Genomic DNA, 210,245 nt, shown 5'->3' on the forward strand with positions numbered 1-210,245 from the left:
ATTCGAATGTCACAATCACTGACCGACCATGACCGAGCGTTGCGTTTATTATATTACATTAACCATGAATTTGTTTGGCGTTTTGTAAGAAGTATGATGCCATCGAAAATCCTTCCCCCCAAGTGACATAGATGGTATGTCTGCAGACTTACATCGCAAGAAACTGGGTTTCGATACCCGTGGTGGGCAGAGCACAGCTAGCCCACTGTGTAGCTTTGTGTTTAATTATAAACAAACAAGCCACCAAAAAACGATCGCTTTTTTTTTGGAAAAGGTATATAATAGTCCTTTTAGACGTAAAATATTCCTACATTAAGATCACAAAGATGTGTTGGTTTACGGAACTTAGAAACAAAGGCTTTCTGATCAGTTTGGGGCTTGGAGCATTCAGAAAGAGCCCTGCAATAAGTCGTACTTCTGCCATGGTAAGCAAAGTTATAGTAGGTGACGATCCACGAACAAAAAGTGACTAGAACCGTTCACGTACTCCACGCAACAGAAAGCAGCTTAATTAAAAATGTTTTCCGTTCGGAAAAGAGACACAAGTTACGTGTACACATACAGCTTCCATGATATATCCATTCAAACGTCGCATACCTCAAGCAGCTTATGAATAAATGTAGTATTTGTGCTATTTCAGATGAAGACATACTAATCAAGTCGTATATGAATTTCTCTGCGATATGACTATTAAAACGGACGCTGAGAAACCGGTGTCCTCGAAAATTAGATGGCTAATGGAAAGCAATCAGGGATGATCGTCTACATTTGACATTATATTCTTATGACGGAGTCTTTTAAAATTGAAACTACGTTCGAGGGCTATTGCCAAGATGCTATTGCTTAGTAGGAATATTGCTACGAATATTCAAAGAAAAGAATTACTACCAACCAAACAAAGCATTCGAGTGTTGAATCCTATATAATTTCTTTTTTTTATGGTTAGTTTTTTGTATGTATTGAATATCTTAAGAACATCTGATGCTCAGAAAATAACAGGAACTTAACTGAAGTCGTATGCGTTTTTATTGTGTGTTTCTACCTCACTGAATATATACATTTGTGAATCATTTGGTCATAAACTTGAGAATGAAATCTCGATAGTATTTTACAATAAAAGTAAGCGCTAAGAAATCTGTCACTGAAAAACAAAGGTCGTATCACGGTTGATCTGCATAAAGATGAATACAATATTATTGTGTGACAGTTTACTGTAGCTAGAAAACAATGTGAAAAACTGCCTAAAAATTAAAATATCCATGGAAACAGAAACTTAAGTTTTAGCTGTCAGTGTTTTTTTGAACAAATGTTGATTGTAAAAACTTAAACTATGTTTCGTGCTTCAAAACCTTATTTAAACGCTATATATTCAGTATGCTTGTTAACAAAGATATTTGAGGGCGTTTTTCTCACTACATATATCGATTTTTTTGGTCTTTGTTTCGGATATTTGCGCAAATCTACGCAAAAGCTGTCTGTACGAACAGTCCCTATTTTTAAACTGATATACTATGTGAAAGGCAGTCAGTCAACAGCAACAAGACACGAATCCCGTAAACTTTGATTTACAGAACAAAACGCTAATTATTGGATCTCTCCTGACATCAGTACATATTAATTATTAATCTGACAATAAATGTCCCTCATGGGAAAACCAAACAAACAAAAATATTATATTGAAATTTTATACACTGTTCTCTGATATACACAGATATATCGTGAGTGAAATCTGTCAGAAGATTAATATTCTGATGTGACGTTCTTGTACTGTCAATAGGTGGCAGACAGTAAATATTAAGCCAGCTTTACTGTTTGGTTTAGTTTTCAATCTCGCGCAAAGCTGCTCGAAAGCTATCTGCACTAGCCGTCCCCAATTGAGCAGTGTAAGACTAAAGGGAAGGCAACTAGTCACCACCACTCACCGCCAATCCTTGGACTACTCTTTTACCAACGAATAGTGGGATTGACCCTCACATTATAATGCCCCCACGGATGAAAGGGCGAACACGTTTGGTGTGACGGAGATTCGAACCCACGACTCTCAGATTACGAATCGAATGCCTTAACCAGGTTAAAGCTGAGCCAGCTTTATTGTAATAAATACAATAAATCCAAATTCAATTACCAAGAACAATAAGACTGAGATAGGCTTCCAAAATTGATTGGTAAATATAAGTCGTGGAAAACAAACCTGACTGAATTATTTTATACTACTATTTGCAACGAGTTATTGACTATTTTAACCCTGAGTTATGTTATGTTATTTATTTATATGTATATATGATTCTTATCATTAAGTTATCAGTTTTAAACAGCGATGAGCTACACACATTAATATTAACGACAGTTTCTCTAATCGGCAATAAAAATGTTAGAAAAACGAACAATTAATCATATATAGAGGTATCTTAAATGACAGAAACAATATAACATCTTTCTTCAGATATTTAGTTCGGAAAAAGACGGTGTATGAGATGGAGGTTTGTTTTGTTTTAAACAATTAGATTTTGTCTCAGACTTCACATTCTAAGAGGTTTATTATAATTTCAATAACATCTATTTACAACTTGTTCAATACTTGTGTTAAACGTTCATCTACTGAATATTCTCCAACAATTTAGCGATTCGGAAGGAGATGTGAGGTTATGATACAGCAACTGCAATGCTCAGTTGATGCATACAGTCAGTTTTATAAAAGAAACGTCAATTTAGGCGTTGTTATCCGCCAGTAAAATGTATCTAAATAAGAAACAAAAGAAACACGATAATTTTTAACTTTATGAAATTTTTTTGATTGCTTTCAAGAAGCCTTTAGCAAGAAAACGTTTTGTTGTTTTTTAAGTACAAAGCTACGTAATATGTTATCTGTGTTCTTCCCATCATGGCTATTGTAATAATTTTTTTTTTAAAATATAAGCCTCCAGATCCCAGACCTATCCGGAAGAGGAGGGGAGAACAGCGAGAGGGGAAGTATGATCTCTTTCTGCTTCTGTATCTTATATTCAAATTTCAGGACACTAGTCAAACACGTGCATAAACAAACAAAATAAAACTACAAAACAGCGTGGAAGTAGTTCACTTGCAATATAAGAACCTCCCGTGTAGATCGCGCCAGGAGAATAAAATCACCTTTTCTTTTAGAGGTTAACTTGCTTGGTCTGTGAATCCAATGATTCACGGTTTATGACCCGTAAAACAAAAATATGTTTTCTTTTTTGTGGCTGCAGATTGCTATAATTTCAATGATCAAATCTCATTATTAGATCAGACAAGAGTAGCCCAAGAGTTGGTGGTGGGTGCTATTAAATAGCCTTATTACCTCTAGCAGCCTATAGATAAAAATTTAGAGGCTATTTGTGCCGACAACGTTTGTGAAAATTTTTAAATCAAATCGAGTTATTAACTATGGATGAACAATGTATCTTTACGCACATAATTCTCTTCTCACGGGCCCGGCACGACTCGTAATCTGACGGTCGAGGGTTCAAATCTAAGTAACATCAAATATGCTCGAAATTTCAACCATGGGGGCGTTATAATGTGACGCTCAATTCCACTATTCGTTGAGAAAAGAATAGCCAAAGAGTTGACGGTGAGTGGTAATGACTAGCTACCTTCCCTATAGTCTTACACTGCTAAATTAGGAACGGCTAGCGCAGATAGCCGTCGTGTAGTTCTGCGCGAAATTCAAAAACAAACGAACTCTTCTCACATGCACAAGAATACAAATGTCTTAAGTGTGACATGTCTAGAATAACATATCACTTTATCCAAGACCATAGCATAGTAATACACAAATCAGCAACCAAGATTCTATCTAAATACTTGTTTGTTTGTCGTTAAACATAGAACCTTACCATGAGCTCTCACAGGTAAGTGTAAAACCAGATCTTTAGAGGTTTGGTCTTCGCGTAGCTTTCTACGAAACTGCTAAACAAACAAATAAATAATAAAGATTCCATTAATTTTAGCGTCTGATAAACGTACATAATTACTGATCTTAATGTCACGTATTTTTAAAATTGAAGTAAGAAACTGAGGGAATGGAGAGGGGTTAAAAAGAAATTTTATTAAAGCCACATCGGGCTACCTGCTGTGCCCACCGAAGGGAATGGAACCCCTAGGTTTAGCGTTGTAAATCAGTAGACATACCGATGTACTAGTTCTCGAGTAGCTTTGCGCAAAATTCAAAACAAACAAACTTAACGAGGGTTCACGAGAAGCAAATTTATTCTGAGTTGATATAAGTGCGATTCACTTAAGTGGGAGCTAGCTAGCTTTTCACTTATCGCACGTGAGTTTTTCGCCGCTAAAGTAACATAATGTGTTCGTAAAATACTAACATTTGATATTAATCGCTGAAATTAAACAGTTTGTGATGTTAGAAATCTATAAACGTTTCTGGTCAAGTACATGTAGTTTCTCGATTAATAAGCGTCAATCACAATTATAGCTTCCGAAGTTTATAGTATATCAACTGTAGCAAACCAACAATATATATTGTCTTTTGGCACATTGTGCTGGTTAATTTTATAAGTTTCAGGGGCGAATGTCTACAAATTTCAGCTGACCCAACAATACTGGTGGTAACTAGTAATTACGTACACACATTGTACATTGTTGATTCTTACACTTGAGAATTTTCTACAACTTTAATGAATAGGCGAGAATTTCACAATACACATTTAACAGTGTAAGTTACATGTATTTCTAACTATATATTTTACTGAAAGAAACATCAATGCTAAAATAAATATACAATACTAAACCTATCACAATACATATTAGTAAGCTCATGAGAAACGCCTGAAGATGACTGCCTTAGTAAACATTTAGAACAGAGTGAAAGACAATTGGTTTATAGTAGTCTGATTAATGGGTGATACAACTGTAGTTCAGCACACTTATATTTGTTAGGCAAAAGTGGGAAAGATAGAACATTCGTAACCATAACCTGTACAAGTCCTGATAGGAATATTGTTAACATTGTATGGGCTAATATGCAGTATAAGAAAGGTCAACCAACAAACTAACAAGCTAGTTGAATTGTGGGAGTCTAATAAAGAAAATATCGAACAATATTCCATAATCACACATTGATATACCCATGGTAGCATACATACAACATGTACTTATCGTTTTAAAGAAAATACATGATACTAGTGCATTGTACAACTTATTCATCTGTATTTTGTAGTTTCTGTAATAAGGTATTCTGACAATGAATGCAGAGCATTTAGTTTCAGTTATTAATTGTTCGTGAATCATGTACAAGTATCACTTGGTATGTATCTATGTAATCATAGAGCAGTTGAAGTTTTCTATTGTACTCACTCTTAGGATCTATGAAAGAGCCAAAATTGCTGAGTCACACTATTAGGAAGTAATGCACAGTCATGGGGGAAAAAAAAAAAACATTTATTGATGAAAGGCAGAATAGGTTGGCATGGTTAGTTACACCAGCACGTTCTTAGGTTGATAAATGGACACTCATTGTGGCAAAAATGCGTGAGAAGAGAGGAGAAAAACGGGACCAAGTATATGAAAGGATAGCCACATCATTATAGAAATAAATAATACAATGAGATTGTTCAGGCAAAATCATCATTGATTCAATAGATCAACGAAGAGCAAATTCAAATGACAGAGAGAAACAGGTGTATTTACACCGATACAGCGAATAGACAAATGTGTGAAAATAAATATATAGGGTATACAGTCTCATTAATATGAAAGGAAATTGAACTACTTATGTAGATGGTCACTTTCCCTCCTTTCCTGACTATGACGTGAAAAACGTCCAAACTGTAAAATGAGTATAAGTGTTTTATTGAAACTAATCTCCTCTGTACTATAACATTATTTTGTGTTACTGGCGTCACACCAATTTTTGGGTTGCAACTATGATTTTGTAAATGAACACAATCTTGATAATATATGTAAATGATTCTTTCGAATTATAACGGCCCGACATGGCCAGTTGGTTATAGCACTCGACTTGTCATCTGAAGGTTGCGAGTTCGAATCCCCGTCACACCAAAACATGCTCGCCCTTTCAGCCGTGAGGGCGTTATAATGTGACGGTCAACACCACTATTCGTTGGTAAAAGAGTAGTTCAAGAGTTGGCGGTGGGTGGTAATAATTAACTGCCTTCTCTCTAATTTTACACTGCTAAATTATGGATGGTTAGCGCAGATACCCCTGGTGTAGCTTTACACGAAATTGAAAAACAAACACATGAAATTATAAAAAAATCTAAAAATATTAGTCTGTTGTATTAATTGAAAACTAGAATCAGTAAAGCATTAAGAAAACATAACTGTACGTGCATTATTGAAGTTTGAACGTCTAAAAACATCTAGGGCCTCTGCTGAAATTTTAATAAGTAATGCATACTAAAGTTGGCTAATTTTACTGGCATAATACCGATTTCTACGTAACGTTAACTGCGAAATTTAAACATCGAAATAAAACATTTAATACTAAAAAGGAATATGAAAATATATTTTAAAGGGCATTTTTATTTTTTTAGCAATAAATAATCTAATTTGTACTATCGTTTGAAAATTGTAATTTCAGCTATATTTTTCGGAAAAGTGGATCTTTTTTTTTCGAATTGCTTTTCTCTTTGTTTTCTTTTTATTTTGTTTTTTCCTTCTTTCATTCATGAATCAAATGTAAATAAATAACAATTATTTTACGATCGCGTTGTATTTTGGGGATGAATACCAATGTTGACCTACGAACAAGTGCAGAATTCATAATGAAACACATGCTTGGACTCTTATTTCAGCTGATTGACTTTCCTTCTTATTTTCTGTTTGATTTTTTTGCTTCGTTATCCATCAGATAACTCTTCGATGATGTTTCCTTTCTTTATCATCTCATTTTTTTTTTATAGAATATTGATAGAATGTTGTAGGATTTCAGATGACATAAAAATATCTCGAATTTAGTTCCGTTATGTCACGAGAGAATCAATGGAAGAACTCTTCGCCAATTTTTTTTTCCGGCGTAAATAGCCCAGTGAGAACACAGTGAGGTGTTCGATTCCCCTCTCAGAAGAGAGCCCGATGTGGCTTTGTTATAAGAAAAGCACACTCACACCAAAAGTGTTTTAACCAAAATCTCATAAAAGAAATGTTTTACTTCAAACGTTTGATTTTATGCAAAAAATTATTTTACTCCAAACGTTTTTATTTCACACAAGAAATATCTTGCTTCAAACCTTGATTTAACAAAAGAATTACCTTGCTTTTAACTTTGAGGGAAACAAAATTAGAGTTGAAAACAAATAACACAGGCCTGCGATGACTTTATTGTCTTGAAATGTTTACCTGTTCTATAGTAATTCCTGTACGTTGAATTCGAAAATGATATCTATTTTTCTTCATCACGTACAAATGTTTCTCAATATGTCATATGTACCTTTATATAAATAGACGGGCCTGGCATGGTCAAGCGCGTAAGGCGTGCCACTCGTAATCCGAGGGTCGCGGGTTCGTGCCCGCGTCGCGCCAAACATACTCGCTCTCCCAGCCGTGTGGGCGTTATAATGTTACGGTCAATCCCACTATTCGTTGGTAAAAGAGTAGCCCAAGTGTTGGCGGTGGGGGTGATGACTAGCTGCCTTCCCTCTAGTCTTACACTGCTAAATTAGGGACGACTAGCACAGATAGCCCTCGAGTAGCTTTGTGCGAAATTCCAAAAAACAAACAAAAACAAACAATATAAATAGATCATTTCATTTAAATCGCATAGCATCTTGTTATGCTTAAATGTTGACAAATACTGGCTACAGATTTCCCTAGACCAGTCACGACGTAAGAGTGTTATCGATCGTTCTATAAATCACGAAAGACACACCGTTAGTATATAAGCGGTTAACAGGCCTCATTATGTATCATTGCTGGATAGTATATGCTTGTGCGTGCACTTGAACAATATATTTTTCTTTTCAGTATTATTTCTTCGTCGCTATAGCAACAAAAAGCTGCGTGAATGAACATAATCTGTTTTATTTGTGGTAAATGATTTTCGGGGTTCATGTTATGAAATTGATTTTTGTAGGTTAACTGTAATAAGAAGAACTAATAAACTACAGCAGGTGTACAACACTTTTCATGAGAATATATAACTAAATTCATGAAAAGGCCAAACATGCTCGCCATTTCAGCTGTGGGGGCGTTATAATGTGACGGTCAATCCACTATTCGTTGGTAAAAGAGTAGTCCAAGAAACAGTTGTTTCCTCTACTCTTACACTGCTAAATTATGGATGGCTTGAAAAGGTCAGGTATTTACGAAAGCTAGTGTTAAAATTAGTATTTGAAATCATATTTGAACAGAGAATGTCTTGTGTGTCCTAAAAACACATAGTTTCATATATCTTTTTGTTATTAAATAAAACACGTAAAAAAAATTAACAACATTTCCATGAGGAGCCACTTTTAGTCCACTCCCTGTAGTTTTGAAACTAAAATATGTAGATTTCACAAACAAAATCGGTATGAATGAGGATGTATATATTCGTTTGATATCAATGTTCTTCCCTTTTCTTCAGTTCGTTTAAATTTTTGTTCGCTAAGATAAACGAAATAATAGTTTGATCTAAGTAAAAGTTTTTCTTCCCCATTTGTAAAAATTCCTTACGTGATAGAAAAAATAAATAATATTACCGAAATCTTCATAACTGAATAATAGAAAATCTGTCATCAAAATCAAAATAACTGTTATGAAGTTTAAATTCGCAGGCCTATGTAGGCTTAGCCAAAACAGTGTATTAAAAGAAATAGATCGGGAAACAAAGATTTATAAGCCCAAAGAAAAGTTTTATCAATTATGGAACAAATTATATGTTCCGATAGAACTTTGGTTTATCTTTTCCCGATATTATTACACTGTGTAACAAAATTTTTACTTTTTCTTGTTCCTGGGCAGAAAGTGTTATTTTCCAATTGCTTGTGCCTAAAGTAAATGAAAATATCTAATTTTCTCTTCAAACTTTGCTTTTGTGACCTGTGAAATGAAATTTTCAAATTTACCCATTTTTCAGAACGTTCCGGGTAGATTCAGTGCTGAACAGTTAATAAAGATTTTTGTCAAACTTATAAGAATTTTCAAGAACTTTCTAGAATGTTGTAGAACTTACGAGAATTTTTAAGAACTTTCAATAGTAATATATACACAGGGGCTCACCACTCACCACTTCATTTTAGTTCTAGCTGCCTAAGTGAACACATGGAGCTATCTGATTTTATCAGTGATGGCGTCAAGAAGCTACAAGCATTCTCCAAACGCATTCTGCAATGTATGTGGCCAATTTATCAAGAAAAGAGCGAAAAAGTACTCTGTAACAGCATCTGCTAAAATGTGTGAAGCCTGCAAGGTATATTTCGGCATGCCTTTCGTTGATCAAGACAAACCCTGGGCATCTCTTTTTACCTGCGAGTACTGCATAAAAACTCTAGAAGGTAAGACGAACAATTTTTGCTCTGCTGCTCCATAACGGGAATAAGTATCCGTCTCTTCCCCTGGCTCATTGAACAGTGTCAAGACCTTGCTAGAAGCCTTGAAGTATGATGCGTATGGCTGGGAGGTTATCGGAGACTTCAAAATTTTGGCATTCCTGACGGGTCTCCAAGGAGGCTTTACCAAGTTTCCCTGTTATCTTTGCATTTGTGATAGCAGGAACACCGAAAAGCACTACAACAGGAAGCACTGGCCACAACGGACCGAGTTCTCTGTAAGGAGGCACAATGACAAGTGTAAGCCACTAGTGGACCTCCAGAAGGTGTTGTTCCCACCACTGCACATAAAATTGGGTCTTATGAAACAATTTGTCACAGCTCTTGATAAGGAATCTGCAGCCTTCAAGTACCTTCGAGACTTCTTCCCTAAGTTGTCTGAGCTGGACAAAGCTGGTGTCTTCGTTGGACCACAAACAAAGAAGATCCTGGAGTGCATAAAATTCCCCAAGAAGCTCATTAGGGAGGAAAAAAGCTTGGAGCAACTTTGTCGCAGTGGTTCGGGCTTCTTGGACAATCACAAAGCCGAAAATTATGTGAAACTGGTTGAGGCAAAAAAACTACGGCAAAATGGACTGCAGGATGTCCCTAAAAGTCCATATCCTTGACGCTCATCTTAATATATTCAAGGAGAACGTGGGAACATACTCAGAGGAGCAAGGCCAGCGCTTCTACCAAGATATATTGGACTTTGATCGCCGCTAGCACGGAGCGTATAACGAAAACATGATGGGAGATTATATTTAGGGGCTGATACGTGAAAGTGATTCACATTACACTCGCAAATCTCGAGAAACTACTCACTTTTAAACATTTCTGTTTATTTTTGTATAACTTTAGTATAAATGCATGTAAATCTTGATTCATATGTTGTTTTATTCAGATCTTATGTAAATGAAAATGTGTAAATTTGCCCGTTTTTATATAGAAAATAGGTTAATTTCTTAATTTCATCATCCAGGTCGCAAAAGCAAATTTTGAAGGGAATAATGGTCATTTTTGTACTTTCACAACATAAGCAATTAAGAAATAACACATACTATCCAGGAACAAAATTTGTGTTACATAGTGTTATAAATGCAAGGTTTATATATATCGTTACAAAGACGCAAAAACACCGAGTTCACATGCTTAAAAGATAACACACCGTCATTATGAAATGTCACAAAATACCTTGGTACGAAACATTTCCAACATCAACTCAAAATTAAATAAAAAAATATTTAGAAACTGTAGAAATTATCAAAGCAAACGATATCACACTAAACCATGATAATGGCCATAGTAGCATCAGCCATATTTGGAAAAGGCTACTTACTCACCATTCATGCACTTTACTAGACTTGATCTCCACCGATATCCGGTCAACTGCTGACACCATTTCTGTTACATTGAATTTATCTTTGTAACAATATATAAACCATGTATTACTTAGTGCTGAATAAGATCGACCCATTTTTCTATGAAAACACGTAGCATGTTTCACCATCAACAAAACGTTTCCTTATGCTTATAGGTCGTTGTTTCTCTGCCTGTTTTTATATTAGCATAATGTTCTTCCTTACTCGAGTATATTAACAATTATGTTGAGTTTGAGCCTTTTTTAGTTTCTGTATTCATACTATCCTTCCTTAAAGCCTGAACAGAATCGCCTCTCAATGGAATAACATTCTGACCAGTTTGTTACATTTTGTGTTTCATTTATTCTTGTTTTTGTTTTTATTTCCATATCCATTTTAGCATTGTTGTGTTAATAGTACTGAATATACTTTCAGGTTGGTGTTTTTTTCTTATTGCCTTCGAAAATTTATAGGTCATTTCACAGCATTTGGAAATTCGAGATGAAGCAAACATACGATTAATTTATTTGATTTTACAGAGAAAGAGTAAAAAGCTATCTATAAGAATCTCAATTCTTACTCTACTTACGTTGATTATAACTTCTGTAAAACAATCTTTTCCGCTTTAAATACTAACACAAACTGAAGGATACTATTAATATTTCAAAAATAGATTTTTTAAAGAATCGGAAATATTCCGTTCAGTATTCAATAGAAAAGACAAGCACAATCCAACATGAAGTTATATAATTTATATAAACACAACAAGTATGTTTCATAAAAAATGCATATTTTCTCCTAGTTGGAGTCTTTATTAACCAATACACATTTCAGCATTCCAAACTGTATGATGTAACCGCTTACTGTATATTCCCATTTTCATCTTTGCCATAAGTTGTTCAGTATTAATACCAATTAGGCCATAAACATGTTCACAACAACGGAAAATTCCCTTAAGAAAGGAAGTTGCAGGAGGTTATCTGGTGGTTAGTCGTTAATTCATGGTTTGCAACTCGTAGTCACAATAACGTACTTTGTACGTTTAAGGTTGGGGTCGACTACACAAATTAACGATCAAATCCCAAAATTTGGTCATGCAAGAGTAGCCCAAAAGCTGGCGGTGGACGTTACTGGCTAGCTGTCTTCCTTCTAGTCCCTAAAATTAGAGATTTTAGCCCTCGTGTAGCCATCTGCATAGTTCTGAAATAAATAAATAATTATAAAATCAATGAATGGCTCTGTTCTTAAGGGAGTGGAAAACTAGTTTTTCTTGACATTAAAAAAAGACAGATAATCTTTTAAATTTATTAAAACCTCTAGATAAATAAGCCCCACAACAGATGGACGAACTAGTTTTAGCTAACAGCTAGATTCTCACACTTTTCTTGCAGTGCGTAATTGTTGTAACATCGTGACAGAAGGACCCCAGACTAAGTGTACCAATTGTCTGATAAAATGTCACCTTTCAACGTTAGTAATTCTTAAGATTTAGCTGACCAAGGCTTTCACCATTATTTATACGGATTGCTGATTGAAGTCTTGGATTGTAAGAGCGATAGCAGTTTTCGAACTTAAGCCGACAAGAAAGTTGATATATTGTTATAAAAAAAAGGCTATGGTTAAATGTAATTTATTCTTACAGCTTTTTATAGATAGAAACAAAGAAGTGTTTTTAATGTTTATTTTATTGAATGGAGTAAACAGACAATTTAGTATTCTCGTTGTTTATTATTATACAGTAAAATATTTTCTGATTTATGTTTTCAAGTTCTCGATTTTCGGAAACATTCAACCTCACATCAGAATTTTTTATTCAAAATATGTACAAAAATTTGTTTCGAATTTTGGGCAAAGTTACTCCAGCCCTAGCCCTTCTAAATTAGTTGCAATAAACTAAAAGGTAGGCAGCTAGTCAACACCATCCGCCGCCAACTCTTGAATATTTTTTTACCAACAAATAGCGAGACTGAACAGTGATATTATAACGTTCTCACTGCTGAAAGGATGAGACGGATTCGAACCCGCGACCAGGAAAGTAAGTTGTATCAGCCTGTACTAAAGTACTAGCAAAGGTAACTTGTAATAATGAACAGTGTGAGAGTTAAGAAAATTATTGAATAGTTTTTATATTACAGAATATAAAAATTCTAATCTGTTTCTTACACTGTGTGATTCATTTGATCTTGTTTTGTTTTTTAATTCCATATACGAGGGCTGTTCAAAAAATACGCGGACTGTTTGAATTGCGCGGCTCCAGTTGGTTCCAGGGTAATCCGCTTGGTGTCGCTAGGTTCGCACAGATCAGCTGATTACGACGCCATTTCCAGATTACAGATATTTTCATTTGTGTATTAGCTACGCGGTTTTAAGTGAAGTGCGATTTTTTCGTTTGGCAGATTTCAGAATGAATGACCTGAAGGAGCAACTACTTGCTGTGAAATTTTGTGTTAAACTTGGAAAATCTGCGACTGAAACTTTTGCTATGCTTAACACGGCTTACGGTGATGTTGCTATGAATCGTACGCCATGTTTCAAGTGGCATGAACGTTTTAAAAATGGTCGATATTCCATTGAAGATGATGAGCGTCCTGGACGTCCTTCCACGTCAACTGACGACCCACACGTCGGCAAAATCAACACCCTGGTGCGGGCAAATCGACGTCTGACTGTCAGGGAGCTTGCTGAAGAGTGTGGGATATCAGTTGGATCTTGTTACAAGATTTTGACCGAAAAATTGAAGATGCACCGCGTTGCTGCAAAATTTGTGCCTCAGAACTCGTGCGTTTTTGGCCAAACACTCGATCACTGTTCTTCCCCACCCCCTACTCACCTAACCTTGCTCCTTGCGATTTCTTCTTGTTCCCCAAACTCAAAAGACCCTTGAAAGGAAGAAGATTTGAGACGATTCCCGATATTAAGGCAAATGCGACGAAGGAGCTGTAGGACATAACAAAAGAAGCGTACCAGGACTGTTTCAACAAGTGGAAACACCGTTGGGATAAGTGTGTGCGTTGGGGAGGAGAGTACTTTGAAGGGGTCCCAGACCTGTAACTTCTAAATACAGTACATTTTGTTTTATGACGTCTGTCCGCGTACTTTTTGAACAGACGTCGTATATATATATATATATATATTAAGTTCGTTAGTTAGTTATCACCATTAGAGTTCATCAAGGAACATAGGGCCGCAATCGCTTGCGGATTTTTCAACAGGTATTTAAGTGAGTAGGTTGTTAGCCCACTGCACCGAGCCGTCCCTAATTTAGTAGTGTAAGACTAGAGGGAAGGCAGCTAGTCATTACCACCCACCGCCAACTCTTGGGCTACTCTTTTACCAACGAATAGTGGGATTGATCGTCACAAAATAACGCCCCCACGGCTGAAAGGGCGAGCATGTTTGGTGCGACGGGGATTCGAACCCACGACCCTCAAATTACGAGTCGAACACCTTAACCAACTTGGCCATATTATATTCAGAATCAAGAATTTATCATTGTCGTCGTTTTAACGCAAAGTTTTTGTTTGTTTGTTTTTGAATTTCGCGCAAAGCTACTCGAGGGCTATCTGCGCTAGCCGTTCCTAATTTAGCAGGGTAAGACTAGAGGGAAGGCAGCTAATCATCACCCCCACCGCCAACACTTGGGCTACTCTTTTACCAACGAATAGTGGGATTGACCGTAACATTATAACGCCCACACGGCTGGGAGAGCGAGCATGTTTGGCGCGACGCGGGCGCGAACTCGCAAACCCTCGGATTACGAGTCGCACGCCTTACGTGCTTGGCCATGCCAGGCCCATATATATTTTAAAATGTTGTGTAAATAGTATTAAAGTTAATTTAAGTTGTTGTTTTTGTTGTTTTCGTATTGCCTTCGAAAATTTATAGGGCAATTCGCAGCGTTTCGAGATTCGGGATGAACCGAACATACAATTAATTGAGCTTCACAACAACGAGATCTTTGCAGGTTGCGTATCTGATAAAACAACTACAGTAATGTACTGCGGCTTAAATGAACAAGAGAAGGCAGGATTTACAGTTAAATAAAAATAGATTTTCTACAATACGGCCCGGTAGGGTCGCGGGTTCGAATTCCCATCACACGAAACATGTTCACTCTTTCAGCAGTGGGGACGTTATAATGTGACGGTAAACACCACTATTCTTTGATAAATGAGTAGTGCAAGAGTTGGCGGCGAGTGTTGATGACTAGCTGCTTTCAGTCTAGTCTTACACTGCTAAGATAGCGTTGATAACCGTCGTGTAGCTTTGCGTGAAATTGAAAACAAGCAAATTCCACAGTACAAAATAAACAACAACTGAACTACAACAACAGCTGATCTTTCAGTGGAAATGACTACGGCAATGAATATTTAGAGATAAGTTGATTAATTCGAGTTAGAGAAAATTATAAAGTGAATAGTGTTTGAATTAAAGTAAATAAAATAAATAGTATATCATAAAACATGAAATAAAGTGAAATTAAACTAACGAAATGTTTACGTGTATAATCAGCACGTAACAAAAAATGTAGAAGTAAGGACGGGACACGTATAACAAGTCTTGGTTGTCTCAGTATCAGAAATATATTTCAAGGAAAATGCCGAAACAATCCGAATTCTCACTGCAACTGACCAATCACAAAATTAGATCACTAGTATCTTTTTCAATTTTTTCTGCAACTGATCAATCATAAAATTAGATCACTAGTATCTTTTTCAATTTTTTCTGCAACTGACCAATCACAAAATTAGATCACTAGTATCTTTTTCAATTTTTTCTGCAACTGATCAATCATAAAATTAGATCACTAGTATCTTTTTCAATTTTTTCTGCAACTGACCAATCACAAAATTAGATCACTAGTATCTTTTTCAATTTTTTCTGCAACTGATCAATCATAAAATTAGATCACTAGTATCTTTTTCAATTTTTTCTGCAACTAACCAATCACAAAATTAGATCACTAGTATCTTTTTCAATTTTTCTGCAACTGATCAATCATAAAATTAGATCACTAGTATCTTTTTCAATTTTTTCTGCAACTGACCAATCACAAAATTAGATCACTAGTATCTTTTTCAATTTTTTCTGCAACTGATCAATCATAAAATTAGATCACTAGTATCTTTTTCAATTTTTTCTGCAACTGATCAATTATAAAATTAGATCACTAGTATCTTTTTACAATTTTTTCTGCAACTGATCAATTATAAAATTAGATCACTAGTATCTTTTTACAATTTTTTCTGGAACTGATCAATTATAAAATTAAATGATAAATATATAAGGTTATTCCTGATCCACGTGTAAGTTGTAAGGAAGTGTGTTATATGCACAAAACTGTCTTACAGCAATGAATGTAACGTAGGAGAAGCTTCTTATGTGTCTCTTATCATGATTAAAGAAGTATGATTTACGACCGTTTCGTCACGATCAATATTACCTTGGAAGTTTTTACAGTACTTGAACAAGTGTTATCAGACATCACACAGGAGAGTTAAATACCCACCAAATTACAAGATCTTCTGCCTGATCCCAGAAAACTGGGTGTAAAGTGATGTGCAAAACACTAAAGCTATTTTAAAACAAAACTAAGCACTTCTTGATGACGAGAGACCCACTTGAAATAAAAATGTATTTAAGGTTGTTAACCTTAAGATGACCTAGAAAGATCGCAACATTCTTCTCTGCTTATCATTAAAAGTGTTAATATCCATACTACCCGTTTTGAGATACAAAATTGGGCAATGTAGGAATTGGCCTAAAGAAGTGGTCGAACCTTGAGTTGAAATTCATTGCACTTGAACAAGTGAGTGACACATGGTTTAAAACACTTTATGGACTGAAAAACTTACTTCCACCTTTAGAGCCAAATAAACACCTAATGTTACATTATTCAGGGTAAAGCCAATCCGAATGCAGTGTTTGAAAGGCCCTTTCGCAACATTCAGGTGACCATGCGTGTCAGTAAGACACTATGTTTCCAATAGAGCGAAGAACCAGGTATTTAAAGCTGGTTGTAGAACCCGTCAGTAGAGAATTTCACAGTTTTGACTACCACGGCCATAAGATTTTATACATGCGGATTCCAGATTATGATGTAATCTGAAAGATTTGGAGTAACTGTCTAAAGATGATGGTTGGTCTCAAAAATAGCATTCAGCGCCACTTTTTTATCATTTCTACTCTTCAGTTGTGCACAATAATGTTACCACGTCCGAAAACGGATGTTGGGAATATTAGAGGGCGTTACAAGAACTTACTGTAATTACTGTAACGAGAAAAACCAGTTCGAAAAAATTTAACCCCCCCATATTCCTGTTAATTTTGTGAAAGACAAAATATAGATAAGAAATTCTGTGTTTTTTATATACAACTCTGATGTCGAGCAGCAGAGGACAGATTAATAAAAAGTGTTAAAAGCAAAAAATCTGCAGTTAACTTCTTTTTAAAACGATTTATTTTCAAATATTTCTACAACTTCTGGTGTTTAAACAGCAACTTTTAAAAAATGGTTTGTTTCAATAACTGTTTGTACAATAGTTTGAAACTTGCAAACAACAGAATTAATGAAGTAGCATGAAAATCGCCTTTTAATCTAATGGATTGTCAGAGATATCTCTAAAACTTTTGAGGGCAATTATTTCGCAATAAGGGTTTCAGGGAAGCTTGTGTAGATTTTAATTGGCATGTTAAAAAAGCGCAACTAACGCATTCAGCAACGAAGTTAATAAAACTATTTTGTAAGATTTCCTGGCAGGTGTAAAATTACAACTATTTGTGACTAGAAAGGGTCTAAGATAATTGAATTTTGGTTGTATTACTGACAGGTGCAGTCTGAATGAATTTCCCAGTATAGTTTATGTATGTTGACTAAATATTTAAACCCTATTTATCATTTGAAGCTCTTAATTGTGATGATTTTATATTTTATTTCTCTTATTTAAAACTGAAATTAATGATATTCTGCGATCTAGCCAGATTACGATAACGATTCCGTATTTTATTGTGAATCAATTGTAACTTTTATTTAATAATTCTAGAAGGAATCGTGACCTCAACATTACCAACAAATTGAGGCTAAGATATTCTATATTGAGTTAAAAGCGCATAAATGACAAAAATTGATGACTCTGTCTTAGAGACGGGTAAGAACGGGGACCCGGCGTGGACAGGTGGGTTAAGGTGTTCGACTCGCAATCTTAGGGTCGCGGGTACGAATCCCCGTCGCAGCAAACATGCTCGCCCTTTCAGCCGTAGGGGCGTTATAATGTAACGGCCAACCATTCGTTGGTAAAGGAGTAGCCCCAGAGTTGGCGGTGAGTGGTGATTACTAGATACCTTCCCTCTAGTCTTACACTGCTAAATTAGGAACGGCTAGCGCAGATAGCCCTCGAGTAGTTTTGCGCGAAATTCCAAAACAAACAAACCGGTAAGAAGTATAAAAACTGATGGGAAATAATTATAATGGTTGTATAAACATCTCTAAAGGCTAGAACTTCGGCTGAGCAAAATTTGAGAAACAAATAGGGGGTGCGTATCTCATCGTAGAAGTCGCTATGATACGCATCTAGATACAGAAGTTTTATCAACAGGTTACAAAGTTTGACAGCATTGTATACATTTTATAATCTATATAACTAATATTGACTTATTTAAGTATTTCTTCCAGTTCTAAGGTTTAAATTAACTAAATGGCAACTGGCAAGAGAAATAAGATATTGAGAAACTTTATCTTGTTATATCTCATTTATCTTACTTTTCTACAGAAGTTTTTATTAATCCTTAGAAAAATACTTTATTAGAAATTCTGACTTTTTTGCTATACAGAACACTTATGACGTTTTACTAAAAGCTTATCAGATATGCTGAAGATACATAAATCTCCTCGTATAGGACGACGTATCGACATAATGCTTGTATCGCAGAAAGACTACCCACATCTTAGGAGAAAAAAACACTTATCTACTGAAAAAAATAATTGTTTGAAATTCAGTTGGTATAACGAAATGTTCGTCAAGTTTATTATTTGTATAGTTTAAGCAGCTAACAATAGGAAGAAGTAACTTTTACGGTTGATCTATTCTGGGAAGGATGCTGATGCAGTTGGTAAGGTTACAGTTGATTCGATATTTAACGGTTTTGACTCATCTATGGAGAACCTGTGAAGACGAAATAATTAAATCACCTTCAGGCTAGTGAGACAATTACGAAATAAAATATATGTTGAACTTAGGTTTCTGTAAATCAGTGTAAATACTTCGAATTTAAGCTAGTTGGTTACTCAGGTACAATATTTGTTGATACACTCGTCTCTAACGAAAAGTGTGCTTTAAGTACTCAGAACCATGATATATTACGGAACACAGAAGCTTCTATAGTTTTCGTTAAGCTAGGAACCGCACAAGCTATAATCAGACATTTTCAGTGTCAGGTGAAGGTGGAGGTTAGTATTATATTTCAAAAGTAACACTTGAAAATAAATCTAAATCTTTTATAGGATACGTAATTTATAAAAGGGAGTTTGGACTTTTTGACAGCGAAAAACGCGTTGAAATTTTAATCTGAATTATTAATTAGGGATAAATGTTATTTAATGAAAGTGGTCAGAAATCTCTGCTTTCATAAGTGATGGTGAAGGGGTGTCTATGAATGACTGGATAAGAATTTAATTACTTCTTACATTGCTGGTGGGTCGAACTAAATAGCAGGTTGTAGAAATAAAAAATATTACTGTAAAAACAGTTATAGGTTCATTAATACTTACAAAGGCTGTAACAGTATAATAAAAACACGTCGCTATAAGTCAGTTTTCAACAACAAAACAATTTATTCAACAAAACCAACATTGAGAAATAAATTCAACAGTTACCAAAACACAGTTAAAAAACGTGCCTAACCACGACTTGACACTAATGTTAATAAACAATATATCATAAACATTAATATCACCTCAAGTAAGCGAATCAAGAAAAAGAATGGGAAAACCTAATTAAAACTACGCAATACAACAAATACAGTATTTCACAATTACCTTTCAACATCAATAACAACATCAGGTGATAAACAACAATCATTCACTAACTGTCTAATGACTCTTGATGAAACTTATAGCAGAGTATTTATTGACTAGTAGGTCAAGAGAGTAGATCCTCACGTGATTATAAACTTACATCATATTCTGTTACGTTAATAATATCTGTACGTCACCGCTGGTGAAGTTAGTTTCATCGTACGTTCAAGTTTACTCAAAATATAAATTAATAGCTAAAAGGTGAGTTACCATCCTTATTGCAACTAAAAACTCATAGATAGATGGAAATAATAAATGACCAACAAACACAACCATAATATTAAAATCATTAGAATTTGCTATATCACAAGGTCACGAATTTTACTCAGTAAACTGTATCACTAAGATGATAGGTTTTCATGAAAGAAATTTATTAAGACGTTAAACTGGCATAGAAAGGCAGTGAGTGTTACTGGATGGTTGTAATAAAGAATGTTAACGCTCTCATAGAAGTCAAATAAGCTATTGAATAAAAAGTGCAAGGTGATAGTTTCATCTGAAGAAACATATAGCTTTACACATAGCCATAAAAGAACTATCTGCTTTAATTGTCCCTGATTTGCAACTGATAGACCAAAGCTATTCAACAGCTTCCACCGCCAACTGTTGGTCAACTATAATCATACACTGGAATTTGGTATTCCGCTAGTACAGCGGTAAGTCTACGGATTTCATTTCAATGTTAAACTGGGGCAACTCAGTGTGTTGTTGATTTAGTTTGGCAAATTGTGTTATCATTATATGGGATGAAGCGACAAATACAGTGCTTTATTTTGTTTATTGCAATGAACTTCAAGGTAGTTTAATATGATAACACGTAGTTTCGCATACCAAGCACACTAAAGTACACCAATAATAAACGTTGATCTAAGACCCAAACCCTAAACGAAAATTCAGTAAATGCTAAAATGATTAACCTAAACAAATGTATAAATTGGTTCAATGATGGTGGTGGATACTTCACTACATCAGACTAGAACGTTGTTTGGCTACAAAGAAACACAAACGTAGCTTGAATGGGAGAAACGTTCGATATCAGAGAGAGGGATGTAAATAGAGTTATAATAATAACTATACGATTCAATAAAATAATTGAAAAAATGCCTTAACAATTGTAAAGATTCGTAGGTTGATTATTTTGTATTAATGCTTAAGTTTAGACTTAACTTATAACTGCTATGTAGGCCGAACATAGTGACATGTTGTGATGTAAATTTTTCCAAATATAGTCTGTGTGACTAAACCAAAAGGTATTTTATCAGTCTACAATATGATACCAGTTAAATTATAATTAACTCAAGTGTCTTCTGTCTGACAACATTAATTATTCAGCACTTTATTTAATTACATTCAAAAATAACAATAATCACTTTTTGTTTTAGATATATCAGTAGGTATAATTTAAATCCAATTTCTGACTGTTTGGTGCAGTTAACCCTCGTGAAGCTAGCGCAAAAATCAAAACATACTAAATGAATCTGGCTGTTTGAAAATAATTATTAGTTTCAAATTGTAATCCTTTTCCAACAATAGAACGAAACCCTAATGCTATATCGTGATCAAATACAGTCATTTAACAAGTTACATTTAGATCACCAATATTTATGCATATAATATATAGAAATGATCTAGATATAGAACCACGTAGAACACGTTATTTTATTATTTTGTCATCAATAAAGTTATTAAGTACTTTTACAATCTGCTTATTTCATTACAAGTAGGATTCGAAATGTATTCATGTAAGGCTTCTTATCTCCAGAATTTCCATTGTATGTTACAAAATCTAATATGATAAGTTTTGTAGATTGAAAAAAAATATACTCAATTATTTTCTAATCACTACCTGACTGTTCATAAATGTTTGACAACCTGTGACACAGCACTATGCCTCCGGTCTTACAACGCTAAAAACCGAGGTTCCATACTCGTGGTTGGAAGTGGCTACGTAACCCATTGTGTAGCTTTGTGCTTAACTTCAAACAAACAGTCATACGTACTTTACGCGAAATCTAATAATGAGTCTTTAATATTTAACACTTTTAAAGTCGATATTGGTTTTTAAAGAGAAAGTTTATTTATTTAAAAAAATTATTTATTATTATACTTATGTCATTAATTTTCATGATCATAATTAATTTTAAATAGACTAAATGAAAACATAGTAATTACTACATCCGAATGAATAACGGTTTAAGACTGTATATATATATATATATAAATTAGCTAGTTTTATGTTAAATGTACAAATATTTCACTCTGTCTGTCTGCTTGATAAATATAAATTATTCATATTACTTGTTAGAAAACGCAGTATTTTTCTCCAATCCTGTAAAAAACTTGTAATTTTACTGTACTTAGTATAATGTGTTACAACTAACCAGCATAATTTAAATGATGCAAACCTTATAAAAATGTCTTGGGTTTATTCTTATAATGTCCGTCTATTTGTTGTTTTTTTAACTTTCGCGCGAAGCTACAAAAGGGATATCTGCGCTAGTCGTCCCTAATTTAGCAGTGAAAGACTAGAGGGACGGCAGCTAGTCATCATCACCTATCGCCAACTCTTGGAATACTCTTTTACAACGAATATTGGGATTGACCTTCAGTCATAATGCCCCCATTTTGGGCCTATGATCGTCTAAGCGAGAACACCAACCAATGACTTAATGAATTTAGTAAAATCACTTTCATGAGCTGTCACAGTTACACAAATGCACATTGCTGTTTTCAATCAAAGTATTTTTGCACCTAACGTCGAAAGGCCCGGTATGGCCAAGCGTGTTAAGGCGTGCGACTCGTCATCTGAGGGTCGCGGGTTCGCATCCCCATCGCGCCAAATATGCTCGCCCTTTCAGCCGTGGGGGCGTTATAATATGACGGTCAATCCAACTATTCGTTGGTAAAAGAGTAGCCCAAGTGTTGGCGGTGGGTGGTAATGACTAGCTGCCTTCCCTCTAGTCTTAACTGCTAAATTAGGGACAGCTAGCACAGATAGCCCTCGAGTAGCTTTGTGCGAAATTCAAGACAAACAAACAAAGCACCTAACTTCGAAAGTAGTTGCAGACACAAGTGTATGAACAGTTAAAAAAGGAAAACCACAGAAAAAGTAATTAATATAATCTTTAATTTTCCCATTGAAAAAATATGAATTAACGTAGAGATTCAACTTTATGATAAAACAACAAATTTTTACATAACACGCCTAAAATGAAAAATAACACGCAGAACCAATATCATACTTTTGTCAAAAGTCTTTGCGCAATCAACACATTTCGTACGAAACCTATTCGTTACTAATTATTGACAACTATCATGACTGAAAAGAAGATATGACGGAAATTACGTAGAATACATATATTATCAAGCGGTGAAAAATAAACTGGAAATACGTGGCACAAAAAGTGATAAAAGTAAGGACTTTAGCAACGATCTCAAAGAAAAAAGAAAAACTACCAAAAAATAGCACAAAGATTTGGCTTACTGGCAAACACTACACTGCGAGGGCTATTACAGATAAGCATGGGAAAAACTCCAAAGTATGAACGAAACCAAGAATTATCCCACAAAAAAAATCTGTAGGAAAAATAATAAATTCTTATAACATGACTAACTATTTTTTATCTGTATGAGCTCTTATTACAATAGCTCACTCCCCACAGACAGAGAAGTATGGAGCGTCATTGAACAACAGTTCTTATCACCGATCTGATTATTTATTCCATTGTAGTTTTATACGTTTACATTATTCCTTTTCTGACAACAGAAATTTATATGACAGGAAATTTGTTGATTGTTTCCACCTCACAAAAGGAAATGATTGCAATGACTTGTGAGAATTTATTACTTTTTCTTTCAAGTTGCATCAGAAACGAGAAATAACCAGATGATTATAAAATGACATCCTTACGTAAGCCTTCTCATTGCCATGTTGAGATGTGTTTTGACTAGAGTGATCATCTGCCTAATAATTCTCGACTGTAAACATTTTTGTAAAGATATGTGGATGTGTGGTCGAGAGTGCTTCGTAGTGTACTATAAATTACTGTATGGATTTTATAACACTGTTCAAAACATCCCGTCTTGATGCTCAAGATTTACAAAATGCACAGAATGGATTATGTGTGCTCTATCCACCACAGGTATCGAAACCTGGTTTCTAGCGCTGTAAGTCCGTAAATGTATCGCTGTGCCAGTGGGGGTGAAGCATACTTTTTCATAGCTTACAGACACGCCTCTACTATTTGCATTCTATCGGCACACAGTATATTATTTAGTTTTGTTTTTGTTTTTTTACATATTCTTCAGTATAAGACGTACGTAACCTTGTATACGTGTCAGCATGTTATGCTAATAGTTTAACATAGGACATAAGTTATTTATATATAGTTGGAGTTACAAATATATCTTAATTACAATTATACGATATTCTTTGGATTGTTCGTGGAGAGAACTGATCTAAATGTTATAAGGTGACCAATCCTCATATGAGATTATTGGGTTTATGGTTGAAATCATCGTCAGAAAACGAGGGTATCTATTGTTGATTCAATAAAATTTAATATTTATAGGTTTTAATTTTCTGATGCATTAGCTTGTAACACTCAGTACGTTTAGAGAGTTTTTCGTACTGGTTCGCCTTTATTTATATTTTTTTTTTTTTCAAATTAGTTTAGATATGGTCCAAAATAGTTCGACTTTATTTACGTATATGTTTGTTTTTTTTTTCAAATTAGTTTAGATATGGTCCAAAATAGTTAACTTGCTCTCTATTTGCACTCTAAAAATACCAAAATAAAACAACCTGGAAAACAATTCGAAAATTATGTGTTGCATAACTGAATGTTGTACTGAATTCACTGGACTTATAGAATATTGTTTCAAACGTCACATCTTGCAACATCTTTATTCCATTAACAAGATTACGAGTTGAGCGCCCTAACCACCTGACCATGCCGAGCTCTGTTGAACATGAGTTTCATTTACTCAACTGGGAAGAGCAATGGTGGAAAAATAATAATAGTTTAACAACTTATTCCACTTTTTGTGCAATTAGGTTTTAAACAACTTCTATTTTACCAAAGTAACTTTCTTAAAATATGTCTATACTCAATGAATAGTTTAGATAGCCCTTAATTTAATAAATGTGCTTGGCAATGTAATTTCTATTTTAATAAACTTGCACAAATGAGGATAAGGTCAATCTCAGGTTGCACTTCTTGACAAACATTTCTCGCTCTTTCCACTGTAGTGATTAGGACGCTTGACTCGCAATCTCAGGGTAATGGGTTCGAATCTCCATCACATCAAATATGCTCGCCTTTTCAGCAATAGGGGCATTATTATCTTAAGGCCAATCCCACTATTTGTTTTTAAAAGAGTAACCCAAGTGTTGGCGGTGGATGGTGATGACTAACTGCTTTTGCTCTAGTCTTCATGTCTCTGGTCTGCTTGTGATCTAAAATCATGTAGAATGGAGAGGTTTGCTTTGTTTTGAATTTCGGGCAAAGCTACACGGGGACTATTGTCGGCATAGTTACGGTGATGTCAGTTCTTCCAATCAAGTACATCAATGCATCACGATGCACATGGAGATAGTATCTGGAAACATCTAATCTGTTGTTTTGCGATACTTTATTATCCTGAAATCCTCGTTTATGTGGGCAAGGGGTTTACCAAGATACATGCCATGATTTATCGCAATGTATAAATATATATTTAATTACTGAGATCTCATTCATAACCACAGACTGCAATTTGCAGTTAAAGGGATGCGCTACATCAGAATAAAATGTGGTTTCGTAGCCCATTACTGTTAATGTTGTTTGTGTTCCTCCACATTGATAGAGAATACTGGAGTTCCTCTCTAACATTTTCGGCTTTACACCGTTTAACAATATTACTCTATGAATACTTACCTCTTGAATGAGATTTTATAAATCTCCGACAATAAGTTGAATGGTCGAAACTTCGCTGTGAGCTACATATATAGGCCCAAAACATACTACTGTAAAGACATGATTATTACATACATGGCGACAATACGTCACTGCATTAGTATAAAGAAATATTTCCCCTAAACCTAGGCCCAGCATGGGTAGGTGGTTAAGGTACTCGACTCGTAATATGATGGTTATGGGTTCGAATCTCCGTCGCACCAAACATGCTCGCCCTTTCAGCCGTGGGTGCGTTATAATGATACAGTCAATCCCATTATTCGTTGGTAAAAGAGTAGCCCAAGAGATGGCGGTGGGTGTTGATGACTAGATGCCTCCCCTCTAGTCTTACACTGCTAAATTAGGGACGGCTAACGCAGACAGCCCTCGAGTTGTTTTGCACGAAATTCAAAAAACAAACAAACAGGTCCATCAAAAACTGCGCAACTCAGAATACAGCCTTTAGGAATTAAATCATTAATATTCGAACTTAAGTCGTCTAATATATATTACCTATTCTTATTATTTACAGCACTCTGTCATGGACAATATCTTAACACTGACGAATGCCTAAAAATAAAGTTAGGCTGTAGGACTATTGAATTCACAAGTACACTACTAATGTAGGAGGCATAATAAATTCTAAGGTTAAACTAGGTGCACTGTGGGTATTATACAGTTGAATTACTAACAGGTAATAAGCACGTTAACAGTTTAACTAAGTTTAAAAACAAATACTGGTTGTTCAAATACATGAAATAGTAGCGTGTGTGATAGAGAAAAAATTAAATGTAAAAGAGTGTGAAATAATTAAACTATGTGTAAAAAAAGGATATTTGTATAGTTTCTGATGTAAAGAAAAACGGATATTTATTTAGAGAAGGGTTAGATTTAACAAGCAAGAGAGAAATATGGGTGAACTTAAAATGGAATTCTGTGGAAGGAGCTTGATATTTGCAGGAATGCATGGTTAAATTCATTTCCTGGTGTAGGAGATTTTGTGTGACAGAGAAATGAATGTATCAATTAATCTTAAGTAAATTGTGTTCCAAACGATTAAACTCGATATGAAATGATTAATAAAAGGGTGAGTGAATTTTAATCATAGAAGTTTGAGAGAGTTAGGTTAAAGAATCACGCGGAGAAGATACAATGATATGTGTTAAGCGAGCTGAGTTTAAAATTTCAAATTCAAATTGTGTACGAAGAAGATAAATGGATGGATTTCAAGTGAGAGATAAAATTATAACATAATTAAAAATAAGTTCATAGCAAACTAGAAAATTAAAATTTTCTGCTAAAAGTAATTTAATTTTATGCGATTAAAATCTTCGATTTAAAACAATTGCTTTAATTAATACTTCTCAACATTAAAAAAAGTAAAGTGCCGCATTTTTGACGGTGAAAGCGAACACCTTACTGCCTGTCTGAAAGAAAGTATCTCTTTAGCACAGTAAGTGGTAAGTATAGAGGCACAAGGAGCATTCGGTCAATCTTATATGCAAGAGTTTGTTGGTTACGTAGAGACATTTTACTAATAAAATAAACTTAAGTCTTCTATAAATTAATGAAACAAGGAGTAGGTATAATCGGCTTTACCAGTTAATACTGGTAGTTTTAGTCTCCAGTGCTTTGCTCTAACTACATGCTGCTGCAACTTTTATAGTTAGATGTCTTGTTTCAATATTAATTAGTAATCTGTTAAACTGAAGGCTGTGAAACAAACTGTGAACTTAAATGCAACAGTCTCATGTTTCAGTTCTTAAGACGTGGTATATTCAGTGTTTGGAAAACATTGACAGGATTAGTTACCTTATACACATTCCGATTGACTTACGTAAAAGCATATAAACAAATTTATCTAATTACAACATCAGAAAAAATAGATAGAAGATTTCGAAAATTACTGCGATATGGAGAGAAAGCGAAATAAAAATCCAGCGATTATATGAAGGAGAGAAGTTTGTACTCACTGTTGAACGTTTCCCCCCAGTAGCACAGCACTATGTTTGCGGACTTATAACACTTTAAACCGGGTTTCGATCCCGTGGGTGGTAAAGTACTGAGAGCTCTTTATGTAGTTTTTCGTTGCAGACAAACAAATAATAATATTGAATTTAAATGAATTACTAATAACACGTTCATAATGAAGCAAGAAAGAGAAACCCATTAATATAATTATTAGCTCCATTTTATCATCTTTGTTCATCTGAAAGTCGCCATGTTTCAAACATTTACGAAATTTAGAACGCACTATTATTTATTTTTGCCATTATTTGAAAAGTTGTTATCCATAAATGAAAGGAAGCTTTCGAGATCCTGCGATTTTAAACTGAGAACAATTTTTCGGTGTTGAAAGTTGAATTTGTGTCTATTTGTTCGTATTAAACACAAAGCTGAAGAAAGGGCTATCTGTGCTCTACCCACCAGGGGTGTCGAAACCCGGTTTCTATAGGTACAAGCCCACAAACATACCGTTGTGTCATTTAAATATTTCCACAATTAAACCAGTATACAGAGGATTGTTACATTTTATGTGAACTTTCTGTATATATTATCCCAGAAACACGTTGCTGTAGATGCGAACCCTAGCATCATGAATGATACACAGTTCACTAACTCCAGTTGGAAAACAAAATACAAAATACTGTTAAATTAAAATGATGGAACATTCTTTATCATGACTTAAGTACGCATCAAACCACAACTAGGATAAATAATAATAACTAATGACTTTTTGCTCTTGAATTTGTTGAATAACTGATAATACTCATTCACTCCGATTCTGATCTCATGAACCCCTCGATTAACCATTTATCCAGTTGAGAAGTACTGAACTTAACTAGAAACTCGACATTAGGATCACGAAAGAGAAACTTCTGACTCAAGACACTGATGAGTATCTCCTGCTACCTTTAATAATATAATAAGCAAACATTTGAGGCCGAAGAAATCTCAAGAGTTTCCAGGCATATACATCATGGCTGCTTTATGAGTGAGGTAAACGTGCAAACAAGAATCACGGAATCAGATCCCTTTGTAGCTTCGCAGGATTTTAATGTATTTGACGTGCTTAAACATGATCAAATCTGTTACGTTATAAAATACAATTATGGTGTCATATTAGAAAAAGATTATCATTTTCTGTCATAAGCACGTCTATCAGTTTAGGAAATAAATGTATGTATACTTGTTTTTGTTTAAGAATTTCTCGCAACACTACACGAGAGCTATCTGCGCTAGCCGTCCGTAATTTAGCAGTGTAAGACTAGAGGGAAGACAGCTAATCATCACGACCCACCGCTAACTCTTGGGCTACTCTTTTACCAACGAATAGTGGAATTGACCGTCAGATTATAATCCCTCGACCGCTGAAATGGCGAGCATGTTTGGTGTGACGGGGATTCGAGCTCGCGATACTAAGATTGCGAGTCGGTAGCCCTAATTACCTGTTCATGTCGGGACCGTATGTATATTAAAATAAAGTTATGTATATTACGTTGAAATAAAGTTACATATAATATGCTGAAATTAAGATATACACTGCATGGCCAATGTACGTGGACATCCAATCATCACACCCATATGTGCTTGTTGAACATCTTGTTCCAAAAAAACATGGGTACAAATATGGGATTGGTCACCCCTTTTCTGCTATAACAACCTCCACTCTTCTGGGAAGGCTTTTCACTAGATTTTGGAACATGGCTGCGGGGATTCGCTACTATTTAGTCACAAGAGCGTTAGTGAGGTCGGGCACTGATGTTGGACTAGAAGAACTGGCTCGCAGTCGGCGTTTCAATTAATCCCAAAGATGTTCGATGGGGTTGAGGTCAGGCCTCTGTGCAGGTCAGTTAAGTTCCTCCACACCAACCTCGGCAAACCATGTTTTTATGAACCTCGCTTTGTGCACGGGGAAATTGTCATGCTGAAACAAAAAAGGGTCTTCCTAAACTGTTGTCACAAAGTTGGAAGCACACAATTCTCTAGAAGTGCCAATTTATGCTGTAGCATTAAGATTTCCCTTCACTGGAGCTAATGAATCTGGTCCAAACCATGAAAAATATCCCCAGACCATTATTCCTCCTCCACAAAACTTTACAGCTGGCATTATGCAGGTAGCGTTCTCCCAGATTCGTCCGTCAGACTGTGAAGCGTGATTCAGCACTCCAGAAAACGCGTTTCCACTGCTCCAGAATCCAATGGCGGTGTGCTTTACACCACTCCAGCCGACGTTTGACATTGCACATGGTGATCTTAGGCTTGTGTGCAGCTGTTCGACCATGGAAACCCATTTTATAAAGCTTCCAACGAACAGTTCATGTGCTAACGTTGCTTCCAGAGGCAGCGTGGAACTCGGTAGTGCATGTTGCAACTGTGAAAAGACAATTTTTACGCGCTATATGCTTCAGCACTCGGCAGTCCCGTTCTGTGAACTTGTGTGACCTATCGCTTCGTGGCGGAGCTGCTGTTGCTCCCAGACGTTTCCACTTTACAATCACAATACTTACAGCTGACCGGGACATCTCTAGCATGACAGAAATTTGACGAACTGACTTGTTGGAAAGGTGGCATTATATGACAGTACCACGTTGAAAGTCACTGAGATCTTCAGTACAACCCATTCTAATGTTTGTCTGTGGAGATTTCATGGCTGTATGCTTGATTTTATGCACCTGTTAGCAATGGATGTGACTGAAATAGCCGAACCCACTAATTAGAAGGGGTGTCCACATACTATTGGTCATGTAGTGTATCTGTACTGTTATAAACTATATGTATAGGTTGACACCTTAAAAACACAATTATGTTTGTAATGTAAAAAATAAGTATTATTTTGTATCATAACTTCATAACAGTATAGACATATCTCTAAAGTTAGTGGAGAAAATCAAATGGTTCATATTAAAAATAATCATATCAATTAGATCACAAAATACAGCTGTACTTCTTTCGGGATAACAACGTTTGTTTTGAATTTGGTGCAAATATACACGACAGCTATACACGCTAGCCGTCCCTAATTTAGTAATGAAAGAACTGACGCTATTTTTTATTCCTTTATTAACAATACATCGAATGAAAACAAAACTGAAAATGATAACGGTTTAAGACTTGGTTAATCCAACTTGTAGTTAGACATTTCACTGTCATAGAGCCGACATTAATTAGTTGTGAGAATCACTAGGTACAAAAGTACCATTGTTACTGTTACCACTGGTTAGTAGTAGCCTCTAAATTCTACATGTTTAGTATCATTACACATAACATCAACTTTTTCTTGCAACACCTTCATACTCGGAAAATGTTGATTATATATATACACACACACATACATATAACTTAAGAAAAGTTCGATGAAGTCCCAGTTTTTGAAATGAAGAATTATAATTGAAAGTTATATTTTTAATATCGAAGAATATTTCTAGCTCACCTCAGGTTCTGTTGTCTCTACCCCTAAGTGAATCAGTGATAATTCTAGGAGCTAATAACTCTAAAATACCGAATTTGATCCCTTGTGATAGCTTTGTTTTGAAACAAACGAACAAAAGCAGTTTGTTTACTTCCGTTGATTATTCAGAAATAAAGTTACTGAAGAGGGTCACTAGTATACATGTGTGAGAGACATATTTAGTAATTTATTTTCAAAGTGAATAATTATTTTGAGTAAAATATTCTTGAAGTATATTATATATAAATTTGAAATTATTTGCGAATATTGACTCCATGGTCTAATCCATGCATTAATATTTCAAGACAATTACATTGAAAGTGGGTAATGTTAAGTGTAATTGCTACAAAATACATTACTTGATATGAGTTATGGATATTTTAAATATGAGTGTACAGTTTCTTACTCAAAAACAACATTGATCAGGAGGACAGAAGATAAACATTAAAATTGATAAAAAGCAAAAACAGATTTAAAAAATATGAAATAAATTACGTATTCAGTTTTTGTCATATACACATAAATAAACGTGCTTACATTTCATGTGATCCATCTTTACAATTTTTAAGGGACTGTCGATATATTTAACTTTTATTCGAAGCTAGTATAAAACAGCCTTATATTACTGTAAGATATGTTTTTTTTTTATTTAGATCAAAAGCCAAGGGCATGCGAAATATGTTCTTTATTGGTAATTGTGTAATTCCAAATATATAGCGAACATAAAACTCCTTGGTCGTAACACATGGCATACAATTAATAAACTCAGTACATTAAACGAAATATGGATATACAAGAATTGATACTCATTGTTTGTAAACTGAGATAACATTGTGAGTTACTACTTTTATATCATTCTGAAATATGTTATTGTACGAGTTAAACATGACTTCTGCGTTTAACGTACAATGTGAAGAAATATTTAACGTAAGCTAATAGTAGTTTCACAAATTAACTACGTTGGCATTGCTTCATATCGTTGGTTTATATAGTGACATAAATTCTGTGAGATGTGTTGTAATGTAACTGACTCACAGTAATTTTCAGACTTAACGCCGTTTCCAAAATAACATTACACCAAACAGCTACATTGTTTAATCCATTATAATGAACAGACATAAAATATGTATAAATTAAAATAGCTTCCTAAACAAATCAGGTATATAGTCTGTATGAATATCTACCAGTATTTAATTGTACATGAATTAAACTTTTATTGATATTAGAGTCAAACATAATCAACGTGTCTTTTATAGCTGCTGCCAAGTCACAGGTTCTATAAAATAATAAACTGTAACTGTGAACGAACGTATAATGTACAAACGTGAGTGTTTGTATCGTAAAATTTGTTTGTGTTTTGATATGAACAAAATAAAGTGTATGAGCGTAAGCATTTATATTATACAAAATAATACTTCAAAATAATGACAATATATTGAATACATCTTAACATTGATATACTGAATACATCTTAATATTTATACACTGAATACATCTTAATATTTATATACTGAATATATCTTAACACTGATATACTGAATACATCTTAATATTGATATACTGAATACATCTTAATATTGATATACTGAATACATCTTAATATTTATACACTGAATACATCTTAATATTGATATACTGAATACATCTTAATATTGATATACTCAATACATCTTAATATTTATACACTGAATACATCTTAATATTGATATACTGAATATATTTTAACACTGATAGACTGGATGCATCTTAATATTGATAGACTAAATACATTTTAATGTTGATAGACTGAAATCGCCTTAACATTGATAGACTGAATACATGTTATAATTTTTCTTTTGACATCCTGTACCTTTAGTTTAAATGGCTCAGCCTAACTATCTAAAAGTTTAAACTTTCATATATAAATTAACCCGAAACCGTCCTAACAAACAAACAAAATATTAATTTTACTTATTCAAAAACTTTCTTGTTTGTTTGTTTTGGAATTTCGCACAAAGGTACTCGAGGGCTATCTGTGCTAGCCGTTCCTAATTTAGCAGTGTAAGACTAAATGGAAGGCAGCTAGTCATCACCACCCACCGCCAACTCTTGGGCTACTCTTTATCAACGAAAAGAGGGATTGACCGTAACATTATAACGCCCCCACGGCTGAACGGGCGAGCATGTTTGTCGCGATTCGGGCGCGAACCCGCGACCCTCAAATTACGAAGCGCACGCCTTAACGCGCTAGGCCATGCCAGGCCTCCAAAAACTTTCTCACTGATAAATAATGAAATCTTAACTTATGCTCTATAAATATTCTGTAATGAATCGAAATACAATAGTAATTTTGCATGTTCAATTTGCATATTATCTAAAATGATAAAATATCCTATCTCTGTGTGTGGGTGACTGCCATAGCTCCAAATCAAAGAACTTAAAGACCTGAAACTTCTAACACATACTAAGTGGCTTCTGACATTGTGCACTTGGGTATGTCTTTTAGGTCAAATATCTGCCCTCTAGCCCTTAATCTTTATAATTCTACTTCCTGAAGGCCTATAGAAAAGTTTTTTTTTTTTTTTCACTTACTAAATAAACAATACGTGGAGGTTTTCTACCAAATACTGTTTCTCAACACTAACATAGAAAGAAAAATACAAATCTGAGAAATGAACAAAAGTTAAATCGACTTAAGTTTAGGAAACGACAAAAAACAACAGGAAGAGAAAATACAAATCTAAGAATATTGAAAAATTCGAAAAATAGAAATAATTCAAATAAAAGCACAAGAAGAAACAAACTAAATAAAAGACTTATGGATTTAAAAAATAGTTAAACTAAATTACGTTAGGAAGTTGACAACAAATTAATCAATTAAAGAATTAGCGCTTTAAGGTAGCTATGGAAGTAATTAATCTAATGAAAACACTTTACTTGTACATTTAAACCTTTGTAAATCGTGAGGAGGCCTTAGAATCCCGCAGCAAAGCGTAAGTATTTTTTGCTAGTTACTGAATAAATGGATATTGAAGTGAAATCATAAAGAGGATAATCGGTCATAAAGATAATATGGATCAGTCATTGTGCGATAAACTATAAGAAATAATATATGTCCGTTTTCTTGTGTGTTTTTTTCATAGTATTTTTCAACTAAAAATTATTAGCTATGGGTTATCACCCACCTTTATATCGTTTAATTTATGGTTTTCTTCTAGAACTTAGTTGTTGTTCTTATTTATGTAAATTTTATTCTTGTATTTGTCTTTCTCTTGCTTTTTTATCACTTTTTATTTAATTTTTTTTCATTACTATTATATTTTAGTTTCTGTGTTTAACATGTATGTATTTCTTTACTTATAATTTTTTGTCCCGGGTTAAGTACCAAGAATTATTCACAGATGAATCGATGTTATGGAGACTCTTCATTGATGACATCTTTTAAATTTCGGTAGGAAGCAAAGATTCATTATTGTCCTTTTATAGACATGTTAACACCTTCCACAGTTCTATTGTATAGACTCTACATTACTCCACTACCCGAATAAATTTTATAGATGTAAGAATAACATTAAAACGTACTGATTTGTGCCAAAAAATAACGGATAAACTATAATACTTACATAATCCAAGGTGTCATTCTCCATATGCTAAATGAAATATCACATTCAAATAATCACTTAGCTTAAAGAAGATATGCTCTTACAGTAAAGAATTGTGACTGCCACATTAATTCTTTGAAACAGACTATGGCTAAAAGAGATTAAAAACAAAATGTAATCATCGAACAACTTGCTTACAATACAGAACTTGCATCTGTCTTAAATCAGTTACCTAAAATAAACCCTTCTCGTGTTCCACTGGTTTATCATCTATCACCGGAAATTTAAAAAAAATCTACCCCGGTTACTAAAACACATTTTTATATCTTTCAATTTAATTCGACTAAAATTCACTTTCATAGAAATTCTTTTTGTTTCTTTCAGAAAAAATATAACTTAGATTACCCTCAGATTACGAGTCGCAAAAAAACGTTATTTACCTAATTCAATGCTAAAAATGCAACTTACAATACGTAGGTTAAACTAAAACAGCCATATGGAAATGTTTTAGTAACCAGAAATAAAAAACAACAGGAAATTAAAGTAGCCAAGATAACACTGCCAGTCCAATTTTATTTTAATTTCATAATTAAACTTATTTTATATTAGTAATATTACTCACGGTTGGTTAACATTTCTTATAACTGTTATAACACTTGAGTCTTTATGCACTGTACACACATCTATGGCATACACTAAACCAAACACCAACATCTCTAGGTTATGATAGGTTGGTTTTCAAGGCCAACTCATTTTTCTTAGATATTTCAGCACATTCTTCAATCACAACCCTTTAATCTCCTGAAGAAGAATTGTGAACTATTGAAAAATGATTGAGTTTTGGGTCTCTTAAAAAAACAGTTTTTATATGCCTTATTATACTTTGATTGTTTAAGTATGTCTAGAATTATTTGCCTTGAATTAATTTTCCTGGATTTGTTATATACTTTTTAATACCTAGATTGTTGTTTATATATATATATTTCTATATCCAGAATTATTTGCTTAGGGTTAATCTTTCTTGTACTTTATTATATACATTTTAATACCTAGATTGTTGTTTATATATATATATTTCTATATCCAGAATTATTTGCTTAGGGTTAATCTTTTCTGTACTTTATTATATACATTTTAATCTTTGTATTTTATGTATTTTCCGTAATTCTTAGACATTTACTTTTCGAACAGCTTTTAATGCACACATGAACTAAATGACTATATCAGAGACCCTAGAGTTCAAGAATAACCAGCCTAAATGTTGAAATACTGACCAAAGAATATGGCAGGCCAGTTAGTAGTATCCATTGCTACAAATATTTTTTTAACGGAATAACAGGATTTACTATCACTCTTATAACGCACCTAAAGTTGAAAGTGTGAAACGTTTTTAGCAGCAAAGCAGCGCGAACTTTAGACCTAATTGTTCCAGGCACGTACCCTAACTAAACACTGGACCACCCCTGCCCTATTTTCTAGGGCATATTTATAAATGCACATTAAAAGATGTTTAAAAAATCGAATCATCGTTATCAATAACATGAATAAATGTTCTTGTAGTAATAAATTTATTACAGTGAAAAACGTGATTCTATTGTGCTTTAACAGTTGCTGAAATGTTTCGAGGTTTGTCAACTGACTTGTGTTCATAGCTAACACATATCTATTTATCAGTATTTTTTAAAAATAAGACAAATCAAATACTTAAAAACACTATTTGTGCCAGAAAGAAAAAATGTACATGTTTTACCAATGATACTGGCACCTTCCTGTAACTTCTTCACTGCTTAGTTAATCTTTTGTGTTATTTCTTTATTTTCCTTTTCCTACAGAGATTGTTAAGTATTCTAGTCTTCTTTCGTGGCTCTGAATTTAAAACTCACATACTTTATCTTTTTCAGAGGTATATTGTAAATGTTATGTGTTACTGTACATTTTATTTTGCCAGATTTGGGTTTTATTATATTATGTCATTTAGAAAAAGATAATGCTTGGGTCTTAATATGGAAGTTAAATTGTAAAAATGATCTCACAAAATCACGTCACCAGGGTAAATTGTGCTTATTGTTAATTTTATTGCATTAAATATTGAATTGTTCTATTTTCCCCTCCAAGGATTAGCCTGAGACTTGTGTGTGTTTGTTTGTTTTGAATTTTGCGCAAAGCTACACTAGAGCTACCTGTCCATAATTTAGCAATGAAAGACTAGAGGGAAGGCAACTAGTCATCACCACTCAGAGTCAACTCTTGGGCTAATCTTTTACCAGCGAATAGTGAGATTGACCGTCGCATTATAACGATCCTACGGCTAAAAGGGCGAGCATGTTTGGAGTAACGAGATTCGAATCCACGACCCTCAGGTTGCGAGTCGAGGATTCTAACCACCTGGCCATGCCGGGGTCTTGGTGTATGTGAATGGTTGGGATTTCCCCACAATAACAATGTAGAGAGCAGATCCAAGCTCTCTTCAACACTTATATTAACTATTTTCTTCAGGCGGCTTCGGATATTTTGGCTACAATTACCTTTTATCTTTAAAAAATTGATGATTCGCCAGAACAAATTGCAAATTCATGTGTTGAAACAGTAAAGCATTGCTGACTTCATAAAGAACTTTTTTTTCTTTCTTTGGAAGTTTTATAAAATGTAGTATTCTGATCTTCACTCTTCTGGCGTTCTATCTTCCCATGATTTGTATTTTATTGTTTTAATTAACATTATTTGGTAAATTTCACATTAACTTTGCTGTTATATTTAATTTTGAAGGAGCCAAATTGTCGCACATTGCAATATTCATGTTTCTGACAAGCAAGCTGTATGGATAACCTAACCTGCACGTGGATTTGCATTTGTTGCATATTATGTTCGTTAAGCCTTTAAGTACAGTTTTAACCATACTGAGGCGTTGCTAGATATTTTGGATGCCTCGTATAACTGTAATAATAAACATAAAATAGTAAAGTATAAGAAAACATGTTCAAGGTAAGGATGTTTATAGAATAACGACAGCTCTAGGAGGCACGTCGAGAAACTTGTTGTCATGTGATTAATTTATAGCTAGTTTATGAAGAACTGATGCTGTCAAGGATAACAGAAGAGTTATTTGAAACAGAGATTAGAGAAAGCCGTTGAAAAACATCCGTTATTTGTTTAGATCGGAACAAATAGACACTATCAAGGTTAAGAGGGGTTATTCAAGCTATAAATTGAAAATGAGAAACTGTCCGTTGTATGTTTAAGTTAAAGTGAATTGAAGCAAACTTGAACAGTAAAACCAAGATAAACCTTGGATAGCGGGACAACGTGACAGTGTGGGCTATGGTGGTTGATAAACCAATGTAACCCACGAGTTTTAAAGTTCACAAATTAGTATAAGCTATTATTGCTGAATTAGCTTACGAAATCATAAACAGGAAGTCAGCTAACACCATGGTACTATGAATAGGCTGATAATTTCGCATCTCAGCTAGTATAAAAAAGTCATAGAACAGGTGACAGAATGTTCAGAATGAAGCAAGCAATTTGACACGATCGAGATCATCGTTTAGAAAGCTCACACCTCAGAAGAAGAAGGGAGAAAAGTTAAGAAGGGGTGTGCGTGTTTTATTACAGCACAGCCACATCGGGCTATCTGCTGAAGCCACCGAAGGGAATCGAACCCCTGATTTTAGCGTTGTAAATCAATAGACTTACCGCTGTACCAGGGGGAAGCAATTAAGAAGGAATCGAGGAACAAGTGTAGAAAACCAGACCATTTCATGCCCAAGTTCTTTGTAAGTAATTTTAATGTCATTCTTTTTCATACATCAGTCATCGTGTTAATAGAGTTAATCTGATTCCCTATGCTAAACATGAATAAAGACACATATGTGTGTAAATATTAAGTGCTTGATGACTTAAATAAAATGTGTTATTGAAAGCACTAATCTCAAGTCTCGAGTCTCTTTGTTTTAACTGTAAAGCCTCCGGTTAGTACCTGTGTGTTCCATTCGCCCACTGCATCTTCACTTCAAATAAATATTTCATGTGACAGCAGGTGGTATTAGTTGAAACTCTAACGGCTAAGCCGAACAACCCACTCGGCCTGCCTGCAAGTCAGCCCACGACCATGTTATAACACAACATTAATAATTTCGTTTTTATTAATATGTTATACATCATGTTTATACACAACACCTTCATTAAGTTTATTTACTTCCTTCGTAAATAAATTATCAACCGAAAAACATTTAGAATTTTGTTTACGTTAAAGCGTCCGTTATACATAATATTTAAATATTTTGACAACTTTTGAAATGTCGACTTCTTCTGAACATCTTAATTATTATTAAGATGTTCCTAAAAACACCCGTTCTGAAGTTAATTATTTACAATTAACTTAAATATAAAGTTACTACTCTCCGTAGCACAACTGTCTGTAATTTACAATGCGGGAAATCAGTTTTCGATACCTATTGCGGGCAGGAAAAAGATAGCCCTTTGTGTAGCTTTGTACTTAACTTCAAACAAACATGATTTTATAACAAAGACAGGCGTTGTATTTGTTATTTTATAATGACTGACTTAGCTTCAAGTACTAATCACAAATAGCGTTCAAAGTGTTTTTAAACAATGGATCATAAAATCGTTATGGAAACTACTTTTCTTTCTTTTTTCCTTGAATATTTTAAGTTCTTAGTTTTCTAGCTGCTTTAGTGCAAACTGGTGTTTACTACTCATGCATTTTAGTGTTAGATAGTAACATATATACCTATCAAGAGATAGTAAAAATTCAAAAAAGCTATTTCAGGGATTGTTCTTTTTCCTTATCTTGTTACATAAGAAATTTATTCAAGACAAAATATAGTTAAACCCCAGGCAAGATACTGCTCATTCTAGTTATGAGGGTTTTTTAACTGTGACATAAAACGGAGCAGGAATTGTTTGTTATTAGAACACAAAACTAAATAAAGAACCATCTCTATTATGTGTACTGAAGGTATCAAAACCCGATTTTTGCGTCATAAGCCCTTTGAATTACTGCTGAGCCACCTATAGCGACGAAAGTAATCTAGAAAAAAATTTTGAAAAAATATTTCGACTCAGAAACAAGAAATATTATAGTTAGATTAAATTAGATATTCAGTTGAAAATATACTGACTCTAGTTGGGATTAATCACAAACAAGAGGGAATCCTCAACAGTTGCGTCTGTAATTAGATTTCAAACTGGTCAAGAGATGAAGCTACGAGTCAGAAGTTTGTACTTGAAAAAAACCTCAGAGCCATTCTATGAGCCACTATGCCGCGACTAAAAATACTAAAACAAAAGACGATATAAAAAAATTACATTTTAGTTTCTGGGACTTTATGAGATGTGATTAAAATCAGAAATAATGCAGCACGAAATTATAATATTATAAGCAGTGGTGTTTCAAAGACTCTGTCTAGTAAGCCTCTGAATTGTTGAATTAGTGAAAGATTTTGTTTGAAAGACGTTAAAATGCTATGGTTTAGGTATGTTCAATACTAAAAGTTACACCTTTCACACTAAATTCTATACATATATGCATATTTATAACACAAAGACACTTTGTTTTTCTTTACTGATTCTATTTCTGTTTATTGGAAAAATGGTCAATTTACTTTTACTTTTGAACCGGCATGTCCAGGTGGGTTAAGGCGTGCGACTCGTAATCTGAGGGTCGCGGGTTCGCATCCCCGTCGCACCAAATATGCTTGCCCTTTAAGCCGTGGGGGCGTTATAATGTGACAGTCAATACCACTATTCATTGGTTAAAGAGTAACACAAGAGTTGGTGGCGTGTACTGGTGACTAGCTGCCTTCCCTCTAGTCTTACACTGCTAAATTAGGGACGGCTAGCATAGATAGCCCTCGAGTAGCTTTGCGTGAAATTAAAAACAAACCAACTTTTACCTTCACACACAATCTTTTGATCTTTATGGAAAACAAATAACTTTTAAAAACACGTGAACTTTTGTATGATATTTAGTTATCTGTAAAGCTTAATTCGATAAACTACTAATTATGTAATCCAGAAAATTCAGCAAAACGAGAGAAGTATTCAGAAAAATGTCAAACTTTTTATTTATTTTTTATCATAATCTGTTTCTAGAATAGGATGTGGATAAGTAGAGTCTCGGAACAGTAAGTTTGAAACTCAAAGTTTCAAATGTTTCGTTATGATAAAGTTTTCTTGTATGAAAGATTTGAGTGTTTCAATAATTGAAGTTCGATAGTAACAGTTGAAAGGTTTAGCTGATTAATTAACGACGTTTTTCCTTTTATGTTGTTCGTGTTGCATTTTCATGTATTATTTTTCTGTTATATCTCTATTCATTTATTTACATATTTCATTAAAATGTCTTTTTCTAACTCATAAGCAAACTTGGCATGAAACTCGTAGGAAGACAAGACTGAAGCTCTCCCATATACATCTAATTGTTAGAAGATGAAGACTTTTACTGAAATCGATATTTTTAATCTTGTTGTTGACAGTTATGTAGGTATTATTTAAAACTTTTATACTGTGTGATTCTTTCTCGTCTTATAAGAGACTTATTACAAAATGCAGGTTGTTTTTTTTTCCCGAATGAACTTTGTGTTTCATATTCTCCATCTTATTTCAAACATTTACATTTTCATAATGACTCTCTCTAGTCTGTCATGTTTTTAATCACAAGTTTTCACACAACATTATTATTTTCACGTTAAGCTTCTATTATTTTTGATCCAATATCCGAGTAGAGATTTACGCTGAACATTTGTATTTTTCACTTTTCTTAGAGGTTTCTTTATGTTCCCCGGTGAGAAGACGGTAAATCTGGGGTATTACAACGCTAAAATCTATGGTGCGATTTATGCGGTGAACACAGCAGATAGCCTAACGTGGTTTTGCAATAAAAGAAACAAACTTTTATTTTCTTAAGAATTTTATTTCTTTCGTATACGTAATATTAATGTACTTAGTTAAATAATTAAGATTAACGTATTTACTTAAATAATGAAAATAATTTATGTTTATGTTTCATTCCGCTGTTTATTTCTTACATTGTTTTCTTTACTTTTCTTAAGTCTTCTGTTTTAATGTTTTATATTTAATCTTAAAATAAACTTATGCTTTTAAGAAGAATAAAGCATAGTCTAGAGGTTAGCTTCCCTAGACTATGAATCCAAAGATTCACGGTTCGCAACCTGTTGGCTTAAAAACTAGTTGAACACATTAGGGCGGCAGGTGTGTTATAAGAGTGACTGTCAAACGCCACTATTCGATCAGACAAAATAGTTACGAGTTAATAGAAGGTACAGCTGCCTTTTCTCTACTCTATCAGCTTAGACTTAAGAACACCTATGCGCAGGTAGCCTTCTGTGTAGTAGTTTTATGCGAAACTTCTGAAACAAACAAATGCGCTATTTCGCGTAATTAGTTTCTTCCTGTAAAAATACATTTGCATGTTAGAAACAAATAAACTGAACTAGAAAGTAAAGTAATAAGCATACTCATAGACTGTACTTTTAAGTACACTCTTGATTAATTTCTCCCCGATATTAGCATGCTTCGTGTACGAAGTATCTTTCATTTTTTCCATCGCTCGATAAATCAAATGGCTATTACATACAAACTGTAATATTACAAGAATTTAGACATATGTTTAGTGAGAAGTTAGTTAATTTATATGATCAACAAAAATTATTTTTATCCACATTTGTTTTAGCTTGTGACAGATTTTCTATTTGACATCTGCATTTTGAGTAAATAAATATTTTGATTTTCATCACCCTATGGTGAGATCACTTACTATACTGACTTCGGTATTTTCTTTTACTGACACGTAATCAAATATTTCGGAACTGCTTCAAAGGTAAAGGTATCAAATTATTGTATATCGATCTCTATGAATTAATATTTATATTCTGGAAGTTTTGTAGGTCAGTATGTCGGATATTGGTCAGTTTGACTTAACAGCTCATAACACTAAAAATAAGAGTTCGATACCTGCAGTGTGAATAGCACAGATAGCCCATTCTTTTGCTAAAAAGGAAATAAACAAAATCTGATATGTTAGTTTTTAGACATAAAGTAGTTCATTAAATCTAAATAGAAACGACTGCTATCAACATATAAATATTATCCCAAAGAATCAAGTAGTTAATAAAGCAACATGTCTTCCTTCAAATTTAGAAATAAGAAAATTCTTAAATTTCTCTCGACCATTTTAAAAAGTTAACCATCATTCGAGAGTATAATCCTTGAAGATAGATGCAAAGAAATTCATACATTCAAAGCCCTTCCTAACCTTATACAATTATCTGCAGTGAACGGTATGAATGTATGTATTTGTTCCATGAAAACCTGGAGATAAGTGTCAGAGAAAAATATAGCCACTTTTCTTACACTAGCTTAAAAATACAACTAGTAATATACAGGCATTTAACCTCATCATTCATCCCTCTACTGAAAAACTTTAGACAATTTGTTCACTATCCATGATCGTGTGAGCAATAAAATAACATGATTGTCAATATATATAGATAACTTGTAAAGTACGACACACATTTTGTAAATGCTTAAGACAACCGCAGACACTTCTGTGCCTATAGTATCGAAACATGCGATCAGTAAGAAAGGTTCTTGTTATCACTGGTTTAATTAATATGATGAAGCACCACTCCTGTCTTGAAAATTTGTATCTGTTGTATGAGGTATGCTGTTAACTAAGCTCTAACAGAAATCTGTTGCAATTTGTACGAAGTGTCATTTCAAACAATCAATCGACTCATGACCACTAGAAAGATGTGCTTTAATATTTAAATTAAATATTTAATATTTAAATTTTAAGTTAATATTCCCACTACTTGCCCCTAAAAATGTTATCTGGAAGATAAAACTGGAATTTGAGAGAGCCTTTATATAACTTTATTTCAAAAACTAGGCATGTATTTTATGTGCTTTATGGAAAGGGACATTATCCTGACGTAACAGAAAACAGACTTGCTTACCAAAAAAAATCTCCTTCATGCTCTTGAAATATATGCAATTAATAGCATATAATAACCAATAGCAGCTTCTAATATCCAGATACTTTAAAGATGTCTCGCCTTAAGTGCACAGAAGGCAGCCACATTGAAACATCTCTTCTTCACAACTGGCATAACACAATCGAATTCTACTTCTCTTGTAAGGTTACAGACCCATAATGGCTAACAATTACAAACTGGATGAAACTGTTTCCATTACCGTTCAAAAGTCGTGGACGGTTATCAGAGCTTTAGTACACCAAGCAAAAAAAAAAAATGTTGTGCTATTATATGTCATGGCTCTTTCATGGTATTGTCACTAATGGAGAACTCATTGAATAGACTTTGTAGTTGGTGTTTGTCCACGTATAGTAGTAGCGTTAGATGCAGTAAAGACATTTTGAACTTATTAAAAAGATTCACAACTCCTATAGAAACATATATCACATACAAAATCACATTCAGAAAACTTCTACGTTTCTAAATGTTTTACTATAAATTTCGTGTTATCGTTGAATAGTTTCATGCGCAGTCGACCGTGAGTGATCGAGTAAGGCTTCATTTCCCTCAACTTGCATTCTCTCCACTTTCAAACTTACGGTATTTCAGCATCTTGTACATACTTGAACAATATCAAGCCTTTCTGTCTCTTTATCTATACCTACTGAATATCTTTGAAGAATATACCATAAATGCCTATGTTACACGTTCAGGAATTTTGCTTATCGAGATTGGTATGCTGACAAAAAGATTTCCACCAGGGTTCATACCCTCTATAGACCATTTTGATCTATTTCAAATTATGTTCTTAAAAACCTCGTAAACGAAGTTTCTGGATAAACACTAATTCTGTACGAGTGAAATCATATAAAATATCCGCCTAGGTAATTCACAACTCCTCTAGTTTATGTGCACTTAAGTTAAAAGTAACAGTATTAATGTAAAATCAGCCATTTTACTTTTATTTAAATCTCTACAACCTAACGATCTCAGAATTGAATTTAAATCGGGGATGAGAAACAATTTTATACTATCTAACAAAAGATAAAATATCAGTGAACAATTTTAGTTAAATAACCAGTTTGGTGATATAAAAAAGGACCGAAGAAGTCCTTATTATATCTGTTCTGGAAAAATCTTACCGTCACTAAAATCAAATCATGGTAATTTTCTTTATATTGTAGAATAATACGTTTATCGTGTTTAAAATTATTGTATGAAACCAACACATTCGACCACTCTTTTATTTTCTGTAATCGCCCGCTTTCTCTCCCTCTGAAGATTTCATTTAATATGTAATCTCAACTTAACAACTATGATTTCAATGGATTTTTTTAAAATAATTTATCATCAGTTATTTGAAACTCTGTTATTGTGATTACCGTCAACATATTCAGAGAGTGGTAAAGAAACTTATAAGGAAGTTAAAATAAACAAACAATAAAATATGCTCTTAGAATAATCTGACTTGTAATCATACATAAAAGAACAAAAGTATCAAATGTGAAAACTCGTAATGTGCAACGCAATATCACCAATCTTTTATCATAAAACATGTATTAACAGCATAAAGAATTTAGCTTAAGAAACGAACTGAATTCCCACGATCGTCAACTTGCTTTACATCATTATAATTATCCCAGAACTATTTTAAAGAGAGAACTATCAGGATATGCAGTTAACTAATGCTTGGAAAGAACGAGTCTAAACGAGAACAGACTATGTACAGCTTTAATACCATTATCATAATGTTTGTGTTTCATGTTATGTTGTGTTTTTTGTTCACATTTTTCTCAGTTTCGTTATGTCCACCTCGATATTTAGACTATTATTTAAATGTACGTTTATCTTGATATTTTTTTTTTTCGGATATCTGCATAACTATAAGTCGGTCATAATTTACTCGGTAGTGTACCCACACTAGGAATTCACATTTTTCGGCCTGGCATGGCCAAACGGCTAAGACACTCGACTCGTAATCCGACGGTCCCAGGTTGTAATCCCCGTCACGCCAAACGTGCTCTCCCTTTAAGACGCGGGGGCGTTATAAAGTGACGTTCAATCCCACTATTCGTTGGTAAAAAAGTAGCTCAAAAGTTTAAGGTGAGTGGTGATGACTACCTGCCTTTTCTCGTCTTACGCTGATAAATTAGGGACGGCTAGCGCAATTAGCCCTAATGTAGCTTTGCGCAAAATTTAAAACAAACAATCATATTTTTTATTCGCAACCCGTTTCCGCAAGAATACGCTCCGCATTGTAGGGCATGAGTGGTATAAGAGTGACAAGCAAAACGTACTATTCAGATCAGACAGGAAAATCCACCAAAACGTTAGCGGTGGATGATGTTGACTAGTCAGTGGCATTCCCTCTCGTCTAATATTTCAAAATTACGAACAGCTATGAGTAAAAAATCCATGTAGAACTTTCCGCATACATTAAAACAAGACATCACGATAATTCTGTTACTAATCAAACTGTAGACTCGTTTTTATCCGTAAAAGGTGAAATTTTTCTTATGGTTTAATGAAAAACTATATTATATTAACTGCTTTCGTCACGTTGACTTAATAATTTCTAGTTTCTAATCGCGTATATATATATATACAATGCTAGCCAAAATCTTAAGGCCAATGAACATAAAGACAAAATACGTATTTTGCGTTGTTAGACTCAACTACTTATTTGAGTAGAACTTCGAAAGATAAAAATACGAAAAGGGAAAATAAAAATAAAAACTGTTTTAGCATTTAATAGGGAAAATGTGAACACTATGAAATTAGCCTAAATACTAGCTGGTAAGACCATACTGAGACAAAGCGTTAATCGGTACACACATAACGAAATTTGGTCATTTGTGTTCAAGCATCAGCGTTGTCAACATCTCCCACTGACATCTCCTGTGTTACATTGGGTGAAAACATAGCAAAGGCTAAAAAGTTGACAGAGTTTAAACGTGGTAGAATTGTCCAGCTGCAAAAGCAATGTCTCTCTCAACGTGCTGTCGCTGGTGAGATTTGGCGGAGTAAAACTGCTGTTGCAAATTCCTTAAAAGACCCTCAGGGATACGGAACGAGAATTTCAAGTGGTCGGCCCAAGAAAATGTCGCCGGCGTCGAGCAGGAGGATTCGACGGGTTGTCCGGCAAGACACCAACCGATCGTCGAACCAGATTAAAGCCCTTACGGACGCAGAATGCAGCTGAAAAACAATAAGACGGCATCTGCGAGAGAAAGGCTTTAAAAACCGTAAACGTCTTCAAAGGCCACGCCTCCTTCCACACAACGAAACAGCTCCGTTAAACTTTGCTGAAAAGCACCAAACATAAGACGTAGAAATGTGGACGAAGGTTTTGTTCTCTGATGAGAAAAAATTTAACCTGGATGGTCCAGATGGCTTCCAACGTTACTGGCACGATAAAGATATCCCATCGGAGACATTTTCTACACGACACAGTGGAGGAGGTTCCATCATGATCTGGGGTGCTTTCTCCTTCCATGGTACAATGGAGTTTCAGGTTATACAGGGGCGTTAAACAACAGCTGGCAACATTGGCATGTCGGAGAGAGCATCGTTATTGACTGAAGGCCCTCGCTCGTGTGGAAATTACTGGATCTTTCAGCAGGACAACGCTGCAATCCACAATGTCCACAGGACAAAGGACTTTTTCATGTCGAATAACATGATTCTTTTTGACCATCCAGCGTGTTCGCTAGAACTGAACCCCACTGAAAATGTTTGGGGGCGGATGGCAAGGGAAGTCTTTAGAAATGGACGTGAATTCAAGCCAGCCTTATGCAAACGCTTGTATCGACCATGCCAAAGCGAATGTTTGAAGTTATTTGCAATGACAGCCGTGCAACTCACTACTGAGACCTCTTGTTGGTCATTTCCTACCCTGTTTAGGACTTCTTTTTGGTATGGTCTTAAACTTTTGACCAGTTAGTATTTAGGCTAATTTCATAGTGTTCACATATTATCTATTAAATGCTAAAAGATATTTTTAATTTTATTTTCCCTTTTCTTATTTTCATCTTTCGAAGCTCTACTAAAATAAGTGGTTGAGTCTAATAACGCAAAATGCATATTTTTTTTCTTTATGTTCATTGGCCGTGAGATTTTGGCCAGCATTGAATATGCAAGAAAATCTCAACCCTGGTATTAATTTTGTGTACTCAGTTAGGTTCGGAGATCAAACCTACAAGCTCATCTTGATAACTACATGTGAAATAAACCATTTCTGACATTTGCTAATAAGCAACTGAAATAAGTAATCTTTCAAAGTTTTTTCTAAGAAGCAATCGAAGTGTAGGTGGCCTTACAGGTTTTTAAATACGTTTCCGCTGTTAAAAAGTTTAAAATTTATTCGACTAAAAATAAAATCGGAAAATCGAGTTCTTTAAAGTCGTATAACTTTGTCATACTTTAATGTGATTTGATAAAATTTATACATTTCGATCATAAATCTTCTCTGTAAATCCCTTTCGTTCTGACGGACATATACAGTAATGCGATTTTCGACGGTCATTTGTAATTGTTTTGAAGGAATTTGTCTGCGATTTGTTCTGTTCTGGAAAATAAAGACCAATTTAGACTTGTAAACCTGAAAATGAAATAAACACCATGGCAGGCACTCTAACAGTTTAGATTTAATCGGTAATACATTCACACAGAGTATTTTAATGATTTAATGAGTCCAGCAGGAAATATATTAATTTCACAGTTAAAAAAACTAATTATCTCAACTCATGTACTGACGATTAGCTTATAAGCGCCAATTCATAAAATTTGTTTAAACAGGTGCACAAGCATTCAAACAGGATAATCTAAATCAACAGTTTTATGATAAACGTTTTGGTTTGTTGAATTTCGCGCAAAGCTACTCGAGGAATATCCGTGTTAGCCGTCACTAACTTAAAAGAAAAGAGTTAAGACAGTCAAAATCACACAACCCCCACCTCTTGAACTACTGTCTACCAGCAAGTAGCACCATTAAATGTTACATTATAACGCCCCCAGGACTGAAAGAGCGAGTCTTTTCGACAAGTGGTATCGATCACATGATCCGTAGATTACGAGTCTAGTGCCCTAGCCAATTGGCCAATAGAAAGTTTTAATTCAAGAAGCTACTTAAAAGTTCATGAAGAGGTGACAAAAACATGGTAAAATGGTTTGGTATCTTAGAGAAAAAAAAATATTTATGTGAGTCGGACACATAATATAAAGATGATTGGAATAATTTTGCAGCGAAAACTACATAATTCAGGGAACAACTTCTTACAAGTCAAGAATTTCTTAGTATCAAAGAGCACTGAATGGCACTATGCTCCCACCGTATTATTACAATATTTGTAACTGGGTGTAATACCTGATTTAAGGTTATAAGGATGAATAATATTTAGAATTAAAGTGTAATATCATTGTTATTTTTTCGTATCTTTCTAATTCATATTGTTGGGTTACTTCGTTCACGACCATTGGCAGATAATAAATGGGGTGTCAACTTGGGATGTTCTTGATTTAATTACTTAGGCTTTACCTTTTTGCTATTATCCTCAAGTTCTTCTCCACGTGTTTGCATTCTGTCTACTCACTTATGATTTGAAAATTAGTTGGATAAACGAGATATCCTCAACGATTTTCGTTGTCTTCCTGCGGTTATTTCCCTCCAGTTTTATGCCTTTTGCCCTTGTTCTGCGATATATGCCTTTTCGTTTTCTAATTTTGCGCAACGCTACACGTGAGTTATCTTCGCTAGCTGTCCGTAATTTAGCAGTGTATATAAGACTAAATGGAAGGCAGCTAGTCATCACTACCCACCGCCAACTCTTGGGCTACTCTTTTACCAACGAATAGTGGGATTGATCGTCACATTATAACGCCCACACGGTTAAAAGGGGCGAGCATGTTTGGTGTGACGGGAATTCGAATCCGCGACCCTCAAATTACGACTCGAGTGCCTCAACCGCTTGGCCATGTCGGGTTTTTGTTGGTTTCTTTTTGGCTTGCATAATTTGAATGCATTTATGATTGGTTATATGTATTTAAAATTTTAAAAGTTACCCTTTACGTAACCTGACTGAAACTATAGAAAGATGTTGTAAGAATTGAGACTCTTTTAAAATACCTAAACAAAAATTAGCTATCTTAACTTTTACCTGTACCAGATGTCTTAACCTTCACGTATAGTCTAAAAGTCACAAAGGTTATTGTCATATGCACAGTGGATTCTTTCCGCTTTTAATGTGTTAACGGTCCTGTTAACGGTCCTGTCAACGGTGGGTTCACGGACTTGCAGCACTGAAATATGGAGTTCGATTCCCAGGGATGTAATGAGCCCATATAGCCAATTTTGTAGCATTGCCATAGAAACATACAACGAATATATATATATGTACGTGAATGGGCCTTAAGTATTCGTAAAGTTCTGATACCAACAAGAAGCGCCGTATTATCGCCTGTTTCGTTTAATATTTTGCAGGTACAGTTGATGCTACCTCTAGATTGTTTCTAAGGTCATAAGTAAGCCCACTGACCAATGGAGTACGCTCCAGTCGACATCGATCGAGCTGTTGGTACCGAGTGCACAGTGAAATGACGGAACTCGTCACTTCAGCACAGCGATAGAAGATTGGTGTTAGCCAGGCTGTATGCGTTTAATGACTTAAAAGTGTGTCTGCCTTTTTTTGTTTGTTTGCACGCAGAAACTTTATTTTCAACTACTTTTTCATTCGTGTACAAAGACATTCTTTATACATCTGAGAGGAAAAAAACGATAGTATGTGATTACGGCATTGATTTGATATTAAATTACAAACTGATGTGCTATAATCCATGAAGTCTTGAAAGATTAAATTGAGATTATCATATGATAGAGATTTCCTAACTAAAGAACGTCTTCTGCGTGACTGAGACTTGACTTTTCAAACATCATACACTGACGAATGAACAAGAATATAAGTGTTTTCTGGGGGAACCATGAGCGTACAGAAATCTGCTTCAGCCGGGTTATCAGCAGCGATTTCTAACTGCGATGTTGTAAAACAAGGTTATCTTTTTGTTAAGAGACCCCCACGTAAAAGTTGGGACAAGTTCAAGGTAAGTGTAGGACATTTTGTGCCAAAATATTATAAATAAAGTCATAGCATCTCATCGTCACACAAAGTAGAAATGTTTGTAATGGCTTCACTTAAATAAACATTTCTCTCCAAGACTAATAACGATACAAAGCAGCTTCTGCGTTAATTCCTGATAGCAGTAATTAGTGTATTAGTAAATAGTACGATCCTCTTCTGAAAGTAATTTTAATTATCAGTCATTTTAAGGTCCACCTTTCAGAGAAGTTTTTGTCTTGTTTAACTTTGTCTTAGCGATAGATACAACACCTCAAAAGCTTTAGTTTTTCTTTAAATATTTCGTTTGCGAAGACTCTAATTCCTTGAAGAAAAGCAGTAACAACAACGAGCTTATAAAACTCCTGTAAAATGACTTATAAGTCAAGGTATTGATTCAATAGCAGAAGAAATACAGGTTACTACATATATTGTAGCGGAATGCATACTGTTTGTCAGCGCTATGAGAAAACTGTGTATTTTGTAAAATATTCAAAAGATGACATTTTGTATTACTTTACGATTACAGTTTTACAATAACACTCTTTACATTTCAGATAAAAACGTAGTTATCCGTTTGAACAGAAATTTACACTGAGTTGCAGAGGCCATACAAGATCATATTTTTGCCGTTTTAATTTCCAAATATTATTTAGCTACGATATCTAAAATGCATACCAATACACATTTTTACTAAGTTCAATTTCTTGAATTCTTTATTTAAACTTAGACCAGGAAAATAATTTCGCTCCTGCATTTTCGTGACTAAAGTTTTGTTTATATAATGAAAGAAACAAGTGTTTCACATTTTCCTAAAACGCAAGCAAAAACAGTAATTTAATAGATAAAATGTTTTGTTGTTGTCTGTCTGATTCGCCCACCAGTGGCTCAGCGGTATGTCTGTGGACTTACACGCTAAAATCCGACTTTCGATACCCGTGGTGGGCAGAGCACAGATAGCCCATTGTGTAGCTTTGTGCTTAATTCAAAACAATGACAACAACCTGTTTGATTGACTGATTTTATTTTCAAAATTTCTGAAACGCGAGGAGTAAAACATTCGTTTCCTTTTACAAGTTTTTATTTTTGTTTTATACAAGTATATTATATAACGGTTTGAGTGGATACCGTTAAATATTTTTAGCTCAACGAATAAAGAAAAAAGATGTCCCTACAAAAATTACTTAAATTTTTGGCCAAAGAAATAAATTAACTTCTACACCATTTCAGTTTTTTTTTGTTTCGTAGTTTGTTTGCTAGCTTAATGGAACAAAGAATTATCTTTGTCACATTGAGTTACATAAGATATTGATATAAAACATACACATCGGATTTAACAACCTATTTTACTGAATAATAAACAAGGTACAATTCAGTTAAATTGGAAGCTTATTGTCCAATACTTTTTAAGCTAAATTATATTATATACATTATTGTAGCTAAGTTCCTTTACTCGACGTAAACCCATAATTTACCTTTGATACTAACAACTTATTAAATCTGATGAGTTAAACACCTTGAAAAATCAAACGTATGTACTCAAAACTAGTTAATTTAACACCATTTCTGCGAGTCAATGAGACTCAAATTGGCTCAGCTACATAGGGATGTTACGGTTGTTGTTGTTTTTTCTGTATTTAAAGTGAAAAATCAAAATGTCGAGTTGTTGGCCTGTAAAAAACACACCTTGACCCCTTACTGACATAACAACTAATCGCTCAATAACGTTTGGTCACAAAGATGATGTCAGCCAAGCTGTGTTTCTTTAGCAAAACACAGTAGAAGTGTTCATGTTGAGACAGATAGCGCACTTAAGTAAACATAGTAGAAGTGTTCATGTTGAGACATAGTGCACTTAACTACATTCCGGTCTCCATTTCTATCAACAGATATTGCGAAAATTGCAAAGAAAATGGCCTTACAGAGCTGCGGAAACAAATCTTGCATTGCGTAACATATGTTTTGTGTGAAATAGGTGTTTGGGATTTATTCACTCACACATTGGAAACTTGTGAGAATTCGGCCACGCTGATTAGCAGTTTAGGTTCTATATAACACACAAAGTTGAAATCATCCTTCAGAATTAGTAAAAGAAAATGTATGTATTTTCTTATAGCAAAGGCAAATCGGGCTATCTGCTGCGCCCACCGAGAGAAATCGAACCCTTTATTTTAGCGTTGTAAGTCCGTAGACTTACCGCTGTGCTAGCGGGGAGGGCAGTAAAAGAGAAAGATAATGCTAGAAAGCTTTGTTTGCAAAAATCAACTACATGCGTTTTCCTGTTTCACAGACTGTATGGTAAATGAATAAAAAATAAGGATATTTTATCCAAACATCGCTGAAGAAATTAGAAGTACAATAAAACACATAAAACGGGTGTGTGTGTATATGTGTGTGTTTTCGTATAGCAAAGCCACATCAAGCTATCTGCTGAGCCCACCGAGGGAAATCGAACCCCTAATTTTAGGGGTATACATCCGTGGACTTACCGCTGTACTGGATTTACTAGAATTAGAAGTAGAGTAAAACACATAAAACGGATTTAACACAATTTAAAACTGATTTACTAGAATTAGAAGTACAATAAAACACACAAAACGGATTTAACCCAATTTAAAACTGATTTACTAGAATTAGAAATACAATAAAACACACAAAACGGATTCAACTCAATTTAAAACTGATTTACTAGAATTAGAAGTACAATAAAACACGCAAATCGAATCTAACCCAATTTAAAACTGATTTACTAGAATTAAAAGAACAATAAAAAATACAAAACGGATCTAACCAATTTAAAACTGATTTACTAGAATTAGAAATACAATAAAATACACAAAACGGATCAAACCCAATTTAAAACTGATTTACTAGAATTAGAAGTACAATGAAACACAGAAAACGGATCTAACACAATTTAAAACTGATTAATTAGAATTAGAAATACAATAAAACACACAAATCGGATCTAACCCAATTTAAAACTGATTTACTAGAATTAGAAGTACAATAAAACACACAACTCGGATCTAACACAACTTAAAACTGATTTACTAAAATTAGAAGTACAATAAAACACCCAAATCGAATCTAACCCAATTTAAAACTGATTTACTAAAATTAGAAGTACAATAAAACACACAAATCGGATCTGACTCAATTTAAAACTGATTTACTAGAATTAGAAGTACAATAAAACACACAAATCGGATCTAACACAACTTAAAACTGATTTACTAGAATTAGAAGTACAATGAAACTGATTTAATACAATTAGAAATACAATGAAACAGATTTAAAAGAATTAGGAGTACAACGAAACATACAAAACGGGTCTACACTACATTAAAACATATAATAGCTATCACTGAAGCTTTTCGTCAGTTTTCTTAGGCTGATCTGTTTGAATAATCGTTATGTAAAAATAACACTAGACTAGAAAACAGTATATATTGAGTTAATATACAGGGGTGACCAAATATTACTGTTTTTTGTATTTACGGAGTGGTTATTTGTGATCACTCCTGTATTGTTAATATAAAATTTATCTAAGATCAATGTCAATATATTTCTAACTTGCTTGAAAGTTCCATGCTGTTTAGACCTTTCTCTTTAGCTTTCTGGTCATAAGTTTTTTCTCCACTTCGCAAATATCTGTACTCAAATAAACTAAATGTTTACCAATGTTCTAAACTACACTTTCACTTCAGGGAAACGTTACCAACAGTTTTACTAAGTAGACAATAATGAAGCTATTTCACGTAGAAAACGAAACCAAGCCGAAATGTTGGATGAATGATCATTTTATTTACAGTTTGCGATTTTACATCGCTATTTATGGAGTTTCGTACTCCATTAGTTATCGCCTTCTTTCTTTGAATAGAAATGCCTTCAGAAACTGTTTAATAATATGCTTATTCGGTAGTGTGCATAGTCTTCGAGTCTCGTAAAAAATGTGCTCCGCACTTTGGAGCATTACGTACACTATATATAAGTAATTATAAAATCTTACTATTCGGCCAACCAAGAAAAACCTAGAAACTGGCGGTAGGTGATGTTGAATAGCTGCCTTCTATCTAGTTTTATCAGATCTAAATTAAAGACAGTTATTTGTGGATAGCTCTTTGTACAGTTTTGTCTGAAAATTCTGAAGAAACAATCTTTGAAATATGTTACATTTTCTCTCACATGATGTTAAGTGAGAAAAATATATTTATTTTGCAATAAGAAAGAAAGTACAAGGTGATTCGTAATACAATAATTGATTATATTTGTGATCTTTAGTTTTAGCATACCTTGTACGCCATATTGGTGAACTAAATGATGAATTCGGTGCTCCAAATCTACAATGTAATATAATACACTTGATTATATTGTCTTAATTAGTTTTTCATATCAAGTTGTAGAACATTTTTGCTCTAGTTTTGTATCAGAAAGGGTTGTTGATGTTGTTTTGAATTAAGCACAAAGCTACACAATGGGCTATCTGTGCTCTGCCCACCACGGGTATCGAAACCCGGATTTTAGCGTGCAAGTCCGCAGACATACCGCTGAGCCACTGGGGGGCTCAGAAAGGGAATGGAGTCAAATCGGATATTGATTATTAAAGAACTGGCACAATGTAACCTTTACGATAAACCGATTACATGTTCCGTCTTTGCCACGTAGTAATTCCAAAGATGGCAACCATCAGTACTTCACTACATGTGCACTGTACTGATCAAGTCCTCTTTACAAAATAATTAATGCTGAAAAACTACAGAAAACTTACATTATATTTATCTCGAAATCCAATAATTTCCCCAAACGGAGGATGAAGTACGTCTGTAGGGGCCATCTGTTTTAATCACTTGCACCACCGTACAACAATGTGTTTTCTGAATATAAGTTAGTTAATAGACGTTAAAATGATGCGTACAACAATGTGTTTTCTGAATATCAGTCAGTTAGTAGACGTTAAAATGGTGTGTACAACAATGTATTTTCTGAATATCAGTCAGTTAGTAAACGTTAAAATGATGTTACATAACGGACACTTAATTTGCAATTTGCAGTTCGTGACGTCAGTAAAACATACGCATGTCCTGAATAACGAGGATATTGTATGAGCGTATGAGCTTTAAAAGCAAGAAATAAAAATATTTATTTCTTTTAAGTTTTGTTTTATTTACCTTTTAAACAGAACACTTTCGCGGAAATACACCTAATATATATCAGCTCATACGATGATAGGTAAAAGCATTTACGTCATCATATTCCATTATAACAGATTGGACAGAATATCACTAAGAAACGAACCCCATATAGTCTTGTCAGCGTTCAAAACAATTTAACTATCGTCATTAAAGTGTCCGTAACTTTTAAATTCCTTTCATCGACAGAATCTCCATCTTTATCAAAAGCATCAATAATATGTTGCTCGTGTGGTGTTAAAAAATGTCCTGTCAGTGAGTACACATACGAGGTTTATATCAACCATGTATTATATAACCAACCGCATGATACTGGATTACAGGATATTTAATGGAAGATAGACTTGTTTGAATTTCTTCTATAGCAGACCTTTCTTATGAATGGAACCGAACAAGATGGAACCGGTAGTGTCTTCAAGGTGTTCCTGAGTTTACAACTTCCCTTCCTTGAGTGGATAAGTGTTATCGATTAAATCACGAACGCAGTCCTCGGGAAGTTTTGCATTGGGACGTGGAAAATCAGAGATACCAAAACAAATGTCTTCCTATCAGGGCTCTACATTAACGTGTTAAGCCATTAACCTAGTGGTGATAATAGGTACCTAGCTCGGAGATAGCCATATAGAAATGTTTTTCTAATAATACATAAAAAACACCTCACTTTTTCAATGCTTTTGAGTTACAGATATGCTTGTAAAACCACCAAAATAATCAAAAGTGACAAATTTTAAATAATTACCCAAGAATATTTAATCTTTTTATTTAATTGCTTGTAATTAAACACAAAGCAACGTAATAGATAATCTGTGCTCTGCCCATCACAGGTATCGAAACTCGATTTCTGGCGTTTTAATTCCGCAGACACAGCGCCATGCCACTGGGGATGGAAATATATTTAATAATCAATTAAAAGGTCAATATTATAATTACAGGTTGATTATAAAGTTTCGCTATTCAGCGCATCACATCTCACAAACGCGTAGGAAGATGAAATTGCCCAACGAATGACAAGCATTTCACTTGGGTACATAAGCCAAAGTTGTTACATGTTGCTACCAGGAACATCACTGTGGTTTCTATATCATAGTTATAAAGGGCACAAACTGATCTTCTCCCTAGTGGCACAGCCGTATGTCTGCAGGCTCATACCGCTACAAACCAGGTTTCGATACCCGTTGTGGGGAGAACACAGATAGTCCATTGTGTAACTTTGTGCTTGATTCCAACCAAGCAATCAATGGATCTTTTAGTGGCAGTGCATTTTCTTCGACCAACATTAAATTGAGAAATGTGCAGAGCAATGAACAAGTGAAATGCCATTACATTAAACGTTGAAAAGTCGAAACAGCTTCCGGGAAATACCATAGAATGCATAACACTCGCAGAGGGCCTGTAGGTGCGTGTGTTATTACCCAGTGTCTAGATTTGCCGGTTTCAGTTGTTTAAAAAGCTCTTTGGGCAACTTTCTGAATGTTTCCTTACAAGCTCAATTAGCACCGAAGTAAATAGGGATAACCAATTTGTTAACTTTTCTTGCAGTCCTTCGCAAGACCGGAAGAAGATGATCAATGGCATAATGAAGTCTGTTTCATCCATCATGAAATTTTCTACATGGGCAATACATTATGCTGTCAATTTATTTGTTTGTTTTAAATTCGCACAAAGCTACATGAGGGCTATCTGCGTTATTCGTCTCTACTTTTGCAGTGTAAGATCAGAGAGAATGCAGCTAGTCATCACCACCCACCGCCAACTCTTGGGCTACTCTTTTACCAACAAATAGTGGGATTGACAGTCACATTATAACGCCCCCACGGCTGAAAGGGCAAGCATGTTTGGTGTGGCAGGGATTTGAACCCGCGACCCTTAGATTACGAGTCGAGTACCTTAACCATGTTAAGACGATCTGCGCTAGTCGTCTCTAATTTAGCAGTATATGTAAGACTAGAGGAAAGGCAGATAGTCATCATCACCCACCGCCAACTCTTGGGCTACTCTTTTACTAACGAATAATGAAATTGACTGTCATATTATAGCATCACCACGACTGAAAGAGCGATCGTGTTTGGTGTGACGGGGATTCGAACCCGCGACCTTCAGATTACAAGTTGAATGCCCTAACCACCTGGCCACGCCAAGCCCTAGACAATCAAAAAATAATCCAATGCAACATTTCCTACTCACCTACAATGCTAAAATGGTGGTGTGGAGTGATTTCACAGTGAACTTTCTTATCATAAGGCACTTTCTTTACTTATTTCTTGAATTCTTCCCCAAACTGCTAGTAGTATCTAATTTCAAAATGATAATTAGAGAAAGGCAGCCAGGAAAACCACATACCGCCAACTCTTTGGCAAGTTTTTGCCAACAAATTATGGAATGACCATCACATTATAACTCCCCCATTGTTGAAAGGGCGGACATTTTCATCAACAAAATTCAGTCCTGTGAGTTGCACGTTTTGAGTCGAGTTGTTTTAACCACAATACCATGTCATGTCATACGATTTTGAAAAGAAAAACCATCATAACATGGACTAATCTGAGGATACAGGTTACACTTGTGTTAGACCACATCGGTATATGTGACTTTCTAAAAGTATAAGCACATACAATTGTATTATATGGTTAGAAGCTAAAAAAAAGGAACATTTCCTACACCCTTCCATGATGTGGTTTCACAGATGACTTTGTTACTTGACAGCACGTTTCTTAAAAAACCATCAGCACATGGATTACAAACCTTCACAGTCAATGCTGCAGTAAACCGTGCAATGATTGCAATCAATGTGATTCCCATGGTACAGCACCAAAATGTGACAGGCATTACAAATTTCATGCAGGATAGTTTCCCTCCGCATATTGGTAACGAGGTAAAACATGTTTTGAAGAAGCACTTTCAGGACAGAATCTTTTCATTTTATTCTCCATGTGAATGACAACTTCGTTTACTGGGCCTAACACCAGCAGATTTGTAATTGCGAAAAACCTGAAGTCAGGTGGGAATCCTCGCGCAGTTCCAAACCTTGAAGATGCAGAGCAGACGAGATACGCTATATTGCTGTAACATCCCTTTTACACGGTTATTGCAATGTACTCTGTACGTTAAAGGTGTACATTTTCACTATTTGCTATACTTGATCAGACTTAAGGTAATAATGGCGTTCCTTGTGACTAGAGGCAGCGCGAATGATAAAACTTGGGGAGGCTTATTCTCTCCAGATAAACCGTTCCTCATGAGGCATCATACTTAGAAGCTCAAAAATATTATACGGTTTTGTTTAGAGACAAAAAAAATCGAAAGAAGGTGAATTTGAATCAATAATAAGAGTTTATTCATTTAGGAGTGCAAAATAATTTTTCCTAATTGTGCAACACTCCTCTATCAACATGGCAAAATATCCTATCCAAACAAAATACCCACTCGATGCCTATGATATTCACCCTGTACTAACAATATTTAATCTGTTTAATAAGTTATCAAATATATTAACCATTGTTCAGCAATTAGTTAGAATACTTAAATTTTTATTACAAAAAGACTCTTTGGATTGGTACGATATGGCAATTGTAGAGTATTCGAAACAATAAACTTAACAATTGTACGGAAAGAAAATAAGTTTCTGAATGGTTTGAAGTAACATCCTCTTTTGTTTCAGTTACAAACAACTGAGTATGCTAAATTTGAATAATTAATATCGCCGTTTCACCGAGAAAGTGTAAGATGTGTGTACTTGTAGAAGACCACTTTTTCAAAATTCAAACACAAAAAAAGACAGAAACGTTCTTGTTTTAATTTTTTATCACTCCTAAATTTAATCTATGTGGTGAATGATGCTTGCTAGAAACATAGTAATATGGTGCCCCAGTATCGCTGTTTTGATTACACAAACCAGCACTGAATGTTTTGTTTAATTTAACGCAAAAGGAACGGTAGAGTTTTTCCAGAAATTTTTATATGATGTTATGTTTCAGACGCAAAACCTTGTTTCGTAAGAAATAAATCAATAGCTGATTTGGTGTTAGAAACTAGTCAAACTTACTCTGCCTATGGACTATTAGATAAATACTAAAGTAGAAAACCCCTATAAAAGTATACTCGTTAGATATCTTGAAAACCTGATTACATAAATTCCAAAAATTCAAGTAGCCTGAAAATATTGTCGTTATGAATAGAATAAGGTGTTCTGAAATAAGGTGTTGTGACTTCTGAAAGCCCGGTGAAGAGAATAATGTCAAAACTAACCTAGCAGTAATAAAAATTAATAGATTGCAAACAGATTGCGAGAAAGGAAATAATTGTAGGCTTCAGACAACAATATATTTAAGATTTTATCAACATTAAAAACTTGAATATTGTAAAACATGTGGTCACTTGAAGTTTACACTTCTTGACATCATCAACTTTACAAATTCATTGTTTGGAAGCTATTTCACCCAAAAATTAGCATCAATTGAGTACAACGTCTGAAGGTTAAGGGCTTAGTTTCGTCTATTGACAAGTTACATCCGCACAGGAGGAAATTTAACAATTTCCACTGTCTCACTACTAATTACATGAGGAGGAAAAACTTAACATTAGAGGTAGCAATTTCAATTATTTTTAATTGCTTCGGTCAAAACAAATGTAAATAAAACTTGCATTAAAAGAAAGTTTAAATTCAAAAACAAAACAAACAAATACTTGCCCTCTAGTTGCCAATTCACAGATAGCACTGCACAACAATTTTTTGAAAAGTTTTTGCTGATTGTGACAGGTACCTGGGGGGTATGCACAAATATAGTTTTGGTTTTCCTTCATCACATTGGAACTCTGAGAAATAGACAGTTAACTGTTTATCGGCAATAACGTATTTAAATGCGTTTATGCTTCTAATACGATATTAAGTTCAACATAATTAAAAGTGTTTTGCTCCTGATATTCGTTTGTATTCAATGTCCGGTGCATCATGTTGCAGTGTCCAACAGTAGTGGGCAAGCATTGACGGATTCCAGTTGCCCTGATATCGTTTTTCCATTGTACCAATGTCCTGGTGAAACTGAAGATTTCGATAAAACAGTACGTACGTGATGAGCAAATTTGGATGCGATTTTCGTGATCAGCAGCCAAAAATCTATAAGGAACACCCAACAATGTTCAAGAAGCAAAATCCTTGTTGTGCAGTGTAGCTCATTGTGTAGTGTTTTGCTTAATCATAAACAAACAAACAACTGATATGTGTATACGTAAATTTCGTCAATCTACAACATAAACAAAAAATATAAAAGTTAATAATTAACTTACAAATTAAGTAATTCGCATGAAATACACAAGGCGAAACCGCATCAAATGTTTCCTTTTTATTTTATTGAGAGCGTAAAAGAAAGCAGACTTTTTCTCGTCTTTTGTGTAGAAGATAAAAGTTCCATCACCTTTTTATATGATATTGTAATTATGCGATATACTTTCACGTTATCATTATAACATTAACGTCAATGTGCATTATATTCTAAAAGTAAAAAATAAGAATATTTTTATTTTTCCTATGTCGATCCACTTACCTTGTTATTAGTTTTGTTTTTCAAGGAAGAGCACAGATGTGTAAACGAAACTTGAGAACCAATACTTTGTTCACACATCAAGAATGTTTTGCAAATTCCTATTAATAGTTTTGATGAACGTTCATTTTATCCCAGTGTTTTAAGATGTTATTCAAAACAAAGTCAATCACGGTCAATCTTTGAAAATTTTTTTAAAAATAAACACGCAAAAATTTCACTTGTAAAAATGCTGCTACTAGGTTTACAGTTTTAGTGTGAACTTTAATGAGCGTTAGATTAAGCAAATTTTTTTTAAAACAAACTTCTTGAATAGTTGGCACTGTAACCAGTTTCAATACTTTAAGATGAGTATAATGGTGTTACTGTGTATTACGTTTTTGAGTGAAATTAAAAACGGGAGTATAATTTCCCATTGTCTTCGTTCTGTGTAAAGGCAACGTTCAGGAAACATTCTGATGTAAAAGATTATATTTTGTCAATATTTACGTTTATGCACGATCGATATTAGGTTAAGCCTAAACGAATACCCAGTATGGATTACAGTTGAATTAGGCAAGTAGTAATAGTGGTACAAATACAGTGAGTATTAGTTTTTTTTCATATTTTTAATTTTATTTACGATAAGTAGACTAACACTACGATATCGATGCATGCATATTAATATCTTTTTAACTTAAATTTAGCTGTTGGAGCAAATTTACATTTACTAAACGGGTTGAATCTGTGTTGAAACAATAGGATAAACTAATGTCATAATATTACACTTATAGTAAGTTTACAGTGTACTCTTGTTTACATCATTGTATACTTTTCTACATCATAACAACATTTACATGTTTAAGCCTTCGTAATTGAAATGATACATTTAACTTCATTTTTCTTTCTGGTTAACTTAAAGAGCATGTCAGCTGAATATTTTTGAGAAATATATTAGTATAGCATCCCTTAGATGTATTATTCAAAAATTATAAAAATAGTGTCGTTAGCTAGATTTTCAGTGTAATAAGATATTTGTTTGCTAGAGGGAGGTACTAACCATGATGATGTGATAAACGAGTTTCAACTAATATGTCCAAGAGATCAGAGTGGATTAATTGTAAACACGAATAGTTTGAAGTTAAGCACAAAGCTACACAATGGTTTATGTGTGCACTATGGGTATCAAAATCCGGTTTCTAGTGTTGTAAATCCGCAGACGTGCTGCTGTGCCACTGGGACGGGGAACAATATCGAATAATCAATGAAGTTAACGAGTTTTCAGAGAGTTTATGAATTAATTATAATAAAAGTTGTTTACAATTCAGTGTTATAAATGAGTTTTATCAGTGTACTCGGTTTCTTAACGACTAGAGAAGAACTTCTGTAAGTATATTTATTAATATTATGTATGTTAGGCGTGCTTATCATAAGTTTCCGAATTTCTGTTGAAACTTAGGCTTTCAACTAGTTTATTATTTCTTTCTTACCGCTTGTTCCAGGTTAGTTTCACCTGTGGTTATTGTTACTTGGACTAGATTTTGCATTAATTTTACCAGATAATTCAAAAGAATCATAATACGTTAACTGTAGTAAATAATGCAAATAAAATAGCATATACAGAATAGGTTAAGTTTACTTGTGTCGTGCATTGAATATCATGAATAGTGAAGGAAATGCTCTACCAATAGAATGGTAGGCTAAGAGTTAGTTCCGTTTTTGAATATCATGAATATTGAAGGAAATGCTCTACCAATAGAATGATAGGCTAAGAGTTAGTTCCGTTTTTGACTTTTCTAAACTTTAGACCTCTTAAAATTCTCATGATGATTTTCTAGGTGTGTTACGAACATGAGTGGCAGAAGAACACTTGTAAACCTTCTAGAAACATACATAATTTATAGTGTGAAAACATTAAGAAAACATGCACTTTTGTAAGCCTTGCTCTTGCATTGTTCGTAGATACAAAGGTTTTCATTTTGGAAACGAAATGAATTCTAATATAATTATTTGTCTAAACCTTGAGAAAATTTTACTATTATAAATCATCGATCTTAGTCTCTTTTTTAGCGAAATTCAACAAATATTTTAGCCAAGATTGTACGAAACTGATATGAAGTAATCAAAAGGGATACCCGCTATGATAAAGGATCTTGAAACTGAATACAAAATTAAAACAGCGATTTCGCCATCAAAGAGAATTAATTATTCCTAAAACGTTCGCATTTATTTTTTTTTACTGTTTCATGAAATATTGTTCAGATATACCTTATGGTAAGCCAAGCAAACTAAATCGATAGATAAAACAAATCTTAATTATAGCAAAGAACAAGACTTACACAACCACTATTTCTGTTTAGCATTTTTTATATCTTTATGCTGTAGATAAAAATTGTTATGAAATTATGTACAATTAAATAATAATCTTAAAGCTACTATATAAGTTTATCTTTTGGAAACTAAACATTTTCTCTGTCTTATCACTAGTACAACATACATTTGAACTTTAAATCGTTGTTTTAATCCAGCGATTGTTTTTTTTTTTTTTTTTTTTGTTGTTGTTGAATTTTACACAAAACCATAGAAGGGCTATTCGCGCTAGCCATTCCTAATTTAGAAGTGATAAAATAGAGGGAAGGCAACTAGTCACCACTGCCACATCGTGGGCTGCACTAATTAAATTGGGAAATTGCCTGTCACATTATAACACCCACAGGAATGAAAGAACTAGCATGTTCGGTGATGGGATTTGAGCCCAAGATTACAAATCGAGCTACTGAGCGCTTGCGTTTTAGCAATAAAAGGAAAATAGTTATAACGCTTATTAAAAGGTCCTCAAAAATAGTTGACAGATTTTTTTTTTTGAAACAGAGTATGGAAGACCACTTTTACTATGAATGTCTTGCCATAACGACTTTCATGTACACGTGATACAAAATTAAACATTATTTTTTCTTGCTTATTCAAATTTCTCTATATTTCAGATAGTTACGCCGATATGCATGCTTCTTAAAATAAGTTTTTACATCCAAATTTAACAACGGTTGTGGTTTGTTTTAACCAGGTTTGGAAATTTCCTCTTTTTCCTATAATTTTTGTAACACTGAGCATAATTTTCTCTATTCGCTATTTGTGTGTTTTGGTTGTTTTGCAACTGCACTGAATGGTGGAGTTGTGAAGTCATCAGAATCCACTTCAAAACAAATCATTATTCAAATGTTCAACATGTCAATTTCGCAAAAAAAATCAAATTAATTATTTTATTTATCATAATATAAGCTTACTATTATGACAAGCATTTTTTGTCATTTTATTCATTTTAACTTTTTGTAAGCTTATCACATAAAGGAGCTCAAATATGATAATTAAACAACACAGAAAATCTTCTCTAAAATTTGTAAACAAATAAGAATTGCCGGATAGCCATTACAAAAGTACTGCAATATCTTTGCATTAAACTACCGTGGATCTTCCTTTGTTAGCCGGCTTTATTACAGTGCCAGTTCTTTTGTTGTAAGTTTCCTAGAACTGTTAGCTCAAATGTGTTTTATTCGGTCATTCCATCCTACTCTAGTTTATTAGTTTTCTTTTAATACTTTTGAATGAAGAAGTTTAGTGCAGTAAGTTGACCAGGAGGTGGAGTTCAAGAATTAACATTAGGTTTAATTTTCGAGATAGGATCCGCTGTAAAAACAATGAAAATAGGTTCTGAATTTCAAAAGTGTATTCTTACTCTCAGCCTGCGGGAAAAAAAATAGATTCGGAAATAGTGGTGAAAATATCGTAATGATTGTAGACGAGAACAAACTTAAGACCGAACGCTCAGATGGACTTAGTCACGGATCATAGAGAATTAATTATAAATTCCGAATTTCAAGATGGTTGAGTTCTTGGTTGTACGTTTCATAGAAAATTAAACTGTCATTAGTGTTGTGTGTTCGTTTTGTTAGCTGCGTTTAAATAAGCGTTAGCTTCTTATTCTCTTGATATCTCTTGGCAGGGGCTAAATCAGAAGATGGCTGAGACGTGATAGAAATGTGAGACAATTTAGTGGAATATTCTCTGAATCCTCGCAATCACAGCTTAATCTCGAGCATGTTCAGCAGCAACATGTCACGAACTCTGGATCCCTCAGTTCAGCAGCCCCGTACATTTACCACTATGCCACGACCAGCCCTGTTTTCTTTTCTGCACGCTTACATTTCTGTTGCAATACACTGTATGATTAGTTTAGATATTTTCAGTATATAATATCTGTTGCAATACACTGTATGATTAGTTTAGATATTTTCAGTATATAATATCTGTTGCAATACACTGTATGATTAGTTTAGATATTTTCAGTATATAATATCTGTTGCAATACACTGTAATACACTGTATGATTAGTTTAGATATTTTCAGTATATAATATCTGTTGCAATACACTGTATGATTTGTTTAGATATTTTCAGTATATAATATCTGTTGCAATACACTGTATGATTAGTTTAGATATTTTCAGTATATAATACCTGTTGCAATACACTGTATGATTAGTTTAGATATTTTCAGTATATAATATCTGTTGCAATACACTGTATGATTAGTTTAGATATTTTCAGTATATAATATCTGTTGCATGTATTAGTTTAGATATTTTCAGTATATAATATCTGTTGCAATACACTGTATGATTAGTTTAGATATTTTCAGTATATAATATCTGTTGCAATACACTGTATGATTAGTTTAGATATTTTCAGTATATAATATCTGTTGCAATACACTGTATGATTAGTTTAGATATTTTCAGTATATAATATCTGTTGCAATACACTGTATGATTAGTTTAGATATTTTCAGTATATAATATCTGTTGCAATACACTGTATGATTTGTTTAGATATTTTCAGTATATAATATCTGTTGCAATACACTGTATGATTTGTTTAGATATTTTCAGTATATAATATCTGTTGCAATACACTGTATGATTAGTTTAGATATTTTCAGTATATAATATCTGTTGCAATACACTGTATGATTAGTTTAGATATTTTCAATATATAATATCTGTTGCAAACTAAATTTTATAGCAATGAGTTTCTTAATCATCTCTGAAAGATTTTTATGGGTTTTAAGTCCATTTTTGTTAGTTTCTGAACTTGTAACTAGCGTTATAGAAATAAGTATCGCGTTTTATATGTTATTAAAATTATTGGGGCGAAACAAGTAGGACCCTGCATGACCAGGTGGTTAGGGCAGTTCGTACGTATTATAATTTATCTCGGACGAGTCTCCGAATTGTTATGTTACGTACGTTACGAATTACGATCTCAATTACCAGGAAATTTTAATTTTAATTTAGAAATTACTTGAATGCTAATATGTGTCAAATTTATGATATTTGTCAACATGATTGATGCAAACAGTTTTTTTTTCTCAACACAAATGTACTTTAATACACAACAATACAACTTATAATAACGGTTATTACAAATAATGGTTTATATACAAAAATTTTATAACAATACTGAGTCTTTTATTTGGTCTGGAACTGAATATTTTATCGACGGTTCACAACGAACGAAAAATTGTATATTGCATTGATATTATTACACTTCGCTTATTCAATAGCCTCACGCCGTTTACAAGCTGATTTTTCTTTGACGAAGATATCCAATGTCCATGTATAAATGATAACGTCCAAAGTTAATTCACTTAAGTTAAGCAAAATGTATAAACGTTTCAGGTCAAATACCTGTAACTTTGTGATTAATAAGCGTTTATCTTAATTGTAGCTTCCGAAGTTTATAATGCACTAACTGTAGCAACCAAAAAACATTAAACGGTCTCCCTACGTATTGCGATGGCTACCTTGTCTACTCATCAGGCTAGATTCTTAAAACTTTCTCTGGCAGTAATACTGGCATTTACGTACATACGTTGTTGATTCTTACGTTTGAGAATCTTCTGCATATTTAGAGAACAGGCGTGACTTGCGCATTTAGCAATATAAGTTACATACACTTCTAAATATTCGTTAAACCGGAACAAATATATACATCAAAATAAATATATAACATTAAATCCGTTACACGCTCAATTCGCAATTTAAACTACCGAACATGCTTGCCCTTTCAGCCGTGAGAACGTTATAATGTTACGATCAATCCAACTCTTCGTTGGTAAAAGAATAGCCCTAGAGTTGGGTAGTCTTGCACTGCTAAATTAAGGACGGCTAACATAGATAACCTTCGTGTGGCTTTGCGCGAAATCCAAAAAACTAACTAACTAATTATGCCACCGCATTTATTATAAAATCGCATGCTACCTTTTGCACGTGCATGGTTATATATGTGTACTAATTACACATACATATTTGAAATGCTGCCTAGTAATATAGTTCACTAAAAACACCGTAATTTCAAGTATCAATTTCACAGCGATTTTACGAAAACAAAAAGCAAAGTGAGTCGCTAAATATAATTAATTTTAGATGATTAGAACCTTTAACTTAGTTTTGAATTTCCATCAAGTGTTATTTTTCTTCTTACAGAACCATTTAAATTCATACATTAAGTTCTATCTTAAACTAAATATTGGTTAATATATATGCATCAGTCTAGGTTACGACTTTGCTTTACGGCCATTATACATGCATTATTCTAGGTACCTCTGTACGGGCATTATTTCTAGGCGAGATTGATTTACGTTATAAATATAGAATGATATAAAACATCTCGGTGCCTGTTTCTGATATCTTCCAAAATAATGCACTCACTATCCTCTCGAGAATAACTACTTATAAAACAGATGTTCTTTTCTGTAAATGTAAACTTACCGAAAGGGGATTTTTTTTTAAAGATTTTGAGAAGGAGGGTCGGATTTCAAAGATATATATTTGTGCTGAAAAATTGTATGTTATTGTACATATGTATAAAAGTTATTCCAAAGTAATATCACGTATAATTAGACAGCATTAATTTGCAAGATAATGCTGCTATATTGTTGAATATCAAACTTGTTATACAGCTTATTTCTTTGTTATGTATATTTGTATAAATATCTGCTTTCTTCAATTATGGAGTCAGCATGTTTGTCAGTACAGAATTCAGCTAGGGTGGCCCCGTCACTAATTTCGTATCACTGATTACAGGTGCGTCCGTAGTAGTCAACTGTTATTTTCATATATGTATATTATCTAGTTAGTGATTAATTTTTTACCTTATGTTATTATTACAATATTTTCTTATTATGTAATTTTATTTCATATAAAGTCTGGAGGTAAATAACAGGGAACTGAGTTTTCACCCGGATAAAGTAGTGAAGAGAAAGGCTGCTCATATCTGCCCTACCCCGTCCGTATAACAACAGAGCAAACAAAGTAAATGAGTTTGACTATAGTATTTTCAAAATAACTTGAGGTGAATTATAATATTTATGAGAAATTGATATTCATAACTACAGTCGTTAAAATATAAGGCTATAAATGATTAAGGAAGTACTTCGTTTATTCTTAATTTAATATATTTTTAAGAGAATAAAATTAAATATTTTACTTTATAAAACTAGTGATTAGAGCACTCAGTTCGCAATATTTGAGTCGCGGTTTCGAATTCCAAACAGCAAATATCAACGCCCTTTCAATCGTGGAGGCGTGATAATGTGATAGTCAATCCCACTTTAGATGACAAAAGATAGATAAACGGCTCGTAATGAGTAGCGTTGACCGATTGACTTCTCTCTAGAATATCACTGAAAAATTAGGGGTGACTAGCGCAGATAGCCCTCGAATAGCTTTGCGCGAAATTCAAGACACAAACAAGTAAACGCAACAGAAATATAACTGCTGCATGGCATTCAGAAAATGTTGCACAACAAATGAATGTCATATAAAACCGTAATTATTTCAAGCAGTTGCACAACAAATGAATGTCATATAAAACCGTAATTATTTCAAGCAGTTGCACAACAAATGAATGTCATATATAAACCGTAATTATTTCAAGCAGTTGCACAACAAATGAATGTCATATAAAACCGTAATTATTTCAAGCAGTTGCACAACAAATGAATGTCATATAAAACCGTAATTATTTCAAGCAGTTGCACAACAAATGAATGTCATATATAAACCGTAATTATTTCAAGCAGTTGCACAACAAATGAATGTCATATAAAACCGTAATTATTTCAAGCAGTTGCACAACAAATGAATGTCATATAAAACCGTAATTATTTCAAGCATTTGCACAACAAATGAATGTCATATAAAACCGTAATTATTTCAAGCAGTTGCACAACAAATGAATGTCATATAAAACCGTAATTATTTCAAGCAGTTGCACAACAAATGAATGTCATATAAAACCGTAATTATTTCAAGCAGTTGCACAACAAATGAATGTCATATAAAACCGTAATTATTTCAAGCAGTTGCACAACAAATGAATGTCATATATAAACCGTAATTATTTCAAGCAGTTGCACAACAAATGAATGTCATATAAAACCGTAATTATTTCAAGCAGTTGCACAACAAATGAATGTCATATAAAACCGTAATTATTTCAAGCAGTTGCACAACAAATGAATGTCATATATAAACCGTAATTATTTCAAGCAGTTGCACAACAAATGAATGTCATATAAAACCGTAATTATTTCAAGCAGTTGCACAACAAATGAATGTCATATAAAACCGTAATTATTTCAAGCAGTTGCACAACAAATGAATGTCATATATAAACCGTAATTATTTCAAGCAGTTGCACAACAAATTAATGTCATATAAAACCGTAATTATTTCAAGCATAAACTTTGTTTTCTCAAGAGTAAGTATCGCTGAAAACCAGTTTCTTAATATTTTATAAAGCAAATGGAGAAGATACTCAATGTATTCAGCACCGGAAATAATACTTCATGGTTCAACGGAAACTATTTTCCCTTTACACAACATGACTTTCCACGATGCGAGTTTTTCACAGATAACTTCTCCCTTCTCCTGTGGCACAACGGTATGTCTGTGATCTTTTAACGCTAGAAACCGAGTTTTGATACCCGTAGTGGATATTGTTCAGAATTAAACACAAAACCACACAATGGGCTATCCGTGCTCTGCCCACCACGGCTATCGAAGCCCTGTTTATAGCAGTGTGAATCCGCAGACATAGAGCAAATAGCCCTTTTCGTAGATTTATGTTGAACTACAAATATAATAAGCACAGATAATTAAAACTCCTACGTTTAATCATTAATAGTTTACTTTAAAGGGAAGGATACATGTTTTTTAGAATACTGCTCGCTTCCCATTTTTAGGTTCTTCTAGCATTTTAGAAAACGTATAAATATAAAAAAGACAGCATTAGTCAAATCTAGTTCTGTAATAGAGTAGTATTATGTAACAAAGCACTGGTTTTCACCAAATGTCTCCAGTTAATGATTTTTATGGCAAAATATCTCTCGGGCCATTTCCAAACATCGTTTTCAAATATCCTGAAACTTCTCAAATACTTGGCTAGTATACTGTTTTTTATGTGTGCGTTTATTTATAGCAAAGCCACATCGGGCTATCTGCTGAGCCCACCGAGGGGAAACGAACCCCTGATTTTAGCGTTGTAACTGCTGTACTAGCGGGGGACTGTTTTTTGTTACAGATATTTTTGTTAATTTCCTTCGTGACGGGTACATAAACCGATTTTTTTATTTTCTCTTTTGTATACTGTTTGCTATCGGTGGGAAAATAAGGCTTATCTTAGATTGCATTGCTATTAACAGTTAGTCTAGTTCGTGGATTATTTGTTGTAATTAGGATGCTAATCTTCATTTATTCATTGCTTCCCACTGGTAGATAGACTTGACAAAAGATGTTAATAAATAACCCCGTTAGTTCCTGTGTTTATTTTTTAGATTTTCGTCAAATTTTTTTCAAGGACCATTGACAACCAATGGCTTATCTATCTCAACTTGAGGGTCTTCCTTACAAGTAGTTAGTACGAATTTCTTATATATTCTGTGCTATCAATAGCCACTTTATACTTTTGTAGTTATTCCAGCTTTGGCACAGCGCAGATAGCCTAGTTTTTGCTCTTAACTACAAACAAAATGTCCTACTAGATAGACCAGTTTTCTTCATTCTGAGTATCTTGCTAGTGTTAGTTACTATTGATAGCTAGAACAGATTTTATTGAGGTCTGTTCACTAGGTGCAATTTCCAGCTCTTAACTGGAGGCTTTTTTGTCACCAGAACCTATTTCGTTTAAAGTCTGTTTTCTGTGGTATGTGGAATAGTTTGATTTTTCATATTATGTTCCTTTTTTTTCTCTGACGATATATGATATACTGTACATCTGTTTTCGAGGTTATCAATTCAGTTACCTAATACCCAATATTGCTTGCAAGTAACGTTACACAATGTATCGACTTGTAATCTGAGGGTCGCGGGTTCGAAACCCCTTCACGTCAAACGTGATCAACCATTTAGCCGTGGGGGCGTTATAATGTGACGGTCAATCCCACAATTCGTTGGTAATGGCGGTAGGTGGTGATGTCTAGCTGCCTTCTCTCTAGTCTTACACTGCTAAATTAGGGACAGCTAGCGCAGATAGTCCTTGATTAGTTTTGCGCGAAATTCAAAAACTCAATGTATTTAATGTAATTATCGGACAAGAAACAACAGAATATATACGTAATACGGAATAAATATTATAAACTGTACAGTTTGACAGTGGATATGAGACTACTAATAATAAGTTAACCCAGTAAAAATATAAGTGCTAAGTGGCGAGTTGATATTTCTGTTAAATAAGTTTTAGTCCTTGGCTAGGGATAAAACAAGTCACGGAAAATTGATTAAATAGAGAAAAATAAAAAGTTTGACATTTGTTTTTCAGCATGACGTATATATATAGAGAATCCTTTAGCAGTAAGTGAAATTAAGTGACTGACAGAAATTTCTGTCAAGTATGAAATACGATACATACGGTGTAGAACAGGACTATGCTAGAGGCAGAGTTTACTTAGATTGAAAAGCAGAATTCATATAAAAGATTTAAAATGACTTAATTGCAAATTGTTTTAATTAAACTTAAGAGGCGAAAGAATTTCGAATTAGTTGATTCTGTAGAACATGGACTTCAGTTAAAATTGTTCCCTTAGGTCTAACTTGAATTGATAAAGTACCAGAAATTACCAATTAAATAAATAACAGAAGTTGTTTTTATTACAATCGTTACAATTGGAGGTTGTTGTTGTTTTTTAATTTCGCACAAAGCTACACGAAGGCTATTTACCTGTGGTAGCCGTTCCTATTTTAGGAGAGAAAGACTAGACTCTTGTCTTGGGCTACTCTTTTACCCACGAATAATAGGATTTAGCGTCACATTATAACACCACGCAGCTAAAAGGGCGAGCATGTTCATTGTAAGAGGGATTCGATCCCGCAGCCCTTTGATTGCGAGTCAAGCGCCCTAACCACCTTGCCATGCCGGGCCACAAATGGAATCATCGATCGGTGTTAGCATTTTAAATGTAATCGATATTAATGAGTGTTTCTTAAACGAAAAGGTCTCCCGTAAGATTAGCAGCAAGTTTACAAACGTGCAACGCTAAAGCACGAGATTTGATTCCCCGTAGTGAACAGACCGCAGTTAAACCCATTCTGTATAGCTCAGCAGTTAAAAAAAAAAAAAAATTAACCACCAGAATCTTAAGAATTCTTATGTTTAGGTATGAGTCGTAAGAATATAAAAGTTTATTCCGTCTTTCGTGAAGATGAGAAGAAATTGCTGAAGAGAGTGTGTGTGTGTTCCTTGTAGCAAAGCCACATTGGGCTATCTGCTGTGTCCACCGTGCTGAAGAGATCTGATCTCATAATAATCATGATATTGTACTGACTGTTGATGTTGAGATTCCTTACATATCAGGGCAATAAAAATGTTTATTACTTTATCTGTATATATAACTTTCTTGGTAGGGCTGTTGAAAATTAATGGAGTACACCTTTAGGAGTAGGAATTCTAGTGCAGTTGACTTGAATTCAAGGAACTTAAATTAGTGAGTTTATCTTCTCCCTCCATGAAGACTTTATGTAGATCATGAAGTGTCGTTTTCTTATTCAAAACGTTAAAAACCCACTCAGTATGATGCTGACTGTAAATCTTACTTTTGTTAGTACTGAGAGAGATGAAAGTTTAAAAAACATGTTATAAAGGAGGTCTTCAGTATGGGTGTTCGTGATATTAGTACATTTGAAATTATTTTAAAGGCTGAAAGTAATGTCAATAACTGAAGAGTCCGAACTTATGAAATTACATAATCTGTAGGTGGGTGGAGAGGATAGGTGAAAAATGATGCTTGGGAGGTTGTTACTGGTTGAATTAAACCAGCCAAAAATTATTCCTATAAGAATTCTGTATTTAACTAGTAAACAAATCCAAAGTGAATATACGTATATTCCATTAATCGTTAACGGTTAAACTTATTGTGGTTTGGTTTGTTTTGAATTTCGCGCAAAGCTACACGAGGAGTATCTGCGCTAGCGCTCCCTAATTTAGCAGTGTAAGACTAGAGAGAAATCAGCTAGCCAATACCATTCACTATCAATTTTTGGGCTACTATTTAACCAGCAAATAGTGGGATTGACTGTAACATTTTAACTCTCTCACGGCGGAAAGGGCGATCATGTTTGGCGCGACGGGGATGCGAACCCGCGACCCTCAGATTGCGAGTCAAGTGAGAGAGAAGAACAAAGAGTTTTATAAAAGAAAAGTAAGATTGTGAAAATAATTGTTATTAATTAATTAAAGATAAAACTGCGACATTATGGGAGCATAGAATATTAAATTTACGTTTATCGCTGACAAAACGAAAATGTTGGCTTTTGAATAATGCTCGTTGGGATCGTGTCATTTGATTGACTCCTGTTGAAAGTTCCACAAGAAAATCTGTTGTTAAGAATCAGTTGAAGGATGTTTTTAAATATTAGAAATTGATAAATAACAATTAACATGGTTTTCAAAACGGAATTTTTTCTGTCACTAATTTGCCTTAATTCTTTTGGAAATGCTATTCTATAGTAGAAGATCACCGGACGAGTGTCCTGAGTTTATAAAAAATACACAATTCCTGTCGTCTATGGGTAAACTATTATTCTTTGCGATGCCTCTCTAAAAATACCAAACATGTTGTTTACTCAAGAAAGTTGGAGATAGAGTGTTATTAATTTCCTGAAAGTTCTCTTGTTACGAGTTGTAGGAAAGGCTTTGATAAGGTGTCACACAGTTAGCTAATACTAGATTAAATACTTATGGCCATAAGTGAAGGAATAGAAACGTGGACAGGAAGGCTGATTCACTGATAATAAATGAGCAGTATTACACGAGAATTAACGAAGGTGATTAACAGTTATTCTCTGCTTTATATTAACATGTTTGTTATTCATTATTTATATAAATTAAATTGATAGTAATACAAGCTCTGATGAAACCATGGTTCTATGGAAAGCTAATACAGAAAAGTGTTGTTTTGGTTGAGAAGGTCTGGACAAGTTTAACTACTGGTCTAGTATGTTTTGATATATAAATTCATACACGTAGGAAACGGAATAAGTAACATCTTTAGAAAGGTTTTGGTTTTGTTTGGTTTATTTTAAATTTCACTCAAAACTACACGAGAATTATCTGCGCTGGCTGTCCCTAGTTTAGCAGCTATAGGTTTTTTTTGGTTTATTTTAATTTCGCGCAAAGCTACTCGAGGGCTATCTGCGCTAGCTGTCCCTAATTTAGCAATGTAAGACTAGAGGGAAGGCAGCTAGTCATCACCACCCACCGCCAACTCTTGGGCTACTCTTTTACCAACTAATAGTGGGATTGACCATCACATTATAACGCCCCCACGGCTGAAAGGGCGAGCATGAAAGGGCAATAGCAGCTATAGACTAGAGGGTCAACACCACTTACCGTCAACTCATGGTCGAGAGCTTTAATCACCAGACCTCCTTAGAAAGGAATTAGCTGTTCCGTGAGAAAAACGTGTGTACAGAAGAGTGATGAAATCTGAATATGGTTGTTAAGAAACTGGAAATATCTAGACTAAATTTGAGAATGTGGCGTTCGGATCTAATCCAGTATTACGCATGGCCAACAGAAGAGGGGAAACGCATGCTCCAAGCTTTTGGCCCAGTAGTGAATTACCCGTTTGAATGGGAAAAAGAAATGTGTTTTATCAAAGCAAATAAACTACCCCAAGTATCCCAGTAGTTGGTGTCCACCCCCGAGAAAACAACAACAAAAACTTATATTGTTATGCTGCCTGTGGTTAAAAATGAAAACAATACACGCATATCCATGCTATTTGTTACAAAGTTTTATTGTCGTGATTCACGGCATGCGCGCATTTTACTGACGTCACAACAGTACAAATGACAACTTTAAGCATCCCTTATGTGACGTCATTTTAGTATCTTTTGACTGACTGACAAACACCAGGTGCGAGTTGTTAAACAGGTGACCACATAACACGTTCCAAGACAGAATGGTTCTCTTCATAGAATGTTTGACATTCGAAATAGTTAATATGATGTGGTGAGTTTTGATAAACGAAATTTTAAACAGTATTTGCGTTTATGTTATTTTCAATATCGTAGTTTATCTAGTTTGATTTTAATTATGTATATGAAGTATAAATGAGAAAACTGTAGCTGCTTCATGTTAACGAAAAGACTAAAATGATATATGATTAAATAAGTTGTTTTCTGAGTTCATTTGCTTTGAATTTCGCACAAAACTACACGAGAGCTATCTGCGCTTGCCGTCTCTAATGTAGCAGTGTAAGACTAGAGGGAAGGCAACTAGTCATCACCACCTATCACCAACTCTTGGGCTACCCTTTTACCAAAGAATAATGGGATTGACCGTCACATTATAACGGCCCCACGGCTAAAAGGGCGATCATGTTTGGTATGACAGGGAATTCAAACCCGTGACTCAGATTACGAGTCGAGTGCTTTAACCACCTGGCCATGCTGGGCTCCGAGTTTGTTGTTAAACATAAAACTAACAACGGTTTTCTGCTTTTCCCCAGGTATAGCTATGATCATTTAGAAGTGAGGCTGAGCTACTGAGGGGTAGGTTCTATAGGTTATCGTGGAACTTCCAATGTTATTTAACATTCAAGTTTCTAGATAGATGGGAATACAAATAAGTATTACAATCGTTTACATGTATAAAATGGATGACATTTAATATAACGATTTCCTTCATCTATAATCAACAACGTCAGATTCAATAGTTGTTAATTTTGTGAAATAGATTGACTAAAATGTTTAAAAGATGCAGACTATAATTCATATGAGTTAGTTGTGTAAAATGAATGTTGACAGGAAGGTAAGTAAATATGTATGTGGGTTGTTTGAATTGATATGGTAAATAGAAGGTTGGGTAAATGTATGTACTTGAATGTTGTTGGGAGGATAAGTAAATATGTATGTGGGTTGTTTGAATTGATATGGTAAATAGAAGGTTGACTGCTGTTCGGAAGGTAAATGGTTGGGATATGTAAGTACTTGAATGTTGTTGGGAGGATAAGTAAATATGTATGTGGGTTGTTTGAATTCATATGGTAAATAGAAGGTTGACTGCTGTTCGGAAGGTAAATGGTTGGGATATGTAAGTACTTGAATGTTGTTGGGAGGATAAGTAAATATGTATGTGGGTTGTTTGAATTCATATGGATAATTTTAAGAAACGTTAAAGTTATCTAAGACAAAAAAAACGATATTCGTGGAATATGTATATTGCACTTGATACTGAGTCTAAAATTAAATTAAATATTCGTTTCATTATATTTTGCTTTAAAATTGATAATAATATAATTTACTTTCTAACCTGTGTTTCAGCTAATTGAAATTGAAAAATAAAAATTATATGTTTCTATTTGATTTTTACTTTATATTTTGAGTATTAATATGTTGGTAGCACAAACACTTTTGACAAAAGTATAATACTAGTTTCGAGTGTTATGTAAAAATTTGTTGTTTTATTATAAACGGCCCGGCATGGCCAGGTGGTGAAGACGCTCGACTCGTAATCTGCGGGTAACGGGTTCGAATCCCCCTCATACCATAATTGCTCGCCTTTTCAACTGTGAGGGCGTTATAACGTTAAAGTCATTCTCACTATTCGCTGATAAAAGAGTATCCCAAGAGTTTACGGTGGGTGGTGATGACTAACTGCCTTCCCTCTAGTCTTTCACCGCTTAATTAGGGACGACTAGCGCAGATATCCCTTTTGTAGCTTCGCGCGAAAGTTAAAAAAAACAACAAATAGATGGGCATTATAAGAATAAAAACCAAGACATTTTTATAAGGTTTGCGTCATTTAAATTATGCTGGTTAGTTGTAACACATTATACTAAGTACAGTAAAATTACAAGTTTTTAGAGGATTGAAGAAAAATACTGCGTTTTCTGACAAGTAATATGAATAATTTATATTTATCAAGCAGACAGACAGAGTGAAATATTTGTACATTTAACATAAAACTAGCTAATTTATATATATATATATATACAGACTTAAGCCGTTATTCATTCGGATGTAATAATTACTGTGTTTTCATTTAGCCTATTTAAAATTAATTATGATCATGAAAATTAATGACATAAGTATAATAATAAATAATTTTTTTAAATAAATAAACTTTCTCTTTAAAAACCAATATCGACTTTAAAAGTGTTAAATATTAAAGACTCATTATTAGATTTCGCGTAAAGTACGCATGACTGTTTGTTTTAAATTAAGCACAAAGCTACACAATGGGTTATGTAGGCACTTCCAACCACGAGTGTGGAACCTCGGTTTTTAGCGTTGTAAGACCGGAGGCATAGTGCTGTGTCACAGGTTGTCAAACATTTATGAACAGTCAGGTAGTGATTAAAAAATAATTGAGTGTATTTTTTTCAATCTATAAAACTTATCATATTAGATTTTGTAATATACAATGGAAATTAGAGATAAGAAGCCTTACATGAATACATTTCGAATCCTACTTGTAATGAAATAAGCAGATTGTAAAAGTACTTAATAACTTTATTGATGACAAAATAATAAAATAACGTGTTCTACGTGGTTCTATATCTAGATCATTTCTATATATTACATGTATAAATATTGGTGATCTAAATGTAACTTGTTAAATAACTGTATTTGATCACGATATAGCATTAGTGTTTCGTTCTATTGTTGGAAAAGGATTACAATTTGAAACTAATAATGATTTTCAAACAGCCAGATTCATTTAGTATGTTTTGATTTTTGCGTAAAGCTCTGCTAAAGATGAAAAAAATATGGTTTCTAAATGTTTTGCTACATGGTTTACACGGGGGTTGGCATTACATTGAAATGAATAATTTTTGTTTGTTCTTATGAAACGTTTATAAACAATGATGATGGTAACACCCTACTTATTACATTTATAATCTACAGTGGCCGTACCTAATTTAGCAGTGTAGGACTAGAGGAAAGGCAGCTAGTCATCATCATCCACCGCCAATTCTTGGGCTACTCTTTTACCAACGAATATTAGGATTGGCCGTCACATTATAATGCTCTTACACTTGAAAGGGCGAGCATGTTTGGAGTGACGGGGATTTGAACCCGCAACCCTCAGATTACGAGTCGAGCACCCTAACAACATGGCCATCCCGGTCCCGTAGCTCATGGTCCAGTGTTTCATCCTAGCAAGTTTGGTTGAGATTGGTCCAAATACCTCAGAATAAGTCGCGAACTAACAAACAATCTTTTTTAAAATTAGTTTTGATAAGACCTGAAATATAAGGGTATGTTGTTCTCGAGAGTAATATGTGTATTTATGAAATTTTATAAACTTTTATATACAGTGGTTTTAGATGAAGATATACATCTTGAGTTCTATAAAGAGAACCTATGAAATAAATAGTTTTAATCCTGTAATTACTTCCGCTACCGAAAAAGCATTGGAGATTATGTTATCACCCCTTTGTGAGTGTATGTGTTTGTCAGCAAGATTTGTGAAAAATGGCTAAATGGAGTTAGACAAAAGTTCGTATACATTTGGACTACAACCAAACTTAGAGGTTACTGGTTTTTGGAGGGTCTAAGGTCAAGGTTACAAAAAATCATTAAAAATCCTTATCTGTTACCATGGTGACCAATTTTTCACATTATATTTGTTCTGTAACTCAGTCACAAAAACTGAATATCAATTAAACTCGGTGAACATCCGTAGAATATTATTCCTCATTTTTCAGCTAAAATGGTCTGTATCCTTGATAACGGCGGACATACGGACACAGTTATGATGAACGCTGCGTGGCGGAGGCATGCCTTCTACTGAGTGCTTGCCATTTTAGTTATGCTTGGTGAATGTTGTACGTAAAAGATTGAAATAATTTACAGTAACAAAATTGTTTTGAATGTTGTTGCTTTAAATATACGTGTGTTATAACAAAAGCCAGTCAGATCTAAGTACTCTATATAGGATCGACATTTCCCAAGCCTGAACCTCCACTGACTGTTCATGGCCAGTAGAAGGGCTGTGTGACATCTCTATAAACCTAACAAAAAAACTGCAAGTTTAAAACATGCAATGGTTAGTGTAGGAAGATCGAACAGAACTTATGTTAGTTTAAGAAGTTAGTTTTAGTGTTTTTATTAAATCAACGTGTTAATAAATTGCATAAACAGTTTGTAATATAAGTCACCAAATTATTAACTTATAAGCCTGAACAAGATGCTGATTTAGAAAAGCCGCCCACCTGTCCTCCCACCCACCCACTTTTTATCACGTGTAGGTAAACATATTTTTCAAATTCAAGCATCAAGCCACCTTCCCATCAACCTATGATCCATATTACTTACATATTACCAGATTGTTTTGTGTACTTTTATATGCGTTCACGTGTTATTATTACGTCAAGTTCTTAAGTTTTTGCGAAAACGAAAACAAATTCTTTCAGTTTTGACTGCTTCTAAATCTCTAGTTAACGTCTTAAGATTTTTTATCTGATTAAAACACTCGATTTCCATTTTGAAAAACGTTGCACATAAGAAAGTTTAAACAACTTTGTTGTTAGTCTGGTGAAGTAGTAAATTAAACTAGTTTGACACTTGTGAAAAGTTTTCTAAAAGATGTCACTCAGCATAGATTAAATGGAACCACTTACGTCAACCGCAAGGTTTTTTTTATGTAAATAAAAATTAAGAGCACAAAATCTACTTCCTACGAAATAGGTCTACATCATCTAATTAGTTGTACACTGCCTTGCAAAATTATTCACCTCCATACCAAAAATGTAACATTTTAATGAAATGCAAGTAATGTAAAAATGTTTCAGTGAACTTGTTTTTATTCAAAACAGTAATAATCAAACTTAACGCTGTTATGTGTGAAGGAGATTGAATGTCAGTCAAACCCAAAAGAAATATATAAATTAAAATTTGCTGATTAGGTAATATTCAATCCACCAAGTAGTGACATGGTGGAAACACCTTTGGCAGTAATTACAACTGTGAACCTCTTTGGACAGGTTTCTAACAGTTTTGCACAATAAGGTGGTGTAATTTTTGCCCATTCTTCGTGGCAGAATCGCTCCAGTTCTGTCATGTTCGTTGAGGATCGTTGGTGTACTGCAATATTCAAGTTGTGACATAAATTTTCCATTCAATTCAAATCAGAACTCTGACTGAGCCATTTCAATACATTCACTTTCTTCTTTTGAAATCATTACAGTACGGTTTTGGCCTTGTGTTTAAGTCATTGTATTACTGAAATGTGAATTTTCGTTTTAGGTTCTTGCTTGACTCAAACAGTTCTTCCTCTAGGATTTACCTGTACTTTACATCATCTATCTTCCTCTCAATCTTAACAAGCTTCCCAGTCTCATTGACGAAGGGAGAGAAGTGCTAGATGAGTTTCTTCAGATCATCCTCATCAGATACTGCTCTGCTGTGACATTGGCTAAATATTGAAAAAAATGACATGATGTCATGGTCTGGAAATGCTACTTGTAGTCTTGTGACCACCTCTTCAACAAATGACTCAGCAGCTGATCTGTACTTTTCATGTTTATCAATAACTTTGATGTCATGGCCTCTGTAAGAATTGTAACTACTGGCATCAGGAGCTTGTGGGAGTTCCTTCAGTGCAGTCTGTGTGTAAGGACCAGGGATGTGTACCAGTGGCTGAATTAACAGAACTGACCCATCAATAATTGCTTTAGCTTGATCATAAGATAAATCAGCTCTCTGTAGAGATCTTGACAAAAGTCCAAGAATGCCAACAGCGTCAGCCAAAAAATGTGTCATCATGACAAAGCTGTAACATGACATTTCCTGGACTAGACCATGTAGTAAGGTTCAGCCTGGAGTACCACGTTTCATTGCTACGACCTGCAGGCAGCATATCACAGATGCAATACAGTTGACTAGTGCTTGGACGGAATCATTAAAAGAGAGACATCATGTGAAGAATACTTGCTTGATTTTGTTGCTTTTCTCTCCATCCAATGCTTTGCTTTCTTCCAGAACCCGACATAACTTAGGAGAATATTTCAGGCTTTTTGCAAACTGGTTCAAAACTGAAATGTACTTCACAAAATACGGCGCCTGGTTTGCTGCCTTTTCAGCTGCCAAACAATGACTTGTTATTATCCAGGGGTATTCCTCCTTAAATTTTGTAGCAACACCTGTTTTTATTTCCACTATGACATTTGCACCATCAGTTGCAAGTCCAACCAAGTCAACATCAAACAGTCTTCGATCTGCCAAGACTGAGCGCATTGTGTTGTAGATAGAAACAGCCCCAGTGTTGGTCAGCTCACGCACAGCAAGGAATCGACTTGTAACCCCACCTAATGATGAAAGATACCTGATATAAATTATCAGTATAGAGATGTTTCCTGCATCAGTTGCTTCATCTGTTTCAAGAGTAAAAAATGGGAAAGGCGATGCCCGAAAGTCTGCCTGCATTTCACCCTGAACTACATGATTTAGGGCACTGAACATATCGTCTAGAAACTGGTTGTGGGTGTATATGAAGCTCTCTGTTACACTTTGTGACTAAGTCTGTAGTTTCTTTAGAGAGTCACTCTCTGTTAAAAAATATATAAGAACTTGTGTTTTGAAATAAGACCACCAATTAAAGTAATAAACAAAGATATTTGAAAGAGTTGTCCAGTTACTTAATTTTTGACAGATATTTTCAAAATGTTTCACTCTTAGAAAATTGTCAAATTGCCTTTTGTTTTAAGAAAAAACTGTAGAAAACAGAAAGTATCTTATTAATACTAGAATAAAGAATATTCTTACATTGAATACTTGTAGTGAAAGGAGGGAATGAAACTTCACAGTTGAGATGGCTACCTTTGCTTGTACAAGTAATGTGGCCATCTGTGTCTGAATGCCACCTTTACACCCCACATACACATTCACAGCAGCAATTGACATGTCCTTCTTCAAAATGTGTGATGTTACTGCACTGCGATGATATTCGGACCGTGCATGCTTCACCAAGTCGTCTTTTTTAGGCTTAGTAGCAGTTTTCCCAGTGGTAGCATAAATATTTGTCTTCTTGTTGTCCCTGCATAATTTGCAATGAAATGTATTTTGTTGGGCAACATGTTTCAGCCAAGGAAACTGTGAAATCCAAGTTTCTTTAACAACTCTGTCAAAATCGCGGGTATATTTTTTCACACCGACAGTCTGATCACTGCTGCAAGCTTCAGTTTATTCAGAGCTGTCTTTTCTTTTGGAAGTGGATTTCCCAACATCAATTGATGTTGTTGCTTCAACCTTCTTTTGCAAAAACTTTATATATCTAACTGTTTAAATGTCTTTTTATCTGATCTAGGAGTTGTCATGATCTCAATTCAAACATATGTCAAACGAAACTTGGGATTTCCACTTTGATACAGACCATATGTTGGTTTGACGAAAGTCAGGTTTTCTCTGATTACTGTTTGTGTACCACGGGCAGAATCAAACATGTAGCATATGAAATGAAATTAAAAGAAAACATTAGCACAGATGAGTAATATTTTTTTTCTAATTTAATTTGTTAGTTGTCATATTCCTGAAATCATCAAAATACAATATAAAAAAAATATAGATTACAGTCAGTCGTAGTATTTAAAGACGTTTCTTGTTTCTTCAACTCGCTGGGGGGCGCCTCTAGTCATCATTAATGGCGTAGATGGCGATAAAAACCACGAAAGCTGTTAAGACCGAAACTTGAGCAGAATAAATAAATAAAAACCATCCAAGACCGAAAAATTATTATCTTTCGCCACTGTGGCGAAACCAACACTAAATTTTCTAGCCACAGGCTGTTTCTTTTCGCCAATGGAGATGTGGCTAATGGCTAACGGAAGCCTAGGTTACCCTTTACTGTCTGCAGATAGTTGTGGGAAGGTGGCTGCTCTCCCAAGTAAACAATTAATTGAAATAAAAATAAAAGAAAATAATAACAGTAATAAGGAAATAAGGTACTACAGTTTTGGAGTAAGTAAGATGAAAACTTACCTATTGATGTTAGCATTCCAGCCCCAGTTTGGTAAAAAGGCACTAATTGACAGCAGAGCAAACTTACTATACCAGCATGAAGCATCCCATCCAGCTTCTATATTTACATAAATGATGAACAAAGGTAAAATTAGTAGTAACTACACAGTAAATGTGTTTGTTCATCATGAATATGGCCCGGCATGGCCTAGCGCGTAAGGCGTGCGACTCGTAATCCGAGGGTCACGGGTTCGAGCCCGCGTCGCGCTAAACATGCTCGCCCTCGCAGCCGTGGGGGTGTATAATGTGATGGTCAATCCCACTATTCGTTGGTAAAGAGTAGCCCAACAGTTGGCGGTGGGTGGTGATGACTAGCTGCCTTCCCTCTAGTCTTACACTGCTAAATTAGGGACGGCTAGCACAGATAGCCCTCGAGTAGCTTTGTGCGAAATTTCCAAACAAACATCATGAATATTCTGCCTAAATTAACTGTAAAATAATTTATCTATTTTTGCAAATGAACGGGATATTTTCATTGTTTTTTTTAATCAGATGGAATTTGATTAAGATTTTTTTAAAACATTGACTATGTGGTTATGTTATATGATTGATTATATTACATATAATTTATATGTGTCAATATGATATAGAGCTTTGCCAATATATTCATACTACAACTAATAACATTAAATTTTGTTTTACTTAAAATGTTACTTTGTTCGCAAAGCTACTCGATGGTTATATGTTGGTCGACCATACTTTTGAAGTCATAAGACTAAAGGGAAGACAACTACATACTGCTAACTTTTAAGCTGCTCTTTACCAACGAAAAGTTGGATTGACTGTCACATTACAACGTCCCTACTCCAGCCTGAAATGGTGAGCATGTTAAGAAACAGGATTCGAATTCTCAACCCTCAGATTGCGAGGGTACTGCCTTAATCACCAGGCCAAGCCAGGCCTTAAACCATAACACCAAATAATAAATATCCACAAATATTTCGTCAATAATAGAATGAAGTAAACATTTTTATCTACAGGGAAGATAGAATAACGTATAATTTACATTCTTATAATTATTATAATATTTCATTTACACAAAATTTCACAAAATGACTTAAGTAAAATCAAATACATGCTAAATTTAAACTTAATTGAGTTCTTAACATTACTGTTGTTGATAATTTTTCCATAGAAAACTTTGTTTCATTTGTATATGTATTTTCTCCACTGAAAATATAGACAGCTATTAAAAAAATTTAATTTGTTCTCTTATTTGAATCTACCCAAATTCTTATCAATCTATAGTTCGTTAATCAGATTCTCAGACATTACTGAGGTTGGGATTACTTGGAAGAAAAATTGAACTATACCATTTGTTTTTTCAGCTCCTAAGTATTGGTCATTACTTGAGTGAGTTTCTTAGTTTAATTAAGCTGATGTGACGAAAAGCTATACTAGTTTACAAAGGTTTCAAACAAACCTTCGCTTTTTTAATGTGTCACTCAGCATTGGTTATACGTATCCAGTTACATCAACCAAACAATTTCGCATCTAAATGAATAGTAAATTCACAAATACAATTTCCTCCCTGTAGAGATTTTGTCTGTATCAACGAATTAATTTTCTATGCATATGAAGCTGTTTTTTTTATAAACTCTCGCTTTATTATTATTTCGACCAATAAAAGGTTAGTGTGTTGTTTCTTTCTAAAAATGCAAAAGATTAAAAATTCGATTTATGGTTAGTAAGGGGAAAATTTCGCTTCACTTCTTAATAATTGGGTTTTTAAGTATTTTTGTTTTGTATATATTAACTTATTTTAACCATTGAAAAAGTAGTCAGCCATGAAAGAGTATAATTTGATTTTTTATTTCGATCTTCCCGAGTTTTTCGTGCTCTATTACCAATCTGCGGTTCATTCATCATTTCAGCAGGCGCAGATAGCCTTGTGCGAAATTCAAAAACAAACATTTCAGCAGAATTTGCATGAGGTCAAAATTATTCGAGAAACATTGAACTAAAGGAATTGTCCTTCGATTCTTAAAAATTGGCAACTGCTCGAACAAGTTTCAAAACTTTAGTTATCAACACTTACAAAACTCGCTAATTATGTTACAACTAACTTGTTAAACACACCTGTGTGAGAAGTTTGTCGTTTTTTAGCTGCATTAGAGAATCAGTTAGCTTATTATCTATAATAGAACATATTATAAAATGTCTGATCGTAATGAGACTGAACTGAAGGCAATTCTAAAAACTACTTATAGGAGGTGAAATTCTTATTGATAGATATATATATACCATTAAGGAGAATACATGGTAAAGGCTGTTTGTTTGGAACTGAAAACTTGTTTTGTGTCTAGCATTCAAGTAAAAACGTCCTTAAAGCTACTTGCAGTAAAAATAAAGCCTTGTTTATTATACAACATTCGAGCTTAGACATTGTGAAGACTGCTTGTAATAGAAGTACAGACTTTTTTTATCATACACAACTCGAGTGAAGTCAGGGACATGGCTTCCTATACAGAAAACCTTAAACAATTGCATGTTGTTGTTGAAGTTAATCATTTATTTCGTCGCGAGAGTGTTTGTCTGTTCCATAAAAACCTGGGAGTGTGTCTGTGTGTTTCTTTTTACTTTTGTTAGCATTTAATTCTAAGGTTATTATCAATGTAATGTAACGGAACTAGTAGCTGATAATATAATTTTCTATAACACTACGAAATATATTTTATTTCACTCTAGCAGACGAATGTTGGGCGAACGTGAGGGAACTCTACGAATGCGCGCTACAAATTGTCTTTCAAATATTTATGAAGCTTATGCCTTTACATTCGCCAACATGGGGAATGATATAAAATTGTGGGGTGGAAGGGTCTCTTGGTAAATTCTACACGAGCCCTCCAATGACGTATCACATATTCTAAAATTTACCCCCCAAAAAACGTCACATCTGTACAATATTACAGAAATTTCAAACCACAATGAATGGTGTCGCATAAATCGTTTTGCGCGCTGAAACGTACTTGAAGACTGCTTGTTGCTGATGCATATAGAGAAGAAAATAAATCATTATGAAATACTGAAGTATTCAGGCTGAAGAAGATTCTGTGTTCCTAAACGTAAGAACTATCTGGAGTAAAATATTAAACATTATATTATTTACATATCTTGTGTTTATTGGATTTTAATGATCATGGTATATAGAATTTAGAACGAAGGGCAATAAAAATGTGTAAACCAGTTATAATAGGTAGTATATACATACATGATTGTCAAAAGCAGTCATAATAGGTAGTATATACATACATGATTGTCAAGAGCAGTCATAATAGGTAGTATATACATACATGATTGTCAAGAGCAGTCACAATAGGTAGTACATACATACATGATTGTCAAGAGAAACAATGCAGAAAAATAAATTATTTTCTTTCCTAAAAAATAATTATTAAGCTATTTTGTTTTATTTTTATGCTATAGCAGCTTGTTTAAATGTATACATCAATAATATAACTTGAAGTATTTTATCATCAAACATCTCAGCCCGGCATGGCCAGTTGGTTAGGGCGTTCGACTCGTAACCTGAGGGTCGCGGGTTAGAATCCCTGTCGCACAAAACATGCCCTTTCAGCTGTGAGGACGTTATAATGTGACGGTCAATCACACGGTTCTTTGGTAAAAGAGTAGTCCAAGAGTTGGCAGTGAGTGGTGATGACTAGCTCCCTTCTCTCTAGTCTTTCACTGCTAAACACGAGAGCTATCTGTGTAAAATTCAAAAACAAAGAAACATTTCAAAGTGAAAAAGAAAAAGCGTAATGCATTGTTTCCGTTCGATATACTGTAAACTGTCTGCGAAATTTTGAAGCAGATTTTGCAAAGAACTGATAGTCCTATGTTCTGGACGGGTACACGCCGTTAAGGTCTCTGTTACGCCCATAATTTGAGTTCAAAAGGCTGCTTGTATTGGAACAGAATATCTGTTTTGAGTGAAAACATTATAAAGAATATTTGTGATGAAATTAAAGGTATCCAAGTGAATACATGCAAATAACTTCTTTAAGTTGGACAATATATAAACAATCTTTATATATTGTCCCACTTAAAGAAGTCTTTTGCACATATAAAGATTGTTTATTACACAGTATTGAAGTGAAGACAATCTAAAGTCTGTTCGTAGTGGAAACTGTACATAAAACAAGCATTATCTTTGTATGTTTGTTTGTCTGCTGTGTCCAATGTGCAGGTCACACTTCACTCACGTAAAGATACGCAAAACGACAATTTTTCGTTAATATTCGCGTCTATTTGCTACCAAACAGGAACTTTTATTTTTAACATATACGTTACGCTGATTTAACATTATTGATAAATTTTGAATTGTGTGTTTATGTTGTTTTTTTATAGCAAAGCCATATTTGGATATCTCCTGTGTCGACCGAGGGGACTCGAACCCTTGATTTTAGCGTCATAAGTGCGGAGATTTATCGCTGTCCCAACAAGGGACGAAAGTTTGAATTGATAGTTAATTTAGAATATAGTATTATAGTATTATTTAGTTATGGATCATTAACTATACACCATATATTTAACCTCACACGTACAAAAGAAATTTATTCAGGATTAGAATGTCGTGTGTGAAAGAGCAAATATTAAGCCTAGTCTATAAAATAAAGATATGTCATCTGTCGTAAAATAATTACATAAAAAAGTAAGGCTTAAATCATAATACTTATTGTATACAATGCGTTTTGTTTTTTTAATTTCACACAAAGCTACGTGAGGGCTATCTGCGCTAGCTATCCTTAATTTAGCAGTGAGAGACTAGAAGGAAGGCAGCTACTTATCACCATCCTTCGCCAACTTTTGACTACTCTTTTATCGACGAAAAGCGGGATTGACCGTCATATCATAACGTTCCCATGGCTGAAAGGATGAGCATGTTTGATCAGACAGGGAATATAGAAAGAGTTTAAAGTCAAGTCAGTGTAACTGGTAGAACGTTTTCATGAAATAGAAGGTAAAGTTAACTTATGCCCTCTGTCATGAAAGAGAATACGTGAAAAGAATAAGGCTTAAATTACACTATGTAACAAAATGTTTACTATTTCTTATTCCTGGAAAGAAAGTGTTATCTCCCAATCGCTTATGCCTAAAGTAAATGGAAAAAGACCTGTTTTTCTCTTTAAACTTTGCTTTTGTGACCTGGGAGCGTATAACGAAAACATGATGGGAGACTATATTTGGGAGCTGATACATGAAAGTGATTTACGTTACAATTGCAAATCTCGAAAAACTATTCACTTCTAAACATTTTTCTATGACTACAGATAGTTATAGATTTATCTATAACTATAGATACATGTAAATCTTGATTCACGTAAAGATGCGCAAAACGACAATTTTTTATTGATATTCGCGTCTATTTGCTTCCAAACAGGAACTTTTATTGTTTTATTCAGACCTTGTGTAAATGAAAATGTGCAAATTTGCCCGTTTTTGCATAGAAAATAGGCTAATTTCTAATTTTCATTGTTCAGGTCACAAAAGCAAAGTTTAAAGGGAATAATAGCCATTTTCTGTACTTTAACAACATAAGCAATTAAGAAATAACACATACTATCCAGGAACAAAATTTATGTTACGTAGTGTTATAGTACTTATTGCATACAATGAAATTCACGCCTAGTCAGCGAATATATTTTATTGTACGTTTTTTTTTCCTCCGAGAGGTTCGATTCCTGAATGTGGAATTTTTTTCTTTTCATATATTATAAAGTACAATATTGCAATACCCCGTTCCACCAAATATGCTCGTCTTTTCAGCTGTGATGATGTTATAAAGTAAAGGTCAATCCCACTGTTCGTTGTCGGTGAGTGGTAATGACAAGTTGTCCTTCCTCTAGCTTTGCGCGAAATTCAAAACAAACAATATTGCATTTTGTTTGTAGTATATTCCATACATCAGTATCATAATGCTCATAAAAATATACTAAATTTACATTAAACCAAATTCCACATAATATAACATACATATTTACGTTTGATATTCATATGTGTATAAGGTAATTTATATATTCTCCATAAGGACTATTTATCCTTGCCAATGAAGAAAAAAAAAACATCATTCTTAAGGAACCCCTGATTTTAAAAACAGTTTCGTAGTTTATTTTAAAAGATCACACTTAAGGTTTTTTTTTCATAAATCACTAAAATATTTTTACTTCTTGAAGTACAGAATGGGGAGACGAAGAGTTTCTGAGTTGTTTTTTTTTCTCGAAAACATGAGCAACGTCGGCTAACGCTGATTAGTCATATAAAAAGACTTGCTTATTACACAGTATTCAAGTAAAGACATTCTAAGTCTGTTTGTAGTGGAACTATATATAAAACTTGTTTATTATACCGTATTGAACTGAGTACATTCTAACGTCTGTGTGTTTGGAAATTTAAGGCTTGTTTATCATATACCATTTTAGTATAATTTAATGCTTGTTTATTGTAGAATATTCAGATGGCATTCTGAAGTTTGTTTATCATAGGAGTGAAAGGGTGGTTTATTTCTCAAGTTAAAGTGGATATTGAATATATATGACTTCAATCTCCTACAGAATTTGTGAAGAAAGTGTAATTGAAAAGATTATTTTAATTTGGAAATAACATGTTTCAGCATTTTGTGACCTTTGCTTTACAAAAATTAATTAATTGTCTGTCCATTTATGTTTGCTCATTTTGTGCATAAAAATTATTCTAAATTGTGTTATTTCTCCGAAAGATAGGCGAAGGCCACCTGTTTCAATCACTCGCACCACCGTACAGTAGTGTGTTACCTGTCAGTAAGCATGAAAATGACATCACATAATGAACGCTTAACGTTGAAATTCGTATTGCCTTAATGTTAATAAAGTATGCGCATGTCATAAATCATGAGAAGAATTACGCACTCTGTAGGCTACAACACTATGAATTTCAAAAGCAAGAAATAGAAATATTTGTAACTATTAATTTTGGTTTTATTTGCTATTGAAACAGAACACTTTCGGGGACTTTTTTATTTTCCAAATGGGAAAATATTATTATTTAAAACGTTTAGTTAGCGTTATCGTTAGAAAAGTGAGATAATGTGTGTCATTCAAACGAAGAATTACAAAAGCAAACCTTAGTGACAAAAATTTAATTATTATTAAAACAAAATGTATACTCGGTCTTTTTTCACAATTCAGGTAGATGAGTGTGTGTGTGTTCTGTTGGCACGTATATGAGAAATAAATATAGCCTTTCCGTCATCTCGTGTACTGAATGATATTTGTAGTTTATTTTATAATTTAGTGTTTGTATAGCGATGATAGGATTTTAGAAAAACCTGTAGGACGGTTTCTAGGTTTAAAAACAAAACAATGAGTGTGTGTTTTCTTACAGCAAAGCACCATTGGGATATCTGCTGAGTTCACTCAGGGGAAAACAAAACAAAAAATAACATATATCCCTGAAGAGCTAATTAGAGTCTATATTTATCACTTATACGTACGTGAACGGCCCAATCAAGTGATTCAGTTCGAAATCGTTTTATTTATCGTCAGGTTTTTCAACTCTAAAGATTTAAATTTCCAGATATTTTGTTATTGGTGCACTAATGAACTTTCAAAAAACACTCCAAAAATATTAAGAAAGTGAAAAGGTCTTTAAACATGAACCTTCCACAAAAATGTGAAACTGGAGTTTTAATTTTCTAAGTCATTCACTTCTAGAATCTTAAAAATCCAGAAATAAACTTTAAAAACCTAAAGTAATATAACAAATTGTTAATAGATAGAATTGATATGAAAACTGGAAATTTCTCTATTAAAAGCGTGACGCTTCAAATGTACTGTTTTAATTCTAAAACACTTTACTTCGATAAAATTTATCATGGGTTTGAAAAAGCTGTTGACTCAGTCAATCAAAACATCAAAGTAAAGCTGCTCAGCGGTCAAAGATGTATCAGCTAATTACAAAGAATTATAACCAAATATTTCTCTTACAGAGCAATTCATTATATATTAAACCACGTAACAAAAAACAACAGGTGAGGTATTGGTTGTATGCTAACACAAAGCGATAAGAATTGCCACATTCAAAACACTAAAATTAACTTTAACTTTTGGTTCAAATTTATACCTTTACAATACACAGTTATCTTTGAAAAGGATTACAAGTAATATACAGATTAGCTCATTTCAGTTTATAACAAAATTATTTAATATTATTTACAATTATATTTGTCACTATTCTTAAACTAATTCTCGTTTAGAAACCGTTTTACTGTTGTATCAGGCTCTTATTAAAATCTCTCTGGCTAAAATTAGAAATATTTCAACTTCTTTATAAACATTTATTAGATAAATCAACATTTGAGAATATTTTACTTGGATCTCTTTTTTTATAACACGAGAAACAGTTACGCCAAAGTTAAAAAAAAAAAAAAGATGCAGTAACCGATAAGAGAGTGTCACGTGGCATCTTTTCTCAATTGTAAGAGAAAACCTCACGATAATAGTAAAAAAACAAAATATAAAACTTACTGATTGACATCAGAGACTTTCTTCAGTTTTCCTTAAGCTCTTTAATACCACTGTGTTTGTTTCTGCTGTATAAACGTCACCTCGACTGATAATATTTAGAGATTATTCTGTGCCTTTCTCACTTTAAGTTATGGCGTAAAATATCATCTACATATTGTAATTTCATAAATATGTTTATGTAACTGTACTACGGAAATTAAAGAAACTTAAACTGTTTTTCCGCCAACCAGTTCTTCTCCTTTCATTTCCAGCGTAAATTTAATGACCTTTTAAGCATTTTGGTGTCATAAGAACTAGCTCAATCAGAACAAGTTCTGCGCTTAAACTAAAAATCAACCTGGTCTTCGGTATAGTTAATTAAATCTAACTTCTTTACGTTTCTGCTTATGTGTGTGTGTGTGTGTATATATATATATATATTGTCTGTTGTATGTCCATGTACCTACTGCTCAGGGCGTGGATGACCAGAAATGCACCATTTAACCATTATGTTGAAATAGCAACAATATCCATAAGAGGGTAAGATGGTAGAAATCCTGATAAGTAATAAAATGGAATCAGATATGTGCGCGTCTCACACTTGGAATTGTCGGTGCACAAAAATATAGCTGATAAAAAGTCCAGTATATTAACTTGCTCTAATCCTGCCACACCGAATTTCAAATAGAGCAGCTGCTGAAGATTCCCTCTTATTATTGCATGCAATTTTATCCTGTATCGGATATGTCTAACTATAGTTTTATAGCGTGCATTATACTTCACTGAATAAAAATAATTCGAAAAGAATGTTCTAAATAAAATGGTTATGCAAATGTGTATAAATCTCATACAGATATATCCGAAACAGACGACATTATAGTATAAAAACTGGTTACCAATATTGATAAAACCTGAACAAGACAAGATTGAAATATGTTAAAATATGCATTTGTTTCCAACAAAAACACTATTTATGTCACTCACATAATCTTCATGTTCTGAAACCTTTCATATGAGTTTTGTGTGGCATTCTGCATAGAGAGGATTTTTGTTTAAATTGCCAAAGTTATAGCAGATGTATGGAGTTAATATTACCATTTAGATAGCATTATCGTTTCATAGGATTCTATTATTAGAGGCGGTTATTATGTTTCATATCAACTAAATCGTGAACGGAAAATATTAAAAATGATGATAAAAACACATATGGTTAGTGACTATATGGCTACAGTTAGGCGTGCTTCTCGTTTGATTGCGGCGTTTTAAAATTAGTGTTATTTTTTATTAAACACAAAGCTATTTGTGCTCTGCCCACCACTGGTATCGAAACCAGATTTCCAGCAGTATAAGTCGCAGACATGCCGCTGTGCCACTGGGAGGTCGTTTCAAAATTTTATTATGCATGTTTTTTCATGGACTTATAGAAAAAAGTAATTTGAAGCAGAAAAGGGAAATTATCTAATAACACAGTTCAAGGGCGGTAGCATTATAACCAATGGATTAATGTGATATTTTTTCAAAGTTAGAAAACAAATATAGATTATAATTATAATTACATATTGTAGCTTTTAAAATCACAATATATTTTGAAGGTTTAGAGCCATATTGCATTATTAATGAATATTTATATATTATTACCTGTTACAATCAGCAGTGTCTTTAGAAATTCTGTTAATTAACAGGTAATTTTACTTTCTCAAGAAAAACCGCAATGAAAAGAAGAAGAGATTAAAACTTGTAAAATCTAGGAATATGAATATACATCTTAGAAACAGTTTCAACACATGCGCACATTGAAATCCGTATGACATATGTGCATATCATAAAGGACCCGTCTTCGGTTAGATCCTAAGCATTTGTGAGCAAATTAGTTTTGTGTAGTTTCGAAAATGCCATTCACAAACATGTAGATCTAAATATTTTTACACCTTTCAGTTTTTGTATATTTCCTCAGTTTTATTTATCAATAAGACGTTCAACTGTGAAACAAAATCATTGTTTTGAGTGTCAGTCAAAATTTGTGAAAAAAACAGCAAACTTATAAGTGATTTATTTGCAACTAATCTAAATTCACTTCGCCATAAAGGTTCTACTAGTGTATATTGCTTGCAAAAGTAAATAGATCGGCTTATACAGAAAGGAAAAATATTTTGCCTGTCGTTTTGTCGTTTTTTGTTTTGTTTTTTTACTAAATCCAATAGCTAAAACACATTGTGAATTGTACATATAAGTCGAAACGTTTATGTAGTTGGTCATCAGTAAGTTTAGGACAGACCTGAAGATGACACATTCGGTGTTGAAACGTTTTAACTACGCATAAGATTACTAGATGATTTCTCTAAGTACATGGCAAGTCTCTAGCTTCGTATAGTAAACACTTGGAAGCTTATTTCACCAGTTGAGATTAGAAAGTGGCTCACGTTAACCTATTGAGCGAAAGGCTAGTAAATCAGAGCTTCTGCATCAGAAACTTGACATACGAAATAGTTTCTAGTGTGTGTCACGTTATCACCAGCAGTTCAGTTTCCCAGTGATTGAAAATTAAAATAGTAGGTAAAGAAGATTGTTGATATAATCTTCATGTGTGAGTAATTACACAGCTCTGTTCACAGTGTAATTACTCTTCCAATTTAGTCATCCGACTTCAAGTCATTTGAAAATATGTTACATTTCCTTCAGGTGATATAATTCTAGTGAGTCTTTTTGTAAAAAAATGCAGTTAAGAATGACTAATTTTAAAAACCCTGGAGAAACAGTACTTAAAAGTTTGAATCCAAATAGTGATAAATTAAGAATATTTTTATGATACACAAAATGAAAATGATTTTGTTTCTCTTTAGCACAAATTTACACTACAGGCTGAACTTTACTATGCCCATCGAGGGTATCAAAACGAAATGTTTAGTGTCATAAAACTTTAGGCTTACTGTTCAACCGCTAGGGACATAAAATAATATATTAAAGATACCCTCTGAAGAGAAACGTAGAAATGAATTTAAAGTGAGTTGTAATATTAGATTATTAGATCCAAATTGTAAAGGTATGCTAAAACAATATTATAAATAAAGAGAGTAGATTTTTAGAAATTAAAAAAATCGAAATATCTGATATCTTAATATTCTTAGTTTTATTAATTACGAGCCGAAAGATTCAAAATCGAACAATCATTCTGACCTCTGGCGGAAAAGGGACAAAACACACCGCAAACAATACTGTCGCTAACGGAAGTTACAAATCATTGCTGGTAATCTTGAGAGATGCGGCTGACAAGTTAAATACGAAAATGTGTACCGATAGTCACTGTCGATTAGATTACTTTGTCTTTCATAAGAACCGGCTCTTGGTAGACCATATTCATCTGGTACTACTCAAATTTAATACAAGTCTTCGATAAATACGAAAGAAGCAGTTTTCTCTAGTAGTACAGCTCTATTTGGGAGAGCTTAGAAATCAGTTTAAGATTCTATCTCTTACCCACGTATTCGCCAAACACGTTTGATTCTTGAATCAAATTCCTGATTTAGAAGAACACCTTTTCAGTCTTTAACATTTTGATTTCAATAATTTTGACACACTTAGCACTTGTTTTCAGATATACAGGAGCACGTTTCATTCCCACGGAAGGATATAAACTCCTTTATTACTCTATGCGTAATGATTTAAACTTACTATGAGAGACTGAAATAGTTGATTTACCATTAAATTAAGACCCTCTACTCCCCTGTTTGGGCCCGGCATGGCCAGGTGGTTAAGGCACACGTCTCGTAATTTCTAGGATCGCGGGTTCGAATGCACGTCCCACCAAATATGTTCACCCTTTCAGCCGTGGGGTGTTATAATGTAACGGTCAATCCCACTATTCGTTGGTAAAAGGTAGCCCAAGAGTTGGCGGTGGGTGGTGATAAATAGCTGTCTTCCCTCTAGTCTTACGCTGCTAAATTATGGACGGCTAGCGCAGATAGCCCTCGTGTAGCTTTGTGCGAAACTCCAAAACATACTCCTCTGTTTGACTACAGTTAAGTGGCGATTTTATGTATATATTAAAAAGTAACTTAGTTATGGAAAAATAATATGTTTCGATTTTAATAAGATTTTTTACGAACCACAGTAACAAAATAATTTCTTTAAAAGCCAATTAAGAAGTTTACCTTCAACAAAATATTTTTTCCTAAATATTTCGAAATCCAAAGTTAAAGGCTCGTTAGTCACCCTACTCTCGACCCCAAATGCTCTTCGACCTAGATGGAGTTGTTGAGAGCTGAAATTGCTCGAAATTTTTGTTAATAGTTGATTATGCTTAGTTATTTCAGTAAAGGTTTTATGTTTATATTTCGCACACCAAGATGTCAGAAGAATCTTACTGCTAATGTCAGCTTAAAATCTGAAAACTTCGAAAGCTGTGTTGGAAGTTAAAAGTATATAAAAGCGAACAAGTCATTTGTTAGAGCTTTAATCTAGATACATTGTAATCACCTTATATTAGTTCAGCTTTACACATATATGTTTATGTATAGTTAGCTAACTCTCCCCACAGTTTCATATTTACCAAGATGAAGTATGACAGACAGAATTAGAGTGGCTCTGGGGTGGGGAATGGCCTTTTCTATATAATGTAGCCCCCTATCATGGTGGGCTAAAATGCCCTAAAACTTTCTTTGTTTGTTTGATGTTAAGCACAAAACTAAAGAATGGACTATCTGTACTCTGTCCATGACAAATATCGAAAACCAGTTTCTGGCATTGTAAGTCCGCAAACATACCGCTGTGCCACTGCCTCCTCCCCCCAAATAACTCCCAAGTACGATAGAGGTTAAAAATAGGTTTTCATGTTCGTAAACCTAAATATAGCATCGAATTGTGGGTTCTTAGGCCCCTATGTGTGCTATTATTAGCTTTGCACTTATTTTAAAATAGTTATCCCCTGCCAGAGTTTTGGAGCTAGCATGGTCAAACGTATCATACAGACTCAGGATAAACAGAGGGAGTCATTGTCTGCACGGCGTAGTGGATCTGTTAAAAGAGTGTCAAAGGAGTTAAACTCGCTCATAATGTTAAATAGGCTTAAAGAGGGTCTAGGAATAGGTCTATAGACTTCATGAATACGAATCTGGTATCTAATTTTGTTTTCTTGATCCCTCGAGACCTCAGTGGCACCACATTTGAAACTCTGTTCATAACTCCCTCTCACAAGCTACGGGAACCAAACTTGACACACGTGCTCAAGTACCACAGACTGATGTCTTAGCAATGTTGTTGTTTTTCGGGTGCAGACTCTCTATCGTGTAGCTATAGAAAAAACTGAGGATAATAAAGGAGCTTGATCGGTGCATTAAGATTTATGGGAATAATTATGGGGTCTTTGAACCCCATATCAAAGAACGGTTATTTTACGATAGTGCAATAACTTATTAAAGGTGACCTTCTCAAACTACAGAATAATTAAAACTGGTAATGTTAAAATCTTAGAAATATCTTTCTTTACAAAACACGAAGTTGAACTATCCTGCTTTTTAAGTTTCGAAATAGGTGAACTCCAGAATATATTTTATCACTCACGTTTTGAGCAAGAATCCATTATCCTGCATTACAAATGTTTAAGGAAAGTATTTAAAACTTAAACATTAAATTATCCCTAGATAGAGTTATGATTACAAAATTCCATGAATGTATAAAAATTTTAAGCTATTACAATGAGAGCAGAACGATCCTAAAAATTAATTTTTTTTCGTTCATTTTTTCTCAACACGACGACAGCTTTTTTTTACATATTACTCGATCTCGTGTTCAGTATAAAAACTTTATCCTCTTTTGTGCTTTTAACCGTTAACTGTTTTTATTTTTAATAATTTTCATTATGTGATCAATTTTCACATATAACCTTTTGTGAAACGAACCTTTTTTCCAGCTCTATTCACTGTACAAAAACGTTTTAAAGTTTTTCAAACCTTAAGTTTTATCAATTTCAGTATTGTTTTTTAAACTTTTAAAATGCTTAACGAATCAGTGAGTCTTAGATTGGTATCTAGAAAAACTTTTCACTTTAATATTATGAAAACAAACACTTTATTCACAGTCAACTTCGTAGTGTCCTGAGTTTTTAAAAGATATATAAGTGAATGCAATGAAATATTATTTAGAAAAACATTGAAAATATATATACAGTATGTATTTGAAATCTTAGCATCACGCTTATAATCGATTCATATCTTTTAACTCTTGCATGGCCAGGTGGCTAGGGAGCTCTACTCGCAACCTGAGGGTAGTGAGTTCGAATTCTATCTTGCCAAACATGCTGGTCCTTTCAGTCGTAGAGGCGTTATAATTGACGGTCAATCCCATTACTCGTTGTTAAAAGAGTAGTCCAAGCGCTGGTGGTGGGTAATGATGACAAGTTGTTTTCTCCCTAGTCTTCGATTGCTAAATTAGGAATGGCTAGGGCAGGTGGCCTTGGTGTAGCTTTGCGCGAAATTCAAATCAAACTGATTTTTCATTTCGTGGTTTGGAATTCTAAAAAAAGTGTATAGATAGTTAAACGTTGATTTAAAGCCAAATATGTTACCTCAAACCTTAAATAAAATATGAATTTTCCTTTATTTCTATTTTACTTCTTTATGGATCGGAATTAATCATTGTCTCAGTAGAAAAGAATTTCCAGCACCTTATCTGACAATTCGGTTTACTTGCTTTCGTTAAGTGTGATGATTCTGGCTGTTGTATTCTTTAAGACACGGATATTTTCAAACTTTTTCTGATCGAAATTCCTTGAAGTTCACTTAAGTATGTTGTTTACTATTTATTTGTTTTTAATTTTAAATTCAAAGCCACCCAATGGCCTATCTGCACTCTAGCCACTATAGGTTATCGAGCCCCGAATTTTAGTATTGTAATTCCTAAATTTACCGCTAACCAACCATAGAACGCTGTTTAAAATTTTATTTTAGACGATAATTTAAGGCAAATACAAAATGTCCATGTTTCAAAGGTTAGGTGACATACATACGTGTTTTCTTCATTACAGTCCGAGCGTGGTCAGTGTGCTGGACTATGAATCTGTGGTTCGCTCCCAGTTACTGCCCAACTACAATCGTGCTTCTTACTTGGAGACTGGCTGCGTTATAAGAGTGGTTAAATCCCATTAACTGATTACATGAGACGGGTGTGTTGACTTCTCGCTAATATATGTCTTCAGAATTAGGACGGCTAGCTTCATGCGACATTCAACAGAAACACCTTTTTACTACTATCACCAAAACTATACATAGCTTTATGTTAACAAGCCTAGACGCAAGAATAGAGAAACACCTAAAATTGAAACTCGATCCTTGCAACTAAGTACCTTTAAGAAATGCATAACACTTATCTCCTCTGAATCTAACATCCTTGCGAAGACTAGATGACTGCTTCATAATTTGCAGAGAATATCTTAAACAGAGGGTTAATCGCATTTTATTTGTTTGTTTATTTTTTTAATATCGCACAAAGCTACTTGAGGGCTATCTGTGCTAGCAGTCCCTAATTTAGCAGTGTAAGACTAAAGGGGAGGCAGCTAGTCATCACCACCCACCGCCAACTCTTGGGCTATTCTTTTATCAACGAATAGTGGGATTGACCGTCACATTATAACGCCCCCACGGCTGAAAGGGCGAGCATGTTTGGCGCGAAGGGGATGCGAACCCGCGACCCTCAGATTACGAGTCGCACGCCTTAACACACTTGGCCATGCCGGGCCTAATCGCATTTTAGGTTAATAATTTGTATAGTTTCGTATGGATTCATATCCTACAATGATAAGAGCCTTCACGAAGAATTCTTGAGCATTCGTCACTACAATATTGTCACGTATAGACTTACTAGTAGAGAAATATAAAAGTCATGCCCCATAAAGCGAGGTTATTAAATTATTTGGAACTAAATGGTACAACGTCCAAAAATATTGTTAACAACAAGGATACCAAACTGCTAAAGCATTGCAATTCTAATCTTTAGAAATGATGGTGTAAAAATATATTTAATTAAATATATTCGTTACCAGTGACAGGTTGAATTTTAGTTTCGATATAAGTCGTTAACTTGCTCGTATAGGAAGTTAATATTAGTTTTAAAGAGAGCTTTAAAGTTAAAAATTCTCTTCTTAAGCGAAAAATTGGTATAGAAGAGAATTTGAAACAAGAGCAGATTCCAAACCAGTTCAGATCAAACCGGAAATGTGACGGCTGTGATTAGGAAAGAAAACCTACTTACAATACGTCATTATAGTGAAGCCGAGTACATAGCTAACAAAGTGACAAACCAGGATTTGAAGTTGGCGCAAGCTTACGAGTGAGTCAAAAGTTCCTGTCAGAATTCAAATGCAATCACAGTAGTATTATTCAAGTCAATATACTTGTCAAGTCCCCCTTGGGATTTTGTGCATTTGATCTGTTTAGATGTGGGCGTTAAAGCCAGCGTCTACACTTAGATTTACGGTGTAAATTATTGATCACGCCACGTTTCAAAGAATATTATAACAATTAAAATTATGTTATCAAGCAGCAATATGCAAGTTTGGTAACCATGTATTACGATGAGGGTGAATAGTTTTAAGAATAGTACTGGAACTGAAAAAAAAAAAAAGTTATTGTATATACAAGTATAAGGAAACCGTTTATCGCTAAATAGGAAAGTTATGTAAGGATGGCTACTGAACTTAGAAACCAAAGAAGATAATAAGAACATATGTGATCGGCTAATGATCATATAGCAGACGTGGTTGTCTCGACTTCAGATGGAGAATAAAATCCCCACATCATGAAGTCCCCACGGCTGAAAGAGCAAGCATGTTCGATAACGGGGATTCAAAGCTGCAATTGGCAGATTGCGAGTTGATTCTATCCTAACCACTAGGCCTCCTTAGGAACAAACCGTGTGTAGTATCCATCACTAAAGAATAAACAATGAAGGCATAGAGGTGTATTCTGTTATATAAACCGAGTAATTCTAGAAATAAATATTCACGTGGAAAGATTAAGACAGCGTTTTAAAGTTTTCTGTGTAAATATTTTCAGCTTTAGTTCTAATGCAAGCCGAGCAGGCTGACGATTTCATTGTATATCATTTCAGATTCTTATTAAGTCGTATATTACAGTAATGTGATAACTGAGTTTTACAGTTTCATGTATTTTCGTATAAGCTTAAAATGCTCATCGTTGCTGTTAGTATAGTTGAAAAAATTACACTACTTAGCAGATAACGTGCTTAAGGTGCCAACGAATCAAGTTAAAAGCTCTGATACTACGTTATTTTCCCCGAGTGCTTAAGTCATCCAACTGAATAATTTCACTTTTTTTTTATTCCTGTTGTTGGAATAGTTTTTCGAAGTAAGGTGTCAAATGCGCTGAAAGAATAAATATTTCCACGTTATATACTCTTCCGACATCAACACAGTGCTGATTGTGAAAGACATTTAGAAAATTACCGTTATGCACTGCTGTCTGATTACTCACCATTATCACTGTGACAAGAAAAGAGTTAACTTACAAATACAACAATTTAAAGTATAGTAAAGAATTATCGCACATTTTAATGCATTATTATAACAGTCGATATTAAATTTAAAACTCAAAATGTTCAGTTTCAAATGTTTACGTTAGGGCAAACTTCTTTTATATCAATTAAATACGTATTAAATCATCTCTTTCGCACACAGCTTAGCTTTTATACCTGTTTTCTCCTTTTTCTTCGACTTTTTTCCTTTACCATGGGTCGCTGTCCTTCGCATGTTTGCTTTCTTCCAATCATCTTTATTCATTGCCAAGTCTTCCTCATTTTTTTCTCGTTCGTGTTTTCTTTGATTCCATCCTTCCAACACCTAACTGGCCTTCTCTGTCTTCTCTTTCCGACAATTGACAGCAGCTCTAATGCTTTCTCTCCTTATTACTTGTTATTTACTTTAAGAGACTATACTACCTCCGCTTCGATTCTCTTGCCTTTTCTTGAATCCCTAACTCTGTAGCATATCATGTAATTCTTCTCCATATTTGTTTTGCAGGGTTTTTACGCTCGTGTTACAAGCCCTGATGGCAACCTTTAGTTTATATAACTGTGTTTCTATATTTTAAAAACATAGAATATTAATGGTTTCTTTTCATTTTCATATTTATTTATGATTGTTTAATTTCTGTCTTAACCTTTTGTTTTGATTTTCTCCTCCATTATTTTGTTTTTAAGCTTCGATTTACTACCCCTGGTGGGTCAGCGGTAAGATTATGGACATACAATTCTAAGATAAGAGAATCGATTCCCTGTGATGGACAGGTAGCCCATGCGTAACTGTTTACCAAAACAAAATGTTTTGTTTTACTTCCGATCTCATTTATTTGAAGTTTTTTCAAGAAGTCGCCTACTTTACCCTCGTCATTAAAGTAATATCTTTTTGTTTCACATTAATATAACTGGGGGGGTTTTGTTTTGTGTGTACGCACATTAACGTCCGGTACTAAGTAAATTTTATACTCTGTCTTTTTTATAATCCTGCATTATTTCGACTTGTAGCTTTTTTATGCATGTAGGTCTAATTAAATCTTCCAACAGCTTTATAGTCAGCCTTGGAAGCGTCCTAGTCCTTGGTAATATGGCGTAGCCCCGTACTAAAGGGGGAGAGATAAATCGCCACAGGAAGGTCGCTCAAAGTATGATGAGGGTCTGAGAGTAAATTTCTTTTAGTATCGTTGAACCCCAATCTAACATTGTATTTTGTTTGTGTTCATGTACCCTTAGTGTATTTTGTTTGTGTTCATGTACCCTTAGGATTATTGGAGTCCTACGTTAGAAACAGTTTTCGTACTCCGCTCATAAGTTAGTCAGAACAAATATTGACACACGTGTTGAGATACCACGAGCGTATTTCCTGAGGGCGTTTTGTCTTTTAAAGGAGAACGTACTAAAGACTCCCTCTTGAGGTAGCTATGGAAGTGATTGGAGATAACTGAGAATCTTGATCAGTGCATAAGGGCCTTTGTACACCAAAAATGAGCCTTCAAACCCCGCAGCGAGTATTTTATGTTATTTTAAATTTATATATCTGGAAATCTTATGCTTTTCCAACAGGTACATAACTAACAAGTAACTGGAAAATAAACCTAAACATTAAAAGTATTTAATTATAGTGTAGTTAAATATTGAAACGTTAATTATTCAACTTGTCGTCACACTGAAACATTTTTGAGGAATACATCATAAGGACATAATTTTAATATTACCACAGTGAATGTCCTTTCTGTCATGCCTGGTAAAAAAAAAAACATTCTATTATGTGTTTATCTTGATGTTTTAAGTGACCTAATTTTCAGGGAAGTACTAAGGGTACAGTATTAATTAGTACAATGCATTTGAAAATAATGGTGACACCGTTATACAAGTAATTACGCCACATTTTTAATAATAAAAATTGACAAACAACTACCAACCTCAGAACTGCATTATTTAATATATCATGAAACGTTTCGTTATTATTATTCCATTGTAACACGTTTCTTTTCTCGTGCTGAGATGTCTTTCTCGAACTTTCATTTAACTAGATAGAAAAACCTTACACGTGGCTCAAAAATCAATATTTTTCTCTGAACAATAAAGAACAATTTTTACTACTTCTTATTACAATAAACTTTTTTATTATTTTTCATTCGACTTGCGAAGCAGAAAAATGGATGATGCTAAGAAAAAAGGCTGATGTTTATGATTTAGAACATACATAGAACGCAAACTCAACATCTAGATATATTACCAAGAGCTGGTATTAGTGGCTGAAAACCATGCCATTATTTGTGCAATACGTTCAGCGTAAAGTATTATTGCCCCCAGCTCCGCTAGTACAGCGGTATGTCTCCGGATTTACAACGCTAAAATCAGCGGTTCGATTCCCCTCGGTGGGCTGAGCAGATAGCCCGCTGTCGCTTTGCTATAAGAAAAAAACACACACATTAAAGTATCATTATTATCGTAAATTTAAATACTCTACATAGGTTCCTCATATCTTTGATAAATGAAACGCTAGAAGGTCATTGTTAGCAGCATTTTATGTCAAAATATAAACAACTCGTAATTTCAGACTTAAGTTGTAAAATGCAAAAATATATTTTACGCAAATTTGTTTCGAAAAATGATTTGTGGAACGAAGATTTCCAAGGAAACTTCGATTTGTTTTTATTGTATCCCCATCTTCGAAATATGAAATATTCAACGTGTTCATAAACGACACGATGAAATTTGATGAACATTTCTCTCATAAACATATAATTTGATTCGAGATTTTCTTTTATTGTATATTTGTAAACGTCCTCGTGTATGGAACAATCTAAGATCATGGGCAAGTTATTTCGTATTATAAAAAAAATTACGAAGTGTCCTGATGTTGGCATTCTGTAAAGAGTAGTCTCGAAGTTGGCAGTGAGTGGTGATGACTAACTGCCTTCTCTCTAGTCTTACACTGCTAAATTAGGGACGGCTAGTGCAGATAGTCCTCGTGAAGCTTTGTGTGAAATTCAAAACAAAGTAAAGGACAAACTAAAGTTGACATTTTATTCTTGACAAGATCGCCTGGCTCACGGTCTAACTTACGTATGTTCATATAAAACGTATTACAATAAAACGCCTGCAAAACTTGGTCGGTAGGTGGAGAGAAATGTGACCGCTCTTTCTAAAGGACTTCTTGTTCGTTTTATGTTTTTAATTTCGTGCAAAGCTACACGAGGGCTATCTGAGCTAGCCGTCCCTAATTTAGCAGTGTAAGACTAAAGGGAAGGCAGCTAGTCATCACAACCCACTGCCAACTCTTGGGCTACTCTTTTACCAACGAATATTGGGATTGACCGTCACATTATCACGTCCTCACAACTGGAAAGGCAAGTCATGTTTGGTGTGACAGGGATTCGATCCCCCGTCCCTCATATTACGAGCCAAGCTCCGTAACCACTTGGCCATGCCGGGGCCTTTCTAAAGGAAAATAATCATAACTTGAGCTTGGTTAACAATGTAAAACCAAGAGGTACAACGTTTCGGAGAAGAAATTCTTTAACGTCATCCATATATGCACAGAAACCTGCACAGGAGAATGTTTTAGGACGTATATACCAGGTTAGGTTTACGAAAGAGAATTCTCTGAACCTCCCCCCACGCAAAATAAATTATGACAAGATATATGTAGGCGTACCTGTCACGGCCATTATCAAGTTAATTTTAAAAAACTACGCCTATAAGTCAACAACTAATTTTATGACAAAGGGGGGACTGAAACCACAGCTAACTTGGACCGCATACCAATCAAGTCCATCATTGCGTTTCCAGTGATACTCTGTGCCTGTATTCTGTCTAATTGAGAACTCAGCAATAATCACCCGAAGCATTAGATGGTATAAAGAAAACTGTGTCCACAAGGGCCATGGGGGAGGGGAACACTGACAAGGCTGTTCTACGAAAAGGACTGATCTCACAGTAAATCATAAGAGGCCATTTTAAGAAGCAGTGGAAAGAAAGGACATTCATTAATCTCTGTATGTTGAAAAAATCATCTTTTCCAATAGGGGTAAATAACCCTTCATTTTAAATCAGTTAGACTGACATTATAATGAGATAACAGCTTTGTAAAACTAGCATTAACGTAAACTGATTAGGGACAACGTGGCATTAGATAAGACCCAAAAGAAATAACCTACTTTGGAGTCTCACGGGTACTAAGGGAGCAGAAGTCATTCTAAGATTTTACTAAAGTAAAACAATGCACATCAGTATGAGCACATAGAATAAGTGCATAAGTCGAAAGGCTTAAAACGCTAAAAATCGGATTTCGGCATCCCCGATGGGTAGAGCACAGTTAACTTATTGAATAGCTTAGCGCTTAACCAGAAATAGATATTATTTTATATGAAACAGCCCTTTACAACTGAATGTAAATTACTAAATCCTTATCGTTGTAGAGCTATATTTTGAATAGTAATTACGATGAGAAACAATTAATATACAGAAGTAGATAAAGATATAACACAAATTGTAATATTAAACTTAAAAGGCCAAACACAAAATATCACGTTTTAGATAATCCGGACTTCGGCAATTCGACGTCTGTCTCAATGTTTTTTGTTTTTCTTTAAGATCTTGTCTTTCATGTCTTTTCTTATAGCAAAGCCACATCGGGCTATCTGCTGAACCTAGCGATGGGAATCGAAACCCTTATTTTAGCGTTGTAAATCCGGAGACATACCGCTGTACTAGCGGGGGGCATTAAGATCTCTTTACTCCATTTTACACCTAGAAACTGTGGGGGTTTTCTTTGTTTTTACAAAAGCAATGACACACAACTAGGATAGATAGTGTGTCGTCGAGATGCGTTAAAAGATTTCCGAAGTGATCAAACAGAATTTAATTATCTTCATTTGGACTTCAACACAAATCTCGGTGGAATAACATAGCTCAATGTGGCTTTGCTATAAGAAAACACACACCGATCTCAAGTGTATCTGTTAGGGTTGCTACGTGATTGTTTCCAGGAACACAAGCTGATACATATGAAACAAATATTATCTGATGTCAATACTCACTCTTTGGTGTGACTCGGAGGCTCCTGAGTAAGACTTACAGAAATAATCGACTCTGACTGCGGAGCACGGGTACTCGTAACTCTGTACTGCCTTATTTATTACAGTAACACTATAAAATAAATATTTGTTCTACAAATTAAACGAATAACATATAACTATGCACATACAACAGAGGACTTTATTCATATGTTTAATTTATAATACACTTCACTAACATACATAATTACACACAACATTCTGCCTAAAAACAATATTCACAACAATTTGGTTTCTTTTCAATTTTGCGCAAAGCTACACGTGAACTATATATGCTATCCGTTCCTAGCTAAGTAGTAATAGGATAGAGGGAACGCAATTAGATAACACTACCCACCGCCAACTCTTATAACCTTATAACGCCCCCACCGCTGAAAGGGCATATGAGGTTCACTGTGAATGAAATATTTGGCAAGGATTCAAACCAGCAATAATTAGGCTGGGAGTCGATTACTCTAACCATGCCACACTCACAATAAACACCATAATATATTTTATTAGACGTGCCTTAAAATAACCACTCGAAGTTTTCCATAGCATTGCTTGTTTTAAATAAACATATATGTATTAAATATACAACTAAATTAAAAATAACACAGTTGTGGTCTTCCTCTCAGATGTCTTTTGTTTATTTATTTTTATTCCACTCAATGGCACAGACGTTAACGTGCTAATATTAAGGGCGGTTACTGATCGCAATAGATCAACCAATGAAGTTTCGTTGTCTGAATATAGTTATCGTTATTAGCCAATCATACAAATCAAATCAAAACTGCTAAATAGCTTCTCCTCGTGACGCTGTTGTTAACAGGAGCTAATGTCGTTAGGTCATTTTTTGGTTAATCTGAAGAACCTTTAATTAATAATTATTTAACATGCGTGAGATGTGACGTGTCTACTTTCTGATAATACGATGCTAGTTGAACAGAAGAAATTAAATGTCCATCTGAAGACTGTGTTTTACTTTCGTATTATGTAAGCTGTATCTAAGGTTCTTGTGCCAGATAGACTCAAAGGCTTTCTTTACGTCTATCGATAGAGCGAGAGAAGCTTAGTTGTTATTAAATGCTTCATGAATGGATTCAGTTAATCTGGGTAGTTTACCTTTACAGGATGAGCTTTGGAGGTTTAGTATCAGATTGCTAAAAATATTCATGTCAAGGCCACATGGGGCTAGTTTCTCTATCCACCGATTTTAGTATTGCAAGTCCGTATACTTAGCGCTGTTCTACCAGAACAGTTAATAGCAATAGGTGGAACTGTAAGTGATGTTATGTGTTAACGATGAGAATATTCAGTATACTTACGTTCATATAAACCACCAGAAATATATGTCCATACTAACCGATACACCAGTTGTTAAGATGCGTATCCATGAAAATGTTTTTGTGTCCTCTGTATGAAATACTGCTTCTGTTTGAAGTCCAATTTTAGACACAATGTAGTGGTCTGTATTTATGTTTTTTGTTGTTAAGCACAAAGCGTTACAATGAACTATTTGAGTTTTTCCCACCAAGGTTATAGAATCCTAATGTTTAATGTGATAAGCCCTGAAATTTATCATTGAGCCACGTAGGGCTCTACATTCTCCTCTCGGTCCTCACTTACCTCAGTCAAGTTCACTCCTAAGGCTAAGAAAGTTATTCAACGAACAACACAACATTTTATTGTACTTAAACGAATTATAAATACTGTAATACATGTAAGAATCAAAACAATTTAGCGGGAACTATAGCACTATAGTCGATCTAAAACGATTGTACTTACGCTCTGAAACAGGTAAGCATACAACTGGTTACGAAAAACATTAGGCTAACGCTAAACCTATTATTACAAAACCTGCCAAATTTAAAGGGGTTATTAGTCTACCAATATAACATTTCTTCGTACTAAGACAGAAAAGAATTGAAACGATTGGTTGATGCGGAGTTACAATAACATCCTAAGATATCTTGTTATGTTTAAATCCTGTGATACAAGTTTGTACTCTTTGTGAAATACTTTCCTCAAAATACCACTGATAACAAGTTCAGTAATAGTACTGCATTATAAATATTATACCCTTATCTTCTTTTCACGAGTGAATCGTATACCGTTTGTTAATTATTTCGTGAAGACTCTGCTCCAACTTCACACAAGATATTTTATCACATTATTTGCTATAAATACAAAATATGACCCCGAAAATTAAGAATAACTCAATGAACTTCCGAATTAATTAAGTGATTTCATCAGTCAAAACCCTGTTTTTAGAATGTAACCAAGTTTTATACTCATTTCAATATATATTTTACATCTACAAATGCGTGTAAAAATACGACCAAATAGCTTGATATTGTGCTCATTTTTCGTTAAATGGCAACTCTGAACATGTAAGCGATGGAACTGCTTCCAAGTCAGAAAATTAATTTAATCCAGTTCTAACAACCCAAATTGATTTCACGTGCAAACAACTAAGCCATGTTGAGAAAATAAACTGTACTGTAAACACATAAAGACGTCATATAGAAAGTTGTCAAGTCTCAAGAACGTAGTGATAATTCTTTGAAACAGTACACACTTATAACTACGGCAGCGTAAAAACAGTAAAAAGACATTATAATATTCCAACTGAAATATTATTTTAAGTAATTTCCCTACAATATCTAATAAAACAGTAAACTACTGAAAATTAGTTCGTTTTAAAAATATATAATTAAGCTTAATGGCCTAACAGAATGAAAGTATAAAGATTTAAAGATAAAATTATAAATGTATCAATAAAAGTCATTTACCTCTAAATTTATAACAGAAAGTTCGATTGTTCAAAATTTAACAACGTTTGTAAGGATTGGTTATGAAAACATATTTTTAGAAAAGAAATTACTGTCATTTTCCTGCGGTATTAATTGTGAGGTTAACTCTCATAAAACCGTAAAAATTAAATATTTTCGGTTTACCCAGAGTACCTTAACAATAACATCGACAGAGGCTGTATGTTTATTGTTAAGCACAAAGCTGCGCGACTGGTGATGTTTCCAATGCCCACAACGTTATGATTTAGAATTTACAAATTATTAATTATAAGTCTTCAAAATGAGCCAGTAGGGTAGGACAAAACATAAGTGTACAAAATTCAGTATTAGTAGAGAACTAAAGTTACAGAACGTGTTTTAACTTGTATGATGTTGTTTAATATAATGTAATGGTATACCCAGGTATCTGAAATCTATATAAACACACTTCCAAAGTTAATAAAGCATAAATGCTCACATCATTAATGTTGATTTTACTTGCGTAACTCTTTTCAAATTATTTAAATACTGGTATAACTTGCCATCAGTAATTTCTTCATTTATATACGAAATAAACTGAATATGTGTCGCATATAAATTGGAAATGCATTTGTATTTATACCAGATGTTGGAAATTCTCCGTTATTATGTCATACTATTCACATGTTCTTATCTCTAACGTTTTAATGATGTTTATTACAAACAAAACCCGGCTTACAAATTACCGCACGCGGGTAAACACATTCTAATTATTTTAACTTTTTGATTTTCATTCAGAATTGATTTTTCCATGGTAGAGACCATCAGAGTCAATAGCAGATTGATGTTAGAATAACACTACGTAACATAAATTTTGTTCCTGGATAGTATGTGTTATTTTTTAATAGCTTATGTTGTAAAAGTACAGAAAATAGCCATTATTCCCTTCAAACTTTGCTTTTGTGACTTGGATAATGAAATTTAGAAATTAATCTATTTTCTATGTAAAAACGGGCAAATTTGCACATTTTCATTTACATAAGGTCTGAATAAAACAACATATGAATCAAGATTTACATGTATTTATACTAATGTTATACAAAATGTTTAGAAGTGAGTAGTTTTTCGAGATTTGCAAGTGTAATGTAAATCACTTTCACGTATCAGCCCCTAAATATAATCTCCCATCAGGTTTTCGTTATACGCTCCTTTGTAGCGGCGTTCAAAGTCCAGTATATCTTGATGGAAGCGCTGGCCTTGCTCCTCTGAGTATGTTCCCACGTTCTCCTTGAATTTATCAAGATGAGCGTCAAGGATATGGACTTTCAGGGACATCCTGCAGCCCATTTTGCCGTAGTTCTTCACCAGAGCCTCAACCAGTTTCACATAATTTTCGGCTTTGTGATTACCCAAGATGCACCGAACCACTGCGACAAAGCTGCCCCAAGCTTTTTTCCTTCCTACTAAGCTTCTTGGGGAATTCTGTGCACTCCAGGATCTTCTTTATTTGTGGTGCAACGAAGACACCAGCTTTGACATTTGCCTCAAACAGCTTAGGGAAGAAGTCTTGAAAGTACTTGAAGGCTGCAGACTCCTTATCAAGAGATGTGACAAATTGTTTCATAAGACCCAATTTTATGTGCAGTGGTGGGAACAACACCTTCTGGGGGTCCACTAGTGGCTCACACTTGATATTGTGCCTCCCCACAGAGAACTCGGTCCGTTGTGGCCAGTGCTTTCTGTTGTAGTGCGCTGCAGTGTCCCTACTGTCTCAAAGACAAAGATAACAGGGAAACTTGGTAAAACCTCCTTAGAGACCAATCAGGAATGCCACTATTTTGAAGTCTCCGATAACCTCCCAGCCATACTCATCATACTTCAAGGCTTTTAGCAAGGTCTTCACGCTGTTGTATTCCTTTTTGGGGTGCACCGAGCGAGCCAGGGGAAGAGACGGATACAGCTTTGTGGCTTCTACAACATTCGAGAAAATTCTTGTGAGCTCGAGAAAAATTCTCTATCAGCTACTCAGCACTGAATCTATCTGAAATGTTCTGAAAAATGAGTAAATTTGAACATTTTATTACCTAGGTAACAAAAGCAAATTTTGAAGAGAAAAACAGGTCTTCTCCATTTACTTTAGGCATAAGCAATTGGTAAATAACACTTTCTGCCCAGGAACAAGAAAAAGTAAATATTTTGCTACATAGTGTAATTCTTACTATTCACTGGGGACAGAATGCACGTGTTCGACAAGACCAGACAGGGTGCAATGAATACGTGGGAAGCTCGTTTGTGATGTCGGCTACAAAGAAGGAGAAGATATGTTAGGCATGTGCATCAGCAATGAATAATTGGTAATTAACACGATTTGGTAACTCAAGTAGTCAAAGGTATACTTAAAGAAGTGGTAATGTGAGATCACACACACACATATATACATATATATGCTTCTAATGTGTTTAGCACAGCACAATTGGGTGAAGGGGTGTAAAATAATTCCGAGTAAAACGATAGCTCTGCAGCACAAACTGGTAGTAGAAACAATCTTGCTGGAAATGTGAAAAAAGAAATACCTATATTCAAATGAAACACGTATTAAACGATGGAGCAATCATTCAGAACAGACCGCACAACTTTTGAAAAGGAAAGAACTAGTTGGATCATTGAAAACTGCAATGAGACTTCCTTCAAGAATGATGGATAACTGCGGCAGAGAAGGTGCGTAGAAGGACAATGTTTGGTATTTTAATAACGAAGAATGGTGCTGAAGAAATGTAGTACCAAAAGCAGTAAAATGGAAGAAATTAATATGGATCGCAACCATCAAAAATAGAAACGAGGATTATGCATGCGAAAAAGAAGGCAAAGAAGACGTCAATGCTAGAAAAGAGACATTGGATAAACTGTATGAGGACTTAGAGAATGATGTTATTACAGCTAGGAAAATAGTGTTTAAAATACCTTAAAGCAAAAATAATTTATAAATCACAAGTATGGAAAATTGCAAGTAACTGCAGAGGAAGTAAAGAAGAAATGAGCGGAATACTTCGATGCAATTCTTATTGCTGAACCAGAATTGTCAGTTGAGGAATTCAAGAGAACAATTGGTAAGATAACAGTGGGTAAGACAGCTAGACTAGTTGTGGTTACAACTAATATGGTAAATGCACGAGGGGAAGCAGGAGTCCACTGAATTACTACAATGATCAAAGCAACGTGGAATAAGACAATGATACCAGAGGCTTAGAAAGTTTCTATATTAATGTCCATTTTCAAAAAAAAGGACAAGTATAGGTAAGTCAAAACCCTTAGCATACTGTATGAAATTGATGGAGAGAATCACTGATGAAAGAATTGTGTGATCACAGCTAAGGAAATCTCCTGTGTTAAATTTGGTAAAAGCATGGCAAAGGCTAAAACATTGACAGAGTTTGAACGTGGCAGAATTATCGAGCTGCAAAAGCAAGGTCTCTCAAGGTGCTGTCGCTGGTGAGATTTGGCGTAGTAAAACTGCTGTTGCAACTTTCTTAAAAGACCCTGAGGTATACGGAACGAGAATTCCAAATGGTCGCCCAAACAATTTCGCCGGCGTTGAGCAGGAGGATTCGACGGGTTGTCCGACAAGACACTAGGCCCTTACAGACGCAGAATGCAGCTCAAGAACAATAAGACGGCATCGACGAGAGAAAGGCTTTAAAAACCATAAACGTCTTCAAAGGCCACACCTCCTTCCACACCACGAAACAGCTCGGTTAAAATTTGCTGAGAAGCACCAAACATGGGACGTAGAAAAGTGGACAAAGGTTTTGTTCTCTGATGAGAAAAAATTTAACCTGGATGATCTAGCTGGCTTCCAACGTTACTGGCACGATAAGTATATCCCACTGGAGACATTTTCTATACGACACAGTGGAGGAGGTTCCATCATAATCTGGGGTGCTTTCTCCTTCCATGGAACAATAGAGCTTCAGGGGCGTCAAACAGCAGTTGGCTATACTGGCATGTCGGAGAGAGCATCCTTATTGACTGAAGGCCCTCGCTTATGTGGAAATAACTGGATCTTTCAGCAGGACAACGATGCAATCCACAATGTCCGCATGACAAGGGACTTTTCATGCCGAATAACGGGATTCTTTTGGACCATTCAGCGTGTTTGTCCGAACCGAATCCCATTGAAAATGTTTGGGGTGGATGGTAAGGGAAATCTATAGAAATGGACGTCAATTCCAAACAGTGCATGATCTTCGTGAAGCCATCTTCACTACTTGGAATAACATTCCAGCCAGCTATCTGCAAACGCTTATATCGACCATGCCAAAGCGAATGTTTGAGGTTATTCGTAATGACGGCCGTGCAACTCACTACTGAGACCTCTTGTTGGGCATTTCCTACCCTGTTTAGGACTTCTTTTTAGTATGGTCTTAAACTGTGGACCAGCTAGTATGCAGGCTAATTTCACAGTGTTCACATTTTCCCTATTAAATGCTAAAAAAAGTTTTTTATTTTTATTTTCCCTTTTCTTATTTTCATCTTTCGAAGATCTACTCAAATAAGTGGTTGAGTCTAGCAACGCAAAATGCATATTTTTTCTTTATTATCAAATCTGTTTAACTGTCGTTGCTCTCTTGTATGTTACGAAATACATTGTCTGACATTACTGTCATAGTCATAAAGCCTGAGGAAAAAAGATATGATGAATTTATATTTTATGCTGTATGATTCGCAAGAGCTAACAGTTTTCAAAATATTAAGAAAGAATGTCACACAAGCTGCAAAGTATTCAAACTTCAAACTCAATCTCTTCAAAGAATGAAGTCCACATATCGATTTTACACAAGTATTTGACACAATATGTCACAAGAAGCACAGAGACATCATACAAATGACAGGCACTTAAAAATCACTGAACTGAATTTATTCAATATCCTGCAAATCAACCGTGGGTATCATGAAAACATTTTTGATGAATTATAAAATGATTATTTAATTGATCTATAAGTTGCTTTATTCTTTCAACTTCACCTTCCATTGACTTTTCAAGAAAAGGCTAAGGTGGTCGATCAACAGTGAGTTCTTATATCCTCATTCTAGTGGTATACACTCATTATACCGGCATACCCTTGTGTTGTTGTTGTAACTTCATTCTACTATTATTCCTTCGTGATGATGGTCTATCCTCTTGCAACTGACATACTTTAATGATGATGGTTTATCCTCTTCCTTATGATATAACCTTGTCATGATGGTGCATCTTCTTTCGGCTGGTATACCCTCATTCTGTTGGCGTAGCCTTGTTTGTATGATATTTTGCCATGAGTTGTTGCAAAGACATTTACAAGTCTAAGCTTGAAGACATGCATGCATCTGTTACAACTGTGGTTCACTCGTGTCCTCACAGCAACGAAAGTCGATTAAGATCTTGCTTATTTTCACAGTTTCCTAACAACAAAAGCATTCTGGATACCCGTGGTAAGCTCAACACAGATGTATTATCGGGTAGCTTTGTGCTTTAAAAAATAAAGGTTTCTTCTTATTGTATATTATATAATACTCTAAGTTTCATGTTTATCCAAAACCTAAAGTCCTGGTTATTACCTTGTGGTTAGGACATTTGGCTCGCGGGTTCGAATTCTCTTTACCGAATGTGCTCTGTTTTTCATCCGTGAGGATATTATAATTGTTACGATCAATCCCATTATTTTGGGTAAAAAAGAGTAGCCTAAAAATTGTCGATAGGTGGTGTTGACCAGCTACTTTCCCTCTAGTTTATCATTTTTAATTTAGAAACGGCTAACACAAATAGCCCTTGTTTGGCATTATGCAAAATTCAACAAAGAAAGAAAGTATTTGATCAACTAATGCCACGGAAAAAATAAGGATTTAATATTTAATAACTTGTTAAGTAAGTAAAAAAAAATCTTAACTGCTACAGGTACTGGTTGTACGTTTGGCCAGGTTCTTTATATTAGAAAAAGTCTGCTTACGGTAGCGAGATACGTTTCTACAAATTCAAAAATAATGGCACAGTTATGATGTTGACTTGGGCCTGGCATGGCCAAGCGCGTAAGGCGTGCGACTCGTAATCCGGGGTTCGCGCCCGTGTCGCGCCAAAATGCTCGCCCTCCCAGCCGTGGGGGCGTTATAATGTGACGGTCAATCCCACTATTCGTTGGTAAAAGAGTAGCCCAAGAGTTGGCGGTGAATGGTGATGACTAGCTGCCTTCCCTCTAGTCTTTCACTGCTAAATTATGGACGGCTCGGTGTAGTGGACTAACAACCTACTCACTTAAATACCTGTTGCAGAATCCGCAAGCGATTGCGGCCCTATGTTCCTTGATGGAATCTAATGGTGATAACTAACTACCTATGATGTTGACTTAAATAAAACCACAGTAAATAATATGGTTTGTAAAATATACTAAGAACGACTTTCCCACGTTTTTCAGCATCTGAGTAACATAACTGTTAGCCAAAAAAAAGATTCATGTTCTTGAATTTAATTACAGAAATCAGTAGTTTCAGGCAAATAGTTGTAGTGTGTTGCGTCAATGATTATAATCTCCTGCACTGATTTTCGGTTTTAGAAGTATCTTCTTCTTGATATTTTAAAGTATACGATTATATTAAATAAACAGAAACATAAAAATGTTTGTCATACTAGGCTAATTTAAATCGTAGTTTAGTATATAATATAAAGTACTTCATGAGTCAAGGTGTTAGTCTCGATTTTATTCATTTTTGTTTGTTTTTAAGCGCAAAACAAAACTACACAACTGTCTTCACTGTGTTCACCATGGGTATCGAACCTAGTCTTTAGCATTAGTCTTCAGACTTATTGATAAGAGGGAGAGCAAAAGATACACATTTGCACTCTACTCATAGGACTTTGAAATATTTCCTGCCTAAAATTATATTACGTGACATATTTACACTCTCGCTTAATGGAAACATATAATCACAGCTTTATTTGCTTTTAATTCATTATCAATCTACTAGACTGCAAGAAATTGTTTGAACCCTCTAATGCACATTGTAACGTACTTTTAACAAATCTATCTTTGTTGATTAATAGGGATACGAAGGCTTCAGCTCTTTAATTAAATATTTTACTTTCAAGTAACAGTTTAAATAAACCTTGGAATTTTTATCCGCACCACAGCGGCTCATAGAATGGCTCTGAGTTCTTTTTTGTTGTTGTTTTTTCAGGTACAAACTTTCAGTTTATAGCTCCGTCCTCTCTTAAGGTATTTGAGATCTAACTACAGTTTTGGACTCACGAGGTCAAACGCTTTTAATTGATGTATTTGATCGTGCCAGATATTCCATAGGTTAATTTATTTTAATACTGCCCGAGATAAGTTCAACTTGAGGATAGGCTGGTAGAGTTCGTGATAAGTGACAAAATCAAATCAGTTATCCACGTTTGATATTGCTGGTGCACAGGTATAAGTAATAAAAAGGGGAAAAAAGGTCTCATAGATTAATTTGCTCTAATTCTCACTAAAATAAGTTTAAGTAATGCAACTGTTGGCCCAGCATGGCCAAGTGATTGAGGCGCTCAAATCGTAATCTGAGGGTTGCGGTTCGAATCCCCGTCACACTAAACATGCTCGTCCTTTCAGCCGTGTGGATGTTATAATTTGACGGTCAAACCTACTATTCATTGGTAAAAAAGTTGTCCAAGAGTTAGCGGGGAGTAGTAATGACTAGCTGCCTTCCCTCTAGTCTTACACTGCTAAATTAAGGACGTGTATATTTGTGCAAAATTCAAAAACCGCAAGTGTTGAGGATTCGTCATTATTTTTCTTGGTTCTTCAATTGAATAATGTTAACTTTATGTAGCGTAACCATTTATAATTTACCAAAACATATTATTGTGAAATGTAAACTTATTTAAGTGAGAAGTTCAAAGAAAAGCATTTTTCTAGCGTAATTTTATGTGTTTAACAGAAGTTCATAACAACTTGTTGCTATTACACCTACAGACATACCAAACTGCTTTAGCGCCATACACATGTGTATATATATATCTATATGTTTGCGTAAACTATTTTTAAGTGTTATGTTTCCAACTTCTGAGTTATAAAACGTTTTACAAACCATTTCGTTCGGTTTCATCAGATTTATATATACACGTTAAATATCGTAAAATCAATAGACGTTTTACAAGTGTATTGGTTTCCATTCCACGACCACATTTCTCAAAGGGAACGATGCGACAAATTGACAACAGTGACGAATTAATTGATTTTGTCCATCAATGGTATTAGGTCAAAAACAAATAGATTTTTAGACAAAAGGAAAGTAATCCATATACGTTAAAAGGAAAACTCAAAATGAACAAGTTTTTAAAGTGAAATCCTCTTTCTTCTGTGCCCTATTCAATATTTTCTTAGTGATTTTGACATCCGCTTTTCATTGGTATATCCGTGTAGCGTCATCAAATATATTCGTAACCATAGTAGCCGCTTTTATTTTTGTCGTTTTCGTTAGTTCAGACTTCTTTGGTTACTAATTGTATCAAACTAGTGTTTTTGTTCCATTAACTAATATAGATAAAACGAATCAGTGTTAATGATTTTGCAAATCAATCCTTGGGCCATTTGCCAGACTTTCAAGCAAAGAGTAACACACACGCACGCACTCGCTGTGGGTTGGAGACTCAACATAATCTGTCTGTCTGTGTGTACTTTAATCAAGTCATGAACAAAGTCAACCACAAAGTTTACAGTGTAGCACAAAACGGTTATTTTGCGACAGTGCAATAACTTATTAAAGGTGACCTTCTCAAACTACAGAAAAAAACTGGTAATGTTAAAATCTTAGAAATATCTTTCTTTACAAAACACGAAGTTGAACTATCCTGCTTTTTAAGTTTCGAAATAGGTAAACTCCAGAATATATACTCTTCAAAAAAAGAAACGCAAAAAGGATATTTTATATGTAAGGGATATGTAATAACGTTACAAGCTCAGAGTATGTGATGTTACACGTGTTAAGGCACTGATTGTCAGACCAAAATGACAATAAAAGTTGTGCACTTTGAAAACGGAGGAAAACATCGGATTTTTCGCCAAAACGCGTGCGTGTCCAATAAATTTGTTTGAGAGATCTGCATGTTCTGCAAGTGCAACATGTGGAAAATCCCTATAAATGTGACGGGTTCTCGGTTTCCATAGCTCAGTGTTAAGCCACCGACACGCAATACAGTTACGCCAAGACTGACTGAAGCACAACGCAACAACGCCATTGGTCGCTTGGAAGTAGGCGAATCTCAATCAGATGTTGCCAGGACTGTGAATGTCCACCCAAGCACCATCACAAGGCTATGGAATCGTCACCAACAACATGGATCAACTCGTGACCGTCCACGATCTGGCAGACCTCGTGTGACCACGCCCGCACAATATCGCAACATTCGGTTACGTCACCTTCGGGATAGGACCACTACTGCGACGTCTACTGCCTCAACCATACCAGGGCTGCGTAGGATTTCTGATCAGACCGTACGCAACCGTCGATGAGATTCTTAGGCCCCATGTGCGATGGTAAACGTCAACGACGTTTTTCAACATGACAACGCCCGTCCTCACACAGCCCGACTCACCACTGTCTTCTTGAGACACGACAACATCAACGTTCTTTCCTGGCCCTCCAGATCACCAGAGTTAAACTCCATCGAACATCTTTGGGACGAGTTGGGCCTACGTCTGCGACGGCGACAACCTCAACCGCAGACTCTACCTCAGCTTGCAGCAGCTTTGCAGGCTGAATGGACATCCATTCCACAGGATGTGATTCGTCATCTAATCGCTTCCATGGGCAGTATATGCCAAGCAGTTATTGATGCTCGCGGGGGGCATACTCGTTATTGACGTTGAGTGACGTTAAACTTCACATAGTGAGCGTGGACTTAGCCTTTGCAGACTTTGGATGTTCAGCAGTGAATGTGGAAAGTTTCACGCATGTCATACAGAACTACCCGAAATAAACTTGTTAACAATTTGTCTCATATTTTGCCTTTTGCGTTTCTTTTTTTGAAGAGTATCTTTTATCACTCACGTTTTGTTCAAGAATCCATTATCCTGCATTACAAATGTTTAAGGAGAGTATTTAAAACTTAAACATTAAATTATCCCTAGATAGAGTTATGATTACAAAATTCCATGGATGTATAAAAATTTTAAGCTCTTACAATGAGAGCAGAACGATCCTAAAAATTAATTTTTTTCGTTCATTTTTTTATCAACACGACGACAGCTTTTTTTACACATTACTCGATCTCGTGTTCAGTATAAAAACTTTATCCTCTTTTGTGCTTTTAATCGTAAACTGTTTTTTTTAATAATTTTCGTTATGTGATCAATTTTCACATATAACCTTTCGTGAAACGAACTTTTTCCAGCTCTATTCACTGTACAAAAACGTTTTTAAAGTTTTTCAAACCTTAAGTTTTATCAATTTCAGTATTGTTTTTTAAACTATTAAAATGCTTAACGAATCAGTGAGTCTTCGATTAGTATCTAGAAAAACTTTTACTTTAATATTATGAAAACAAACACTTTATTCACAGTCAACTTCGTAGTTTCCTGAGTTTTTAAAAGATATACAAGTGAATGCAATGAAATATTATTTAAAAAAACATTGAAAATATATATACAGTATGTATTTGAAATCTTAGCATCACGCTTATAATCGATTAATATCTTTTTACTCTTGCATGGCCAGGTGGCTAGGGAACTCTACTCGCAACCTGAGGGTAGTGAGTTCGAATTCCCATCCTGCCAAACATGCTGGTCCTTTCAGTCGTAGAGGCGTTATAATTGACGGTCAATCCCATTACTCGTTGTTAAAAGAGTAGTCCAAGCGCTGGCGGTGGGTGATGATGACAAGTTGTTTTCTCCTTAGTCTTCGATTGCTAAATTAGGAATGGCTAGGGCAGATGGCCTTGGTGTAGCTTTGCGGGAATTTCAAATCAAACTGATCTTTCATTTCGTGGTTTGGAATTCTAAAAAAGTGTATAGATAGTTAAACGTTGATTTAAAACCAACTATGTTACCTCAAACCTTAAATAAAATATGAATTTTCCTTTATTTATATTTTACTTCATTACGGATCGGGATTAATTATTGTCTCAGCAGAAAATAATTTCCAGCACCTTATCTGACAATTCGGTTTACTTGTTTTCGTTAAGTGTGATGATTCTGGCCACTGTATTCTTTAAGACAGAGATATTTTCAAACTTTCCCTGATCGAAATTCCTTGAAATTCACCTAAGTTTGCTGTTTACTATTTACTTGTTTTTGGCTACTACAGGGTATCGAGCCCTGAATGTTAGTGTTGTAATTCCTAAAGTTACTGCTGACTAACCGTAGAACACACTGTTTAAAATCCGATTTCAGGCGATAATTTAGGGCAAATACCAAATGTCCATGTTTCAAAGGTTAAATGGTATATATACGTTTACTCTTCATTACGGTCCAAGCGTGGTTCAGTGCTTAGCATGCTGGACTTCGTGATTTACTATTGAAATACTGCGAGAGAAGGCAGCTTGTCATCACCATCCACCGCAAACTCATGGGTTACCATTTTACCAAAGAATAGTGGGATTGACTGTCACTTAAAACGCCTCCACGGTTAGAAGGGTGAGCATGTTTAGTGAAACGGGAATTCGAACCCTCGATCCTCATATTGCGATTCGAATGACCCTCCAGGTTATGCCAGGCGTAATGAAACAACTGCTATGTAAGAAACAATTATTTCTGAATCTTTAAAGAAGTACTAGGATGTCATCATAAATAATAATAGAAGAAATATGTTCTTACTCAACTGTTATCTAATCTTTAAAATAACAGTAAGTGGGAACATTACATGGATAACAATGCAAAAAAGCACTATTGTGAAGTATCATTGAAAATTATTAGCGAATTGAAGTGTTTTTTTTTAGCAATTTCAAACTATGTGCTTTTGGCAGTATTTTTAATGAATAATAATAATTAGGACAGAAAGACAGGAAAACAGTTGCCAACAAAACGTTTTTTTAATGCTGAGGTGTTTTTGGCTACTTGAAGAAAGTAAACGACGTGATTACAGCTATACATATGAGACCAGTAAACACCAATATTCTGTTGATTGTGTATAAACTGTATTAACAATGTTCTTGAATAAAATGGACCAAGTGAACCTGAGTGACTAGCCTGTCCATATTGTAAAACCTAGGATTCTTCATCCGTGACCTCTTGTTGTAAAAAGTTTCTCTCATTTAAAGCTGTTGGTTCACTATGACAGTGATGGCTAATTCACATTATTCAACCAGACGAAAGTAGCTCAAACGTTGAAGGTGGGTGCTGTTAACTAGCCACCTTCTTTCTATTCTACCATTTCGAAAGTAGGGACTGCTACAGTATATATCATTTTGTAGCATTGCGTGAAATGTTTGAAACAACCAAACAAACTCCAAAAACGTTCTCTGTAACATCGAGTACTCCCCTCCCACGCACACACCTTTTTTGCTCAGCAGTAAGTCCGATGACTTGAAAGGCTAAAACCCAAGTCTTAATACCCGTGTTTAGTTATTGTTTTGAATTAAGCACAAAGCTACACAATGGGCTATTTGTGCTCTGCCCACCACGGGTATCGAAACCCGGTTTCTAGCGTTTAAGTCCGCAGACATACTGCTGAGCCACTGGGAGACCCCGTGTTTAGTTCAACACAGATATACTATCGTGTAGCTTTGTGCTTTAATAAAATAAAAATTTCGTTTTGAGCTAGATGACGTTAATGCGTATCGTTTTGTTTGTTTGAATATATTTAACGTAATTCAAAATCATTTTTCTATTACACTTTTTATTTTCAAGATACATTGATATAAATCCTTCATAGTTCCAACTTTCTTTAATTTCTTTAATACCTGTAGTGAGGTAGAAAATAGTCATACTTTTTGTTTTTATAAACTATAGCATTGTTAAATAAGTTTGAAACAACAACTGGTCGATTATTAATACGTTCCGAAGTGAACTCGGTACATATTCGGGGTCATGGCCTTAAAGGAAAACTTTGCCCCACTACGTAAAGGAGAGAGAACCAATGGAAATGGTCTGTTTGTTTGATGTTAAGCACAATGGGCTATCTGTGATCTGCCTACCACGAGTATCCTAACCGGGTTTCTAGCATTGTAAGTCCGAGACATGCCGCTGTGCCACCAGACGGGGAGGGGCTATGAAGAGAGAAATCTGTTGTTTGCAATTAAAAATCTTGTGATAAATTAAAAAATGACAGTGGTTACAGCTATAATTCATATTCAAGAATATGAAGTCATTCTGTTTCATTCTTGTGTGGCATAGAAATTTGAAGATAGCCTTTTTATGTCATTATAAATACCCCAAGGACAAGAAACAAACCACTACATTGTACAATGCTTACTACTTCTTGTGTTGTTATTATTAAACAAATATATTTTGACTTAACTCACACATTACTTAATAGTTGTTGTTTTCTTCAATTATCTTCATGAAGTTGAATTAAGTTTTTCTTTCACTTTATCGAATTAATTCGTGCATTTCTACAAGTTCAGAATGTTCTTGTAAAGAACATATCGTTTCAAACAGAATACAGTTAACACTAAAAAAGTATATATATATTCTCGTTTTAAATCTCTAAATAAACGATATACCTGAACAATGAAAACATTTTGTGTTCGACATAAAGACACAATACAGTCTTTTAAGGTAGTACACCAAATGATTTGAGTTGAGAATTTAACTATACATGGTTGAGGACGTTATATTAATATAATCTTCAGTATGCAATATAGCAATTTATGTGACAACCACAGTCATTATAAACTATTGTGAAACGTTATGTATCAAAACTACATTTAAACATTGTTTGCAGCTCAGTAGTTAGTATGATGCCAAGGAAAACTGGTCGTAAAATATTCGTACTCGTAAAACATAAAAGATTTATCAGATCAGGGATTTAGAATATCTGAAAGGGTATATAACCTGTGTATTAACTAATATAAAAAACAAGATCATATGGAGCAACTTAGGGAACCTGGACCATCCAGAAAGAAATCTGCAACAACTCATAACCCATCCGGGGTAAGCAAAGTACGGTGACTTGTAATAGGTTAGGATCCACGAACGTGAAACTCAGTAGCTAAAACTATCCATGTGCCCCATGTAACAATATACAACATAATCAATAAAGATATCTGTCCGGAAATAAGACTAACATGGAAAGACTCCTCCCGACACAATATACTCATACCATCAGGACATATCTATGTAATCGTATCAGGGACCTAGTTTCTCGGAGACGGGGATATCCTTTGTAAATAATAACTTTAGAAATCAAAGAAATATGGAGCAACATAGGGTACCAGAACCATACCAAAAGAGACCTACAACAAGCTGCACTTCAGTCATGTTAAGCAAAGTGCAGAGTCTTTTAACATTCGGAAATCCATTGATACAAAGGTAAGTGGCAAAAGCCTTTTCACCTGACCCACGTAACAGAAATTAAGGAAAACCTCTGTCTAGAAAAACGAAACGAATCATGTGTATCCAAGCTACTTCCATAACATGTCGTTGAAATGTTGCATGTCCCAGTCATTGTAGAATGAAATGTGTATTCATACTATTCTGTCTGAAAAAGTATCAATCAAGTCGAAGTATGAGCACCTACAAATTTCTATATGAAATCATCGTTCTTGTCATTCGTATGAATTATGGAAAGGCTAGAAGGAGAGAATGGTGTATTTTGCATACGCTAGCCTTACAACGGAATTTTTTGCAATGTAAACTGCGCTGCATAGATCTTGTCGGCCCGGCATGGCCAGGTGGGTTAAGGAGTTTAACTCGTAATCTGAGAGTCGTGGGTTCGAATCCCCTTCGCACCAAACATGTTCGCCCTTTCAGCCGTGGAGGCGTTATAATGTGACGGTCAGTCCCACTATCCAATGGTAAAGGAGTAGCCCAAGAGTTGGTGGTGGGTAATGATAACTAGCTGACTTCCTTCTAGTCTTACACTGTTAAATTAGGAACGGCTAGCACAGATAGCCCTCGTGTAGCTTTGCATGAAATTCACAAACAAACAAATTCCAAAATAATTTCGCTCTAGAGTTTGGTGTTGTTCTAACATCAAGTTTTAAAAGTCTTGTTTTGAATTTCGCGCAAAGCTACTCGAGGGCTATCTGCGCTAGCCGTCCCTAATTTAGCAGTGTAAGACTAGAGGGAAGGCACCTAGTCATCACCACCCACCGCCAACTCTTGGGCTACTCTTTTACCAGCGAATAGTGGGATTGACCGTCAGATTATAACACTCTCACGGCTGAAAGGGCAAGCATGTTTGGTGTAACCGAGATTCGAACCTGCGACCCTCGGATTACGAGTCGAACGCCTTAACACGTTCCGGGCCAGTATTTAAAGTACAGAAGCTAAACAATAAAATGTTGTTATATTAATATAGGCCAGATGGTTAAGGCGCTCGAATTGTAACCTGAGGTTTGCTGATTCGAATCTCCGTCACACCAAACATGCTTGCCCTATCAGCCGTAGGGACGTTATAATGTAACGGTCAATTCCACAATTCGTTGGTAAAAGAGTAGCCCAAGAGTTGGTGGTGAGTGGGGATGAATACCTGTTTTCCCTCTAGTCTTACACTGCTAAATTCGGGACGGCCAGCGCAGGTAGCCCTCATGTAGCTTTGCGCGAAGTTCAACAACAAAACAAACTTATGTTAATATTATACGTTACTTCTTTCAAAAAAATAATAATAAGTGAAATAAAGAGTAGGAAACTGTATATAAATCAACTCCATAATCTGTCTCTCTTCACTGAAAATCAATTCTTTCTTGTTGTCATAAGCCCTTAATATTGACGAACATGAAATCTACCTTCGATAACGCAGCGACGGTTGGTGTCTGGGATATTGATAAAAAAAGGTTTTAACTTTCCCACGAGAGCCTCCATTCAGTTGTTTGGTTCTGATAAGGAAGCTGTTTTCTGGTTGGCCTTGGCAGTAAATGCACATAAATAACAATAAAAACCCAAAATGTAGTGTATTTTAATACTTATCCAGTGTAGTTGCAGGAAGCTTTGAAAGAGGCGGAATACATTGCACAGCGTATAAGTTCATTTCAAGCAATTACAGACAAGCATTAACTATAACACAACATATGTTGTAAGCTCAGTTTGCGAAACCTTTCTGATTCGTTATATTTGTTGTGCGTTCTGTTTGAGAAAGCGAAACACTCTATAAACAGATAATAATCCTTTCTGGGTTAGCGCTATGGGAAGTTAAGTACTCTATAAACAAACTCACGTTACTCGCTGAATTTAGAGCCAGTGGCATATTTTGGTTAGAGTTAGAAGGGGCTCAGCCCCAGGGCCCACAGTCTTAGTGGGGGCTCATTGATAATTTTATTATATGTAAAATTACATGGGATTTTGGGCCCGCAAAAAGTGTTAGTCACTGGTGCCCATACAACCTTAAATCCACCACTGATTAGGGCTATGGAAACCTAAATACTCTATAAACGGATGGCCATCTTTCTCTGCATTATTGCTATGAAAATCTAGATACCGTATGGACAAATGGCCATCTTTCTCTGAAACCTGTGTGAACATATTTTATTGTTTCCTTCCTATCAACTTAGTGTATTTTGGCAAGTTTGTTTCGTTCGAAGTTTAACCACCATATTCACTCGATCTCCAAAATTGTTACCATTAGCCGAAAACTCTTAAGTGTTGAGTGGAAGTGAAGAAAACAACCATTGTACTAATAAAATAATATGTCCACTTTTACTTCACTTACTACTTTATATAATGTTCTAAACATACGTGGGAGAAAAATCTTGAAATGTAGGTTTTTCAGACGCTGTCAAATCTAAAACGTGGGCGAAAAACTCGGAACAACGTACGTAATCTCAAAAAGAAACATAAATAATGAAGTGAATATTATATATTTACATCCTACAGTAAATTAACTGGGATTGCGACTTGAAGATACCGCCTAGAGTGGTATCTCGATCCGTTACGACATCGAGCACGAGAATACATTTAATGTAAAACCGTGGCTTTGAAGTCCACACCAGTGTAAAATATGCAGGAGAGCGCAAAGCTCGAAATGTAAAGAACATTCACTCCTTAAGGCTTATGCATGTACCTGTCTTTACTGCCATAGCGTTAGCAAAAACGAGCAAATGCATTATCTTAGTACAGTATTCATTATATACTAATTAATTAATGTTAATGTGAGAAGCCGAGACATTATAAACACGCCAGCCATGGCTTAATTTATTAGATTCGATTAATGAAACTTGATATGTATATATCCAAAACATGGATCTCGGAAACTACCGCACTGACTGTCACCAATCATAACTAATACAATTTTTGTAACTAGGCAGCATTTTTATAGCTGACAAATGAATAAAACAATAGAAGTTTCCACGAAAATGATATGTTTCAGATTTAACCAATAAAAGTTACAAACAAAAATGAGTAAGTGTCAAATATAAAACAATCAAAAAACAAACTTGAGAAATGTATTTTTGTTTAGTGAAAATCTCATGATTGTTGCAACAGAAAGACAAATACTCACATTGATAACTACATCAACAAAGAAACATTTCAATAAAATCTACTCTGTGATGATAACTCATTCTTTAACTAAAATTTCAATAAAATCCTTTTTCTCATGAATGGTGAACATTATGAAATGTCAAGTACGAGCACATTGTTGTAGAACTATCAGATATTCCAGAAAAGGTCGCAGGCCTAATATGACCTTCCGCATGAACTAGCAGTTATACCTGCCCAGAACTGCTAGTATTTCTTATCAGCGATCCTCAAAATATATCTCACGGTAAACTATAGACACTTGTAAACACCAACAAAACGTCTGGGTGTTTTGAAACTGATATTAACTGTATCATTAAGCCTAAAATCTATAGTAACAGTTAGTACACACTTTCATTTCAGTATCATGTCTTAAACTTCTTGCTGGAGGTAGATCAAAGTGTGAATGTCACGTGTGTTTTTTTCACAAAGTTACTTAATATGATTATCAGTATGGAAAAATTAGAAAAAAGTACGTTACTATACATCTATGTATATACAGATAGTATATAAATAAAGTTGTAGATATCTGATACAACATTATAAAATGACGGGAAATACGACAAGAAACTTAATCAACCATCATTCTGTGAAAGTACAAATTTGAAAAATACTCGATACTCTATATCCTCTTTCGAGCACGTTAACTGCTAAATCACACTCGACGGTGTGGTTTGGTTTACATTCGTGTAAAGCTACATGACAGTGTGGTTTGGTTTAAATTTCGAGCAAAGCTACATAACAGTGTGGTTTGGTTTAAATTTCGCGCAAAACTACAAGACAGCTATCTGCGCTAACCATCCCTAATGTAGCAGTGTAAGACTAGAGAGAAGGCAAATAGTCATCAGCACTCATCGCCAACTCTTGGGCTACTCTTTTACCAACGAATAATGGGATTGACCATTACATTATATCGCCCCCACGGCTGGAAGGGCAGTTATGTTTGGTGTGACGAAAATTCGAATCCGCGACCCTCAGATCACTACTACTCGAGTGCCTTAACTACCTGGCCATGCCAGGCCTAAAGGATAAGAAAATTAGAAGTAAAGGGAAAAATAAAATGGACTGATATTCTGGGAATCTGGAGTAGTTTATATGATATATTTACTGTAACGCTAATACCTGCAAATTATTTTTAAAATATTTATCAGCTTAATATTCTTAAAATAAGTGAATTATTTATTAAAATAATTAATACAGAATTATTTTTCAAAGCGTTCATGCAAAACATCTACTTTTAGATGTAATAAAATATCGATTAAAGTTCATAATTTATCAATCTTTGAAAAGATATATCTCAAGTAAAAGCTTTTCAATTCGTAATTAATTATAATAAAAAAAATGTTCATGTTTTACAAATTCCTAATATTATTCATCAAGCTATAAAAAATGACAAATTTTCCTTATGAAAACTTGAAGATTACTGTTACTTATAGATACGGAATTGATTAATTCGTGTTCATATATGCACTTTTGAAAAACTTGGCAGATAGCCCGATGTGGCTTTGCTATAAGAAAACACACTTTTCTAAATGTACATATATCAAGGGATATTACATTGTTATACTTTATGTGATAATGTACTTTTTTTACGAGATCAAACACAGAGAACAGATGATCCTTCGTCGACTTTCACAGCAGTGAGCCACCAAAAAAAATTGTCTTAATGCTACTTTTGTTTGTCAGAAAACTTCCAAGTGAGAGAAAGAAGAGCAGTTAGCCTATTCTTTGAAATTATATAATTCAAATGTTCTTAATCATTCAATTTCTATCACCTTATTAGTATAAGACCACACTGCGCAGAGATTACATTGGATAAAATGCTGTTACTAAAACTTAAGAGACAACTGAATAAATATTACTGCAGTGGAGTTTTTTTTCTCGTTCGAAAGTTAAAATGTATTGATAGAACCAAAAAAGTACAAAATATTTTCGATCGCCATGAAATGTTTTCGATTGAGTGTGTTTGATCCTCACGAGACGTAACTGGGTTAACCAGTAACATTGTTCGCAAGAAAAATACAGCAGTCCCGAAAATACCTGTGTTCAGCTTAGTCCTTAGAAGTGTTGGCAGTAACCTGAAAGAACACCTAAATAAGCTAACCTCGAAACAATTTGCAAAACCAAAGTTGTTAAGATTATTTTCAATACAACTGTCATAATATGCAGAGTATTTAAACTAATGAGCTCAATCAACCACAAGTTCTTAATTAACGATAGATAAACCAAAAAAAGTTAATTTTTTAAAGCATGAAATCAAAAGGTTTTATTTACTAATCAGAATTAGTAACATTTAAATCTGTGTAATAATGGTGATACTGTCATCAGAATTAGTAACATTTAAATCTGTGTAATAATGGTGATACTGTCATCAGAATTAGTAACATTTAAATCTGTGTAATAATGGTGATACTGTCAGCAAACCTTCAAATTCTCTAAAAGTAAATGAATTTTGAAATTATCATTTGAGTTCATAGAATATTAATAAAACTTCATCATGGAATAATCATAATAATGTTTTCAATCTTTCGGGTTTAAACTAATATATTTTTCAAAAAATATCTTTACCAACAACTTCATTTTGCAATGTCCTTTTTACTTCAAATTTTGAAGCAACTTGGAGAAATTTATTATTAGTTTCACAAACTGCTTGTAAAATGTAAAAGATGCAAAACAAATTATATAAGGTTGTTTTGATACATGTAGGTTGAAATCTTTGTGTTTTAGAAGAAGAACCGCTGTAAAAATAAGCATCCAACTGATCAGTAGGCAAAACAAACAAGAAAGGTGGAGTTCGGCATATTTTCTGAAATAATGAGGTACGCTAACTTGGATAGGTACATCACTGTTATTGAACGCTGTTTGTTTTATTTAATTTCGCGCAAAGCTACATGAGGGCTATCTTTGTCGTCCCAAATTTAACAGCGTAAGACTAGAAGGAATGCAGCTAGTCATCACCACCCACCGCCAACTCATGGGCTACTCTTTTACCAACGAATAGTGGAATTGTCCGTCACACTATAACGCCCCCTCACGAGTGAAAGGGCGAGCATGTTTAGTGCGACGAGGATTCGAACCCGCAATCCTCATATTACGAGTCGAGTGCCTTAACTACCTGGCCATGCCGGCCCTGTCATCAGTTAGTGAGCAGTCATGGACTTAAAAATGAGATTGATCGACTGTGAGAGAAATATGGAAGTATTGGACCTTGAGCATCGTCACTATAAAGTACAACCAGATGTCAGGGTTAATAGCTAATACTGCAATCTAAGTTTAATTACTAATTAGTTATTGTTTTTTATTGTCAGTTACCAGTAAATAATTTATTTCAGCTACTAATCTGCTCCTGGCACGGTAGTTCTAAGAAAAACAGAACGTGGTGGGACTCGTAGCTCGCAGCGAGACACTTGAGGTAAAATGACGAATCTGTTATAATGCTTCCTATTCAGAGTTTCTTTGCCTTTGCTAATAAATATAATTGATCATGACAGATAGCCATAGGTGTGCAGTAGGTGTTAATTCTAATTGTGAAATAAATTTTAACGTTAAGTTTCACAAATGTCCCGTGAAAGTTGAACAATTCCTTAAAACTTGGGTAGGAAGGGCAGATACATTTGATCCGTTCAATAAGATTGGTCATATATCTTTGGACCAATAAAAGTGCTATTTCTTAGAGACGTAAAAGCTTCATTACTTGGCGGAAAAACAAACTGTGATCAAAAGCAGGCGCGATTCCTCTTCTTCGATTATTATATTCATCAATTGCAAGAAATGCAAATTACGTTGAAGTGTTATTAGGTCGACGTGAGGCTATAGTGCAAGAATGTTTGTTTGTTTGTTTTGGAATTTCGCACAAAGCTACTCAAGAGCTATCTGTGCTAGCCGTCCCTAATTTAGCAGTGTAAGACTAGAGGGAAGGCAGCTAGTCATCACCACCCACCGCCAACTCTTGGGCTACTCTTTTACCAACGAATAGTGAGATTTACCGTCACATTATAACGCCCCCACGGCTGGGAGGGCGAGCATGTTTGGCGCGACGCGGATGCGACCCCGCGACCCTCAGATTACGTGTCGCCTGCCTTAAGGCACTTGGCCATGCCAGGCCGTGCAAGAATGACAAAAGAAAGAAATTCAAACATGATATCAACTGCTTCATGTTCTCAAAATAGATCCGACATTAAGACAAGCTTTTAAAACCGTTCTTCGGATTCAAATAAAAACAAAAGAACAGAAAGTAGGAAAATGTGATATATGAAAGCAATGGCAGGAATATCTTTCTTACAGTAAAAAGAAAAGAATAATTCGTTTACATTTTACGATATGAAGTGCACGAAAGAATTTTCTGTGGCAATTTTGTCGCATAACATCGCATGACCTTTTGTAACATTTAATGATGGCTGTGATAACTTCGTCCCACTGTGACACAAATAATCATCCATGGCCTAATTTGAAAATAGTTATTTTAACCGATAACAATAATGGGAAATTTAGTAAAGTTGCAGCATGCGAGCGTTTGTTTAGCTCATCACGTTTCTTGTTCACATTGAGACTAGCTAATCTGACATGTATTGTTTGGTCGTTTTTGAATTTCGCGCAAAACTACACGAGGGCTATCTGCGCTAGCCGTCCCTAATTTAGCAGTGTAAGACTGGAGGGAAGGCAGTTAGTCATCACCACCCACCGCCAACTCTTGGGCTACTCTTTTACCAACGAATAGTGGGATTTTCCGTCACATTATAACGCCCCCACGGCTGAAAGGGCGAGCATGTTTAGCGTGATAGTGATTCGAACTCGCGACCTTCGGATTACGAAAATAAACTGGTGTTGGAGGTTAAATAACAAACGTGGTATGTGAAGAGTTGTGCTATAGACAGTAATACAGATTGTTTTAATAAAAATAAAATAAAGTTTGTTGAGTTTATAGTTGTTAGTGCCTTTTAGGTGTAAATTTAAAATGAATGTAGGCTATTTTTAATAATATTATCAGTATTTATTTTTCACCGATACTTTTAACTTTCTTGTTGCTTAAGTACTGCATCGGTACTTTTTTGCTCTTATTTAAGTAGCCAACAACAACAGGCACTTTTACTTTTTTACTTAAGTGAATATTTTCTGAAGTAACAGTACTTTCTTCAGTTCTTTACCCGTCTTTGCAAGTGAACAGTTTTTTTAGGCACTGCAGCGTATTATTGACCTTCTGAACTGGGTGGATGACGTATGAACACTGGCTTTAGTCTGCTTGTAGAAGTAGTGCGAACTACATACGGTGTTTTTTAGAGCACAAAAGCTTTCAAAACACGTCTTAATTAAGCGGTTGTCAAGGCCTCTGCTTAGAAACAGTTACGTTATCAAGGTAATAAAAGAGACAGGCAGTGAAGGAATGTTTCGAGGAAGACTTTTAACGTTGTGACGAACTGAAAGGTACAAAATCTAGTTCAAATATCATTACTCTATCGTTATCGTAAAGACTGCTGGGGAATGCAGTTATCAGCACTTGATTAATAATGACGTCAGCGTACCTCCTTCCTTGAATTGCGTTATGTCAGTGAAGCTGTCCGAAATACCTTGAAATATTTCTCTGTTGTTGTCGAAAAATTGTATTACTTGTTGCAAGGTTTGCCAGTAAACGAAATCATCAAAGCGTAAATCACATTGGCAGGTGAGAAAAATGTTTCTCGTTTGACCGAAATAAATTTTATTTTATTTAAAAATGGAAGATCAATTATTTCACTTTTTTTTTTATCAAACTACTTTCACTTCCTGTAAGTATTCAGAACATGTATTGATTTATAAAGAAGCTGCCTTGTGGAATCATTGTTCAAACTCTTAATCTATTTGACTCCTGTAGCTAATTTTTTAACAGTAAAGCCCAAAATTACATTTCTTTCGGACTAAGATTTGCTGTCCTACGCATTTAAATATACGTAGCAACAGAAACAAAAGTTTTCCCTGATTTAGAACAAGAGCGTATTGGTTAAGTTTATCCGACACAACAGAAACAAATGTTTTCCCTGATTTAGAACAAGAGCGTATTGGTTAAGTTTATCCGACACAACAGAAACAAATGTTTTCCCTGATTTAGAACAAGAGCGTATTGGTTAAGTTTATACGACACAACAGAAACTAAAATTTTCATTGATTTAGAACTAGAACTTATTGGTTAAGTTCACACAACAATAGAAACTGAAATAAGTACGACTTGATTGGAAACTCGATTGGTGCAACTTTCTTTACTTTGACCAGTAGCAGAAATCAAAGTTTGTAGTTAGTTACAACTAGTATGTGTCTATCTTTTTTGTACGTTATTGAGCAACAGAAACTAAAACCAATACTCATGTGGAGAAAAAAAATGTCTTTTTTTTAAAAAAAGTTTACTACGCAATAGAAACAATAGCGTGCTATTGTTTGTTATGACCTATTGACCTTTTCCTGTTTATAGTTACTTTGAAATATTAACCAAACTATGTACACATTTGAAGCCTTTATTTTTGCCTTTATTGTTGAAATTAATTCGATTTATTTATTTCTATTTTAATTCATCCATTTTCGAAATGAAAACTTATAAGTTTTCATCAAGATTAATTTGAAAACGAAAGGTACTTAATCTTTTAAACACATCAACAGTTTCCAATGAAAATTTGGATTAAGATTTTCCCATGTGGCTTCATGCTATGTTTAATGGTAATTTGTCTTAAGGTGTTATACCGAAGCATTAGGCCTGTCGTTCTGATTGGTCAACCGTGTTGTGAAACAACGTCTGACTAACATATCAATGTTTAGATTGTTTTTTGTTTGTTTTTGAATTTCGCACAAAACTACTCGAGAGCTATCTGTGCTAGCCGTCCCTAATTTAGCAGTGTAAGACTAGAGGGAAGGCAGCTAGTCATCACCACCCACCGCCAACTCTTGGGCTACTCTTTTACCAACGAATAGTGGGATTGACCGTCACATTATAACGCCCCCACGGCTGGGATGGCGAGCATGTTTGGCGCGACCCTCAGATTACGAAGCGCACGCCTTAACGCGCTAGGCCATGCCAGGCCGTAGAATTTTGAAATGACTTGCATTTTGCAATAGTGCATGTTACTTGTACAAGTTAAGAAATGTAACTCTGAAAGTCCCCAAGGCTTAATGTTAAAGAATTTCAAACACAAAGACATTAAACAAACCATTTTGTGTCATAATTATCTACAGTACAATGCTTTCAGAACTTTATTACTGAAACAGGCAAAACACGTCATAAAAGATGCCAGAAGCAAAAAAACTTCTTTGAATAAATGTTGTTGTTTTTTCTTTACTATGCTATGAATGATTATTAGTTTTCATCAAAGACATGGACCGATGCGATGAATGCAAATTTTGTACAAAAATACATATAAATACATTTTATTTATGTCTATGTTTTTCAAGTGATTTTTATTAACATCAAATTTTGTTAAATAATTTCTTTTCGTTTTCATGATTTTTGAGTTTCAAATGAGTTTTTCGTATTATAATTTATTTCGGATGAGTCTCCGACTTATTTTATTATATATTTTAGGTATTAATATTTCAAATAGCCGGATATTTAATTCTAATTTAGAAGTTAATTAAATGTTAATATGTATCAAATTTATGATATCTGCCAACAAGATTGATACACGTAATCTTATTTTTTAACACAAATATATTTAGTGTACAAATATATATATATTTATATATACAATTTATAATAATAGTTATTACAAATGATAGTTTACATACAATAGTTTTACAAACTTACAAACAATATTAAGTCCCATATCTGGTCTGAAATTGAATCTTTTATCGACGTTCATGGAGTTTCTAGAAGCTTCAACAATGTTCGAAAACAAGCCAGCGTTTTAAAACAGATACTGTCGATTCTTACTCTCAAGAATCTTCTACAAATTTCGAGAACAAGCGGGTCTTGCTTAATACACAGTCAAGAATATACGTTATATGCAAAAGAAAAACTATAATGAAACAAGTGTAGGTGTTAAAATAAACGTATGACGATAAATCCGTTTAATATCTTTTGTGGCCCTTTAGCATTAATTAGAATAAAAGTGTCCTTTCAGATTCTTTGCGATGATTAGATGAACAATGTATATTGTGTACATATGATGTCTCATTTTTGGTAAATTTAGTTTGGGGTAGATACCAACATATTGTGTTGAATTAATGTAAGGGCAAAGATAACCTCAACATATCAACTCACAAAAACAAAACCATCAAACTAAACTGCAGAAGGAAGTTCAGAAATTGCTTGAAGTTGATTCATCAGATAACCCTGATTTTCATAGGCTTTAGTCAGAATCAATTCGAATAATCGTTATTTTGAGTCCCCTTCTTCATCTTGTCCTAACACGAATATGAACTTTGCCATCCTTTAGAAGAATTTACTTTCAAACTCTTATTTAACACAATAACTACACGATACTCTTCCATAAAAACTCGAATATTAAAACAAAAGTTTTGTATATTTCAGTGAACTATAAGTTTTCATGACTTTAACTGTTACGTGTTCTTCTGTTATTAAAAACAGCACCATACAAAATGAAGTTCGAAGTTTTACGCGATAAAGAGAAATTTTGTGTGTATTTTTTCCTCCAGATTAAGCGAATGAGATATTATTATTGTTCTAAATTGTATTTTTCACAAAGGGACATACAGCGATTGCTTTATTTTTTACGTTTTTTATTGAATTCAATCTAACTTTGTCGTAGTTGTTACGTCCATAAAACTTTAATCGCTTGCTATGTTCATTGAAAGCGAAATCCCATAATTCAACATTAATGTATTTTCAGTCTCGACTAATTCAAGGTTTTCGTTTTCGTGTTGTTTTCTGAACGTCTTTAGGAAATAGTAAAACTTTGGCATTATTATGTCTCAAACTGTCATATAAATATTGTAAAAAACATGCAGAAGCGTCTTTTAAATGGCCGCAAAAAATAAAACAGAAAAAGAGAGAGCTAAAGCTCAAATAAAAATCCCCGCTGAGACAGTGGTAAGTCTACGGATTTAGAACTCTAAAATCAGTGGTTGGATTCCTTTAGGTGGACACAGCAGATAGCCAGATATAGCTTCATTTTGGCCTGGCATGGCCAAGCGTGTTAAGGCGTTCGACTCGTAATCTGAGGGTAGCGAGTTCGCATCCCCATCGCGCCAAACATGCTCGCCCTCCCAGCCGTGGGGGCGTTATAATGTTACGGTCAATCCCACTATTCGTTGGTAAAAGAGTAGCCCAAGAGTTGGCGGTGGGTGGTGATGACTAGCTGCCTTCCCTCTAGTCTTACACTGCTAAATTAGGGACAGCTGGCACAGATAGCCCTCGAGTAGCTTTGTGCGAAATTCCAAAAACAAACAAACAAAGCTTTATTTTGTTTTCATGCCGTCGTTACGACCGTGAGCGATGGCACCATTTTAGACATGTTTTTACCATGGGTTCACTCCAGACATTGGACAGCGTCACCATCGCCCACGACATCTGTCCACCACAGTTGTATTTTTTAATTGTTAATCGTTGTTTGCCCTTTTTAATTCTATTTATGTTTTTTAATTCAAAGATTTGCATTGTTTAGTTCTAACATGATTCCTTTTTAAATATTTTAAAAATCGTACTTTTATTTTTTACTCGTTGTATGGCGCAGATAATCCAGTTGCTTTGCTCTAATAAACGCGAAACAACTTATGTGGCTTTGCTGTAAGAAAACACACACACATTCAAATAAAAACCAGCTGTTGTGGTTATAAAAAGAATATAAATAAGCTTTACAGTGTACACAACAAGTATTTTTTTAAAGTAACATAAAACTCAACTGATATAAATAACAGAGATAAAACCGGTACTTCGAATACAACAATATATTAGCCTTCGTAAGTACAAGAAATGGTTATAAGTTAATAACTTGCGATTTCAAAAACCAAGTCATGAAACAAATCGAAGTAAATAGCAATCACCTTTTGAAGTAAAACTTTCTGTAAGAGTTAATTTTGTAGTGTATATATCTGTATTATGCTTATTGAGTACCTTGGCCATCCATACATATAGACTACCGACTCTATGACATATATATTGTAAATAAAATAAAAACGTAAAAATCTTATTAGAAAACCCAAAGTGCAAATAATTTAATCAAACATTTGTGGCGGTCACTTCAATCAGCTCTGTGGATGAAAAACAAGTTTTACTTAGTGAGTAAATATATGATATTAATATTACTGATTGCCAGCATCTTTACTGCAACGAGATCCAACCGATAAAATTAACGAAAAATGAGAATGTAATATAATTTGCCTCTTTGGACGCTGGATTGCTTGATTCGTTATTTAAATTCAAAACATGCATATATATGTAGATGCCGTTTTTACTACACCTCGCTAAATATATTTATTTTTTTTTATCCTTGAGTGTAAACCTGAATGGTACTTGGTGTAAATATTTTTTACTTACATCTTGTTTCCTGATATTTTTTGTCAAACTTAAGCGGTCATACTTGCCTGCATAATGAAACACATAAAAGCAACATTTTTCCTACACGTGTAGTCAAATTTTGATTGCAACTTGTAATAACTACTGCTGTCTTCAGGAGTGGCCTTTTATGATGACACAGAATAATGTTGAAATGTGAATAGTTGTAATTGCACATTGTAATTACCATTGCTATCATCAAATGATATCTGTTATGATGGTAATAGAATATTGCTGAAACATTAATAGTTGTAACTGCATCTTTTTATTACCACTGCTATCATCAAAAGACATCTGTTGTGATGGTAATTGAATGCTGTTGAAATGTGAATAGTTGTGATTGCAACTTGTAATTACCACTGCTATCACCAGAAGAGATATTTTACGACGACATTGGAATACTGTTGAATCATGAATAGTTGTAATTACAACTTGTAATTACTGTTGTTTACATCAGGAGAAACCTTTTTATGATGGCAATGAAATACTGCTAAATCACTTACAGTTGTGATTACAAGTTGTAAGGAAAACGTGACCCGACTTTCAGAGAACACGAAACAACGATGGTTTTTGTAATTTCCAGCTTGATTAGGGTGATTCCTTCTTAACACATCGTGCTGATAAATGTGTTCGCTTTAAGGTAACAATAACAACTAGTTGATTTGTCACTGATAAAAGATGGACAGTCTTCCCGAGCGTATCTTACAATTGGCTGTTGATGTAATCTACGAGGATTAAAAACTCTTTGACTTCTCAGTATATATTTTTCTTACTAGGAATGTTGTTTTTGAGAGAAAATATCCCTTACTTTTTATTCATAATTATATATATTAAATTAAAGCGTAGAGGAAAAACAGCTAGTTATCACCACCTCCCGCCAACTCTTGGGTTACTCTTTTACCAACAAATTGTGAGATTGACTGTCACATTATAACGCCCCTATGGCTGAAAGGGCAAACATGTTTGGTGCAACGGAGATTCTAACGACTCTAACCACCTGACCATGCTGGGCATTATATCAGAGAAAGCTAGATAACTTAAAACGTTGAAGTTGAAATACTAGACCATTCTTTCTCTGAACAAACTGTATATATAAAATTTTGTAAAACCAAATTGTGTATAACATTAACATGCATAAATGTCTCTATTTACATAAAAATCTATCCTCTTAATATATTTGTGAGTGCTTTGAGTTAAATATTCAAAGAGAAATTACTTGGGGATAAATGTAACACGTAGAGTGTTATCATAATCATTGTTCATAAAAGTTTCATAAGAATGAACAAAAAATATTCATTTAAATGTAATGCCAGCCCTCGTATAAACCATGTAACAAAATATATTTAAAAACCATAGTTTTTCGTCTTTAGTGAGTAAATCTTTTGCTACAGACTTAGGCAATGTATGCGCCCCCAAGTGGCTCAGTGGTAAGGCTGCAGATTTATAACGTAAAAAGTGGGGGTTTGATCCTGTGATGGGCACAGTCCCCATATCCCATGTAAGTATCTTTGTACTCAAATACAAACAAACATTGTATCTATTTTAATGTTCTTCTTCCCTGCGACATCAACTAATTATTTCTATTGGTGGTTTGTTAGACTTACCTTTTGTTTCGCTCTGTTTAAAGATAATGATATAGTACAGCAGTTTATATGCTGTGTACCATTTAATTAAACCAAAATTTACTATTTAATGAATAATGTCACAATTTTTGTACAGTAAACACGTAGAGCTAACTTCCATTCTTTGGTATTTTAAGCTAAATTCATTAGTATTTCAACACAGCAAAATAAACATATCGTACGCGATTATTAGATTTATATTATTTCGTTATTTATTCACAAAGCGACTCCGTAACAAGAGGCCCGGCATGGCCAGGTGGTTAAGGCACTCGACTCGTCATCTGAGGGTCGCGGGTTCGATCTCCCGTCACAACAAACATGCTCACCCTTTCAGTCGTGGTGGCGTTATAATGTGACGGTCAATCCCGCTATTTGTTGGTAAAAAGTAGCCCAAGAGTTGACGGTGGGCGGTGATGGCTAGCTGCCTTCCCTCTAGTCTTACTCTGCTAAATTAGGGACGGCTTACGCAGATAGCCCTCGAGTAGCTTTGCAAGAAATTCAAACCAAACCAAACCGTAACAAGAACAGATTAAGACGTCAGTAAGGAACTCTCCCTCCTGTTATCTTTGCAAGTCCTTATTTTATTTATTTTCATTGAAATTTTATTCATCAAGACAGCCTCTGATAAAAAAAATAATGTATTTTCAAATTTCTAAAGTTTTCAACTTAAAATTCATAAAAGAAAGTCAATAAAATAAATGCATAACCCCTGTGGGCCTCGCAACATCATAGGCTCATAGTAAAGTACCTAATCTATCTCTTCGTATTCCGGTCCTCCTCCTTAAACAAGTTTCAAACGTTATTGGGACTTTAGTTTTATAATTTAAACGTAAATGCATAAGTAAAGTTAGTGTTTATTTGTCTGTGGGTTTTTTTCGTCACTTTTAATCTATATTGCGTAGTGTTTCAACGGTAAGTCTATGGACTTAACGTTTGTTTGTTTTAAATTTCGCACAAAGCTACTCGAGGGCTATCTGTGCTAGCCGTCCCTAATTTAGCAGTGTAAGACTAAAGGGAAGGCAGCTAATCATCACCACCCACCGCCAACTCTTGGGCTACTTTTTTACCAACGAATAGTAGGATTGACCATTACATTATAACGCCCCCACGAACCCGCGACCCTCAGATTACGAGGCGCACACCTTAACACGCTTGGCCATGCCGAGCCAATTGGACTTAACGATACTAAAAGAACCTGTTTTGTGTAGCTTGGTGCTTAAATACGAACCAATATTATAACAATAACTTGCATTCCTGCTGTTTCTCGTCATCATTGTCAAATTATATTATACAGTTTTGTAACTGCCTTCGTTGCAATCATTTTATCGTTCTATTTAAGCTTTCACAAACTAAACTGAATCGTTTCTGGTCACAACAAAATTGGGGCTAGTTTAAGGGATCATAGATTCGTTCGATATTCAGCTTTCTTTCACCGATGTTAGTTCCATAACAGTTACCGAATAACTTTGAAATCTCTCAATATAAGATTTGGTCTGTTTATTGATCATGGAACTAACGCTAACCAGTGCTGATGTAACTAACAATATTCAATATTGTTTATTTTAGACAGTAAGATCACCTTACAATTGTCTAAAGGTTATGTAAATATAATGGTGCTTTCCGTTGTCTGTTTTATGTCCGTGATAGTACTTCGCAGGGTGTGAATGGGTCTTCACCAAAATTCGTATAGGAGTTTATTAGGTCCATGCGGAGGCTCATACAAAGTTTTAATATTATATTTTGAGTGTTTACGGTTTCTCTGGACAATTTTGCGTTTTTTTTATTACTACTTCTAGTCTTATACTGCTAAATTAGGGACGACTAGCGCAAATAATCGTCGTGTAGCTTTGCACGAAATTCAAAAACAAACAAACAAAACAACATTCTTTCTACTTAATGATGTTAGACGAGTGTCTATAGACTAGAATATCACAGGCGAGTTTATACAGACTAGAAAATATCGGGCGATTGTCTATAAACTAGAAAACATCAGACGAATGTCTCTAAACTAGAAAATATTAGGTAAGCGTCTGTAAACTAGAATATCAGAAGTAAGTATCCATAGACTGGAAAATATCAGGCGAAAGCCTGTAAAATAGAAAATTTCAGAGTGTCTATAGACTAGAAAATATCAAGAGAGTATCAATAAACTAGAAAATATCATGCGAGTTTATATAGACAAAAAAATGTCAGTAGAGTATTTACAGACTAGAGAATATCAAGCGAGTGTCTAGAAAACTAAGAAATATGAGGTGAATATCTAGATAGTAGAATATACCAGGCGAGAGTCTATAAACTAACAAATATCATGCGAGTTTATATAGACAAAAAAATATCAGTAGAGTATTTACAGACTAGAGAATATCAAGCGAGAGTCTAGAAAACTAAGAAATATGAGGTGAATATCTAGATAGTAGAATATACCAGGCGAGAGTCTATAAACTAACAAATATCAGACGAGTTTATATAGACTGAAAAATATCAGGCGAGAGTCTATAAAATAGAAAATATCAGGTGAGTGTCCATAGAGAGCAGAATGAATGTAGCTAGAAAAGTACTTATAATAAATCCGCCTATAAACAATATTATTTTTAATTTATTATATTAATAGAATATTTAGGTTTACAAACGCGACCCGTTAAACAAATTTCATGATTTTTTTATATAAAGCCACAGAAAGTTATAAAACTATAATTCAAGTAGTAAAACGCACTAATCAGATATGTTGCAATATTTACTAATTACAAATGCTGACTCCAAAACTATTTTAAAAACCTAAAAAATCTTAGCAGTTGGTGAAAACAGTAGTTGTAATTTAATATAAATTCTGTGTACAGAATGTTAGAGAGTCCGTTCCTTTCTTCAGGGGCATGCTTATGGTATTTTCTATTAAACAAAGGATTTGCTTTATTTAAGTGAAGAATAATACATTCACGATCTGGTTTGAATTTTATGCAGTTTAGCAGTGTGAGACTAGAACCATTGTTTGTTTGTTTTGAATTTCGCGCAAAGTTACACGAGAACTACCTGCACTAGCCGTCCTTAATTTAGTAGTTTAAGACTAAAGAGAAGGCAGCTAGTCATCATCACCCACCGCCAACTCTTGAGCTACTCTTTTACCAACGAATACATTATAACACCCCCACGGTTGAAAGGGTGAGCATGTTTGATGTGACTAGGAATCAAACCTGTGACCCTTGGATAACGAGTCGAGTGCCTTAACAACCTGGGCACGCCGGGCGACTACAACGAAGGCAGCTAGTCACCATCAACAGCTACAGGTATCTTTTGGGCTACTCTTTTCCCAACGAATAGTGGGATTGAACATCACATTATAACGTCCCACAAGCTGAAAGGGCGAACATGTTTGATGTTAGGGGGATTCAAATCCGCGACTCTCAGAGTACGAGTTGATTACCCTAATCACGTAGCCATGCCGGATTCATATGTGACTACAACGCAATAAATTTCACTGATATAAATGTTTAAAAACTGTTTCGCATTCTAATAGAATAACCTGAATTAAATCTTCTATAACATACATTACTTTCATATAATATTTTACTTTCCCCGCGCACAGGATAACTTACTGTGCATTAAGATTTCGGTTAACAAATGTTAACGTTTTTCAACTATGTCATCCTTGATCACGTTTAACATACGTTTTAAAACAAACGTAGTTTATCACGCTTTCCTTTACAGTTAACGTTACGATTATAGAATATTGTTTTATCATCACCTCTCTTTACCTACAAATATTCTGCTTCACTCATATCTACATTATAAATTATGAAAATACAAGAGTATCGACTGAACTACCTTTTATTTATAAGTCGTGGCTAGGTGGTTAGAGCGTTCGAATCACAATCTAAGGATCGCGGGTTCGAATCCCCGTCTCACCAAACGTAACCGCCCTTTAGGCCGTGAGGGCGTAACAATAGAGGCTCAATCCCATTGTTCGTTGGTAGAGAGTAGCCCAATAGTTGGTGGTAGGTGGAGATGATAACTAGCTGTCTTCCCTCTGGGCTTACACTGCTAAATTAGGGGTAATTAAGTCAGATATCCCTCGAGTAGCTTTGAGCAAAATTCAAAACAAACCAAGCTTTATAGGCCGCACTTTCAAAAATTTCTGCTTGTAACTCACTGGAACACAAGCGTTGCAAAAGCGAATGGTGAATTTTTGGGCAAGCAGCATAATTCAATAGACTGACGCCACGTCTTGTTATATCATTTCAGTTGAAATACCCCAAGCGCGTAACTTAAGAGACTTATTAATGTTTTCTGTTTAATAAAATTATATAAATATTTTTAAGACACTGTTGTCATTTAATCTTGTTTGTATGACGAGTTCCTTTAAAAAACAAAATATTAAATAACAGCTTGTTTCATATTTCGACCTCTCAATGGCACAGCAGTAAACCTGCGTACTCACATCGCTATAAACCGGGTTTCGATACCCGTGGTAGGCAGAGCACAGATATCCAATTGTGTAAGCTTTGTGCTTAATTCTAAATAAACATATTTCGAGAATATAATTTTAGACTATAGCAACTGAAGAATACTTAATTTTCAAGCTACAGAAAGAAATCAATATCATTGTATTTAAGAATTTTGCTCAATTATTTTAAGCGTTATTTTTCTTTTCAGTTTATCATTTCTTATCGTTTAGAAAATACTTCTTTCAGAGATGTCCATTCCTGTTTCTCCTTCTCCAAACTTTATAAGTCAGCACCTTAAAGGTTTCTTTGGCTACAAATTAATTTGTCTGGCGTTTGTCACATTACACCAGAAAATGAATTTCCTGTATTAGAAATATGAACTCCAGGCACTTACACACCGCCACGCTCTTGAAGTTACTAACACTATTGTTTTATGATAGACAGGAATCCAATAAGCAAAATGTTTGTTTGTTTTTTAATTTCGCGCAAGGCTACACAAGGAATATCTGCGCTAGCCGTCCCTAAATTAGCAGTGTAAGACTAGAGAGTAGGCAGCAAGTTATCATCACCCACCGCTAACTCTTGGGCTACTCTCTTACCAACAAATAGTGGGATTGACCGAAACATTATAACGTCCCCACCGCTGTAAGGGGGACGGAGATTCGAACCCGCAACCCTCGGATTACGAGTCGAGCGCCTTTGGTACCTAGCCATGCCGGACCAAAGTAAAATGAAATCACATAAACCTATTACACTGTATTTCCCCTGAAAACGTAGCATGAAAGTTTGCATCTATTTCGGTATGCAAATCTGTCTGAAGAGATGCTTTTAAAACTATCGTTTTACAGAATACTATTCTAGATACTTCTCCTGACATGTCATATCTCTCTTTTCACTTTCAGCCTTTCTAAATATTAGCAGTTCTGTTGTATTTCGTTTTTCTAAATCTGTGTAAGTGGTTTACGTCCAATATAAACGCCTCTCTAAATGAAATACTGAGTTTCGTTTGCTTCGTTTAATTTTCGTCATCTTCACTGGTTGCATTATTTATAATCCTCGCATCTTTAGAATTCTTTCTTTTTCATTTATTGTTTTCATAATCATATATTTTCAACCTGCATCTCTAGGATCCTATCTTCTCAATTTTTCATCACTAAAATCCTATATTATTTATTCAACATTTTTATAATCGTATATTTTTTATTCTAGGTTATTTAGCCTATATCAATACTCTTCCCACAGTTTACTTGGACTCGTAACCTGAGAATTCACTGTTACAAAATACACCTCACTCTCTCAAGAATAAAACATTTCATGATGTTTTGGCTAATTTATAGCAACCATCTTTCGAGAATTACCTTTCTACTGTTTGCTTGGCAACAATGATAGAAAACAAAATCTGCCAGGCTATAAAATATGTTTTATTTTTCACTGTCAGACATTTTTCAAATAGTCTGCACGTTTTGTTTTGTTTTAATTGCGTTCAAACCATATGATTTTATAACAATATCATCTGCACCCAGCTTCCCAAGTGAGAAATAGGGTCATAATAGCTTAAACGTTATGTATTTCTTTCACCATCGAAAATATTGCGTCATCTTTTATATGAATTTGGTTTACAAATAATTTCTCTTTCCTGTAGTGTTCTATTTCATAGCTCCCCGCTAGTACAGCGGTATGTCTCCGGATTTATAACGCTAAAATCAGGGGTTCGATTCCCCTCGGTGGGCTGAGCAGATAACCTTTGTGGCTTTGCTAAAAGAAAAACACACTCTATTTCATAAATGATATTTGATTTGTTTAATCGTTTTACCGTCTGGTGCACCATCTTTGAATTGACTGCGCAGTTACCATGACATTCAGATTTCCTTCTTCTAGTTCATCTTAGTGATGTTTAATTAGTAATTTCTAAAGTTCAAAAACTTCCATGAAGACAACACTGAAATCCTTCCGAGATGCCCTCCTCCCTAATGGCTCAGCGACAAGTCTGAGGATAAATAGAAAACCTACACAAACATCAAGATTTTCCTTCACTAGCTCCGTTCTTTGAAAACAAAATCATTTAAAGGCATAAAGGATTGAATTTCTCATCAATACTGAAAAGCAAACAACGAAATGTTGCATAAACTATTCTTGTTGGATTGTAAACCAGTGGCTGTAACGTTAAAATGGGATTTCTTTCCAAATATATATTGTCTATCCAATATATATATACCTCGACAGCCTTGTTCTCTCTTGTGTAATTCTATATTTATTAGAAATACTAAAAACCTTAAGTTCGACTGACCAAAGAGGTAAAACGAACAAAGATACGAAAATTATATGGTCACGAGTAGATTTTTTTTTTTTTCTATATAAAAATGTATACAAACAGTTCGTTACGTTTATAAAGGAGATGAAGGCCTTAACCTGAAACAAAGTATTATTATGTTATGGTGAAATTTAAGGCGTAGAAAATAAGGAGTCGTTTTTAAAATAAAATATTGAATAATTTATTTAAAATAAGTTTAATTACATTGAACTGGTACTTTATTTGAAGCGTGTGAAGATAAAACGTATTATTAGACTACGAAAATTAAATATACTAAAATAATAAAGTTATATAATTCAAATTACATTCCGTTTCGTATCAGTTACATTTTGATAAGAAAAACAAACTTACTTTAACACTTGTAACATAATACAAGACATATAACATTTTAATAATATTTAACAGTTAAATCAATACATACCATTCATGCGTTATAATAATTTTCCCTATGTTTTCGTAAAACAACTGCAATTTTTTTAAGAATCTAAAGCTTTACGTGTAAAAGTTACGTACGTTGGTGCATGTATGCATATATAAATCGGTTGTTGTTGTTGTTTTAAATTAAGCACAAAGCTACACAATGGGCTATCTGTGCTTTGTCCACCACGACTTTCGAAACCAGGTTTTTAGCGTTGTAAGTCCGCAGACATACCGCTGAGCCACTGGGGGACATATAAATGGGAAAATAATTAACTGTACTGTTTGAGAACAAAACAATATATTTTCTTAATGTGTTTTATGTTGTTGTTAGTTTTTTTGCTAAACATACTGAATGGATACACTACCATCTGGCTGTGACTGAGTTTATATTTAGAAGTTTGATCTCTCTACTGATGTATTTGTTTGCACAAAAAATTAGTAGCTAGTTATTTCATACTCTTCAGATTCAAACTAATAACTTAAGTAACGCTTTTAAAGTGTTGATTTTAAATATTATCTGCTTGTTATACGAACAGGGAAGGAAGCAACAATCTGGAGGTTGCGGAAAGGTTTAAAATCAAACAAGGATCAGATATTATGGTAAACATAAGCTCAACTGAGTAAAATAAGTAGGTGTAGAATTTAACTGATTATTCAAATAACTCGATTTTCTTTTCGCTTTGACGAATGTTTAATTAATATTAAATGTTAACTTGTTTGTTTAGTTTAATTCCGTGTTTTTTTTTTCACTGTGCTTCATCAACGATTCGTCGGGGGAACATTTTTTAAACGTGATTATTCAAACTATCTACTTATAAGCGCAGATAGCCTAGTTTCTTTGCGCCATAAAACACCAAACCCAATCTACTTAAATACTTCATTACCAAGATCTTAAATTATCTACAGAGTGATGTTTACCTTAAAAGTAGAACCAGGAATTATATTACGGCACTTGTTCGTTATCAGTTACAAAAGCGAAAAATCTTCTCTTTTTTCTTTTTTCTTTCTGCACTTTACAGTTAAGTTAACCAATTCTCAAGAGGGAGCGCACACAAATAAGAACAAAACTTTTCATTGTCGTTACATTAGCAAGAAACTACGAAATGGGCTGTAAGTGCTCTGTCAACCAGATTGTAACATTGTAAGTCCTAAAACCCGCTGTAGAGATATGAATTTCATTAACGTAAATTAGGTTTTCAAGTAAAAGAAAAAGGCGTTTTTACTAATAACTCTAACACTTTCATCATGTGTGTTTGTATTCTTCAGGGTTAAAGGAAAACCTGCCGTAACGCTAAAATTTTAAAGGTTCAGTTTCTTCGGATCCTTTTTTTTACTCCAATATTCTAGTTTTATAAACAAATGACCGAGTAGGTTTTAAGTCCAAACTTAAATATAAATACTGAGAAATACTAAGGTTTACAAAACAGTCATGATTTCGATTGCTATTAATAAATTTATCTTGCGCTTTTTAGCTGTAGAAATAAATGTGTGTCTATTATTTTCGTTCATTTGAAATACATATGTTAGTACAGTGGAGAAAACAGTTGGATAAATCTCAAAAGCACTAACAGTTTTAATGTTTAATTACACAAAACAAATATTTTTCTTATAAAATATTATTCTTAAAAGAAATGAAATGTTTAAAAAATCATTCTCAGATATTTTCTATTAAATCAATCTAACTTGTATGTTTTAGCATTTTTGCGTGAGGTGTTTGCTTCACAATTTTCTCATCAAGCTACAAAAAGTTTATTGGCAGATAGTCATCCCTAATTTTGAACTAGTTGACTAAATAGAACGTAACTAGTCAACAACACCAATCATCATCTCATGAGGCTACTCTTGTCTGACTAAATGATGAGATTTGACCGTCACTATTATACAACCCAAAGTACAAAGAGGCAAAGTGAACATGAACTTTATGAACCACAGGTTTAGCACGCTAACAACCAAACCATACCTGATCTACTAATGTGGGCCCGGCATGACCAGGTGGTTAAGGCATTCAACGCGTAGTTCGAGGGTCGAGGATTCAAATCCCCGTCACACCAAACATGCTCGTCCTTTCAGCCGTGGGGGCGTTATAATGTTACAGTCAATCCCACTATTCTTTGGTAAAAGAGTAGCCCAAGAGTTGGCGGTGGGTGGTGATGTCTTCCCTCTAGTCTTACACTACTAAATTAAGGACAGCTAGTGCAGGTAGCTCTCATGTAGCTTTGCGTGAAATTCGAAACAAACCAAACCTATTAATGTGACATAAAAATTACTCCAGTCCAACAATAAGTTAAAATATTTTTGTAAAGTTGTGTCACATATGTGTGTGTGTGTGTGTGTGTAACAATTGGTTCTCTGAAAAACCCTAAAACAAATTTAAACCTTTTTTTTCTAGTTTTACAGGACGTTACTTATGACAAATTGTTATTGTTATAAATAAGTATTCCCTACATTTTTGTCTTGAAACATAATAACAACTGAAATTATAGTTTACTTTTAGGAGTTTTGTTTGTTCAAAAGTGTCTTACTAGCTGTTAGCAGAGGGATAACCTTTTAATTCAGTTGTTGCGATGCTCGTTTGGTGTAAGTGAGTTAGATTTTTAAAAAAATGAAAAAGTCAGAATACCAAAAATTGGTGCCCATAACCATAGGATAAGGCTTGAGGACAAGCCTTGTTCATGAGAGGAGGATAATGTGGTAGATCAACTTGTTAAAGATGCTTTACTAAGAAGTTTTAATGAGTTAATACTTTAGAGTAATTAGCAATAGAGACGATGTATTCGATAGTGAGTTAAGGAAATGGAATAAAAACTAGATTATCATATGTTCATAGATGGTAAACAAACACGTTAAACATACGTGAATCTTTAGCTGTCGCTAAAAGTTGGAGTTTTCTTTTTGAGGTAATATACTTCTAAATACTAAAAACACGTATTGAAATTTCTCTATTACCAATTTTACATTCAGAGAGAATATTTATATCAATTATTCATCATAGCTGTTGTGTTAACATTACAAGAGCTTCTGAGTAGCTTGGGATAAAATAAGACTTGGGCAATAATCGGTAAATGGCTCTTAAGTAAGAGCGTATTTAATATTTCCTCATAGTTAACTCCACTGAATCTTATTTTTATAAAAATCAAAATGTTTAAAACATTTTTCCTATTCATAATTCACTCATAAAGTTCAATTCATATCGTTAGCTTAGTATGTAAATTTAGGGTTAAATATTTTCAATATTTATAAACATTATGTACGTTTAGGCTAAATGGTCAAGTCAGATACCCAATGTTTCACGTAAAACCACTTTTAATGTTGAATTACTGATCACAAGAAAGGCAACTAGTCAGCAGCATTAGAATATCACAACTTTAAATGCACCCTTAGCGGAAAGTGTGAAAAGTGTTAGATGACATTATGTCACAAACCTTGAGCCTTCTGATCCACGGATCAACACACTAACAAGTAGAATACGATTGGTAAGATAATACTTTAATTCAATCTAAATCTACTGAGCTGGCCAATTATTCTGAAATTGGGCACAAAAATATCATTAATTAGCAATTGTATTAACAACACAATAATTTAATACATTTTAATCAATATGTGTTTTTTTATTTATTATAGCATTAATTATTTCTAGTCAGTTTGTTGTATAAGATTATCTTCATTAGATTATAAGTTACTTTTTTGTGGATAACTTTGCTGTATTTCATATCCATTCCTATTCGTTTCATACTAGGCTTGGCACAAGCGCTATTTTATCTTACGAGACGAGATTCATGACCGAGGACCTGTTTTGGAAATGTGGAATTCCCTGGAAGAAGCTGCAAAGCCCTCGTGTGGAGCACGCGAGCCTCACTTGATCTTAGATCTAACACAAGCCGTTCACGTAGGGTTCACTGCTGATTCTCGAAGATTTCCTTATGGTTTAGTCCTGGTGTGTCAAGGAAAAATGCCCTTGCTGATGGCTGCGGAGGATGAATTGAGTGCTCGGTCATGGCTGTTGGCCCTCGGATTAATTGCTCACAAAGGATCAGAAAATGCTTGGAGGAACAGCTCACGCCAAGCGAGCGGAGATGATACCTGTAGTGGTGGTAGTAATTCAAGCCAAGGAATTCTAGTCCAAGAGTTTCTTGACCCTCTAGATACAATGGATGGTTGTCTTCTACCTCTGGAGTATATGGACAGTACTCTAGAAGGTAAGAATACTCATGTATCAGTCTTAGAGATAGCATGAGAAACGTCTTGATAAATTGATGACAATATCTGCTGCTAGTGACAAGGGGATAAGCCTTTCATTTCGGTCTCACTATAACCTTCATTAGTGATAATTTATTACAAGCCAAACTTATTTTCCTTGACTGTTTGTTCTAATTATTAATGAAAGTTAGTAAATTCCGGTTGAGGACCTGGACAAAACACGGACTAAATCAAAACAGTAATATCAAATTATTTAAAATTTATCAAACGTGTTTCCTCCCTTTTTTGCAAAGTTAGTTTTAAAATTTTTTATATCTTAGTCTTAATTATTCTTGGCAAATTCCGTATTTTTATAAGCTAACACCATTGGTTGACTTGATTATAAAACTAAATAACCAAACTCCTTACTACCTCTATTGTTTTGACTCTTTTTGCACGTACTGCTAACATGTTTGTAAGGTTTCTCAACCAAAACTACTATAATGACTTCATTTTCCGTATAAATAATCTAAATTGTTTACGTATTGTTTAAGTTTTATTAAAAACGTAGCTGCAAATTCTATATTTCAATTCCTGTGTTTTCTTCTCCCTTTCTACTCGACCCCCAGTGGCACAGCAGTATGTAAGCGGGCTCATAATGCTAGAAACCGGGTTTCGATACCCGTGGTAAGAAAAACACACATAGCCCGTTGTGTAGCTTTAAGCTTAATTACAAACAATCAATCAAGCTGTTCCTCTCCGACAGTCACATATGTGCAATGTTTTAAATCCACGCTGTTCATCTAGGAACGTAAAAGGGCATGTCTCTTGGTCTAATTTGCCCAAATGTCTTTTTCATGTTTTTGACTTAACAATTTTGTGGAGTAAAAGTTACAGTCACAAAAATACATATTATATTATGTATCGTAGTTCCCTTACATTTCCATCAATCCAAATGAGGCATGACACGCGGACACCTTACAGATATCCCACATATTAAAGTAAACAAGTGGCATCCACCTCTGCTTTGAAATTTTAGAACAAAGGTCCAAATATATCGCAAAATTACGGATTTTGGCTTGTCGTTCCCCTATATGTCAACCAATACTACAACTCCAACAGACAGAAATAAAAACATATAAGGTTTGTACCTTTCTCGCGACTTTACAAGGGTCACAAACAAACAAAAAAAGTAAGCGATATGACCTATAATTCATTTATATTTTGGAAAGTCTAGATAAGACTTTGTACAAGGATGCAATGCGACATCTTCTGTAAATTTAAGTTAACGGATTCGAAACTTGTGCTATTCTTTTCATGTTACAGGAGTAAAGTGCAAAAAAATAACAATGTATATGGCAAGGAAATCTGATATTTGAGATATGTGTCTGTTTATATAAGCGTTGCAAGCAATTGCTACTAATAATGTTTTTCATTCTTGTAGAAATGAAGTTTAATATATTAAGATATCTGTGACTGTAGAAAAAAGCAAACAGTAGTTTAAAAACGACAATGTTAACGACACGTAATTTCTTTTAGTAGGTATCATATAAATACTGTGACTCTTGAAAACACGCTAAAAATAAATATCCTTAAACTAAGAATACATAAATTTGGGAGATGGCAGTATATTAAACGTGTTTCTTTAATATCTGCATGCAAGTTGACCCAGTTATGAGTTGTTCTATGCTTAAATTTGTTTCAAGCTTATTTCAAGTTTCTTAAATGTGAATAACATTTAACATCAAGCACTGAAACATTTTTGTTGTTGTTTTTTTCTCATTTTCAAATATATGGTTTTACAATGTTCACAAAAACAGATCAAAATGTTTAAAAACTGGAAAAGCCAACATTCTAAAACGAATGCGATATGTCTACTCTATCTATGTTATTTGATAAGATTCTCAGAATATAATAGATTTCAAGAGAAAGAATTGTATTCATAGTAAAAGGAAAGGACAGAAACTGCAACATACGTGTATATAGTTGTTGTTGTTTTGTTTCGAATTAAGCACAAAGCTATACAATGAGCTATTTGTGCTCTGACCACCACTAGTATCGAAACCCGGTTTTTAGTGTTGTAAGTCCACAGAGATACTGGTGTGCTACTGGGTGGGGCATATGTATATAGTTCACAAATATTAGTTTGTTACAAGCAAAATCAAGCCGAAATAAAAATTAATTAAAAGACTGTTTGTTTTGAATTTCGCGCAAAGCTACTCGAGGGCTATCTGCGCTAGCCGTTCCTAATTTAACAGTGTAAGACTATTGGGAAGACAGCTAGTCATCACCACCCATCGCCAACTCTTGGGCTACTCTTTCACCAACAAATAGTGGGATTAACCGTCACATTATCACGTCCTCACAACTGAGGATGTTTAGCGTGACAGGGATTACGAATCGAGTGCCTCAACCACCTGGTCATGCCGAGACTAATTAAAAGAAAAACGCTGCACGAATTTAAAGGATCCCAAGGCACAAGCTATAATGTGGGATATAAAATGTACCCTATGTTTATTAATACTGATAAAGGTGCGTAAATTAAATTAAAACAAAATCAAAAGGAAGGACTGGTACATTGAATTCTGTGAATCAAAACACCGTAAAAAAACTTTTTGTAATGTTTACTTAAACAAACAATATTGTTAGTTTCAGGACTTATTGTTGTATCTCCGCTAAAATCGTTTGCCCAAGGAACAATCACTTAAGCCTACTAGTTGAGGTTTTCAGGACACCGAACTATGAAATGTATTGATCTCTCTCCAGTCTATAACCGAAATTTTGTAAAAGAAAGACTCGACACTGATAGGAAAACAATACATAAATGTTTATGCAGAAAAACACGATCACAATGTCCAGTGTCCAGAGACGTGTGTCAACTGATAAGATTAAGGCGTAAACTATTAAAAAGGTCGTATCAGTGAATATTAACCTGTAGTGAATACTGAAGTTTAAAAAGTTACATTTAAACAAACCAAGATTAAGTTTAAACTACTCGTTAAAACCTAAACAATATATGTCAAAATATGCTAAAACTGTCTCTAAAGTTTCGGTAAATAATTCACTTATCCAATTTAAAGTTAAAAGAAAAGTTAAAATGCAAAACACAAGTAAACTTACCCAATTTAAGAGATCAAAATAAACAAATGTTAACATCAGATATTATATTATTACTCCACTGAAAACTGCTACAACAACTAAAACTTTCAAAAACCCTCTAATCATATTAAATCCTTCATCTAAAGCTCTTAATTTTGTTTTTCAGGAACGACCCCTGCTTTACATACAGTTACCTCAATCTACCAAAAAAATAGGCTTGCCCACGAAATGCACTTCATACACAAGATCTGGATTCACAGAGAGTTGGATGGGTCCTATGGCATGGCTGACCCTGATTCTCATCCGATATATCGAAAGGCAAAAAACTATATTTCTGGACATCACGTGCTATTTCTTCTGCAAGAAAACCGGTTAACTGACAATTAATTAACTTACATCTTCTACTTATTAATGTATTATTTTAGTCCAGGTTATGAACTCTGGAAAATACAATAATTGTAAATAAATACTTCTTACTTGAGGGGGTTCGAATCCCCGTCACACCAAACATGCTCGCTCTTTCAGCCGTGGGGGCGTTATAATGTGACGTTCAATCCCATTATTTGTTGGTAAAAGAGTAGCCCACGAGTTGGCAGTGGGTGGTGATGACTAGCTGCCTTCCCTCTAGTCTTACACTACTAAATTAGGGACGGCTAGCGTAGATAGCCCTTGAAAAGCTTTGCGCGAAATTCAAAAACAAAAAACAAACTTTTTACTCAAGGAGATAGGCACATAGTACCGACCTGTGTTACACTGTTACAAACATGTGAAATGCAATATTTCTCGCCGTCTAAGGGGATAATAAATAAAAGTCCATAATTATTATACCTTTCCCGAATATTTAATTTCCGGTTCATCCTGTATAGTATATTCCAGTAAAACCTACTAAAATTGTTCAATTAATTTTAACCAAAGTTTTAGAAAAAATGCTCTAATATTTTTGTTTAGTTTTTTTTACAATTATTGATATCACCAAGTGAAGTTGCACTTTTGGTCAACAAGCCCTTTTATTATAGAATTCTGGAACAAGGATATGCCGAAACGCAGTGGGAGAAAATTACACTTGTAATGACTTCTATGATCTATGAATTAATAAAAAGTACATTTTTAAATTTGGTGTAATGAATAAGTTTTTGCGGTGTCATTAATAAAGAAAACCTACAGTCACGAAATATAATTATTTTTCTTTGATCGTTTTTGTCCTGATTTAACGATCTTTTCCGAAAACAATCACAATGGAGAACCACATTGAGCTATATCTTCTCTCCACCCCGTGTTTTATCCCTGAAAATCCATAAAGGTACTACTAATCCACCAGAAGACAAATCAGCGACAGATAAACCGAAAAGAAGGACTCGCATTTTGATAAAATCAAATCTATGGAAGCACAGCAGTACTATTCCTACTTGTACGTTTCTTTTACTGAATGTAAGTGAATCTGAAGAAGCCAACGTCAGAGTAGCATTCATAACTGTAAAGTTCAGTGAAGCTCTCTCCTTGGACGTAACTCAATCTACGAAGACCGACGTCATAATAATATTTATATTTACATGGTTCGGCGTAGGTCCCTTCTTGATGTAACTAAATCTACTAAATCCAACAAAGAAATTAACGTACCTTTTAATTAAAATATAATTCAATTTAATTTTAAGAGGTTTTTTTTTTCTACCGCATTTTGATTGCAATGTGATGTACATATTGCTGTTACAAATAAATTAAAAGATAGTGGATAATTTATTTTTCTGTTACTTGAGTACATGAATATTTTAAGAGGAATTTTTTTTTGTTCGTACGTTTGTTTGAATGTCTTTCAAAGGATTATCGGTAATAGCCATCCCTAATTTAACAGTGTAAAACTAGATGGAAGGCAGCTAGTTAATCATCACCACACACTACCAACCTTTGGGCTGCTCTTTCAGCAACGGATAATGGAATTGACTGTAACATATAGCATCCCCACGGCTGAAAGGGCAAGCATGTTTGGTTTGACGTGAATTCGAACCGGTGACTCTCAAATTACAAGTCGAGCGCCCTACCCACCAAGTCATGCTGGGCCATTGTTTGTTCTTAAGCGCAAAGCTAAATAATAAGCTATCTACACCTCGCTATCGAAGGGAATCAAACCCCAAATTTTAGTGGTGTAATCTTCAGTAAACGAAAAATCTGTGAGATAAGCCTTGCGAACATTGTCGGATTAACTAACTTGGTGAGATAAGGTAGATTTATCATTTCAGGCTTTTTTATTTCTTACACATCTGACCTAAAATTTTGTTAGAAAAAAAAGAAAAAAATATTCTTCTAATAATAATAATATTCTAAGCGAAATCTTTTGTATGAGCTTATTTATAGTTATTTAAACATTTACGTCTCTGGTTCGTCTACACCCAACTCAGTTCTGCTCTCCTTTTACATTCTCTTCGCATATTATTTTATTTATTTAATTTTAATGAACCAGTAGGTTTTTGTGTGTGTTTTCTTATAGCAAAGCCACATCAGGCTACCTGCCGAGTCCACCGACGGGAATCAAACCCCTGATTTTAGCGTTGTAAATCCGTAGACTCACCGCTGTACCAGCAGGGAACAATTGGGTTTTAAGGACGAGAAGATAATTTTTGTAAAGTAGCTAATAACCTCAGGCGTGCCTTGTTTCTGTACCAACAATTTTCCAGAATCCCACAAAATAGCAAGATTAGCTTTTTTTTTTATATTTATAATATAAACCCTTGTGTTCTTTTTTTAAGTTTATGAAAAGTTAAGTTTCAGTTTTAATTTTTCATTGTAATTTTCAAATAATCTGGGTATGTTTAGTTTGATTTGTTTTGTTGTTTTTAATTAAATTACACGGATTAATTTGTTTTTGTTAACCTTGTTTCATTTATTTACTTTTAAATAATATGTACTAGATTCGGTTTTTAGCTTTATTTGTGCTTAGTCCAATTTATCATATTTAGTTTAATTACAATCTGATATTTGTTTGCTACGTAAGTAATAAAGCTTGTTTAATAAGTATGTTTTCCAATGCTTCGCCAGCTTTCTGTGTATTTACCATTTTTCACTTTCATATAAAAGCTACATCGCCTAAAAATACACTTAATTCATATAATAAAAATATTGATAGTTAGATATATTTATAGCAAAATCTTTCATATATAACTTGATGAAATAATACATCCAAGTATCATTTAATCTGTATCCCGACAGATCAACGACAATTTTTAAACTTCGATTCAACAATCAGGAATTCAAGTTTCCGTAGTGAGCACAGAGCAACCAGCCTATTATGTAACTTTGCGTCAAAAATTCATCAATAACATTTTTAAACTTCAAAATTAAAGCAAAATAAATTTTATTAGTATATGGACATTGAAAAGTGTAATTAATGTCTTCTACAGGGCATATAGCTTCTCAAACTTTTTCTTTTTTTGTAACAACTCATAATTTCATGAACTCTTGGAATTGCACACGATAATTTTATTAAATGCTAAAGCTTTTTGTAATATCTAGCTGCCTTTGCAAGAGAAAGATTTAGCGTCATGATACACCACACAGAAGCTTCAGAGAGAGCAGGATTGAAGGGAGAATATCATCTGGTCATCTTGGGTCATAGCGTTGGACTTGCCAAGACTGGACAAACTGATTGCTTTCTCCTATGGCCCATAGCTTATGTTCGGCAATATAAACATGAAACATTGGCCACCACAGCAAAGTCCAGAACTACGCTCGTCACTCTTGAAGTTGGCAGGTAATATTTCCATAAAGTAATTAGTTTAGTTTCTTAAATTGTGCGTTTGTGTTTGTATTTTTTTCTTATAACAAAGTCACATTGGGCTATCTGCTGAGTCCACCGAGGGAAATCGAACCCTGATTTGAGCGTTGTAAACCAGTAGGATTACCGCTGTCCCAGCGAGGGGACAGTTTCTAAATTTAATTTTCTAATCGTCAGCCTTCTCTAATTAATTCTACTTTGTGTTTTTTTGTTGTTCTTTGTGTATTCGTTTGTTAAAATATTATTCATCTAAAACCTATTTAGTATAAACATTCGTGAGTCTCAGTAATGTTTTTCCTTTGCCTTTTTTTTTTTTCTTAGGGAGGAATTATTAAATTTATCTCCACTGTTTTTAGTTATCGGATAGTTACACATTTGTTCCCATTATTCGGAAAATTACAGGTCAAAATATGTTTGACTAAAGACAAGTGGCTAATAAATTGATAAAGTACTTAGGTAACAAGCCACATTGGGCTATCTGCTGGGTCCACTGGGGAGTTGAATCCCTGATTTTAGCGTTGTAAATCCGTAGACGTACCGCTGTACCAGCGGTGGACACGAATTAGTCCTAGAAAGTTAGTGTTTTGAGATAGACCAGTTCGGTATATTACGAGTATGAAACGTGTACAAAGCGTTTTGAGACTTTATCAGGATAAACAAATACTCAGTTTGAGAGAGGGTACTAGTACAAGGGGAAGACAAGGGACGTTAAGCTCTTGAAATATTATTCTTGTTTCTTTAATTGTGACCAAATTAATATTACTCATCATTTCTTATAAGTGTTTTAATTTCGAATTAGTTATAAATACATTAGTTAACTTGGAACAACTTAGTTAAAAAGTGCTATTTTTATATAAATAATTACTAAGACTCCAACAGACCCAACATTCATGATAAAATTAAAAATCAGGTAAACTGCAGATGTTGGTTAATCTAATACTTCTACACCTTTCTTCGTTTAAAAGGTTGACCTGAAATGTTATTTTACAAAACCTATCATTTTGAACCCTAAATAAACAAATTAATTAAGAAAAATGTGAAAAAAATACATTTTAATTCATTGTTATCGCAAATGTTAAGCGTATTGAATTCTATGCTTCACCAACTTTCGTCGTTTAAACCTTGAACTGAAAACTAGGACTTGTGTTTGTTAGACTTCTTACCACGGTGTTAATCTGATATATACGTACTAAATGAGTAAATTATGGTAGATTAATTAGCTCAGTTTGTGCAACTGTATACTAAGTTATTAATACTAAACTAGATAAATATATGATACCTGTTGTTTTTGTTATTATTATAATTAAAGACACTATCATCTCTTATTTGCATTAAGTAGTAAAGAGAGGAAAAAAGAAGAAAGTAATTAAGCAAGAAAATGGGAACAACAACAATAACGAATTAATAAATGAAATAACTATTTATAAATATAAAGTAGCAATAGGCTTTCAATTTTGGAATGATATTATAACCAGTACGATAGCCATAGAACAACAGCTGAGAGTGAAGCTCTAACAATAAACCTAATCTTTGCTGCATTCATTGAGTTAAAAATGAAAGCTATTGCTTTTGATGGGCAGTGGATGAAATCCCATACTCATGTATATAACCAAGAAAGAGCCACCTCAAAACCCCAACAAACTGACTCTTCAGTCTTTCATTATTGAACAGAATATAAACCATCATATGTAAATAGGGAAAGTGGTGAGAAAAGAACAACTTATTTAGAAGACAAAGGCAGTGACCACAATAAACACAAATTCAATACAGTAGAAGTGGAGTAAGTGTTAAAAGAAAAGACTGATGTTAGTAAGCCATGTACTGAAGCCAAATGCTGTAATAAAAACAGACAGTGAGATCAATCAGAAAAGAACATAATTACATTAAAAGGCAGAAAGAAGTAGGCAAGCCATGTGGCTTGCTTTCTGTCAACACCATGATTCAGTAGAAAACTTGAATAAATCTTTTACAGTAGGAATGTGTCTGTGACTTGTTGGCGATTAATTCGAACAACAAACGGAGAGAACGCAATCCACTTTTAAGAAAATATATTCAAAATAAGTTAAAATTATGTACAAAAATTCTTTACACTACGGATGTCACGGTTGTATCACAAACTCTAAATAATTCTCTTTTCTTGTTAGAAGTCAATTTAAGCTGATTGAATTACTTTAGAAGCGAATTTACAAGACAAATGTTCTTTACTTGTTTTCTCACAATACAAATCAGTGAATAATTCACTGACGTTAACCCGAAGGTAGGTTACCACAGTTATTTTCTAAACTTCAAATAACTGTCTCCTTTCCGCCAAAATCCACACAGACAGATTCAATTACTTTAGTACATCATTTTTTTACAAGACAAATTATTCTCCTCATTTTAATTAAATTTTGAAACTTACTTTAAAATACCTTCTGTTATGACTGATCACTCACACATGCTAGCTAACTTCACGTCTTCTAACTTTCTTCTGACTGAACTTTTACTTAATTTATTTCGACTTCATTTTACTGAACTTTCTTTCGCTTGGTCATCTATTTTTGTACATTGTTCACTGAGGCCTCGAACTTTCTGTAAAGTACAGGAATGGAGCTGATTTAACAATACTCGAGTCACAACAACGAGAAAAACACTGAAAATTCAAGTAGCGTGACGTAAACAATATTAGTAATCTTAGACAACAATGTGATTGCAAACACAACATACGACTTGTACAGAGTTACTAACAAAACCTGTCACAACCAACACATTTTAAACAATAAATATGCCACGTTGATGTCACGAATACCAAACGATTAAATATTAAGTCAAAAATTGAACTACATAACACCATTTACACCAAACAGTCTTGTATATTCAACAGTTATCCAAGCAACAAAGAAAAATTATGCAACATGCCTGGAGGACACGAAATACTTCAATATCAAACCTTCTTTCCATGGAGAAAATAGCAGAACTATATGAAATAAACAATTTTTCAGAGATGCGGAAGAAAACAGAAAATAACTTCAGAGACTGCTCAATTACAATGTTCCATAAACCTTTCTAAACATTGCACGGAAGGGATACAAACTGAGAGCAATGTCAAATATACATAGAAGATAGGAAAGACATTGTTCGCTAATTAAGGTTGGAGAAGCCAAATTATAGAGATTCAGAACATCAGTTTTCTGTATCACATAAGACATCCCATCTAGAAATGTATGCATACAACATAGTACTGTACTGTTGGGTTGACTTTGAAAATGCTTATAATCAAATAAACATTGGCATTTCTGCAACAAAAAACAAAAAAAAAGATTCTGAGAGTATTGGACATTCTCGTACACTGGATATTGGCTGTACTGAATTACACATGCTGTAATTTATATCTTGCAAATGGAGATCCAAATCTGTTTTAAATCAGCTCTAACTTGCCAAGAAGATCTCTATTGATTCCTGTCTTCTTCACCTTTTATCCACATTGGGCGTTATAATGTGACGGTCAATCCCATTATTCGTTGGTAAAAGAGTAGCCCAAGAGTTGGCGGTGGGTGGTGATGACTAGCTGCCTTCCCTCTAGTCTTACACTGCTAAATTAGGGACGGCTAGCACAGATAGCCCTCGAGTAGCTTTGTGCGAAATTCCAAAAAACAACAAACAAAACATTATCCACATTGGCAGATGTTAAAGACAACTTTTACTTATTTTAATATTGACAAAATTTTACGTGCTATTTAAATTTAACTCTATTTCTCATTTTTTTGCGTAAAGGAAAAGCTCACAAATGAACTATTAAGAAAGATTTATTTATTAAAGTATCGTAACGTGTTGTCGTTTGGGGGGGTTATTTTGGAGCAATTCCATTGCGCGTAATGACAACAAGTTGATTTATTTCTGTAAAGTTGTATGCTACTGACTATGTTCACTGGTGGACCTAACTTCACAAACAACATTTCAAAAGAAACTTTGAAATTAATGTATGCCTAATTTACTTTAAGAATATTCTTGCTAATCAGGGTAACAAACACGTTGACTGACTCGCTAACTAAACCACAGTCGAAAAGTCGCAATAATTTTATCTGAGTCACTAACAGGCATTGAACTAAATCACACATACGTTTTAATATTGCACAATGCAATATCCATGGTAGTTTCGATACCCATGGTGGGCAGAGAATATATAACACAATGTATAGCTTTGTGTTTAACTTGAAACAAACAAAACTGTTAAGTACTACCAGTATTTTAATATCACGTACATCACTATATACGATAACAACTTTTATCATAATTAACACTGTATATTGGTTATGATAAACAGAACAATTTAACAACATATTTTTAATAACAGAAGAAATATTGGACATGAACAAACTTTTATTTATAAGCAACCTTTTATTTATACATGTCTTTCTTATATGGGCCTCGCGTAGCCTGATGGTTAGGATGCCAGCCTCGAAACCCGTCTGTGAACGTACTCACCCTTTCAGCTTTATGTATAATAAAAGTAACCCTAGACGATGGTAGATGGTGCCGGATGGTGGCCTTCCCTGTGGTCGGCAGTAGATAACATTAGTAGCTTTATCATCAACAAATACATTTATTTATTATATTTGTATACTATTGATATTCATTTGCATATTATTGTCTATTAAAAATTATCGGACATTATACGCAGTAAAGGGAAAACATGGGGAAATATATAAAAAGGGGGAGTAATAATGTGAGATTTACGATTCTTACAAATAGATGCATCCAACAATCAAACATTAATTTCTTATTTTGGTTAATTGTTGTAAAACTATACTAATTAAATACTTTTGACCCCAACATTTCTTTTTAAAGCACATTTTATAAATTGTCTTTCTTGTCAGTAAGATATATTTGTGTGTAGAGAGAAATCGTAGAAATTTCGTATTCTAAAGACGGCTGTATGGGTATTAAAACTTAAATAAAAGTACAGAACAACGTTTCAATCTTTACTCTTATAAATTAAGAATCTTTCAGACACAATGGTTTTAAAAATTTGATCTCAACATTTAGTGTAAAAACGAGAAGACTTATCGCTGTCCCACCAGGGGGACATTTCTCTTCTTGTTGTTGGTGGTGGTTTTTTGTGTTGTTTGTTTGTTTTTTTTGTTTCACGTTATACCGTTAAGGCATATTGCGTGTGTGTGTGTTTTTTTTTAGCAACGCCACATTAGGCTATCTGTTGTATCCACCGAGGAGAATCGAACCGCTGATTTTAATGTTGTTAATCCGTAGACTTACCGCTGTACCAGTACGGGACGGGGCATATTGCGTCTTTCGAAATGTTTCGATCTTACACAAAGAAAAATAACTCTTCTTCTTTGAAGGTTTGTCGAACTTTATACCAAACTATTAATTCTAAGAGAAAACAAGGGACTCTTAAACATCGTGAAATACATGTTTGTGATGTTATTTATTTAATTTTTCATTATCCTAGGTTTGTGTCACTGAAAACCTATCATAAAATTTCGTGTTTCAATTGGTTTTTGTTACCATTAGTTTATTTTGCTGCTGATATTTTTATGTTGTTTTTTTCCTTTTAATCAAATTTTCACACTGACTGTATTTAGTGTAAAAGTACATCTTAGGAAATATGTTCATGTGCCTTTGAAACTTTAGCCATAAACTTTCTCGAGCAAAATAAAGTTGTTACGTGTTAAACCTTGAACAAAACTTCTCGAACGCCATCTGCGCTAGACAGATCTAAGAGATTAAAGGAAAAATAATTTGTCAACTGATGGACTACTTTAATCAAAAAGTGGGATTTGACCGCCATCCTCATGAAGCTTTCACGGCCTCAATTTGAGGAACACCTGCGGTGTAGTTCTAAAGAAAGAAATGTCGAAACACAGTAAACCGTGTAAGGTGAAACTTGTTCTGGCAAAAAAAATACAGGTATGTCATGCCCAAGTTTCCCCACCACGCCTACACCTTTGGAGAACACGATTATTTTCCTATTAATATTTGTGGCAACGAGACGCTAACCTTAGAACTTCGAAACCACAGTCCGGTATACTAAGCACTAGACCACTCCAGATACACGCACACACGTGTGTGTGTGTGTGTGTGTGTATCACATGAGGTAAAGTAAACTTGTGGATTTTAAGAACTTTTGTAGAAATCCCAAAACGAGAGCTCATGAGAATGATATTTGCGTAAATATATTAATTTCTTCGTAGTGAAACAGAAACAACAGGATAAGCATTGGGTGGCAATTAGGGTTAGCTCCTGAACAGCTCTAAAACTGTGATTCTTTATTTGTTTGTTTTGAATTTCGCGAAAAGCTGCATGATGGCTATCTGCGCTAGCCGTCCCTAATTTAGCAATGTAAAACTAGAGGGAAGGCAGCTAGTCATCACCACCTACCAAGAAATAGTGGGATTGATCATACGTTATAATGCCCCCACGGCTAAAATGGTGAGCGTGTTTGATGTGACGGGGATTCAAACCCGCGACCCTCACATTACGAGTCGAGCGCGCTAACGACCTGGCCATGCTGGACCCTTAAAAAGTATGAACAGTTTTGTAGGAATCTGTTAGTTTTCTGCGTTTTCGTCAAGTCAAAAACGAATGCTAAAGAACGACGATGCATCCTTCGTCAATAAAGTATATTTACTAAAATATAAAATCATAATCTTGATACATTTTTTACGAGGACTGATATAGCTCTCCAAAATGTTCACTCAATTATCAACTCTGTCATAAAAAAATCCCTTTGTTTCTCATTTATGTCTCTATTTTACCTGTTTCTTAAATAAACAAAATATATAACTTCGTGCTACAGTATTAAACAATTTTGCAGAAAGTACTTTCTCACGAACACCCGTAAGTTCCTCTCAGCAAAAATAAGTTTTTCTATCTAAGATCAGACACCAAAAAATATTTATAACAACAGAAAACTAATTTCAAGCAACATCAGCCATCTTAGACACTAAATGTGTAATCCAGTTAAAATAAGAATGCTTTGAGAGGAAGTACAGTGAGCATGTAATTCCTCTGTTTCAAATTTAATATCACTGATTATAATAGGACACGAACACAAGCGTGAGATATACTATCTATGTAAGCCATTTTAAAGCTTATTACATTTTCATCAAAGAACATTGGTATAGCATATATATATCGTTCCTTTTTTCAAATTCTTAACGAGCCCTGAACAAAAAACACACCTGCTACATGCTGATATTTGAAACAGCCGAATTGCGTGATAACACAATTTTGTTTTTCGTACAATGTGTGAAACCAGACGATCTTTATAAATATCCTCAAATATTTAATTGTCTATGCCAAGGGATCGTTCACAATTTTTGCCATTTTCACGAACGTTCAAAACGTACCACTGGAAGAGAAGATGGGTATTCGTGTACGCTTTTCGTAAAATGTCAAAAGAATGTCATTTTCTGTCAAATAATTTGCTAAAGTATTGACCAACAATATATTTGACAAACTTCGTAGGGTTATACAGAGGTCTCTGTTTCACGGTACCTTATTATTTTTATGTGTACGTTATCATAAGGGTATTGAAGGTCATAAAAAAACGTATTATGTCTTTAGTTCAAATTTCGCGCAAAGCTAAACAAGAGCTATCTGCGCTAACTGTCCCTAATTCAGCATACATAGACTGAAGGGAAGGCAGCTAGTCAATAACAACCGACCCCAACTCTTAGCTTATTCTTTTACTAAAAGATAATAGCATTGACTCTCACATCATAATGCCTCCATTGCTGAAAATGCAAGTATGTTCGTGGCAAAGATTCAAATATGTGATCTTTGATTGTATGGCGACCACTTTAACCAAGAGACCATATATGTTTTGTACGTTGAAGAAAACTTCGAAAATTGTGTGTAAATTATTTAATATGCATGCTTTAGATGAACTGATCGAAGACAAAAAAAAACTGTAAAAAAAGGATTTATACATAAAAATATCATTGGTGATATAATTATTCCACAAGAATTGTATAGACATATTGTTTTAAAGTTCATTAGTTCTTTACAATTATACAGGCCTGCGATGGTTTTACTGTCTTGAAATATTTTCATGTTTTATAATAATTCATGTGTCCGAAAATATTCATTTTTATCCTTCACGTACAGATTTTTCACAAAACGTTATTCATTCTTTTACATATATGAATCATTTTCCTCGAAACCGGACCATATTTTGTTATACTTAAACTGTTGACAACCACTGGTTATAGATTTATCCAGACCAATTGCGACGTGAGTGAAAGTCTTATCGATTGTTCTAGAATCTAGAACCCATCAGAAACACACCACTACTATATAAACGGTTAAGAGGCCGCGAAACGTGTTCTTTCTAGATAGTATTTGTTTCTGCATGGCATTAATACTGAAAATATAAAAATAATCACTTTGACATTTTATTATTTTCAATATTATTTATTCATCGCTATGGCAACAAATCATTACAGAATTCGTCAAAAAAAACATATTACATGTATTTTGGAATAAAACCTGGGAACCAAAACAAATCATGGACTCGGCACAAGTTTGCACAGTTTGTAGTTAAAACGTTTAGACAATGGACTAAAGGTATTAAAAAAAGTATTTACCTTTTGGAATTCCAATGGTCTGGAGTGAGCGTAGAAACCACGTAGATCACTGTTATTTTTGTTCATGTAACGTGAAGAGCAACAATACTCGAGATATAAAGGAAATTTCTTATCTGAACCTACAATCTACTATTAGACTTGTTGCTCATGAACCTAATGTGAAGGGGATACAGGTACATCAGATTAAGAATCAGATATCAATAACAATTATTATAGGGATTGTTTTCAACTCGAAACGTTTGGTAAACCACAACTTTTCACACAAGGTGAACTTAATGACTTGGTGAGCGATTTGAGCCTTTTCACGGGATTCTTCAAAGATTTTGGAGTCCAGACTTTGGACTAAGAAGTTACATTCTCCAGCATTGCTGAATTAATACCAATACTAGAAGGTGCAGTCTATGAACCAAATGAAATGGCGATTATTCATTAATTTCTCCAAAAGAAGTCTGAAAGGTGATCTCCTTCACAATGGTAAAATATATACAACTATTCCTACTGCTCTTTCAGTTCACTTGAGAAAAAACATACAAAAATCTAACCTTTTCTTAATATTGGGAAATACAAAAACACGGTTGGCTGCTTTGTGGAAACGTAAAAGTAATTTGTATCTTTTTGGGTCAAAAACCCAGTTATAAAAAATGTCAATGTTTTTTGTGTGAATGAGACACGAAGTTTAGAAAAGATGTGAAATGGAATAAACGAAAAAAACTTTAGAAACTTGGGAAAATTTTTTGTATTAAAACAGAACAAGTTTGCTTTTTCATTTTGACTGAAAATAATTTTTATAATTTTTTTTCCCCCATTTGACCATGTCATTGCATTTTGTTTCTAAATATCAGGTCATCCCTTAAGCAATGTCCGAATCTAAGTTCAGAAAAAGAGAAAGGATTTCAAACGTTTTTAACGTTACTTAATCAATAATGTATGTTCCATTATTATTAATTACTTCCTGCCAACGATTCACAAGCTTCTGAATGCCACTTCTAAAAATTCTTAGAGTATGGAGTAAAATAATGTAGAGAGGGTAGTTTTGACATCTTCATGTGTTCCAAACTCTTTTCCATCAAGATAGTTCTGCAAACTACGGAATGCATGATAATCAGATGAAGCAAGGTCTGAAAAATAAGGAGGATGTGGAAAAGTTTCCCAGTCTAGTTTAATCTTTACAGATGTGATCCTTGCTGTTTGGGGCCGTAACATTATCCTGGTGTAACACAACACCTTTACGATTGATCAAACCAGGCTTCTTTGCTTTCAGTGCAACATTCAAGCGCTCTAACTGTTGACAACAGAAGTCTTATGTAATCGTTACAATAAGTGGCAGCATCTCAAAGTGGATCACACCAAACGTTTAACAAGGCTTTCCTACGGTGGAGGTCCATTTTGGGCTGTGCTTTAGCCAGTTTACCTACACTGAGCCATTGTCTGCGGCGCTTTATATTTTTATAAAATTGAAATTTTACAACTGCTGTCACTAACCTGTCCAAAAAAGGTGAGTTACGTTCACGAGAGTGCAGAGAAGTGGAAATGTCCACTCTTGCTCTAAGGTTGGCTTCTGTCGAATTATGAGTGCCCCATTTTCCAAGTTTTGACACCTTTCCAAGCTGTTGCAGATGACGGTGACCTGTTGAATGGGTTGAATTAAGGTTCTGTGCTAGTTCTTCAACTGTTACAGCACAATCTTCATCAAGTGCAGCCAGCAGCAATTCATCATTAAACTTAACAGGACGACCTGAACGCAGCGCGTCATTTACGTTGTAATCACCCGATTTGAACTTCCGAAACTACCTTCAAGATTTACTTCCATTGAAAGACTCCGCACCACAAACACCTCGAATATTTCGTGTAGTTTCTACCGCATTATTGCCTTTTTTTAATGGGGACCCATTTAACAAGTTTTGACACCATTGCAAGTTGTTGCAGAAGACGGTGAACTGTCAAATGTTACAACACAATCTTTATCAAGTGCAGCCAGCAGCAAGTCATCATTAAACTCAATAGGACGACCTGAACGTGGTGCATCACTTTAGCTGTAGTCACCTGATCTGAACTTCTGAAACCACCTTCGAGATTTTCTTTCATTGAGAGACACCGCACCATAAACACCCTGAATTATATGCCTAATGTGCTCCTCAGACACATCCAGCTTCATAAGGGTTTATTTGATTAGTGATTTGAAAAAGTGGAGTTGAGTTAGCTTCTTTTATTTGTCTGAACATTTTTATACACGTCCTCCTACACATTTTCGTCATTAAAGCCTTCTACAAAGACAGAAATGATGATGCACTTTTTGTATTAAATTTTTGGACATTACTTATGAGATGACCTGATGTATGTAATGGAAAGATATTCTTGTCTAACAAATCCCCGGGGCATTTAATTTGGCCAGGCATAGCCAGGTGGGTTAACATGAGGGTCGCGAGTTCAAATCCCGGTCGCATCAAACATGCTCGCCATTTCAGCCGTGGGAGCGTTATAATGTGACGGTTAATCCACTATTCGTCGGTAAAATAGTAGCCCAAGAGTTGGCTGTGGGTGGTGATGGCTAGCTGCCTTCCCTCTAGTCTTAATTGCTAGATTAGGGACGGCTAACGCAGATAGCCCTAGTGTAGCTTTGCACGAAATCCAAAAACAAATTCTACCAATAATTCACCACCCATCTAACTATTAACTCTCGCACCAATTCAATAATATATATATATATACACTGAAACACAGTACATGATGTTTATACAATTCTTGTAAAGTTTCTAATTTTAAAACGTTAATTTTTACTTAATTTGTTTAAAATTCAAATACCATTCAAGTGTTTTATATCGATAGCTAGTCAACAAAATTCTGTTGTTAACATATGCTTCAAAGTATTCATTAAGGGTTGGTTTGTTTTGAATTTCGCGCAAAGCTACTCGAAGGCTATCTGCGCTAGCCGTCCGTAATTTAGCAGTGTAAGACAAGAGGGAAGGCAGCTGGCCATCACAACCCACCGCCAACTCTTGGGCTACTAGATCACACCAGTTTCAAATGTTTTGAGACACTAACATGAATGCAGTGAAATGCCATTATTGTTATTTTTAAACAAAAATTAAATTTATATCCTTACTTAACCACCGTTCGTAATTTTCATAGTCAAACAGACTTAGAGGGCGCTAATATACAACGTTGAAGCATTAACAAAAATTCGGTAATATTAACTGTTGCGTTTGTGTGTTTAAAATCGTGCACAAAGCTAAACAATGGGCTATCTATTCTCTGCCCACTACGAGCACTGAAACCCGGAGTTTAGTAGTGTGAGTCTGCAGACATGCCGTTGTGCCACTGGGATGGGGGATAGTGAAATTAAAAATTTGAGTCGAAACATTTTATTCACCCACAACCATTTTGATATCCTCGGAACTTAAGGCTTGTAGTTACGAAGTCCCTACCACTTTTTTTTTACCTGTCGCTTAAAAATGTTACCTTTTGACCACACTTCTAAAATAAATGCACGTGAATTATTTGGTCAAGTTTCTGTTTCAATGACAAGAAATAAGAAATCTGAATTATTACCTAAGATTTTATTATTTAGTTTTGAGTGTTTGTTTGTTTTATACTTTCGCGCAAAGCTATACGAGGGGTATCTGCGCTAGCCGTCACTAATTTAGCAGTGTAAGACTAGATGAAAGGCAGCTAGTCATCACCTACCACCGCAAACTCTTGGGCTACTCTTTTACCAACGAATAGTAAGATTGACCGTCACATTATAACAACCCCACGGCTGAAATGGCGAGCATGTGTGGTGTGACGGGAATTCGAACCCGCGACCCTCAGATTACGAGTCGAATGCCTTAATCACCTAGTCACGCCGGTTCTAGTTTTGAGTATCTTGTTTCTTCAATTGATAAAATTCCGTTATGTGATAAGTTTAAGTCCGGTTTGGGATAATTTATAGGTCTTAAAGGTCTATATGATATGGTTCTTAAGATCAGAACTTTTAACCGTGAATCGCTTCAGTTGAATTAATTTTTAAATTTATTTTATTGAAGAGCTGTTTTTCTTCTACCTTATCACCGTTCTCAATTTTCATAATCAAAAGACTTGCACCTAATGCAAAACACTGAAAAATCAACAGTAATTAAAAATTTGACTTCGAGCATTTAAATTACATACAACCAATTTAATATCCTAAGAAATTAAGGCTTACAGTTACGAAATCCAAACATTTTTTGTTGTTGATGTTGTTGTTTTTTATCTGTCGCTTGAAAATATGCTACATTTTAACCACACTTTGAAAATAAAATGAACGCGAATTCGTCCATCAAAGAAATGCGAAATACTCTTGAGGGCAAAACTTCAGTTACAAGTTGTTGTTTTTTACTGTTAGAAAGCAGAGCTTCACATTTACAAGTTACTAAATATATCAGTAGATTACAAGATTTTGTCACGTTTTATATGATCTCTTTGCAGTTACACTTTGTGTAAACTGTCGTAAAAACAACTATTCACATCTATAGTTCAATCTAAATAAACAGTCTTAAAATCCTCCATCTTATTGATACAAACTCCTTGCGCTTACGGTTCCTAAATTACGTGTGACCAGACGTATCATTCTATTAGAACAAATAACTAGAATTCTTTTTTTAGCATAAACAAAACGACTCTTACATTTATATAACAATTTGTTTCTTTGTTTTAATACAAAGCCACACTGGGTTATCTCCGTATTTTAACGCTGTAAATCCGTAAACTTACAGCTGTCTCACCGGTAGACATCTTTCTATAACAATAAATTATATTTCCCCAAAATTAAAATAATAGGTTAAAGTTTACCAACTCCATTTTCGGAAAGCGTTTTGACAACAAATATTTTTTATAGCTGAGTGCACATCTCATCGCATTTACACCTATTTTATCGGTGTTTATCATGAATGCAACCGACAGTAATAAAAATGTGTTGTTGTGTGTACATATATATACATATATTTAATCTTTGTATAAGAGTTGAGTTTCTGTTCAATTTTGAAACGAGCAAAAACAGGATTTAAAATTTTTGAGTCATGTTGTTAATGTTATTCGACTTCATTTTGAGGCTGTTTTAATTGGTAAAACCGCAAATATTGTATAAATAAAAGACAAAGTTTCAAATTGATCACTAAAATAGAACTGTGTGCTTAAAAAGACAATAAAGGTTTTAGTACATAACTACCTGGACGGAAGTTGTGTAAATTAATGATTAAAGAAAGGCCATCTGAGAACACGAAAAGTTGCTTTCTTTATTTGTAATAGAAAATAAACATAAAAACTTCAATACAAAATGTAAAACTGCAAGTTTTGAATGTATCTACGTGTGGACCAAATGAATCTCCACACCAAACTTGGTGGTGATTCATCTACAGGGGTAGAAGTAGCAGCGAAAAAACTCAAAAACGTCCATAAAACAACCGCAATACTAAAACTTTCTATGTACTTGTGCTTGGACCAAATGAACCTCCATCCACAACCTGCGAAGTAGTTACATGGACATACATCAGTCAGCACTATTATATGTATATAGATTCTCAAGTAATATATATAAATTGTCTTATTGTTCACAGACGTTGCTCAACTGGTGAGGGAGTGTTTCAGTTCAAGACACAAAGAGGTCAAGAAATTATCTTGGAGTTAAAGAGGGCGATTGCTCTTTGGTCAGCACGAAAGGCAGCAGTTGTGGCTTTGCGTCAGAGCCGGTCACTAGAGAGCAGGACAAGCAGTCACAGATTGTGGACTCGCGGAGGTATATATCTAAAAATGCTTTAGATAAAACACGGTACTGTAAATAATGATTCGCAAAAAATGTGTATCCACTTTTACGACACAATGGTCAATAATTTCACCAGTTAAGGCTAATTTAGAGAAATAATCAATTAACTCGTAATCTTAGTGGCTTCCTCTATTTAGGGGTTGTATATTTTTTTTACGATATTAACCGTGTATTCGTATTACTAATTATATTACGTTACCATTATTAACTGTCATAAATTGAGTCTAACTTATAGGTCGTTCAGCACCCTCTACGCCTTTCCTTTCGATACCTCATCTGTGGAACACTTGCCCAGAAATTTGGAGTCGTAAATCCGCATCTCCTTCAAGACATCAACAAGACGACGTAAACTACATCATACCAGTTTTTGAATGTTCCAACAGTTCCCCAGGAAATGATAGTAACTCATTATCTCCCGATTTATTGAAAAAAAAAGGATCTCATCACGAACATTCGGGTCAAGAGTCAGAGCCGGTCGAACAAGCAACGTGTGATAACACCTCTTGCATCAGAACTTCTTTACCTTCGAAGAGCGATAAACGTTTTTCCCAGAACTCGACAACGCCTCACATGGAGAAATTACAGAGATCGCGAAATATTAAATCACTGAAGGAAATAAGAGAATCAGAAGGTAATCTCGACAAAGATAGCATCAGTAGTTATTATTATTTCCATGTAATTACATCTGAAGCTAAACCACAAATATTAGATAAGTTTAATTACAGAGAAGCATCTGCCTTCATTTCTTATCCAGCAGTTACACTGTATCTCACAATGGCTCTTTTATGGAACATAATTTTCTTATTAAGCTTCATGAAGAGTGATTGCTGCTCGAAACTTTGCCATATGAACTAAATTTGTTTCTATTACCACAATTTGATTTTATTTGATCCAATAATCTACCAACGTTATGTGGATTCCGATTCCTTTTTTAATTATTTTTAGAAACTGTCTCGCGAGATATTCTCTATTGTTTATTAGTTTTCACTTACATCTAAGCTATTCGAGTCTCATGATATTGTGTGTACAACTAAATATGTTGTAAACAGCGATGAAACGTGTATTCTAATCTTTGTACCTAATAACGTAAGAAAAATATCTAGTTAGCTATACTCGTTAACGGGTTGATTATTATTAGTTCCACTCTAAGTAGCTTGCTTTAATCGAAAATTAATAATAATAATATATCATAATGATATTTTCTTTGTTAGGAATGTAATGAATCCGCTCATACTGTTTCCTCTCATTTGATGCGTGTGTTTTCTTACAGCAAAGCCACATCGGGCCACCTGCTGAGCCCACCGAGGTGAATCGAACCACTGATTTTAACGATATAAATACATGGACTCACCGCAATACTAGCGGGAGATTCTCATTTGATAAATAACCTTATAATATTATATTATTTGAACATCTTTATATCAATTGATAGGAAGGTAAATCAACGATGTATTTTGGGTATTATTAATGCGCGTGCGTAAAGCTTTTGCTATTAATTATTTGTTTGTGTGTAATTTTGAGAAATCACTTGTGCAGCAGTTATTTCGTATACTTAAAACGCTAAAATTTGAGGTCCGATCTCTGCGTATGAACCCCATTGTCCACCTATACACTAAAATGAATATGCATGTTATTTGTTTTGTATAATTTCGGTGAGTCACTTCCATATTTCTGTCCGTATAGAAATGTTTTTGGTGTCAAATATCATAAGATTCAACCAATGAAATGTGATTTTACGTTAATTGTTCCTTTTAAAAGTATATTTGTATATTAATCTGGAGTACGTCGTTTGTGATTATGATTGTTTGTTTGTTTTGGAATTTCGCACAAAGCTACTCGAGGGCTATCTGTGCTAGCCGTCCCTAATTTAGCAGTGTAAGACTAAAGGGAAGGCAGCTAATCATCACAACCCACCGCCAACTCTTGGCCTACTCTTTTACCAACGAATTGGATTGACCGTCACATTATAACGCCCTCACGGTTGAAAGGGCGAAAATGTCTGGCGCGACCGGGATGCGAAACCGCGACCCTCAGATTACGAGTCGCACGCTTTAACACGCTTGTCCATGCGGGGCCGATTGTGATTATGAACTAGAGCTTTATTGATCTGACTGGTCTCGGGTATAAACATGTATGAGCATATATCTGTGATAATTCGAGAAGTTACACGAGTTTAGAGTGGTTTGGTTTGTTTTGAATTTCGCGCAAAGCTACATGACAGCTACTTGCGTTAGCCTTCACTAATTTAGTAGTGTAGACTAGAGGGTAAGCAGCTAGTCATCACAACCCACCGTCAACTCTTGGGCCACTCTTACCAACGAATAGTGGGATCGATGGTCACATCATAACGTCTCCACGACTGAAAGGGCGAGCATGTTTTGGTGTGATAGGGATTCGAACCCGCGACCCTCGGATTGTGAGTCGAGTGCCTTAATCACCAGGGCATACCGGGCCAGTTTAGAGTGAACTACAAGTTTAGTGGTTGAACTTTTGCACGTTCTTAAAACTAAAATGGAAGTTACAAAAATATCTAGGTTGCGTTTAACACCTTATCATTATCGATAGATGTTAACCCTATACTTATAAAAATTCTGGCTTTAGAACAACAGGTACGACAGTGACTTACATTCGACGGTTATTTGTGGTTTTCAATATAAAAAATTTGTAAAAATCTTGATGTGACAAAGAATAGATGGCAATATTTGGAAACCTTCTTATTAGATCGGGAAACACTAACAGCAAATAATTACTAATGGATTCTTAATCCACATCCGCTCAGTTTGAAAGACCATCTTCGAAACGTGTTTATGTGGTTTATAAAGTAAAACTCAGCCTGGACGGATGATAGAATTAACGTATAGGTAGAAATTGGAAATTTATTTTATTTCGCGAACAGAGATAAAAGAACATCAAAATATAAAAGTTATAAATACTAAGTTCTAATACTGTGGAAGCTTAATAAAAGATAGAAGATAAAGTAGGAAGACCAGGATACTGAAGTACTCAAAATGTGGATATAGAGAAGAGAAAAGGAATGTGGAAGATTTTAAGGTTCTGGTAAATAAACATACGACATTAACGATACTTAGATGAATGACAGAAGAACAAAATGAACAAACTTGTATGGATGCGAAAGAAAGTTACAGATAGAAAACGCTGATGTGTGCGCAAAAACCATTTTGCAGGAAAAAGGATATATGTAAAAGAAATAGGTTAAGGTATATAAAAGGATAGGTACGAAAGATTAATTTACAACTATTATAAAGAAAATTGAATATACACAAATGAACAAGTCGATGTACGTGCAAAATTTATTATTTTATTAATTGCACCAGGTCCCCCAACGGGACATCAGTAAGACTACGGACGTACAACTCTAAAATCCGAAGTTCGACTCCTCGCGGTAGACACAGAAGATAGCCCAACGTGGTTTACCTCTTAAACAAATCAGAAATTATATTCAGCTTTGATGCAATTACTTTTTTGTTGTTGAAAAATACTCTTTCATAACTACAGCCTTCATTCTGTAGGTGAGAGTGCCAACCCCAGTGGCTCAACGGTAAGTATGAAGACTGAAAACGCTAAAAACTAGGTTTCGATATTCGTCGGCGTAGCACAGGCAGCCCATTGTATATCTTTACACATAAACAAACGAAAGCAGGTGAGTGATGCTTCAGAATAGCTTGAATGGTAGTTTCGGAGCCCTAAACGCTCTGATATGCGAGTTCTTTGATCCTGTGCAAAACTCTGGCATTTTAGCTTTGTGTGATTGAGCAACCTCACTGTGCAAACCTTTCTCCTCACAAAGGGTTGTGAAACAATCTAACTGTGGCATCAACTTCGATAAAGCCTCTCCCGTAAATGTTATTAGCAAAGGTTAACGCACAGTATTTGGTTGGACTGTCAAGACAGGTTAGATTCATGCTGTAAATGGCAGAGAACTGTTGAGAGTGGTGTTATTCGAGGCAGATTGGTATCGATAGTTGTCCAGTCTAATTGCCATTTTACATATGCCATGATATATCTTATAGTAGTTAATAGAACAACAACACATCTTACAAGATTTATCGACGCCTATTCAAAACTTGTCCGCAAAAATGGACAGTTGAGCTCTTCCCAAAAGCATCTTCCAGATGTGAAGTTTTGTCGAGGTATTCTGACCAGTTTCAAAACATTCCCACTTGTTAGCTGAAAATTCAACAGTGTTAATCTTAGTTTCTCTTTCACCGTAATAACCAACTAATGATGAGGATACCAGTGGGTCAATTTGATAGGCATGCTTTCTTGCTATGGCATTCTCTGGTATTCTGTAAAACAATTATTTGATGGTCGTTAAGACAGAAATGATCCTTCCAGAGTTTGTAAAAAGATTTGATAAAGAGATAGGTCAATATCTCGAAGACGTTACCTGTTGACCAGCTACACTGATAACTTCAAAACGTTAGCTTCTGTAAACTTCTTAAAGGTGGATATTCGTACATTATCTATCCCTGCAGCTCCAACTTTTAGATGTATTTACGGTTCTCACAAATACTGCAAGTGTAAATATCATATTGATCTTCGTCTTTGTTCTGTATTTTTTAGTGAATTTAAGGTAATTGAATAAGTAAAGTTCACAAGATTTATATAGTCTAAGTACTCGATTTTACTGATATAAATAAGATAATTTTGTATTATTATAATTTTCAGCTGTAACAGTTCTTGTTTTTGTAACTTAAAATAGTTTCCTAACGGTAGTCTTTCAAAACTATTAGGCCCAGCATGGCCAGGTGGTTAGAGCACTCGACTCGTAATTTGATGATCACAGGTTCAAAGCCCATACAGCCTTGTGGGTGTTATAATGTTACGGTCAATTCCACTATTCGTTGGTAAAAGAGTGGCCCAAGAGTTGAGGTTGGTGGTGATGACTAGTTGCTTTCCTTCTAGTCTTACACTGCTAAATTAGGGACGGCTAGTGAGGATAGTCCTTGTGTAGTTCTTCACAAAATTTAAAAAAGCAAGCAAATCAAAACTGTTAAAACACATTAGTTCTTACGCTGTAATAACAAGAAATTCCAAAAATCAAAACTGTAGGTACAAATAAATCATTTTCAATATTTGTCTTTGTACATATAGGCATATTCAATGAAATAAAACATGGTACTTATATCCGGTGTGTACTTTGTAATAGGCTGATTTTCGTAGTGGCGAGCCAAAGTACAATAGCATACGACTTTGAAATAGGCTTATCACGCATTTAATATGCTTTGCTTTTGCTCATGAAATATGTTATTACATTCACGATAAAAACTTTTATGAAAGATTTGCCAAATTACAAAATTATAAAAGTAACAGTCTGACTTGAATTTTCATGAAAATCTACATAAACACTTTCTATTTTTGTTGTTCCTAATGTTTAAATGATAGACTAAAAGTAAAGGCACTAGAGGAACACCGAACGTCATCTAATACAATATTCTTAGTGAAAAATAAAAGTTCACCGACACTCTAATAACAACCCCAAAGTACTTGACTAGATTTTGTGTATGGACGCGCTGATTGGTAGTCCTGCACGATATTCGCTAGACCACGATAGCCAAATGTATCGGGTCATCCCTTAAGTAATATCCGATTTTAGGTTCAGAAAAAGAGAAAGGATTTCAAACACTTTTAATGTTTTTAATCAATAATGTATGTTCCATTATTATTAATTACTTCCTGCCAACGATTCACAAGCTTATGAATCCCACTTCTAAAAATTCTTGGAGTTTGGAGGAAAAGAATATAGAGGGTAGTGTTGACATATTCATGTGTTCCAAGCTCTTTTCCATTAAGATAGTTCTGCAAACTTCGGAATAAATGATAATCAGATGGGGAAAGGTCTGGAAAATAAGGAGGATGTGGAGTCTAGCTTTTCAATCTTTACAGATGTAATCCTTGCTGTATGGGGTCGTGCATTCTCCTGGTATAATACAATGCCTTTACGATTGATCAAAACAGGCCTCTTTTCTTTCAGTGCAACATTCAAGCGCTCTAACTGTTGATAATACAAGTCTGATGTAACCGTTACATTGAGTGGCAACAACTCAAAGTGGATCACACCAACAATATCCTACGAAACGCTTAACAAGACTTTCCTAGGGTGGAGGTTCATTTTGGGCTTTATTTTAGCCAGTTTACCTGCACTGACCCATTGTCTGTGGCGCTTAACAATTTTTATAAGGTATCCACTTTTCATTTCCAGTCATTAACCTGTCCAAAAAAGGTGAGTTACGTTCACGAGTGTGCAGAGAAGTGCAAATGTCCGTTCTTGCTCTAAGGTTGGCTTCTGTCGAATTATGAGTGCCCCATTTTCCAAGTTTTGACACCTTTCCAAGCTGTTGCAGATGACGGTGACCTGTTGAATGGGTTGAATTAAGGTTCTGTGCAGGTTCTTCAACTGTTACAGCACAATCGTCATCAAGTGCAGCCAGCAGCAATTCATCATTAAACTCAACAGGACGACCTGAACGCAGCGCGTCATTTACGTTGTAATCACCTGATTTGAACTTCCGAAACTACCTTCAAGATTTACTTTCATTGAAAGACTCCGCACCACAAACACCTCGAATATTTCGTGTAGTTTCTACCGCATTATTGCCTTTTTTTAAACTCAAAGCATTATATGCCTAATGTGCTCCTCAGACACGTCCATTTTCATAAAGGTTTATTTGATTAATGATCTGAAAACGTGGAGTTGGGTTAGTTTCTTTTATTTGTCTGAACATTTTTATACACGTTTTACTACATATTTTAATCATTAAAGCCTTCTAGAAAGACGGAAATGATGATGCACTTTTTGTATTAAATTTTTATACATTACTTATGGGATGACCTGATATATTAAAGATTAACGAATCATTAGCCTCGGGCTACTTACCATAAGTTTTAATGTACGAGTTTCTGAACGAAAAATGCCTGTTAGGGATGAAAATGCCTACCTCCAATCCTTTAAAAAAAAAAAAAACAATTTCACTAGAATTGCAAAGCGTCTTGTTTAACACGCTATACGAGGGCTTTTAAAAAAATAGTGGACTGTTTGAATTGTGCGGCTCCAGTAGGTTCTAGGGGAAACCGCTTGGTGTCGCTAGGTTTGCACAGATCAGCTGATTACGACGCCATTTCCCGATTGCAGATATCTTCATTTGTGTATTAACTACGCGGTTTTAAGTGAAGTGCGATTTTTTTCGTTTGGCGGATTTCAGAATGAATGACCTGAAGGAGCAACGACTTGCTGTGAAATTTTGTGTTAAACTTGGAAAATCAGCGACTGAAACTTTTGCTATGCTTAACACGGCTTACGGTGATGTTGCTATGAAGCGTACGGCACGTTTCAAGTGGCATGAACGTTTTAAAGATGGTCGACAGTCCATTGAAGATGATGAGCGTCCTGGACGTCCTTCCACGTCAACTGACGACCCACACGTCGACAAAATCAACACCCTGGTGCGGGCAAATCGACATCTGACTGTCAGGGAGCTTGCTGAAGAGTGTGGGATATCAGTTGGATCTTGTTACGAGATTTTGACCGAAAAATTGAAGATGCACCGCGTTGCTGCGAAATTCAGCCCTCAGAACTCGTGAGTTTTTGGCCAAACACTCGATCACTGTTCTTCCCCACCCACCCTACTCACCTGACCTTGCTCCTTGCGATTTTTTCTTGTTCCCCAAACTCAAAAGACCCTTGATAGGAAGAAGATTTGAGACGATTCCCGATATTAAGGCAAATGCGACGAAGGAGCTGGAGGACATTACAAAAGAAGCGTACCAGGACTGTTTCAACAAGTGGAAACACCGTTGGGATAAGTGTGTGCGTTGGGGAGGAGAGTACTTTGAAGGGGTCCCAGACATGTAACTTCTAAATAAAGTACATTTTGTTTTATGACGTCAGTCCGCGTATTTTTTCAACATATCTCGTATTTATGGGATAGTAATATTAATATATATATATAAACTCTGCAAAATCAAAACTTAATTTTTTTTGTTCTTCACTTCTTCTTAGTTGCAAGTTCATTCGCGAAATCCAAAAAGCGTTATATCAAATTTCAGTTTAATGTGTGTGTGTTTTCTTACAGCAAAGCCACATCAGTCTATCTGCTGAGACAGTAAGAGGAAGAGTCAGATAGGTCAAATTCCGTTGCCAGTGGTGTTTTGTTTTATATCGGTTCGAATTTAACATTTTAATAATTCAAAGTATTATTTGAATGAAGGATTTTCTACCTCAAACAAATGAATTTTATGTTTTGAAAATATAACTTACTTCTATGTAGTTTGTAGTGCAACGATGATTAATTCATATAACGTACTGTAATGTGATACTCGGTTAATAATTGCTTCGTTTCTGAAGGGATTGAACTATTGTAATATTGGTGAATACAGCTTGTAATAATTATATATATTAAAAGCTATAACACCAGTGACCTCTGCATTATTACTACTGAACTATTCTAAGATTTACTTGTATTCTGGTTACCTATAGAGCTGCTGAAGTTAACCAAAATTTGCAGTTAGGATAAAAGGTGTGACTGAAGAAAACCTGTTACCGTTGATCTTATTGGCGTAGACAAGTTTACTTATTTTTGTTCGTTCTGTTAAATATTTATATACATGGTGGTATATTTGTTTTTATTATTCATGTGTGAAATAATATGCGGATGTTGTATTGATTGTAAAACGTGCGTAAATAATTTGTTTTCCTTCTCTGGATAAATGTAAGATTAAAGCAACGTCAACTACTTACACAAATAAAACCCAAATGACTTATTAACTACATGAGCATGGCTAAGTAATCAGGATTCAACTCTACCCTCTTTTAAGATTTATCTGAAAGGCCGCTGTCATGAACAAAACAAAACTTAACATTTAATCTCATATCATTTCCATTGGATATTTAGTTTTATTTTCACTATGTAAACTTCCAAGTCTTTTCAATAATCGATGTTTAATCACAGAAATAGTTACCTCCTTATGCATGTTAAGTAGATAAGCTTTAACATATCTCTATCTATGGCTATGTTTAGAGATGTTGCTTAATACCAATACTCCCTATTTCACATAATACCCTGCATATCAGACATACCTATAATACTATATTTTCTCACTCTTTCCTTTAAGTGATTCCTATTATATGAAATTCGAAATTTTCGTTACTTTCCATAAAGGTTTTGCTTGTTTGTTGTTAAGCACAAAGCTACACAATTGACTTCCTTTAAGCTGCCTATCGCGGATGTCGAAACGCAAGTTGTAGTTATGAGTAACAGGGAGGGACATTTGTTATAAGATGAAACCTTGCACAGATTAACCTAAAATATAACTTGGTTAAAAGTGAACTATTTCACAAAGATATATTTATCACACGTTAAACGTTTTATTCTAATGTTACTATTTTTTTTTACAGGTTACATCGAGGTACTCCCAACATAAACTTTACCCATGCCAATGGTGCCAACAAGTACAGCTACAGTATTAACTTGTGGTTTGAGATTTTTTCTTAAGATATATTATTCATCGTTAAATATGCTATTTTTCATGCTAATTTTAAATTAAGACGACTAATCATGAAACTTGGATAAAGTGTCTATTCTTTCAAATTACTTACGAGTCATGAAATTCAGAACAATTAAGATTTACGGTGAAACATTTTGTATATATATTGTTAAATACCAGTTTTGGCACCCAACCCACAATTTCTAAATTGTAAATGATTGTGGTCTATAGTGAAACTCAGAAATACGTTCAAGATTTATAAATACAACATTTCTATAAACTGTTAAATCTCAACATATGATTGCCAAAGTAACCTGTTTAAATATTAAATGATTTTATTCTATGTACATAATCTGTGACAAAAAGTTATTAATAAAGTGGAATTTGTGCCTTTTACTATTCTATATACGTTATTTAAACTCAAGCGAACATGTCTCATTTAAAACATATGCTTTTGTATTTATATTTACGGCAAAGCTACTACGAAGGCTACCGTCCAAAATTTTGATGTACTAACTAGTTAGTAACACGTTCAGGAATTGACTGTTACTCAAATAACGTACCCACACTATGATAGGCGAGGAATATGTTATACTTGTGGATTTTAACTCAGACCCCCAGTGAAATCACATGAAGAGTCAATCCCCCCCATGACTTTCCTCTTATAATCCTGTATCACTGTATCAAGTTGGCTGCTGATTGATCAAGAAATGTGGAAACGTGTAAGGAACAGATGACTAAAAGGTGCGAACAAAATGATACAAACCTAGCTTTATATACATTAGATACTTTAATTATTAACTTCTAAATTAAATAAGCATTCATTTTAAATGAAGTTTATCATTTTTAATTTAGTATCAGATAATCACGGGCTTGGTTCATTAAATCTTAAAATAACTAAATCTCTTCGTCTTTCAGAAGTAGTAATCTATCTTTTCGGTAATATTTTAGCTATCGAGAACTATTAATTGTTAATTAAACAACAAAGGTTACTGACACTGTATTTTCTAAAAGGCTTCTTCACTTCATTAAATCGAAACCTTCAAGCCTTCGACAAAATTTAAAAAAAAAGTCGATTTAACCATTAAAAGTTTACATCGGGTGTGTGCCCTATAATAGACTGAAGATTATTTGTTAATATATTCAATAAAACAACCTGATATTATACATTTTGAAAATACCTTCTCGAGATTTTTTAATACCTTTTTTACATTCCGAGCACTAGTATACATGAAAAATAGCACTTTTTTTATTCAAAAACAGCATCTTTCTAACAGAAAGGTGTTCTTTCAGCATAAGTGCATTTTAAACATCAGATGCAAACTGTAAGTGTCCAATACTGTTTTAATCTCGAGTTTAGTAGTAATGTCATGAAAAAAATATTAACCATCTAAAAAAATCATTTGAATATTTAAATTTATGAAAATATCGATACCATATAAACAGACAATATTCCCAACTACCAGATAATTCCGTCTTATTCTTGGTAAACGCGGAAATAGTTCCATGCAAGTATAAACGTTTGTTATTTTTCACACATATAAACATTATTATCTAGCAGTAACTTTGCATAATATATAGAATTCGTATTTATTAAAATAATGATTTATTGTATGGATCACATACGATCAATTGGTAAGTTGAAATAACAGAAGAAAAATTTAAAACAAAAAAGTATAGTAAAATATTTAATGTTCACCATCTGCTGGTCCTGGTCAGTGCCGGATACGAGGAAATCCCAGTTACAAAAGGATTTTACCCTTAACGATATTTTACAGAAATAATTTTGACAACTTGTTAATGTTCTAAAGAACAGTATTTCGTCATTACAACAGTAAGTCTTAAACTACAGTAAATGTTGTAAGAAACCTCAAATGTTTGTAAATTTTATAAAAATATTTTAAATGGGCAACTCGCAGGGCAGGCGGCTAACAACTGAAGTTTGCCGTTGGGAAAAAGATGTAAACAAAGCCACAGTAGAGCCACTAAGCTACTATGAACATTTATATTTGGAAATAGTGAAATTTCCGGTTACAAGAGCTTTCCGGGATACACAAAAGACTTGAATTACAAAATAGAAATACTAATATTTGATAGTAAATAAATAATCACAGTAAATGAAACTGTGATTCAGTAACGTGAATCTTCACCGAAATAAGGTAGATCGAAACCAAATGCCTTATTCCACCATGCAGGTCGCTCTTTAAAAAGATCGTAGTTTGGGCAACATATCGACTATTTCTCCTTTAAACAGTAAACTACGAAAACTCCTGATAAATAAAGATTTCAATATGTAGTACACTACAAGACAGTAATTCATTACTCTACTATAGGCTCTTCTTCTGCGGCTGCTTCGAAAAGTCTTGTCCATATCTCCAAAGACTGTTGCGCCTACAAACAAAATATTTTTATGAGCATGTCTAGAATGAATAAGCCTAAATTTTTAGTCATAAAAAATATTTGATTTCTCAAATATTAACAAACATAAAACCTAAACAGCATGACTCACAGAATGGTAATAAACACAATTAGCCCCCTCGCAAACGCAACTAGAACCAGCAGCGCACAAAAGAATAACTTTTATCTAGAAATTCGAATCTTTAGACTAAATTGATCTCATGACCTTAAATAAACGTTTAACAGACACTGTACCTAAAATTATAGTAAAACTGATTTTGTTTGAGAATTTCGAATCAAATACAAATGTCTCTGGCACTGTGATGCCTGCTAGACGACTCAATAAAGACAGGTTCACACACAGTATAAGTTTAGAACAAAGTTTACGGAAGTTCTCATTATCACTTAACAAATCCTTCCGGAATCACTAACTACTTAACTGGTAAAGCTCCTGTAAAAATGAGAAACAATTCACGAGCTATTCGTATTCCTCTCACTGACTTCAGATCTACGTCACACTTACATCTGTTATTTGTTGTTGGCTCTTTCCCTCTCGAGGACAGCATGGGTAATCAGGTTGTTTTTTGTAACCATCATCACTGTCGATGTTTCTATGGTGCGAGTGTTTCATGTGGCGAACATCTGAGTAATATTCTGTTTTCACCGAATTTCGGACATGTTGTCGAGTAACCATCTATAAATCATATTCTCAACACAATAGTTACGCCGGAAACTTATAGTGTCTAGGTAACCAACCTTCACTTGAAACCACCTTTGCTCTAAATGTCTTTTTTTTTTATCAAAGTTTTCACAAGATATTTGGACTTTAAAATCACTTCATTTTATTTCCATCTTACAAGAATGACGCTTCTATTGCTCTGTATCAGTTTGTAGAAACCCAAGTCGGGTTTATCTCTCCTGTAATCTGTGACAAAAACTATTCGGCATTACGCTTGTGAATGAAAAACAATACTGATTAATACAGATTCTTGTTAGTGTTTTGATACCAATAACGTATGGTAAAACTCATTAAAAATACACACATTTTCTTTTAAATTTAGATTTGTCGTGTAGGTATCATATAATGGAACGTGTATAAAAATATTCAGACAAATAAATGAAACTAACCCAACTCCACTTTTTCAGATCATTAATCAAATAAAACCTTATAACGATGGATGTGTCTGAAGAGCACATTAGGCATATAATGCTTTATGAGTTTAAAACAGGCAACAGCAGAAACTACACGAAACATTCAAGGTGTTTATGGTGCGGAATCTCTCAGTGAAAGAAAATGTCGAAGGTGGTTTCAGAAGTTCATATCAGGTGACGACAGCTTAACTGATGCACCACGTTTAGGTCGTCCTACTGAGTTTAATGATGACTTGCTGCTGGCTGCACTTGATGAAGATTGTGCTGTAACAGTTGAAGAACTAGCACAGAAGTTTAATTCAACCTATTTAACAGTCTGCTGTCATCTGCAATAGATTGGAAAATAAGTCCGCCATGATTTGGCAGAAGCCAACCTCAGAGCAAAAGTGGGCATTTCCACTTCTGTGCACTCTCGTGAACGTAACACCTTTTTTTGGACACGTTAGTGACCGGAGATGAAAAATGGATATCCTATAAAAAATTTTAAGCGCCGCAGACAATGGTTCAGTGCAGGTAAACTGGCTAAAGCACAGCCCAAAATGGACTTTCGCCCTTGAAAAGTCTTGTTCAGCATTTGGTGGGATATTGTTGGCGTGATCCACTTTGAGTTGCTGCCACACAATGTAACGATTACATCAGACTTCTGTTGTCAACAGTTAGAACGCTTGAATGTTGCACTGAAAGAAAAGAGGTCTGCTTTGATCAATCGTAAATCGTGTTACACCAGGATAATGTACGGCCCCAAACAGCTAGGATCACATCTGTAAAGATTAAACTAGACTGGGAAACTTTTCCACATCCTCTTTATTCTCCAGACCTTGCCCCATCTGATTTTCATCTATTCCGAACTACCTTGATGGAAAAGAGCTTGGAACACATGAAGATATCAAAACTACCCTCTTTACATTCTTTTCCTTAAAACCCCAAGAATTTTATGGAAGTGACATTCAAAAGTTTGTTAATCGTTGGCAAGAAGTAATTAATAATAGTGGAACATACATTATTGATTAAATAACATTAAAAGCGTTTGAAATCCTTTCTCTTTTTTTGAACCTAAAATCGGACATTACTTAATGGATGACCTGAAACACTGATAACCGTAAAGTCTGTCCCTTGGTTCGTCTGTCTTCCGTTCACTGCGCTGCGTTTGAAGTGCTGCGAACGCAGACAAGCTCAACATTCACTTTTCAAATGACGATAGAACTGCCATGAAAAATGTTTATGCCTACACCATTATTACGTCTATGGTATCCCAATCGACATAATAAGCCCTAGTATTGACGAAAGAACTTTACGGCACTTGATATGGGATATGAAAGATATAACGTTATTCTTTGCTATCATTCAGGTTTTTAGAATTGTCCTACTGTTAGTGATCCAAATGTCATGTTGTTTAATTAAAATTCACAGTGGCAGAAGCCCAGTCTTTAACATCTGATACCTAAACCTTTCTCACTGACAAACAATAGTTTCATAAATTCTAGAGGCCACTGAAAACCTGAAACATCTACGTTAAACATGCCAGTTGAAAACACTGACTGTTTTGAAAAGTACGTTTGATTATTAAGTGACTTGAATAAAGGTTTATTGTCAAAGTTCATACAGGCTGGTTCAGTTACTTTGACAAGTTATTCTCCTTTACTCTATAATTACAAGCTGTGAAACACTTTAGAAATCATTCATTATGGCTAAATTCACATGTAGTCGAACTTCACTTTTACTTACATTAACTTGCACTAAACGTTTCGCCTATAAATATATACTTCCAGACTGAGATCTAGAACTTTCTACAAACTACAAAATATTACGATGTATCAATACTGTTGCACTCAGCGTCTCATACCACCTTCAATTTCTTATCCCCGTCCCAATCTTCACCTACTGGTATGCTGTGACTTGTTGGCACCTCTCGATGTTTGTAACATGATCCAATCACTACTAGCACTATTGATTCATATGATAACTTCAACTGGCCTTCAATCATGCACTACTCAATCACAGTGAAGGCACTTCCTTCTTGTAATGATTCTGATGAGTTATCTACATTTTGTTTCTCCTGACAACAGTAAGAGTCACTCCTTTCTCGTTTCACGCTAGCACTCTCTCTTCAGGTAGCTCCAAATGCTTTATGTTAAAATTTCTGCTGCTGCTTGTTGGTGATAGACTTGTACTTTCTCACAACATGCCTGATTTTATAACAAGCAAAGTATCTCTTTTTCCTTCTCTTTGTTGACTTTATATCACATTTTGTAGTACTCTATTTCTGGTCACCACCACTGGTTTCGACCTTAACTGGCTATTCTTGGAATTGCTAGTTATACTCCATCACTGAGCTTCCATATACTGTTTTACCAGCTTAATCATCTCGTCCACGTTTTTTGGTACTCCCGCCTTTAGGAACAGTGACTTGAGTGGAGCACATGATTTGCCAGTCCTTCGAAACTACTTTCACACTTGGCCATGTCAGTCCATCTCGTGAAATATTACTACATAGTTCCACAAACTAAAATACAGTTTCTCCAAGTCAGGTTTGATTTCTCTGAGTGTCTGACAAAATCTTCCTCGATAAGTCCATAGCACTTCACCAACGTCACTTTTAACTTGTTACAATCTATTGGATATTTTCACGTCATGCAGACATACACTTTTAAACTTTTCCCTGTGAGAAGGGGCCAAGACAAACTGCCCAGTAACTTATGTTACAGTTCTGACTTTGGGCAAATCTTTCATCTCTAAAAGAAAGTATCCATGTCGTGTTCTCTGTTCATCAAGTTTGAATCAGGTGACACTGATCCCATCATAATTCTTGGGCACTTCGTCTTTGTGTTCGGTGGGCTTAGCGATATTAACTTCTACTCTTATTAACCCTATTTCCAGTCTCTCCTATCTTTCTCCTTTTTCAATTTGTTTTCTTATTCTCTTTATTTCCAGCCCCTCCTTTCTATCCTTTTCTACCTTTTTGTTTCTTTATCTCTCCTCTCTCGGTCTTTATTGTTTAACAAACTTTCGTAGACCACCATCTTTGAGTTTAATTCGCCCACCTCCTTCTATCCATTTATCAGTTAGTCAACATAGTTACATACCATAATTGTAATCTCTACACCATTTACGCGAACACTACGCTTGTGCGTATCTAAGTGTACTTCTGCTGTCGTTTATGTATTTTCTTACTACCGTTTACCACGTACAATCCTGGCTGGATTACCAATGTCACGTTTGATAAAGTCGTGATTCTTTACAATAGGCGTTTGCGACTCTTTGGTGATAAATTTCAACAAAACAAGTCAAACAAACGTATGTACGTACAAAAAATCGTTACACTTTTGGTTATCAGTTATATCCAAAGCTATAAATAACTGTGTCCTTTTCGTCAAAGTCCACTTCTGAACACATTTTGACAAGACAAACAATTCTCGTCTATGTTATTACAAGCTGTGAAATTCTATTTAGAATCGCCCATTACGACTAAACTTAGATGGATTCTAACTTGCACTAAACTGGACGCCTATATATATACAGGGTGGCCCGTAAGTTCCTACCCATCCATAGGTTATTATGTTATATTCAATAATACTAATGATGAGTTGAAGGCAGCTGTTACCGCGCGCGGCATTTGGAACAATAACCCCTGCAATGTTGAGGAAAATGTCTCACAGAACATGGCGTTGCATAATATTATGCAGCGAGAATGAGGGACAGCACACAGATACACTGGATACATAAGATATATGGATGGGTAGGGGCTTACGGGCCACCCTGTATATGTATATTGTCCGACTGTGTCCTAGAACTTTATACAAACTACGAAACGTTAGGATGTAGCAATACTCACTCAAAGCAACAAAAAAACTTAAAAGGTTCTAGTAACATGATGTGAATTCACAACAATTGAACTACATAACAAATGAATCGTAATCAGTTACGTAAGTAAACCTGTGATGAATTATTGCTTCTAAAAATACTAAATTTAACACTCGAGCTTTAAGACTATCTAAATCGTAACTCTCGTAATAAATTTAAATGAAACAGTTGTGTATATCTAACAGTTCCATTAGAATGTTTTGAAATTTCTGGGTCATCAGATTATGAACTACTATTATGGCTTATGAGAATACAAGAGTCAATAACAATTTCTTCAAAATTGAGTAAACTACTGATAAACACAAGAGCCCAAGATTTTTTGTTTCAACTCAGATCACTAGTTTTCTCTGTATAATTAAATGCCACATTTACTCCAGTTATATCATAATTCTGAGATGCGAACAGAAAACATTTACTGTGCTGTTACAACTTTTATAGATATAAAGTAACGCGCTTATATACAATTATAAGAAATAAACATATAAAGTTATACATGTTTTACTCCTTAGTTTCGGCTTTCTTCATCTACACAGTTAAATTCTTAATATTATAACTAATAACATCTATGAATCTCCCTCTGTTGTGAAAGAAGTTTAAAATTTTATTTCGTGGTTATTAACGCATTTGAAATTTATTATCTGAGGTAACGTTTATAACAACATTTTAATACCACCTATATCTGCAAATGGGGTAAATTTAAGTTAATTAGAAAATAGTTATCAAACGCAGATGTTCTCAGGATAGAATCTTCTTCGACTAGAAATTTATAGTCAAAAATTCTGTGAAATAGAATCTTTAATTCTATTGATAAAGTCAGTAATTCAAACAAAACATAATAAAGTGTTTTAATCCATTTTCTATCAATAAATACGTAATAACTCCAAGAAATACCACTTAATGTGTTATATGTGTGTTATATATATGGTTATTTAGCTAATTTTTTCATTCATTAAAAAGAGAGACGTGGATGATAAAAGTTTAGGAAAAGCTAACCTACGAGATAATTAAATCTGTTTGACAGTCACAAATATATATACATATATTCAGGTCAATAGTTTAAAACAAACTTTACACTTCACTTAAAACTAACAAATCACAAATATTGTACTAATTTTATTTTTAAAGATGTACATATGTGCCTCAGTTCCACAGCACATAAATCTAACATTTTACATACCTCCTCTAAGACACACACACTTATGAGTACATCATACGTACCAATACAAATCACTACAGTTAAGTTGTTTGACATTAATCACATACTTTTCGTTGTGCTACAGAAACCCTTCCATTTTCAGAAGTTAACTCCACAAGTTTATCCAGCTCTTCTGATCTACAAAATGCAATATCTGTGATCAGTTACAATGTTCAAGTGAAAATTTTTCTGCTAAATATTCAGTCGTTCGTTATGTTAAGAGTACAGTTTACTGGTTGTCTCAAGCTTACGTGAATCGATAATTCTAGTAATTATTCCTAGCGTTGAGCACATGTGAAACGTTAGCCTTAGGCGGGCTTTTACTTTGAGTTAAGGTTATAGTTTCATATTATATCATCATTAGCAAACTTTCACTTTGCAATAATTTTTGTTCATCATTTTAAATTTTCGTTTCACTTTTTCGTAATTATAGATTTAATTTTTAGATGTCTAATTGTGGTTAACGATTGAAGCCTACTTTTGTAATTATTACTGATCTGCGTATCTGTTCAACAGAATAGAAAAATACTTAAGTATGTCAAGACAACACGTAACTTGTCAATTACAGGTTAAAATTCACGTGCAGTTTGTTTTAGGTGTATAAATATCAAAGTTGTTCTTAAACCACTTTAAACATAACCTCAAAAATTAAACAAAAGCTGAAATACCACGTTAAAATATGATTTTTAGTAACTCGCAAGCTTTCAAGTTCCTTTACTTGTTTATATTCACTATTCCATCCACAACGTTTTCTTTACTGCTGCAAGCTGTTCTTATTGATTATCGATGTCATCTGTTTTTTTTTCTTTTCAAGTTCGTGAATGTAAAAGTTCGTCTACTAGTGCCTACATCACGTGCTACAAAGATATGTTCATAAGTGATTTCAACCACGTTAAACGAAACGTGTGATTTGGCTGCTCCGTAAGGGGTGACCAATCAGAACAGTTGTTTACAGTAAACAACAGATCAATTTCGCAACTTGGAGTTGTATATAATATATATTACGATGATGTTTTGAATGGGAATATAAAAAAAAAGTATACAACATTGGAGTTCGTTACAATAATAAAAAAACTTTGAAACTGTGGATATAACACAAATTACAGATTTATATATTTAACCTTTTGTTTTTTTTTAATTTCGCACAAAGCTACTCGAGGGCTATCTGTGTTAGCCTTCCCTAATTTAGCAGTGTAAGACTAGAGGGAAGGCAGCCAGTCATCACCACCCACCGCCAACTCTCGGGCTACTCTTTTACCAACGAATAGTGGGATTAACCGTCACATTATAACGCCCCCACGGCTGAAAGGGCGAGCATGTTTGACGCGATGGGGATGCGAACCCACGACCCTCAGATTACGAGTCGCACGCCTTAACACGCTTGGGCATGCCGGGCCATATTTAACCTTTCACAGAACGACCAACAACTGTTCTTACATGTGCAAATAATAAATATATTCGACCAGGAATAAATAAAAGTAGAAAACACAAACAGTATTAAACATAGATATATATGAAGTGACATTTCCTACGTAAGCTAGAGGGTACAGAGTTAATGTTTTACTGTATGATACTAAATGTGCTAATAAATTTATCTTTTCTTTCTTTTAACAGGGTAGATAAACCTTCACCTTCCAGTCTCAATGCTTCTCCCCTATTTTTGTTTTACATATTTAAGGATAATATTTCTAGAGAATGAATACTTTTTTATAGGAAAATAACTTTACCAACTTGGAAATACTTGTAAAAAAAATAGTGGGGTATATAGCAACACGATTTTTTTTTTTACACTCTTCATTGGTCTTTGAATGTCCTGTGACACATCTGTCACCAAATAAAATCCTTCGCTCTGTAAAAAATTCTGTAATAAAACCTGTTCTAGCTCTGATTTTAATGAAGAACAAATATTCAAAATAAGCATAATACTCATCATAAAGCATCCACAATTATAAAACTAATATAGATTATAAAAATGTTTACATTCAAATTTTATATACAATTAACAAGAAATTAATGTGTAACAGCTATCATCAGAAACTATCTTGGTAAAAAAAAAAGAATACAAATTAAAAGTGCAATTAATTTTATCTAAAGGTGAGTAAAACTAAATAGGACTTAATGTTTGTATAACTACAAGCATGGTTATATTAAAATTTGTGTCCCTGTAGCCTTATCTTGGGAGATCATACTCCTTACCTTAAACTTCAGTGTGTTTATCTTATGGATATATTTTTCACATTATAATAATCTAGAAATTTTCATTAGTTTAGTTTTCTTTTTATATTCAAACACCAGGTTTCTCTTTACAAACATTGTTTTACCAGTCCATATACAATTCCTTCTTTTTCAATCACCAGATGGAAACCACACTTTATCAACCAATGAGAACTGACATTTTGATTTAGGACTGTAGATCTTAATTAAAAGCCTGACATTAAAATAAAACAACTACACATACACCAAAAAAAAATTTTTTTATAATCTATTTTGAATTTCACATTTAAGGATTTTTAGATAAATCAAAAGATTTGATATATTTTCACAGGTCTTGCACTACTACAACTTACCTTAGGATGTTATATTTATAACAATAAAAATAATATTCAAAAGATGAGTAAAACAAAATCAGAAGGAAGGACTGCATTGAAAACAGCAAATCCAAACCTCTTACTAATAATATTACAATCAAAAAGCCAAAATAAAAATTAAAGATACCATACAAATAAAAAGGATCCCCAGGATACAAACTATAATGCAATGTGTGAAATGTTCCTTAGGTTTTGGAGGTGACTACAAAAGTAGAAATAACATTATAGTGAGAATAAAAACATTATCAGTCTAGCATGCAGAAATTCATAAATAATAATAAAAAAAAAAATAGAAATATATGTTAGGAGAATGAGATGTGGGTACTCAAGCCTACAACATCCTACACATATCACCCTTTACTGCCTTGCAGACATCTGTGGGAAGGTGACTGCTCTCCAAAGTCAAAAAAAGACATGAAATAAGGTAGTACCACATGGGGGGTGAGATAAACATACCTCTTAAAATTCCATCCCCCTTCATTATAGTGGTAAAGCACTAATAAACAGCACAATAGACACATTATATCAACATAAAAAATCAAAACCAGCTATCTACACGTACTAGTATAACTCGAAACCACCACCCATCTTTATTTAATTTTGCCTTTTATTATTATTTATTTTCATTAATTTCTTCATGACAAACAGAAGTTAAGGCTGATAGATGGTATATCTGCACTACAATGTAATTCCTACTTCCACAGTCACCTCCAAAACCTAGGATACATTTTCCACATTAAAACCTGTACCATGTGAATCCTTTTAATTTGTACAGCATCTTTGATTTTTGTTTGGCCTTGTTTTGTTTATTAGAATACAAATATACTCACACACATATAATTCAATATAATTATTCAGCTACAAAGCAAACTTGTGATGAAACTACAGAAAACTGTGCATTATAAGATATAAATCTAGTTTCTAAATCACCCAACAGAAAGTTACAAGACTAATTACAATTATTAAATAATTAGTATATATGCTTAATCCTGAGAGGATTTTCAAGCCAGAAAATTGATTATTTAACTTAATAAATTGCTTAAAGGCTGCATTTACCAAAGATTTAATACCAAAACCAATTACGAAAAAGAACTTTTTTTACACAAGTCATTTACTCTGACAGTTTCTCGTGTGAGAATACCAAATTAAACGTAGTTGATTTGCCACTCAATGTTCTTATGATAATACATCCATAAAGGGATAGTATAGTTATTTTATTGGTACTTTCAATATAAACAAATATAAAATGTAGCTTAATAGGACAATGTGGAACATAAGTCCTGGAAAACAATTTTTGAAGGTTTACTTCCCTTGAAAACACTGAATTTAAAGGAATATTAAGTCCTTTAAAAGCATATGTCTTATCTAAAATTCATACATCTAAAAAGTAAAACCATAAGGTAAATTGATGAAACTTTGTAGAATGGATGGCAACTGCCTGTTGTGGGGACACAAGTGCAGAGAGCGACATTTTTTCAAAAGTCTTCCACCTTTCGAAACATTGTCCTCTGCACTTGTGTCTCCACAACAGGCAATTGCCATCCATTCTACAAAGTTTCATCACAAATACTCTGCCTCAATAATCTATCAAGGAGGTAATTTTTTACACCCAATACAAGACTCAGTGCACAAGTTCATATTTAAAGATACTTGTAAATCTCACTTCTAGACTTTACATACTTGGATTTGGTAATAAATAATTAAGTTAAATATACCATGAGCACATTTTAATAACATAATGTAAGCAGAGCAATTTTGTCCTTTTTTGAATAACTTTGTAAAATATGATATCATAAACAAAGTCAACAAGGAAAGTGTGTGGACTTAATGTACTTGGATTTTCAGAAGGCTTTTGTTAAGATGACCATTAGCTATGAAAATTACATTGGTAAGGAGAGTTGAAGACCAATACTGAATTGTAGAGTTGCTGGGTGACAAAACACAAAAGTTTGTTGATGTTATTAAACTCTCTAAAATTTCTATTAGTGTTAAAATGTTAAGGCATTACATAATAATTTAGATTAATAAGTTACACAAATACTTACATCACCTTTCATTACAGTAAGTATAAATAATGCATATGGAATAAGATAATTTAGGTCACAGTACAGATGCTAGCCAATTTAAAAGCATGATTGAAGACAAGAATCTTAAAGTGGTAGGTAAGTCATTCAAGCCATCAATCTATTGCTAGTGGTAGAGCTGGTAAAGTTCAATAATGCATATTTGACACTGGTAAATTAAGAGATTATTCCTCTATACCAGTCAATGGCTATGCCTTATTGGAAACTCCAAAAAAGGATGTTACTGGCTCACTGGAAAGGTTTACAGAAAGACTATGGTAATTATTCTAAGATTTTCTTATGGAGTTTCTAAGATTTCCTAATTTATTTTGCAAAAAGATGAGCAAGATGTTATCTTATTGAAGTTCACTATCCATGAGACCAGTGGGATAAAACTTCTGATTTCTTTTCTTAGTATTCTGAAGATAATATAAGAGAACACAAGTTTAGGATTTGAAAAAAAAAGCTAGACTCCAGATAAGACAGTTTTATTTAGTTTTTGACAGAGTGGTTAGCTATATGGAAAGAGGTTACATCTCTTACAGTGAAAGTTGAAATAAGAAATGTTGCATTCTTCAAACTCTGAGAGTGGGTTTAATTTTTTTTACCTTCAAGAACAAGTATAAAAAGTCAGTCTTGATGGACCAAATGGTCACTTTTTGTTCATGTTATGTTAAAAATAGATAGACAGATAGAACACCCATGTGGAAGCTAGTTAAGATATGTAGAGAGACAATACCATAAACATCACTCTCAGTGTTGGAACACATCATGAGGTAAATATAAAGAGTGAACAAAGTGCCAGTTTTGAAGTCAAAACTAATACTAAACAAGCTAGACTCCATTCTATCTTAATTCTCTTTAGTATTGACACTGACTTGAAAAACTAAGATAGGAGTCACATGGCAAAATGGAACTTTTATGGGAAAACTGGTATTTGCTGATAACATTTGTCACATAAATAATAGAACTGTTCAGTTTCAACAAAAACAATCTATTGAAATGCTCATATCAAACTGAACTAGTAGTAACAAAAAAGAAGATTATGAATCCATCTTGAATAAAAGTCCCTAAAGATAATGAAAAATTCATCTATAGTGGTAGCCTCCTCTTTTAGAATAGAGATGTCACCAATGGCATGGAAATACATAGTGTAAAAGCAACTTTGCAGAAATTAAGCAAAATATAGAAATCAAAAGCCAGAATATTTCAGATACTGTTCTACCAATATTACTCTATGGATCAGACACTTGTGAATACAATTAAGTCAGTCAAACAGAAATGGTAGCACCAACAAAAACCCGAGAAAAAGCATGTCCATCAGGCAGTTTGATTTCATAAGTTTTCAACTAGAACTGAACACAGTTCCAGCAGAACAAACTGAACAGAATAACTGATTAATCTACTTCTGACTTAACCTGAGAAAGTAAATCACCAGAATCTCAAAGCAAAATATTTAATGGAAGCCAAAAACCATACATAAAATAGAAAGTCCAAAAGGAATGCTATAAAGCATCACATACAATTTCAGTAAAAGTTAAAATATCAGAACTAGAGAGAATGGAGAACAGCACAATTTCAGAAACTTTACTTCTAAACTACAGCTACATAACATCTAATAAAGAAAATTAATGATTAATGAAGACCTTTTGCATCCAATTGATTTCTTCAATGATAATGTTTTTAGAATACACTCTTTCCACTTGTGTATTTATCATTATCACAATTATTCATTCATCTAACAACCTTTAAATTCTTATGCAATTAATATTTGTTTTGGATTATAAACATTACACTAATTTTCTGTTTCTTTTTAAATGTTTGAATTTAAAACCAAAAACACAGTCTCTTTACAAAGATTCTGATATTTTTTATACTCTTCAGTTTTATTTCCCTTATTAAAAGGATAATTATATGCTGAAAAAAGGGTAGAGAGAACAGCTACTAGAGCAAAATATAGTTTAAAAAATTTAAAACAAGAAGGAAGATTTAAATACTTGAATTAATTTTCACAGAAGTGTAACACTAAAAGAAATAGGTTCATGTGTAGTAATTGTTACAGATTTCAGTAAACTGCTCACAGGAGACATATTTCAGTAGTAGAATGATAAAGTTGAAAGTAGCAATTTCAAATGAATATTAACTTCAGAAACTACAGAGTTGTTCAAAGGTAAGTGTACATTCCGAGTTATAAACATGGTTTGCCACTACATTGCCCCCTGTAGATGGAATTTGAGTTAGCTTCAAGTTATTAAAAAAATTTAAATTTAGTTTATAGACAAGAATTGTCATCTTGGTTGTTCAAACAGTGGAGTTGATATTTACAATCTGAAACCGAATGTCCAGAATTTATTTTCCATCAATCACATACAAACTAAGACAAGAATTAAAACTTGTAGTCTCTTTTTTTTTTTCAATCATAACTTGGAAATGTTTTTCTGTGAGTAAATATTTTATTAAAATGTTAGAATAACGTGATCATATGTACAAAAATTTGTATCTGTACTCTATAATTCCAGATGCAGGCAGTACTGGAGAAGCATGTATTTCTCTGAATGTCTCTGTTTCAAGATTTTAGTTTTAAATATAAAAAAAAAAAACAGAAAAATGTTCTATGACATTTTCAAGGTCATAGCCATGATAACTGCAACATCATCATCACATAACTGTGATTTGCCTAAGAAAACAATACAAATGCTAACTGAATATTTATACATAATGTATTTCTTCTACAGACTTAATAAAAAATGTAAGGATATTTTGGGATGATTTTTCAAATCAGGGACACTTAAGACAGACTGCCAGCAGAAATTAGAAATGGATAGTCATCACACTACACTTACATTGTTAGAAAAGCTAAAAGAACCAAAATAGTTACAAATCCAAGAGTAAATAGAATTTGAGACAAGTAACTCGCATACGATGTTTTTACCATTTTTTTTTAGTATAAACAGTCATGTTTTTTAATTCAAACTCTTAAGCCCTGTATGTTAGATTCATTTCTCAGTACTAAAACTACTTTTTGATCTACAATGATACAAAAGAAGGAACAGTCAATAAATTACTTAATTTGGGCATTGTTAGCTGTGATGAGAATGTTACTGATTTATAAAAGGATTTAGATCATCTAGTGAGTGGGGCAAATAAATGTCAGATAGGTTTCCATTATAATACATACAAGATAGAGCATATGGGTTATCATAATTTGGATAGGAATAACCTTAACAGTATCAGAAAAGAAAGGTATCTTTGCATAATAGTGGATAAGTATTTAAAGCCATCCAAGTAGTATATTGTTGCTAGTGGCAAGACAAATAGGATTTTAGGTTATATCTACAAAAATACTGAATATAACCCTAAAAAGGTTATAATTTCACTGTACAGGTCACTGGTTAGCCCACATTCAGAGTATTGTGTTCAGTGTTGGTCTCCTCACCCTAAAAAAATATTGAACTGTTGGTAAAGGTTCAGAAGAGGTTTACTAAAATAGTACTTGGGAGGGCAGGGTTGTCATACAAGATAAGGTTAAGATCTTTCATATTGTTTTCCCATGAAAACAACAAACTAGTTAGAGAGGATCTGACAGATGTTTAAGATTGGAAATGGAACCAATAGTGCTGAAACATCATCCTTTTTACAACTTAATAGCAAGATTAGTAGAACTAAGATACACAAATATAACTTTTGGCAGGATAGGAGTAAATTTCGGTTAAGACGGTTTTATTTTTAAAACATTTATTTTTTTAATACTCTTTGTATTAAAAATGTTGGACTCATAACATTGTACTTACCCTTGAACACAAAGCTTTAATTTTGGCTCAAAAACAATGTCTTTTTATTTTTTAATTATACAAATATATATATATATATATTTAGCCTGAAACAAATCACAAAATATCATAAAAAATGCTATACCCTGAATTTCAGGTCATAATTAAAAACACGGTATATTATTATTACACCAGTATAAATAACAACACAAAACAAAAGAATCACATCCTTTAAGCGTCACAGACAGTGAAATTTGTTCTTTAATATTTACATCAAACACCTATATAGTTGTGCTCTTTCTAATATGCAGGGAAATAGTCACTATCTGTGACGTTTGTACAAACTTTCATATTATTAATTCTAACTTACTCAAGCCAGGTTAACCCTACTTTTATATTTTAGCGAGTCGCAAATCCAATTGTTAGCCTTTGAAAACGTAGACTGTGTAGTATAGTTCTATATATACCTGTGCCACTACCTATTACATAAAGGAACAAATTTATTAGCAATACTGTTTCTTTAATACTACGACTAGTTCTACGTATAACGGATATTCGTAATCGTGTTTATAAAGTACAAATATATTTTAATTAACCTAACAGTTATACTAACATTCTTTGCGTAGTATTCATAATAAAGATCAGTTCTTTTAGGATTTCTGATGACACAGTCTGTCCTTTAGGTTCCTTGTTACTCACTGAAGACATGCTTATTTTAAATTTAATAATTCCAGAAAATAGAATACCCTAACATTTCATTCACAATATCAAACAAAATTACCCGCCCAACTTTATCTTCAAATATATACCCATAAGGCAGTTTGTTGTGACACCTAATAGCAAACGGAGAAATTTTAGGCAGATACTAAGAATGAGTGAATATAAATAACATAATCGACTATTTTATTTCTATTTCAGAATATTCCAATAAAAAATGTATTTATAATACAATCGAATACGAATTAGAATTTTGCACGAAAAAAAACGGCTAAGGAAAAAATAATTCGACTGATTCGGTAGTTTGTCTTTATTTTTTATTTTGTGCTGGGTATATAATTGTTTGTTTGGAAATTTCGCACAAAGCTACTCGATATCTGTGCTAGCCGTCCCTTTTAGCAGTGTAAGACTAGAGGGTGGCTTCATATTCTTTTTTACCAACGAATATTTTTATTATACACCCCACGTGCTGTTTAGCGCGACGCGGGCTCGAATCAGATTACGAGTCGACGCCTTACGCGCTAGGCCATGCCGGGCCGGGTATTTAATGTAGACGCCAATACTTGTATTTTACATGTTAATTTACTTACGTTATGATTCTTAAGTCTCCCCACTGATACAGCAGTAAATCTACGAATTTACAACGCTAAAATCATGAGTTCCATTCGCCTCGATGGACTCAGCAGATAGCCCGATGTGGCTTTCCAATAAGAAAACACACACAAGTCTTAAAAATAAAACTATTTGATATTACAATATTCGTTCAATTATGTAGAGTCATCACATGTTCTACTTCTCGAGTCTGCCATAATGTGTTTCTAGTAATGTTTAAACGACTAGGCATACTTCCGCAAGGTTCCGAAAATGTTCTGTTTCAAAAATGATTAAATCAAAATTAAGAGTACAATTGCTTTATGAGTTTAAAAAAGGTAATAGTGCAGTAGAAACTACACGAAACATTCAAGGTGTTTATGGTGCAGAGTCTCCCAATGAAAGAAAATCTCGAAGGTGGTTTCAGAAGTTCGGATCAGGTGGCTACAGCTTAAATGATGCGCCATGTTCAGGTCGTCCTGTTAAGTTTAATGATGATTTGCTGCTGGCTGCACTTGATAAAGGTTGTGCTGTAGCAGTTAAAGAACCTGCACAGAACCTTAATTCAACCCATTCAACAGGCCACCGTCATCTGCAACAGCTTGAAAAGGTGTCAAAACTTAGAAAATGGGGCATTCATAATTCGACAAAAGCCAACCTTAGAGCAACGGACATTTGCACGTCTTTGCACACTCGTGAACATAACTCACCTTTTTTGGACAGGTTAATGACTGGAAATGAAAAGTGGATATCTTATAAAAATTGTTAAGCGCCACAGACAATGGGTCAGTGCAGGTAAACTGGCTAAAGCAAAGCCCAAAATGAACCTCCACCCGAGGAAAGTCTTGTTAAGCGTTTCGAAGGATATTGTTGGTGTGATCCACTTTGAGTTGTTGCCACTCAATTAACGGTTACATCAGACTTGTATTATCAACAGTTAGAGTGCTTGAATGTTGCACTGAAAGAAAAGAGGCCTGCTTTGATCAATCGTAAAGGTGTTGTATTACACCAGGATAATGCATGACCCCATACAGCAAGGATTACATCTGTAAAGATTAAAAAGCTAGACTTCCACATCCTCCTTATTCTCCAGACCTTTCCCCATCTGATTATCATTTATTCCGAAGTTTGCAGAACTATCTTGATGGAAAAGAGCTTGGAACACATGAATATATTAACACTACCCTCTCTACATTCTTTTCCTCCAAACTCCAAGAATTTTATAAAAGTGACATCCATAAACTTGTGAATCGTTGGCAGGAAGTAATTAATAATAATGAAACATGCATTATTGATCAAAAACATTAAAAGCGTTTGAAATCCTTTCTCTTTTTCTGCACCTATAATCGGATATTACTTGAGGGATGGCCTGATATTTTAATTTCTTGCTTTTGAAGTTTACGTATCTTGCTGTGCTATAGCCTACAAAGTGCATAATTCTTCTCGTGATTTATGGCATGAGCACGTTTTACTGACGCCAAGACAGTATAAATAGCAATATTAAGCGCCCTCTATGGGACGCCAGTTTTGTGTCTACTGACTGACTGAACGACTGACAATACTCTACTCCTCCAATGATGCGAATGGTTAAAACTGGTGACCCCTCTAGTCGGCCTTTTGCATTCTTTCAGTGAAACTATTGTTTAACAATCAAATTAAGAGGGCTAAACAAGTTTTTGGCGCGAAATTATGATTACAACTTTCAATAAATAAAATAATTAAGAATATAGTGTTTATTAAACATATTAAGCCCAACACCAATATTTTATGACAATTGTAAATAATAAAGAAACTGTGTAACTTTATGCTTGGCGTCAAACAAACAGACATAAAACAATAATAAAACTGTTTAATATTATAGCATTAGTTAAATTATTAAAGTGATTGTGATGTTTTGTTTTTCGTGTCTGCCGTAACGTGCTTCTAACAATGTTTAGAACATTAATGTTTGACAACTGTTCAAATATTTTAGCTATGGCACTATATTGTTATATTAACATTTGAACATACTAAAAGAATACATATTTGTATTTTTTCTCAATCTTTAGTCAAGCTATATTCATATTAACTTAACCACAATTTTTGCAAATAGCAATAGTTTCAACATACTCGATCTGTTTGGGAAGTTGATATGAGTTTATCAGACAACGAAGTTGAAAAACTGAAGAAAGATGAGAAAAATCTGAGACCTAGAATGTGACAAGAGAAATGTCAGCTGATCTCCGTATCACTCTATACACAAGTGGGCTTATGACACGTCCTCTCAGAAAAATCTTCTTCTCCATGACATGTGAATAGATTCAAATGATGCTCTTGAGAGCAACTTTCTCATAGCAACTTCAACATTTAAAAAAGTATGCTTTCATTAATACCAACTCAGCTGAGACAAAATGAGAGAGGCTAGTAACATGAGATCTTAAACTTTAAACAGTCATCAACTAATTGAGGAACTTTCTGCATCAGATAGCCAGGAGACACCTACTAGGCCCTGTACAATCAGTCTGTGGGGTTCTTTTGAAAATAGGGTACATCGTTCAGCTTCCAACAAATCAAGCAAGGTTTGGACTACCCTTAAAATGAAGCGTTTCGTTGACCCTCTGTTATGGTGAAAAACACATCCTATTTCCTACCCAGGTGTGTCACAATTGGTGAAAAAGTATCTCGGTGCTCCTCCCACATCAGTGCCAGTTGAGAGACTTTTCGAGAAGCTAAAGAGCTGGTATCAGCCCGGAAAAGTAAACTAAAGCCAAAGGATACTAATATGATACTTTTCTTAAACAAACATTTAAGCGTTTCATTCTGTCTTTGGACTATGTTTCAGCATGCGACTTGTTAGACCGTTTTAAGTTTAAAGCTGATTACTTAGTCAGGAAGGAACACTTAGTATTACGATTTAAGTGTTCATTGCTTGATTATTTGGGATACAAGATTTTTCGTGTCATAGTGAGTTTTGGTTTTTGATTTTCATTTTATATATAATTCAGCATATACTTTGGCTTTTACTTATAGTTTTTAGTATATGTAGAAATAAAATAAAAGAAAAACACAATCAAAATCATTTTATATTACATTTCAGTCTACTTGCATATTGTACGAGGTCTGTTCAAAAAATACGCGGACTGTTTGAATTACGCGGCTCCAGTTGGTTCCAGGGGAATCCGCTTGGTGTCGCTAGGTTTGCACAGATCAGCTGATTACGACGCCATTTCCCGATTGCAGATATCTTCATTTGTGTATTAGCTACGCGGTTTTAAGTGACGTGCGATTTTTTCGTTTGGCGGATTTCAGAATGAATGACCTGAAGGAGCAACGACTTCTGTGAAATTTTGTGTTAAACTTGGAAAATCTGCGACTGAAACTTTTGCTATGCTTAACACGGCTTACGGTGATGTTGCTATGAAGCGTACGGCATGTTTCAAGTGGCATGAACGTTTTAAGGATGGTCGACAGTCCATTGAAGATGATGAGCGTCCTGGACGTCCTTCCACGTCAAATGACGACCCACACGTCGACAAAATCAACACCCTGGTGCGGGAAAATCGACGTCTGACTGTTAGGAAGCTTGCTGAAGAGTTTGGGATATCAGTTGGATCTTGTTACGAGATTTTGACCGAAAAATTGAAGATGCACCGCGTTGCTGCGAAATTTGTGCTTCAGACTCGTGCGTTTTTGGCCAAACACTCGATCACTGTTCTTCCCCACCCACCCACCCCTTACTCACCTGACCTTGCTCCTTGCGATTTTTTCTTGTTCCCCAAACTCAAAAGACCCTTGATAGGAAGATTTGAGACGATTCCCGAGATTAAGGCAAATGCGACGAAGGAGCTGGAGGACATTACAAAAGAAGCGTACCAGGACTGTTTCAATAAGTGGAAACACCGTTGGGATAAGTGTGTGCGTTGGGGAGGAGAGTACGTTGAAGGGGTCTCAGACCTGTAACTTCTAAATAAAATACATTTTGTTTTACGACGTCAGTCGGCGTATTTTTTTAACAGCCCTCGTATATATAAGTATATTTTTACAAGTTACAGCTTTTACTGTACAATATTGAAAGTCCCAAATATCAGTGTAAACTAGAGAATGTAGATTAAATATGTTAAGCATTCGTTTTAAATGTATTTGAACATCATTATATAGACGCAAAAAATATAAAATTATTGCACCAGTGATTGAAACGTTACAGTTGTTTTAAAAAATATCATTCTCCGCTAGGATAGCGGTAAGTCTTCGATTTACAATGCAAAATAAGGGGTTCGATTCCCCTTGCTGGACACAGCAGATAGCTCGAAGTGTCTTTGCTATAAAAAAAATACACACACATACAAAATATCTCTTTATACTGTTAAAGTTGTAACTTAATGTAAATATTGTTTAAACAGCAAAAACGATTTGGAAGTAAGTACATTGGCATTCATATTGTTGGTTTAGTTGTAAAATGAATTAATATTTCAGAGGAGGAAAGACTCACCTACTTCATTTCCGCATTGTCTCTAAATAAAAAATAAGGTACTAAAATCGTCACTGCTCTGCCACCCACCAAAAAGAGAAAAGCATAGAATCAATTTCGACATAATCTTATTAATGCCTTTTTCATACAGATCCACCCACCTACACATATAAGTACAATAAAATCATTCCCCTTGGAAAAACAACAAGAGAGAGAGAGAAAGAACCAATTCGTAAAAGCGTGGGTGTCAAGAATAATAAAACCGTACTCTGGTTACCATATACATTGTTCTATTGGTATTCGTATTTGAAGACAGCGAATACTGCTAAACAGATTTTGAATAGAAAATTTCGATATTTGTCTATTCTTTACAGATACAGTAGTTTTCGTTCATTCCGCATGGTTGCGGCATGTAACTTCCGTTAAATCTATTTTCTTATTTGTTTGTCCCTAATTTAGTAGTGTAAGACTAGAGGGAAAGTAGCTAGTCATCACCACCCATTGCCAACTCTTGGGCTACTCTTTTACCAACGAATAGGGAGATTGACCGTCACATTATAACGCCCCACGGCTGAAAGGGCAACATGTTTAGTGTGACGGGGATTCGAACCCGCGACCCTCAGATTAAAAGTCGACCACCTTAACGACCTGGCCATGCCGGGCGCTACTCTCTTGTTACACAAATAAATCTACATTTTTAGTTATTTATTGTGTTACTTCTAAAACAAATATTTATATACGAACACAGAAAATGGAAAAGTTAACATTAAAAAAATGACTGGATAAGACAAAATAATAATTATAGAAGAGCTTTTGAAAATGAAACAAATAACATTTATGAACACTTGTTAACCGATTTCATACCTCGTATGCTATGTTTTCTTTCCCATTAATTAAATTGTCGAATTAATAAATAGACAGTTTCATAATATTAACAAATTCGGAAAAATATTTTGTCTTTTGTTTAAGATATATGCCATTTATATCGGGCCTGGCGTGGCCTAGCGCGTTAAGGCGTGCGCTTCGTAATCTGAGGATCGCGGGTTCGCGCCCCAGTCGCGCCAAACATGCTCGCCCTTTCAGTCGTGGGGGTGATATAATGTTACAGTCAATCCCACTTTTTGTTGGTAAAAGAGTAGCCCAAGAGTTGGCCGTGGGTGGTGCAGACTAGCTGCCTTCCCTCTAGTCTTACACTACTAAATTAGAGACGGCTAGCACAGATAGCCCTCGAGTAGCTTTGAGCGAAATTCAAAACAAACAAACAAAAGCCATTTATATTATATGAAACTTGTAGATTAAATTTTTTTTTATCGCTAATCTAACGACGTTAGAAAATCACAAGCTATCTCGTAATTTAGGCGAAATGTAAAAATCACATCATGGCGACACCATGCGAAACTAATGAGAATTGCTGCATTTGTACAAGATTTCCCTTGAGCAAGCAAGCTAACATATTGGTATTATTCGTATATATTCAAATATTACGACTACAGTATTCGAAGGTAACGACAAAATACAATACACTGAGTGTTTGAAAATAAGAAATTTTCCATTATGTATTTTCTGAGGTTTTGAGACAGAAAATATAAATTTTAATAACCTACTAAGAATTAACAACAAATACACTATTATTTTTTAAATTTACGTAAAGGTCGTCCTGTTCTCTACTAACTCAGTCTTTTACAAACGGAATAGCTCACGTATACTCTCACAGCGCTATTGTAGTATTAGGTGTTTTCGAAATAAACGGAACCTCGTGCGACATGGAATTATTGAAAGTTGAATTAAACAATTTATCAGAGATGGTAATTGAATATATATTCTTTACACTTAAAAAATTGTAGAACACACTGAAGAGACTTACACATTTCTAAAAATAAAAAAGACCTTATTTACAATCCAGATAAAGTAAAACATTATTTTATAACTTTCTGAAGTGTAAAGGTTTTTTTGTAACCTTTTTATCAAAAATATTGTTATTAGTGTATTCTATTGTTGAGTAGGTTATTTGAAATTTTTTTTTAAATAATGTAATGTCTATGTACGTAACGGTAACGAATTAGTTTCTTTAATAACTTTTGCAACAGGTTATGTTCACTGAAAGGCCTAATTCCACAAACAATGTTTCAACAGAAACTCGAAAAATAATAAACTCCTTACTTACATTTAAATTCTTCTTGCTATTCGATTGATAACAAGCACGCTAACTAGAATGTGTTTTCTTATAGCAAAGCCACCTGGGGCATTCTGCTGAGTCCACCAAGGGGAATCAAACCTCTGCTATTAGCGTTGTAAATCCGTAGACTTACCGCTGTACCAGTGGAAGACGCTAATATGTAATACAAAGAGCTTCGAGATTTTACGTCATCTTAATATCATGACAGGCTCCTTCAAGTAAACATTAAAATTAAAACACTGGAAATATAATTCGAGGATAATCATTTCCATAGTTTTCTATGCTATTTTTAGACAAACAAAACTTAAATTTAACAAGATATGCGACAGTTCAAATTAATGTTAGCATTTATGTATATACCAAGATAACTGCTTTTAGAAACTGAGTTGAATCCAAGCATTCATTTAGTAAGCCCTTCGGAACAGGAAGTGGAACAATTAACACCTGCTGAGGCCCTCATAATTCTCAATACGGTATACGCAGATAGAGAACTTGCAATGCATTCGGTAAACGGATATATAAAATCGACATGATAACTTTTAAGTTTTACTATGAATAAATGTGAAACTGTGAAGCCAGGCCTCTCCTTCAGTTTACCACTTGTCACAAAGTTATACCAGTTTCGAAAAATACCACTGTCATCAGTAACCTCGAGACAAGAACAAATCGAAAAAATAAGACTACATATAGTGATAGATTGTATACTGTATTTATTGTGTTCTGAGATGATGAACCACCGCTACAGACTAGTGAGAACGAATCTTCAAATTATTGAAGCATGTCTCAAACTCACAAAACAATAATTATGTTATTTCATTTTAACCTGTATCTTATAAAAATCAAAACGTTGTAACACAGTTATAAAATATAAATATATCCTCCTAATATTGATTTATACATAACTTTAGAATTAATAAAAAAAATAATACGATAGTTACTGAATTTATTTTGTACAATTCCTGCAGCTTCTTTAACCTGTTGACTGCCAAGTATTTCAGCTATGTCGGTTTTTTTTCAGCAAAATTGAGTAATTTTTAAAACAAAGGAAATAAGCAACAAATACTATTTTTTCTCTAAGTTAAACTTATAGTAGTACACAAAATGAAGAAATATGTACAAAACATGAAACAATAATGCACAAAATGTCATTTTTAGGTATTGAAATATATGACACATTTAATAATTCACTTTCGTGTAAAATGTTTTGAAACAGGGGTCAACACAAAGAGCCACTTTGCAATCAGTACATTCATATCTGCTTTCTCTCCTCGTGGATTTGTCAGAGCACACTTTTTCTTTTTTGTTTGGGGAATAAGTGTCGGAAAATAACGTTCTGTGAAATGAAGGGGGTTTTCCAAGGAAGGCCGGCCTCTGGTAGATTAGGGTACTTTTTTTGAAACTGTTCTCACCACGACTTGCAATTTTACGTTTACTCCCTTGTGTTATCGCCCGTTTACCAGTGCTGGTTGATGGCCAGTTATCATCACCTTCACAAACATTTAAGCCTTGTATTTCCGCATTTTTCAAAGAATCTTCAAAATCCAAATCTTCTGAGTTGCCACTGCTATCTTCAAACTCCGAACAAAGTTCAAAATACAACTCTAATGCTTCTTCATTTTGTAACTTTTTTCGTGACGCCATTTTGGATCGAATGTGAAACAATTGGCAAGTAGGACAAATGCATGTATGGTGCTGACATCTAGCGTTGACGTTAGGTATTATTGAGAACGAATTAACTCGTCCGTGGCACTGTGTTACCGATCGGCTTGGACGAGCTATCTCGTCTACGGCACTAAACAGGTTAATAGTTCAAAACCATTTTACTCAGGTTACTAGCTTGAAATATAACATCAGATTTTAGTAGCCGTTATCGTTTCCACGCTCCTATTTCGAGGAATAGTTCAGGGTTGTTTAAAAACGGAAGTTTTGTTTTACTCTGCTTTAATATTGAATAAGAGAAACTACGAAATATATTTTCTTCACATTTAACTCTTATGACAAAATTTGATTTCTATGCATCTCGTGTTTAACTCTAGATCAAAGAACCAATTGCTAATCACTATTGATTATTGTTATACGACTTCACCGGAAGTGAAATTATGGGTAATTTTAGTTGAAGAATGACTTAGACATTGAACTAAAAATATTATCACTTATTGTGGTTTTGATTTTTTTTCTCTGTTTAATAAAACCGAAAAAAAAACCCGTTGAAAATAATTTTAGTGTAAAAAGCAAGTTGTGAAAGCATTAAATATTTACTATTTAAAATTATGGTATTTAATAATGCAAAATTAAAATTGTGTTTTTAACACACATTGTAGTTACAGCGTACACACGTGTATCATAGTAAAGTATTTCATGTTTTCCCTACACAAAAGTTTTGCACTTTCATTTCTTACAATCATTTATTTACATCAGTGCTAATATATTCACGTTCAAAGGCCTTCAGTTTATATGTCTGAATACAAAAACATAAGCTGGAAAGAAACCAAAAAAAAATGTACATTTACTTGTTTTCTGAATTTCGCGCTAGTCGTCCCTAATTCAGCAGTACAAGAGGGAAGGTAGCTAATCACCACCCACCGCCAATTCTTTCGCTACTTTTTTTTCAACGAATAGTGGATTTGAATGCAACACCATACGCCCCCCACAGCTGAGAGGACAAGAATGTTTGGTGTGGCGTATATTCGAACCAGCGATCCTCAGATTATGAGTCCATCGCCCTAACTATCTGGCCTACATACTTATGAAATAGAATATTAACCCAAAATTGATTTTACCAATAAAGGTGATAGCACATTTATAAGAATATACACTTACTCATTCACAAGTATTTGATAACTTTGCCTATTGAAATACGATACTACTTTTGACATTAACAATAACGTGTTTTAGAAACTGGTCATATTTGCTTGTTCACCTCCAAGATACAATTATAACATTAAAATTTTAACCGGACATATTACAGTGTGAATCTAAAAACAAAGCCACATGATTTCATCACAAATGTCAGAAAAACAGATAACACATCATTTACAATACTAAAAAGCAAAAAGGTTCATATAATGACTCAAAGTTGTGGAACGTTCTCTTGGGTATAAAAAAGGATGAGGGATGAATGGCATTGAGAGATTGGGTAATGACTTAGATAATATGATTATCTTTCCTTGAGACAAACTTGTACATAAATTAAACTGGAAGTTAATAAATGTCATAAGCACCATTGCTGTACTAAATCAGAAAATAAAAACATGTTGCTACAAAAAGCCATTACTGTTAGAACACGTTTTCACAAATACCTTATTTCTTCTCCAGTTCAGAATAC

At 34.4% G+C, this 210,245-nt stretch overlaps 1 protein-coding gene and 1 long non-coding RNA gene across 3 annotated transcripts; one reads left to right on the plus strand and one right to left on the minus strand.

Moving 5' to 3' along the window:
- Positions 1 to 50,561: 50,561 nt before the first annotated feature.
- On the plus strand, positions 50,562 to 182,357 carry LOC143255875 (docking protein 2-like). 2 transcript variants are annotated; one of them, XM_076512216.1, is made up of 6 exons: positions 50,562 to 51,021; positions 150,788 to 151,247; positions 157,831 to 158,068; positions 172,254 to 172,432; positions 172,695 to 173,090; positions 181,875 to 182,357. In XM_076512216.1, exons 1-6 carry the CDS (start codon positions 50,902 to 50,904, stop codon positions 181,898 to 181,900), a joined length of 1,419 nt encoding a protein of 472 aa, XP_076368331.1. In that variant the 5' UTR covers positions 50,562 to 50,901; the 3' UTR covers positions 181,901 to 182,357. The 2 variants fall into 2 exon arrangements, with proteins under 2 accessions (XP_076368331.1, XP_076368332.1); XM_076512217.1 differs by lacking the exon at positions 50,562 to 51,021 and adding an exon at positions 131,708 to 133,447.
- Positions 181,825 to 199,838, minus strand: LOC143255876 (uncharacterized). Its single transcript, XR_013030908.1, has 3 exons — positions 199,603 to 199,838; positions 190,637 to 190,706; positions 181,825 to 184,354 (listed from the first exon to the last, which is right to left on the minus strand). It is a non-coding gene; the product is annotated as an uncharacterized LOC143255876 (long non-coding RNA).
- Between the last annotated feature and the right edge of the window lie 10,407 nt (positions 199,839 to 210,245).

The sequence above is a fragment of the Tachypleus tridentatus genome, chromosome 7 (genome assembly GCF_004210375.1).
Source record: "Tachypleus tridentatus isolate NWPU-2018 chromosome 7, ASM421037v1, whole genome shotgun sequence".
Taxonomy (NCBI): Eukaryota; Metazoa; Arthropoda; class Merostomata; order Xiphosura; family Limulidae; genus Tachypleus; species Tachypleus tridentatus.

What these genes read in the sequence shown, in the direction of transcription:
- LOC143255875 (XM_076512216.1), top strand. Translation starts at nt 50,902, where the DNA reads ATGAGCGTACAGAAATCTGCTTCAGCCGGGTTATCAGCAGCGATTTCT. An exon ending in AAAGTTGGGACAAGTTCAAG is followed by an intron (nt 51,022 to 150,787) that starts GTAAGTGTAGGA and finishes GTTTCATACTAG; the next exon opens with GCTTGGCACAAGCGCTATTT. An exon ending in TATGGACAGTACTCTAGAAG is followed by an intron (nt 151,248 to 157,830) that starts GTAAGAATACTC and finishes TGTAATATCTAG; the next exon opens with CTGCCTTTGCAAGAGAAAGA.